Source organism: Falco biarmicus, chromosome 4 (genome assembly GCF_023638135.1).
Source record: "Falco biarmicus isolate bFalBia1 chromosome 4, bFalBia1.pri, whole genome shotgun sequence".
Classification (NCBI taxonomy): domain Eukaryota; kingdom Metazoa; phylum Chordata; class Aves; order Falconiformes; family Falconidae; genus Falco; species Falco biarmicus.
The window spans coordinates 91,672,138-91,960,495 of record NC_079291.1 but is presented as its reverse complement, the minus strand read 5'-3'; the positions used below and the strand labels follow the sequence as shown (position 1 = coordinate 91,960,495).

General features: G+C 40.3%; 1 protein-coding gene across 4 annotated transcripts; it reads left to right on the top strand.

Moving 5' to 3' along the window:
* The first annotated feature begins 59,756 nt into the window (after positions 1–59,756).
* On the top strand, positions 59,757–209,315 carry CNTN6 (contactin 6). 4 transcript variants are annotated; one of them, XM_056338262.1, is made up of 23 exons: positions 59,763–60,258; positions 90,893–91,027; positions 117,597–117,723; positions 124,755–124,930; positions 141,311–141,406; positions 150,411–150,614; positions 152,641–152,743; positions 160,759–160,943; positions 163,500–163,636; positions 167,011–167,140; positions 168,205–168,355; positions 183,548–183,675; positions 190,890–191,065; positions 191,407–191,524; positions 192,405–192,563; positions 192,668–192,817; positions 196,483–196,553; positions 199,264–199,498; positions 200,054–200,169; positions 201,804–201,990; positions 205,491–205,603; positions 207,351–207,519; positions 208,794–209,315. In XM_056338262.1, the coding sequence occupies exons 2-23, from the start codon at positions 90,973–90,975 to the stop codon at positions 208,817–208,819; spliced, it is 3,012 nt and encodes a 1,003-aa protein (XP_056194237.1). In that variant the 5' UTR covers positions 59,763–60,258; positions 90,893–90,972; the 3' UTR covers positions 208,820–209,315. The 4 variants fall into 4 exon arrangements, 3 of the variants coding, with proteins under 3 accessions (XP_056194237.1, XP_056194236.1, XP_056194235.1); XM_056338261.1 differs by having other exon boundaries at positions 59,765–60,258; positions 124,806–124,930; positions 208,216–209,314; XM_056338260.1 differs by having other exon boundaries at positions 59,766–60,258; positions 208,216–209,314.
* The last annotated feature ends 79,043 nt before the right edge of the window (positions 209,316–288,358 follow it).

Here is a 288,358-nt window from a genome sequence, read left to right as displayed (position 1 = left end):
TTCTGTCATGAAATATATTTAAATATTATGAAGCTTTCAGATTCAATGTCATTTCTTACAGTGAAGTGTTATAAGGAATTTTTAATTAGTGTATTCTAATATTTTTCATTGACCAAAACTATAAAACCCACCATCCTTTAAGCCAAATTCTGTCTCATTCAGATTCCAGTTAGACAAGAAACACTTTTACCACGGTGAGCATGACGCTTTGCAGGTAACACTTGATACCCAGGTTGTCCCTCATGGACTAAAAGGCTAACTAGCATTCTCAAATAGGTCTTTAAATTAGAGAAGAGAGTATTGGTATGTTACAAAAAAATTATCTAACAGTATATCCAAGGATAAATAAAGTTGTGAGGAAATCCATACAGCCCTGGTAAAGCGAGTTTTGGAGTGATCCAACCAGAGACTATGTAGAGCTGCTGTACCCTGCATTGCCTAAAGCTCTGAGGGATTCAGAACCTGATAGAGTGACCAAACCCACCCAGCAATGAGCAAACTTCCTTGTCCTCCTTCATCCCTGTACATTCTCTCTTTCACTGCCAGAAGAACACTGGCTGCTGCGGGAGCTACTCTACCTCAGCCCTACAGTGCCGAAGCCCTTCCTTAGGTTGCAGGAGTCCCTCCAACCCACCGGCTCGTCTCATCACAGCAGAGGACATAGGCACATCTTTCATGCAAAAGTCCCCTGCCTTGCTTGAGTGACAGCTTCAGAACAGGTACCAAAAGCTTCACATGTTCTTCAAAGCTCATACAGAAACAAAAACACCAGAAAGTTTTCTAACAAAAGGAAGAGGTTTCTACACACTGAAAAGATTTGATTATCGAACCTTCACAGAGCAGCTGGAGAAGGGACCTACAGTTAGGAGGAATCGATGCTGTGCCCTCCAAGTGTGAAGGAGATGTGCTGAACCTGGGACGGTGAGATGCAGCGAGGGCACTCAGGTATGCATGACGGAGAAATACAGGAAAAGGGAATTTAGATGATGCGATGCTGGTGGCAGGGAAGTATTCCTTAGGTTTGGTAAAATGTCAGCAAAACATCAGATTGCAGAGAGGCTGCACAGAGGGATACATCTGTTAAACAACATGTAAAATGTATTGCTTCCACCAACACCAATTTTATCAAAATAGAATTAATGCCAAATCCTGTTACAAGTAGATATGGTCAGCAACTAGAACATATTGTTGTCTGTGGACAATGAACCTTTGGATAATCTAAGCAAATCTTATTTTAATACACCTATATTGTAGACAAAACTGAAGTCCTAACTTGAATTTTACTTTCAGCTAGGCTGCTCCCATAAGCTTCAGCATTTGAACAGATATTAGTCTGAGTAACAGCTAAGCAAATGCCAGCAGGAGCTAAGGAAATAGAAATAAAACAAACTGCCATACTACAGTCAAGGTGAATGTTTCCCCCTTGTAGCTGCCCACTGTAGTCTCCATGTCTAAAATACTATATAGCATCAGCCACTGTATTTGCTACCACATTCAGCTCCAATGGTAATTACATTTTGGGGTTTTGATGATATAGTGCGATCTCATGATGTACAGGATTATAAATTAAACAACTTGTAGCAAAGCACTTTGGTAAGTGCTTAACTTTCAAACATGGAAGTTGTTTTCACTGGGACGTTGGGCTGGAGTTCGCAGTTGTCTATAACGCTTGGACATGCAGGTGGATATAGCTCTGCAAGGGCTTGCAAAATCTAGACATAAATAACTAGTCCAGTACTTCAAGGATGAAGTATTAGCACCACTGAAGTCACTGGGAATCTTGCAATTGGTTGTACTCAGACCAAGATTCCACCCTAACTCTTCTGCAACTTTTGAAGTTATCATAAATAAGGGCATTATCTGATATTACCAAAAGAGATTACCAGTCACCAAATCATCATCTATGTCAATGAAATCTTTTCCCCTGGAAATTTCTCTACCAATTCCACAACAATAAACCTTGTATACGTAAGAAAAGCGGCACCTTCTCCAGCAGAACTGTTCTAATGCCTCATCACAAATTCAGAGAAACAAAGAACGTGTGAAGTATCTGCTCAGCGATCTGGCTGATGTCATTTTTCTGGGTTATGTCAGAGGTCAGCAGTTCACAGGCTCTCTTACATTCAAAGATATTTCTGAGGATTGAATTTTTTTTTTAAAAAAAAAGAAAATAGCAAAAGCTATAATTTTTTCATTGTTCTCATTCCTTCTCACTCTGAACTTTTGAACTACAGTAATTAGAAATTTTGTATGATTATTATCGGGTTAATATGTGTTGATTTCTGAAAAGTTACAATAACGAGCTAACAAGCGTAGCGCGCTGATCTAGTGGTTCACGCCAGCATTAAACCAAGGTCTCCCAGCACCCGTTGCTCTGTAATTCCATCAGGCACCAAGCCTGGCAGTGCTTCTACTATCCTGGCCGGGGAAAGAAAAGCTAGTCTCATTGCCACAGCTATTTTAGTTAGTTCTAGGACTGTAGAGAAATATTTTCTTTCTCTGGTTTGTTAAAGACTTCTCTCGCTGCTCTGAAAGACATTTCCAAGCAGACGTGCCAGGGTAAGGGAATTACATTGTTCACTCTTGTCCAGGTATTAAAGGGTAGATTAATTTTATTTTTTTTTTTAATCCATCAAAACATTCAGTTCTCCAAAATTGCATGAGATAAAATAAGCCATCCAATTTATTTTTATTTCTTGAATCACAGGTTGGAAGCTTTCTTTCAGTTAAAACTTCCATCACCTCTTCCTGGATAGACCTCCTGCTGTCTGTGTAGCTTTGTTCTTACTATGGATTTTCTCCAGAATAAAAATACTGGCATTATTTACAAAAATGCAAACTTTTTTTTTGAAAATGCAGTATTTTTAAAGTAGATTTTGCCTCTACCACCAAAGTAGCAGCAGGAAGAGCTTACTTGAGCCAGCCACAATAATTTTTTTCTACTGGACAGAAAACTTTTTTCGCTGAGCATTAGTGGGAGCAGTTTTATTAAAAAAAAAAAAAAATCGCTGAGAGGCAGTTCGCACTTTCTGGAAATATTTCTAAGTTTGCACTTCTCAGCTGTATTGCAATGAAACAGTTTGACATGACAATTTGATATAAAAAAAAAGTGGTAAGCACTCAATGCAGTAATTGGGGAAGCAATTGTTTCCAATATCTTTGCATTAGATTATTACCTCTTCTCTGTTGCTCAACTTTATCTGATCCCTTAATACAGACACAGGCTGCTCATCTTACTTTTAGACAGACTTTCCAAAATGCCAAGCCGCTTCATTTTAATAAACGCTTAATAAAAAGAAGCCCATCAGAGCTTTTCTAGTATCTTAAGGCGTATAACAAAGAAACGCAGGATAACTACTTCAACACAGCTGCCAAGATCTAAACTGGATATTGTAATCATTAGGTTATTCACTTAGCTCCAGATGAGCTCTATTGCTGAACGTCATTTCAGGATCCCAAAAATGTTTCCAAAGAAGAGCTTCCACTGCTGCACTAGAGAGTATGGGGTTTTATTTCTCCTTCAATAAATTATTATTTTCTATGACAAATATCAAAATAAAATACGTTTCAACAAAAAGTCAGTGATTGATTTTACAAGCTGTGCCTAAAGCACTGAACTGCACTCAGTGATGTTATTAGTGGAGATACTGGGGAATCATTTTTTATATGATGTGATCATGTCTATGGCCTTCCTGCATTATTTTAATATCAAACACATCCTGAAAAACAAGGCCCTGGAGAGTCTAATTATAAATGAATCCAGCTTCTACAAGTGATCCTCTATGCCCTGTATAAATAAACAGGGAGCTGCCTTTCTGCGGTAGCAGAGTTCACAACCTGAGGATGACACTTTCTGCTAATGAAAGTGAATATGCTGGCTGTAAGCCTTCCTCCACCACATAATAAGGCACAAGGAAAGCCTGCGCTCATTTGCAAGATGCCACAGGCATTTCCAGCCAGGCTAAGGAGCCTATCGTCAATAAAAATGCTCGCTGGGACCACCTATTTCCAGTTTTCTGTGGACGGGCATTTGTGTGTACCCTTCATGCCTCTTCCTAGGGTTTGCAAAGAAGATTGCCACCTCCACTGAGGATACTGGAGACCTGACCTTATTTTGGCTCTAGATTAAAAGGTTAAATTTTACTGCTCATATTTGCAACAGTATTCCATAGCAGCTGAGTTAGAAGAAAATGCAAGTATGATGTAATTTTAATTATTTCTGGTAATTATAAAGAGAGAGCACAAATGAAATGCCGTAACATCCTTTATTTAATGTCTTTGAAGACAAAAACTACTTTTGGACTCTTTTATTACTGTAGCATCTGTGCTTCAGATGAGAAACCCTTAAAATAGTACATTATCTGATGCTTCTTTTTTTTTTTTTTTTAATTTGGAGTGATGAAAGCCACAATTTTTCTATATGCTTGCAACAAAACTATTTCAAATACCCATCCCATTCTTTCTTAACTTGCATACATCCCTCTTTACAGTCAAGAGCACTGGCTGTCAGTAACTGCAAGGCACATCCCTGGGGCTGGAGATCACTTTGCCACCCCCACTAGCACAGTGTCCTGGGCTGCTGGAATCAGTTCATCCTTGTTAGCTTTCTAGCTAAAGAGGTGAAATACAGATTAAAATACTGCAACATTCTTTCATATTATGAGAGAATTCGACAGATGTCTGTAGTTCTGGGTACATTAAAATTTGTACCATCTCGATTAATTCCAGTCAAAACACTGAATTAGTTGCAAATGCAAAAGCTTTAAGTCAGAAAATTGGGTGTGATGGATTGTCCCAAAACTTTTAATTTCTTGCTAGGTTTTTGGCAAAAGTATCTTCGAATTAGAATTACAACAGTGATGTTACAGCTAGGAAGAAGGTACAGATTTCCTTTTACCCTGATTAAAAAGGGGGGTTATTTACTTTAGATTAATAGCATGAGTCATTGTCCTTCTTAGCTATTCAGTTTTGACTTGCCATGCAGAGCAGAGGTCACCCAAGGCAGCCAGGGAGCTGCAAGCTAACCTCAGCCTCCCTTGTTTATGTAATAATTAATCTGAAAAGTGACAGAGCAGGATAACAGGCTTATCAAACGATGACGTTTTAATTTGCTAAAATATTTTTAAGCCGGATTTATTCACCAAGCACCTAAAGATACATCTGAAACTAAATTAAGCGAGTGAGCACTGCTAGCAGGCGCTCTCCACAGAGGGGGTTTCACACATAGCCCATGTCTGGCAGGTTGGTGGCCAGGTTCGTGGCCAAGTGCCACCAAGGATCGCATGGAACCACGCAGCAGGTTTTTTGACTTTCAGTGAGGACAGGAGAGCTCTGCCCTTCTCCTTACAGAGCAGATCTTCATCACAAACAAGGAATCTACTGCAGCTGAACCAAGTCATTCACCCTGAAGCCTAATGATGAAGCCATTGAGATACTGCATTGCCTTAATTCTTTCCTAGCTCACAAATTAAAGAGGACTTAATTTTCTTTCTCACCACTTATTGGCATGTGCTGGAGACTGGATAGTACTTGGTACAAGTAGCAGTTGCTTATGTAAGGATGATAGGGAACATACAGGCAAACCCGTCCCGGATTCAACATCTTTCCAGAAGTGTTGTTAGTACCAATGCCACCGATTTTTCTCTACCAAAAATTCTGAAAGCAGTTCAGTTCCTTTTTTGCAGAAAGTTCCTTTGCAAACAACTCTGCACCCAACACTTACCAGGCAGATCATGAACGTTGCAAAACTTAACATATCAAAAGAATGCATTGTAAGTAATTAAGAGACATACATGACAGAAGGTGCAATCTAGTCTTATCTTTTCTAATTAAACACCTCAGTTGTCAAAATTATTGAACTTGCCTCAGCAGAATGCACTCGGTGAGACCCAGATTTATGATGCCTTTCACACAGCATTTAACTGTGTTGTAATGCCGAGTATGGGTGGCTTTGGCTGTAAAGCACCTTCCATCCTGAAAGATTCGCACTTAATCAGCTACTTAAATATCCCCGCATCTCACATGGAACCAAGTCTATGCTCAACAAGCATAAAGCAACACAACAATTTACAGCCCAGTTCTACAACAGATTTATACATAAATAAAATAAATGGGATCTGCAGGAGCATAACCCAAGCTTCTCAAGATGATTTGGAAGCCTCACAGTACCTTTAAGTACATTTTACTACAAAATCTTGATGAAACAAAACACAGATAATTTTAACCTCTGTGAATCTAAACAGACGAGATGGGGGGCAGATGCATTATTGATTTAATCACATACCCGCAAAGAGAAGTCGCGCATATCTCCCTCTATCAGGATTTCAGATTGCAATAGCTATTTCAAGTTAGCCATCTCAGTATAAAACCACATTTTGCACAGTCTTCAGCCAAATAAAGGTCATATCCGTTGAACCTGGCAAAGAAATTCCAGCCTTCAGAATACTAAATGTTCCTTAGAGATGTTTCACTTAAGAGAAAAACTCTACACTAATTAGCTGAGGGAATAGAAGGAGGGGGCGAGGCGGGGGCAGGGTACCCGGCGGGGTGGCCCCCGGGCAGGACAGCCCCCGGGGGACAAGTTGCCCTTAAACTACAGTAAAAGTCCAGACCCCAAAGGCATCAGATGCAATTTTTAATTATTTTTTCTTTATGATACCTTTTTTTTTCCACGCCCGATTGCTCCTCAGCTCCCACGCTTCTCTTTCTTCCGTAGTTTTTGCTGTTGTTTTTTTCCTCCCCTTTCACCAAAGTTCTCCAGCACCCACCGCCAGACCCAGACGCTGCAGCTTTTGGAAGAAGGGAGGGAAAACCGGGAATATTGAAGCCCAGAAACTGCCCAGGGAGAGGGGAGACTCCCGGCACCCGCCGGGCTCGCTGGTGCCGCTGGTGGAGCCGCCCGGGGAAGCCCCGGCGCTGCGCTCCTTAAACCACCTCCCGCCTGAAATCAATACTGATCGATATATTTCAATAGATATGTAAAAATACAGGAAAAAAAGGTGCCAAAAAGCGTGCCGGGGGAGAGGAGCAGCTCTGGGCCAGTCCTCTCGCTTCATCATGGGAGTATCAACCAGACAGTTTTTACCTAATGGTGTTAATTAACGAGTGCAACATTTTTATCGATATCTGCAACAAAAGTGATAGTGAGGGCAAAAGTTTTTATTTACCAGGATTTTATTATTATCACTGAACATTAAAGATGGGGTTGGATTAGAGAACGAATTGTTAGCAGTTGACCGCCTGGGTAAGGACATCCAGTGCTCCAGTAATCGAGTCTTAAATTGGTAACATTTTTTTCTTTCCCCGACCAGGATGTGAGCAATTAAAGAGAAGAATTAGAGTTCTTTTTTGTGATGGCCAACAAAATTGCCTTCAGACTGATGGAATTGTCCCCAGGGCAGCAGCCGCCACCTCGCCCCACCCTGGACGGAGCACCAAACTTGTTAACGATGCTTTATGGCAGCTGTTTATTAAACAAACACCTCTGAAGGGCCTGCCCTTCCAGAGCGATCTGCGTGCATCAGATACAATCAACCCAGGCTCTAATCCCTGCAAGAGCTGTGGCCGGTTTCTGCTGTAAAGGCGATCCTCAGGAGCTTGTAGCTGAGTGTACTTTTATTCATGAACTCTGCATAACCTGTTGCCCATAGTAAAACACTGACCTGTTTGCGTTGTGTAGTATGCATATTTTCCCTGAGCAGATGAGAAAAATAGGTTTTTCCAGTTGTCACTACATGCTTCTTAATACTGCTGCGCCCCACAGAAAGTGTTCAGTCACTGTGTTTCAGTTCTAACCCCTTCTGAACCTCACACTTTATTTCCTTTTTTTAAAAAAAAAACTTTATTATTTACTTTTTATTATTGCATTTGTTATTTAAAATATCAAGTATTTTTAGCTGGGTTTTTTTTTGTATGGTTGTTTGTATGTTTGGGGTTTTTTTACTTCCTTTAGTACTACTAGAAGGTGTAAAGCTACAGCCCACGCTGTTCCTACACTGCAGCCTCTGCCTTTGCTGTCTGACAAAACCAGCCATTAGAACCTGTGCCAGGGTCAGTGATAACCTGCTGGAAAGACCACAAGGGTCAGACTGGTGGACACAGCTTCTGTTGTAATTAAAAAAAAAAAAAAAACCACAAACCTCTCGACCCATTTTGTGTGTCAAGTACAACAAAGCAAGCCAGCAGCTCCCAGCCCTGGCTGTCTGACTTGGATGATGGTCAAGGGATGGCTGCCACCCTCTCCCACAGGCTCTTGTGCAGACTCCCCAGCTCACAGCAAACAGGAGTCGGGGTGTCCTTCCATCTGCAAACAGAGTGTGATCTTCGCCTGGAACAAGATGCTGATAAGCATTGCAAAACTGGGGCTGTGTGTCCCCACCTCAGTCTCCAGGGGTCAGATTGCCACCTAGTAAATCCACATGGCTTTACCTCCCCATGGCCAGTCAGGAGACCTGACTTGGAGGGTTCAAATCCTGCCTGAGTGTGGACTTTATCTCTCCAAAGCAGTTGCTTCTCTGTATCTCTGTTTGCTCAGCATTCAGCACAACAGGAACCCATTCCTGGTCAAGACTTTGAAACGCAACAGCGATATTCCAGGTATAGGACAGGGTGGAAAGAAGGAGAATACACACAACCAGCAATGACTTTTGGGTCTTATAACCAAGGCATATGTGAAAGGAATATCTGATGTCAAGGGAAAGTGTAATTCTGGGGCATAGAAATCCTTTATATAAATAAAAATCACGAATTTTAATAGCAAAGTCTATGAGAGATGAAAGGCCTTCGTTTGTGGGAGCACCAAAGACATTGAGCCTCATTCGCACAGATAACATTTTACACAAAGCAAGGTTTAGCCATGCATCATCTTCCCAGCAGCCAGCAAATTGCTGAACAACACTGACCTGCTGCCTGATGCCCGACGCCTGTGCAAGCCTTTGAAAAGGAAGGGTCTGGATTTCCCTTTCCAGAGATTACTGCTCTTTAAATGGCTGCTACATTATGTGATTAGGTTCAGACAATATCCTAAAGCGCTTAATTTAGCAGTCATCTCATGTCATATTAATTAAGGTTTTTGGTCAGTTATTCTCCTTTTAAGAGCCTGAGTTGTAAGCCAGATCAATTAAGTCCCTTGTGAAACTCAGGTTTCACTGACCTTTTCTTTCTCGCCTCCCGGCTCCTCGTGTCACACCAGGTCTTCAGTGACAGCAAACACCCAGCAACAGCTCCCGACCCTCTCGATTGAGTGATCAAAACCTTGGTGTGGCCAAAATCCACGTTACAGATGACGGAACGCTGAGCCTTTCCACCCGCCGGTGCGAGGGGCAGCTTCCAGCAGCCGCTGCTGCCTGCTGGGGCCGGGCAGGACTGGGCAGCCCGCGCTGGCATGGGGAATTCATCCTTGGCCAGACCGCTTGCTCCCATAGCCAGAAATTCAGATTATCCAACTGCTCCTGAGCACTGGAGTTACACTAGGAATATGCAGGAGGCACATATGGGCACAGAGCTGGGAGCTCCTTCTGCTCTGGTCATAAAATCCCTCTTTTTCTTTTTTTTTTCTTTTTGTTTGAGAGGTGGACAAGTCCAGCTCTGTGTGTGCTCTCCATGTAGCAACAACCCCTGTACAGCAGCACCGGAGGACAGGGGCTGGCAAAACACAAACATTTACAAAGCTAGTTTTGGGGGGATTTGTTTTCTTTCCTGTAAAATCTCACTTGTCTAGCTGTACTAGATGAATCATTTATGAGCACAGTCTTAGACCGTCGCAGAATAGTCAGGCAATATTCAAATCTGTTAGAGTCTGCTGCAAATTTGGAAGCCAGCGGAGGGCTGGGGAAGGGCCCGGGGAGGGCTGCTGGCTGCTGGCACAGCTCATCACTACGGCGTTTGCTTGAATCTTTGAGTATCCTTTAAATACTTCATTGGAGGATGTAAAACAGGGATGGAGGCGTGCAGATGTGCAATAAGATGACACAGGGTATATTTGCTTTATATTTCAGGTTCATTAAAGGTTCCTAGAGTGGTGGTGTAATGCAGGGAAGACTTACAGAGATCCCTGTGATCCAAGCCTGTGCTTTTTCCCTCTGCTCCAGAAAAAAAAAAAAAAGTAATTTTTTTTTTTGTTTTCATGTAACACGGACCATGAAAGACATCAATACACAATATTTCCCATGTGTGTATTTTTCACCCTTGGTGCTCCTGTGCTCTCCCCGTGGGGCTGGAGGAGGCTGGTGGCCCCGGACTGTATGTGCGAGGGGTTACAGAGGGTGCCAGCACCCAGCGCATGGAGCTGTGAAACGGCTGTCGTGACTTCTTCTCTCCCTCTGTTTTTAAAAATTTACAATAATATTTTTAGTAGGGTCTCCTCGGCTCCCAGGCATGCCCTGGGTTTGTGACTGTTCCATTTACAGTCCCGGGAGGAGGTGGGCAAATGAGGTCTGTTAATTGCTGCTATTTATATCTTTCAGCGCGCAGCCCGTGGCTAGGATCGCTGCGCAGGGTCTGCATGCCTGGGCCGAGGGTGCAGGGTGGAAGGGAGCTGAGGTGAAGGTGCCCAGGCTGGAGCCCAGCCGTCCCCCGCCTGCCCCACGGAGCCCTGCGCACCCACAGCCCGCACCAGCTCCTAGCTTTGCTTCTGCACGTCCTGCTGTTTCCAGTTCAGCATTGATGAGCTGCCTCAACGAGCTTTAAGCAAATGCTTCCAGAAAGTTTATGAGAGGTGGTTGCTATTGGCAGTATATAATTTACGTTTTATATTTTTTATATTTTAATATTGTGTATTTTTTTTTATTTCGTGGTTTTTTATATTTACTTTGTGGGATGTCACACTAGTCTCTAATAGGTCGTCTCAGCAGTACGTTTTTCTGCATCTCGTTGTCTGCATAAAACAAATGGAGTCTTTCAGAATATGTTTCAGTCCGTGATTAAATTTTTCAGTGTGTCTGTCACTGCAGCAGAGGCCGGGTAAGAGAACAGGAGCGGCTAATCCACCCTGACGTACTCTGCTGGGTCTGAAGCTGCTTATCCCTATAGGGCCAGGGAGCCCTGGTTCACAGTCAGAGGCTGCCTTGATAAAGCAGAAAACACCACAGAGGGAGAATCTGGAATTCAAAGAATTCCAATTGGAATTCAGAATAAGTAAGATTCCTGAATAAAGGGGAATTCTGGATTCTGTAGGTTAACCTTGGTAGATGTGTGCGTATGGAGCAGTGAGTTCTATAATAAGAATTCTGCCGGCGATTTTCCCAAGGTGTCAGAGTTTGTCCCTGACACATTTGTACTTCTGTTCGGAAATCCTCTGCTCTTTGTGAGAGGATCCCTGGGTCTCCATCAAAGCTGATTAATTGCCCCACACTGGGGAGAGGGCAACGATAAAGTTTTTTGAAGATGACAGTTAATGTATTTTCCTAGTTTAAACCACTCTTATTCAGCCTGGGATACCAAATTAATCTGCACTAAACATTCACTCTTATGGTCACAATTTCATCATCCATCTGAAGAAAGAGAACCCTAATAACAAAGCAGTTAATCCTACAGTCTTTTACCTCCTGAGGCCTCTCCCAGACAATTCCAGCAGTATCCTTATTAGCGCTATATTCATCTGCTGGGAGATGTCTTAATTTACATATCTGCATTGCCACACGTAGCGATATAACTACGGGGTTTCTCTCCCTCACCAGGAAGATCCTCTACGGGAGGAAGCTATAAATAATGGTGCAATAAGGAATTCCCTTCTCTTGTTTTCTTCTTGTCCACTTGATGGTCTCAATGAGAACTGCTGCCTGTTATATGGGAAAATGAAAAATATTTTATTAAAAAGCCAGAACTTTCACTTTATGTCTTTGCAGTCATTCTTTGCAACATGTTTCCCTGGAAGAATGAGTTGTAAAACCTGAGGTTTGTGCCTGGAGTAATAGCAAGAGCATCTCTCTGTGGTAGACTGGGTGCTAGATGCTGTGCAATAAGGTAAAATGAGGTCTTTGGGTGTGATTACAACTACCTTTTTACCTCTAGAGTTGCCAATTAAAAATATTTTGATTTTGAAATGGTGCTGTGTGGGATACCGGCATTGTCAAAGTCAGTTTTGCTATTCCTTAGGAGAACGGAAAGGTTTCAGCTTGGAAGAATGCTGGTACCTATAAATTACCAAGTCTTCTGTCATTTTATAAAAATGGGGAAAAAAATGGGTGTTAAAAAAAGTACAATGTGGAGCAGGTTATCTCTTCTATTAATAGATCCTTCTTGCCTGAGTGATTCTGCAATTGTATACATTGAGAAAGGGTTGCATTCAGCAAAAGTGGAAGGAAAATAAAGTTAAATACTGTATTTGGTTTCCGAACTGTTTTAGTTTAAATCCTGGACTAAGCCTACTTCAGTGATTGGAAAAAAAAAAAAAAAAAAAGTTCAGCTTTCATAATCAGCTATGAATGCAAATGGTGAAGAAAGGAATGAAAGAAACTTATTAAAGAAATGTTAAAATTGCATGCTTCACCCCTGGAGAGGCAGGAGTTGCTGTATGTGGTACTCGACCCTTCTGGCAGGCTCTGCCTTCCCATTTCTTACACGCAAATCATCACCGAGTCCTCACTTCTGTCAGTGCAAGCACACACGTGGAATCAAAATTTGTTCATGCTGCTAGCTATTCACCAGGTCATTTTGGCAATGTAATTGATGCATCTCTGATTTTCATTAAGCAGCTATTCCTCTGTCTGAAGCTGGGGTTAGTTCAGTACCCACACTCTGGGTATTTGCCTGAGCCTCTCCTGCCTCACTGTTACAGACATCTGCAGCATTAATTTAGTTAAGTAAATTGTCCCAGTGGGTGCAGACCAGAGTCGGGGCTTATGTCTGCCTTCTGCTGTCATGCGCTGCCTGTTAAGACACTCCCGCTGCCTACACAACCCAGCTATATGGTAGGGATATAGACTTACCTGGCTGGTCTTCCCAGGAGTGTAGGGAGGGAAAGACTCACATTGGTTTGAATCCACTCATGCCTGCACTGTGATTTTAATAAAAATACTACAGAAAAATACAGCTTAACGAGTGGCAAAAATACCTAACATAATCAATCATTTCTCTCCACAGATTTGCACCATCAGTGTTGGATAACAACCAATACATTGGCCACGTGCGATGCTCAGGGCTGCGGCACATGGAGCACCACAAGAAATAGCGTCTGAGCCTGGGACCGAGGAGGACGGTACTTTCTAGATCTGTACGGCAAACCCTGACCCACAGGACTTGTATTTCTTCACAAAGGCAACGTACTTCAGGCCTTTAAAGCTGGTGCTGCAGGACCAGAGCATCTTCCCCTCAAGGGCAAGTGCCCCATGTTGGTGTGAGCGTCGCACAGCTTTCCTCCTCTGGTCCCTGTAAGACGTCAAAAAGCTTAACCTGTGTCAGAGCAGCTGCAGTGAGCTGATGCAAAGCAATTTCCTCTCAGGGGTGGGGGGAGACTAATTCTTGTTTCAGTTATTGCCCTCTCATCTAGCGCAAGGGCTCGTTACGGGCGCAGGGTGTGGGCAAGCTCAGCCGGTGCCCCTCTGCAAGTGGCACAGTAGGCAAAACAGTGCCATGCTCTGCTGCTGATGGCAGCTGGCCCTGGGCCAAATTGAAGTGTAGCCTTAAATTGATTTGGGGGCTGGATAATGCATCAGGCAGTCTGCATGCATCCTGCCAGATTGACAGCTGAGATACAGCACCTACGAACGGCAATCGAGACACACTGATCGCTTCATCTCATAGGCACCACCTTTGTGGTGGGTAACAGAGATTTAATACCCACTTTTCCTCTATCATGCGGCTGTCCTACTCACAAAAGTGACAAGACCTGTGTGTTTTCCTCTCCTGGTTCTCTATCCAAATTCTTTTATGGATGGAGCTCCATTTTTCTTTCACCCGAGAGCACAGTACAACAGCTTTTGGGGAGGGAACAATGGCAATGCAAAGTGTACAACATGCTGCAACAGTTTAGAAAGGGAAATTGATCCAGCTAGATCTGTCAACAGCCTAAATTTCGTGCAAACTAGGCTAATAGGGAGGTTTGGACAACACCGGATCTGGAAATTGTATTTTTGAAGCATAAATCTCCCAGGATTATTTCTTTCTGTGGATTATATGAACCAGAAGCTCTGATTTCCATGGATGCAATGGCTCTTTTTTTCCCCCAAGAGGGGCAGTGGTCCAACTTAGGGTCCTGGAGGCACAGTTTCTGCCATGAGGACATCCTGCAGTGCAAAAGCCTTTGAGGTATCTGTAGATATCTCCATTATTAACAGAGAGCAGAGCTTTAGCTCTTCCGTCTCAGCCAACACTTTAAGTTGGGCTCAGATATGCATTATAACCTTTTAAGAAACAGTTATTACCTGACACATGGAAGGGAAGGTGAGAGAGACAAGTGTTACTTGCTCCGTGAAGAATCAAAGAACTCACAGTCTTAAATATTTGGATTTTTCTCCAGCTTTCTGTAACTCATTTCCTATGAAAGGACAAGAATCTGAGCAAAACAGAAAAAAAGCCTCGTGCTGTATTTAACTTCCATGGGGACGCAGAGGGAGAGGAACCTGAAGCCAACAGCCTGATAAGCCAAAGCCTTCTGCTTGTCTCTGAAAGGTAAATATGCAATGTGAAGGAAAAAGTAAGTCAAACACGTAAGTTTTCAAATCATGTTGAGGGACTCAGGGTTGTGGGGGGAGGGACTATCTAAAATTAATTGCAGATTCCTTGCAGCAAATCTAACAGCTCCCTTGCAGTGTCCCCTCTCTTTCACTGAAGGGGTGAAATGAAATCCAGTCCTTGATTCAGTGTTTTCTTTGATCCCTGGCTTCGACGTGATTGATCATAGCAATTTCTCTCACATGAACAGAATCCTTTGGATAAACTCATTTCAGACACTGAGGGTTATAAATGTACAACAGGCCAAACACTCATGTTTTGCTTGTAGTATTTAAAGTCATATTCAATAGGATTCAAAACCACTTGTATAAAAGCAAGCAAACCATTTTAAGACTCCTGATTTAATGAATTTCTGAGAAAGAGAGCCTTGTCTAGGTATATTTTCATTACAGGACGACCTTCCACTACACAATACATCACAAAGTTTGTAAAAATAGGACAGGAAGAAAGAGATTAACCACAAAAAATGCCAATGCATGTATATATACAAGAGTGTTTGCATCCACACACAGGTGTCCAATAAATGTCTGAGTCATGCAGCAATCCCGATGTTGCTCTGTGTTAATCTTCTTTTCTCCCCAACAGATAACAGTATAATAGAATATTATAATAGAATTTCATGCACGTAAGGGACTGCCCATGTCTTTAATCTGAATCATGATCTGGAGTCTCTCAAAGTTGTTCAGCTCTCCTCCTGTATCGTAATTCATACTAATTAGATTTCATTACAATGATTTCTCTCATGAGAAGATTGATCCAAACTCAGATTGGAAAGAGTCCTGGGAAAGCTGTGTGCCGTGGTTAGTACAGGTACTGGAAAGGGCATCCCAATTCTGAGCTGGGTTTCAGCCATAAGTTTCCCACCTTCCTTTCCTACCCTTAACTTACCTATTAGCATATTCATTAAATGCCTTGTGGTGGGCATGCTGACTGCAGTGCTCTCACGCTGGGTATGAAATCATGAAGCTGCAGTTTATTTGAGCTTGGATTAGATTATAAATTAAAACCTCAGGCCACTCTCTGAAAAATTCATGGAGGTTCAAATATCTCTGGGGTGAACCTGGGTTAATTCACTATTATTATTTGTTGCAGGTGTGCAAAAGATACCGTTGTTCAATAGTTTATGTGCAGAACAAGGGACCTCTCTTTTTCTAATAAAATTGCAGCCTCAATTATATACACTGACATCCTGCTGATCTCCTCAATAGCAGATCAGTGAGTGGAAGGTAATTTCTGGTGGATCAGGCAGGAAAACAGTATTCACAAATCATGGAGAACCACAGCTGCCAAGCTTCAGGCAGCTCTGCCATGCTGTGCGGCTTCGCCTTCTAAGATCAGAGCACAATGCCTTTCATTGATTCTTGCATTCTATTTGTTAATTCTTTCGGTAGCATTAAGAGTTTCTAACATTTTTGATCCTGACAGCAAACACTGGAGAAGAAACTAGAATGATGGAGCAAACCAGGCAAAGCTTCCTAAATCCCATTACTGCCTTTGCTTTGGGTTAGCATGAAGGGCATGTAGCGTGCTAGTGGCAGCTCTGTGTTGGCGAGTAGGAGTACACCCCTCCTTTACTTCTCCAGCTCTCGAACATGAGAGAAGATAGATGTTATGCTCTCTCAGAGTTGGAGTAACTTTTTTCCTGGGGATATGAAATGGAGCGTAGCATGGCAGCAAACCTACCCGTGCTGTTCACCAGCATTCTGCGGCTGGCTCCAGGAGCGCTGTGCCAATGAGGACATGGCTCTCTGGGATGTAACCCCACCTGGGGCCACCATGTCACACAGGCAGGGCCCCCTAGGCTTGGTCTCGCCCTTTGAGATGAAGGGGTCAGCCTGTCTGTGGGAGATGCCACAGCTCATGGACGGGCAACGTCAGCGTATGTGTTTGACGAGGTGATTCATTTGCTGGTATGGCTGTCTCTGGAGTGCCAATGAATGAGCTTGACCAAATGTAGTTGCTTTATGAAGAAACATAAACTAATCCAATTTTAAAATAGAACACAACAATTTGAAAGCATGCTCATTTACTGTGTAAACACTGACCACAATTATCTATGCATTCTTCACTTTGGGGAAATACAAAGTTATGGATAGATGGGGAGATATTCTGCTCAGTTCAACAGTTCCAGGCAAGCATCGTGGCGGTAAGCAACTTTCATTTTTACAGTGATACTGAGTTAGTGCCCTTTAGAGAACCACTGGAGAAATTCAAATTAGAAAATAATCAAGAGCCTTGGTAATGTGTACATATGGTAATATATAATGTGTTACACAATTAAGTCAATGTTAGTTCAAGGAAAATCTTTTAAAATCATTCACTGCTAATGCAGCGCCAGATTGTGGTACCACGTAGCCCCCAATCCAGCCTTGGACCTTCATGGCACAATACCAATTTGAACTCGCCCAACTTTGTGCTAGATACAAGGCAGGGGAAATTCATTTTTCTTCACCCAGAAAAATGCTAATTTTTTGGTGTGTTTTCTTGACCCAAAGCAGTTACAAATCCCCCAGCTCTCAGGTGAATACCCAAATAAAAGCTGGATGCAACCCTGGTAGCGTGGGAAGGGGAGCCCACCCTGGCCAGAGGCAGCCACCGTGAGTTCAGGTCCTCAGCATCACCCTGGGTGGGGAGAGGTGGCAGAGGGAGACCGAGAGGGGACGGGGCAGCAGCTCAGGTTTGCCTCTCCCTTCCTGACTGTCCACTGCAGGTAGACTGTCTGAGAGTACAAACCACATGGTTTTGGGGCAGAAAGAACAGTTTTCAAGCAAGGATGAGAACAGACTCTCTGAGCAGGAGGGTGCTATAGAGCAATGATCTTCCCCTGGGCTAAAGGCAAATATTCAATCATATCTTAAAACTTGTCCAGACTGATTTGAAAAATAAGTTTAATTCCAGAACTGTGCTCTTTTTCTCTCTTTCAGCTGCAGAGGTTTTGTGATTTGTACTAACCTTGAAGATACAAAACAAAATATGTGCTAATGATATTCCTATCTCCCAGCTGGTGTTGGCAACTCTTTTACCGCTCTGCAGGACAAGTGCAAGTACAAATGCAAATACCAGAATCTTGTTGAGAGCAGAGTGTCCCACATTTCAGTCTAACCATTCGAACTACAAGACATGTAATAAAGCAGTTTCTGCTCTGAATGAATAATTGAGCTGCTTCTGTGGGGAGGCCTCTAAAGAGCCACGTGGCAGAATGTTTTTTAAGGCACTTATGAAAGCTATCCCACCTGGAAACCATCCCACACACAGAGCCCACGTTGCTCTTCCTCTCAGCTTGGTTTAATTGCTCGTTCCATGTCTGTACCTAAGCTGAATGGTGAAGAAATACGGCATGCTACATGAAATGCTGTGATTATTTTTAAGGTAGAGCAAGACTTCCAAAACCATGAAACTCCATGAAAGTCATCAGGCAGGGTTTTTTTTTTGTTTGAGAATTCTTTCCATGTATCAAAATTCCTCCCAAGGACATAAAAAAGAGTTTAAGAACACTTCAATGCTCGGTTCTTGAAGCAATTATGTACCACACAAAAACCTCACTGCTGCATCCTCCACCATAAAGCAGGTGCTGTGGTGGTGGACACTGCTGGGACACCCATCTCAGGAGTCCTCCTTAGGCAGGCAGCATGCCGCTGGCCGTCTGCTCCAAGCTATAGAGACAGACTGCAACATTTCTACATTCTGAGAAAAGTTTTGAGATTACAAAAATTCCCTCTTTCTCCTTGGCATGTAATAGTGAACAATAACAAACCCCAAACCAACTAGTAATGCTACTACTAAGACTACTATTAACAACAACAATAATGTTGACAGTATTTGTGACATATCAGCGTTTCCCAGTGTAAGCTGTTTTGTCAGAAAAATCTGACCAGCTGGGTGCTTACTGCCGATATCATGGCAGTGGCTGAATGTCCCTTAGTGCCTGGTGAGCTAGGCAGCCTGGGTGACATACAGCCCCCTAGTCTCGTTTCAGCAAGTAAGCTGTGAGTAAGGTGCAGTCTACCTAACTCCGAACATTACTGTGCCAAAGTTAGAGTCAGAGGAGAGAGGTAAGTACCTTTGAAAGCTTCCAAAGATTTCTCTCCTCTGAAATACAGACACTTAGGTAGGCAGGGATACATCACTGTATCCTTGGACGATGTGTGTTTGCTTCCAAGGACTACACTGGAAACGAAAACAATCAAGTCGGGGGGACAAATTCCACTATTTTTCTGAAATGTATATTTAATAAGTCCTACCCAATATGTATGGTGTTGCTTTTTAATTCTAGCAATATGTATGTTTTGCTAGACGGAATCTGTATCTGGAGCGAAGGCAGGGAGTTCAGCAGTGACTCACAACTTTTGTGGGAATTCAGCTTACATCATCCTTCTGATACTCGAAAAAGATGTTGTCTCTTGCTCACTCGGTTTGCACTTGTGTGGCAAACTTGTGCGTGAGGAGTAGATTTTTCAACCATGTTCTTCGTCTCAAAGCTTTGGGTTATCTTTGATATATTCTGGGCCTAGACCACCCTGTTCCAGAATACAGGAATGGAGACCTTGATTCTTCTGCTTGGGAAGCTGGCTATCAATCCAGGACAAGGACATTCTTGTGAAGAAGGGGACACAGCCAGAGTACTAGCTAACTTTTTTTTTCCTGATGTGATTGCATATTTCTATTTAGTATGCAATTTTCATACCTGAACTGTCCAAACTATTTAGATTTCAAGTTTCTCATCTGTGGTGCACCACGTGTTCCTCTGTGTTATAAATTAATAATTATAATACTTAAGTCACGCAAAAAGGGAAATGAAGTCAAACTATGGTTTTATTATTCATGTTACATACCGTTACTTTGTATTACTTTGTCTTTGGGCTTTTAAAAGTGATTTTTTATGGTCATTTAGGGGGCAAAAAGCCACATGAACAAGAAAAAGCTGAACTAAACAAGTGCTGGAGATGGAAAAAATACCCTGTACTAAGATTCCGCTGGTTTGTGCTTCAGGAAGATACCGACTTACCCTCCCCCACCTTTCCGATGGGCATGCTAATGAGTTTTGGACATAATTTGTGCAGAGGCTGCCTCCAGAGGAGAGGGCTTGGAAAGAGTGCTGCTTTCCCATAAACGCTGAGTTGTGGGGACTGTGCACCGCACACCAGGGCCATGCTCCTGAGAGTGGCGTCAGCTCGGGGATGGGACCCCTGAGTTACCGTCATGCTTGCGGTTATCTGGGAGCACAGTAACTATCCATCATGGAAATACGAACCACCTTTGAACTAAAAAGGAAAACCAAACTTTCCCTGGAACAAGACATGAATATGCTCTTCCTCCTTCTCAGTGCTGTCATTTGATTTAGATGAGGCAGTTCCTGCCTTTCTTTTTTTATGGATCACTGAATATTACATAATTTTTCCCTCAGAATAGCTCCTGTTGAGCTTTTTCTTACTTCAGTTTGATCCAGAGTTCAAAGGATTCAGTAGGGAATCCCTACATTAGCTTCAACAGCCTTGGATTTAGCTCTTAGGTCTTTATCTGGTCTGCAAGCATCTTCTGTTTTCAAGTGCTAGACGAGCTTCCTGCTAATTTTGCAGTTGTAACCCACCAGTGGGCAGGTATTACGTGCCAGCCTCTTTCCATTTCCAGAACTGAAGTTACCAAGTCAGAGACTGTAGAATTTGGGGATGACCCATTAATGCTGTACAAACTCTCAAATTCCTTTTCTTGATGGTAAGCCACTATTTAACGGTCTAGAAATGATACAGTTGGCATTTCCTCCTAACCGATCTGTTATTGCTCTGCTGGCAGCGCAAAATGGAAGGTTTCATCACTTTGTATTACACAGAGAACTGTTGCGGGTGTTTATATATAATCTGCCACAGCTTCTAAATTGTGCAGGATTAGAGAACAGATCAGGTTCACTCCAGTGACCTCCCAAAAGATCTCTGTGTTGCTACATTTAAGGTTTGAGCTCAGTGACAGTTACAGGCAAGGAATGGGGGTGAAGGGAAGGTAGCGTATTAGGAGAGTGGAGAAGGTGGCAAAAGAAACTCATAGTGCTCTTTATTTTTTAAATGTTGCCTCTTTTTTGGTTAACAAATTGCCTGGGAACAAATCATGATTTTTCTTGATCAATGTATTAATCTCAGTGAATAATTTATCATCTGCAGTTTATTCATGCAGTTTATTTTAATAGGAAATTGGACAAGTTTGGCCACATGGTCAGCAGGTCTTGGGCTGGGTAAGGATGTCAGAGGCTGCAAACTGACCAAAGGGATATTCCATACCTTATGGTGTCATGGTCAACAATAAAAGCTAAGAAAAAGAAGAGGGGGGGGGCATTCGTTATAAAAGCATTTGCCTTCTGAAGCAACCACTACACGTCCCAAGGCCCTGCTTCCCAGGAAGTGGCTGGACATCACCTGCTGACGGGAAGCAGAGGAAACATGGTTGTGTTTTCCCTTGCTTCCACACATGGTCTTTGTTTTTTCTTTATTAAACTGCCTTTATCTTGACCCATGCTTTTCTCATCTTATTTTCTCCACTTGTCCCGCTGAGGAGCGGCAGTGAGAAGCAGCTCAGTAGGCACTCTGTGGCCTGCCAAGGTCAGCCCAGCACACAAGCATCCTAAAAATACTTGGGACAAAATCATGTCAATGACAGACTTCTGTTCTTAGGGAGCTTCAGGTGAATGTACAAAATGTGCTTTAAATTTCCATATTTTCTTTAGTTCATTCATTGTTTTATTACTAAATATGCCTGATTAGCAATACTTATGCTTAATTACCCTCTAGCTTGTATGACTTGTAAACTCTGTGGTTAACACCACATTCCTCATCTCAAAGTAACACCGTGACACGATCTGACATCTGTTATTTACTTCAGCATTATTTCTTTATTATTTGTGGAGGAAAGGCTGCAGACACAAGACCGTAAATTTTCTTTCTTTGCTAAGGTGTACAGTGGAGAGCAGAGCATAAAGACAACCCAGAATATATAAAGAACCAGGATATAACATTGCGCCCAATGAAAAATTGTGCAGAGGAGGATATGTTACAGAGAATCTTCTTCTGTTAAAGCACACACAAAGTTTCAACACATTTCAGTGCTGGAAACTCAAATACACAATTTTAGGAACAGAACAATTTAATTCTGTGTTGCAGGAGGTTTGCAGCAGGTATATGAACAGAAAAGGGATTAAGCACAAAGGAATGCAGCCCTGCAGTCCATGCAAAGATGATTACAGGTTTTCCAAGAGTCCATTGGTGATTTTGGGGTTTTTTTTGTTCTGTTTTGTTTTGTTTCACTCTTTCTGAATAAGCAAAGCTAGAGGTCATTTGCATCCCATTGCATCTGGATTTTTTACATCCACCCAGACTTTTATTACTGCTGCTGATTTTCTGCAGCCTGTGTGGTTCCATTTAAAAGAGACTACCAATTTAAATTCCAGCATCAGCATACTTTGCAGGTAGATACTTCAGCGAGGCCTCATACTGAGTATGGAGCTTCTCAATGTGAATAACGATACCAGGATTTGGCCTGTACTATTACAGAAATAAGCCATTCTGCTGACCCTGTAGCAAGTTAATAATTCAATTATGCAAGAGAAAAGTACAACTGTAACCGCAGAAACATCCTCCACGAAGTTTACATTAAAAAAAACACCAACAAACAAGCAAAAAAACCCCCTCACACCACTAAAACTAAAAAAGCAAAATCTCACATAGCAGCATCAGAAAGCCTACCTCTTAATAAGCATATTGTGTAGGACCTGTTCCTCCAGCACTGACACAAAAACAATAAAGATTTCATGTCTTCCTAACAGTTCTGCCTTTACGGGAGTGAAAAGAAAATTACCTAGAGAAGAATAAGCCTTATGGCGAGTTCCTTTCAGGCTTACAGACTCTGGAGATTGAATTGGGTTTTGCCCTCAAATATTTCCTTAAGTATTTACATGAAGGGTTGGCAGATCAGCATTGCACCCCACCTTTTACAGGCAAACCGAATCCATCCACAACGCCACCAGCGATAAAGCTGTATGCTGCCAGAGCACGGATGCTCAGGGCACCTTAGCTTTCACCACTGCATCCATCTCCTCTATCTTTCTTTTTATTTACCCATCTCCTCAGCACTTTTAGTTGGACCAATATAACACATCTGTTTATTACCATCCCTACTCTGTACATCTGAAACTGTATATGAGGATATGCGTTCTCATAAGGGAAGAATAAATGTATTAGACTAATATGATTCAGTGGTCACAAGCCTTATCTCCCAAGTTGTCTGGAGAAAACACAAACAGCTTTTGCTAAGCTCGCACACGATGACACTCACACGTTTACTCTGCAAGTGACTGACAAAATGCCATATTACCAGGCTGGAGTATGGGCAGGGCTTTGTGTGACACTGGATATTTATAACACCTTTGGAAATGATTCCTTTGCTTTACTAATGAACGCAGGGGTATTGCCAAGACTGGCTAGAGATGCATTTCAGAAACCTTGTGCTTACACTGCCAAGGCTGACAGTCCTCCCTGGGGCATGACAGAAAAGCCGACTCTCTAACCAGTGCCTCCACTATTTCCTTACACAAACAACATCATAAAGATGACCTCTGCTAAGGAAAAAGGTCTATTTCCACACTACATCCCACAAAGTACCACATCACGGACACTGATATGTAGCATAAAGGCATTACACGATCATCTTATTCCAAGAGGTATATTGTCACTCTAGGGGCTACGAAGGCATTTATGACTTCCCATTTTCCCAGGTTTCATTTTTAATGAAACACTGACGTATTTCTGGGTAACAATGTGATAAATTAATGGCAAAGCAAAATGATTTGTTTTCATGTCAGGAGGTGCCTAACAAAAGAAGCACATAATCTTGCCCCTCTAGAGCAAATAAACTTAAAAATTGTAAAGCTAATAGATAAAATGTGAAGTTTTCAGAGAAAACAGTAGGAAGAAATTGATGCATTTGTGCTTTTGCAGAAGCTGATCTGATCTTGGGAGAAGGATGAAAACACAGAGGAAAGTATTTTCAGATAGTCAGGAAATGAAGAAAATGAAGGACCAATTCCCCGCTCCGTGGACTCCAGACCCCCTATGCAGACTTGTTTGTACATCCATACCCCATAATGCCAATTTAATATGGTACTGTGAGATAAATGACAAATTTAGGAGGTGCTGAGAGTCTTAGGTAACAGGGACCACAGTAGCATCTATCTTGCATAAAAGAGAAATACAACTTGTCCCTGCTGGCATTTTGCTTCTGTGTGGGCGTGTATGAAGAGCAAGAATATATCTTTAAATAAAAAAAAAAAAAAAAAGTATCTCCATGCTCACTCCTTTGAGCTGTTTGCTAGTCGTGCATAGCTCATAGCCTTACCTAATGGCGGGGTGTATCTGTCACCATTGCTAAAAGCTGATGCTCCAAATCCTACAGCTTATGGTGCCCTCCTCACTCCGGCCCTAGATACCAGTTTGGAAAGTGCCCACCTTTTTGCCACCCTGGAGCCTGATTTCAGGACGGAAATGTTTCCCCAGCCAGGCAACCGTGAACATTTAGCAGCAGTGGGTACAGCTTTGGGTCCAAGTTGCAGACTGGTGGAACACACCTCAGCCCCGGGGGCTGCAGGACAGCCCGAGGGGCTCTGGGCACGGCTCTGGGCACTTCAGCAGAAAAAAAACCCCACAAACATTACAGATAGACTGTTTTTTTATTGATTTCTTATTTCCAGTGACAAGATGATGACCAGAGAGCCACAAAGGGCTGTCAAAGACAAGTCCAGTGCATGTTCACGCCCAGTGGCGGGAGCCCAGGCTGATGGTGCGACCACCCACCGGTGCTTAAAGCCCCTATTTCCAAAGAGGTACTTTGCTGCAGCCCTGAACGAGCTGTTGAAGGGCCTGGAGTCTAAACTTTGCTTATGCTCCCAGATTTCTCTATGGACCTGCTGAGCCTGTTTGTTTTAGGAATTTTCCTGCTCAGCAGTAGGTGCAAGATCCCCTCTGCTGCAAGCAGACACACATATATTATTCCTGCTTGAAAGACGCAGGGTATACCTGACCTTCAGGTGCCTAATTTTCTTACATAGTAGGAAAAGCCTCCACAGTGGCTCCTGCAGGCTTCTCCAAGGCAGAGAAGGTAGGAGTAAGAAGAGCTGCCATTTAGCTGCCTACATCTTCTACCCGATCCAGTCCAATTTACAGTATAGTCCTTTACATGCCCATTAGTCACCTGCCTCCCACCAAGTGTAATCGAGTCACTTTCCCCCATTTGATTTCTTTGGTAAAAATGCACACACTTCTGCCTGTCAAATGCTAAAAAGGGCTTATTAGGATCAGTCATAAAAAATCTATATACTACCTACAAATAATTGAAATCCTATTTTCAGCTTTCCAGATGCATAAATCACTGTTCTGGTGAGCAATCCAAATCGCAGCCATTACAACCTTTGATCCTGAAGGACAACAAAGGAGAAAGCCCACTTTCTTATCTCTTGCCTTGGACCAGTGGGAAATACAAGGGGATGGTACCAGAGGTCTGTACAGCCTCAAACAGCGAGGCACAAAGCACTCTGGCTCATGTAAAGGGTGCGAATGAAACTGAAGCTGTTGGAGAAGAGCCATTCTCTCATGTCAAATGCTTTTGCAGCACATAATGATCACGCAGCCACAGCCTGAGGAGTCTCTGGGAGAGGATGGGTACAGACGTTATCTGGTGAGATTCTTCCTGAAGAATCCTACCTAAGGTGGATGTATTAGCAGATATTTTAAACATATATGTAGCTGCAGATAAGCTACCTGAACTCTGGCTGGATCATAGCTCTTGCAAGGTAGTGGAACTTGCATCTTGTTACACTGGAAAATTATGGTTTCATTTCTTTTTTCCAGGGGGTGAAGTGAGAATGAGTTACAAACCTGGATTTAAATTTTGACTGAGCTTGAGTGCAATGTCTGTTTACAAAGCCATTGTGTCCCTGATGAAAATCAGGCTTCCCAATTAATGTATATTTATTCATTCACTTATTTATTTATTGTCAGGGTAACTTCCTAGAAGCTCTAGTAAGATATTGCAGCAAATACTGTTTTACTCCCTACCTAGGCTAATACAAAAAGAAATACTTGAATGTAAATGCAGTGCCTTATCTATTGTACAAAGGATAGTCTAACCCAATTTAACAAAGAAAGACAAAAAATATTTACTTCCACTAATCTGATATCTGAAGCCGAGCTTAATGTCGCTGAGGTCCTAAAATTGCCCAAGCGCTTGGTTTTGTACTTCTGTGAACTTGTCACCGACCATCCCTGGTTTCTCGACCTTCCACCGCGATTCCTCAGGAAGATTTGTCAGAGCTGGATTAGGTCCGGAGAGCGGGGATGTAGCTCCAGTAATGCCTGAAGGACAATTAGTGACTGTAGACACAAAGAAAGACTGTAGCACAGCTGGCGCTGAAGACCTTCATAATCCACAGTAGAGTTTAGGGGTGTCTGTATGGACTGCCAAGGTGTCTTTGTGGACTGGGACAGATGTGAAACCACTGGGCAGCTTGTTATTGAAAAGCTTTTAGCATTGTGCAATAAGGCTTTTCCAGGACATTTTTCTAGATTGAGGAGAGAATAGTATACCGTTCATCCTGCCTAAACTATTTTGGTGTAAATAAAGTATCTGAAATATGAGGAACATTCTTTGTTTTTCAGCAATAATTTATACACACACCGCTATCTCTGTGCATGAATTTCTCTTGCCTAAGCTCAGTGCATTTCAACCCAGAAATTCTGCTCAAATTCTTTATCTGAAAACCTCTTATTTTTTTACCTGGCTGTAGCTCAGTTGAGTTATGGGGATTTGATTTCTTAACCAACACTTTTGTATCCAACTCTCTTTAGAGCACCTCTGCACATATTTCCTGAAAATTTTAAATATTTCTATGTATGCTGGAGCCTTGAGCTGGCCCAAATTCTGACACTGTTTGTCTAAACCATCTCCCAGGGTGACCTCAGGAAAGAGGAGCACAGGAGGTCTGGTTCCACCCAAATACAGACACCCACCAGCGCGATGCTGCCCCAGCCAGTGCTGTGCCTGGCGCATGGGGAGCTCTGGCTGGGGCAAAAGGAGAGGGTGGAGAAGAGGGGGCTCTGCTCTGCCACAACAATTCCTTTGCTTTTACCTGAAAGGCCTGGAAAAGAGTTTTTGCCTGTCTTCTGCCAGACTGGAGGAATACCCCATGGCCTGCACAGTCTCTGCTGAGTATTCAAGCTTTTGGGTATTTATTTAAGTTACAGCAGCAACTTTCATCTTTTCTTGCTTGTCACAGGAAGTCAAAGTTAAAAGGGATATACATACTGCTATGGATAAAATTATAATCTTAAAAAAAATTATATATAAATAAAGCTTAATAATGCACCCTAAATACTCTTGATAGACCCTCAGGCTTTGGAGAGGTCTCGGCTAGTGAATGGTGACCTGTTAGTCCACACCACAGCTCTGGCTGAAATCTCCCTTCCTTGGGGGATGCCGATGGACTAGTCTTTAAAAATTAAATTCAGCTCAGATCTATTTTGCAAATCATCTGAGAACTCTATCAGACTCCCTGCCTACATCAAAGGCAAAGCAAAGCTTTATCTTCAGTGCTGTTGAACAGCATCTGAAAAAACTTCAGTGGGGAAATGTGCAAAAACATTGCTTTATTCTCCCAGTTTGTTTCAAACAAGTTTAAAGAGAGTGATAACGCATTGTAATAATAACCAATTTTCTCCTTGCTACTGTAAGTGCATTTGCTTTCAATTCTGGGTTAACTTTTGCAGCAGGTAATTACACATGAGGAGCTCCTGGCCGTGGGCTTCCTCCTGCGCACGTGCAGAGGCACTTCACTCGCCCTTCCCTCCGCGCCCTGGGTCTGCACACTGGTTTCCAATCTGCCCGTTTCCTCTGTGAGCCACAGCAAACACTGTCCATGCCTTCGTTTCAGAGGGTTTACTTCTTTAGGAACAAATGCTGAGCATATGTTCACAGCGAGTGACACGTTATTTTGCGAACAGGTTCTGCTCAGACCGGTGGGTCTGTTCTCAATCTGTGATACCATACGACGATGGGAAAGGGATGACAATTCACCTCCCTCTGCCATAATCATCCACCTATGCACATTTACACTGCATCTTATTTCTAACTGAAAAGAATAATTGTAGGTATGGCTTTGGAAAAGATTTTGCAGTTTATTTTCAATTTTTAAAAAATCAGTCAACATGACATGAAAATTTGTCTGAGCTTTTGGCAGACTTAAAAATAATAATAGAGCTTTCTTTCTGGGTTGAACAAAATGTTCTGTTCAGATTCAAAATTAAATGCCCTTTCCTACTTGAAAGCTTGCTTAAACGTCTGCAAACAAGATGAAAATACATTTAGAAAGTAAACATTGAAGCTAACAATTAAAAAATCATGTTGAATTTGTTGTAAAAGGTATGGACGCACCTGGTGCTTTACTGTTTGTGGTTTGGTTGTCTATTTTTTTTTCTTTCCATTTCTTTTCACTGAATTGATCTGGCAAAAATTAATGGTTTAATAAAAGCTTCAGATTTGGAAATAACAGTCTGTGAGATTTTTGAGATGGTCCATAAGAAAGGTTATATTGCTCTTTGAAGCTCAGGGTAGAGAACAAAAAAGACTGATTTCTGAGAATGCTCTTAAAAATGTAAAATGGTAGATAAACCCTTGCAGTCGTGAAAGACCTGCACTAGGTCCTTCAGCAGCGGTACCCAAAGTTTCCAGCAGAAGAGGGGGTCCGTTTTCTTGTGCTACTCCTTGCCAGGCTCTTGGAGCCAGAAAGGATAACCCCCCTGTTCTCCTCAGTACACCCACGAGCTTCTGAGTCCTTTCGGGGTGTCAGGAACACGGAAACCTCTGGCAGAAAATGAAGCCACCTGAATCCCTCAGCCAGGAGCTGAACGTGGCCCAGGGCTGGAAGGGAAGATTATAGCACTTGTGTTTTTCATTGGAAGTGAGTAATTTTGAAGAGATATTGAAGACAGAGAAATCCTCTCTCTGTTCCAGGTAGCAGGTTTGGAGGTGTTAGAAATAGGCACTACATTACAGTGGGATTATGAAGAAAAGTGCAAACTGCAAGACAAAATCATTCTGAAATTTAAAGAAAAAAAACCAAACCTGTACCTCTTCCAGGAGCCTGGAAAAACTGCTTTTCTCTACAGGAAAATATCTGCCAAGTGAAAGCATTGATCCTGTTGATGCAGAGCTACACAATACAGCTAAGGCATGTGAATTTGAACAGTTAACAGCTGGACTAATTAGAGAGCACAGTATTATTGGTATAACTGATAACCAGGACTAAGCAAGGTTATTTTGCAAGTAATAGATTTGACTTTGCAAAGAACAGTGGATATTTGCAGAGCTAATGAAAACTGCGCTTCACAAATTAAAGTGTGAGCAAGCAGGGAGAGAACTGGAGTGCACCTAATTAAAAATGCATACCAAGGCAGAAAGACAGAATAGGAAAGTAAACAAATGCCAGAGACCAGATTTGTTTGCAATAAATACGGGAGAAGGCACACTGCCACCGAGAGGTGCCCAGCCCGCGGGTGCAGCCGTGCCTGCGCAGCACGAGGAAGCGTTTCGCACCATTGCTGAAGCTGCTGCATCTCCCCCTCCCCCATCCCCGAGCAAATAGCCCTTCGGGCCTTGGGGCTGGCAGCCCAGTGTCTTTTACTAAACCCAAACACATTACTAGTGTCTCCAAGAGGTTATTGTACAGCTTCAAAAGCTAATACTTACAGAGTTTGCATTTTTGCATGCAAATAAGCTTTGATTTAAACTCATTAGCATTTCCCTTTCTAAGCTCTAGGTTGAGTTATTCTTGGACTCCTTTCTCTTGGAGAAGTGATGACTTATTTATCTGACAGAGCAACTACTATCTCCCATCTCAGTTTTGTAATCTAACATAACCTTCACAATTCTCAGCAGCTTTGTTCGACAGATACCTACAAAAAGAAATATGTCACGGGCACAGCCGTGTGGCGTCTGCCCTCCCCGGACGGGAGTTTGGATCAACCTTCCCCTTTGTTTTGGTCCTTCAGGTTCATACAGCAAGAGCCCAGCGCTGGCAGAAATGCCAAGGGGTTTGACTGCTTCCAGCTGGGGTTGGGGTGGTGCTTCTGGTGCCCCACATTGGAGCTCAAAGCAAAGCTCTCCTTCAGCCTGCCTGAGTTTTTATTATCATTGTTTTCCTAGGTGAGTATCCCTTCTTATTTCTCCAACAGGGTATTTGCTGGCACCACCAATGGGAATCATTATATTGAAAAGATATATAGGCTAAGGCATACCATAAATTTTCACTATGACATAAATTTCTGGGAAAAGGTGCTAAATAATCTAGCAGGTGCATGGAATAAAGGTTTGCTGACCGCTTGCTGGTATTTCCCCTTTAGTTATAAAAACAACTTCTGCATGGCACTAGGAATCAGGAATTAGCAAGACGCTTGGAAAAGCAAGGCTGTTCATGTTAGACACAGGAAAAGTGGGGGCATTATATCAAACAATGAATGGCAGAGGAATGTTCTCACCGCCGCAGACTGTATAAACAAGGGATCACTGAACAGCGATGTAATCTAAGTGGTTAAAAAGAAATTGTTTTCACATAGTGCGTGATTAATTAGTACAATTGATTGATATAAAAAATGTCGCTGGGTTCTAACAGCTGGTCATTGATAGGGTTAACAAAAGCATTCAACATATAACAATACTATTTTATCTTTTTACACTTTAATAAAAAGCCATGCATATGTTTAGTGCATATTTAGCTAGAAAATTTACAAGAGACACGAAGCCTCATGCATCTGGGTTTAGAGTCACCTATTTAATGATTAGGAATGAAGACAGAGTGGCTAGCATCCCAAATTGGCGTGTTGCAGACATCATCTCCTTTCCAAAGCACACAGTGCCAGCTCCTTGTCAAAGAGCAAATGTGGAAATAAAAGACTATGGATCTGAAGCAAATAAATTCCTGTATCTCAATGAGAAAAAAGCTGGTGATATCCTCATAGCAAACTCACGCCCCATAATACATCCCATTTGTCAGGTGTGGAAAACACCAGCACCAACTGCCTCTTAATGTCTTGATTTTATTACACCGGTTTCTGGTTATAAAAAGTTTCCACATTTCAAGAAAAACTCAGATCCATTATCTTTTGCCTGTCTTTATGTTAAAACCATAGGGGACCTCTTATCTTTTTAAGGGACTTAATCCAAGCTCTTGGGGGAAGTTTAGCTGAAGGTCAAGGGCTGTCGCAGAGAGGTGGCCTCCGGCCCCGAGTGCCACCTTCCCGTCCTCATCATCTGAGATTTGGCTTAGTCATGTCTTGCTCGTTAGCTGAGGCCATTACCTGTTTGCTGGGGGATTGACTGATAACGCTAATGTTGCTGTACTGAAATGGCTGTAAAATCATTAAGCATATCTTGTTTTACTTAACCTAAAGTCACTTAAATCATAAGGCTTCTGGAAAGCATTAGTGAGACCAGAATTCCCTGATGTGATAGGGAAAACTTTAATGCAAAATGAAGTCTTATCATATTAAGCATGATTTTTATCATATCAGTGACTTAAGAGATTAATAAATGTTGTTTCTCTAAAATTATAAGACAGCTCCTGATATGAAATTGGATTATGTCAGTTCATTTTCTCCATCAGCTTTGAAACACTGCAAAAAGCAAAGATTTGTCATTAACATATGGAAATCACTCAAATTTCTCTTGTAATTAGACTTAGCCTGCCTTTGCTATTGACACAGAAATACTGGCTTGTGTCTTCTTACAGAAACCCGTTTCCTTTTAGATATATACAGAATAAAACTCATGTAAACCCAAGGAAAGCTAAAATGTCAAGAATTTTTAGTCTGTAACTGAAGGGTACACAATTCCTAGAATATTTGTCAGGGGCATTTTAAAGTAATTTCAAGGATTGTCTTTTCAGATAGTGGAATTGAAAATTTTAATGGCTTTGGGAATGTTAATTTTTTGTTTGGGTTTGGGTTTTTTTTTTTTACTAAATTCAGTTAAATCTCACCACATTTTGCTGTTTGGTGACTTCAGCCCAATTGCTGCTGCTTTCCCTTAGCCTTGCAAAGCCACCAGGCCATGAATTTGTGGGCCACTGGAAAGGTGACTGTGGTTCACAGAGTGAAAATAAGTGCTGAAGATTATGTACACACTCAAGGTCAAGTTCAAAACAGTATAAATCCATCTCTATATAGCTGTCTTAAAGTTACATTAGAGTTGCAGCTGCTTCTCATAGTGAGAATGCTTTTTCCATACCCTGGGTTTGAATTTTTTAAAGTCACCCTTGCAAGGAGCTTTGACAATACTTAGAGACTGATCCAGTCCCATAAAATCAGGCTGGAGATTGTTTCCCTCTCTCCCTACTACAGCACAGCTCATAAAATTCACCCCTTATTTACCAGGTAGAAGTTACGTGTCAAATCTGACCACCTGAAATACATGGTTTTTATTGTTCCCCTGCTATTAGCAATAGGATCATTATTACTGCAAAATCTTTGCAATGCAATTACAGTATATCTAGCAATATTGAGTGCTATAAACCTATGGTCATGGAAATCTGCAAGAGCTATACTTAGACTGTATTAAATTCTGGCATCTGCTCCACATTTTAGTTGTCATATATTTTATTCTCACCTACTAATAGCAATATTTTGAATAATTAGTTACAATTCAGCCTAAAGGTCTCAACTGGCAGTTGACTAGGGAACTTTTACAAGCAGCACACACGAAGAGTTAAACATGTCACAGCAACATTTAATTACGCAAGACGATGCATAAAAATCCTTAAAAATATTTCTAATGGGCAATGCAGTTATTTAACTTACTGTCTAAACTTTGTTGAAATATACTTTGTCCAAGACTTTGGATCCAGACTTTCCACAATGAAAGCAGTAACTCAACAAGGCCATATCCCACAGGCAACTCCTTTTACTGCTGAGCAATGCCTTATGCCAGAACTAGCCCCACTCGTCCAGTGCAGGCAACGGGCTGAAAAGGCTTGATCGAGGGTGTTGCACATTTTGGGACAGAGTTTAAATGCACACAGGTCTTGGTTTGGCTAAGCAGGTACACCTCGGAGCAGTGCAGAGTGCTCCACAAAACACACATGCCCACTATTTTTGTGGAGTGCCAGCACCTGACAATCCCCACAGCAGCCTAACCACAGATCCTTTTTCCAAAAGGCACCAGCCTTAGCGTGACAACTCCTAACACATGCTTTATCAAAACACATTCCCCATTCCGCAGTAAATGCCAGGCAGTGCTTGCTCGCACCGTTAGGGCTGTTGGCTGAAAACTCTGAACCTCGCTGCAGCTTCACCTGCTGAACAAAAGAACTTTGCACTGTCAGGAATTTTCTGTGCATTTAGGTAGTCATATGCCATCTGGATAAAGAGATAAATTAGGAAGCCGGGAGTCTCACAGGTACTCTGATGAACCATATCTGCATTTTTTTTTTTTAAAGACGTATCCACAGGAAACAGCAGACGCCATATGCACCCCCCTCTCCCTGCACGATGATGTAGGTGTCTTACCATCAGTGGAGAGAACCAGTCCTTGAACTGAAAAGCATAATTAAGTGAAATAATCTTTCTTTACCATGTCTTTCAATTCTCCACTCTCTGCTCTGCCTTTACTCTTCCCCAGAGAGCTTCTTTTTACTGCTAACACTACTCTGTCCAGAAGGCTTCATAAATCACCTTCTGAAGAAGGAAGGTATCACCTGTAGCTGTTCCCATCCATACCCTGAGAAACAGTTCCTCTTCAGCAGTAATACAGCACTGTCCATTGTATCTCAGATACAAATTAGAAAGCAGAATTCAAATAATGAACAGTTTATAGTCTCATCATAAGGTCTGTTCGAAAGCCAGGGTTAAAAATTAATAACAGTTCAAACAGAAGAGAAATATCTTGTTTCTGATGTTGTCAGTCTTAAGCAATATTAAGAAAGTAAGAACTGCTACAGCTGGTCAGGCTGAGGATATATTTAGCAAGATTCTGCTCTGTGGCAGCAATGATTATGGAAGAATTTAATAACATGGCAGGTAAAGAATAATCCTTCCTCCTCTTGGAAATCATCACCAGCAAATTTTATACATTTTGAACTGTCACAGGGGAAGAAAGCATCAAGACTATGACCCAGGAGACTTGAAGTTGATCTGTGCTGCTGCCACGCTTTCCTCTATTCTCTCTGCACTCATTGCTGTGCCCCTGCCTGCGGAAAGGTGATAACAACGCTTCCTGTGCTCCATGTGTTTTTTCTATTTCCAAACCCTATTCTCCGGATACAGAAGACACATGTGAATGGGAAGCACCTCACTCAGTTGCTCAAGGGTCACAGCAGGATACTGGTCTTATTACAACACAGTATAATAATAGCCACAACAATAATAATACCTCTTTAAGGAGAGAAAATAATCAGCAGAGTATTGAGAGAAACTATTTTTCTTCCCTTTTCATTGCTGCTCTGTTTCCCTTTTCTTGCTTCCTCTCACGCCTTTCCTCCCTGCTAGCCCCACAGAACATGAAATGAATTTTCCCACCACAGACGTGAGCCTTCACCAGTGGATATTGTTGCTGTGTAATGCTCTTATTTCAAGGTGTTGGCAGGTATTGTAAGATGGAGCTGAGAAAGTGAGTGAATTCCAGACTCAAGAAATTACATGCCTACAGCACATCATATGGTTAATAAAATGGAAAAATTGAAGCATGGGTCCCATAAGTTTTCTCTTTTAAAGCACAGACACCTTTAGTTTATGAATTAGTAAGCCTTTTTCATTTCATAGTCCGTAGGGAACTGCTGTTTCCTGCCCTGTTCCTCACAGTCCTGCTCTACTTTCATGTAACTTTTATTTTAACCTTCCATTGCTTTTCATTGCATTTGAAGAAAAATTCTGCCCAGGAAAATGCCATCTTCCTCCCTGCCTGACAGCTGGCTTGGGAAGGGACAGAAACATCATTAAAAATCAGAAGTACTTTAAGTTCACACATTGCTCACTTACAATATATAAGCTTACCATGCAGCCCCTGAGATGCGTAAACAGGGTGTAGGGAAACGCAGTGCTTCTCCTCAATGCCCTAAGCTGAGTAGCTGAAAGACAGCTATACCTGGGGTTAATCTGCATGCGTTAAACATATTGGGAATACAATCATTGACTCAAAACCGGCCATCCAACGTGTAGACAAATTTTGCATAGTAGTAAAGGTTTTACTCAGTGTAGCAGCACTAATTCTGTTCATCACGCGCGTTCATTCCTGAGTAAGTGGCTGGATAATAATATCTCTAATCGTTCTGATAAGAGGCTCTATCAATACCTTCAAAATGACTAATAGCATTTAACTCTCAGATTATATTTATAAATGGTTTCCACTTAATGCATTGTATAGTTGACTTTAATGAGTACTTACTGAAGGCTCGTGTAGTACAAATATGTTGCTTAGGCTGTGATAAAATGGTACTCCTAGGAATACTTGCAACAATGAGCGGTTTGGCTAATGATAGAAAACATACTTTTGTGAATGTTTTATTTACACAGTGCTCTGATTCACAGTTCTCTTTGTTTCTGGAGTTGGGTAAAAGGCTGCTCCCAAAACAGACAAGCCCTGTGGGGGAAGTGCATTGAACCTTTATTTTTTGGTCCATTATTGAAGTGCATTTTTGACTCTGAGTATTTTAGATACAAACCACATCCACAGTTCTTTGCTAAGCAAATGAGGCTTAATCTCTCTCTTCTGATCTCATTTGTGCTAAGGAGCATCTCAGCTACCAAGCCAGGTATGGTGTTTAACATGTTCTAGGCACAGCTCCCGGATTCACCTCCCTTCTTGACATTTGTTTCTTATCTCTGACAATTAGTTGTGCTGAAATCACCTTGTTTGTTTTATTATCGTGGAAGACAGCTTTGCACTGCCTACAGCCTTACTTTCTGCCTCTGCAGTGCAAGATATTTTATTAACCCTTTGGTCATGCAGATCTTGTATGTTCAGAAGTCGCTGCTATAAGACTTTATAGGTAAAGGCAGGGAATTTTTTTTTTTTTCTAGGAGGTGATCAGGGACAGCAGCGATAGGCCAGGCAAACATAATTTGTATATGATTCATTTATATATGGTTTGTAAAGTTGATCAATCTCTTGAGAACCCTTACAGAGACTACATAGATGGAAGACATACTATGTCTATTATTAAGGGCTAGGTTATTCAGCATTTCTTCAGAAAATTGAGACTACTAGAGGGGGACATAAGAAGAAACCTAAAAACGTGAATAAAAATATAATATTTTGATTAAGTTAGCAATAACATTTTTGCTGGCAAACTCTGGTCATTTTTCATTTTGATTATTTTTGATATTTTTTGATGCTGATATTTCCACCCTGCCTTTCACACCTGCTTTTCATGATAAATTGTGGCTGTTACCCTGCCTGCACAAGCTCTGCTGTAGTGACGTACATTTGGGATTTGCAGTGCTTCATTTTTAAAGGAGTTATGTGAAAACAATCTTCACATGTTTGGATTCAAAAGAAGCCTTGAAAGGAAAAAGAAAACACCACAATCTACAATCTTCACATGTTTGGATTCAAAAGAAGCCTTGAAAGGAAAAAGAAAACACCACAATCTACATATATTCGATCAGTTATAATTGTTCTGATTGTCTGAGTTTGCCTGGTAGAAGGCGAGTGCCTTGATTCATTACTAACTTCAGAATTGTGATGCTCGGCATCCCGGATACCTCCCGGTTTCTGCATTATATAAATCAGTTGAGCTTTCAGTAATGGGCTACTGTCTGGGTTTATTCTTCCCCAGACAGGCTGCAGATCTACATACAGTCAAGGTTTAAGCTTTTTCACTCTGTTTAGGTTAAAAGGTTTTATTTCTGGAGCAGTCATTATCTTGAGAGACTAGATCAGTCTTTAGATCTTACTCATTAACACCTGCCTATTAAAGTGTATATTATACAGCAGACATTAATGTAGAGACACCACAAAGCTCACTGAATATTTGCTCTTTCTTTAAGGCTTTTTTGTTGTGTGTGTTTTGCAAGTGTTGCTTACAGTTTTATGCTTTGAACTCCATACTGCTGGTCCCTGTACTAAATGCAGCCCTGGAGGCTTCCTCTGAAGAATAACTTAATTCCTTAACACTTGAAAAGAATATGAGCAGCCCAGCATCGAGCCATGGTGATGCTACATGACTTTTTAGACATAATATTGTTTTAAAATAGATGTTCATTAACATTATTCAGAACTGCTAAACTTTATGGTCCTGACTACCTTTATTTGTCATTTGGTAAAATTTTCCTTAAAGGAGACATGAAGACTCATCTAAGAAATGCAAGCTTATGTACCACAGACACCAGTGGAGCAAATCCTACACTCGCTTCCAGCCTTTCAGCTCTGCAGATTTCAGGCCCATTGACTTTAAATGAAAATATTACAATGTGATTTTATTAATACAGAAGCTACAATTTCTTTCTTTTTGCTTTTATATAAGAGTTATCGACAACGAGTGGACAGCTTTGGTTTTTTTACCTGATGCAATTTGAGACAGATGAAATGTCACAAGGCTGAAAGACAAAAGCTTTGTTTCAGGGATAGAAACTGTAAAATAGAGACCTCTTCTGAGGAAAAAGAAAGTTTAGAAAAGAGGAGGGAGCATAATTCAGCATGGGTCAGACGGGGCAAGGACAAAAGTCCCGGCAGCCTGATGGCCACCAGCACTAACAGGAGGGACTCTTTGGTGCCCTTTCCTTCATATGGAGACAAGTTCCCCTGAAATCAGTAAAAATCTTTCTTCTGACTGCAAAAAGCTTTGGATCAGGTCTGGCTTACAAAGCAGAAATCCAAAGGAAAATAATGTGTGAAAACAAATTCATTGTGAAGTGATGTTAGATGAGAAGAGTGCAGAGACAACACCTCTGATCTCTCCTTTTACAGAGCTCTTCAGAACCCCAGCTCCCTCATTTGCATGAAAGTTTCATCTTAGGGAAGTTTCTAAGACAACCACCACACAGCAACAAAGTGATTGCCACAGCCGAGACGTTTCCCTCTGACACTGCTTTGAAAACGCTTAGCCTAATTCTCTCAAAACTTGACGATTAATTGAAATTTGGCTACTTTCAATTACTGGAATGAAAGCAAAAAGGGGAAGAGTATAACAAGGCAAAGCTGGTTTACAAATCCTCTGTTCTGATCGCTTCAGAGTTGATAAACCTTTCTGTAGTACCCATGTGTCAAATGTCCACGGAAATACCAAAATCCCAAATTGAGTCAAATCCCCAGGAACAGTGATTCCACCCGGCTTAGATCGTAAAGGACCATCCATGCCAGCGGGATAAAGCTGCACATCACCCCCAACACCACGTGCTGAATTTCCATACACGGACCATCTCTGTTCAGCAACTGCAAAGGTTAAAAAAATGTGATTTCCCTCGGGAAGCGACATGGTGGTAACTTGTATTTATTTCGCCATCCCAGCTTTGAATCCCAGGAGCAGGGAGAGGGACGGGCTGTGGCTGAGCACTGACCATGCCTTAGGGATCACTGACTTCACATCCCAGGGGTTTAGAAGACAGCTGAAGTTGTTGAAATGTATAGAAGAAAAAAAGAACAGCTAAATATTTAGGAACTTAAGGATATTTAAATGAATTCTGAGGCTGAAGTTTTGCTGTCAGGCTCAAAAAAGCCTCTGCAGGTGCCTTGCAGAAGGATGGCAGAAATTCTACGCACTGGGTAGGAAAAAGACATCATGGGGAAAAAAATCCTTTACTCCTTTGGATAAATCAGGGCAAACTAGATAGTTTTGTGTCAGTGTAGCCAGGGACATTTTAAATTAGAAAGCAAAGGAAGGCTAAAGCTTCAAAACAAATCTCAGAGTGGAAGGCAATGGTGTTGTCATTCACTCCAGGCACACTGCAGCATGCAGGAGCAGGACTGCAAACATTTTTTGGGTTTACCTCTCTGGCATCAGCTCAATCCCAGTTTAAGAATGGCCGACACACAGACATGACCTGAAATCCTTAGGGACCACCTAAAGATTAAATATCAGGTTTAAAACAGCAACCTGCTCAACTTCATGCCTCTGTGACAGGGGAGCTGGAAGAGCCCAGTTCAGTCTACACATCAGGCTTTAACAAGAGAATCTGAATTTTCAAAATTCCTGTTTTCCTCTTAATAATTTGGACCATTAGCTGTCGAAATAAAACATAACATGCCAAAAGGAAAGCATTACTCTCTGAATAAAGCAAACACACCCTGATTAATTTACTTTCTTTCTAAGTTGACAGCAGAGGTCAGCAAGGAAGACAACAGAAAATCACAGCTTGGTTTCAGATTGTTCAGGGAGGTCACTCGGAGCAACAGAGGTAATCACCCAGCTGGGCAATGAAATGTTACCTCAAACGACTTGCAAGTTCTGGTCGCTTTTTATATAGGTTGGTTGTTGTCACGTCATGAAACCATCTGCACATTTTCACCTTTGCAAATACTTCTCCTGAGACACTAGATTTTATACATTTCTTTGTCCTCCCTGGCTTTTCATTCCACTATAATTGCATTCCCTCTGATAGAGATTGTCGTCTTTTAGGTGTTTTGCCTTCTTTTTCCCTTTGCTTGCAGTTATTATTGGATGGTGAAAAGTGCTGGGGAAAGGGAACCGCAACCCATCACACTCCTACCAGCTTGAGCCAGTACCAGCAAGAGATGCCCAGAGCCCAAGAGGAATGGCAGGGCAGCAGGAGAGCACCTGAAGGGCAGCACAACGGAATTCCAGCCATTCCGTCAGCTTCATCAGGGGCCCAACTTAAATGCCTCTACGAAAATACACACAGCAAGTGGAAATGAGGAAGAGGAGCTAGAGATGCCTGCAGGGCTGTGATCTTATTTGCATCACAAAGTTGTGGTGGGATGGCTCCTATGACTGGAGTGTTGGGATGGAAGGATACAGGCTTTTTAGGAAGGACACAGGCTTTTTAGGAAGGACAAGCAGAGGAGGTGAGGAGGGGGTGTCACCCTCGAATGTCAATGACCAGCTGGAGCACATGGAGCTCCGCTTGGGGATGGATGAAGAGCTGATCAAGAGTTTATGGGTCAGAATTAAAGGCAAGGCAGGGACAGATGACATTATAGTGGGGGTCTGATACAGGCCACCCAACCAGGAAGACCAAGTGGATAAGGGCCTCTATAGACAGACAGGAGCAGCATCATGTTCACAAACCCTGGTCCTCCTGGGTAACTTCAACCCCCCCGATATCTGTTAGAAGGAAAACACAGCAGGGCATAAGCAATCCAGGAGGTCCCTGGAATGCATTGGTCATAATTTCCTTCTCCAAGTGACAGAGGAGCCAACGAGGAGAGGTGCCATGCTAGACGTTGTTCTCACCAGCAAGGAGGGGCTGGTGGGGATTGTGAAGCTCAAGGGCAGCCTTGGCTGCAGTGACCATGCAATGGTGGAGTTCAAGATCCCCAGGGGAGTGAGGAGGGTGCACAGCAAGCTCACTGCCCTGGCCTTCAGGAGAGCTGACTTCGGCCTCCTCAGGGATCCGCTCGGTGAAGTACACTGGGATAAAGCCCCAGAGGGCTTAGAGCAACTTGGTCTATTGGAAAGTGTCCCTGCCCATGGCAGGAGGGCAGAAACTAGATGATATTGAAGGTCCTTTCCAACCCAAACCATCCTATGATTCTATAAAGTGGGAGAAGCTCCAGAGGTGCCATTTGTTTTAAATGCTTCCCCCCCCACCTTTACATTCAATATAACCTTGTTGTTTAAATATTATATCTTTTCAACTCTTACAGTAACAATTAATGTTAAGTACTAGCTGTCTCAGCATTCTTAAGTTTGCTCTTCAACCTTTATCTTCCATCCCTTTCTTCAAATCTACCTGTTCTCCACACTCCATAAAGCCTGAAGACTAGAAATAACTTAAAACCACACACACATTTTTCCATTAAAAGTGCACATAAATGTAAAATAGGTATGGGATTATATCATCATGATTTTAATAGAAGCAATGAATTCAACAAAAATTTGAAAAAACACAAGAAAAACAAAAATTACCATGCATTTTTTAACATTATTTATGCATACAAAGATTCATGAAGCATATAGATGGTGCCAGTTTAGATTTTCACTGTCTAACTAGGTTTTCTTTGGTGAAGAATTATTTTATTTAGACACATTTAGAAAATATGCCTTTTTTGTGATTTGGTTTTGAAACTGTCAATAAAAAACACCAGGGAAAAATACTTATTTCATCATTAGAAGCTATAAAACTGGTTAGATTATTTTTGTCACTTCTGTTGTGCAGTGGTGAGGTCTATTTGTAAAGAACCAGAACACTTCTTTGATGTGGATCCTTTCAAATAACTTAATTGCAAGACAGATGGTAAGAAACAACGAAAAAAAAACCCAACCAAACCCCAAACCCTGATGAAACAAAACAAAAAGCCCTGCATAAAGGTGGAAAATTGCTTGAGGAATGCTGTGGTCTCACAGGGAGAAATCTTTCTATTTGTAGCTGGTAACTGCAGACTCCAGGTCTGTGATTAGCCTTTAATGTAGAAGAGGTAACACGATGTAGCTGATGAAAACATGTCAACACAGCATGAGAAAAAGAACAAGAAGGCAACTTTTCCCTCAAATGAAAATTTTCAGATCTTCAAACACGCTCTGTCTTCAGTAGCGACAATTGGAAAGAAAACATGCTTTAGTATTCGTACAAAGCATCCAAGATTTTTTATCAAATTTCTTCAGGCTTGTTAACATTACGAGCTGCACAAAACCCAGTTCTTTCATTAGCTTCCCAATTTTCTATGCAATATGATATCATGGGAGAATCTGGTCACAGGACCAAACACAACTAAAAGTTTTGCCCGACATTGGTGACGCTGTTGGTGCATCCTTCCATACAGAGCACGAACACAGAGGTGTGATATTTGGTGGTCTTATGGGGAACACCAAAAGATGTGAAAGCTGGCAAAAAGGCACTCAGTTCTAGCCGTGCTATCTGCTTTAACCACATTAGCGATAATTATAGATGGATACACAGAGACACTTCAAGTCAAATTACACGATACAGAAGAAACCAAAACATGACAGGAGAGCAACGTCGTCCATTACCTGTCCAACACCTCTCTTCAACATGCCAAAGCTAGAACTGAAATTGTAGGTGAAATAATTACACCTACCTATTGGCAATATAAATGTTTCGAGGAGGGAAAAAACCCACCAAACCATTAAATTGTGCTACACTGCAGTCAAGAACCATAACCCTGATAGCCCCCGAGGGATTTCACCTCAGCCCAGGCAGGGCATTAGGAGCATATTACCCAGGACACATAAAATGGATCGAATCAGTAATCAATAGAAAAGGAGAGGTAGTGTATTTAGTTGACAGATCATGGTAATAAGCACTCCAAGAAAAGTAGTGTTCTGTGTAATGACTGTAAGGGAAAAAAATTCTGACCTGAAACTAAACTCAAATGTAGGCTCGCAAATCTTCCTGGTGTCTCCAAGGTTATCACACTATCTAAACTGTGTGTGAGGAGGGAAGGCAGACAGACTGTTTCTGAGGAGTCACAATTCCCATTGTAACAACTTTTCCCTACTAGCCCTATTTCCCTTCAGAGCCCCCAAGCGCCTCTTTGCACATGAGCTCCACGCCTGAGCTCCCCCACCACGTGGGATGTTACTGCCACCTCCCACATTCCTGTCTCCTGCGGGTTTAAGCTCTTGAAGGTAAGAGCTGCCCTTTGCTGTGTACGTGTACGCCACATCATGCCTCACATGATGCAGCCTTGCTTTCATTTACTGCCCTTGGGCACTGCTAGCACAAATAGCAAAAAAAACCCAAAAAACAAACAAACAAACAAAAAAACCCCTACCAGTGAAGCTGTATGTAAGGACTATACATACATTCCCAGAACATAGATATAGCAGGACATGCTCTCACTGGTGCACCCAGGGCCAAGGAATGTTGACTACTGACCATGGCTAAACCCAAGTAAATGGCAAAACCCAAAAGTGTCTAGGATTAAAGCTTCAGCTGTGGGCTCTGTGATTAGCATGTTGCGGTCTAAGGAAAGATAATAATTTTGCAGGGTTTTTGGGGAGGAAGAAAGGTATGCATGCTTTCAAGCATGAAACCTGGGCTTAGACGTGAAAGGGCTTATAGATCCCCAAGCAGATATATTTAAAGAATTATTGAGATTATTGTATGGCAGATTATAACCAAAGGCAGTGAAATTAGTAAGAGCTCGCTGCGGGGTTTTGCCTCTAGATTTCATGACTGCCAGATCCTAATCTCAAGCACATGTTGTGCATTGGTTGTTACATGGGAAGTGCTGCTGCAGTGCTGCCTGCATACCCATTAGCAACACTTTTTTCCTTCTTCTGAGATTCTCTGAGATATATTGCCCTTCTGAGATTAAAATCTAGACCTAAATCTTCAAAGCAATTACATAGACAAAAAGCAGCAGTCTCCTCCTGCCATACAACGTTCAGGGAGTAGAATTCGCTAGATCAGAAAGCGATGGTAGATTATCAACCCCGAGAAAAGGCATGATACCCTGCAGGAATGATCAATACATGAACAAATATTCCTACCTTGATCTTGCTCCTTTTTAAAGCTGTAGGTGTTCGTTGCAGATTTTAATGGAAAGACAATTGGACAATATAGATTCCCCCCCTCCCCTGGGAAAAGGTGCATTTAAAGAACAAAAGCAAAACAAAGGAAGAATGGAAACAAGGAAATCCATGCTTTCAGCCTGTTGGTTTTTTTTTTTTTTCTTCCTTTGTTTGAAATAAAATGCTACTGATTTTTTAAGTCGCCTTGAATACTCTTTTTGGAAGGTTTACTGAAAAAGATATGAGTAATCAGGGAGAAAGAATCTGCTCTTGAGGTCTTCAAGAACTGGATTTTTGGTATGTATTGTACCTGTTTACATTCTAATTACTAGAATAAAATTACTAGAATAATATAAAAATGAATCAAGTGTTTTTACAGAGAAAATATTATTATGAATCAATCCCACGTCACATTATTCTGCCTTTGTTCCCACATGCACTTAATCTAGTAATAGCACCCGTGACTTCTACATTGGTATTTATTACTTAAGGAAGGAGGCAAGATTTTTAAAACGACTGGTGTCATTGTGATTCTACAACCACCAATAAGCGAGGAAGTTTTTTTGCCACCACAAAAATACAATTTCAACCTAAATATGCACAGGGAGAAATTTTGCCTAACAATGTCAACAGAGCTGAGATTTCACTGAAAGGAGTCAATGAACGCCTCGTTTTCCAAGGTGGGCGTTCAATTATGATGGCAGAAATCAGCATATCCTCCTGCTTAACTCATGCATAAATTGTTCCGTGAATTTGGATATTTTTAAATTATAATTGCACATAGTAAGCAATGGGTAAACTGTGGTCTGCATACTATACTGCCTGTAATCTAACACGAAACAGGCTGGATCCTCAAACTTTTAAATATTTCTTGTTAATACTGACATGAATAGCAATCAGAGATACCTGGGAGGATAGGGACCAAAACCCCTGTAATCTGGGTAGAAAGTACGGGGTTTTTTTTACTATATTACAGAAGAAGAAACCGAGGAAACATTTTTTTTTGTACAGTTTACCAAAGATTACAGAAGACAAGCAGGTCAGAAAAGGATTAAAATAGAAGAATTTTAGAGTTTTATCATGAGCCAGACTTCTTTTGTGCTGTTAAAAGCAAATCTACTGAGGTTAACAAAAAATGTTGTCTATGAAGTTTGCTTGATTTTAGACAGAAGTAATTAAATACTGCTGTACTTGTCTCAAGAAAAAATCCTTCTAAAGATCAAACATCTCATTTAAGATATAGAGGGGATTAAATACTATTGCAAAAATTCTCAGTAACTCTATTTGAAGCCATGAATTATGTATGTAGAAGGAGACCTGTAGCAGAAATAAAACAAAAATCCCACCCAACTATAGGTGGCATTTGTAGTTTCAAGTGTAGAAGAATGCATCTCATATTGTGTACCATAGCACTTAGTTGTGACAAAGTTATATGATACTGCAACAATAAAAAGGGAAATTTAGATCCGCAGTAAAAGAATTGAAATGGATTTTCGTCTACCAGAGTCTTCAAAAAATCAGCCCTGTACACCATTTACACTAACAAGAAGGTTATTCCACATTGCAATAGACATTTTGATGTGCATATACATTATTTAACATTATTGAAAGGGAAATGATGCTTAGCTAGAGTAAAAACAAGATTGTACCTAAATCAATTCTTGAACGTCTATAGGAATTTGTTTATTGGTAACCTCTTATAACTTTCACTCTGTATTTTGTTCAATACTCATCAAGCGTTTTAAGCAGCTCCTAGTCTTTATGTAGGAGGAAATAATCACTGGGCTCACAGCAGACACATGAATTACATATTGTGACTGTAGTTCTTCCAAACCACTATGGGAAAACATTTAGTGGGTGGTTGAGTGTTGGTGGTTCATTGCCTGGTTACACTTTGCCCTTGTCATTTTGAAAAAAACCCAAGAGCCTCCTAAAGACCTGGACCCAGCCAGGGTCCTTCCCCAAGCAATACAGCCCCTGGCTTGGCAAGTGGTCTTCTGCAGGGCAGCAGCTCTGGTTAGGGACGCTTCAGTTTAAAGCACGCTTCAGATTGGATTGGAAAGGAAGGACAGCTTAGGAGCAAGCCATTTTTTTTAGAAGACTCAAATTTATGTTTTCCTCCTCCCACAGATGCCTTTTACAAGCTTGGCCGATGTTATGGTACAGCTATCGGGTGTCCAGCTATCAGGAAACAACCTGTGTTTCTGGGCAGAACTTGAGCTATTCAGTTTTTGCTCAGGATTACCAGATGCACCGTGGTGCACTAGTTTCAAGCAGCTGTCATAAGGTTTATATGGAAAGGGACAATGCTTCGTCTCCCTGAACATTACCAAAGAGCAGCTTCAAATTGTTCCCTCTTGTTTTGTGCAGTTTATTCGGCCACGCAGGCAGGTGGGCACCTAAAACCTGCACCGTGATTCAGTCTTGGTTTCAGAGAGGTATAAACAGACCCATAGGCTTAGGAAAGTTTTAACACTAAACTCTGAGCTAGCCATGAAACTTTGGTGATTTCAGGATCTGGCGGTGGTGGTGGTGGTGGGAAGCATTGCAGATGTGGGCAGAGGAGAAGGAGTCAGAGTCTTATGGTGGAACCAGCCCTTGGTTGCCCTGCGAGCCAGGTTTCTGCTGCAAAATCGCGACTGCAGCAGATCCCTATTTCATAGGCATGTTATGAAGATAAATACCCCTAAGAAGGTGTTGTGATATGTTCATGTAAGGAGTGTGTGGAATGCTGTCAGTAATTTTACTTGAATTAAAACTGGAGCTTAATTCCCTTTCTGAAGATTTATATTTCTTGCAGTCTTTTTAAGGTTTCCAGAGGGAAAAGGAACTGAAGACTGTAAACCAAAAAGAAAGTCTTTAATCCTTTGATTAAACCTTTTTTTTATATAATGGTGAGGACTATCACCTGAAAGGAAGGTTTTATTACTGAAATATCATTAGATACTATGACTGAGATACTTAGTATGTGCTATAAATTTCTCTTAACTACTGCTGATACTTAACTATAATCCACATCTAAACCTCACATCTAATCAGCCAACTAATCAACTTATTAATCAACATTTCCCAAGTAGTCTTGACCTCTCCAAGACCACAGCATTACCAACGACCCTGAAAGGCACTGATCTGAGATTTGAAAAGCCTAGGCAGTATGTAAGACTCCTATAGTTCAGATTTTTATTCAGTAGTTTGACCTTGAAACCTCTTGATTCATCATACTTGTCAGCGACATAATTAAGATCAAGTCCTGGGCATCTGGGGACCCTCTGGCAGTCTTGTCTCATTTTCACAAGAAGTCACCAGCGTGCAGCTGGCACAGCTGGCAGCTCTCCATTAGCAGGGCGGTCCCCAAGGCCAACAGACCCGAGCACCAAGGGGTTTGCCACCATGGCTGACAACCATCGCCCTTTGCCCGGCGTCCCCCTGGCAGAGGACAGCAAATGCTGCGTTTGGTGTCCTACAGCCAGGCTACCCACAGGCAGCTGGACTTCAAGCCAACTACCTCCAAAGCAGCCTGTTTGATTCTGGGGACTGGGCCAGCTCCTGACAACCTGGGATCTGCAGCTCCCGAAAGGGGAACAGCCATCCTTGTCGAGCCATGTGGCGGACATAACTCAGCCCAGTTCGAAATCAAGCCAGATAAATTTGATTGCAAACAACATGCTTTTCACACCAGCGTCAATAGACACATTTATTTTTTTCCTGTGGGATTGAGAACAATAAAACCTATTCATGACAACCACTTCAGGAACAATGTGACTCCGTATGTAAACGTCCCCTTTGTTTAGCTGCAGCTGCAGATCTGTGGCACACTGTACTCACAACAGACTCCATCTCGCTCCCTTAATGGGATGGCTTTACAGTCTTTAGTCCTGCCTGGTGCTAATTGCTGACCCCAACACAGGTCTGATGTTTAAGCAGACTTGTTACTCAGAAACTAGCGAAGGATAATGAATCTAATTCCACAAACACAGCAGTAAAACAGACACACATTTCCTCCCTCCTTCTGCCAATTCATATCCCAGGTTGGAGTGAATACCCTGGTATCTCCCATACCGGTGTTACTAGTTCTCACAAACAGCTAATTGTTCTCCAGTCCATCATTACTGTCAGTCAGACTGGGTTTTAACTTTGTGATTTTTCTCCCCAGCACTACACAGCAACAATGCCATTTCTGTCTTCAGCAGTGTTGAAAACAATAGATTTGATTCTGCTTTCAGATTTATTTTTTATCTCTGGTTTTCTACTAGTGCCAGAGGAAGTCTGAGTAGCTGAGAGACACAGCGCTTCCAGTGAAGGAAAGGGTGTGCTGCTTCGGTGCAAATCTGTGGCAATTCCCTTGTATTCACCAAGGCAACAGAGGGCATGCTGATCAACGCTAGCTAAAGCCTCTGCACCAGGACCCCCTTAGCCATGACCTCCACAGTACTGACCTTTCCCAGAACAAGGTTTAAACTGCGGATGCTGATTACAGGTATTTGTTACTAGAGATAGAGGAGTAAATCCATGACTGGTAGTAATAATAGACAGTTTATCTTTTATGCACACAAGTGTCTGTAAGGAGATCTGTTGCATCCTTTGCCTGTGACTTACGGAAGCATCGCTGGAGCGAGGCGGATCAGGAGAAGCTGGATGAGGGAGCTGCTGGTGTGGATGGCACCAGTTCACTACTGCAGCCAGGGCACCTTTTCAGAGCTGTGACTCCACCTGCTCATTCTTACCTTTGGAAATCTTTGTTTCTCCTTCTGCAAGTGAAACTACCGCTGCTACTACAACTAACATTTCTTTTCCCTTGCCATACCATGCCTGAAGCCACGCTACCAGTCTCTTTGTTTAAATACCAATTTGCTAGTGAAAGGTCGCAATAACCGCACTCTCTTTCCTGAGATAATTTTACTCCTACACTTCTTAATTTCATTCTTCACAAGACATCAGAAAGTGCAAATAAAGATCAAGCGTTTAAGTAAGGAAATTTACCCAATGATGGTCTGAGTGATCATTTTCCCCCAAGTTCAGTTATAGTAGTCTGATCTGCTCTTAATCAGGGATTTTGACATACGGGCACTACAGTGCCCTCTCTTGTTCTACCTCTCCCTGGTACCTTTAGACATCTCCTGTTGCTTAAGCAGGGGTAATATTAATAAATTAATTATTAGGAGAATATACATAGCTTCAAGGATTATGCACAAGCTATTAACAGTAATATGTAGAGGATAATATACGCTGTTTACTAGCTGAAATAACAATCAGGCTGATTTAGGTTATCAGCCCTCTCACAGCACAAGGCAAAATTAAAATGAGCTACTGGGAAGTTAATTTGAGATGTTTGCTGTTTCAATACAGTTTATACACCAAGATGAGAAAAACGGTGCAACGATTGCCATAAGCAAGTTGAAACAAATGGCATTAAGGGGATGGGTACAAGTAAACATAACATATAGATAAGATCTTGGTAAATTGTTCTTGTCTTTTCTTGTAAAAGTAGACTGAGGAGCTGCGAGATTTTGCATTGGTATAAATTAAATCAGTATAGTTGGGTTTAAGAATGGGTGATACCTCTTTGTGTAATTTCATGTCACAGTTGAAACACTTTTTTTGTTGTAGACTGGTGCAGGGTTGACTCGATCAAAATGTAAAGTTTCTTGAAATCATGTAGAAATCTGGGGAACAACTTCTAGGAATAGCAGCAACACAGGCTGAACGACAGCAAATCATTCTAGGATGTGAATCTTTTTGGATTTCAGTGCTCAATGTTGAAACCAAAAGGAAGGATCCAGAAAAAAGCCCAGAAATAGAAAATATCCTATAAAAGGACCAAACACCCCTCATTTCCTCACAAGTGTTTTGCCTATTAGTTGCAACTGCAGTTTTATGGAAGCACCACTGCAATTTCTAAGTGAATGTTTCACCTAATTGTTTTATTCAGAACAGTCCTGTGTGTGGAAATGCAAAGGTACACACAAGACAAGCTTTTATTTTATGCAGGTAACACAGCTAGGCTATAACCTTTCTGACATTTAGGGGGTTTGATCACCCGTGCTAAATACTTAACAAGCAGAGATTTGATTGTGTGGCATGAAGCCTGCATAATTTATTTTTAATAGTCTGATAAAATCCATTGCACAGTTGAAAGATGCATAAAGATTTGGATAGTAGAAAGGACCATCCATACAAAGATTTACACAAATGACTTTATTATGGGAAGAGTGATGGGGTGTTAAACTGCTGGGAACCATTTGAATAACAGCATATTTCGAGAATGGGCTAAATACTGTCGTTTTAAGGAGTCCATGAAAATCAGATGGTCCCATATCTTTCTAAAAATACAATAGCATCTGACTCCAGTAAAGCAAAGACTGTCTCACTGGGTACAGCTCTTTGTAATATTTTCTTTCTATTTACATCAGCCCTGCTGAGTCTGTAAACATCTCTAAACAGGAGAACAAACATGATGCTGGTTGACAACCATCGTTTCCCCTACCATTTTGGGTAGGCTCCGCATGAATAAAACCCTTCACGAGCTGAGATTTGCCTTTTGCTAAGCCCTTGCCTTTGCCAGATTTATCCTTGTAGGCTTATATGCACCCCTGAAATATATTAGGGGTTTAAAATGGAAAGCCAGACTGATCCTTGATTACAGTACCTCATATTACAGTTCTACAAGGCAACAGCAATAAGAAATTATCATCTGTGATACAAAAACTACCCTACGCAACTTCATTATAATCATAAGCGATGGTCTGTTTTAAGAGTGTAGTTTTAATTAAGCTGATCTTTGAGGGGGAAGTTGAATGGATTACATAAAGAGATCTCTTTTTCCTCATAATGAAGGTTGGTATAACTTTACAAAATTCAATTATTTCTTTCCGATGCTGCATAAGAAATATTTGGGGAACTACTGAAACAATTCTTAAAGCAAATTATACCACTGTCAGAAAACAAGAAATCAGTGTGTCAAAACACGAGGATATTTCTATACAAAGCATCTAGCAAGTGACTTCATACAGATGATCCCTGTCTGAATATTATATTCCTCTCATTAATTTTATCTCCAACTAGAAAGAGAAATATTTTCTCTTTGCCATTTAAAATTAAAAAATAATAATCCAAATGAAAAATGTCTTCCAACATAATCCAAAGAAGGATACAGCAAAATCTTATGTTTTAATTCATCTAAGCCTACTCAGTACTTTAAAAACCTAGGTACAGGTTTACTGCTTCTGAGATCCCCACATAACTACATTTTCTGCAGTAAAACCAGACCTATAAAATTCCATCCACTATCTCACGTATACATTTTTAATAAGTGGATTTTATCTACTAGTTACCTAAAGGAAGACCTAATATAACAGCAAGTGTTATACCACGGACACGCTACTGTTTATATTTCCAATTAGATCAAATGGTGTTAAAGCCAGAGATGCTCAAACATCAGCCTGGTGAGCCCTGGGGAAACCGGCTGGATGGATAAACATAGAGCTGGTTAAATTATTCCTTTACACTGATCTAATACTGTTGACATCAATGCCAAGCTTAAAATGAAGGAACGAGAGTAATAAGGAGGTAGCACAAGGAGCAATAGTACTTGAAGGCTTTTTGGTATATTCTTCTAACAGTAAACACAGCGCAGTCTAATCTGGCTGTAGTTTAGATGAACTGCCACAATATACATCTTTATAAAAAGAACTTTTGTTTCCTCTTTTAGATGAAGATGGATACATGTTAAAGCTTACACCCAGCATTTTCTTCCAGTGCTGAAGTGTGCTGAGAAAGGAGACTAAAGCCTTTAAAGGATCCAATGATGATGCAGAAACAGCGAACACATTTTCTGGTTTTAATCCACTTTTTAATCTATATCTGCCTCTGTGGGAACTGTGATTATGATGCAGGATATATAGATTATAATTCCTAATACCTTAGCGCTAACTAGAATACCAGGTCATTTACCTGGTCAAGTGAATCTACATCAGCGCTCCTCTTTCTTCCATTTTTAATATTCTCTAACCTGTGTCTCTGTAATCAACAATTATCTGCTTCCTTGCACTTGTGCCCCAGCTGGAAAGCAGGTAAGCAGATGCTTGGATTAATATCTTATCAGTGATAGATCCTTCCTTGCTGCAATTCATGCATATCGTTACCGATAACTTTCACTTCTTCAGCAAACTTTAACCTGGAAATCCTGGAAATCAAAGCACCATTACTATCCTTTTAGGAGGATACTAAACTTTTAGATTCCTAATGCAAATTAATAATATTATCATTGGTAAAGTTTTTTTCTTTTGTTTGTTTCAGGGTTTGGTTGTTGGTTTTGGGTTTGTTTTTTTTTTTTTTTTGTATGTTTGTGTGAGCAAGTAGGTTTTTAACCTACAATAAAGCAGATACAGAAATACATGGGAAGCCACATACTGGATACATCTAGTCAACTGAATGGGGTTCATCGACGGGTAGGACACGCTAGCATTAAAAGTAATGTGGAACACTCCTATGCAATTTTGTTTTCTATCTCTAGGAAAAGGGCTTAATTGCCAGAACTTGTAAGGGAAAGGCAAAATGAGGGCTGCGTTCCTCAAGGCACACAAGACGGACCAACTCAGGTTTCAAGACTGGCACAGCTGAAAGCTTTCTCTGAAACCAGCTCTAGGCAGGGCTGCAACACGCACATACCAGCACCCGAGCCAACACACCAGCTTTTCACCTGCTGCCCACCCTGTCACACGCAAGGCATTCGAGCAAGTTAGGGAATTACAGAAGTAACAGCTCCATGATACTACTGTCTATAAAAATAAAACCAAGAGAAGACACGAAGACACCCGTAAAGCTTTACTGCAGAACCAAGTAAGACACCCGCTGAAGTTACCAATTAAACTCCTTTTAATTTCGTGCCCACCCATGTGTGCACAGGCATCACATCGACCCAGCACCATCCCCTGCTCACAGCCCCTGAAGCCATCAGTGCCCTGGCACAGCAGGGGGCTTGGGGAGCGCCACCCCCACCCCCCACAGCAGGTTGCTGAGCACTTTTCTCCCTCTTTCGTGCTTCTTTGCACTAAACGGACTGGTCAGACCCCTACGGTTTGAGATTAGGATTGATGGGGCCTTAGAGAGGAGCTGAGATCCTGGCTCAGAGTCTTCTCCAGCACAGCTGGGGGTTGCTTTGTGTGGATATTAAGCCCTTATTATTTAGATATTCAAATAGTAAATTATTTTAAGCCTTGGCACCCGTATTTATATTTTCACTAGCTTTAATAATATTTGCACTTCTGACTTTAATTTTCTTTCACTCTAAGCATTAGTAACCCTCCTAACACATTAAAAACCAAGATAAAATAATGGATTTTCAAGTTACTCAAAGGTAAGTCTCATCTTATAGAAGATTTTATTTTTCTCAGGGAATGTGGAAAGTCAAGAATTACAGTCTTGATCTGAGTCCGTATGAAGCCAGCAGAACTCCACAGCCAGGGCTTCGCAGCTCCTGCTGACACTTTTCTCCACACGTTTTTGCATTTGTTAATTTTGATGTAGAGAGGGGGCCATTAGTGTTTTGACACAGACTGCACAGCTAGGTGTCTCAGGTTAGGCAGATCGGGCTGACAGTATTGCACAAGCTAAGTCACAGTAGTACCATGTGCTAGAACAGCCATTTTTCCAAAAAGCAGAAAAATTAAAGGCCGAATGGTGTCAGAGACAGCTTCCTTCTCTCTGCTGCCCTCAGCCCCTCCGAAAGGGGTGTGTGTTTTCAAATGTAAAATTGCTACAAACAAAAGACAGGGGAAGAATATCTGGCACAAGTGCATAATACGTCATAGCTGGTGCAAGAAACGCCCGTGCAATGCGAAGCAGGAGTGGAGTAGGATTGCAGGACAACTGCTGAGGAAGAAATGGAGCAGGGAATCCTAACGCAGGTTGGCAGGAATCGTACAACTTTCCCCCGGCTTTATTAATTCAAGGAGTAGCGCTCAGTATTACATCAGAAATTTCTTATGAACATTGTGATAATGACATGTAATCTGAAAATGGAAAATGTGATGAGGCAAAGTTAAGAAGGCCTACTAAATATGCCAAAAATCATTTTTTATAAGATTCTGTTGAATAGGATGGAGCGTTGCCTGCTGACATTTTGTTTTCCCATGAGATCTGGAAGAAAACCTCTACGTGTTCACTACAAAAATAAAGTAATGATGCCAGAGTCACTGGGGACTTGCAGATGCATGAACACACATGGGAAAATATATGCATTGAAAACAACAGGTATTAGCTGGTGCTATAGGAGCTGCAGCAGCTTCATGAAAATAAAGTGACGTGGGTCACAAAGAGTGGCAGTGCCACCAGAAAACAACTTTCTGCTTGCACCAGAATGTCAGTCCAAAGAGATGTGTCTGCAGTGGGAACAGGTAACATCTGTGAGCACTTTTGCAAAACATGACCCCCGAAGAGCATGCCAAGTGTTAGATAAAAGAAAGCTGTGCTTGAAAGGAGCAACTTAGTGTGTAACTACATCAAGTTCTTTAAATGGAGAGGTTTTATGAATTATTCTCCTTTAGTTTTCTGGGCTCCCTCTCACAGCTGAATGACTACTTCCAGCTGATACCCATTATGTGACATCTAGTACCCTATACTTATAGCTAGTGATGTCTTTGTAGTCTTCTCCTCCACATAGCACTGATGGTGGACATTGATCCACTACTATTTAGCAGAATTGTGAGGTGCAGTAATGAAAGTTCATTGTAATTCCCAGACTCCATTCTTCTAGTTTTCTCTCCCTTCAGAAAAATCAATGCAAAAAGTGACCCACTTATCTGATACTTCACACCCAGGAAGGTACAACCCTAAAAATCTGGAAACACACAACTGTTTTTTTCTCAGTTTTGTCTGGTTTGTTTTTAACAAGGTGGGGCAGGGGGGGAAGCAACAAACACAACACAACAAACCACCACAGCCCCACACAAGACCCTGGAGAGAAAAAAACCCCACAAAACAGACAAGCAAGCCCCCCAATTGCTATGAATAGAAAATCATGCTATAGTTAGTCATGAAGCCATTCTGAGGCATTGAAAATATCACGAAGAATGCTGTAATTGTCTCGATAGCAAAGGCAGTTCAACAGTGGTTGCAGCTGGCTATGCGTTCAAAACAGACACCCACATTCAATCACACTACCAGTTATATCAAAAATAACTGTAATAAAAGCCTTTGTACTTATTTTTGCTTATACTTTTAAAATTTCCTTGTCCAATTATCTCCAAACAGGCCTGACATTTCAGTCCCAGGGTTATAGAGCTTCCAGTTCCATTATAGATAAGCTTACAGGTATTGATTTGAGCATTTCCCACTCTCAGTCAGAACCAGGTGTCTGTAGAGGACAAAAAGTTTTCAAATCCATTGCCATGTGGCAAAAGTGAAGCAGCATCAGAAAATAACACAGATCAGATGAAAGCATAGGAACCATTTAGGCTCTACTCCGAGCATTATTCATGGCTCCAGAGGTCACCTTTGCTGGAGTGATCATTAATAAGCAGCTCATTTTGCAAGGATTAACACCCATTAAACCTTCGCATTTATTCTAGAGACAGAGATCAATGTGGCACTTTAGCACAAGGACTAACAACATCGCTGAACCGTTTCTTTCCCCCTCTCATCCTCTTTGTGGAGGGTAGGGTCTCAAGAGTTCAGAGGGCTTGCTTTCTACTTTATTTATGTGTGTGTGTGCATGAGTGCTTGTATGTGTAGCTGGAAATTAATTACTCCCTGTGTTATCAAAGCATTGCCAAGTGCAGTCTATGACTGAGGTTGTCTATAATTCTGTTCAGTCACTATCAAATGGAGACCTAAACAAATTAGATGTAGGGGACAGCCTGAAGCTCAGAGGAAGGAGTTTTGTGGAATACAAACAAGGCCTGAAGTAGTCTAATTCTGGTTCTTCAATGGATCTAGTGTGAAAGAGGCCAATAAGTTCAATACTTTTAATTGTGTCTCTTTACATTTGGCGGAGGACAGCTAAATGCACACCTTGATCAAACAGATTGCATTAAACCTGCAGATCCCTTCTCTTTTACTTTGGAGGGGGAAGAAACAAACAATAAAGAATATCTACAAAGACAACAGAAGAAATACCTGTTCTATATTAAGGCGTATTTCCTATAGATTACACAGATTCTTCTGTATTAACATTCTTCCACATGACTCTCAGTGCTAAAACATACAGAGAAGACATGCTACTGAGATTTTGTGCTCTCCCCAGTTGCATGGTAAGAGCATAACGAAGTTTTAAAAATAATATTTTAAATGTCTGTAAACAAAAGAGTGAACACTGCTTCCAGAGTAAATTCCTTTCCTCTTTTCCAAAAGAATGCAGAAATAACTCCAGAAGGACACACGTACATTACTATTTGTTTGAGATGTGGGTCTGCTCTGCAGCCCAGGTCTATGAGCTGATTTGCCATCTAAAGATGAAAAATGTACATCTAAAGATGTAAAGCTGTAACACACTGTAAAAATGACTAATCTCATTGAGTGGCCAAATCAAGTGATGATGTATGGAAGCAGTAGTAACGCATGACTTTAATTATTGCTCTCTGGTAACTTGCCCACTTCATTGCTGGAGTGATCGTATCCCCTCCCTTCCTAGCAGTAGTCTCTTGCCTGTAAGTCATAAAAAATATAGGTGATTTTGTTTTGTTTGGGTTTCTTAGTTTTCACTCTGCTGAAGGGAAATAGCACGGCTCCAGCAGCAGACTTTTTGAGGAACTCCAGGTACAACAGTCCATTTTCCTGTGTGATTTCAGGGCCTCTTTTATGCAAGATCAGATCCCGCACCGGTGCCTGAACAGTGCAACTACCCAGCTTGTCCAGTGTCTCAATGAACTTCATTAGTAAATTCTAATTTTTCCTGTAATTCAAATGAGTTACTATGAATTTTAGCCTGCATGTTTCCATCATCTGTGTTTCCCAATGTGTCTCTGACAAGACTCTCAGGAACATCACAAGACAAAGGTGGTACAACTCATTAATTTGAAATTATATAGCTTACTTCTCTATTTAAAAAAAAAAAGTCACAAAGGTGCATTTATCTAGCATTTAGTTTGCTATTAGCGTGTGCTGCAATTTATTGCAGAATAAGTCTAACAGGATTGAGGAGAAACTAAGCCAATAATTTGAAGAGTAATTACCTGCTGGCAGTACACAGGGACGCTGTGAAGTTTTACAAAAGCAGTGAGCGGTAGCTCTAAGTAGGGACTTTCTCCAACATCACACAGGATGCCTGCAGTTGAGCCACTTGTATCCAAACTTATTTAGTTTGTAACTCAGCCTAGTAGTTTTGCCTCTGGAATGACTGCTGGATAAACCCTGCAAAATTCACTCCCAATCTTACTTGAGCAGTACCTATGGATTCATAAAGATGATTGAAGATTTTAGAGTAACCAAAAATCCTATGCACAGCATAAATGCCAAATTACAATTTAGGTTGCTCAATACGCCAGTTTCAAAGCAGTAGGTGGCAATGCCTGAATAAAGCACCTCACGGGAGGCAATCACATTCCTTTGTTCAAAGGAGTTGCATCTTAAGCCTTAAATTTTGCCTTTGTGATGTAGGAACTAGCTCAAGGACAAGTTGCCATCTGAGCACAGCAGAAAGAGTCTAGATCATATTAGTCCTTGATCTAATTCACTTTAAAATGTTGCTAAAGACAATTCGAATTTATCTACTGTGTGTAAAAAAAGAGACAGAAAACCCAACACAGCGACAAGAAGTCAGCAGTAAGCTGGAAAGCTTGCTCTCCTTTTGAGGGCATAGTGACAGCTCTTACAAAACCCCCACATCTATGATTTGAAGGCATCTCCAATTTTTACAGAGGAAACAGAAGAGAAAGCCTCTTCCAGACCCTTCCTCAGCAGAGTTTTTGCAAGAAACACCTTGGCCCAACTCCTGCTAATTCACTTCTGTCTTCAAGTTTACGCTCCAGATTCTATTTGCTCTCTAGTTTATAGACCAGATCCTATCTCTGAGTTATTTTTAGCCTACAACAGTGTCCTGAAAGCTACACAAGGACTTTGTGCAGCTCGTTCTGAGCTAGGGAAACTTTTGCCACTCTATAATCCAGGGCCAGCTTCTGGGGTGACTGGAGCCCCATCCTAGACTGCTGAGGTTGCTCAAGCCTCCCCCCAGATTGCTTTACAACACAGCAGCCATCGCCCATGCTCTGACACTGTCCAAACCTGAACAGGAGTAGGAAGAAGGCTTAATGGTTGGAAAGGTTTGTTTAAGGGGCTCCTGACTGCTGGGAACACAAGGTTATGCATGCTAAGGAGGTTTCTTTGATCAGTGGTGGTTTTTTCTTTAAAAACAAACAAACAAACAAACCCCCCCCCAAACCCACCAAACAACTGTTAGACAGCTTCTTCTGCCAGAATACGGCAATTCTTCAAAAATAAAAGATTTGATGAAGAAATGTCACCATCAATGAGATTTTGTTTTGCAAGAAAACTGGGCAAACTCACAACATTTTGGTAACATTGAAATGTTTTTTCTTGACCTTTAGGAACAAGCTGTTTTGACATTCAACTTTATCATCACTTTCTGTGTAATTTCTAAAAGATATAGGCATAATCTTTAATAGGGTATGACATAGTTCAGAAAATCTAAATCAGAACTTCAGAAGTTTTAATAAAAAGACAATTTAGATGTTCAAAATTCAGGCACTTGGGTGTTACAAGTCTTTCCTGAATGAAAACATGAGACCTTGAAATGAATAATCTACCTTTAGAAGGGACATGTCTAAACTTTTTTTTCCATTCCAAGTTGGAAATGGGCAAGTTTTAACAGCATTATTTTCTTCAGCAGCTGAGAAGTTCTGCTCGCACAGTTTTGTCAGACAACCAACGCATAAGCAAGATAATTTGTTTTGACATAGAAAAGATCAGATTTTTAATAAATTTTTAAAATCAGTGATGAGAAACTTTAATCTGTTGTAAGCAACTCTTTGCCTATTTACTCTTGGTACAACTTAGAAAAAGCACTGATGTTATTTAAAAGAAAATTTTAATGAGGAAATACCTAAAATTCCATTTCAAATCTTATCCCTAATTAAAAATAGAACAGCTAATTATAATGCCTGTCTACTTTAAAAGGTGCTGCAAGGCTTAATTAATTGTCGGTAAAACTCATTTGAGAAGTTCATACGATGGAAGTGTAAAATTGTTTATGTTAATCAGGAAGATGGCTAGGAGAGCTCTGAAACAGGAGGGGAGCGTTCGCCACCCTATCCTCGCGGGGCAGGCATGGGATGCTTGGCATTTCTATGTACATCCCATGAGCTCCCATAGTCCTGTTGTCCCAGTTTTACAAATGAAGAGCAGACCAGGACAGCTGAGGTGCTTCCAAGGTCATAAGAGAAGTCCTCCAAGGAGGTTGGGTTGAACCTGGATCACTTAAATCAGGTCCAATGAACGACCCTCCTCTGCAAAGGAACGACAGAAACCTCCTCCTCTCCTCTGTTCTTAGGAAGGACAACATCAGCACCTTCTCTCCTGCTACTGTTACTTCACCTTTCTTCAAGGGCATCTCAACAGCCACTTCAAGTAAAAGCAACTTCACCATTGCCACTCAGCAATGACTGTGCATCTCAGCACATCCAACCACATCAGAGGGAGAAAGAAAGTGGCCCAAAGCGATTGGTACCACGGCAGAGCTATCGAGGAGATGCCATCAAGTTCCTGGTGCAAGCACTCCGCCATCAGCAGCTGTGCTGGAAAATCAGGGGATGCAAGAATGTGCTCCCAGGGTATAGGTGGGGAAAATTCAAACCCATTCCTCCTCTTCTGTTGACTGAATTGTTGTCTTGGTCTACTCTGGGCATCCTTGTGCCACTGTGTGTTTTTGCCACCCAACTTCCACATCGTCTCCGCTTGCCATTGCTCAGACAGGCAGGCAATTAAACCCATTACAAACTAATGGATTTACACTGAGATTACACTAAAATGTTGTGAAGCAATGCCTGTGACACAATTGCACTTTCCTTAGCAGAAACATTCAGAAAACTGCTGTTTCCACTTCTATCCCCTGTGAATACAAATAACTTTTGCTTACTAAAGGAAAGGCATTCCCCTGTCTGAGCTTTGCATTTGATCTCTGCTGAAGGAGTCCCAAGAGGAAAAATGGAAATCTAAGAAGGTTTGAAGTTTACGTGTAATCAGGATTTATGTCTGTGCTACTTTAAACAAGCAAGTTGTTCCCCCTGCTTTTTTTTTTTTTTTTTTTAATGGAAAAAATGGAGGGGTAGTTAAATGTTTGGAGAGGACAGTCGGCGCTGGGATGTAATCTGCGTGTTGACTTGCATCCTATGAGCTTAATCTTGTGGAGCTCAGGAAGCAATTGTGGGACCCAGGAATAAACAAAATTATTTCCATTCCTGTCCTAAACCTAATACCGAGTACTGACCCAGTTTTCAAGAAAAGAGGTTTCTGATTACCTGACAGAAGCTCATATTTGTACGAAAAGAATGGCAAGAGCACATTTAATCTTTTCTGCTACTAGTGTGACAGCTGCGCTTTTGCTCTCTCAGCTTTCTTGAAGGATGATCAACACAGAGCTAATTTTTATACGTTCAAGATCTCCAGACAAGAAATATGCATAAACTGTAGTAGCTGTTTATCCGATTCAAGCACTAATTGTGCGGGTCCTAGCACGAGTACAACGGGAAAGCAGTGTATTTCACGGTTAATACCAGTGAAGAGACACGCAATGCTCAGTGGATAAAAGGCTTGTAGTCCCAGCTGGGAAAATAGTTCCATTATCTCCCAGCTGCATAGACCTTCCATACGGCTCCGTTCTGCCTCGATGAACACTGTGGCTTGCTGAGAGCTTGAAACAGTTCTGCAGAAAATTGTAAAGATCCTGAGACATTTCACTGTTAAGATCTGTAAGTACAGAATTGTGCTGTCTGCTGCAATGTGAATAATGCTGGGGGAACTGCATTTTCTGTGGGGTTTTTTTTTTTCCTTCCTCAGTAATTTTCGTTAGCATAAGGGGTAGAGAATGAAAAAAAATCACTGCTTTATTTATGCTATGTTCTATAAATGGCTGATGCTCCAAATGTATACATTCTCAGAAGAGAAAAATGTGTATAATGAATCTGTATGCATGTGAGGTCCGAGTCAAACAGACCAGGAGGCTGTGCTAGTAACAGACACCACAGGTATATTATTTGAGTATCACAGCTCTGTGCTGCAGTAAAACGGACAACACTGAGGATGACAGTGCTAATTTTGGCACTTTCATATGACTTTCTACAGCACATTAAAAGATTAAGTGGGTAATGAAAGCCTAATATAATTTCTACTGGCTGAAGGTGTAAAAGCAATAAACATAACTTAAGGAAAATTTAAGTCCTAAAAAGAAAGTTTTCCCTGTTGCTCACTGTAACAATTAAAAAAAAAATTAAAAAAAAAATATCAAGTTCACAAGGTATGTTGAACTTTGGGTTTTGCAGCCAAAGATTTGGAAGAGTTTTAGTACTTGCCATTTGTTTACACTGTATGACACAGCTTTAAAGGAGGGAAATATAACACTTTATAAGGAGTTTTGGAAGTCTGTGGTTCCAGAAGCAAGCAACTGCTGGACTAGAGCTTTATGTTAAACCATATATGCCATAGTGCTTTTTGGGTAAATACTTTGATTTGGACAGTTGTTGCATGTGTCTCTTCCAACAGCTTTTGCACAACCAGGCTCGATGCTAACAGTTTCCTGCAGCACAAATATATCTGAACGATTAAAAAAGACGCAAACAACTCTGCAGTGCATTTAGATAACAGTTAGTTGTCCTTCAGTCAACACTGCAACCATTTTCAAATAAACATTACAAATTGAAAGTCAGCCTATTTACTCCTCTGAATAGCATTTCCTCCTCCCCCCCTTTTATTTTCTCCCACAAAGAGAGGGGAGTTGTCAGAGCACGCCTTCTGCATCCAGTATTTGGAAAGTTCTGCAAGTTCAGGGAGTTTTTGTGTGTGCGCAACTGAACCCTGCAGTGTTTGTAATTCCAGGCACCACATCACCACAAATAACCCATCCTCGCCAGCCAGCTTTTGCTTTGGCGCTCCAGAGGCACTATGTCAGTGCTTCCCATTCCATGAGTCTCTGCTTCAGAGGTTTTATGACACTAAAAAGTCCCAAATCAGTACCTATATAAAGTTAGCAACTACCATATATCATATTTTATTGTGTAAAAAAAGAAAAATAAAGCACACCAACGTATGCAGCTATAGTTTTCAAATGATGGCAAGCTCTTGATCACCATGTATTAGAAGTGTTACCTTCCATGCTGAGGATAAAATTATAAATAATATATAACAACTTAAGTGCTTTAAATCAAATAGGAGACACATGTCTCTTCCTTTTCTTCCAGCTTTATGATCAGTCTTAAAAGGGCTTGTGGTGTATAATAAGTTATCCTAAAATTAATTTATTGCAGTTGAAGCAAATATTTCCATCACAGAACAAGGTGCCAGCATCCCCAAGAGGACTTGAAACACAAAGTTGCATGTTTGCAGTATGTGAGCATGAAGCACCATTTGTATTTGTACAGGAAATTTTCATTAGAAGGATGTTTGTCTTGTGAGTATACGAAAATATATCAGCTCTTCAAAATGGCATTCAAATTTTTCTTTTCCCCCAAGAAACTGTATTAGATGCATGTTACTACAAGACAACATTCCTTTTGCTTAAAATTGTGACCGAGTTTATTCCAAAAGATTGCCACAGATTGCCTTCTGCTACCTCCCGCTCAGAGGCCAGCTAGATGCTGCTATCCACCTTCCTGGCTTGCTCAGGGAGACCAAGACACAAAACCCATCTGAATTCCACCCCGGTTGCCCACAGCCTCCTGCCCTGGTGCGGCCGAGCCTTTCCGACCTCCGTGGAGGAGGACCAACACCAGCAGGTCTGGCTCAGAAAGTCCTTCATTCCTTCTTACCAAAGGCTGTGCTCAAAGTTGGTTATAACTACGTACACGGGCAAATCCATAGTCTAGGCTTCCAGCTGAGAGGCAAGCTCTCTTTGAGCAGCCAGGACACAAAGAACCTCAGGCACAGTTTTACAACTACCAACACCTGTGCTGGCAGTTATCATCTCCAGGACACCAAAAAACCTACTTTGTAGGAACACACCAGTATTTAGATGATTTAGTGACCTTATTTTCATTCACGAACTAACAAATCTCTCTTATTTACATAAAGCCTTTCTACAAGTGCAGAATATGCAAGAAAAAACACCACACCATTAACAAGAAAACCAAGTATCTTTGAATAGCTTAATCATGGAAAATAAAAATAACCCCTACCAAAATAGATCAGGACATTGCACTTACAGTTCCCCAGCTTGCTGAGAAAACAACCACACACAACTTGTGCAGGACAAAGCACCAGAGATACAGAAGACCCCACCTTAACACTAGGAGGCTGCTGAACGGAACAGGTCAGCACAGAGTAGACATAGCAAGATATTTTTTGCACAAACACAGGGACTTGCATGCATCAGTTTCAAAGGTTTTAACATCTCCAGAGAGAAGCAGAGAGCAAAAGCCTGAGCTTTGCCATACCTTTCTGCCCCAGGCAGCTCCTGGTGTGCTCCCTGCCCAGCTGCAGCACCTCCAGCCACAGCTCCACCTGGTGAATCAAGTGCAGCTGGTCACCACTTTCTTTGGCTTTTATTACTGAGGGCAAAAGGTGTTTCCACCCATTTGTTGAGGGACTGTAAAGTTAATTGTCCCATTTTAGGCAAAGAAATAATTAAAGACTCCAAACACTCACTCCATTTTTAGTAATTCGCAACAGCGTGCTCCAGTTTTAGTAATTTGCCTCACTAAACTGCTTTTTTTAATATTTTTTTTTTTCAGCAGGACATGTTTTACTAAGGTCTCACTAGCTCTGTGAGTTCCCCGAGTTAACCTCTGCCCAAGCCCAAAGTGAAGGTGCCCCTGTGCCAGACTCCTGCCTGTAGTTAACTGCTCCAAGTGCTGACACTGGCCCGAGGGAGGGTCTTGGCATAGCTGGGTACTGAAATCTTCCAAGATTTGTTCCCAGGCAACTTGATCAGCTTCAGAAGTTGTGGGAAGGGCACAGTAGGAGAAACACTTGCCTTAAAATGATGTTGGCTGAGCAGTCCCCATCGAGCAGGCAGCTTTCAGCTTGACTCACTCCACACTTTCCTCCGTCCCCACCAAGATGCAGAGCCCTTCGCTCACAACACCGCTAAAGCCAGGCAGCGGTTTGCACGGTGCAAGGTCCGAAAGGTACCGGGACAGGACCTGCCTGGGGTCACCTGGAGAGGGCAGAGGACAAAACAGTGACTCACTGGCACAGACAGAAAGGAGCAACCGTCCTTCTTGTACACTATTGGATTTTCATGAGTACAGCAGCAGCCTCCATGCTCTGTTTGAGGATGGGAGACAGGTGATGCCTCTTCTTTATTGCTAGTAGCAGCTGGGCCACATCTAATCAGGTTACACATTATTGGCATATTTCCTGGCTTGCCTTTTTTTTTTCCTTTTTTTTTTCCCTTTTTTTTTTTTCCTTCCCTTGATCCACAGTGACTCAGTATTACAAACCTCCTGTATTAGTATCCCTTGGGATGATGCTGTCATTTGGCCAACCTGGTTTCAGGACAGCAGTGGAGCACAGCCCTACCCACAGTAAGGATGCTCTCCAGCCACACCACCTTGCTTACTGCGGCTGGGCTCTGCAGGCAGGAGCCCTATGTACGGCTGCCACCACCTGTGTTCACCCTCTGGTCAGCATCCAAAGGGGTCTGGGATGGGCTCTGCCATGATCCCAGGCCCTTTTGGAGCTCAGTGCAGGAGGCAGTGATGAGGACTGACTCACAGTCAGGGTGACAACGTATCCAGGTAGCCGCATATGTCCCATGGAGCTTTATTTGGGGGGGTCTTTGTGTTTGGATTCCCTGCAAGAGGAAAAACTCCACAGCATGCAGTGCTCAGGAGAGAGGGGTGGGGAGGAGGGAGTGAGAGAGAAGAGTAATTTCCCTCACTTAGACCCTCTAATATGTTTCTAGCCTATAAAGACAAGAAGGAATGGATAAAGATGGTCAGAAAGGCAGTTTGTTTTATTAAAATTCTTGACAGCATCTGCTGTAATGCTCTTGTTAAAAGAGATGGAAAACAGCAGAAAGATGAGAGAAACAGTGTTATGTCCCTGCTCTTTACACAACATAATAATATGAGAACTAATATAATTGGTTTCCAGATAACTGTTTTTATTAGCCATATCCAAACACAAGTGATCCAGCTGCCCAGGTACACAATAACCCTCTCCAGGCTCTGAATCACAGCTCCCACCAGAGGCATCTCAAACAAATAAGGTGCTACCTAATTTTTCTAAACTAAGTACTCACTATTCTTCAGGACACCCTGATGTGATTGCCAATAGGATCCATTTTATATGTAAGATTCCTCAGAAAAAAAGTGAGAACTGTTTCATATTTGGTAATGAACTAAGCTCTTTTGCGGCTGTAACCAAAGCCTGAGGACCCCAAGTCCCTATCTGTGGTGATGCTTGCAAGCAATCTCTTATTAAACCTGTGCCATGGAGAAGGCTGGCTAGAAAACAAGGATCCTCTGCTACTGAAAATTGTGTAATTTTATTCATTCCCATTCCTGTGTGGAAGGGGCTGAAGTCACCTGTCTCAGAGGGACTGGTGGTCTGGGAGTCAGGGCTATCATCTCATGTCTGCATCTTTTGACGTGCAAAAAAAAAAAAATAAATATCAGCAGTTAATTTGCTACCCTGCATCAGTAGATTACTCACTGCTGTTCTTGCTTGAACCTTTCTCATGAGGGGTCAAAATGAGCAGACCCTGGGGTAGGTCTGCCCCAGCAGCCAGCAGTCTGGGATAAGGACACTGTCCAGGGGTACAGGACACCACAGTTCAGAGTAGAGATTTCATCGCTGCTCGTAACTTTGAGCCTAAACTCCTGGCTGTTCTGGAACTTCACTTCAGCAGTTTTCCTGTGTATTTGAGAAGTCTTCCCACAGCAAATTTTGCCAGAGCTGCTGAACTCCTGAAGAGGCTGGGCTTTGATGAAGCGGCATCTTGCTGAGTACTGAACATCAGAGCTGTTGCTATCACCCCGCAATATGGACTCTGTGTGTTCATCTTTCCAGAGTGCTCAAACTCCACTGCTAATAGACTTGGAGAGAGGAAGATTTTAGAGGATTTTAGAAGATTAATGAGGAAAATACTTTCTATTCTGGGCAAAGGACATGCTAGGCTGAGTTATCAGCAAGTGTGAGAAGACAGCTACCTTTCACCAGCACCTTTTTTTCTTCACGTCCCTGTGATTAACATTGGGAATAGAGAAGCTGTTCAGGCTGAAGCTCTGTACCAAGTTTCCTCCAGTCAAATGAACGAATTTTTAGATGTTTAGTGATTGTTTCCCCTTCAAACACATCTTTTGTGCATTTTAGGCTTTATCCCGTCCCACTGCCTTGTCCGTTGTGAGGTCAGTCCACAAAAAATAGGTCTGGCTGGACCACAAAATATCTGCCACCATTTCTGAAATGCTGGTGCACCACATACTTTACCAATTCAAATCCCTTTCTCCCAGGTGTTCCCTCTCAAGCAGTGCCTATGCTGAGTTTGGTGTACACAGCACGTGTGGTACATCTGGTGAGAGAAACATGCATTAAAAGCACTGAAGTTTCTGCAACTTCATCTCTTCAAGCAGTTTCTGGTAATCCTACCATGAAATTACAAACCCAGCAAGACCACAGCAAACCTCACTATAAATTGTGCTTCCTCCAATTGTAAAGGAATCCAGATAAAACGTAGATTTTTATCACCTAAATTAGACAGCTGTGCCACACGCGCTATCCAGCATCCTGCACGGACTTGGTGTCCCAGCCCGCAGCGGAAAAGTCTCAGCTGTCTTGGCAGGCAGAATTTGGGTTTGTTTGCAGTAACCTGTGCTCCATCCCTGCCTCCCCCAGTGTCTTATAGCTTCCAAGGAGTCTGTCCTTGAGCCAAGAAGACCAAGCGTGTTATTTGCGCTGTGGGCCAGTTCTCCGTAGGGAAAGCAGACGCAGCCTTTGGAGATCCACACTGTGCATCCCGGCTGATCTCCAGTGCAGCTGCTGATCACCCTTCGTGCCTCGGTTGAGAGTCTCTGGCACATCTGGTAGCAAACACTATTACACCTATTTCTCATGCTTGCTTTAGAGCCGGCTAAGCCCTGGCTGGTGACTGCTGTGTACCGCGTTGTTTAGCATATCATATTGTAGCTGGTCCCTGGTACTGCAGCATTTCAGCTCTCCTCACACTGATGACATTCTGCTAATTTCCTTAATTCAGGCACTTAGCCCAAAATGGTTTTGTTTTTCGTAGGTTGATAATAGCAGGGAAGCTCTGCAATTGCCAGCAGATCTGGGCACTGAGTAAATTTCTCTCCCAGAAATTGTTTTGTCTGCTGGTTTAGCAAGAGCACTTAGGCTGCACAGCAGGTTAGAGGTTTTACCCCTATTATACTCACTTAAACTGCCACCTTTTTCTCAGCACTGACATCATTAGCTATGACATATTGCTGAAGCCTCTCCACAGAGGTGACCCAGTCCTTTCTGGAGCTATCACACAAAGCTAAAAGCCATATATATTTTTAACCCTGTCCCTTCTGGTATTGCTCAGTCCAAAGCCACCGGAGGTGCAGGTGTAATTTCACTGCCCTAAACCCACTCTGGTCCCTCTGTTCCACCATGTCCATGAGTTAGGTCTGTGTTTTCAATCCTGGCTCACTTTTCCTACCCAAAGAATGATAAAAAATAACAATATTTATTAACTATATAACTGTGTAATGCCTGGCCAACTGCACAGCCATCTGGTGAGGGCACAGTGATAGAGGAAAGACTTGTCAGAAGGATCTTCTTCCACTTACAAGGAAAACCTTCATTTCCTACACAGCTGAAATAGGAATGGTTATCCACGCATTTCTTTGCAAAAACTTTACAGAAGAAGTAAACAAAAAGAAAAGACTTATTCTTCAAGGAGAGAATTCTAGTAGGACTAAATGTACTAGAAATATTTGTTATCACTGCTGTTGGAGTACCCAGTAGCTCTGACCGGGACATGGTCAGGCTGATACCTGTGCAAATATTCCCCACGAAACACCCCTGTCCCAGGCAGGAGGTATGGTAGGGTGAGAAATGGAGGTATGGTGAGACACACCTCCCGCAGGTGTAGCTGCCTGAAAAGCAGAGAACAGAGCTCTGATACGCTGAATTCACAGCATACCCTCAGCCTGCTCTTGCTCTGCACTGCTCAGTGCAGGCTCCTGGCTCCGGCAGCCCCAGCTGTTACATCGGCCTTTCTTTGCCATGTTTGCTGGGGGGCAGCCGAGTAGAGGGCTGGAAGTTTATTGCACTGTTTGGCCACTTTTCCGTATGTGTTTCTGTCTGCTAATAGGATCATTCACCCCCTGTGCTGCCCACGCCCCACACGCCAATCTGTGCTGCAGGGATCATCCTTGCTGCAGTGGCAGGGATGCTTCATGCCCCACTGCTGCACCTCTGTGCTTTTGTCTCCATCGGAGACATCACCTTGGCTTTTTGTAGCCGCCTGAAGCAAAAGAGCATCCTGGCTTATGAACCCACACACAATTGCTGCAGTTCCAGCCAGGAATAAACTGCTCTTAACCTAAATACTCCTCTGAGGACACTGAGCTTGGGGGGAAGAAACATAACTGTGCTGTATCTAGTGCGAGCAGGAATAAGTGAGTGTAGTAGGTACTGGATAACTCTAGGAAGACGTTGTGAAAGCAGTTGGAAAGAGAGGGGAGGCAAGGAAGAACAGTGGTTATCACAGCTAAACAATAATGGCCTCTTTATATTGTAGTAAATGCAATGTTTTCAAATAAAACATATACTACTGCAGCTATGAAGACTATAAAGGCATTCAAAGCAAAAGCTTTGTCTAAAGGCAGGCCATAGCCTAATATCTCCAGGAAAAGGAAAACTCCAGCGTGTCAAGCCCCCTTCCATAGTGGGTGCCAGCGGGGCATGGGGGGGGCTGTGGCCGGTGCTCCCCATCACCCCTCCTGCCAGGTCAAGCTGAGTGCTACGGGGCAGCAGCACCTACAGAGAACACAGAATAGTTCATCTGACAAATTAGAGTGATAAAAATGATAGAACAAGGCAAAGCAGGCAAAGCTCATTAGTGCACGAAGCAGCACTGGGGGTGTATTTTGGTCATTCAAATCTGGCATGAAATGGGTGCACTGCGAAGCGGTGCAGAGTCCACTGTCACATTTGCAGGAAAAATATTTAGCATTTTAATGCAAAATGGTCATTTAGGTGAACCAGGATCTACCACTAAATTTTAAGGAATATTTGATAACTAGAGACTTCAGGGAAGGCTATTGGTATTTTTAGGATGCTCTCAGGAAGGCTATGGGGAGTGCTATTTGGAATTATTCTGTACTTGAGGTATTTCAACATTAATTGCACAGCTTTACTGAGAGATTACTAGTTTTAAAGTTAGTCTCATTGAAGGTGTTGAATAATGGATGATATTAAACTTTGGGATAGAGATGCAGTGGATTTATTTGGAAGACATAGGCAAGAGATACCCGAAATCAAACACCTGTCAAAAAATGGTAGAATAAAAGTTATGTATGAAGTGTAAGAACTGACAGAACGTACCTTACACACTGATTCAGGTAAAGTATAAATGACTAACCATGTCACGATTTTACCTCTTTGTCTGGCTGACTTTCTCAGCAAGATTGATTCGAAATCCATCTAAACCCTGAAAGGAATTAGCAGGAAACCACTTTGTTTGACAATGCCAGAGCAACCAGCAGCAATACCCCAAAATAAAGCCCGAGCCCTGCCTAACCAGGGGGCCTTGTTCAGTGCAGAGAAGCATCGGTAAGTCATACAAACTTCTCACTCATACCCACAAATGCAAAAGAATTATTTCGAGAGAGAAAAAAAACCAAGTCTGAAATTGATCATGAGGTGTACTAAGGCTGAGTCACAAAGGTATCTGCCACCGATGATTTTCTAGACTGTCCTGCAGAAGGCTATATCATAAAATATTGTGAACTTCTTTGTTTGTAAACAGGGCAAAATCAAACCTGAAACAGTGATATATCCCATGAATGCCTGGGTGATGTCTGTGAGCTTTGAACAAGTTAAAAAAAGTAAGGAAGTGTAAGTTCAAGTGCTATCGAAGTAAAGCCAGGTGAGATCCTTTTAAATACCTTTCCTTATGGGAGCTCACATTTCAACATCTTATTGGACAAACCAGGAGGTTGAAGATAGAAAATTTATTAAGAAAATAAATCAAGAAAAGTGTAATTTTAATAAAACCTGCTGAATAATCTCAGTTCCAGAATTTTTTCCTCTGTGTGGGGATGCCCTAGAAACAAACCCCCATGTGGGGCTGGGGGGGAGGAAGGGGCTCCTCGAGGCTGTCTCCTTCCCATGCCCTCTTCCTCTCCCTGGCGGGGGCGAAAGCTCCTCTGCATGGACTGTACCTATACGGCTTGTTTTTACTGCAGTGGCCAAATTCCTTCCCAGACCTGCTCCCCTCACCAGCAGCACTTGTGATTTCTTTCTTAACCGGGCGAGCGGTTAAAGCTGGTATTTCAACAAAATGTGGGATGAGGTGTTAAGAACAGAGTTACAAAAGGTGTTCAGAGGACACCAAGAGTTTAATCCAAGCCCCTGTAGGCTGATCAGGGCACTAGCATCGTGTGAGACCATCCTGGGGCCATCTCTTGCAACTTTTTGTTGACTGTCCATTGCCAGCATGGGCAGCATCGGCAGCGTTGGGTATAGCAGTAGAGGGAGTTGCCAAAATGTACACCATCATGGGAAAACCAGCCACATCACTCACTTCAAATGGCCCAGACACTTTAACGTGGTGGACTACAAGTGATCTGAGAGCTGACCTGGGCAAGGCCACACAGCACGTCCTGCCTGAAATCCTCACCCATTTATGCAGAATGAGGGTAATTTTCAGTCTTTCCTGCCCGGTCAACAACCACAGCCTAAAATGTATTTTTAACTCTATTTCTGATTATTGTTATACATATTTTAGTGGCCCCTGTTTTTGCATTAAGCTTAATGGCTGTATACACTATTACAAATGCGGTTACCTGTCATACCATTTATGCCATCTCATTTATTCTGAACAATACAGCAGCCCATGCCATAATTCATCAGAATCAGGCACTGATTACTGAAGTGGGTAATTGCACAGGCTGTGGCTCGGTGATCAACTCTGGGCAAGGCATAGTCCAAGAGACAGGATCAAATACAATGAATGTGATTGCAGTAAAGGTGTTTGCTGCTGATAGGTTGCATTTTGCCATGCAACGTAAATCACCGGCATACAGCTTGTAAAATATTGGTGCCTTAGTCTCATCTACAAACAGGTGTGTGAAATAATACTGGTCCAAATGCACAGCTACTATTGCCCTCTTCTGGATAGAATACTACTAATTAATACCAGTAATAACAGACTTGTTTGTGCCTAACCTCCCTGCTTTAAGGATCAGTAGTTTTTATTGCATGTCTCTGTAAAGTGTGTGTACATCTGCAGTCCTTCTACTTTATATATATAAAGTCCTTCTACTTTCAAGATAGCTCTCTCTCTCTCAAAATTCAGCCATATACAAAATATTACTATGGATCCAATCAATTGCCTTTCTCTGCATGTGGCTGTCCTGACATGTAGTCTATCACTCATCTTCTCCTGATTAAAAAAACCCAAACCCCAAAGAATACCAAACACCCCACAATACCACTGCATAGGCTTGTAAATATCTCTATAGGTCAGGGGAAAGCACAAGAAAAGGCCAGTCCCTGAACAAGTAATTTTGGAAGGTACGTCATGAAACTAGTACATCTTCTGAGAGATTTATATAATTCATATAAATCATTATATGATAAATCATAAATTTATATAAAACATTATGTTTATACAGGGGCAGGGAAAGTCACTGGGTAGCATCTCAGCATCCCTGCTGGTTTTATTTCTGACACTGCAACAATACACCTTGTACATTGTGTCTGTAGCTTTTACTTTGCAATTGCACATGTACAGCTAATTGCTGTCTGAGTCTGGAGTATCAGCTGTGGGCCACCATTGGGAAGAGTATACTGGTCTTGGTGAAACACAGTCTACTTCCATAAGAAAAATACCTGTATTCCCACAAGTCCATCAGGTAAAAATCACAGCCTTCTTGTTCCTCCTTGGTTCCTGTCGAGCACTAAAGTTACTTGGTTTAAGTGCTGTCTCTTTGACATGCCCTCCTGTGGACTCTGGAGTGTAAACGCCCAAGTGAGAATGGCTTTGCAGCTTAACCGTGATCCACACTGCCTTTCTCTCCCACAAAACTCTGCACTTCAGAAAGCAGATGATTGTGCAAAATGAACAGTGCAAACTGGATTTTCCACCCACAGTTCCCAGCAGCACTATCACTCACACACCCAGTAAGCCACTAACATCTCACGGTGGAAATGCAGCAACAGAGGAGCTGTACAGAACCATCTTGCAAACACAGCCCAGTGTCAGGAGCCATTTCTTAGCTTTGTGGTGAACTTCAGTGTTAAGCTCCTTGCTGGGGCTGGTTTGCAAGGTTTTCTCAATCATGCATGGGGAACAGACAAGGGGAACTCCAGGCTATTTCCAAGAAGCTGATTGCATTGTTCAGAGACGTTTCTGGTGGCTACACTTTCAAAAGAAACTGAACAGAGATTTCTGTTTTCCTTTTATTTCAGGGTTTTGGAGAAGCATTAATGCTTTGCTTTTGGGTAAAATTCAAATCAATGCAAACCTCATAAGCCAATAAAAGTTTATAGATTGTTATCCAATATGTAATTTGTTACACAATGTCTATGTGGCTTTTGTTTATTGAGACCTAAAGACTACTTTTTTTTAAGGTAGATTTTATGTGAGAAAGGCATAAGAAGGAATAACCTTTCATACCTTTTGTGCCATAAACTAAATTACCCTTAACCTAAATCATTTATCATCTAGTGGCAGACTAATGAGACCACAATAAACAAAAACAAGCTGTCTGAAATTTTCTTGCAGGGACAACTTTTATTTATATCAGCACAGTCTTTTGCTTGTAGCTTCATGGGTTGGCCACATGGACTGTATAGTGCATAACAGCAGATGCTCTGAACAGTAACCAAAGAAAACTTGTGAGTCTATAAAGCTTGTGAAAGGGACTTTCTCACCGTTGAATCACATAACACAGGATGTAAGTGTAGAAGAGATGTTACAGGATAGTTGCATACTTTGTTTATTTTCTGGTAGTAATTTCTGCTGGACTGATGCAAGGAAGGGAAGGAAGGTTTCATTTCTCCAGCACATCTGAACAGCAGTCTGAGGGCTACTCAAATACAGATCATCATGGCTTTTGTGATTTGGATCAAGAGGCTTGGAAAACCTTTCAGAAAGAATGATACCTACCATATTTGTGAAATACATTGTAATGTACTGTGCTTACTGCTAAGATGTTCTTTGTCTAATATAACATTTTTCTTTGCAATATACATTGGTCTGTACACCACATTATTTTTACCAGTGTAGTTTCAAAGGAAAGGAGCGATACTTTGGAGTAAATGCAATTTTTTTCCCTTTTTTTTTTTTTTTTTTTTTTTGAGCCAGACACACAAGCATAAAAGAAGCTTTTACTCAGTAGGTCCTGCTTGAAGTATAAGTGCACTGACCTACAGATCCACACAAAGAGTATAAGCCTATTTACTGCAACATGTGATGGTATCATAACTAAGATCTAAATCTTTAGAAAACTGATCCAACTCTTACTGAAGTCAGTGGGTTATGTTTCTCTGACTTTCAGAAAGACCGAATCAGACCTTGTGTGCTGCTTATTAGTTACATTAATTACTGTGTGATTTATCCTCCACATAATGTAATTGTGCTTGATATATTCTGCTGTGTACAGAAATCGAAATACTTGTTGATGATCTTGCACACTGATGAGGACTGATTTGCTTATTAAAGAAATAAAAGCTAAAAATAGTGGATCCCTTTAGACCTAGCACTTGCTGTTTCCCCTAACAGCTAACAGCTGATAGATTTTTCTAAGAGGAGCAGACCAAGAGAGGAATCTATTCATTGGTCTTTGCTTAGAAGCTGTGAAAATTTAGTTTTGTGTGATTATTAATAACATTGTTTTATATGTCACGAAGAAAATAAATAGTCCATTATTTAGATCACCACCAGTAAATGGATGTTTTCAGGATGCAGGTCCATCATCATCTTCTTATCATCTCTACTCAATCTTCTAAACTTTTGCTGAACCCATAACATATGCTGCTAGAGAAAATTCTGGACTACGAGAGAGGCTGAGTCAACGAACAGAGCGACATGCAGTGTAACATCAGCAGAAGTTATTAGTGCCCACATGCAATTTATGAGCACAATCAAACATGCGGATGACAAGAAGTTGGGGGAGAGCTGCAGTATCCCAGGAAACAATCTGCATTATTAAGAACATAACTCCGGTGAAAGTATGATTAGCATACAAAACTGCAGACACTTCACTTCAAGATCCTCCTCAATGTCTCTTCTTCAAAACAGGAAGCGCATTTAAGCCCATTACAGACCGACCTCTATTCTGAGGTTTTACAAATGCAGTTCCAAGGCAATGAGCAGAAAGGTATTGATAGAGCAGCTCTGCAGGTATGCAAAACCGAAAAATAATTTTTCTGCACTCCTTGGGATGGGTTTGATGGTCCTGGCAAAGCATTAGACTGGGGTTCTTCTGGTTTATTTATAGTAGTACATAGTTCTATACATTCGTCGATAGCTTTGAATGGCAAAGATACAGCTGTCTCCGAAGGTAGGCTGTTACTGGTATCAATGCTGGTGTGCAAGCTGAACTGGTCAGAACCTTTCTTAAACGTGGCCTAACCTGCAGAGTCTCCTGAGCCCTAGGAAAAGGATACAGCAGGACCTCAATGGAAACTTCATTACTTGTATGTTTTGGATGCCTGTCCCATGGAAACATGCACCAAATGAGAAGGAGGGGGTATAAACATGGGCTTTTGACTGTTACCAATCAAACTACTATTTCAAAGGAAAGAATCTTCTAATTTGTAGTCCCAGTTTAGCAAAACATCTAAATACGTATTTTGCATTTAATACAAGAGTGATCTTACAACTACAGCAAAGAATGCACAGGAGCACCTGAAAATATGCTAATTAATAACTTTTACTGCTAAGGACCAACCGTTCTACAAACTTGGCATTAGACAGACCCTGAAGCAGCGAGCTTGAAGTCTAAAGACCCTTTAAATTCAGTGTTTTCCTTGAACAAGTCCTTACATTCCTCTTGATGTCCTCTGGGTAGAAATATTAGCAGTGTTAAATAGCTAGCCTCCACTTTTGAAGATAATTTGCCTTAGGCACCTTTACAAAATGTAGGGAAAATCTTGGTTGTTGATTTGTATTATTTTTATTGATGTGGAAAATGTGATTCCTTATTAAGAAATGCACTCATAGATTTGTTGTGACAGAACATTATTTTCATGTTCTAAATGTATTTGCAGTTGTTTTGGTTTAAAAAAACAGGACAACCTTTCTAAGAGGTTTGGGGTAATCACATGCTTTAATAGTGACTCCAAAAGGCAAAACTCGCTTTTGATAAGGGACAAAGAAACAATAAGGGGTTAAGGAAATATCCTCTTTACTGTGGAAAGACTGATTTTGATATTCTTAAAGTCTGCTAAACCAACAATTGTAACAGTTTACAACAAACAGCTTGATGCAGGTGTGAAACCAGAGAAAGTGGGTCCCTTTTATCTCACTTTCAAAAGGCAAAGATTGCTTCTTGATTTAAGATCCTATAGAACTGTGTATGGCTGTGAGGGCTTGAAGAACTTCATGAGTATTATTATATCCAGCTTGGATCATTCTACATTCAGGAGAGAATTTTGGAGCATTTTCAGTTGTTTCTACTACTCTACTACTATAGGTTAGTTTATACTACAGAAAATGCTTCTCTGCATTGTTGAGGATTGAAATGTGGTTAGCATGTGTGTGCAGGTGTCAGTACTTAGGGTTTTGCTTGGTAAGCGGCGTGTTCTTGACTAGGTTGTGAATGTTATACAGAGAGCCTACAGTCTATTGTATGGATATAGATATGTTCAGCTACTTCTGAGAGCTGCCATTGAGGAGGATCAGTGGGCCTGCAGCCTGTGATCGTGAAATTGGACCAAGACAAAGAGAAAAGGATCAGGCAGTCACCTACAGGTAGCACAGCAAACAAGATAAAAATGAGAAACTCTTTCCTTAGATCCTTATGAATTAGTTCATAATACACTGTATTTTTACTCTGTTGTTTAGCAGTTAAAAAAACAGGTCTGATCGTAGATCTATGTGGAGGAATTCAGACTGCAGTGCTGCAGTCTCCTTCCATGGCTATAGCCCTTCCGAGAAACAAGCACACAGAATCCCAGCACTATCAGCTGAATTTCATGAGTCACATCAGCAGAAATACCTATTCCTCACTGAAAAAAAAAAGCTGCAAAGCTGAGGTCAGCTATGTAAATCTCAGAAAATTTGGCCTTGAACATTTTAGTTATTCTACCACTACAAAAATGCAGCCACGCATGGACTGAGAATGCAGCAAATGTTTAAGAAGTACAGAGAAATGCTTAGAATGGAAAATAGAGAATGGGAGAATGAAAAGGGAATGAGTAACAACTAATAATGCAGATGAATTTTCATCATCTTCCTTTAACTGACACAACACTAATATTCAAAACTTCAAGATTTTTCATTATGGTGATTTCTTTTGTGAGTGTGGTGCAGCTTACCTAATTACTCAGGACTATGGTGTGTTGAGGGATGTGCATAGTTCCCCAGCACCTAGTTGTATTTTGGGGTACCTAATCAGCAGAATCATTTTCATAAGTGCTTTGCAAAATAAGTGCTCCTCAAAATGGCCTTGAGTAAGATAGCAGTGTGTTTAATTCACTACTATTTCTTTTTTTGTATTATAACAGATCATTTGGCGTTGTGCAATTTGCTCTCGATTATTCTCTGTGATTCCAACAACATATTTTGGTGCATAAAGAGAATCTAAATGAAAGTGCTGAATAAAAGGGTGTAAAAGAGGCTTCTCAGAGCATTGATGTTACAAGAAAACAGGTTAAAGTCCTATTAGTTTTCAATGTACAGTCTAATAGACGAGAAAACAAAGCAGAAATGAAAACGAAGTTCTGCCTGTAGAAAAAAAAATTCAATGCCAGTAAAAACCTCTTGCTAAATATTTATATCCAGTCATGGCCAGGTTTGATGTAAATAGTTTTCATGGACCTTCACATTTTAGCATTTTAGAATTGATATATTTTAAATAAGAGCATACATAAATAAGTGCATCCTAAATATTATCTGTTTCCATGTTAGGAAACCCTGAGTAAAACCATTATTTTTATCTTACAACAGATAAATTTAAAGGCTTTTTCTTCCAAATATCTTTGGTCCTGATTCCTATCTGGTGCAAATTAGCATTTCTGCATTAAGCTCAAAGCTATTCCTACTTACAGCACTAGAGTATCGAACCCTGTTTACCTGTCAAAAACCGAGAACACCTCCAGAATAGTAAGTTCAAGTTCAAATCTCTTTAGTGTATCCAGGAAGAGAAAACATTCATAAATACTGATTACTATTCAAGCTAACATTTTGCTTTTCTAACATATTCTGAATCTATATAAATTGTCTGATGCATATCCAGCAGATGCAAATGTATTGATACTTGTATGCGTGACTTGTATGGAGTGCAGTATGATTATCGAGAAATAGAATCAGTTTCTAACAAATCATCTGCCATGTGCAAAACAGGAGTCTAGTAGTAATTAATGTAATAAAATGTATTAATGTCTCTCTCTATCTCTTTCTTTTATCTTTCTGGTGACACTTGATAAGGTCTGCCTCCTGAATGAGCAAACAGCTCATACATAAGTCCTAGGAAACTGCATCAATTGCACAACTTCATTAATAAACAAACAAAAATCAATTAATCTTAGGCTTAGAACTATATCCTATTTCTCAAAAACCTTGATACAATTGGTATGTTATATGAACTGACTTTGAAGTGACTTTGAACGAACTTTGATGTGTCTATGGAATTCTGAGCAAAAAGAAAAAAAAACGTAATTGTAGGAAAAAGGAAAATAGATTAGTCTTCTTTTAAATATGTCAAATTGTTCTCTGTAATAAAAGGAATTTCTAAATTGTGCTTATATTTAGACCATGTAAACATGTGCTTCCCCATATATATTCAAATATGCAGCTCATAATCAGGTTTTCTTTTCAAATTACCAGTTTAAATAGAAAAAAAGAAGTCTGTAAGATATACTATGATTTGAAACATGATCATCTTCTAAAAATCAAAGCTGTGCTGAATGTCTGGTGTGTGGCAACTTGTTAAAGAAAGACATGGCTATTTATATTTATTAAACACCAATAAATAATATTTCTTCAGAGCCTTAACTGAGAATAGCGGACCTTCTGTTCACCCGGTTTGGACCCTCTAAGGCAGGGAAGCATCACCCAGTTTCCAGCCCCTCGCCCTTCCTCCTCTCTGGCTTACCTGCTGCATAGACTACAACCCTCAGGCATGCATCGCGCTTTACGTGCTCACCCTGTCACACAGGTGTGAAGTCAAAGTCATTTCAAGCAGTGTCCGCTGGCTCTGCTGCTTGGACTGGGCTACGTGTGGGTGCTGCAGGTGAGGACAGAGCTGCAGGCTCCTTTCTCCTAAATAGAGACCGAAGTATTAGGGATATATAACTACAAGGGAATAGCACAGGGAGATGGCCAGTACCAGTGGGCTGGCAGGGGATAAAACGTGCTTTAGTGTCAGACCTTCATATGAGCGGGCTTTGCCTTGGTTGTTAATTAATTTCATTATTGTTGATCCAGCCTGAGAACCCTCTGCTCCCCACTCCTGTTGTAGCACCCAAAAACCTTCTATAGAAAAGGCACTCAGTATGGTGAAGACATTAGAAACTCCAGCACTTTACTCCCTGGCTTTTGTTTGAAGGACTTTTATTTAGCTTCTGCATTCCACCAGCATCCAGATACACTGTTCAAGCAAAAGAGGTAAATAATTTGTATGCCTGTTCCCTTCTCCAGATCATCTTGAACCCTGTCTAGACATTAAAACAATCTGCTGCACTGATTATTCTACTTGGATATATCTCCTATCTTAAAATACATCGATTATGCTGAATTAAGTCCAATTTCATCTAGAAACCAACTGGTTATTTTCTTCTTTTCCTCATTATCAAAGAGATTCTAAATGATAGTAATAAACAGAAATAGCATCACCAAGGAGGAAGGGAACAGTAAGGATCATCATTTCACACTGAATCATTTACTTGTTAAACAATAAGCCCTGAAATTAACTTTCCCTCCTGACACACATTCATGCACATATGCATGCAAATAAAATGATTAGAGACTTCATCTTAGGCAAAAATAATGGCCATGTATGGTTCAGCTAATCTTAAAGTCACCCTGGCATTACAGTTCTGCCTTGCTTCTATTTACATTATTTAGCATTCAACTTAGTCTCATTGCCAGCTGGTTTAAATTCATCTAACCTATAAGCATTTGTGTCCGCCGAGGTCAGCACAGAAACAGTCCTAGCTTCTTTATTTATCGCTGCACAGCAACGTATGGCTATTACAAAATCTAAATATTTCCTGACAACTCTCTGAGGACATCTAAAGATAATAATTTATATTCATGATACTGTTAATACTTTCTGCCAGGCTGAAACCAGTTGTTAATAACTCAGCAGACTTCCAGGTTCTTGTCTAAAATTAGCTTTGGTTTCACTTTTTTTTGTTGTTGTTGTTTACAAATATCAACCCTGATCCATGAATTTCTGAGGCAGGAGTGGCAGGTGGACTCCCTGGTCTCCTTCTGAAGGTGTTTCTACAAGCCCCTCATTCAACAGAGCATTTCTCCAACTCTGCAAAACTGAACTCCACTGACGTTTTGCACAAATGCACATTCACTCTGGGAAGCAAGTTTGGTGGATGGGTGGATGTCTCTGCAGTCCACGTGCAACCCCGTTGTGCTGTCCACTGGGAACCCCCATGAGTGCTCACCCCGTGACTGGTATCCCCAAAACTCAGGCTGCATTGGGGCTTTGGTTCACAACTGCTTTTCCCCTGCCACACAGCCGCCACGGCTCCTGGGTGGGTTATATGCTGCTGAAGTAAAGCTGCAGTCTGACGGGAGGAGGGTTTTTGGCTTCAGTTTGGGCTTTGATTTTTACAGGACAGCCACTGTCTTATATCTTGCTGTAAGATCTGAGTGGACACAAGATGTTCATCATTCTTAACAGGAACTAGGAAGTGCAGTGTCAGTAAATCAAACATTTATTTTTCCAGGGTAGGTTTTTTCAGCCATATTAAAAAAAGAAAAGAAAAAAAAAGAAAAGAGGTAGTTCGAAGGACCAAAACTGGTGCTAGTGTCTTGCTGCCTCTAGTACCAGTCAAAACTATTTCAGGTGAGTTTAGGTGTCATTTTGAACCCTAAAGGAGTCAGTGTGGACATCCTGTCTCACTGCAGGTCTACAGGAGAGCCTGCTGAAAGCTCTTATAAATTCCCTGCCATCGTAATGCTGGAGTGTCTTCAAGCTTATCATTCCTGGGACAAGGAGAGTGTATCACCTGCCCATCAAGAGAAGATTAGAAGCAATTAATTAGCACGTTTTCAATAAAAGAGAAAAAAAGGACTTGAACACCTTTCCCCAAAGCCTAGGAAGTCTTTCCTTTTCCCTACAGCTGCCCTGCAGTACCTTGTTGTTCAGCAGAGAAATCCTCCTGCCTTTTTCCTGAAACCAAGTCCCAGGATGACTTGTTGCACTGTAAGGGAGCCCAAGAAGCAGACTTCTGATGTACCCCATCATTCAAGTGTCATGTTTAATATCCACTCAATACCCCTCACAGCACTTGTTATGTCTTGCTTTCTTTCATACCTTGTGCCTGACGTTTCACATGCAAAGCACATCATTCCTCCCCTTTCTCCCCCAGAAGATAGGATATGAAAATGAATAGTTTCTCAATAAACTGGCTGTAACGGTATTTTTTTTAAGTAGGAGAAGCTGCTAGCTAGGTGTTGTGATGACAAGCGACTGGTGCCCTTGCTGGGTTTGTGAGCCCAGCATTTGAAGCTGGCTGGTTGTAATTGGGAGGAATAACAAACGATGAGCAACAGTGAAATGAGAAAGGGAGAGATCATTTCAGATGTTAGAGCAATAAACCACAAATGAGATTCTATGCTGGTAAATATATAATACATCAACAAGCCAAGAACAATAAAAAGAGGGTCTCTCTCAGTACATGGCGAATTCCAGCTGCATACTGATCAAATGAGGTTTGTGAGGCATCACAGGGAAACCCCCTCTGCCATTAGCTCAATGAACGTGCCCAGTTGGGTGTCTCTTGCTGAGAAGGCCAGAGGCTTGTTATTACACTTTGGAGAAACAAAACAGTTCGACTTTGGCTGGAGTGAAAGGTACCAAGCAAGGTGACCTGGCACTGCATCAGTCCCTCCGTGCACCGCGATTCCCTCCATGCTCACCAGCTGGAGGTACAGGTGCATAAGAAATGCAGAAGGAAAAGCTTTGCAACTAAGGGTATTATTTTGTTTGAAAGGAGGGCACCATAAAGATATCACAATACCTTTAATATGGATTTTAATAAAAAGATCTGGGATATTAAATATGAAGCAAGCAAAAGATTAAAATGAAAACACTGAATAGCAGACTTTATGGTGGCACAAATTAAAGCGTTCCTGTGATAGAAGTCTCATATTGAAACAACTGCTGCATGAGACCTTGAAAGAGGTGAAGTCTTCAAGATACCATTGTAAAGGTTTATCAGCAGTTCCTTTATTAACATCCCTATCCTTGAAGAAACTTGCACAGTATCTTTTGATGACATTCTAATTTTGATCCTATTTTACTGAAGAAATGGGAATTTTGCTCCTAACTTTTGTTGGAATAGAATCATTTTTTTTTTTATTATCATTATTGCACTGATAATATTTGGAAAGCTGTTTTCTAGAGTTCTTAAGCTTTTACTGACAGATATGAAGCAGATATTAAACTTCATCTGTGAAGAATAACGTATGCTTTCCAGTCTCAGTATTTAGGTACCATCTAGATGTTTAGCTTTAGTGTTTGTGAACATGTTAAAAGAAATGCAATAATTAGTTTACACTTTATATTGTCAGGTTTGGTAAATTCAACACTTTCAGATCTCTTCAGAAAATGTATTTCATAATGTATCAAAGTGAAAATTGATCCACACTTACACTTCAGCCAAACCTTTTAAGCCTTTTATCAGATCTTTTCTATCTCAATGTTTGCTCAGTAATTATTGTAGACTGTATTGAATGATTAGTAGAGAATGTTTTAGTTGTTGGAAATTGTCTATATGATGACACCTTCAGAACTCTAATTCAAATGGAAAATGTTCTTCTCTGCACTTCACAGAAATCTCTGAAGGCTAGGCTGAAATTTTCGTCTCATCAAAACTTAGAAAAAAGATTTCATACAGGTGTTTGTCCATTCCCACACAGGTAAAGGTTAAATGAGAGCAGCACTATTTCAGTCGAAGAATGTGTATAGCTCCTGTATTTGGCCCTTGCAGTCCTGTCAGTTACTTGGCAAAGAGCTGGAAAGTCCTATACCAGGAGGACTACCTGGAATGACTCTGGAGGACCGAAGTCCTAACCCAAGTCCTTATATGAAGCTAGTGTGTGGGTGAAGTTGCCATCACATTGTAGCAGATGCTAACATCTTTCTGCCATGTCTTTAAATAAGTATTCCAATTAGCAGGTTCTACATGAGAATCTGGACTTCAGGCACTTTAGCATATGAAACATTATATGTTTAATAACTGTGATTGTTTCTAGTTTTCCCCTATAAACATTTTGATGGCAGGTGATACTCCTAGTGCTGGTACAGAGACATGGAAAGGGATGAAACTAAAAGAGCGAGAGGTGATCTGTCACCTCTGACCTGATAAAAGGGAAAAAGGTTTAGATGACCTAAGCATTGTGTTGGAACTAAGGCAGCATTAGATCTTGTTCCTGCCATTGTGAGGAAAGTCATGTCCAGAAGGGGCAACAACTGGAGCATGTCTAGGTCAGTCCAAGCTCCCATCTCTCCTTCCTGCGATAACCCTCTGTGAAAGGTTGAGGAATACCTGGATCTTGACTCCATCTGGAGTTAGACTGTGACTGGGTTACACAACCAGGCCAAGAACTTAACATATTCTCAAGTCTAGGAACATAAGTAATAAATTTTGCTTTTTCTGTCTTCATACTGCATACGACACAATGGAAGACTTAAAACTGCAAACAAAAAGGGAAGTGAAACGGAAAACTGTATACTAGGTTAGTTCTTCCAGCATGTCTCCAGGATCTGTGCATCTGCAAATGCAAAAAGATGGCAGGTCAATAGCACATAATCTTTTGGCGAACCACTGTACATATCGCCTACAGAAACTCCTGAGCTTGAATTAGTTTTGCCTTCCCTCAATTGCTGGAAACATGGCAGTCATTGCTAAATGCTACTATCACTGCTGCAAATCTTTCTTTAAGGTTATCCATTTGCCCCAGGAAGCTTTTGTGGCTGACATTTTTCTTTCTATCAAACAACATAAGATAAATTATTACTCTACTTTGCCTCACTCTACTTCTGCCTCACTTCTATTTAGTTTATGAAAAGAGTTGCAGGCTAGAAATCCACTGTCAAAGGCACCTATGCTTATCCCAGCTACAAATTTAATGTAGAAAACACATTCTCCTGAAATTAGAAGTGATAATTTCTGCTAGGAATAGAGAACACAGCACTGAGGCACGTATAGCTGAAACTAAAGCACAATTGTACTAGGGCATGAGACCTTGTGTTTCTTGGTATCACATTTCAGAATCTTAAAGATGAGGAGCTTACTCACTCTAAATGGATGCTGATCCTCACTGCTGCCTCCAGGAATATCAGTAATGAATACTAATGTTCATGACATATTTCTAAACTACTTAAACTGATAGAATTGCTTTTTACATTACACAGGGTAAAATGAGGTGACTAACTAACAAAAAACAATAATTCACTGAAAATTTTAAGAGACACATGCAATGATGTGCCTCACTTAATTAAGTGACAAATATTTCACACAAGCCTGAATTTGGACAGTCCTACATATAAATGATGTGCCAAAAGATAATACTCCATGTAATAGAGACTACAGAACAGAAATTACTGCAAAGCAATATATTGACTTTGTAACTATATGTTGTCTTCAATTGACTTGAATCACAACATGTTTATATACAAAGCTAGGCATGCTAAGTGGACACAGAAACCATGGAAAAGGGATTATAAAGAGTAATGCAAGTACTGGGATTTTCTTTATAACGAATTCAGGGCCCATGGTTCTGGCAATGGGATAAGCAGTTTACTTGAATGCCATTTACCATTCTGGGCAGTGTCAACCCGAACTGGTAGCATATTTTAGTTTTATCGCTTCCCTGCAAGGGATTTGTCGATGGGTCTGGATGGAAGCCAATCCTTGGCACAGCCCAGTGTTGTTCATGAAAAGCTGCAGGTGTGAAGACATACCCTGAAGTGCAATATATTGGCTGTGCAAGGGCACCCCAACATCTCCTACACAGACTAATATCCTTGCTCCACGTGTCCGGGAGTAAGAGACTGATAGACCAGCCAGGTTTTATAATGAATAGAAAAGACTTCACCACTCTTCAAACAAAACCAACTCCTGTGCTTGTTTTATCCCACTCCACCACAATGAGATATTTCTGTCTTTATTTATCATCTGCATCACTGCAAAGAGCAAAAATAGGACCATAACTTTATATGTAAAAAAACCTCCTAAACAGCTGAGATGATTGAATCAAATTATACCTTTGTTTGTACTGTGTATGCATACACAGACTCACATACATATATACATATAGAAACATACATATATATAAAGCTAGTATGTCTGTATCTCCTAAGTTACAAGGAAACATTACCAGCAACGCTGGTACATGAGCAATGTGAGTACGTGAAGCAAAATTTTATATTGCACATGAGACAGCCCTTTCAGAATGATTACTAGCATTGCATACTGTGTATAAACTGAAAAAAAGAAAATCAAAGTCCTAGTGAATAAACTCTGAACAACATGGTTCGTATGAGATAACTGCACCTTTACTGTGCTTTCCTAAGCCTTGGTTAAGCACAAGGGCTGTGATTGTATTGCAAGAGTTTTATTCATTATGACTTAAGCAGTTTACTGCTGAAAGACATTTTTATGCTGATTTGTCAACAATGCAACACACTGGGGTTTATATCTTTCAGTCTTTATGTTTGGGTTAAATACAGCAAATTCTCTTATTGCCTCTTTCCTACCGAGACACGGTTACTTACAGTTGTGAATGCCCACACAAATGTTTGTGCTATTGCATTAAACCAGTGCATATAGATAGAATGTTCCAGTGAAAGCGTGTCACTAACACCTTCCCAGGGCATTGCACAGCAGTGCTAGCGGGACGCTAACTGCACACAAAGCGCACAGGTATGTTCCGCAGTGCACTGATGGGAGAGCGGTGCTTCTCACTCAGCTTTCTAGTTTAAGTTCTCTAATTGTTGCTGTCTATGAAAAGAAAAATCACGTGAAAAATCAAAATTATTTCTAAGATATGGAAATCCTGTTGTGTCTCATACTTGACTGTTGGAAGAAGGTGTGAATCCTCAGAAGGATCCTTCATCATGGGAAGATGAGTAAGTTCATGTGATGCAGGGATGGTGGATCCCGTTTGCTGGGCAGTTTGCTCAGCCCAAGCCTTTTGCCTTGTCCCTAGAGATCACAGGACTACCAGAGTGCCATTAATATTTAGTAAGCAGCAATGGCCTTCCTATCTGCTTATTTCAATACTGATGAATCCATCTGGGGAGCTGAGCGAGGCCTCATCATAGACACTAGAGTCCAGACCACAGCTCCCCGTATGCCAGTATGGTGCCTTAACGTGGGGACTTTAAGACACAAAAGCATCTACAGTGTCACACCACGTATGAGTCCCAATGTCACCTGAAACGCAATGAGCTGTTAGGATTTGGGAAAATGTTTTGAAAACACAAGATTTAAACCCTCCCTGAAGGCTTTATGTACTGAATTTGAATTGTAAATAAGCTACAATATTTTCTGTTTCCCTAGGAAAAGTAAGCAACAGCAGTCAGGAGTGAAAAACAAATGAAAATCCAAGTTCTTTTGTGAAAAAGGAAAATAGGAGCGATCACTATCGGAAACCTTAGTTAAATAACACGGAGTACTTTCCTCCTTTGAAATATGGTTCAATAATTTTAAATAAGCAGTAAGTAGTACAACAGCATAGGTAAATCTTGCTGGAGACTGTAAAACTGGTCGCTTCTGCTTCTGCTCTGGTAGTTACAAGTATTTGCTATTCAGTCTGTTATGGGTATCTGGAAAATAGTTTGAGTGCAGAAAGCGCCTCAGGGATAAAAAGTTTGAAAAGAAAAATGTAGCTGTATATCATTGGCATTCATGAGAAAATTCACATTAGATGCCTTCAAATCAGGTGCTCAGGAGACAATATAGAGATCAGGAGCAACGGTGTGCCAAGAATGCAAGCCTAGCTGGGACAGACTCAGCTTATTTTCTGGCAGATGAAGAATACAAAAGTATGGAAGGCCAAATTCAAAAGATAATATAGATGTGTGGAAGATGGTAGTAGGAGGGAAAGCTGAGGCTGCAGCAAAAAAGGTATGCATGTGCTCCCTGGATTATAGCCTCTTCACATTTTTATTCCTTTCCTCCTATATGCATTCAACAGATCTCTTTCTATAGGTGGTTACACTAATACACCAGCCCTGCAGTGAATCCCCTCTGCCAGCACAACTGTGGAATTTAGCTCCAAATCCCTGTTGTTACACACTGTTTCTTTCACCAGGTCAAAAAGTTGCTATTTCTGCAAACAGAGCTACATTTTGCCATGGGTAAAAATGTCAATTTGCTTGAATTTAGCTAAGAGCAAAATCTCATCATTCCTGCTGCCTGACAACTTTTACCTCAGAAAGATGTCAGTTCACCACCTGAACCAACTTTTCTTGCTTTTACAAAACTAACAGACAGTTGTGGCAGAAATGTGAACTGGTGCATATTTTCATGAAAACTCAGATGACACTAGAAGTGCATTTTCTCCTTTGTCACTGACTTGATCTTGTAAGTGGTTTGTTACCTAAATAATAAGAAGATGAAGAAAGTATAGGTCTTGAAACCCAAAGCCTGGACACCAGGCTGAGCCTCAGCTCAGTAAAAAATAAAATATTGGCTCTTCTGTTAATGCACTAAATATACATCAGGCCATTCTAATTAAAAAATAAATCTATAACGTATGTCCTTCTAAATTCCATCGCCAAAGGAAAACAGCAATACAACTGCATGCTTCAGATACACGATTGAAAAAACTTTCCCTCTACATGCTAAGTGCAATGCCACTAGGTCAATGCATCTACTTGTATCCCATGATTACACTTAAATTTTTGATATTGCAGATACCCAGAAAGAAATGTTTGATGAAAGCAACACTTCTGTGTACTTTCTTTCCAGTACTATTACTCAGACTATTTGCAATGAGCAGCGGGTGCTGCACAGCCCATCCGGGCAGCGGCTTGCCTGTTGCTGCATGCAGAGCCAGAGCTGACCAGCATCTTTCCCCCAGACTTGTTTCAGACACCTTTCCTCCACCACAGTATTTCTATCTGTTTGTCTCATATATACTACCCCTGCAGATCCCACACGTCACATTTAGATGTCTCAGGAATAGATATCTTCCATTCCCCCACAGATAAGAAGAAAAAGCAACAGCTTGAAAATATCTGAGGCTTGAGTCCTTTTCTACAGACTTGTTTTCTGTAATGGGAAAACAACAAAAAATGATGCTGACTACTTCTGTAACAAACATATTTGTATAAATTACATGCTGTTGACAAATGGACACACAATCAGTATTTTTAGGGGAAAATGTAATGTTTCCCCCATGATCATATTTAACATACTTTGTTTTCCATCTATCTATCTAGACCGACTGTTCAAACTGTGGCATAACAATTAGAATAAGTGATAGTGTTACATCCAAAAAACAAAGAGTATGATGGCACAATTTATCTTGTTACATTTCTTGATTTAATGCCAGTCTGGGATTTCTAGTCTGAACCAGATTTTTCTTATGCTATAAATATTTCAGTTTTTTCATTTATTCTTGATTTAATTTGACAGTAAATAATCCCATGGAAGCTGCTGTTGGAAAGACGTTGTAAAAATTATTAAGTGCCTGTTTGCCAGTTAGGTCCTTGTGTTTGTCAGAGTGAAATAAGTAAAACAGTTGGGTTACTTAAAGGAAATGTGTGTGTGTATGTGTGTGTGTGTATATTTACAATAATGCCCCATAATTTGCAGTCTCAGAAGCAGGAGATTTACAGTTCTGAGGACTGATCAATACCTTATAAGAATACAAAGAGTTTGGGGCATATATTCAGAATATTGGCAGCAGCAAGTACTTGCTGCTTGGTTTCAAAAGACTCATGTATAACTCAACGAGAGGAGAATAGAAAGCAGGGAGTTTTTCAGAAGGATCTGTCCTTGCAAGAAAGTGCAAGTGTCTTGGAAAAGGATGGATCTGGTCAGTTAATTAGCTTTTATTGGTGATTTTTAGTTGCTCAGAATATTCCCCCTGGGAAGCATGTGAGTAACATTGGAGGGTTTAAGTTCTTTTTCTTTTGAGCCTTAATTGCCTCTTGCATCTTTAAAAAGGATTTCAGGTGATCTGCACAAAGTAACTCACACACCGCATCTGCGATGTCCAGAAACAGGACATGTTTGAGAGATCTTGAGGAAAGACAGTTGGGTGGGACTAGAGCAGGCAGCACTGGGAAATGCTCTCTGTCCACATCAAGAAAAACAACCACAGAAAAATGCCCACCACAGACAGTGAATGCAAACAGAAATGCCAACATGTGGGAATGCACAAAATCCATTGCAAGAATTTCACCAAAAGGGGATAAACTGTAGACAAATACCAGTTGTTACCTACTAATACTGTGAGGGAACCTTGGCACTCAGCAAGCCTCTTTGTTGGTAAATGAGCAGTTTGAGCCTCCCCACCCAGGGATGTTGCTGGATGTACCAGTCCTGGCTGTTTGAGGACTCTTCCTGAAGGCAACAGATCTCTCCTGCCAACCTCTAGTCAGAAAAAAAGTTAAAACTGGGTCACAGGGGAAGGTAGGGAGTCAAAGTCACAAAATTAATATAGGAGGAATTAACACAAAATGTTAGTAAATAATTAAAATTACAACTTTTTGATCTGAAAGAATACATTTTGTTTAGGAAGGACAAGAAAAAAAAAGTAAGGGTTTTTTTTTCTGTCTTAAATATCAGACATGTGTACATCACCTTCAATAAAATACTGAGAAAGAAGAGAAAGGCTGTGAAATAAATGTGATGTAATTCAACAAGGAAAAGTACAAAGTTTCACACTTAAGTAGAATAGTTAATGCAGACAGTATGCACTGATCAATCAGTGCACTATAGCCAGGTGGTTTAAAGAAGGGGTTAAGAGTGGGACCTGAACTGAATGCAAGTATAGAGATATATTAATAAAATTAGCCATCTTCATTTGGGAATGTGTAAATAGGAAATGGCTGTTCATCATCGCTCTGCCCAGCTCTGGGCAATGTGCTTGCAGATAAATGTCAGCTATGCTGAAATAATCCAGAGGAGACAGAACTGAGAAGAAAGGATAAAACAATGACTTGGGAAAAATAATAAAAAACTTAACAATGTTCTTCAAACATGCAAAGGTATAGAGAGAAATGTCCACATTCGTTAATAGTAGACAAATAAAAGCATTTATAGCCAATGTTAAGAAAACTTTGAAGCCAATAATGTTGTCAGAGTTTCCTGAGGAAGTTATGAAAAGGCTTATACCACCATAGGTCTTTGAAGCATGATGGACACATATCTGTTGAGGATATTTGAGGTGCAGTTACTGTTGCCTGGGGTAGGACTGATGTATAAAACAACCACACAGCTCCTTTTTCTTTGTTTCTGCTATGACAGAATTATCCAAACTTCAATTTCCTTTTTTTTTTTTTTAAACAGCTCAAGCCATTTATACTTTTAAATGACACAACTGCTTCAGCAAGCCTCAGATGTGTGTGAAGTAGGACCTCACAAAAGGTTAAAAGAAACTCTGCTTTTTCCATCCTTTTTTTCATAAACTTAGAAGCTTGTCAGGGTTCAAGGTTTGATCATTTCCTGCCTGAAATGGCAACTAGCAACTGTGCACCAGGTTTATATATGTCTCCCCTGAGACCATCTACAATTTTTAGGTGGCATGTATAAAAACCTATGAACAGAATTAGGTCCCCTACAGAAGTGGGATGACTTCCAAAAGAGCTGAATTTCTTAATTTTCTGAAAAGTATCTCTCTCACTCACATCAGCAATAAGTTTCAGGGCAACCCTGTATGATATCTTTTCACACTGGTATGAAAAATGAGACAAGTGAGAAGAGAATATGGATCTGTAAATGTGGATCATAAATGTAATTTCTCAGTGGAAAATTTTCATCACTTAGAAGTTTTAGAATGATTTTATGATTTTGTAAAGCCATTTTATTAAGTGATTTCTGGTTTCAGCTGTTTTATGAACTGATTCCCAACAGTAAATTACTCATTTGCTCTTTGGGAGTATAGGCCAAACAGATACTTTTTTCCCTGGCTTAATTCATCATATGTTGACTGAAATGTCAAAGGAAATTAAAGCAAATTGTTAGGTAAATCCTTAGGGGTGAATGTTCCATTCCTGAAAAATAAATCTTAACACGAAAAATTTTGTTGGCCTGTTGTTTTTTTTTTTTTCCATCGTGCAATTATGACATTGTATTGTCCTCTCCTCCCATATGAGATCTACCACTTTGTATCAATAACTGCTTATATGAAAAAACGTTCACCAAAGGATCCTTTCCGGGATCAGAAGTCAGACCACTACAGAGCAAGAAAAATCAGGAAGTTGGAGGGATGTTTAGGAGTCAAGAAGAGTACATTTTTGCACTCTTTCTTCTAACCCAGCAGTGTTTGACGGCTGGACCACAGGCAGATTTTGCTTTCTTACTTGGTGAAGCTCAGTCCTGTGCAAGCGAACTCTGTGACACGTGGAGTTGATGCATGGGTCTCAAACATCGCGTATGCTTTTCATTGATCTTGTTGCCAGCTTTGTGTCATTTGGGAATTATTTTTGTGCTGGAACGATCCTATCTAGGCTATTTATTGTATTTTGAGTGTCTGAGTCTTCAAATGGTGCAGTAGAACATGATTTTATACAGGGAAAATTGGGGTATTTATTTCAAAACTGTATTTTAATTACTCAATATCTCTTCCTGTTTTTACAGAATATCCAGGTAGTCACAGGAAGACACACTATACTTTCCACCGATTGGATGGGAGGAATTTTTGACCTTGGAAAGTGGAGATGGTGTTGCTATGGAAACTAATAAGTCTGCTGCCATTCATGAGCTGCAGCACAGGTAAAATGTTCCACTATTAGTGTTTGTGATTGATAAACCTATATCAGTATCATAATTCTTCTAGAAAGGAGAAGCAATTACCAAAACTAACAGTACTTATTCGCATGAACAAGTGACTAAGGAGCTTTTCATTAGGACATGCTTTAATTTTAAGGAACAAAAGGTACTGCCTTTGAACCGGGAATACACGTTTCAAGATCATAAGAAAGCTGTACTCCAGGTAATAGCTTTTAAAAATATTCTAAGCTGTAACACTGAGAAAAAAGTACAATTGTTACTTGGCTAACAACATGCATGTGAAAGATATTTCTCAGCCACAGCGTAAACTAACTCCCAAACCAGCACATGGAGCTGGATCAAAAACCAGAGCAGTTTAGTGAGGGGTCTGAGAATGGTACATGGAAGTTTTAGATTCCACATGTAATACCATACCCTCCAAATGCCTCCATACTGGTAAGGTGTCTTTAAATCACATTCAACTTAAAGACAAATAAAAGCATTCATTTATGAAGTCCAAAATAAGTAAGAATCATAAGGACTATCAAAACATAAATACCAGAAATGAAAGAAAATCTTGCCTAATGCCCAAAGCAAACACAAATGTTCCTTCTTTGCCTCCAGTTGGCATGACAGACCTTCATGCAACCCACCTTGTCGCTGAACCAAGTGCTAGGCGCCCTGTCAGTCCTCAGGCTGTATTCAGAGGACAAAGTGTGGCTGGAGGAAGCAGGACTGCTTTCCCCCATTCTCCTGCTTGAATATCCCTTGTGCTTTATTAAAATATCAACAGGTTGCTAACATACGGTCAAATGTTCTTTTCTGCCCGGCTGGGCATTCCTTGCAGTCAGGGTTTGGTATTCTGAGTTCATTCCTTTTTTGAACCTTTCTTCTAATTTGAAGCATATAACTTGATAATCCTGCTTCATGAACCCATAAAAATGGAATTAACTCATGTAACTCATTACAGACTCATCTAAAAATGGACACAAATGGTAACCAAACACTCTGAGGTTACAATGAATTTGGGGATGAACTGACCCTTCACACTTGTCTGTGATAGAAACAGTGATAACTGACTTTTGTCTATAATTAATGTATTGAACTCTAAATAGTTGGGATGTTACTCATGTGCTTACAAGGAAATTGTATTAAAGTAACGGCAAATGATACTTAAATTAATTATGTAGTGTATGAGTCAGCAGCTCTTTGAAATGATGAAACAGAAGCAGAGTACGAACTTCAGTAGTATTTTAAAATATGATTTAAATTAAACTAGATAATATTTTATGTAATAGATTCCAGGTAAAAATGTAAGCCTCGGGATCACACTTTCTCTTACATCAATACTAAGCGCCCATTTCAGTAACAAACAGCTAACATATTAAGGTATTCATATTAAAATATTTGTAGAGTTCTCAAACAAACAGTCACTTGTTTAGGCCCAGAAATGCTGAATTAAACGCAACCACCTGTTCAGGATCCCAGTCATCCCTTTAACTGCCCGCTGCGCTGCCATAGCACCTATCCGCCCTCTCGGGGACTTCTCACAGATCATTGCCATCTCTACTAGTCAACAACTTGTACCAATCTTTTAGAGTACAGGATACCCCTATAATTTCTTGATTGCTTTTAGCAGTTGTGAAATAGATGATGATCTTGGGATAGGAATCACTGCAGGAGCAGTGCAGCTTGGTGATGGACAAGGTATTTTTACACCTGTGTTTCCTATTTCCAGGTATAACACTTTCCTTCACGTCTTTTCACAAAGCTTTCATTTTTCAAACTTTTCACCATCTTCATCTTTCTTGCTAGAGGATCATCTTTTAATGAGACCAGTATCCTAGGCTAACTGAGTTAAAAGATACTAGGAGCTCGCTTTTATGTTAACCTGTTCAGTTTTTTGAAGACCTAACAATAGGTAAAAATTTAAATGTTCCATATTCCCAGGTACTAAGAGTAGAGCACAACGGCACCTTTGTCCTGATCCTGCCATCAATTAAAGGAACAGCAAAAGCTCCCACTGACTTCACTGAGATAAGTTAATTTATACTCGGGTATAAATTAACTCCATTGCCATTCCATTCTCAAATATGCTTGATGGTAATAGTCAAACCTGCAGTTATGGGCAAAATTCCTTTGATTTATTACATGGATGGTTTGCATCAATTTAGAAGCAATAGAACTGAGTGGGAAAATTAGGAACTAGTCATGATGCTGAGCAGTCATGGGGGCTGGGGCTCGGAAAGTAATTCAGGTTGTTAGATGACATAGGTCAGGCATTTCTTCCTTGTTTCTACCTCAGTTCTACCAGACATATAGAATAAAAATGATAGTTGACCTATAAATGAATTTTAAATCTAAGGATAAAATGTGCTGTACAGCAGAGCTAAATATTATTAGCCCCCCAAAATGGTAATTCAATTACTCAGAAATCAAACTACCCTCTGTATTCTTTCTATATGGCGAGATCATGGAAAGAGTAATATTCCATTCAACTCTTATTTTCCAGCAGAGCTTTTTTATGCAACTCAACAAGGGATTTGGGGGTTTTCTTGCAAGTGCCTTAGGGAGTAAAATAAAATAAAGTAATTTATGCATGCACAGTGACACAGTGAAGGAATAGATTAGACTTTTTTTCATAACCCATTGCTATTCAAATGAGATAATCTGATCTAAGCAGAGCACCAGAGGCAAGAAGGGTGATGAAGATAAATTCAGAGATCATTACTTTAAATTCTGTGTACTTGTTATAAGGGTGCATGAGAACCATCTCTTTACATTGTTGTTTAAATTTAAACCTTGCTTGGTATTAATACGCTAAGAAAGAGCGCTTGTTTTCTGGATTGAAGATCTAGATAGAATTTTGAGAAGCTGATATGAGCAGTAATGTGTCCAATGTGCTCAAGAAATAAAATAATTGCTTCTTCACACCAAAACTGTCTTGAGTTTTCCTCCTATGGCTGCTTCTAGCTCATGCTCCTTCCTCTGGAGATATTGTGCAAGGCTGGTTGCCAGCAGTATCATATTGGGGCAGTAAGCTATCTTAAGCATTCATCCGATACATCTTAGACTGCTCTTTGGAAATACCTGGAAGACCCTGGCTCTGCAGCAGGTTGCCTATGCAACAATGGGCCTCTCACCTATCTGTCTTTCTGGTCCCTCCATTCTCTCCTCCTCACATATCCTCATATATGGATTCTGTCCAATGCTGCAATGCAAAGAATAATTTGATTATAAATACATTGCAAAAGCCATTCTGCCACCCTTTTCCATTACCCAGTTTAGGAATACAGGATAAACACAGGTTGCAGATTTTAGCCAAGAAGAGAAACCAGCGCAGCTTGATTTTCTGAATGGCTGACCTAAGTGTATGATCCTGGGGGAACAAGTAAGTCTGTTGGTAGCGCCCTACACAGCAGGTTATGTACAGTCCCACTTTGGCACCAGTTTCACTGCAAATATTTGAGCTTCCCTGCTTCCTTCTTTCAATTCTCTGAGGCTCTTCACTGTCCAGGAAGAGGAGGAAAACTATCCTCTCATTATTTCTGCAGTTTCCGTCTTCCTCCTGGACAGCTTATCCAAATTTTCTGTGCCCTTCCCATTTCTAAAGGCTCTCGTGACCCTTCTTTCATCTGATTCCTGGTGGCTTCTGCCCTTCAAATAAATACATGTAGTCTTCTATATGGAGATGGCCTTTGCAACTATCCTTTGCTCTGCTGATGGTCTTGGCCCCATCATGGAAGCAAACAATTTTTCCAGGGTTAAAGATGAGGAAGAAGGAAAATACCAGTAAAAGCTATCATGGTCTTAAAATTAGCTACAGACAACAGAAATATTAAAAGCCAAACCAGCCAGTCTGAACCTTCATTTTGGAAATGAGGCAGTAACTGTCTTTTCACACAGTCCTTTGGTTTATTGGCTTAAATTCAATTGAAGATGCAACTGCAACCTCCCGGGCTGTATTTTGGCCCATCATTTTGAAACTGCTAAATTAAAGAGAGAAATTTCATGATGTAAAGTGTCCTGAAACTCCTTTGGGTCCCAGCATGATGAATATTGAATACATCACATCCCACACTCTGCCTGCAGTCTCTTGCAGATTTATTGTTAGCATAACAGCACCTTTAGGAATGGAACAGCAGACCATATATTTTAAGACAAGTGACATCTTTGCTATTTCTAACAGCGAACTGTGGAGATGAACTAGTCCAGCCTGGAAATGTTAAGGCTTCTCTGAACAACCAGAGGCATTCGAAGACTCACTGATGAGCCAGAGAATTATAATAATTTGGTCTCCTTTGGACAACATGGAAGTGTTCATGACTTTGGGGAACAGTGACCCTGAAAGCCGTATTTGTGTAAATGACTTCCTAGTACCTGGCAGGAGGGGGTGACTGGTAACGCAATGACCTTCTCAGGAGAGTAAAGAGTGACATTTAAAGAAAAACTTTGCTTCCACTTTATGGGGTATCATGTGGTTCAGCTCATTTCCCAACATCAGTGAACAACAAACATACTCTGGCACAACAAAGCCAGCAAAAGAGAGTGCCCCAAAGGTGAAGTGCTGGGGTGGGTGAAGGAGTGGTGGCAAGCCACAGAGAGAGGGGCAGCCCTTCCCCTGCCATTTCAAAGACAACAAATTTCTTGGCAAGATGCAGGAAGAGGGACTGTGACTGTATTTAGAGAGGATGGGCTATGAGATCATTTAGTTACTTTGATTTGATGCTAACAGGTTTTACCTGATTTCTGCTCCTAAAAAGACTTCATAAACATGTTACTAATTGCATCACAGCTTCACTCTCCTTCACACCCAGCTGGGATGCTCAAGGAGATACTGCTTTGACTGCCTCCGATGCTGAAGGAAGACCCTGTCTCAGGGAGGCGTTACCTAATGGAACAAGCTGCTTCTCCAGCACCTGGATGCCCCGGCACAGGCTACTGTGGGCAGCAGGAGATGGGACAGAAGATGTCTCAGGTGTGACCTTCACTCTCATTTTCTTCTGGTACCTCATTTGCTTTCCCCTTACATGCAATGGATCAGTTGCCTGGGTCTGACATGGGTCAGCAACATCCTGGCTAAAAATTCTGGGAACTGCCACACATATTCTTAGATACAAACCCAGGACCTAATACTTTTTGTATTAGGAAAAATACCATTATTAAAAAAGACATGAGAAGACGTGCAAGATAGAGGAAAAAGACAGCATAGATAGGAAGGGAAAATAAGGTATTTCTCTAATCCATCACCCAGTTCTGCAGATACCGCATTTAGAAAATGTTATCCCAAACATTGCCTTAAAATGGAGAGCAGGTGAGTGGCACAGTGAGCTGCTTGCCCCTGTTCATTTCTGGAAGGGCTTACACTGAGCTGGTCCGTCTGCACGTAATTTTAAGAATGAGAATAAGCAACTCCAATACTTCCATTTCCTGTCTCTTATCAGAACCACAAACTGTTTCTAACTCAAGGGCAAAAATCCAGACAAAATAAGCCAGCATGTAAGAAATGTGGCTCTCTGTCCTCAGTGCAAGGCAACATAAAGGATGAAGCCTCCCGTGACAGAGAAGACTGGTGCTCAGGAAGCCTGTGAGCAATTTCTGGCTCTACCACTTGCTGGCTGCTTGAAGAGAGGATGTTACAAAGCACCACGAGTTTAAGATAACTATTTCCTTCGCTACTCCATTCAAAGAGGGATGTATTCACACCAGTTTGTGTCTTCGGCTGCTATGATAATGAAGCCCATGCAGAAAGAAATGACAATGCAGCAATGATAATAACTTCAATAAAGAAGTGACAACCTACATTAGTAGCAATTGGCTGGTGTGACGGTGAGAAGGACTTAGCATCAGAATTTTTATGCCTCCACAGATTGCAATGGCAGTCTTTACCACTTCCTTTGAAAAGGGAAGAGTTAAGGCAAAGCTCAGTACTTCTGAAAGCCTCACCTATTATATTTAGTGACTGTAAAGGGTTTTGCAGCTTTTCACTAAACAGACATAAACCCACCCCAAAGCTGTCATTATTCTGAGTGGGCCACAGAGTGCAATACTGCCATGTTTCCAAAGTATACCATACCACATCAAACTGACCTGCTGGGTACCAGGAATGATAGTCATTTAAAATTATATAACACGGGCTAGACTCACATCATAGAAAAGTCTTCCTTATTATACTTTACTTTCAAGAAAAATGTGGGTTTTTTTAATTCCTTTGAGTGCACAGACATATGGTGAAAAACAGGTTAGAGCTCAGATGCTTCTTCGAGGGTGAACTTTCAAATTTTAGGTTGCATTGATTTAGCTGTCAGAAAGATGTTATTTACAGTTTGTGAAGTTAAGTAGAGCATGCTAGAATTCATGGAAGTCATTACCAGAGTTTTATGTTTTCTATATGGCTCTGGTGTATGTCTCTTCTATAGTCTGAAAGGTGTAAACCATTTTTATACTCATTTAAATAACTTCTAAAAAAATATCTCTTCAATTAGTTACTTTACTTTTTTTTTTTTTCAATGCTTTGATTTTTACATGGTTCCTTTCTGTTTCATATCAAGTCATTTCATCTATCTGTATGAAAGGCTTATTAACTTTGAAAAATAATATCCTGGTACTTTAGAAGTCATTCAAGGGGTTTTTTTCTTTTTTTTTTTTTTGTTTGCAACAGCTTCAAAGATAATTCAATTTTACTTTATTATCACTGCCAAGAAGCTGAAATTAGCAGATGATTAAGCACTTAAAATAATTTGAGCATTTTCTATTGCCAGCAATAGAAAATTTAAGTATAAAAAAATTAAACTTATGATGGCACAATAATATGTCACTGAAATAGTTTACTGAAGCATACCGGTTTTCAGTAAAATGTAACGGAATATAATTCTTCCATTTAATATCAATATTTGTTGGGGAGCCAGCTTTCAAAACTCCTGATCAGTTACATATGAGCACAAAACAAACTGAAACCATGCAGTTGCTGCAGCCTCCCACATCGCACAGCAGCTTTCCCTGACCTTAGTGTCATTCATTGATTTTGTCCACACCTAGAGACCTTCAGAAAAGCCCACAGCCTATGTTTGATGTGTCACTTCTATAACAAGCTACCCTTTAAGTTGACTTTGAAGACATTGTTTTGCAGAGGTCACTATTAGAACGGGGTACTTTGTTTATGAATGTTAAACTAAAACCACAGGGCTGGATTTTGAGATCCCTTATTTCAGAGTTGAGGGTCCTGCATCTTGATCCTACATAGTGTTACGGTAATCAGTTACCAGTGTGGATTCCCTTGGGGCTGAACAGTCAAATCCATTATCTTTTCATCTTCACAACCAATGCCTCAATCAAACCACTGACATGTGAAAACACAGATTTTATTATGGTGAGAATGATGGACATGCCCTACGTGAAATGGAGGGAAACCCAGCTGTAGTCTATAACTTTCCACTAGCATAAAAGTGAGGTAAGTAGATGGTAAGAATGAAAAGGATTTCATCATTTTTCAGAAAACAGACCTTTCAAATACAAAAAAAAATTATTAAATATCCTTTATTTAGAAGTGAAAACCCAATTTCCATACTGTTTAATATTCCCATCCAGCAGATCTGCACACACTGACATGGGCAGAAGACCTTGCCCACTAACTTTTAAGAGCTGAAACAATATCTGCTACTTCCACGTAATCACAGACTGATCATTCCTTCCATTGTTTGCAGAAGCTTGAAAATAAAATGTCTTTAGTTATTGATTTGCCACTTCTTTTTCATTTAGCGACTATTGATCGCTGTTTATGTGTGTGTTTCTTGTTGAGCAGAAATTAACATTGAAAACTTCTTGGAATTCACTGCATTCATACCTACTTGACATTCCCGGGGAAAGCTTTTGCTACCACAATCACTGTAACTGGGGTTTTCAAAAATCTGTTACGTTTTCTCCTCCAATCTCTTGGCAGCAAAAAGAAAAGATTTATACACAAAATATTTTTTTTATTACTATTATCGTTGGCACTTGGCTGGGACAGAAAATGTGGTTGTCACAGAGTCTGAGCTCACAGAGTAATTTCAAACCACACATTATTATTTAGGCTGTGGTTATTGTGCCTACATTACAAAAATAAACCTCTTAGGGATGTGAGGCATTTTTTCATTACTATCTGGAAGAGAAACTCTTGTGATTACCCCTAAAATTGCTTGCTGGTGTGTGTATGGGAAGCCAGCTCTGAGACACATGCTGATCTGTAATTTGAGAAAAATATGGATGGATTAGTCTAGTGGGGCCATGTGTTGGGGCTGGATGAATGAAAATATCTGAGATAGTGATGAAGCATTCTTTGACTGAAGCTATTATATCTGTACCATCTGTAAAACAGTCTTCTCATTGGTCCTATTACACTCAGATCCTATAGTTTTCCTTGTTTTGGCTCTATGAGCTCCAAAAGCAATCAAAATCACAGGCCAAGTACAGATTTTCTATGAGACTAGATTATAGTCCTGAATCATCAAATAATAATGCAAATAGATTCTTATTTACTTTGCATTTGTTTTTCATCCTCCATGACTACCCTTTTCTATATTCTTTCATTAAGCTTTAGGGTTAAATGCTAAAAAAAAAAAAAGTTAGAAGTAAAGCTTAATTTTCATGGAATTACACGGTTTCAGGAACTGAAGAAAAACCCCACACCTACCATTTCAGGATTTATGTTAGTAATTGCTCTAGTTGATGGCATAGTAATCATAATTAGCATCCAAACAAAGATAAGGCTCTCTGCGGCTTCTTCAGCAGAGGGGAGTAAGTAAAAGGGCAACTTCTGAATGTGCAGGTAGCCTTTAGACACAGCAGAAACCTGCAGCCCCCACTTCTCTGGATCTCTCTGCTTCCCTCTGTCTGTGTAATGTCCCCCTGGAGGTGACAGTCCTTGCCCTAGTAGGGCAGCCTAAGGAGGAAGCTGTCTAAAGTCCTGCCAGGTTTGCAGCAAGAGGTAAATTTATAGTCTTTAATCCTAATCTCTATGACTTTACTTTTATATATTTGGTTTTAAGACTGTTTTAGAATTTTGGCAATAGGATGGGGTTTTTTCCCCCATGCATAATACCATGGTATTTTGTCCTTTGTTCAATATTAATATATGCTTTATTGTTCTATTCTAATTACAATCTCATTATTAAAGGGGTAGTATGTTTTCCTCTGACAGATACTGCACCTCATTGTTAGAGAATCTTGGTTATTCTCTGCTTATTGTTATTAATAATTTGTAGCAATTGAATTGGTATTAGAATATTACTCTGCTAAATCACTTTTGCTGCTAATTAAGGCACTATCTGTGACATTGTTTAGCTCCAAACATCATGCTCCTGCTTTTTAGCCTATTATAATTACCTGTAAGTCATTCATTTCTACTTATGTAAGTCAGGTCTTTTAATCAAGACTCCTGTGAGCTTTGCCGTGGTGCGAGCTGCCGCTGGTAGGAACGAAAAGTTCTCGTGGACAAAGGTATTTTTGTAATGACAAATGCACCTTTCACTGCAGCCCTGGAAGTCCTTAGAAACAGAATAATTATACTTGATGGTTCCAAATGGGCAGAAAAGAAGGAGAGTTTTGAGGGAAAAGTGAAAGATTACTGATGTAATCCAACTATTCAAGATAGCAGCAAGGAAAGTCACCATAGCTTTAAAATGTCTTCTCTTCACAAAACATCTGTAAGATCACATCTGTCATACTGTTTCTTGGGATACTATTTTCTCTGAATAAGCAAAGTCACTTCATTATTTGCCTGGGAACCCTACTCACTTTTACTCCCAAACAAACAGAAGACACAAAAAGGTCATTCTTGAGTCATTAGTGAAAGCCTCGTAATAGCTAGGGGGCTTACTGATGGTGCCTGGAGTATGATTCTCTTTTCATGATCGGGCATCTGACATATTCTATAAACTGCAAACATTTTACACAGATCCAGGAAAATCAGAAACACTAATTCTGTGCAATCCATTCTGTAGATATTCTAGTGGAGTGTAAGAAAGTATGAAAAAAGTAGCAGATATTCATATTGAAATTGTTATGTTGGCGCTGTTCTGTGCACAGGTGTGCACACACATGTACTTTACGTGCATGCACCAGGGCCACAGTTAGCTAAAATTTGATCTCTCTATCTTCATTAGTCCATCTGCATTTCTGACTTAAGCAGACAATACCAAGAAAGTTGCAGGTACTGGTGGTGTTACAAGCATACGCAGACAGGACTGAAGTCACACCTCACTTGCTGGAAATGTCACCCCAAGCCCTTGTTTTGCTGCCAGTGCCCGTCCACCGAGAGGGCTTCTTAGGGGCAGGCTAGCAGCAGGAGAGGGAAAGGAGGGTTCAATAGCCAAGGGTACCTCGCTCTGTTAGGAGCTTCACCTTTCTTTTATCCAGCCCATGTGGGAGATGCTCTTTTTTCTATCCCCTCCCCACTCTATCAGCAGCCATGTACCTTATGGAGGAAGGCTCTCTGAAACAGGCACTTCAGCATCATTACAAAGCTTTCTCATGCGCAATTTAACAATTTTTTTTTTTTTAATTTTTTATATATATATATATAAATAAAATCAAAAAAATATTTTGCAAAAGCAATATTTGTATGCATTGATCTGTGTATGGGTACATTGTTTGGCACTGGATTTCCTTAAAAGAAGACACAAAGCTCATTATCATTTGGGAGAATTGTCTCGGAAAAGAGAAGTATGTTATAAAACTAGAGAACACTGTTCTTTGGAATCAGCTTCCCTTTTGCTGAATTGCTGTGTGCTTTTGGACATATTTTTGTTTATATTGTTTCATTGCCCCAACAGATATCCAGGCTGCCACTCCTCCCAACCCGCAGTACAGCCCCCACCTCAGACTGCGCCCTGAACTCACCCTGGAAAATAACTTTGAAATTTAGAGTAAAATCTACCCAAACTTTGACTTGTGTGCTTAGATGGCCTTCCCACCAACACGAAAGTGATTTATGTAATGTAATTTCTTCATCCTCTAGTATTGTCTCACTTCACACACTTATGCCAAGCAGTTTTTGATGATTGCTTTTCCTATAGCTTTAAAAAAAACGCATACTAGTACAGACAATGTGAAAAAACCTGCAGGGGTTAACTCTAGTAACATCTTGTTGAACATTAATCAGAATCATATTTCAGTCACATCAGTCTAAAGCTACTGAAATCATGGATGATATGCATTATCCTAATCAGAATATAACATTATACTTCCAACTACTACTTCTAATTAGATTTATCCAGGTTTACACTGAATATAGTAGAAATAAAACAGTTTTTTCTGCGTCTTTCTTGTTAACATTTGTGGTTTTGCAAAACACAAATAGTTTGCTCCAGGCCAGAGAAAATGTAGTCATTTATGCAATAGATACTGAATTCATATTTGCCTGACAAGTGACCTTATCAGCTATAACTTGTCATCTTCTAATTAGTCTACATTCATTTTTTTCACTAAATTAACCCCCAGCCTCTCCTGAAGATAAGTTGACAGTATACCAAACTGTGTAAGGTGTTGCAATTAAAATGGTCGTGCATATGTACACTACAAATTTGCACTGAAGAAAGGTACATCTCCTTAATACCATATCAAGCTGATTACAAACTGAAATAGTTTTTATTCCCAGTGATACCACTGACTTGCAAGGTTTGCTGACTGGTAACAGTAATGTCTTCTCTTTAGAGAGTCTAAGAATACTCATATAACACTAAAAGTGCACAGAGAGCTCTAGGGACCAGGCATACCTCCATGTTATTAAAACATGTTGGAAAGTACAGAAAGCAAACAACAAACCTGGTTTTATTATTGCTCTTGGAAGATTCCTTTTACAACAAATCATAAATAAGCACCCCTTATAAAATCTGAAGCCACAGGAAGTTTATCTGGATTCCGTGTTCATTTTTGTTTCCATACCTATTTTCAAGACTTTCTATAACATAAGGTTTAAATTGATAATTTCTGGAGACCTACAGAAGTACAACTTTAGGAGCTGGGTAAGCTTTCATATAAATAACCTGCATGTCTACAATTTTTCAACACCTCCAGGGACAGATAGCTGCAGATCAAAAGTTTTGAAGATTTGAATTTAATTTCTTCACAAATTAAATATCTAGGTCCTTAATTTTTTAAAAATGTAAGTGTGTTTTACTTTACAAGATTGACCTGGAAGGTAAGCATCTGAAAATTGTATGGATAAGAATGAGATCCTGTGAACCAAATTGAGCCTGATTCACCTTTCATGCCTTAAAGTAAGTTGGTTTTACAGTTTTGGCTAAAAACCTAAACCACACCGTTTGAAAACTCAACTGAAATTCACATATATATTTTAAGGAGACCTAATTTGAATCAAGATTTTATGTCACAGTCTGATATGTGTAAAATACTGCACTGTGCATATACGTAACTAATTTACAGGGAGAAGTTGAGAAAAGAGCACTTCTGTCAGCCAAAAGCTGGACATTTACTGCAAGTCAAAATAATAAACCAACAATATGTATACTGCACTGACATTTTACTAAAATGTCCATATAGTCTTCAAGATAATAGATACGTGAAAATGCTAGCATGCAGAAAATAAATGCGTTAAAACAAGATGTGTTGTAAATTCAGTCGGATACAATTATTGAGGAGAGGAAACATGTAATACCCTACTTTCTCTCCTTTAAAACTCTGAACTCTAAACCTACCTAAATTAGACCAGAATCTATCATTGATTATGTCATTCCCCAGAAATATGGCCTTCAGACTGTTTGTCATAACTCTACTGGTGATACTACACAGCAGACACATTAAGTATCACTCAAGATGATACAATTTTCCAACTACTACAAGTCAAGCAAATATGTTCTCAGCCTTCTGGGACAACCTTGCCTGTAGATGGATGACACCAGGCTGTGATGCATGGACTGAAACAAAGCAGTCCCTCATAGGGCTTTATGGTGCCTTCCCACTGGTTTTGATCATGGCCCCAACCCTTATGGGAAGGACATGTACTGAAATACCTAAACCCCACTGAAATCAGGGGATCAAAAGCCTGAATTCAAGTGTTAACACCTGGACTTTTGACATTACAACCCGGAATTTCCCACCGACTACCTCTTCTTATTTTTTTTATTTATAATATCATCTGTGTCATCTGTGTCATTTAGTGCCTTTTGGATTTTGGCTTTGCATTTTATTTTATTTGGGCTTTGCATTTATTACATTTTACTGCTTACATTATCCGCATAATTGAAATACTCTTTGCCCCAGCACACGTTCGCTGCGATGAGAAGTAGCTCCCGCACTGAGCGTAATTCTTCCTTTGGCACATTATGGCATCAGTCCACTTCCCCTTTCAAATCTGCTTCAGTTCAAATTTCACCACTGGCATAGATGAGATGACTAATCCAATTTCCCTCTATGCAGAGTCCTCTTGCCATTCTTTCTGTACTTCTACTTTTCCCCTGAATAGTCATCATTTAATGCCCCGTTATCTTAGATGGCACTCATTTATTGGTTTATTAAGCAGTAATTTAGCAGCCTGTTATCAATTCCTACTGTAGCCAGGAAAAATATGCAATCCAAGTATGCAAGATTCCTGAGAATTACAGCATTTTTGTGATTTTTGGATTAGAGAAAAATTACTGAAAAGTAATACATATGAAATGTTTTCCCTGCATTTCATTATTGTCTGTACACTAAAGCTCCCATCAGGCTACTCAGAATGTAGATTTCCTGATCTCTATTTCTGTTTCCAGCCGAAGCAGAGAAATTGTACAAAATCTCAGAGAGCTCAGTTGACAGGGAGAAGCATGAGGAGGTTCTAAGCCTGGACTCAGTTCTGCCTGCACTCATACTGTCCTTTCTGCAAGGTCTCCAGGTGGGGAGAAGGCATAAGGCTTAAATTAATTTTTATGAGCTTGTTAAAAAACAAGGAGTTTAAGTGAAATAATGGGCAAGGGTGGAAACGAAAGTGTGCCCTAAGCATTAATACAGTAGCATAGAGGGATCAGTGTAAATCCCAGCTAGAAGAATGATTTCACAAAATGATTTTGAAGGTAACCTTGGCAAAGACTTGATTTGAAATTACAGCTTTTAAGATCTGGATGAAAACAGAAATCTTTTTTTGTTAATAAATCATTCCTGTTACTAAAAATTGGCAGATTACAACAAATAATGAAAGGAGAGATAAAAGGAAGCAGCTAAGAGGGTGATGAGATACCAGACAGCTAAAGTGGCACTGGTAGTTGAGCAGGTACCAGAGAGGTGAGCATTTTCCTATCTGCTTTTGAAAAGCATTTCTGGTTCTGGTTTCCCTCTGGAAACATATGCACAAGAGACGCAAAAGGACAAATCATACAAAATCTCCCCAAGTGGGAGATCATCCCACGCTCCGCCAGCTCTTCTCTGGAGCGAGCGCCCCAAGGAGAATTAACAGGGACACCCGAAGAAAACTGTGTTTTGGACGACTGCTGTTTGTAGCAGCACAGCGTTAAAATGTCAAACATCAACATCAGAAGGGGAAAGGGACTGCCTTACAGGTATAATGGTAGGTCTCTCCACTTTTCCAATGTTCCCCAAGTTTTTCAGCCTGCTGACACAGCCAGCATCGTTCCCACTTTGCATACACCGGGCTCCGAGCCCTGCCATGGCCGGGTTAGCCCTGCCTGCCGAACCCTTACCGTGCTGCCTCTGCTCAGAAGCAGAATCTCAGTGCAGTCAGCCTGCTTTTATTTTTTTTTTTTTCTTTTCTTCTTCTTCTCCTTTCAGATGGGTTTTGTTTTGCTATTTATGCTGTCATTTTTTTGAGAATAGATCGGATAAAGGTCATTTTTTACTTGAATGGAAAAGAACAGTAATTTGACAGTGAGACAATCCCAGCTTGCTGCATATCAGAAATGTTGGTATTAGCTTCTTTAAAACAGACTAGAGACAAAATTGTCCTAGCAACTCAATTGCTAGCAGTTATTTTCCAAAAAAATTAGCATTTACAAAGTTATGTTTGTGGCTTCTGCTAAATTTTAGGATACCATTACTGAAAACACTTTCACTTCATTTGTGTTTGCTCAGAAAAAGATCATCATGAAGATATTAAATAGTCACAAAAGATGATGGCTTCAAATAGTGTCTTTTGGCTGATCTATAATCATTTGCTTTGGCAATTTTATTCAAGAACATTAGCACTGATTGCTTATGCTGTGTTCCTAATTATTTCTGAAATATTGTGCTGTTGCCCATGCTGAAATGCATAACGAGCAAAGCTGTAGGTTAGTTCGAAATGCAATGTTCTAACTGGTTTTTAATCAATGAGTGATAATGATAGCTTGTGTTTTGACTTTCCCTGTTTAATTGCCAGTAATAAAGCAGATCTTAGTTGATGATATTTAACAGAGTTCAGTTTCATTTATCTCTGTTTATTCTACTTATTTTAAAAGTGCCTGGGAGCTTTCCATGCTTGACACAATAAAAAGATATACAATACTAATTATATTTTGGTTGCCTAATATTTTCTGCAATGGAGGATTATGATGGACTTTCACGGGGAGTTACTGCACCTCACTGTCTTTGGTAGGTTTCTGAAATGCAGTAGGTGTCTAATGGTAAAGCCATGTTCCATGAAATCCCAGCCAGATTTTTCTGAGATACAGACTGTTTAAATCACTGTTTCCCTTCTGCTGCTTATGATAGCCATGATTTTTTTTGCCAGGGTGCCAAAATAATAATTAAACATAAATATTCTAAGGGTGAGTCAGATCTGCAGGTGATGCTGCACAAGAAAGTACATCTCATCAAAACAGCCACCCTGGCTCAGGCTAAAGGTGCATCCAACTGATTACATGACAGTCAGCCAAAAGTAGACACCTAAAGACGACCAGAAGAACAGGGACGGTATATTGCTTGAATCCTATATTGCATAGTCCTCTACTTCTACCCTACATGCAGTGTCCAAAGCAGAGTTGAATTGGGATGATTTGTCTGGTCGGGCAGGTAGACACAACCAAGCAAAATCCCCTGGGACTAGAGAAGTGTACGCAGTTCTCTATTTGCATGGCAATACAAAGGGCTAATAGGGAAAGTGAAGAGCAGTTTCTGCTTGACCTTTGAGTTCCTTCACTGGTCAACAGTCAATTTTGCAATAGACTGTACCTGATTTTTGGCAAAGACCGACCATTTTTTTGGTTGAAGTTTAAGTTCCAAACTTATTGTCAATCTACTAAATGGATGCCAATACTGTGATGACAAGCCTATGTAAATCAGTCCATCAATACAATAAATATTTCAATAATAAGCTGATAGAGTAATCTATTTTAAATTAGGGTTTGCCTTCGGTTTAAAATGTTATAAATATCTCTTGTGTTCCTCCTTCAATTATGTGTAAGAATATAAAGACATCTATAATCTTGCCTGGATCATTGCTTACGAAGATTTATTTTCCAAGATTTTATTTCCAAGTTATCAATCATCTGAAAGCAAGAAGTAGGTGGCAGCCTGAAATTTCTGTATTAGATCTTCTTATGTCCTAAGGCGTTTTGCCATGGTAGTTATTTGGACTATTTTCTCCTTACAATTTTCTATTATCTTCATGATCTGCGCTATTTCTACAAGTTATTCCAGAATATAAATCTTTCTAACTACATGCAACTAGATGATCTTTAAGGTTCCTTCCAACCAAACCATTCCATGATTCTATGATTTCTAATGTCAGGTTCTTACAGCTAGTTTAACTCGCTTTATTCATGCCTGTTACTTAAGCCCTAGTGGGGAAAGCAAGCATCTATGAATAAGCCATTTCATTCCAGTTATTCAAAGTAAATAACCAAAATTTAAATAACATGTACACAGAGTTTGAACATCCACCTGCAATTTAAGTACCCTATAATGGTGATTGTATCTAGCTTTCTACAAGGTCTGGGACTCATAACACTGTAAAAACCAAAATACTACTTCACATTACAACATGTTTCCTGTTGAAACATAAATGGGAATTACAAAGTGTGCCCTCTGGAGACAAAAAAAGAATCGTTGTTTGCTTTAGTATCTTCAAACTCTTTGCAAACTAGCCTTTTTTGTAATTTCTTTTTTCTTCAAGTGTGACTGGATCTATGGTACTAAGTATCTGCCTGAAAACAATGCAGCTGTCATCAACATCCAGTAGCTATTTCACACTGAACTGGCACAGTTTTCAAACACCAAGTGTTTAGTGTACCAATTATAATTTATGACATAGTATACAGTCAATATAAATAGAAAAGAGATGTTCTTAGCATATCTCTTCCCTCTTTCCCTACAGGGCATGGGTGCACACACGTGTGTAATTGCTGGTAAGGATGTATATGCTCTATACATTTGTATACACACATAAGTATAGGCCAAATACATGTTACACAGCACAGTATTTCACACACAGAGAAGACTTAAAAGAAAAAAAAAAAAAAAAAAAAAAGAGTTGCTTATATTTTGCTCAGTAGGTCTTGATCCATTGCCCATTGAAGTTTATGAAAGGTTTTCACTGACTTCAAAGCACTTTGGCTCACAGTCTCTGCATAGAAAAAGAAAAAAAAAGATGAAGCACAAAACTGTATCTACTACCGGCTATAAAAACGCTAGCTGAATTTAGCATTCATCAGGCCACTGCATTTTTTCTATAGTGAAATTAGTCACAGTGGGGAAATAATAAAATAAAAAAGTGTCCTAGTAAATTCAGTTGTATTTGATTGGTATTTTTCCAACAGATTCCCCAAGTCTTTCTGCCATGGGGCTGGAAGAGGGGTGCCATGAAAGACTGTAAAGATTTGTGTAAACAAAGTTGAAGATTAAAAGGCTTGGTTGTCCCAGATACTGCAGGCTAGCCAAGAACAGGGGGGTGGAAGAATAAGGCATTTCAGTCTAACTCCTTGAAACCATGCAGATGGTTTATCCTAACATATAAAAAGGGAGAAAAGAGAGACAGAGCTATTCCTTCCCCTAGGCTTGTTCAGGATCTAGAGGAAAGAGGCGATGGAGCAATTCCCTTTTTTCTCCCACCATCTCCAGAGTCACTGGATGGGAGCATAGGGCTGCAAAGCAAGATGCTTAATGAAAAGACTGAAGAGGGTCTGAAATGGAGCTTAAAGGCTGGAAGAAATTTTCACAAATACCTTCCCCCCCTTCCCCCCCATTTTGAGTATAAGCAGAACTGTTGCTCGCCATATTGTCACACGCTTATTGAAGTTAGTGTTTCACCCTCTCCCTGTCTCTACAGAGCATCTATCAATAGTGCAATGGAGTTTTGGGGTCATCACACCAAAATCCAGAGCTGATCAACACCAGCAGTGGCAAAAATTATCTAAGCTTTATTAATAACCATCCTCCTTAGACCATAAAACACAGTTATACTTTGCACAAAAAAAAAGTTACAGAAAAACAAGTGCTGGATTTATTTAACTGGCAGGATATTAAATGATATAGCTGTTATCTTTTCCTGTATTGTAAATTATTGAATTAAGCCCTCAGTCAGTTTGGCAACAGTGCCAAATGAATATTACAACAGTACAATGCAGCAAACAGTATCTGTCATCGAATCTAGGTCTCACTTATAACTGAAATTACAGTGAACAAAATGCTTGTGCAGTAGATTGGAAAAGGTTCATTATTATTTATTCATCTTGCCTAGTAACACACAAAAATAATGAAATTTCATTGAGAAGAGTGCACGTCAGGATTACTATACATCATAAAGACACATCCCTCTAACTTCATTGTGGGTATTTGTCTCCGTAATTAGATGTCTGTTCCACAATAGTTCTGTATCTGAAGGACATGACCAAGTTCATGACATAAAACAAATCACCTGCACAAATGAAAAGGCTTCCTTTATCTTGTCTACATCATGCACAATAGCACAAAAGTCTTCAGAAAAATCTTTCTGTAAAGCCACTGTAGTCATCCACAGTTAGTAATTCTAGCAGTTACTTTTTTAAAATTAAAATATTACATTATTAATACAGCTCACACATTGGTGTATTTATAGCCCCTGTACCTATTCAGACTACTGTACCTTTGCACGTATCGCCACAATTTGTTGATAAATCTGTGTTCATCTGTAGCCAAAAGTGTAAATTAGTGAAGCTCCATTGAATGCCATCCAGAATGCATCAATTATGAGCAATTTTCCTGCACTGCAGCTTGAACTTCTGGTCTAGAATCTTTAGGGGATATTTTTGTTTGGTATTGAATGCAGTTAGTATGATGTAAATCTGAAGTTAGAGTTTCATTGCTATACTCAGTATGATATGATGCGAAACATCACATTTTGGCATTTAGAGATCTATCATTAATTATTTTGGAATTAGAATGTGTGTATCTGTTAGATCAAAATGCAGATGGGTAATAAATTCACTGATACCCAATTACATTCACAAAAAGTTAGCTCAGAGTGCTGAAGCAATATGGGTTATTATAACAGAACTGTTAAAAAAATGTTAGAAGCACCAGATTTTGACAAAACCTTTTGTCAATATATATATTTAATTGAAAAAGGCTCATAATTCAAGGATATGATTGGTTTTGCATAATAAGTCTTAAATTATTACCTGTGATATATTAAACCGTAATTTTATATGCTAGATTCTGGCAATCCTGACAGCTGGTTATATTAGTAATTAAAGTCATATTTTATGCTTTTATTGTTTGTTTTCACACCCAAGTATTTAAAAAAAATGTGCAGTTAGTATACTACCTGAGTGCATTCCTCGCTGCATTAGCCTGAGATCACCCTACCTACACCACCATACAGGTTATGTTTAAATATTAGGAAGAAAACTGGAATAGTCAAATAATTTTTCAAGGAATAAAATTCAGGGGAAACAGAATTGTTTTCCTTGAAGACAGTTAACATTTCTGCACCATTCTCCAGGGCTGGAGGAGCCCTAACTATTCCGGTCTTGAAAGTTACATCTCCAAACTCAAATGCAGAGCATGGTTCTGTGGGGGAGGCGCAGGCAAAGCAAGGCAGCCCTGCTGCTGGGAAATCGCAGGTTCACAGCTATGCCTCCTGTCATCTGCTTACCCTCCCTGTTTTTCAAATCTGTGAGGAAGGGGTACCGCTAAGCTACTGTGTCCCAGATGAAAGGTATGCCTTGTGCTGTTGGCTGTCATTTTATAGACAGCTTCCTATATAAAATCTGGGCTCGAGCACCAAGCTTCCATTCATTACCAAGAGTTTCTCTGACTTCAGTAGGGCCAGGACTTCACCCTCCTCGACACCTAGCTTTCTGCCTACATCAGAGTTAGCTAAATGGCTTTCTCGTTTTGGTGCCTGATAACAGAGACGATGTGGAATTTCACCACTACTCCCAATTTGACTTTTTCAATAGAAGCTGCGGCTTGAAAGGAGCCCTGTGTCTCTGGAGCTCTGTACATCACTGTCTGAAGGGAGAAAACACATGAAAGTTGAAGGCCCCTTGGGAAAATCCTACGGGTTTTAGGTTGCTTCTGCCTGCTCAAACCTATAACATCTCTTCTAATCTCCCTTTCTCTGCACATGTCTCCTGCTTCACTCTCTGATTAAAAACTGAATGTCATTGAAAGGGAGAGGAGGGAAGCCCGCCTCCCACTGTCTGTAGTACCGACAATGTTTTTTTTTTTCTTTTTACAGAATGCTTTCGTGGCCCTTTTCTGCTTCTTCTCTTTCCATCCTCTCTTTCAGCATTAATATCTGATTCCTTGAACTGACGTGTTACTTTATGCTTTCCTCTTAGCAAACAGTATCTCATCCACTACCTCTCGTATTGCATTTGTCATGCTCCTTTTAAAGTCCTTGAGCTACCTGGTCCATGCTTTTGATGAGGAAAATAATCATTCCGTTCTGCTTCTGATGAGATTCAATCAAAAGCCCCAATGTTATTTGCAGGGAAAGACTCCATGACGTTTAAAAATCTGTGGGCCCTATAAACTCCCCCCTCTTCCAATTAAAACTCAGCAATGTCTTCAGCTGTGAAAAAAATTACAGATTTTGAGAGATTTTGAGACCATTTGGATTTTCTTTTTCTACCCGTGCTGTCATTACAAGCAGGAAGTCTCTAACTCACCTGTCCCATCCTTTTTGCTAGAACTGACAGGTGTTTTACTATCAAGCTGATTTAAAAGAGGCCTCTTAATCAGGTGTCAGCTTTGGCCCATAAAGTCATATTAATGTTTTGGATCAGATATGAGGCTCTATCTAAGGCACATTAAGAAAGATTCATTAGAAAGTCACTACCCCTGGAATTTGCAGCCTTCCTGGAACTTAATAGCCTGGATAAATTCCTCCTTATCTGGTTTGCTTATGTGAATTATAGCAGTTTTGCATTTAGAAGCTTTTTAGAGAACAGGTTTTACCGTTGTTCTGGCCTCTTTATTCTTGCCATCTTCAGTAAGGGTACACTGATATGCTCCATATGCACCTGCCTGTGCAGCAGCACGACCCCTCCATGCCTACTGTGTGCCTCCAAGTGAGGAAAGAACATCCCTAGTCCATCACAATTATTTGCGATTCTTCAGTGTAAGACCTTTAGCTACTTGTTCTACAGTGGACAGCACAAAGGGCTTCTCACCTCTCAGCAGTTCCACAAAACAGTGTGGCAACAGAAATAATCACAGAAGCTGCAAATACTGCAGACTTTAGATCTCTCAGACCAACAGAACTGTACAGTTTTGGTCTTGAGCAATGAGTCCTTTTGAGTTTGTGTACTTGGAGCTGGTTCACACAGGCAAACCTAAAGCCTTATGTGGTCTTTCTCTGCAAACTTGATGTTTCTAGAAGACTTTCAGTTTCACCAAATAGCATTTATCTGATATTACCAATCAATTCTGGGTGATAGTAATTACAACTCTTCTTTGCAAAAAAAATCATAGTAGGAAAGTGATTTTTTTTTTTTTAAAAAAAGGCAGTTGGTTTGCAATGTTGGTCTACTAAGTTATCTATACATATGCTACAGACTGGGTCTTGGCCAGCCTAAATTGCTCCCAGGCTGTACAGCTTGGCCAGGCTAAATTGCTCCCAGGCTGTATTGCCTAGCATTTCCAGTTGAGCAGAAACCTCATAACGAGCTAAACATGAAAGCAGCCAGAGTCAGACAACAGGGGAGAACAGGGAGCAGGGTTTGGCTGGGAATTAAGTTGATTAAATGTGGGCTCCAGATATGTGTTTCGTTTTCCTTGTCTGCGTGAGACAGTGGATAAGCATTTAAATATTTATTGTGACTAACCAAAAACTCTGACTACAGTTGACATGAATATCATAGCCCAATATAACTAACTGTTGCCCATAAAGCAGTGAGAGGAAAGCACTGTGATCTTCTCTGCTGATACATAATTATGAAAAAATAGGCTTCCTCCTCTTCCATTGGCACTGTGTTAATCTCTGTATTGGCTGAAGACAATATCATATAATGAATAAAGGAATGTTGATTCATTTTCATACTTTAGATTTGAATTCAGACTAGCATAATTATGGTCTTTATGGAGATCAAACTGATTTGGTATCATAAAGAAATACATTTTAACTTCTTATAAAACATTTCATAACGAGAGTTTATATTTGCTTTCAAGCACCACACTGAGGATTTTGCACACAAGCTTTATGTATAAAAATGATACATTTAATCAAATATTCATATTCCAATAGATTAAATAAAATCTGAATTATTTAAATCTTGACAGAAGTAAACAGTCCTACAAAGAGTCATTTGTCATGTATCTCTGCAGAAATCATGGTGACTGTAATCTAGAGAATGGGGGAGAAACATATGGCCATTCTCTATATGAAACGCAGAAGGATGCACCAGGAAATTAGAAATGACCAGCCTGACCTTTTCTATAAATAAGAGATGGACTCACAGTACACCATTGGCTCTGAAAGTGCACATCATTTCTCACAAATTTGGTATTATTCTCTGTTGCAGATCAGGCAGCAGGAAAAGGATATTAAAGAGAAAACAAAACGATAGCATGAAGCCACCTTCACTTAAATTCACAGAAAATATTTTTGCAATAGGGACTGTGACATGTCTACTGCAAGGGAGCTGTCAGGGTCCATGTAAACTGCTGTGTCCTTATTCAACACAGCGAGAGTCTGCTGAATTAAAGGCACTGAAAGGGGACATAAGAAATAAGACGTTCAAAAGTCTGCAAATAATGAGTATAAATTCCATTTAGAACTCATCATGGGAATTTAATTCCAGATATACCAAAATATCTGCATTTTTATCAGCTAAACCCAGGATTTTTATGTACGTCGAGTAGCTCACCGCTGTTAATTTCAGGCCCACCCACCCACAATGATTTAAAAAATGGAACAATGATCCCTAAGTCATTCTGGTGCTTTAGAAAAGCTTTTCACTGGTAGCTCTGGGAAAGTAATGAGAATTACTAACAGGCTAAGGAAATTAAACCAGAAGGGAAGAATTTTCCTGCCACCACCACCCCCCCCAAGTCAAAGGATCAATTGCAGAAACAGTGAAAAAAGAAGTCTAAAAATTTGTCAAAGGATTAAAAATGGAAAAGTAGCAGGAAAAGAAAGAAAGATTATTTAACTGTATCCAGCCACCAACTCTGAGAGCCACTCCGCCTAGCCCCATGTGCTTTGCTGAACAAATTGTCTTCTCCCCTACTACCCATAACAAGAAAGACTACCGTGAGAAATAGAAACAGTTCTGCTTTACTATACAATAATTTGAAAGTATGAAATAAAGGGAAAATAATTGGGGGTCTTAGGTCAATATTGGGAGATGCGTAATCTTTCTGATCAGAAAGCTGGAACTGTAAGAGATGAGTTACTTATTTTTCCTACAGCATCTTGCTCTATGACTAAAGACCTCTGGAAGAACCAAAATAGAAAGAAAAAAAAAAAATCACGAATTTAAGCTCTAGACAGAGGTAAGGCCTGAAATGCATGCTCAGCTTTAGTTATTTGAGTAAACTCACCAAAAGCAAATGGCAAAGCCCTATCATGTCTTGAATGTAGTCGAGCAACAGCTTTTTTCATTGGGTTTGCTTCCTATTTTCTAAGATTTTCACCTGTGTCCTACCTATAGTTAGGGACCAGTCATGAAACATTTGGAGTCTGCCCTAAGTTCACATACAGTCTGAAAAGTTTAACAGAATGAAAAAGTTATGGAAATTGATACTTTTTATGTGATTTACTGCATTTTATGGTCTGTTATGTCACTTATAACGTCACATATAATGTTCAGCCAAGTTTAATATTTTGTCTTCAAACCACTAGCTCATCTCAGCTGTTTTACTGGCCTGACTTACTTTATATCCTAAACTGAGAGGATGCAATTTTTCTTTCTAGCATGCCCACGCTATCTCCTTTATAACACAAGATATTCTTAAAATGAGATGTATCTACCCAAACAGCTATTGTGTTATAAAACAAATCAATCTTTTTTGACTGCTACTTTGAATTTTATTCCAATTCTCTTCAAGGCTATTTCTCACTGGTACTGCTCATGAAAACACCCTCACAGCTGGGCTAGCTTTCTGAGTTTACAAAGGACATACAGTCTAAATTGGGCTAATAGACACATATGAATGGGCATCTCGATTAAGATATGTAGAAAACACTGTGATTATCAGAGGCAATCCTTAAAAGGGCTTCTGATCAAAAAAGCTTAAGTATAAAACACTTTCATTTGTTCATCACTCTCTAGAGTTTTGCCAGATGTTCTTTGCTTTAGATCACCAAAATAGAAAAGTCTGAATACATTCATCAATGAAAAACAATTCTACTCCTAGAAAGATGGCGTTGTTAACTTTTTTGGTTTAGTGAAAAAGATTTCAGATATGAAATAAAGATTTTAAAAATCAATGATATTTTAAAGAATTAAATATTATATTCTAATTACTTCAGATAAAAATGATTCATACAATTCCAGGATCAGAAAAACAGCAAGTGTTACATGAAAGCTGACAACAATGCTGATCTGGCTTTTTGAAAATTTAGAGGAAACAGATTGTAGTGGTTGAAAAGTACAAAGGGACATGAATATGCATACAGCTGGTAGCAGATATAGATGATCTGATTTTTGACCTGCAGAAGGTGCTTAGGTTGAGAGGCTGCCAGCAGGTGGAGTGACCTGGCTAGGGTAAAGCTTGGAGAACTGAGTTAAAGTATCTTTGGGGATGCAGGAGGAGACTGCTGGTGTCAGCAGAGCAAGACCTATTTGAAGCAGCTGAGAAAATCCTCATGGGGTTACAGAGCTCTAGAGCAAGAGGATTGCACTTGGCAGCCTGGGGACTGAAGTGATGACACAAGGTGTGGTGACGCAGTGGCCTTTGGGAAGTAGATTGTACCTTCCCTCTCCTGTCACCAACAAGCAGATAAAATAGGTGAATACAATCAGACATGATTACTGTCAACATTTATATTGCTTCCAGAATAAAACAACAAAGAAAATAGGTTTTTGGGTTAATACCTCTTCTTCCCAGCTATGCAACTGCACTGCAAACTTTCTAGGTTTCCTGGACTCATGTAAGACTTCTAAGACCTGGAGGATGGTCCAGTTGCTAAGCTTTATTCAAGGATCTGGGATTATTTATTTGTTCTGTCACTAGTATTCGGTTATAGCTGTGAAAAAATAATTTCCATCAAACTTTTCCTTGCAGGAACATCTGAGATTTGGAGGGAAAAAATGGGTCAGACCCCAGCCCACATCTGTTGTCTCCTTGTGTTTACATGCTGTAGTTAGATTTAGTGGGTCACCAGAAAGATACAGGTTCTAGTGAAAATGATGAGTAATTCAACTTTATTTCATGCTCCTTCTGTTCCCAAATGGCCCAGATGAGGGGGGTGACTGGACCACAACAAAAATATCCAAACCAAACCCTGACACCAGGCCAGCTAAAGTACACAAAAGTAATATATCAAAGGATGTGAAAGGTTAAAGGAGAAGGAAATGACCGACTGCCTTAGACTCTTACGTGTGTGACCTTCTGGACCCCAACACCAGAAAAAGAGACCAAATGGCAGAGGAAAGGAAAGCCCAGGACCACTGCCCCACCACAACATACCTTATGATCTAGAAGCCATTTGCTGGTCTGCCGGAGGTCCTTCCTCTCCCACGGTAGGCACTCTCATGGACTGTCGCGACATGTCTGTGTTGGCAGAGCTTGGCTGCAGTCACCGAGCTGCCGGACTTTCAAAAGGTGACGTGAGGCTGACACATCCACTTCACCTGGTGAGCAGGGAGGTAAAAGCACCAAACACAGAAAGCCACAACTTCATCCTTCCCTGCTTCCACTTGTGAGCTAAAGAAGTGTGAGGTAGATGGGGGAGATTTAATAGATGGCCGTATAACTTCCACAGGAAATATGCAAAGAAGCTAGTCTTCACCGTCACTTGCAAAATAAATCATCAACACCTGGGATATGCGATTTTATTATCAATCAGCCTTGAAATATTTCTTCTATAATAGCCAAATGTCTGGAGGTGGATCCTCCGCGGAATATAATAGCAGACCTTAACTTTTGACCAAAAACAAAGGACACCAAAGGACACGTTTATGTGTAAGGACACACTAAAGATGTCTGATCTTAAATTATTGTTTTTCTTTCACAGGGAAAGAAACCCTTCATGGTCCTATTTTTATCCAAGAGCCATATGATATCACTTATTCCACGGGATCAGCAAATCCAGAAATCTTACTGAACTGCACAGCTAAAGGATATCCACTCCCATACTACAGGTGAAGTCAACTTCGGAAAAGTATTGTCGCACTGTAAATCTTTTAACTGCATTTTTATCAGTTAAACATACCTCAAAACATGTCAAGCACTCACAAGGAGAGTATACATAGATACAGTAAATTTGAGGAATGAAGGAAATATTTTTGCAAGTCTACTGTTAAGACAATTAAAGCAGGAAAAGAAAACACCTCACTGAAAATTGTCCCCCAAATATTTTAAAACATACAAAATTACTTCTGAATCCAGAGAACAGCTCTGAAAATGGAAATGCTGTGCATCTGTACTTGATAAAACTTTCCATACATCAATAAACTCTTGGAGCTTGGAAAGCAAAAGAGCAACATCTTTGCCTATTTCTAATTCTAACATTTCATGTATGTATTTATAGTGTTTATTTAGAGAAACAGCAAGGCACAGCTCTCATATCTAGCTTACAACACTCTGCAGACTTACTTAATAAAACCTTGGTACATAGGATTGTTTGTTTATTCAATAACTATGGACTCATTTAAAACATAGCTTGTTGCACCAAGTATCTAGAAACCTGCGTCTAATAAGAGGAAAAGCTGAAAATCTGGAAAAAAAATGAGTGTGCTTTCTTCAGAAAAAATAGGAAAAATAATGGTCTGGGAAAAGCAAAATATAAAAGTAATAATGAAAAAGGGAATAATTTATGCAAAGACATGAAAAAAATTGTGTTCTATCAACTACTTAGTATTAATTCAATAGCTTTTAATTGTTCACACAACAGTTTCCTCTGTTAAGTACCTCTACTAGTTATCAACTTGGCTTTTGTACTTCATGTATTAATTTGTTTCTAAATGTTGTGCTAGTAAAGGAATACTTTATCTTTTTTTCCCAGTGTTACTTCTCTTCCTATGAGCAGAAATCCTCACCCATTTCCTATCCCATTCGTCATTCCTGTTTTCAACATGAACACCTACTGGTTCATGTCATGAATTTCAAATCTTTCCAGTTCATCCATCCATCTCCTTCATATCCATTTATACAGGCAGCTTCCCCAGAGATCCATAACAATTACTGACTCCTGTATTCCAACCATGGACTCCACACATGCACAAATAGTAAAGACAGTGGGTTTTGTTAGGCAGGAGAGCTATGAAGTCTCCTCCCATCATATATCTAATATTAGCAATATATCTTTCACTTTTTTCCTACCCGTCTGTTACTTAGTTCATTATTTTATTTGCACTATAAGCACATTTTGCAAAGTCTCAGTTACTCCTGTAAGATGAGATCAACATCTGCAGATGGATCCTGAACTAGGTCAATAAGAAGTTATCAGACTATCACTGCTGCTATTATAGCCTGGGACCTTTTCACCATGACTTGAAAGGAATGGGGAGTCTTCAGCACTCTTCTGTGACTTCACTAAAACTAATGCCAGTTTTGTCAGATAAAGATTGAGCCCAAATATTTAAAGTTCCAACAATTTTTGATAAATCAAGCACAGCATGAAATCATATCCTTTGTTGAATGATGGAAAATAACAGTAAGGTTCTTCTTTGGTTCAGAAATACAGAACCACTACAACAGGAATAAAGTTACATATAAGCTAATTTTCTATTTAGCATCTCTTGCATAAATATGCATGCTGACTAATACCTTTTCTTTAAGGAAAAAATGCTTAGCATTTCCTAAAATCTTTATTATGTACTATATTAGCCTTACAGACTTACTGAATATAGTAGTTAACTTTTTGCAACTTGATTTCAATATTCCGTGTATCCAACAACCACAATGCAAGAACTATATAGAATTGAAGCAGGCATAAAGGCTAAGTAACAAAAAATGAGAGACACTGATTTCCTGTTGGATGCTTTTGGAAGTAAAGGCAACATTGCTCTGATTACAATTGAAACAAAAATATGGATAGAAGGAAAATCAGCACGTGTTTTAAGAAATCTATATAAATTCCCTGATAAATAGTCTTATCTATTATGCCTTTTTCTAGAAAGTCAAAATTGTTCATAGTATCAGGTCATTATTATTATTTCAACTGTTTCTTTGTGTGATGTTGGAAGTAAATAAACATAATCTTTCAAATTATAATTTTTTTACACTTAAGCTTTTCTGTTATAGTTGATTGAAGGACCATGAACAATTAACTTACGTAATGAGTTAAACTTCTTTTTCTGCTTACAGCCTATCCATGAACATAAATATCCCAGTTCCACAGTTCTCCCATTAAGTCATTCAGTTCAGTCCAACAAGCCTTCCTCCACACTCAAAAAACCCAGAAAGAAGTCACCTAGAGCCTGCCAAGCAAGTGTTTGCTTGACATTGCCTGTTTGGTGCCAAGTGCTTAGTTCTAACTTTTCCTGAACTTACGTTCAGTATCCAGAGTAATCATATAATCTAGCATTTTGAAGTAAGTTTGAAATTGAAGATTTTTTCCGCTCAATAATCTTCACAGAGAGCAGTCAATTGAATAAATAAATAAGAAATCCAAGGACAGCATAAGCATTATTTATTATAACAATATTTTAATATTTCAACATAACTTAGAATGATGTATTAAAATAAGCTAAGAGATTCAAATTCAATCCAAATCAAAGTACCACAGAAGATAACTGTAACAGAAAAATAAAAGTGAGGGGAACAGAAGCACAAAGTCTATGACGATTGCAAAAGACATAAAATACGTGTATAATCATTGTATAAAATTGTCAAATGATTCCCAGTAACCCCCAAAATATATTTATCTTATTCATACCCTTGAAAAACAAATTACTATCCTGCTATAGTTTACTTGATCACTAAAATGCAGTCCCTTGACTCACTGCAGATTCTGCCTCAAAAGTGGAATCGAATTAAAAATGCCTCCAACCTCTGTTGTCTTGCAACAGTCAATAGTTTTTAAACTTTCTATTTTCTTCCACTATGGAAATGCTGTATACTAGGGTGTTCTGCAAGTTTTTATTTCCCCAATTATGAGGAAGTCTCAGGTGATTTGGCAGGATATTTCCATCTGAAAGCAAATAATCTAGAAAACTTAGAACATAATGAAGTCTTTACAACCCCCTCCATATTTTTATTATAGCAGTACATTGAAAAGAGAATTCATTAAATCCTGTATGCATAAATCCACACAGAAAGTAGTTCAAATTAGGGAAGAGAGATATACAAGGAAGAGCTTCTAGCTATGATAACTTTGATACAAAATCATGATGCAGCCATGCATGCTCTATGAAACTTCCAGGTTTTTATTTGTAGAGCTGGAGAAAGCTCTTTCAGCAGGAAATTCTGATAGTCCTAAATGTATCTTTTTTTAAAGGCAACTAAAACAGATTAATGAAATACCGCATTTGAATTTAACCAAAATATTTGCACATTGCCTCAGTGGAATCTTTAACTAATTCCTTAGCTACTTCAACGTTCATACGTTGATAGTTTCACTGAAATTGATACACCTCCACATTTCATTTCCAAAAACAAGTCATGTCCTCTGAAACAAAGTGTTTCCTTTTTCTAAATAGTTTCTATGGAACAATATTATTTTCCAGATTCATTAATCATAGACATGGAATACATTTAGTTATAGCTACCTAGATATAACATAGCACTGTGTAGTATTCGATCACAGGTGTGATCAGAAATTTCCCAGCTAATTACTCACTTACCATAAGTCATAATTTTATGCCAAAAGTTTAAATTTTCCCTACCAAAATATCAAAGATTGTAGGTGACCAAACAGCAGTTTCATCTCCCTGAAACAAAAACGTGGCGGCTACAGGCTGAGGACTCTGTCTTCTCAGCTCCACTCGATTTATTTGAACATGGGTTGGGGTGGAGGCAGAGGTGTCAGGATTGTGGTGTCAGTAGCTACATGGCCTAGAGGAAATTCATCTCAGAAAGGGTCAGGGAAGTCTAAACACCAGAGAAACCTGTGGTTATGCAGCTTAACAGTCAACTTATGTATAATGAAACATATTGACATTTCTCAAAGAAGTCCTAAGAATATTTGTATTCTGCAAAGATCTCTAACATTTCACCATTTTATAACTTTTATGCTCTTCTGTGTTCTTTGAACGTTTTAGCTAGATGAGTGTTTTTTCAAGGTGAAAACATGATAGAAATTCATTATATTATTTTCCCACAGTTCTTTTATTAGATACTACGACAGATCACATAATTTGCAGTTGCATTGTAAATACGCATTACTCATATATTCATGTTCATTAATAAATTCTACTCCTCTTCATTTGTATTTGCTCAGAGACTATTTGAATAGCAAATCAGAAGTATTGATTAAGTAGTATAAATACGGGGAAATCATCACATATTAGAAGATTGTTCTTGTATCAGTAACTTGACTGCAGTGTACTTTAGAAGGAAGTTCCCAATAACCCCAGCATCAAATATTTAATATAACCCAGTGGCCTGGAATAATACTGGTGTATTAGTATATTCAAATATTAGGATAAATTGGTAACAATTTAAGAAAAAGAGAACAAGAATAGATTGCCTCTTGCTGGAGACCTTTAAACCAAGATGGGAAGGGGGGAAGGTCCCACATATATATATTCTGAAAGCCTTTAAGTTAATGAAAACTGTAAGGGAATATTTGATAACTGGTGTTCTATAAAAGGTTAGATTTTGAAGCAAAGAAAATCTAATTATTTATTCTATGAATTCATAAAACATTTGTTTTCTTTTTAACTTTGAAAACACCAATATGATTTGAAAAGTTTTACATCGCTAGGGAATTCAGCATCAGAATATAGCATATTTTTAGAAGTCTAGGTTCTGAAATAATTGGTCCAGGATGCATTTCCTATAATTCTTTAATACCTATAAAATTTTCCAATGGTTGCATGAAAAAGTTCATGAAAATATGTAGATGATCCCTGCCTGAGCAGGCTTATACTAAAATTTTCTTAAAATAATCCTTCAAAGATTTCTGTGCATTAGACAGTACACTGCAGAACACACAAAGTCATTAAATCATTGTCTATCACATGAATTCATTAATTTGCTTCCTTCAATGGTGTAAACATATTAATTAGGAAAAAGCCCACACCAGTATATGAACCCCTATTTTATATGCAAAGTTTAATAATCATTGTACCACGGTGATTAGAATGATTATGGGGATACTGTGAAGAATTCATTTGCAGCAACTAAGCCAACAACTTTGCATTTGTTTTGAAAAACAATTATAGATCTTAATTGGGAGCCATGTAATGATGACAGCAGTTATTTCAGTGATTGATTCCAAAATTAAAGAGAACTGGCAAACTAAATACTAGAATATCTTATATTAGAAAACTGAAAGGTTTAGACAGCATGTACCATATGTAAATCCTGAAAACCAGCGAAATCCTAACACTGATACAGACTACTGATTCATACAACAGGCTCACGGATGGGCACCAACTATGATTTTGATCTTGTTTGTGAAAATGAAAAAAAAAACACCAAACCCCAAAATACTTCAAAACAAAAGCAAAAACCTAGACCAACTAAAGCAAAATATAAAAAAAGGAATACAGAAGTATGAAAAGGTCAAAAATTGGCTGCAATTGGTAGGAAGAATTGCTGATGGTCCACTGTTGGATCTAAATTTCTTAATGTTGATGCATTCATGAAAGAGGAGGCAGTGACTGGCAGACCCGGATAAATAATTTAATGTTACTAGAATTTTTTCACAGAATTCAATTGATTTTGTATTTTAATCAGTTATTATTGATGTCTAAAAACAAGTGCCCACTTGAAAGGTCATGATCTTTGCTTCTTCTGTACATATCTGTCAAGATTTCCCTTGGACAGAACTGCATTTCACAGCACAGTTCAAAATCTTCCTCCAAAAGAACAACTACCTGTGCTGCCTGATCATGTAGAGAAAGGTCTGTGGCTGATAGAAATAAAGTATTGCACTGTATACCCAGCTCAGATCTTTCTAGAATATAGTTAAGGTGCAAGTTTGCTTCAATTTGTTAACTGTGTGAATCAATACTGCCAGGAAGTTCATCTCTGCAAACAAGAAATAGAAGAAGTTTTTTTTATGCCGTGATCCTTCAGACAGTTAACAAGGAGACAATTTCCCTTGTTTCCAGGACTGCCATAAAGCTCTGCAAACCCAAAGTGAGCCATTAGCATCTCCTTTGTGGTCTTTGCATCCTAGGGAGGGGTAGGCATCATGCCCACATAGGTTAACAAAAATGATACAAGTTGAAGAAATGGTTGTGGTATAAAATTAAAAGAAGAAAAATATGTGGTTAGGTTGTTTTAGGATTGCTGACCACCTAAAGTATGGCATTAACAAGCCCAAAGCTTGCAGACATCAGTGACTGATGTACTTTATTCTTCCTCTGGACCTCATGTAAATAATAAAAATCTAACTGTTATGTGACTGACAGTAAAGCCACAAAATTTCCCTTCTTAAAACAGATATTATTTATTTTCTTTGAAATAAAAATTTTATTTTGATGTCTGTAAATAAATGTGCAATGTTGCAGACAATCCATTTTCTACTTAGTGTACTAACAGGGAGAAATCGTTTTAAAATAGCAGTGTTATTAAATTATCAGTCTCAATTTTTTTGTATAAAAACTTCTCTCTCTGCTTTCGTCTGCCCTCTAAGGTGTAATCTTTCCTGATCTATATTACCAAATTATTTTTGTAACCGAATTTATGACATCATTCACAACAAATGTAAAGCACATTCAGCTACCATTTACATTACAAAAAATAAGGTAGCTGTAGTTGAGGCATATACCATACTCCCAACTGGATGGATAACTTAGTTTGTATGAATAAGTTATAATTACATTTTGTAGACATCTGGATGAACACTGGTGACTAGCATAAAAGCAGTAAAGATTTTTCAAAGAACAGAATTATTAATATCATTAATATAAGTAGCAGTCTTGTGTGAAAACTGATATAATTTTGTGATAGTTAACTACATTTTTATCATTACAGGTATGCTACAGCACACTATTTAAGATAAATATGAATAGGCTCTGTAAATTATAAGCATAATTTGATTTTTTTCCCCTCAAAGGTGGAAGCAAAATGGCACAGATATTGATCTTACCATGAGTTATCACTACAGGTTGGTTGGAGGCAGCTTGGCAATCAATAACCCACATAAAAAACAGGATATTGGAACATACCAGTGTTTGGCCACAAATTCATTTGGAACAATTCTGAGCAGGAAGGCAAAGCTTCAATTTGCATGTAAGTTGGGGAGATTATATTTATTAAAGCATTGTTTTCCGATTAATTCTGCACATGAACTGTAATTTATTGGATAATTAAAGTATCATCAGTGATTCTGTTCAAAAGGTTTGGCTCACTTCAGCAGTGCTTATTCTTAAAAAAAGAATCATTCCTGGTAAATATTAATAACAAAAACAGACATCTGATGGCTGCTAGCCCTCAGGAACAAGAATAACTTTCAGAAAATTGAAAGGTCAAGGATGATGACTGCAATTATTTTCACTTAATAAAGGTGTTTCCACTTTTTAAAAGACAGTGCTCTCTTTGCTATATTGCAGGTAGTTACAATTGCAGGGGGGAATATTGGGAAAAAAATAGGCTTTCTATTTTCTATAGCTTAATGAGGTGTACGTTAGTCATTAAAACATTATAGTCTTAATTGCCACATTGATATTTTTTTTAAATTAACAGAGCAAGAAACACTTTTGCCTTACAGAGTGTTGAAAACTGTGAGTTATACTCTGATATGTTTCAGGTTTCGGCTCGACTGGGTAGAGCACGTATGATGTCTTGAGACAATTTGATATTTATTTTAGGCTTGCCCCCCATTTCACTTCTTCACAACTTCACAATCTTTTTCACAACATTTATGTGGTGACTAAGTTCGGTTAATGCCTTGGGAGGGGAACAACAGCAACGACAAAAAAAATCCCAGGTATCACCTCCATCCCTTTCTTGAGTATAAGGGTCAGAGCTGTCTGTTGCTGGGAGAAAGCAATTGTTTTCAAACCTCATTAATAAAACATGTGTCTAAAGCCAACCTTGTGTCGCTATTTCAGACACCAGCAAATGTATTAATTATTAATCTTGTTCCATTTCTCATAGCAAATCTCATGTCGCAGGGGTTATACAAAGGAGACATTAGAGGTCAGGATGGTTCACAGACTCTCTTTTAGTGGAGCTGATCAAACAGTATATCGCTAGTATCTCATTTAATAATGTTTTACCCTGAATTTCTCAAAGAGCTTTTGATTCCCAAGAGCTAGTCAAATGAAAACAAGAATTCTTATTCATTATTTTTCCACTTTTTCTAAAATATCTTTGCAAGCCAGCCTTCCTGTAAGGGAAATTATTTCAAAATCTAGAGAATTAAAATTGTTTAGTGACACAACAAATCCCATTTTAGAAAGAAGCAAGAATAGATGGCCACCTCAAAATTGTCTATGGAGTCTGTAATCCCCCAGGAACCATGATAGGTCAGGAATGGAGCAGGGAAAAGACCTAAAGCAAAGGAATACCCTTAAACGAAGGCAAAATTTGGTATAAAAAATAAAGAAGGGAAAAAGAAAAACCAGGATTATCTGTGAAGGAAAGAGGGCTCTTGTGATTTTTTCAGCATGTCGCATTACTCCATGATTTCATCATTGCCTGGAAAATTCTACCCATGATTCAAATTCCTGGAATCACTTTGCTTTCCCATTGACTGCTCTCCCAGCCCATAGGGAATCACACTGGCTTGGTGCACCAGCTTTCGGGGCATACACAGCCCTTGTGGCCAGCACTCCACTGCATAATGTTTCATTGCACCTCCCTTCCCTGGCTTTCTAGGTTTACTATTAGCTATAACCATTTCATAACAGTGTGCAGGCCAAAAGCTAGCTCTGGAAAATTGGCCTGTTTTAACTCTTCACAAGGAGAAGGCTTTGGAGAAAGCTGAAAGGGTGAAAGAAGGGAATGCAAGCTAATGGAGAAGGCCCCACTGGTAAAGGAAGAGAGAGGAGAAAAGTCCTCAGGATGCTGGTCCATGTTTGTCCCTATGTTCACAAATGCATCCCTGATAGTCCTCAGGGGAATGAAAGATGCTGGTTGGCACAGAAGTGCCTCATCTTCAAGCTCTTGTTGGAAATGTGATCCTTTGGAAGTTCTCCATAATAGAAAAGAGAAACTATATACCCCAACACACAGTTTTCTTTATGAGGCTGGGTTTGCTAAGGATCTAAACATGGATATGCACCTTCCAACAGAGCAAGGCAGCTCTGCAGAGCCCTCCTGCAATTCCCCTGCTCCTGGTGCAGCTGTGGGCCAGCAGTCTGCCCTCAGACATGAAAACCTGAAAGAAATCACGTGCAATTTCCGTTCTGTTGGAGGAAAAGCACATCTCAGTGTGATGCAGCTGATGCCACTTAGCAGCTACAGGACTTGTTTGCCAGAAAATGGACTTCATCAATTTAAGTATTTCCAGCTGTTAAAACACCAGTTCTTTAATACCCTGTGCTGGTGAAGCATTCCCTCTGAAGCACTTACCTCACTAATAGCTTGAAGTCTCATGCCAATATGTGTCAATCAAAATGGCCTAAATATCAAGCAGTCCTTTTACTTGGGCTTCGCACCCCCACCAAGACACTTCCCAAAGTTACTATGGGGAGCAGGTCACAACATCTGGGTTTCATTTGGCCTGAGCAGCAGACAAACCCAGAGCTACCATCCTACTTTAATCCTCCAGTTCTTAACAGCAATCATCTAATAGTAAAAATGTCCCACATTCAAGGAGCACACCACATTTTCATTAGCGGTGATAGATGTTTACATCCTTTCCATATAAAAAAAAAGAGGGGACAGACAAATTGAAGGTTGTCATTTACATTGGCAAACACATACAGGAAAATGCTTCAATTTAGTGGCAGCACTGTGAAACTCATAGAGTCTTAACTTGTCTTACAATACAAAAAAGCCCACAGTATATGGAAAATGTTATAATGACCTGATGAGAACAGTGGAACAAATTACCTTGAAACAGTTATTTCACAGTTAACATTTTCTTATTTTCATGTTGTCATCCAGTTTACTACTTTGTTTCAACCAATACTTCAGGCTATATCTTAAAATCCAAGCAGGCAGGAATGTTGATTATGACACTTTCATTCAATACCTAACAAAATGGGACTCTTCCCTGAACTGGGCTGCCTGGCAAATTATTGCAATCACTGTGATAAATAATGGAATCAGACCTATTATCCAAGTAACAGGGTTTATGTGTATTTGTCTTTTTGCTACAAGGTAACTAACTCAGAGTTTGAATTAATGATACCTCTGGAAACCTATTGTACATGTCAACTTAATACGTGAAAAATACTTTTTTTTCCCCTCTGTTCAAGATAGTGAGCTCTCTGAGTAGCAAAATAAATGCAGTATGAGATTAGAAATATGTCTTCAGGTTCAGCTAGAACTTCATGCTTATCCTCTATTAAAAACAGAGCTGTCAAATGAAAGCTGCAGGAGGAATACTGTACAGAAGGAAGCAGCATAGATTATTAAAGCTACAAGCTGAAAATGAGAGAGAGCATCAGGGAAAGCGAGCAGAGCAAGAGCGTATAAATGCATTAGTGGGATACATACGATGGCAGTCCTATGTTACTCGTACTTCCTGGAGATGGGTTGTTTTATCATAAATAAAGTTGAAAGCTTCCTATAAATCCTGCACATCCCTTGTTACCCAGCAAGCAGTACATTTTGAAAAGCTAACGTGTGTTTTGCAAGAGCTGGAGCTGTTGATCTGGCTCTTCAGTCTGGTTAAAAAGCACTGGTGTCAGATCCCAGCTTGTGTAGCCAGAGCCTGTCACAGACGCATGGGTCCTCATGCAGATTTGAGGTTTGAGCTTTATCCCTGCTCACAGCCTGCCACCCGCATGGCACTTCCTCCCTCCAAGTTCAGCATTCACATCCAGCACAAGGTCACCAGTAACGCTTCAGCTCCACATAAAGGGAAGACAACGGTGTGGGGAGTTCATCATGAACTATGCAAGAGAGCAATCTTAAAGAAAGAGATGGGGACAGGGAAGGTGTTACTTCAGGCTTTACACAACTTAGTTTCCAAACCAAAATGAAAATGCTTGTGCACAAACTTCTCAAAAGTCACAGGTTTTGCCTCTCCTGTGTGCACGTGGGAGCAGACAACCCTGAAGAAGCAGCCTCCCTGAGCCCTGCACTGCCAAAGCTACCCCCCAAAGCCACCACAGAGCTCAACCAGGCACAAACCCAGCAGCTATCACTTCTGACCCAGAGCCAGAGATAGCAGTCGCATTCAAAACTCACAAATGAAAAAAAGCATCCAGGTTTAAAGAAGTATTTTGATCAGTAAACCTAGAGTTTATCCTATTCTGTGGTGCCAAGATGCATTCATATGCATATTAATGAGGTGTTTTGCAAAATTCTATTTTTACTAATGAAGAGCACCTAAATTGCATTTCATGCCTTAAAAAAGACAAACAAAACCCCTGTTATAGAAAACTGCTTGAATATGGCTTCAGCCAGAATTCTAACCCAAGGCACACAGGGGATTTGTTTTAATTATTTCATCAGTTTTAAGTAACAGTAACTGTGTGCAAACAACTGGTCTTGAGGGAAATCCCCATAACTAGCTGCAGTAAAACTGTCCAGGCCTGTTTCTAATTCTTTTAGTTTTCATACATGTCTATAACAGAGACATTAACAGATACATAGGAGAAACAAGTGCAAATTAAACAAACTAGAGGAAAAAAAAAAAAGTATGCCACCATGAAAAAGAATCACATGTAAACTTAATTCATAACTATTCAGGGCATAAACCCAGAAAATTCAGTATTAATTGAAAACATCTAGTTGCCTAGGGATCTTAAATTAGATTCTCAGTCAAATTGTTCTACCATCTCTGACAGACAGTTTTGATGACTGTGGCTTTCTCAGACCTCAGGCCCCCATTATTAATCATGAATTCTGAGAAACAATGACAACAATTTAAATTCATGACTAGGATTAGTCATTTTGTCCAGAACCACACAGGAGAGCACACAGTGGAGCCATTAGACCACATTCTTTAAAAGTGTCCCCCAGCGCTACAGATCAAGGAAGGATTTTTTCCTTATCATTTCTGGTCTGCAACCATATTCTCACATTTTTCAAAGGGATGCTCAGGGGTTTTGCTTGGTGCTTATTTTCAATAGCATTTTCCTAAATACCCACATCCTCTCTCCTCTATGGCCAGTGAGAACGTGCTCATAGCAGCATGGATGAGAGTGATAGTGGTGGAGCACGTGGAATAAAATCTGCAGCTCCCAAGTGCTCTCACGTGCTTTTTGTAAGATAGAAGAACACAGTTTTGCTGAAATAACAAATTAAAGAGGCAATAAGTCCTCCTGGACAGAGTTTTTCCATTCTGAAACATAACATAATAGTCCATCATTAGTATTTAACCGTTTCAGGGGAAATATATTAAAAGCCATCAAGTCCATTTAGTCTTTGGTAGATCATGACAGCCTGAACATTAGCACAGCCCTGTTAGAGTGACTGTCTGTGAGATGCTCAGCAAGCATGAAAGCCCACTTTTCATCTGATTACTTCATCATGTTATTTACCTTTGACTGCACACAAATTACAGAAACATCACAAAGCAATGCAGCATGCCTCAAAATGTCATAACCCTTTTTACTTGTAGTATATTCTTTGAAACAGAAAATGGAAAAATCAATACACTTAGATCAGATAGTCTGGATTTGCAAAGTCTGGACATGCATGAATTTTAGCCTAAATGGCACATGCACTTCTGGATGGGTTGTATTGTGGTACTGTGCGTGTCCAGAAATCCCTCTGTAACAATTGTATTTGATTAAAAGGCGTGCTAGATGTTATAACTACCACCTTGAGTAAAGCTCTCAGGGTCTTTAAACTGATTGTTAATTCATCCTTGCATGCAAGGTCTGGCATACTGATCAGGCTGTCTAGCAGCTTATATTGCAAGAAAGAATGTTGCAACTTCTTTGTTTTTCAAAAGGAGATACATGCTTCCCAATTTAGCATTCAACTAGGCACTCAGGGATGGACAGCTGGTAACTGAAAAGCAAACACAGGAAAACCTCAGCTTTCTAGTGGCAGAAGCAGGTCACCATCAAAGATACATCCCCCAAAGTTTTACTTCATTTACTGCTTTCCCTTATCCTTTCCAGGGACACTTCAGGTAAAGTCATAGACTTGCCTCTATGCACATCATTTCATAACAAATAAATGCTATGTAATGCATTAAGCCTATCTCTCCGTTTTGAAAGGGCTTCCTTATATATAATGCAGAAACATATCTCAACTTGCAGATACATGGAGAATCAGATATAGAACATTCTCCTTTCCAGACTCTATCTACACAGCCCTCCTGAAGATCCTGGCAACAACTCACAAACTGCATCTTGCCACAAGCAGGTGAGAAAAAAATGCAACCTGCAGTAGCAACACTCCCTGCAGGTCGATCCTGTCTGGAGGATGGAAATACGACTGCTGTCTCTCCCTATGTCACTAAATAGGCTTACAGCTCAAAATTTCCTTTTGGACTTCTAACCACAGTCAAAGAATCTGATATAACTACAGCAGCAGTGCCTACCTCTCCTTGTGTATGGGTAGGTGGAGTACAAGCTTCTGAACAGGTGTTACAGTAAATATATCAAGAATTCCATTTATTAATTGGAAATAAACCCTGTATTTTGTCAAAATTCTGCCTGGAATGAAAACAAATGGAACTCTCATTTATCAGTTCTGATTGCTATGGGCACTTTGTGCCAGTGCTCCAGCACTCTCTGCAGCAGTTCCCCATGGTGGGAGTCCACATCAAGGTCTTTGCTTAATGGATGCTCTCCAGGGGGCAGACAGCAGCCTCAGGCAGACTCCCCCCACCCTACCCCCCACTTTTCTTCACAATATTTCCCCACAAGCTTAGGAAAAACATGGTGAGAACTTGATATGCATTGCTGTCAGGGGTCTATACGCTGCTCTAGCCACTCAGAGGTGGGGCATTGTGCTTCCTTAAAGGCTTCTTTGAGCAGAATTTTTGCAGAGAACAAACTATAAGCATTGCAGTTTTGTCACTCGAAGGCCAAAAGCGCTGCAAGACAACACTATGTTCAGCTTGCCTTCCCATACCTTTGTTGAGCTTTCCAGTATTTATTTCTTTGCAGAAGTCTGTGCGCACACAAGCTGTCACAGGCTTAAGGAAAAGCAGGAGCCATCAACCACCTTTCAACAGTGTTGAAGCAGGAAGCCTGGAAGGGTTTCACCTGCTTGCTGGCAGGACAAGGTAGGGTGATAACAGTGTTTCTATTTTAAAGCTCAGATACTACAAGAATGGGATCATGCCAACACCCAGACATTCCTGAAGAAAGAACAGCCTGGAATCTTAAAACCAGAAGATATGAAGTATCTCTGCTTAATGAAGGGATTTTTCTTTCTTCATCATCCCCTGGACAGATGAGTCTGCTCTGTGTTCTCAGAGCCCATCTAATGTCCATCAACACCAAATGCAGTCATGACCGCCTCTCTCTTGCTAAACACACAAACTTGAGCTGATGGTAACAACATTCCTCTTATCTAATGTTGTAGTAGATCAAGCAGCATCAGAAACCCAAGCTGCATTTTTCTCCCTCTTTCAAATGGTTTAAACATCTCTGAGTACTTAAACACCATGTTCAAGGCTATGCTGTATCAGGACACTGCTGTTCTATTCCATTAGGTTAGTTGCTTAAACTTCTGTTGTAAAAGGATGCTCTCACTTCTCCTGTACTTGTAAGGAATTCTTTATCTATGAAACGGAGACGTTGTAAGTAGTATTACAGGCAGTGAGCTAGTCAGATAAAGTAGTAATAGGGAATGTATAAGTATTTGAAGATCATCTTTTAGTTATGTATTACTTACTATTCTGTAGTTCCTATAAAAGTGTTTATCCTAAATCAAACCATTGCAAGTTGTATTGGAAAAGCAATATATGTGATTGAGATACGGTAGGTAACAAAGCATCTACAGGTCCCAGAGCTGCTAGATACTGATTGATAAAATTTAATATTTTTGAAGGATAAAACCAGTCTATATTTGCAGCCTAGGTGATTTTCTTTTTATCTGCTCTACTCTCATTGCAGACAATATGTCTTAGACTCCAATAAATCACTGAATGAAATATCCACAATGTCCATGTGAGCTTCTCCATTCTTTGGTGTGACAAAAAAAGAAGTTATAGGTGGAGGCTTTCAAAGGAAAAAAAAAAAAAAAGAATTCAATTATTTGGAATATACAATCGGCTTTTTTTTTTTTTTTTAAAGGAAAATAATGAAATTAGTTATTTTTGCAGTGAAGGTTGATCCTGCCCAATACAAAGGTTTAAGGTACAAGGTGAACTTCTCTATGCCATTGCTTATGTTGAAGAAGGAGGAAAAGAGTGTGTCATTGGTACTTTCCACGGTGCAAAGGAATAAGGCCACAGGCACAGCTTTTCTCAATAGGCAGACCACATCTAGTACAGAGAATGCACTGAGCTGTAAATATTAATTTCTAAATGCTACCGAAAGAACAACTAATAACATACATTACACCTGAAATCCCACTTAAAAGATTCACATTCAAAAATCCTTTACATCAATCATTCAGGTAAACCTTGAAATTCCTGTTGGAAGGAAGTCTTTGATGGCTTTGCAACTGGAATAAGTAAGATAAAGCAGTGGTGTCTGAGGATAACCCAAGGTAATTCTGCAAGAAGTAATTCTGTGCTGGATTGAGATCTCCAAAGAGCTGGGCAGGAATTTGGGAAGGGCTGAAATATACATGGCCATGCTTTTTAGACCTTGCAGCAGTGCATGAGACACCTCTTTTCCTTGCCATTTTTTTTTTAATTGAACATATTATGCATGTACATTATTATATTGTGGGTAGATGATTTTTCTTTCTTTATAAAAAGAAATTTCCAGCCTGAAGGGGGACTGTGGGGTGATTGTCAGAAAGTACCCAGCAGGACCTTGGACATGGAGGCAAAAGGGGCTCTCCACAGGACCAGGGCTATGGCTGCTCACTGCCAACAAGAAGGTCAAGATCCCAGGGAAGGGGTGAGCTGATGAACCACTTCCACGCACCCTGGGAAACCAAGTCTCTGTGGGAGCAGGGGGAAATACAAATGAAAGAAGCTGGTTTTGGATGACAGTTAACAACCCTGCCAAGAGGTAGTCTGACACAGGGGGCTGGGACCATCTCTGGTGTTAGGTCAGTCAAATCAGTGTAGCTCTGGCAGGGATAAATCTGGCCCATGAGATTTAGACTGGGGAGAGAAATCTGTTTTTAAGAACACTCCAATCTGGAGAAAACTCATGCAGACGGCAAAGCAACTCTATGATGACAGGTGACAAATGAACTCTGCTGTGACAAGTGAGAAAACTGTTCAGGAATATAAAATATTAAAAATATATTTCTTACATCCCTCTCCCTTTGAGAGGGTCACATCCTCAGATATGCCTCTGGCCTGCAGACAGGGTTTAGAGTAAAAGCCCTAAGGCTGCATCAACACTTACTGCTCAGTGCAAGTCCTGTGTTCGGTTTAGAAGAAAGCTTTAATATTTTATGCTGCTAACTCTCTAAAAGGGGAAAAAATAACAAAAAATTGATACAGACCAGCACTATAGCTTCACAGCATAGGTTTCTTGGTGCATGAACAAAAATCAAGTCAGCTAAGGATTTTTCCCACCCCCACCACCGCTCTCCCTGTTTAATTTAATTGTGACCTTCCATTTTTTTCCTCTAGAGAAGCTTGATATTACTTTGTAAAGGGCATTTTCACTCTTTAATTCAAAAAGACAATCAGGCTGTGGCAGAAATTATTGTTCCCCACCTTGAAAATTAGAGCCTGTATTGGCTATTCATACCATTTAAGCTGAATTGAAGACCTGGGCCCCATGTGCATCCTAATGTGTAAATTACAGGTCCTCTCCCCTTTAGAAGCTTCAAAGCAATTTATCTAAAGCAGCACAAATGAAGGTCCTTGGTTGATTATGCAGCCTTTGAGAAGGACAAGACCCTACAGCTGTGCTTCTCCCCTCTCGGTTTAGCAAACAACTGTTGAGGCAGAGAGGAGCAAGACTCTGGGGCAAGAGACATAGCCTGGCTCTCCTGGTGACCTTCTTCGGGGAGGAAGGAGAGAGCAACCATCTCTTCTAATCAGAGTGGGATGCAGTCTTCACCTCAGGTGAAACATAGAACAGAATTGGGAATTACAGTTGATTTTTAACCTGTCCTGGTGAAAGGAGACACTCCGGTGTTGCCCAGGCTTGTCCTGGCTAAAGCAACTTCAAGTCCTATAGACCCTGTGATATTCCAACACTGACAAAGCAGAGGCTCGCATGCACTTCGAATGTGGAAAGTGCAGAAGAACTCAGTAAGTGTTTAGTGGAAAAAGCAAGTATTTAAAAATCAGGAAACGGGAAATGCTAAGCAGCTTTCAGACACCTTAATTAGAGATAACACTGCTCTTAATCTTAGAATTGAATTCATAGAAAATCAATTAGAACATTTTAAAAATTGAGATTAGATGGTAGCGGGAAAAGATTAATGTATTGACACTATTACCAAGACAAAGGAATTGTCAGAGGGTTTGTTTAGCAAGTTTACTACAGTTTTGAAAGCTGAGAAAAAGAGTTAACTTTCCAATGCAAGTTGTAGGAAGTGGGATGAGCCCTTCCTTTGTGAGTTATTTGGAGAAAGAAAGATATTTCCATAACACACCCTATTGGAAACCTGCAAAAAAGGCTGCAAGAGGTTGGTACTAGTCTCTTACAAGGCAATTCAGTACAACAATACTGAGGAGAAGCAAGAAACATGGCTAAATGCACAGGAGTTCTTCTGGGGTGGTCTGAACAGATGATCACAACCTCATGGCAACAGGCAGTCTGTATCTGAAGGTATTTTAGCCCCCTAAAACTTTGGGATTTCCTGTATGTGAAAAGAAAAAAAAAAAACCAACCACCCAAAATCTGACCAAGTATGGGACCTCCCAGAATTTGAGATAATTTAAATATCCATTAAGTTCTAGTTTTTCTTATTTGCAGCTATAGCAAATCTGATTCCTCCAAACTGGGCACAGAATTCAGACCCACATTTGCCAATGGGCCCCCTAATTCATTAGTCACCAGCAAGTGAAGGTAACTGTCAGCTCATAACATACGAGTTAGAAATGCTTATAGAAAATCATAACGATGAGCTTGTTTTAAAAAATGCTGAGGTTGTAATTTTTATGTCATTTCCCTGTGAGAGAGTTTCTATTGTGATACATCACATTCAGTAACACTGATCATATTGCAATATATCATAGCCAATAAAAGAAACAGAAGAAACTGGAACAGATGTGATATATCAGTTTGACAGAGCCACATGGAAATGTGAAAAGTTTTCTTGATTTGTCTTCAGGAGTATAGCTAATTTTTACAGTGCTTTTACTACTGTCTTAACATTCATTGCATATTTCAATAACAAGTAATTACAACTATATGTGGGATTATGCTATGACAAAACAGCTATGAAAACAAAGCAAAAGTTCAAGAAAGAATGCATTTACCTTAATTCAGGTGAACTGTTAATCATTATGCAGGGTGATAAATTGGACTTTAAGTGTATGCAACAATTTCATATATTAAAACAACCCAGTTTCCTTGTGTGCTACTTGGTATCATAAAGATGTTCTATGCTCATTCTCAAAATGGAGTTGTTTGGAAATGCCACACCTATCCCTAAGCAGTTTAAGGAATTTCAAACACATGCTTGGAAGGTTGAAACAAATGAGTTGCTAGTTGCGATTAGGTTTTTGTTCCCATCAGACATTTTAGTCGTTCCCTAACCCCAGGAAAACTGACTGTCTTCACACATTTTGTTGTGCAAGTTAAACTGACCACTCTAAACCCCGTAAGGCAGTTTTGTGTTAAAAATTCCACCCAGATGTGCAGGTAATAGTGGTGGTGAAGTTAGAAGAGGTATCTGAGATACAATCAGCAATTATGTCAGTGCTGAGCTTGAAAACACTAAAGAAAAAATACTGTGTGGCTGAACCTGTTAATTAACACAAGTACTTTAGCAGGAAATATTTGCGTATATCAGTTACAGCTCATTTCTATCTCCACAGCTCATCATTTCAAGTAAACACCTCACCCACTGCTGTGGGTTTGCTTGCCTTCTCTCAGCAGCAGCTCTGTGCTCAGTCATGCTATGCTGACGGTCGCCCTCACTGAAAAACACTACTCTCCTCAACTTCTCTTTTCATCACAATTGAATAATCTACATGGAAGACCTCCAAGCCATCTGCTTTGCTGCGATAAATCGGCATAACTTCCTTGACCCCAGTGGGGTCCTACTGACTTAAACTAGCCGAAAAATGCTCTGGTCCATTCCTTCCCCCCATTCCTCCCTTCATAGCTGGTAAGGAGCCGAAAGCCTCCTTCACCATAGGTATTCCCACTTACACCAGAGAAAGCCACGTCATCCTCTAGTTCAGTTTCCACAAAACGCCGTATGTTTTCCTTGTTCAGAGCACACACCTTTCTTGCGTAGGTCTGCAAATGTTCCCAGACAAAGATGATGACTCCTTGCTGCACAAGCTGAGTCCATATATTTTCCACTCTTTACTGTGAAGAATCACTTGTTAAGCTGAGCATTTTGCTTAGCCTACATGACCTCATTATCACATCCAACTGATTAATCGTGCTATACCAATAGTAATCTGCCAACATGCACAGTGCTGGAAAAAAAAAAAAAAAGTTGTTTTTCTGTTAAAACTCACAGCTGAGAGAGCAATGCAATGTGAGGGAACTCACTGTTCATAAAATGAGATAAATACAGACAAAGAATAGAAGGAGTTATGTAGAAACTAGGTGATAATTTATTTATAGATCTCTGCAGAAACACTGAAGTTCGCAAATATACCATCTGTTAAATAGTCCTGCTATTCCTAAATGTATATTAGCAGTCTAAATGTGTGCCAAACACCTGATCTTTGTGATCTTATTTGATACTCTTTTTGACAAGCAACATTATGCTTTCTCAGATTATGTCATGTTATGTTATAAAGCTATGCTAGGTAACTAACTGGGAGAACAGAGTGGTTGTGCTCTGTTGGTGTAAACGGCTGCTCAGGGCAAAGAGAAGTGGTTTTGAGAAGCAGCCAGATTTTCAGAAAAACAAGAGCAAAATAGAATATCTACATTTATATTAAGCTTCAGGTTATTTTTTATATATATATTTAGCACAATTTAGATTGAAATTAATCACTGAAAATACATGCAACTCCATAGGGGCAAAAAATGTATGCAAACATTTTTTGGGCAGAAAGACTGCTTCCAGCAAAAAGAAACATTATTTCTGATGGTCCACCTCTTTATCACCCTGGACTACTTAACAAAGATAGACAATTTTATAATTCATCATTGAATCCCATCTGAATGAGGTGTCATAATATTTCATAGGAGATGCTGCCTGCCTGGAGAAAGGGTCCAATAAAGATGACAACTAGAGTAAGACCGACTCCCCTAATGAGTTATTTATAATCATTTTGCTTTGTTTTGCTCTTTCAGAGGTTGGTTTTTTTAATATGCAATGATTCTTTATTACAGAGAGAGACACTGAATAAATTTATTTTGTACAATTATTTGTCAAAATCAACTTCAGAGAGAAAAAAAAATCATTCCTGTTTATGCCTTCTGAATTTTGCAGTGTGGGGGTTTCTAAAAGATGCAGTGTGATAAAGACCTCAGAATCAAGTACTGGAAGGGACTGCCTAAAGAAAATGATCCCTAGAGGTCTTTAAAAATGGGTTAAATAAGTATCTGTTAAGAAGGTCATAGTGTACTCATACCTGTGAGGGGCCAAACAAATAGATTAAGTGACCATTTATGTGCCTCCTTATGTACTTTTTTATACCTGTGATTCACTAGTAAGCATAATGGGATTAAAATCTTCTCTCCAGCACTCGAAAAGCTGAGCTGCTTTGTATAAGTAAGCTACAAACATGGTACGAAAGAGCTCAGACACCTGCATACAGATTTTGATGCTCAGGCTTGAAAAGTGTAGATTAAAAAGGCAAAGCCAACTTTTTCCCCCACATATAATCAAAAGTAATCCTGCAAATTATAAAATAGTGGACCTCATAAGAGATCTACTACTATTGCTTTTTCATTATTTAAACCAGGGATAGTTTCATGGTTTTAATGGAGAAACAGAGACAGGTGAGTTTCTAAAATTAGAGTAAAAATGATACCATGACATATCATGTCATTAAACTAAGAATTGCTGCTAGAAGCTTATTACTTTCCAAAATCTATTCCAATTTCAGAGCAAAGCATTACATAGTTAATTCTCAATTGTCACAAAAGCCTTTTGCCACTGCTGCACTGAGCTTTCTTCTTTTCCTTCTTTCTCAGGTGTTTAGTAACAAGTGAAATTTTGTTCTTAAAAAAAAAAAAAAAGGCCTGATTTACCATGGCAGAAAGTATTGGAAACCACTAGTTAGACTACATATATTTTTCCATCCTGCCCAAGAGTTTTGGTGTGGGTTTTGTTTGTTTGTTTGTTTGTTTTATAAACTCCATTATTATGTAGAAACTGCACAATCTAGCAGCTCAAGAAAGGCAACAGGGAAGGGAAATGTGACCATTTCTGCTGCTAGTGCCTGAATCCTAAAAGATCTAAATGGTCTGCACCTTTCCAATCTTTTTCCTTTTTAACATAATAATGGGGAAAATCGAAGGCATTTTTTTTTCTCCATACAAAGCTTCTCCCAGAGCAGAAAGGCTCAGGCTAGCCTGCCCAAGCAAATCCCTATCTAATGTCTTGAGTTGTCCCTGGGGCCACTTTTCCAAACAAGTGTTTTCTCCTGGCCTTTTCCTTCTCAGAAAACACTTAACCCACAGGCAAGAAAAAGAAGAAAGCTGATAAGTGTTCTCAGACTGAATTTTCAAAACAGGTAAATAAACAAACCCACACATTCAGAGATTGGACCAGTGAAGACCACCTAATTATGAATCTAAACTCTAGTTAGTCATATTACATCCATCCACTTTTTTTCCCTTTTAAATTAATATTACAGGGTGAATAAACCGAAATAAATTGGGGTTTTTTCTCCCTTCTTGTCTTTTGTCCTCCTGGACTACCTAGACTGCAAGGCAGAGATCTAGCCAGTAGGCAATTAAAAGAACATCAGAGTTTAAAACACTTTCCCAGTGTATTGACAGGTACCATCTATTGTAGCTATGACAGCACAAGGAGGTGCTACAGCTGCCTAATTCAATTCAGTCACCCCTGAGTAGACAATGTCTTCATAGGAGACCAATATACAGGAGATGTAGAGGAGGAAAAGAAAAATTAACTGTGTAAAGTTCAACTAAGGGGGAGAAAATTGATATATTGACATAAATAGCTAAGCCTGTACAGGTAGTAATCATTATTGCTCTGACCAACGTGAACAGCTTCTCTCTATTGAACTCTGGACCAGGTAGTTGTTCGTTGTTCATCAGTTGCTGATAAAAAATGGAACAACTGTTTGAAGCCAGAATCTGCAGCAAGGTAAATAAAGTAAGCTTAGGGCAAGCATATATGACACTACAGTCTGAAGAGTTTTAATGGGAAGCTGATACTATTTATTTTATGAAAGTATATTTTGAATGTATTTCAAGCGATTATTTCCCAAAGTACTCTGACAAAAGTAGTAAGTCTCATTAGGATGAGAACGGGATCAAAATGTAAATAATCAGTTTTCAATGTACATCTATTGTGTCACATTTTCTTATCAAATTATTTAAAGGGAACGAGACTGTTAATACTTCCACATCTCAGTGAAATGTGAGAAAGCAGAGGAGATTGAGTGTGGTGTTAGATTCAGTGAAAAAGAAAAATTAATAGCCATAAAAGTCACCTAGGGGAGATAGGCATGGACATATTTATACAGGAGATTTCCCTAAACCATTGCATGATTTTCTACTGAAAGTATCCTCTTTCTCCCCTTTAAAACCAGTGCTAAGTTCATTTGAGTCAATTGAAACATATCCACTTACTGCAGCCAGCTTTAGGACAGAACAGACTCATTAAAATTACAACATACTTTTAATCAACATTTAAACACACACTGTGTGGGAATCCTGATGATGTTTAATTATCACTTGTATATATATATATATAGGATAGCACACCTGCTTTATATTTCTATTAAAAAAAAAAAAAAAAAGAGGAAACAATGCAGAAATAGTATTTTCCCTACTCACGTAGATTAAGAGCCTAGAAGTTCCAAAAAAATTATGCTAGAGAAAGTCATGGTACAATACACTAACTTTGCAATTAGGAATTACAAATACATACTCACAGGGTTAGAGTATAACTGCTTTATGAATACGTATCTCATGATTGCTAAAGGATTAGATACTAGGTCGAATGAGCTATTTCTCCATAGAGTATGTCAATTCACATACTGAGAGTATATTATGCTATAGAGTACATGAATATGTTCTTGAGGTATGTAATTGCATAGCTTGGGATATAGTTAAGACTAAATCAGAGAGCTAATAACTGGGTCTTGTTTTCTCCCTCTCTCTTAAGATCTTGAAAATTTTGAAATGAAGCCAAGAAGTACAGTGTCAGTCAGAGAAGGACAAGGAGTGGTTCTGCTCTGTGGTCCTCCACCACATTATGGAGGTATGATGAATAACTATGTTGTATGCGACCTGAACATCAACTGCTATAGCTTGGGAGAAGTAGCCTATGCAGTTCCCCGTCTGATTAGCAATGGAATTTGTGCATGAAGTGTATGGGTTTACAACAAATTTGGATTTAATTTCTTTAAAAGACACTGGGGTTTGCACTTCTTAGGGGGGCATTTTTTATTATTCTCTGGTTACTTGAGGACTAGAATATGCCATCACTTTTGGGGTGTGACAAGCAAAGAAAGTATGAAGGTCTAGGAGACTCTGCTCCTGGCATAACTGGTTATCTCAGCTCCTTCACCCATATGGAACAGCAGAAGAGACACCATCAGGAATTCTTTCTACATCAAAACCACTTCAGATCAGAATGGAATTACTGTTTTGCCTTTTAGCACTTGCTATAATTTGAATCCTGCATTTTACAGATTAGATTTGTCATGAAAATTTGTCTTTTGCTCTTTAGTACCCAATTACTTCCTTTCTGATAATCATAAAAGTCACAGAAAAATTTTGAATAGAAAGGACTTCTGGAGAGGTAAACTCCCTGATTAAAGGTCTGATTAGATCAGGTGGCTTGATAATGCTTTGCAATGCTTCAGTGAAAAATGAAAAGGAGTTTTCTGGGGAATTGATTTGAGGGTGCCTTGCCTACTACTGCTTAACCATAAGGCTGCTTTGGAGGTCTTCCTTTTTGGACAAGGTAAAGTCCAGATGCCATGCAATGAACCAGTAATGCATTTAGCATGGTGTTTCAGACTTTTCATCCAAGACAATCCTAAGTATGGGGTGCAATTTTCCTTTTCCCCCTGTCTATAGGTGTATTGCCACCTCCAACATCAGCACTTAGAGCAATGCAGAGGCTTGAATATGTACTTACAGTATTTTTTAACACTTTTTGTGCCTACTAGAAGCAAGCAGCTTGAATGTTCTTTTGAGATTTATTTTTCTCACCCACCATTGACTCTTGCAATTTGAGCCACATATATTTAAAATCTTCTCCAGGGACGTTAGAACCCAGATCAAAACTGCTTCAGACCTTTTGAAGTCAGGAGTAAAAACCATGGTTTCTTAACATAACTAGCTGAAGATGATTGGAAATTCTACCCTGTAAAAGCAAACTTATATTAAGGGGGAAACATCAACAGCATTGTTACCAGACTGTCTTGTTCTCGACTGAAAGAATCAGCAGTTCTTAGGTAACTCATGTCCTGCTTTTGGCAGGAGTGACCACACATCCACAGGAGCTGCAGTTTCCCATATGCTACCATCAACATCCTGCTCTCAGTAATGTTTCCTCAATTCTTCTTAAAGAAACAGAGTTATAAGACAAATTCCCATGAGAAGGTAAATAGTGATCTATAAAGAGGATGCAGTATATCAGAGATGTAGAGAAACCCATCAATCAATTTAAAGCCCACAAGTCTTGAACAGAGAGGAAATGTCAGTTCACTTAGTGTTTACAGCTGTATGAAAGAAGTATATAATCAAGGAGATGAAGTGAAACCTAGTCCTTAAGGGCAGAAAAGGCTTGAAAGAGTTCCTGAAATGTATCAATGGGACAGATAGAAAGACAACACATCCATCCTCATGTCAGTAAGCTATATATTTTCCTCTTGCTGTAGGGTAGAATTATGATTTGACAAATAGGAATGAGTAGAAGAAAACATTCAGAACAAATAAATAGTTAACAAGCAAGTTCACCACAGATTAATTGAACTGACAAAATGGTATCCATGAACAAAGCCTTTGCCACTGCGTTTCTTAAGCTGGAGATGTGAGCTGTTGACCAGCAGGCCTGAAAAATACATTATCTGAAATAACAAGTCTCTAGAGAACAGAACAGAGTTTTGTCATCTGTAAACACTGTACTTATGATTCAAAATGATATGTGTGGAGATGAAGTACATTGTGTGAACTGTGATAAGTTCCATACTATCTCAGGATGCTTAGGAAGTATTTTTATTAAAAAGGATGGTATTTTTTTTTTTTTAATTTAAACCCTCACTTCTGATTCACAGTACCTACAGGGGAAAGAATTATTATCCATGCATACAGCTTCCATTACAAGTGTTCCGTCTCATACTTTAAACATAATAGGAATTCGTTAGATATCGAGGAATTTGGAAGACATACCATACCAGAAGGGAAAGAGTCGGATTTCCTATAACATTAACACAAGTAAGACAAAACAAGCTCTTTAATGTGTCCTGTACACTAGAAAATAAGATTGCTCTTAGAATTTCATATCCAACTTGGTAGATACAGCCAATAACCAGTGCAGAGTTTCGCTAGAATGAGCATTTACAGAGACACCAAGGTTAACTGCATAGAAACCATTGACAATGCTTTTGGAAAGAGGTTCTCCATGCCATTGAAAAGAGACTTAATGGAGCCAGAGCAGATGGACACACCCCTTCAGGCACTCCTTCGTATAGACCAGCTGCTTCTTTCCTCAGGATGAGTCACTTCACAGACCCAGTCCCACCCACACATCACATAGAGGGAAGAAGAACATGGTTCTGACAGTTACCAGCTTTGTTTTCCTTTGACCTGAAGGAAAACCTCTGTACAGCATTTGTTAAGAGAAGCTACTATTGACATAGTTATTTTTGAACAGACTGCACTAGGTAAAGCCTTCAGCCTTCCTGCTAACCTAGCAACTCTATATCCACTTCTTTTAGCAATGGATGAGGTAGAAAAGCAAGAACCTATGAAAGCAATGTGTTATTAATTGAAGTTACCTCACATATAACATCAAGAAGTAGGAATGAGGAGAGAGAATACAAGCCCAAGAAATATTTCTACTAACCATTTTATCTAGAGAAGCATTTTTCCAGAGAGGCCACCACAGTGCCAGGCTCCCCTAGGCCCGTGCCACCAGGAGCCCCAGAGGCTTCCAGCCTGGCCAGTGAAGGCAGGCCCTGCAGGCACCCTTAGGCCACTCAGCTGCTTATTGGATGCTGTAAATACTTTTCCACTTCCGAAAATATTTAAAGCTCAAGTTTAACCCATTTTAGGCTTTTTTGATACAGTTGACAAGAACAATTGTGCTACTGCTTTTTTGTATACGTACTTCTTAACTGAGACTGCCTATAGCCTGGTTTTGCTTATACCAGTGAAATGAGCAAGTTCATTTTAACAGGGGACAGAGTATCTATTAGGCAACTATATGATAAAAAAACCAGGGGAAAAGTACAGAAGAGTTGCTCTAACAGCTTTCACAGTAGCTTTAGACCTTAAAAATAACTCTCAGAGAACAAAAACCTTGCAAAGTTGTGCTAAAGCTATACTAAGCAAAGTTAACACTAAAAGAGAAGCCACTCTGTATTACTACAAACATTAGTGCTTTTAACAAAAATCAAGCACACACATTAAAAAACAAACAAACAAACAAAAAGACCAAAACAACCTTGTAAAGTCGTAGCTTAAATATTAGATCAAACCAGCCCTTAAAAAATTGTTATAGTTAAAAAAAAAACCAGCCCGTAACGCGCGTGTCGGCGAGGCTGTGGGGCCGGGGGGGGGGGCAGGGGCAGGTGTGCAGTGGTTCTTTGATCGCTTTCTTTCCTAGCTTCAGTTCTGTAGGTCAGCAGATTTTTTTCCCCTGATGTAGTTAACATGTAGTGTTATTTTACTATTAAAAATATTGTTTTATATTGAGCCAGGAGGTAGAAAAAAAGCACATAGGAAGGAAGTCTGGAGAAGCCTTTCTTTCTGTGGTTATGTGTGAGCTTGATACGACTATGATTAAGAAGTTACTGCCTAAGTGATAACACTGAGCACAGGACTGTAGGGTGGACTGCTGTTAATTTATTTGCTTGGAGGTGAGGTCTGGTATAAGGCCTGTTTCCTTCAGGCTGGCTCCTTGTAGACCGTTAGGAAGTTCCTAATCATAGGAGCAGCAGGGTCACTGGTGTGCTTGCACTTACTCGTGCGTGAGCGCTGCCAGGGGCTGCAGCTGGGATGCTGAGGTGGTAGGCTTTTCTCTGTGCTGATGTTATTATGCTAAGGCTACGTGAAAGAAAAACAAACACTCTTAAGGAAGTAAGAATGCTGCCCACCTGCTAGGTGGGGGTGTATGTCGCAGCCTCGGGCAGCAGCAGGGTGGTGAGGAAGGAGGGCTGCATGGAAGCATGGCGTAGGGAGCTGGTGTGTGGAGAAGGTGGGATGACATATGCATTGTGTAAAAGGGTCTTTAGCTTCTGTCGTGGGTTGCTTCTGCCTTTTATATTAAACAGTCTACTTGGTAAAATGCATAATATTAACGTGAAGGTTTGAATTGTATCTCCCTTTATAAAGCTGAGTGCCTTAGTCATGAGTTTAGAGTCCCTTTCTCTCTGCTCCTGTTTCTCAACACTCCTATGAATCTTTAATCCTCTCCTGCCAGCTTTGGCAGGAGGGAGTCTCTTCCCCGAGACCAGCCTGTCTCTGTTCTCCTGCAGAACAGGCAGTATTGATTTGAATTTGCTTGGACTGAGAAATGCACTAAAATGTTAAATTCCCTAGACTAGTATATCAGCAGTGATTATCAGCTGCTCCTCTTTCCCAGCTGTGCTCCGAGAGGCAGAGCTCCCAGCTGACAGGTGTAGGCAGTGCTCTCCTGCCTGGCCAGGCTTGGGTAGTGCTTGGTTGGAAAGTGAGGTGGGCTTCAGTGACTTTGGGGGGCTTCTGGGATGAGAAGTGAGACTGACACCACATTGTCATTGGCCTTGGATTAAAAACAACCCTACTGCATGCTAGTGTTGCAGCACTAATGAAAGAGCTTCTGCTCTGGCATGTGCATAACGAAGTGTGTACTGCTGTAATTATCCCTCCGCTGACACGGAGCCCCTTTGAAGTAAAGGCAAGTCTGTGCTCTCCAAGGCATCCACACAGAGTCAGCAACAGTGTTGGGATCACTGTCTTTTGCAAACAAATATCAATTTTCAGTGCTGAAATATGTTAATTTGGGCTGAGACCAGTCAGCTGTATGTGTGAAAAGGAGCGGTACTCTGATAGTTGTTATGCCATAGCTAGACAGAATTAAAATTAATTACTTGAAGGTGATTATATTTTCAGGCTTGTCTTAGAAAACACCATTGCACATGGGTGTTAAATTAGAAAATTGAGAGTAGAAAATATATTAATAATATTTTGTTGTTAGTTTTTGTGAACTAAATCCTGAAACTTTCATAGTGCTCTGAATTTTATGTCGGCCCAGATATCAGAAGGGTTCTCTTTGGGGATAAAGCTCCATGAGGTTAGCAGAATTTTGTTTGTAACCTAGTGATAAATCATAGTTTCTCTTTATCTGTCTTTGATATAAGCTCCACTTCCACTGTAAGCGATTTCCTTCAAAAGTTTATGGAAAAAAACCCCCGCAATCTGGGACCAAGTTCTGTTTACTTGGTCCATATCTAAAGCACCACTGAGTAAGGACTCATCCAAAATTACTCTAACTTGTTTCTTGCCACACATAGTGGCATGCTGTGATCTGTGAACATTTTGGGAAGCACTACCTTCCCCAGCCTCTTCTTTCTCTTAAGTCCCATTATGTAGTTTTACCTCACACATTTATTTTTCTAAAATATCACACATTAACTAAGTAGAAAGAGCAATAGGAAAACTGGGCTAATTCATCTGGCATGGAAAACCCTCTGTTCCTTTGCTTCAGGCATGTTTATTCATCTTCAGCATCGTATGAAAAGTGGCTACTCCAGAGGGAAAGCTACAGCCAAACAGGCCTATGCACAAAGGAGAAAAAACAAAATAGAGGGGAAAAAAGCCCGCAAAACTCTTTGGTGCTGATAATAGCTAAGACTTGTGTAAGAACTTTTATGCTGAAGCCCTTTTATAACAGTCTCTGAAATTCGGTAACTCTGAGACTGTCATGGATGTGTTGAATTGTGATCCCAACCACTACTGGTTTCAGAAATCCTGTGGTTAAATGAAAAATACCCCACATCCAAACTAAAAAATAATTGTAACTTTATTTTTCTTCCATAAAATAGCTGGCAGAAGCAATTTTCAAGTTCATTTAAGCTAGACTTAATTAGCAGGTTACTATCTCTTTATAATTTGTCTTCTATGCCTCTACTACCTTCTGTTCAGCATCCCCTTCACCAGATTCTTCCTGGCTGCTGATTTACTCATGCAAATGGATGTAACCCCAGAAGTGATAGCATGGGCCTTTCCTCATTTCTTTTGCTTGTTAATGGGTCTGCTACATATCTGATTTATTCAAAGTGACCCAAAATGGAAATATTTAAGTAACAGTAGCTTCTTTTATAATGCAACTTCAGATTTGTAACCTATTACATCTATTGATGTTACTTTCTAAAAGAAAGAGTGTAGGGTAGACTCCTGGTATGTAATGTCTAAGATATGCCTTAGAAGAGAAAAAAGTTTGGTCTACAAATTTGGTTCCTTTCTCTTGAGTTTTCATTCAAATCCTGTTGAAGTCAATTAAAATTGGGGTTTTCTACAGAGTTCAGTGGAGCTGAATTGGGCTCTAGGCGAGAACGGCCTGCAGATTGGTGATGATGGACCTGTATTTGGAAGAGTGGTCATGTTTATATCCCTTATACTGGCAGGATAATGATTTAAATATGAAAAAGAAGGGCCTGCACTTGTTCCCGGTTAATGGGAAAATTCATCAATAGGCCCTAAGGCAATGGTGGAGTACAGACAGTGAGAGAGTAACGGAAACTTTGGAAGATGAAGTCAGCTGGAACCTCCTGAGAACTGAAACCAGGACAGAAAAGGACTGACTGTCTTTCACTGATGAATTAATTCACAGATTGACCTCATGAAGAATGTCTGTGTAGTATAAAGTTGGCTTTAATAGAGTTTTATTAGGATTTGGATACTCTGTCCTATAGAGACTTTAGCTGCGTCACCAGGTCCTACAGCAGGAATCTCTTTTTTGATTGCATGCCATAAAATGGTCCATTGTGGCCATCCATTTGGTGTCTTAGCAGGTACACTGGTTATAGTGGGTCAGCACTTTCTTCAACCCTGGAATTGCCAGCACCAACCTTGCTACTAAAATTTACTCATTTCTCATTAGGTACACTCTGCTGTCATGGAAGCCTGGGCACCCAACTATCAGGTCCAACCACTCCAAGCAGTTTTGTTGCATGTAAACCCATATATGCATTTGTGTAGGTGTGTAGGAGGAGGAAAGCAAGGGTTCCAGTTCTTGCAAAAGGGACGTCAGGGTACCAGCTCTCAGATGTTATTGTGAAATCTGAAAAGACTGCAGATCCAAGGCATTTATTCCACAAAAATCCTAAGTTTACAACATAGTGTTTAATAGAAGATAGATTGAAGTATTTACCCTGCAAATCTTCAGCATTTTCTGTGTAGTCCCTAACTTGCAGGTTAGAGAACTTCAAAAAATGAGTTGAAACCAGAGTTTTGCCCACACCAGTCTCTTTGGTCTGTTTGTTCAGCTAGACTATAGTCATCAGACTTGTGCCTGAGACAAGAACAGTATGTATACAGTATGTCTTTGGAAGATATACGCCGTCATGGCTACATGGCTTATATCTAGCTATAGGCTGATGCTCCCTGTGAAAGAACCCACTCATCTCCAGATTTTCTTGTGTAAATAGATACTTTAACCAGGTACCTAAAAGTACGTGGGCGTGTGATTGTGAAAACACAGCGCTTTTACCTTGTGTGTATGCCCACATATATGTACACTACATGTGTTGTATTATACTATGTAAGAATTGTTGCATCTACTGTACCTCAGGAAAAAGTTTAACATTAAGCTGCAGTAAAACAGAGCCTATTGCAGGATTTTGCCAAGTATAGAAAGTGTCATTGATTGCTCCCTGGAGATGCATCATTTCTAATGAGAGTCCTAAAATGTTAGAAGATGATAACGTAAAACTGCACAAAACTACTGGAGTTTGCAGACTTATTACCATACTGAACCCACGTTGTAAGTGAAGGGGGGGGGGGGGAAGGAAGAAATGTAAATAATCTTTTTTTCAAATGGGATTGTTGATGGGGGAAATGTGTAAAAATGAAGCTGTTGGCAGAACACTGTTAGCTTATGAATTATACATTTAATTAAGGAAAGCTAAACTGGTAGATTTTGAAACTTCTGATTTACTGTGTCTTATTAAAGACAGAATTTCAGTCCTGCTCCCGCTGTTGGGTACTGGCAGTGGTGCGGAGCAGCCGCAGCGTGGGGCTGGCGGGACACCCTGGGTGTACCTGCGCTGCAGCTCGCTGTGTTACAAGCACTGAACCAGCTGGCTGCAGTGCTGATAGCGGTGTTACAAGGCTTGGGCAAAAAGCCCTTCCTAAAAGCAGGGTCCTTAGATGGTAAGCTCACGTGGAGATCTGCCCTTCCAGGATGGGCTAGTCAGATAAATTAGTTTTAAGTTGCTTAGACTATAGACATACATTATTCAGGTATGCATTATGAAACACTGTATGGAAGAAGAGGGCAGAAAAGGGTTTGGAAGTCAGAACAGGAGAAGCAAAATGGAAGCAGGTATGGAAGATAAGGAGGGAAGGGTCAGATGTACAAAAGGATCAAATATTAAATAATATCCAAAATATAGTGTGCAATTGAGCTCTCCTTTCTTGAGAATCTCATAATAAAGCTCCATGTAACCAGTTTCTGTTTTCCATATTCAGAGTGGAGAAAGGAGCTGTAACAATGACCAGCAATTAATTCAGAGGGAAAGTATTTTAAGTAGAAATTATTTACTAAAACAGCTTTCTCATGGTGTTGCAGCACTGCCATTCCTACTTAAAAATAGGCTAAGAAGGAAAATGAGAAGTAACAGGGGACAAAAACTTTTGTGACCTTCTGAAGTGGCTTAAAATGAGTTTAAAACTAAAGCAGTGCTTACCTTGCCTTTGCTAATTTGTGCATCCCCAGTGGTTTGCCCTGTAACTGACTTGTGCTTTCAACTGGCGATATTGCACTTAAGCACTAGTGGGAAGCAGTTTATATTGGGAAGAGTGCATAATATGTATCTGGTGTTTTCTAGGCTTGTCCTATACATGGATCTTCAACAATAAAACTTTATATGTTCAGGAAGACAGTCGCCGCTTTGTTTCACAAGAAACAGGTAATCTGTACATTGCCAAAGTAGAGCCGTCGGACGTGGGCAATTACACCTGTGTTGTAACTAACTCGAAAGCAGAGCAAAGTGTGCGGGGGCCACCCACTCCTCTCACTCTCCGCAGTGATGGTAAGTTACTGGGGCACACTAGGCTACAAGCATGCACCCCGATGCTAACCGGGCCGTCTCCACTTATTGGGAATTGATACTGCTATACATCCTTATGGAGGTAAAAGGCTCCCACGAAAAAGCTGTGCAGTGGGACATGATCCCACTGTTCCTACTGGTTTGAAATGAGATTTAAACTGTCAGCACAGGGTTGATGAGATAAACATATGCTAAGAAAGCAGAGCTCAATATAATTGAAAAATAGCAAGAGAATGTCAAATGGTACATTAATGTTTTTCATCTTACGGATGCCTGTGTTGAGGTTTAAATCTGGCAAAGCTTTCTATGTTTATTATCCAGGTGTAGCTCAAATATTAAATCTGGAAAGCTGGTTCAAAATGATTCATTGATTTGAGAAACTCACCTGCACATACACCAAATACCTTTCTGGCAACACTTCTAATTAAATGTTCACAGTGAGAAATATATACCTGGGAAAACTTTACACAAAGTTTGTTTTGCAACTTTGCTGACCTAAATTGCGATATACTTGTATTGTTTGTGAAGCAGTGGTGAGAATCAGTAACAAATGTCTGTGTAGTTAGGTTTCTAGGATAAATAACTCAACTGTGCATTATAGAGTAATAGTTCCACTATGAGATTGTGCTGCTTTTAGTAAGATTGCCCAAACCAAAGTTATAGTTCCCCAGCTCAAAACTTGGTAATTTGGTACAAATTATAATTGTAAATGTTTTAGACCTTTTCTGTTTTCTTGCTTTGCATCACTATTTCTTTTCTCAGTTCTTTTCATTCTATCAGGTTTTTTATCTTCTTCCATTCACTTTGGTGGCCTTGGATTAGGTCCTAAACAGGCAGTCTCTAAGGCAACGATGCAAACTGTCACGATGGAGGGAAGACACAGTCACTCAATATGAGTGATCAGCAGACTTCGTTTATTGTCCCTTACAGTCACCTTTTATGCCTTCTTATAATTAGCTCATACATATTACAAAAGTTAAGCTCATTATTGGTTAGTTGCCTAAATACCAAGCCCACCCCTAGTTTCTCTTCTGTAGTTTTCTGTTCCCACCTGCAACATTCTTTTCCCACCAAAATCTTCCTGTTATTGTGTAACAAGGACAGCCAAAGACAGTGTATTTTGCTTTACTTCAGATAAGCTGAGAGCGATGTGCATTTTTGTCCAGCCAGCTGGACTATGTCTATGTGACCGTTTTCAGCTAGCCAGTTATCCACAGCAAACTCTATGTGTAATATTAGCCAGATCCCTGTTAAATATAAAATAAGAATTGGTTTATTTTCAGTGTGGGATCTGGGCAAAGATGTGATGTTCAGGAGAATAATCTGGTTCATATCAGTCATTCCTGTTGCAGTGAGTTATGCTGAAAGATGCATGCACATTTAAGAAGTTCAGCTAAAAGTTTAGTTTGCTAAAGCACCCCCTGGAAAATTAAATGCCCTAAACTGATACTGGATTATCTGTGGTTTACCAGGTGTTCTGCCAGATTTTCAAATGTGATTATTGAGTCTAATTACATCAGCCTTTCTCATGGAGCTCAAGTTTGGATGGTTCAGTTTTAAGTGTTTGACTGGTATTTTGGATACAGAATTCAGTGTTTTGGATACAGAATTCCATAAACTGTCTTGCAGCCAGTATTTATCCTGTGTCCTGAGAAGTGACCAATATTAAAGGCATTGCTTGTTAACACCACTTGTTAAGAGGTGCGAACCCTGAATCATCTCTAAAAATCTTAATGCACAACACACATGTACATGTGGAACTTGCATGAAGTCATGCTCTTCAACTCTTAGATGCATAAAATTTAACACATTTCACATAAGCCTTCAGCATAGGGTTGAATTTCACCCCACAGGCTGTCTGCTCCGTAGACATCACGTGTTGATTGCCACAGGTGGAATGCAAAGGCTCTAACATTATTAATGCCATCCTTTCCTTTACACTGAAATTCTGTTGTACTAGACAGGTCTGAGGCTCAACTGGAGTGCTAGCTGTTTTGATGTTCAACAGGTGTGATGGGGGAGTATGAACCAAAGATTGAAGTACATTTTCCAGAAACAACATATGCAGCGAAGGGCTCATCTGTTAAACTGGAATGCTTTGCCCTTGGAAAGTAAGATTTTTGTCTTTTATTAAAATGTGCGTTCTGACACTGTAAGCACAGAGAGAAACAATGGTTCTTTATAATTTGCAAAGTAGAATATTTTTGGTCAGAATTTGAATACATAAAACTTTTTTTTAACCTTATCTTGGTTTGATTGTTTCTGCACAATGTGTTCCCAAGGAAATGAGGAAGAAAACTGTATCATAACTGAAGATGACTTGGTTGCAGCTTGAAGTGGTGGGAGGAAGGGAGGGGAGGGAAAGTCAGAACAAAGACTACACTCCTTGGGAGTAGTTTTAAGTCTGAGACCTGGCTTCAGGTTATAGCATTCAGTGTAACTGCAAGTTCACATCTGATCAGTGTCAAAAGAGGAATGTTTTTGTGTGGCATTGTGGTTAAGAATGAAACCTGGGGAAACAGGATGTGGTTTGAGAGCACACAGGCTGTCTAGAATGGATCCAACAGGTTCATGTGGCTCTCGGCACCCTCTTCTCCAAAGCGATGCTGAGGAGTCCTGGGAAGCCCTAGCAGCAGCCCTTCCTGCTAAAATCTACAAATCTATTAGGCTTCTGGTAGTCCATGTTTTTCCTGGGCTGCTTACGCTGTTGTATTCATTTACAGAAGCAGTAGTGCATTCAGACAGCAAGGGGTGCTCTGTATTCAAAGAGCAGATAGTTAACTGAATGAGCATAACCAGCCTACAAAAACTTGTCTTTCCAGTGAGGATCAGTTTTCCCTGGAAAAGCTAGAATAACCTTAGATTGTTGACCTCTATTTAGTTTAAGTTCACTTTGACAATCCATTTTCAGGCTGTAAGCTTTTAAAGTGTTTAGAGCTTTCCCAGAGGTTAAAAGCCTGACTTGCAGACAGCACAAATTAATCAAATGTTCCTCTGGAACCTACGCTGGGAAGTAGAAAAATAAAGCAAATAAAGTTAATAAGATGGGAAATGGCCTTTGCTTTCTGATGAGATTTTTATATAAACTAATCTTACGGCTAATTTTTATTAAGAATGAAGAATATTCATAGAGCCATGTTCAAAGGCACATGCATATTTTTGGCCCAAAATGAGTACCAGACTGGAACACTCTGCTAAAGCTGATTTTCCTTTCCAAATACTGTCAAGCTACTTCTCTTTAAATACCTCCTTAATTGTGTGTGAGTCAGTGCAGGCTTTACATTTCAAGTTGTCATTTCATATTTCCATCTGTTGCATGGAAAGTGTTTAACAATGATACATTGACTGCAGAAAAGCATTTCAAAAACAGAGTAAATTATATGTACAAAACAGTGCCTTCTTCTGAAGGGGTAAAGATGGGTCATGTTAATGTGGCACGCAAGTTTTTCCATTCTGAGAACATCTTAAGGACAAAAAAAAAAAAAAAAAAAAAAAAGAGGTGTGCTGATAGGATGTATAAAGAAATCTCATAGCAAGCACAGTACCTTCTATGCTGTGCTTAGAAAATCGAATGGCTGAGAGGGTTAATGCAGCTTTGATATATATTCTCCTCTTCATATATAGGACTGCAGCTGCAACCAGTGCTGCCATACTTCCCTGGAGTTCTGCTGCATAAATACCAGTGACCTATGGGCAGAACTCTATTCTTCACAAGTTTGTTTATAGCATGTTGCTAACGTGCATCCAATCTAGTGTGCATTTGAGAGCTGCTGTTTGTGCATAAAAGCTCTTTAGTGGTGTTGCTGGAGAATTTCCCCTCTAGATTTTTTTGATAGATTAGGTGTCTCATACAGAACTGTACTGTTTTCAGTCTGCTTTTTTCCTCTCTGAACAGAGCCTTGAACCACATTTTCACTAGCCTGTCAATCAGTGAAAAAGCTTTATTTGAGACCTGGCGTTTATATGTGAATAAAGCAATAGAAACAGGTTGCAGGTGAAGTACTCTTAACTTATTAGATAAAGCCAGATTTCTAAAGGTATCTAGGTGATCAGTGGTATTGTTAAAAGCTTGAAGTTTCCTACCTCCAGCTGTTTACAATTGCAGTTAGGCACACATAAATGCAGCAGTGTGGCCATCTGCACTTTTAGATACCTAAGTTCCACTAAAACTCTAGCCCCTACTATTGTCTGTTTATGTTAAAATCAGTTCAGCTCCACATTTGTTGAGCTATACCTCTGATCTGCCACAAGCACTAACGGTTATTATCTCTCGGATTTCAGAACTGCTTTCCCATTATCCATAATTTTCTATATTCATACTGTTAGTCCACTGGTTCAGACAATGCTGTCAGCTGCTACTACCTCTGCACTTTGAATAACAGAAATCTTTCACATCTAAGGCAGATTATAGGCAACCTGCTGTGGTTTTGGTCTCCGAACGTCTTAAATGATAGTACTTTTATGGTATTTAGAGAAATAGCATCTCTTTTCTATATGGAACAGCAAATCATACGTATTGGACCCTGCTCAAAAAGCACTTCCACATTTAAAATGCCAGTACAAGAGGCCAGACTTGTGGTCGAGTTTTAAGATGCTGTTTTACCTGGGGAAGCTCAAAGCCACCGAAGAAGTTCTCCTTCAGCCAGGCTGTGGGAGACGCAGAGGCAGGTATATTCCACCTAGCTCTGTTGCAAAGCTCTTTACATTTTCCATGAAAATGTAATGACTGACTCTGACAAATGGTCTTGTAGCCCAATCAAACTCTTGCTTGTTTTGAGGAAAATAAATATAAGGGGCCCAAAGAGTCCGTATTTGTTCCTGGAAAGAAGGTTTGAAGGTATTGATCCCGAATGGACAAAATTGATCAGGCCAGCTCTTTACTCTGAATCCTATTTTGTAGAAGAGAGACCATGAATGGAAGATTTTGAGAAGTAAATTAGTCCCCACTGTGATGGAAATACAATTGGGCAAAAAGAATGTAAGCAGCATGAGAGTATCTGATGATTGGCATGAGGAATCTAAAGAGGCAAAAAATGCACCTTGTAGTTAATTCTTTAAGAAGGAAAACTGAAATATGAAACAGCAGTTTGACTGTTTCAAATGCTGCAGCCTGTGGCAATTTAATAGAAGAAATGAGGTTTTGTATTCTGCACTAATATTCATTATGTTGACAGTGTTAATAGTGTGCCAGTATTAGAAGTCAGGTTTTGGATCAAGCTATATGAATCATGCCATACATCTTAAATTATTGTTCACTATGTCTTTGAGGGGATGGAGTACAATGGAAAGAGTTATGTTCAGTTCAGTTACTGTGCTGCTTTCTGTAGATTTCTTCCAAAGTAACTTTTTCCTGTTGCACAAGTAAGAGTAGTTTCTGTAATGAAAATAAACAAAGTAGTTTCCATGTCTGGTGTACATATTTATTAAACTGTGCCTGTGTTTTACATATTTCTTCATTCTTTTCTGAAAGATAGGGAAATAAGCAGTTTGGAATCCCTGCAGATGGGCCATTGCCAGCTGAGGTTGTAAAGAGCATATGTGAATAATATAAAACAGGATTTCTTTCAAAACAGAATATTCACTTTTCATAGAAAGGCCCCAGATACTCCTGTAAATGTATTCAGGGAAGGGTTTTTTTAGAGGCTGTTAGTGTAAGTAGGTAATCACAGAGCTACAAGGGGTTTCCAAATAACCATCTACATTTACATAAAAATACCAGGCTTCACGTCTTCATTAGATAGCTCTTCTAGTATATTCTCAAGGAGGTTATGTAGGAGGCTGTAAAAAGATCCATTGCGGTGTTCTAGAACCATATATATATGAAGGACTTCTGCCAGTGGTTTGCTATTTTCAGCCCATGTTCCTGATAGAGGTAATACCTTGAGATTTGTACTTTAAGGGACGAGCAAGCAGCTCTGAAAGATCCTCTCTTACATTAGTCGAGTGGCTTGTGACCACAGGAGAATGAGGCACAATACCAGGTTTCAGGAAATTTTGCTGCTTTGCTGTTTCCCAAGCGATACATCAAGCTGATTAGAAGCCTGAGCGCCTTAATTATGGTGCCCCTTGGATCTTAATTCTTCCTTGTGTCAGCAGTTGATGCAGACATGACAGCAGCTTTCAAACCTCAGCTTTGTCTCATTTGTTTAACTAGGCATGGTCTTCATTGCTGAAGCTGTAGATTTAATTTTATTGTGAAGTGCCCTCAGATCCACAGGACAAAAGATGAGGCACAGATGCAATGCATCACCTGCCTGCTGAGTCTTTGCTGCAAAAAGTTAGAACCTTCATCTTGGTGCGGGCTGTAATGCTGCAGACAAATTAATTTCATGTTCAGTGTGACAAGACTTGTCACCAACCGAAAAATATTCTCCATCGCCTTTTCTTTCCGAGTTAGTAACTTATGGTTTTGTGATTCTGCTGCCTGTATGGTAGAATATAAATTAAATTAGTACTCCTAGATGCTCTGAAGGTTTCAAATAAATTGCAGATTTATGTACAAAGACACTCTCATATTTATGCACTGTTTTCTTATTTGCTCAGGTGAAAGCAAGACTTTGTCTATGAAGTGTAATAAATTTAAAAAGTGTACTCATTGTTTCTTTATATATTCCAAAACTTTTTAGCCCCAAGCAGTTATCTGTTTTGATCTGGTTATTGATAGTGACTGAATGAAAAAACACCCACCAGCTGCAGGACCACCCCAAATCTGCATGGGACGGTACTAGCCTATGTAGCAATGTCAGGTACTGGCCCTCAATAGAATATGATTATGCAGTTTAATCCTACAAAAATTCATAAGGCTGTATTTATTAAACTAGGTTTTGTATACATTTATTTGTACCTAAAGGACAGTTTCACTTCTTAAAGCATCAACTTGTAAAATAGATAATTTGTTAAAAAAAGCAATTTCATTAAGGTAAACTTGACATGTAAGTGGAGGGGTTTTTTTACCTTGAAAGTTTTCATGTGGCCTGTAGTAATAGTCACTGTTAAGAGGTTTGGTTATAAAAATGTAAACTAACATCAGAAGAAGGCGAAACCAGCCAAAAAACCCGCATTCTGCAGAATACAGTGACTGAAAATGCTGGAAAGTCTGTGCTAATGAGGTGTCAGCAAAGTCAATGAAGAAATGCATGTCTTCTCAAGCTGCTATGATAATGAAGGTCCTTCCTATGGATGATGGCACAGAGCTGAGCTATGGATCCTCCTGCAGTCTGCTCATTTAACCTATAGCTGTCCTGACAAATGAATTCCCTCTGCTGATAAAACCAGGCCACTCAATGCAAGACTCCCTGGCAGGAGAACAAAGTGCTGTTATCTGTTTATTGCAATTATGCATTTAAACACAGCCAAGTTGATGAACTAAACTCTAAGGTTTCTATGTCATCCTGCTACAGTTCACATCAGAGGGAGCACATTTCAAACACCCTTGTGTTTGGCCAAAACAAGGCAAGTTTGCCTTGAAACATCCCCAAGGATGTCATTATAAGTATGTGGCATGGGTAAGGAAAACAGGACAGCATCTTCAGCTCAAACCTCGGTAAACTTGACTTGACAAGTTGACAGAAGGGGCCTTTTTCCACAGAGCCCTGCCTCTGGCCTTGGTGTCAGTGTAGGCTTTCCTTATTCATGAATAGTCAGTACTCAGAGAAAACAAATGGCTAAGTGAATAGGAAATATTTATGTGAAGCACTTTCAGGCAGCAGAGCATGAATGAGTGCATCTAATTGTTGGGTTTATTCTCCTATATGGCTGTTAGTTTCCTCTGATCTCTGTTACACAAAAAAAAAAAAAAAATATCCGGAAGAGATGCCTTAAAAGTAAGTACTTAAATGCTTCTGGCATTCTGTGCACTGCATGCTTCTGTTATACAGTAGCTATTCACCCACTGTTTAATATGCAATAGCATTTTAAAAGCCAGCCATGCTCTCCTTTGTGTCATCAACAATTTGTATCAATCTGCTGCAAGGCTGCAAAATACCTCTGGCTGTTGTCCTGACTAGAGCACGGTGATTGTGGGACAGACCTGCTCTGCACTAGAGCTGCATTTCTTTTAAGTAACTAAAAGTAACTTGGCTTACTGCATGGATAATGTTATGCAGGGTTTCTGGAGGAGACAGCACCTTTCAAGAGACCAACCGGTGCATTTGAGAAGGAGACAAACTCTTGTAAAGTTCCTAGTAAGGAATAATAAACAAGTTTGCATTTGAAATAGGTTTTGGTCTCATAGTGAAGGGCAATTAAAAAAGGTGGTGATGACAACTACTGTCATCTAAAAAGATTTGGAATTTAAACAATTACATATTGCACCAAAATGGGAAATAGAAGAATAAAATCTCAGTTGCTCTTTCCAGCTCTTTCACTGGTTAATGATGTCTGGCATGTTCCAGTTTCTCTCATTTGCAGTACATTTTTCAGCTGTATCAGAGGGGTCGTGTAAGACTCAGAACTTGTGTATGTATGAGTTATCCTTGTATATACATACTAGTGCAAAGCTAACACCAAAATCTGGAGCACATTGCTTATAGTTCCAAACCATTTTCAGAGGCAGTTCAGTTATGCTAGAAAAATGTAAAGTAGCTAGAGAAGTTATGGTGCTTAAATGGCTCTTAGAGGTCGCTCGGTTAAATTTGTGGTCTGAAGACCATGATTTTCTGGTTTACAGAGCAGAGGGAAGGGCAGCTCAGAGGTTTTCTTGCCCAGGTGAACTCCCACCAACATGAGGAAAACATTTGTAGGCTTCTAGCACATCTGTCCTATCTTTCAAGCCTAAATGCAGAACTAAGCAAATTTATGGGATTGTTGAATGTTAGGGTAGTCTAGGTGTACATTATCCTGTTGTTACCCTATTAACACTTGCCTAGCTGTTCAGTCTGATCTGCTCAGTAGTTGTGCTTCTCCCAGGTCATGGTTCTTCTGGCTTTGGGTGAGCTTGTGAACATCACAGCCACACAGACTCAATTAAGCCTAAACTTTCTTGTGTTAAGTAATTTATCCATTCTGTATTTGTGACTTTATTTCTGTGGTCGCTAAACAAGGATTTGAACCAGGGAACTAAATAAAGTGTGAGCAGTTACAGCCTCTACTAAAAAGGAATAAACACTTTGTAAGTCAGCGCTGCAGGCCAGGGACCTTGGAGACTGGCAGACAAGGGCAACATGCCTCTTGAATTTCCATGAAAGTTATGTTTTCAGGTTCAGTACCGAGTGTTTGCTGTCGATGTTACTTCCAATGGAAAAGAAGTCAGTATTCAGCCAAAGCCTCTGTAAAAAAGCTGTTCAAAACATAACTGTTCATCTGCTTAGAAGAAGCAACTTTGCAGAAACAGAAAGCAACTGTGAAATCCAAGACTATTAATATTTCAAAGTGTTTTGGTGACATAATAGATCATGAAAGTGAGGCTTGTATGGTTTGTGATATTATCAGAAATCCAAGAAGTATTTATAGCTGCTTTCCCACTTGACTGGTTTGTTTTTTTATTGTATAGAATACATTGATCCAAATATAAATGAATGTGATAGAAAGCTACAAAAACATGAAACAAGAAATGCTGTCTTTTGTCTCGATCTCCTTTCAGCCTCAGTGTCTCATGCTTTCTGCTTCCTTGCTCAGCTGTCTGTCTGCCCTCCTCTGCGCTGGCTTCTATTTTTTATACTTAGAGTTATTAGTATTTTCAGGTCCTTCAGATTGTTGTCCAATATCTTGTATTTTGAGGTGAGAAAATATCTCTAATGCTACGGGGAATTTGTTTGCTCTGAAAACCAGTCAATAATTCAGTGCTTCTATGGTGTTTATTTGGACTTCCAAAGTCATTACTTCAGTGTCACAGTGTTTAAGAGGAGGTTTGAGCGCTAAGTAAGAGTCACTGTGAGGAAAATCCAAATTGGCCTAAGAAGCAATCACAGAATTGACTGAGGACTTCATCCCACTGTTGGATTTGCACCCCTAAATAAATTGGACAGGTTAAAAAATCTCAGTCTTGTGAACCTCTGTATGTCACACTTAGAAACAGGAATGATTTCTTCTTTAAAATATTATTACTCTTATGAAAGGATTTTACATTATCTTTTCTCTGCTATAACAAATGTTCTCTCTTTTTCTCTAATGAAATATAATTATTTAGTCCTGTCCCTAGTATTAGCTGGAAGAGGTCTGATGGAAACTCACTGACAAAGAAAATCGAACACAACAAAAACAAAGGAGTTCTTGAAATCCCAGATGTTCAGCAAGAAGATGAAGGCTCTTACGAGTGCATTGCAGGAAACATTCGAGGAATAAACATTGCAAGAGGTCAATTATTTGTCTATGGTAAGCAGATTGACTAATTTCCTCATTTATATTTTTTACAGAGCATGGTGGAGTTCAGATGTATTTTGTAGATGAAGTCTATTAGCCCTTTACTGGAGATAGAAAATGTAGTTCACGTTAAGCTGATTAAAAAAATGATTGGAGTTCTGCAGTGACCTTCACTGAATTACGTCCTCAGCAAATAAAGATATTTTGCATTAAAACTCAGATTGAAAATGTGGGCTGTGCCATGATGAAGTTGTAAAGGTTAATACGAGGCAGAAAGAAATCCCTGGTACATTTACATGAAACATTAAGGGCAGGCAAAAAGATTTACTCTCAATAGCTCACAGCAGCATAAAGCTGTGCTGCCCCAGATGCAGATCAGGGAAGGATTCATGAGGTTTTGGTTCATGTGAGTGGAAGATTATTTCACCTCCTATTCTAGCTCAACTGTAATTCGCCATAAACAGACGAGGGCAAAGCAGGGGAAATGCATTCTGCTGCCTCCCTCTCCTTCCTCCTTGTCTAAAAGTGAAGAATAATATTTCTCTGAAACTGTTCTCCCTTTCCTTTTCTCTTCCCACACACATTAATTTCCCATGATCCAAGTCACCCGTGGTGGTCCCTCATAGCCAAGGTGAAATATATGCTTTTTAGTCCCATTGTTAATACCCAGTGAAAGCAACATATTTTGATGTGGATAAAAAGCGAGATCTTTTCTCTACCTCATACATCTTTCAAAAGAGAAAGACGGAAAAATAATAAATGTAACAGTGGGGGGAAAAAATTACAGAAACCTAGACTGGGCCTACAACTAACATCTGTTGAGAAGACCTTTGCAAGTTGGTTTTTTTTTTTTTTTTAAATAATAAATCTCTTCTGATGAAGAGATGCAGGCTTTGCTGATAAGCTACCAGTCTCCTGCAGCCACGTCTAATATCAAGATATATGCCAGGAATAGAGCAGTCTACTGCTGTTTTGAATATTTAATTATTTCTTTGCTTTTAGGGGCTTATTTTTGTTCTCATTGCTGACTAATTTTTGCAAAACATCAATCAATCAGTTCTATTAAAATTAAGTTCAGTAGATTACCTGGACATGGTTGATAACAGCATAGGCGACTACAAAATTATGATCAGTTAATATAATCTAAAACAATGTGCTTATTAAATGTGCTTTGTAAATTAATTAATAGCTGTTCATAATGAAATATATGAACAGCACTCATGAAGCTTTTGCACCAGATTATTTTAAATCTTATTAGGAGTGGGCTGTTATATTATCTACATGATTGACTTCCTCTTCCTTAATTTCTGTGCTGCAGTGTTTTTATTCTGCAGGCAGCTTGTCTCTAGGATAGAGGGTTTCATTCCCGGGCACTGTCTGCTGCTTTGTGTACGATACCCAGATCACATGCCTTAGGCTCTACGAGCAGTATAAATGACATGTGATTAGAATCACTTTAAAGCATGGTGAGCTCTATCCCAGATACTCTCTCATTCTGGGAATGGGCTCATTGGCATTGTATTAATCTAGTGTTGGACAATCTCAAGGTACTTTGGGACAGTCACAAACTACCTACCCCCAGGGCCATGCTGTACAGGGAGGTTTGTTCTGCTAGCCTCAAAGGATAATGATTCTCATCCTAAAATCAATTTTTTCTAGGTAAGAACTATATTTGTGTGTGCGCATGCACATTTATATACGTGTGGAGACTGCAGCATTATGTTTTAATAATCCGGCCAAAAATTTTTCACGGGATGTTGACACCAGCTACTTATGCTAGAGCTAGAGGGATGCAACCTAGTATCTTCCTTGCATGTGGATTTGGCCTGTCCCCAAGTTAGGTGGGTGTTAACTGTTCCCCCTAGGTCTTACAATCACCTATATCTTGACAACTATTCTAAATGTCAGCCTGCCTCAAGTGGATTCCTGCACAGCTCAGTCACTTGAGTACTTGGATGTTTACAGAGCTCATATGCAACTCCTGCAAATTCCGCTTTTATGTGGCAATGAATCCATGTCAGTGTGCCACAAGTATTCAGAAGGTGTTATTCTAACCTGAGTAGCCCTAATTCCTTTGTGTAGTATTTGTGTTGCAAATTACAACCAATGAACCCATGGTCTCATGTATGTGGGTAAAACCAAAGGGTAATATTTACAATCCATTATTTATTAACCTACTTACTAATGATTTTGGTATTTCTATTTTTGGTACACAGATTTAAGTACCTTTAGAAGAAGACTGTTCTTCAGAAAGTAGGGGTCTCTGCTTTCAGAGAGTGTGTCCAGAATTTCAGGCATCAAAAATCACTGCTTCTGCAAATTTTGGCCATAAAAATGAATAATATCTAAACGGAACTGCCTGCCCACTAGTCACTTGATCTCTAATGTTTTCCCAAGTTAGTCCTAAAGTTTAATGCTAGGGAATTGCTGTTCAGAATTCACTCACAATATAAGAAGAATGTGTTGGAGAAATACTAATCAGCCTTGCTCAGTTCGTTAATTAGTGGCAGCATACCTCCAGTGAAATCACTTTTCTCCTGCTTAAAACGGTTTGCATGTTATTTTCAGCACTCCCTGAATGGGATAAAAAAATCCACAATGCCTTTCTGCCTCTCTATGACAGTTTGTTTTGGGAATGTAAGGCAAGAGGAAAACCAAGCCCTTCCTACAGTTGGTTAAAAAATGGCCAGCCGCTCATGTCAGAGGTAAGGTTCCCATCGTCTTGTTTGCTTTCTTGCTTGTCTTTTGGGGTTTTTTTTTATGATTTAGTCATGATGTTTATTTTACAGTGAATTACCTTTTTTTTAGGAACTTAATTAAAGGTTAACATATAAAAGCAGATATGAGCACAAACTCTGCAACACAAAGCCTTGGTTCGTGGAGTTTATCTTTACTGAAAATGTATGGTACTGCTGGTTTATATTACGTAGAGGTACACCAGTTTCTTCATATGATTTCTTACAGAGCATCTAATTGCTACAAGATATGGCAGTAGGTATGGATGGGTTTAAAAATATCAGTTATAGTTAGTGAAAGAAGGGTCTATTCAGAAACACTAAACACATTTGTAGACAAAATCTGTAATTTGGGAAACTGGTGGGATGCCAACTGACTGTTTGTGGAAGAGCATTTCAGAGCTGGCATTACAAAATGATCAGCCTGTTAACTTGGACTTTTCTTCTGTTTCTGTTAATCTGTAGGCTGGATGGACCTTTGGTCTCGTGCAGTATGGCCATTCTTATGCTATGTTCATCCTTTACTGAGTTAATCAGCTATGAAAATCAGTTATTATTGAGGTTAATACTTTTTTTGGTGCTAGGTAGAGAAAAAGTAGACTAAAGAAAACCATACCAAGTTACAAAGAAGGTGTGAAAAAATGAAAAATCTCACTTAAAGGCAAAAGAAGGGCTTGAGTGGAAAGGGAAGTAGTGAAGCGGTAGGAGTGCAAGGAGAGAAGGGAAATTAATTGGAGCTGAAACACTTAAAGCAGGTGTTTGAGAACCCAGGTTTGTTTCTTTCTAGGCAGTATAATTATACTTCTGTGGTGGCCAAGATTTGGCACAACCATCTTCCATCTTCAGTTGTTGGCAGCCTTATGGAGAATGACTTCTGTGGCAAGACACTTTTTGCTGTGTTTGCATTCTGCTGAGGCCAAGTTTTCCTTTTTTTTTATTAAGCATGCATTCAGCCTCTGTTGGGCATAAAATGGCAGAGTTCATTTTTAATGCATTTTTACTTCTCTGGAAAAAAATGTACTGTGATTATTTTCTGTCTAGCAGTAACAGATATAGAATAATTTCCAAACCATGGGGCAAATTAGCACTTACTAGACATAGTACTTACTGGAAGCAAGTGGAGTGTGGTCTGATCTTTCATATGATTTTCTGCTGGAGTAGTCCTAAAGAGAACCCAACTAGCTTCTAAGAAGGCTAGCCAGAATTTACTTGGACTGTGATTTTTATGAACCTGTTTTTCCTCCTCATTGTGACCTCTTCCTAAGCAAGATTGTCTAGCTTCTCTCTCTTTGAAGACAGCAATACTTAGAATCTGTCATTCTTCAATTGCATCGTTTCAATAAAAAAGAATAAAACACTCTACAGACATATTTTCAGCCAACATTTTCACAGTGCTTACAGTGTATTGTAAATGGAATACTTGAGGCAAAAATGCTGAATGTTATCACTCAATGGACAAAATGGATAGTTTGGAGGTGAAAGTACAGGGGAGGTGTAATAAAATACTCAGTCTGTCACAGCACCCTGCTTAGTGGAAATATCGCAGGGAGAATGCCTTCCAGATGCTTTCTACCTTGGGGCTGATTCTGAGGATACTGTCAACTCTTCGTCAGACCTTTCTCCCTCACCACCTAGTTGGTCATCCCTGAAATATTCCTGCTTGTGTACGTGGTATGGTTTTCTCTCTGTCTGCGTAGCTGAAGAGAGCCAGCATAGAATGGTGGGGAATTTGGCATGTGTAAGAAACACGAGCATTGCTTCAGAAGGGGTTTTGCATTCAAAGGATGTTTGTAAAAATAGAACACATCGAGAGGATAGCAAAGAGCCTGGAGGTAAAACTAAGTATGCAAAAGATATCTGTAGCAAGAGCCTCAAAAAAAAAAAATAGCAGTGGATAAGTAATGTAATGTTGTTAATTAGTTTGCAGTACACCAGCCATTCAACTGCAGGCTGTGCTCTCATCAAATTTCCAAGCTAAACAAGGTTGGTCTGGGTCAATTCTTAGTTGGGAGATCTCCAAGGAAAAGGCAAGAGTGTTGGAAAATAGAGCTCTATGGCTCAATAGGTGGCATGCTCCCCTCTGCAAGCAATGCAAGAGAAATCCCCTGAACAGGCTGTGCAACTGGCTTATCTGTGGCAACATGGCAAGTCAGGTTATATACATCTAGCAGTTCACAAATGTGGTTTAGATGCTTGTATCTGTTCAGCAAAGACTATACTATATACTCTTACAATATATGCTCCCATTACTGCTTGAGCAGCAGGAGAGCCAGACTAAAGGAGCAACATAATAATAATAGTAATACCTGTTGTTGCAGACTTGCATTTGGTGATAGATTTATATTCCCTGTTGTGGGTTTCTGCCAGACTGATCTGTTTTCAGGAACATACTGTCTTCTCCGTCTCAGTGTTACACTTTGCAGCGGAGCTATTATTGTCTCTGGAGGCTAGTAATTGTAAAATCACAAAATATTTAGCTTTAAGTTATGCTTGCAGCATGAAACGGGCTTTTTTATATTTGCCAAACCAGAGCAAATAGAAGTTCTTTTAATAAGCCAGAACCCAAGCTCTGGTCCAAGTTTACCTACTGTGCAGCTTCCTCTATTTCAGCAGAATTGTACAGAAGAAACTTAGTGTATAGACATTCAAGCCACGAGGAGCATGCTGTCCCTCTGATCTGAACAGCTGCCTGTGGGTTTAGAAGGACTTTAGAAGCATTGGCTTTCAGTAGAGATTTTTCAGTGGATCATTTTTCTGTGACTTGTGATCTTGATAACATTTGAAATGTTTCTATTATTTGAGCACCTCTGTCTCCTGTGGAGCTTTTCTGATCATTTTAGATTATCATCATCAGATTCATCTAATCAGATGAGGGGATAGGCCATGCTTCACTGTGCCCCCAGAGAGGGCTGCAGGTGCTGCTTCTCAGGAGCCATATGGAAAGATGCTCCAGGCTCCCAGTGTGAAGGAGCTGTACCTGCCCTGCAGTAGCTACTGCTGCGACTGCTTCACCGTGAAGCACAACCACAGATTCACAGTTCAGCAATGCAGAGAAGCACATGCCACAGCTGGAACATCTGGGCAAGCCTGCCCATGGCAATGACTCTGCAACTCTGCCTGTAGTTCTTGAAAAGTTTGAAGAGCTGAGAGGTTTGAAAACATAACCACCATCATATAGCAAGGTATGTGTCACATTTCTGATGTATTCATCCACGTTGCTTCCAAGAAAATAACATTTCTGCTTCCAAATTATGATCAGGTGCATTAGTGTGATACCAAAAATCTTTGGGCTTGTACACTCCTTGGCTCTGTCAATGTTTTTTGCTTGTTTTTTCTTTTATCAGGAAAGAATTCAAATTGAAAATGGAACTCTTATCATACCTATGCTGAATATGTCAGACTCTGGCCTCTATCAGTGTGTGGCAGAAAACAAGTACGATACTATTTATGCCAATGCTGAGTTGCGGGTGATAGGTGAGTAAATGTCACTAAAATGAGCAGGTACTGAGTATAACAGGACACTCACTGAAAAAAAATTGAAATTAAGAAATTAGTAGATTAAATTCCAGCTGGCAGTTCAAGTATGCTGATTATTTCTTTGCTGTGTGTTCTTACCCATGTGGAAAGTTGGGTTTGTTGGGGTTTTCTATTCCATTTCATGACTGGTTTGGGGGAAGAATCTAATCCCTTGTGTGGTCTTTCCTTATCACATATGCACAAGCTTAATGAATTCTGTTTCTCACTTAGTGTTTTGAGTTATTAATAGTTATTCTGCAGTTTATAAAAAGTCATTTCAGAAAGTGGGAAAAATAATTTAACTATAAACAAAGAGCATATGGCAAATATGTATATAAAAACAAATAACATGTAGCATGTAATCTCATTAATGATTACCAGAGATGCACATAAAATAGAACTTGTTCATATTATAAAAAGTATTATCTTGTAGATATCCAAATATAAAGGTTTTTCAACAGCCGAATACTAATGAAAAAAGTAGAACACAGACTTTAAGAGCACCTAAGTATTTTACAGGTCTTGTGTTTTCTTCTTCTCCAAGAGTGAATTTCCACATAAATTACTGGAAAAATAAACCTATTTTCAGAAAACAGTGCTGGTTTAGAAACAGAAAGCACTGAAGCACTGTGTGTCTGAATACTCTGCAGATGAATACATGTGGCTGAGATCCCATGTGTGCTGTTTGTCCTGCTGACATAGCTGTGCTCAGGACCATCGCTCTTTATTGCAGGTAGACCTATTTTCCCAGTCTGCATGTAACCCTCAGGAAAGATTGCCAGAGCAGACAGTTTCTAGGTAGACAGTTTAGAAATGGCATAAATATGTAATAAATAAGATGCAGTGAATTCTATTCTTTGATACTTAAATAGATTTTTCATGTTAGATAGATGTGTACTTTTGCAGAAACCTCAAAAACAAAGCAATTACTAGATTCACCTACTATCTCACTAGAAGAGAAGAATTTAGCAAGTTCACTTAGTAACTCACTTAGTAAGCTCTTCTTTCTTCTCTCTTTCTAGCTGCAGCACCCGACTTTTCCAAAAACCCTGTGAAAAAAACATCTGTTGTTCAAGTTGGAGGTGAAATTACAATTGGTTGTAAACCGAGCGCTTCTCCCAGAGCAGTTATTAACTGGAGAAAGGGCTCAGAGGTTCTGCGCTGGAACAAAAGGTACAGTCATAAACAGTTGCTGGATTTGTTGAGTGTTCTTGGTTTTAATAATAACATTTAAACATCACTAAAACACATCTGGCTTAGTATTGCTTTTGACAGCCCATTGACGGAAAACTTTGATGCCAGAGGCCTATTTGTCTTTAGCAGTGGCCGTACAATTCTGTAGATATAAAACTGGTTGAGAACAAAGCCAGATCGAATACACACGGGTAATTGTATGATACATACGTTTGCATTCATCAGCAGTTAATTCACTGCAACCGTATCAGAGCTGACTGTTTACCACACACAAAGCCTGAGTTGAATCCGCTTCATGTAGGAGACATCAGTGGAGGCTTCAGGGAAGCAGAATATACCCCCAGGCTGCGGCATAATTGCTTTGCAGCTGTACAGGTTGTACGATAACCCATAGCTACATCAACCTCCGTATTCTCTGTCTCTTCTGTTTAGGCAGGATTTGGTTAGCTGCTGGACCAGAATACTGGCAGGGCTTTACTGACGTTTTGTCTGTGATGGTTAATAGCTTATTTGTGAGTTGCCACAAACCATCTGTATTACTACACTTGAACGTCAATTAAATAGTAAAGCATTAAAATAAAAAGCAACTTACTGACTTAAGTTGGGTGTACTATTCACAACTTACAACTGTGATGATATTTCCATATACAAATGTAGACAGATGGATGACATGGGCAACAGTGCCTAAGAACTGCAGTCCTCAGCATCTCTTTCTGTTCATAAATACAATGACAACACTGTTTTATCACACTGCCATTTTCAAAGACTGAAAACAGAATCAGTAATCCATAAGGCTCTGGAAATTGAGACCCAGATTTTGCACGCAGGACCAGTTGCTCAGGGAGGTTAGTTTGGGTCACGTAAGACTTAAAATTAACTATTATTCATTAAAACAGCATTATCCAAAACTCTGACACAAAATAAATACTTCCCTATCCCATAGTAAAGTAATATACAATAGACATAAAAGTAAATTGAAGTGTTTGTGAAAGAAAGTGCAAATCTGAGAAGTATTTCACATAGGCACTCGCAATGAAACAGAAAAATTTGGGTAAGCAGTTGATGCCACGGGGCATAGAGAACTTTCCAATGATTTCCCCCCCTTTCACTAATGGCAATTTAATTTTCTGTGTAATTGCTCATCTAATGATGAAAAATGTTCTTCTAAATGAGTGTTCAGTCAAATCTTTATTTGCATTTTGATTGTATGGTCTATTCAACAAAAATGCTTGTTCATTCCTATTTAGACACAGCCTATCCCTACGGTATGTAGAAAACATGCTTAGTTTGCCACAGGTAATCTCTGGATTTTCTGACATTGATGAGAACAGGAGCAAGGAGAGCATTGTTTAAAACTTAAATAGTGGAATTAAGCCTAGATCTTGAGGTTCTAGTACCCTGATATTCCCCAACCGATTTTCTTATAAAAAAAATATTAACTTACTGCATACAGTATTTACTTGTGGTTCCGTATTAATTTTCTAACAATAATTATAAGCACACTGAAATTTTTGAGCATCCCAGAAGGCCTTCTGCTGCTTAGCAGAAGTAAACAAAAGGAGCAGGATTTACACTGAGGCAAAGGGAGAGAATGTTTAAACTCTCAGTGTGCAAAATCTTACCAGTGTGTCCACTGGTGCAAAGTAGCATTTACAAGGCTTTTTGATTATTAAATGACAAAATCGCTAATGCTGTGGTTTTAAAGGAGAGAAAATAAATCATCTATACAGCATTTTTCCAGAAGTCTTTGTGTCGGAAAACAGAAGATGAAATAAGGGTTTGTATGGCTGTAATTAAAGTACACAGCTAATTAAAGTACTAAAATCACATGCATCTTTGCTCATAAAAAAGAGAAGGAGCTTGGTCTGCCTTTCTCTATAGATATGATTAAACCCTGACATGTCACATACAGATTAACTGTTTTAACTAAAGCATCCCTTATTTCTGCTCCCATTTTATTGTGCAACAATTATAATCTCTCTGGACTCCTTTATGAGCTCGTTTAAAAAAAATAATATTTGGTTGGGTTGTAAATGTTGAAAAAAAGGAAGCACTAATCCCTTCTGTTTCTAAGAGCAAAACTGATGGACGCGTTGCTAAATAAGTCAGATCACATAGCTTCTTCAGAATGACTTAGACAAATTCAGTCTTGAGCTACAGAAATAGAGCAACTAGACCTATTCCACCCTAAGGGGAAAGAGTATTCTTTTTCACCTTCTATTATCATGAGTGAAAGTAAGTTTATTCCTGATAGTCATCCATGCATGGTCACTGCTCTCCCTGATCATCTGAACTCTGAATGTAACACGGTAACACTGCTTTATATTAATGTGAGTTTGTAAGTGTGTAAAGAGAAGTGTGCTAGAACGAGACAAGCTAAATAATAGACTATATTAATAAAAGCAGCAAGAATTATTATGTTATTTCCTCTGAGAGTTTTTTATCAAGCATTTTTAAGTTTACAAAGCTGCAGTGTTTGGGCCCCAGCTATTTGATTTCCTGAGTCTGAAGCATAATCTTCTGTATCTCTTGCCATGGTCCGGCAGTGAAGGTCTTCAGCCCTCAGTTTGTTTCTAGGGGCACAGTTTCCTCCAGCCACACTTGTCTCTCCCATCCTCTCTGCAGCTCAAACGCATCATTGCCCAGATCTTCAAAAGCTTGTATGCCCCCATTTATGCAAAATACTTCATTGCATTTGAAAGACAGAAGTCCTTCAAAAAATTCCCAAATCAACCAATTTTTACTTAAGATGGTAAATCAAAGCCTGAACATACGTGTACCAGGTCTGCTTGGTGTTCCCACTCTTAATGTCCCCTTTCCATTTAGTATTTTACTTCAAAATTTTCAGAAATAGCTAAATTCCACCCTCATCCATATTGCTCACCCCCTGAATAGAGGGATTTGTCTTTGGCTCATGCTGCTGGCCACTTTAGAGAGGGAAGTCAAGGTTATCAGCTGCAGGAATCAAAAAGGAATTCCACAGCTAGCTAATCCTAGCTGGTTTTACCTGCTCTCTCCTCACTTGATCCCCCAATCAGCTTCTCTAGATAATCTAGCAGTACAGCTTGAGGTTTTCTTGTGGGCAATTAACCTCCTTCTTTGGATCAAAGTCTTGAGAAATGGGCTTTCAGGAGCAGTACCGCTTGTCTAATGGCCAGCTGCTTGAAAAGATTTTGTTTGCCCTTTGCCGAGTGCATGCCTTTTTCCTGGCATGTGCTGTGGATTTTAGCTCAATGTAGAAATGCAACAAAGAAAAAGAACAAGCTTCACGTTTTGAACTCCCACTCTGTGGAGCTGGACACAAATATGAACTATTTTCATGTATGCCATATATTCTAAGTTAGTGCAATTGAAGCTTTTTTCATCTCGCTTCTCACTTCTATCATCTCGTGTCAGTTGAGGAAAAGAAAGAGTAGAAGGGAACAATTCATATATTGAAGCAAATGTGTAAGTCTGGACATTGATCTCATCACAAATGTATGTTGCCTTAAGTGGATTCAGGATGAGGACCCTCATGGAAAACTTACTTTATAAAAATTCTTTTTCTTTGAAGCGTTTTAATAAATGGGAATTGGAAACCCTTTTGCTTTACCAGAGGGAGGTGCTATTCCTTCACCCTGAGTTGAGGATCCCCAGACACTGTGGTAAATGCATATAAACATACGTGATTCACTCCACTCAGAATTTAAAGGAGGATAGCTGAGGGAAAACTGAGAAATGAGGTAGGTTGAAAGAATGCATTAGTCATATACAGCACTTTCCATGCATTAATAATCAGTAATAAGCAAATATTCATAATTTAAATCTTTTTCTGGGGACTGAACTAGAGGTATGTTTAGAGGTCAATAAAATAGCCTCAATACTTGGCTCCTAGACTTGGTTGTAGGACACAGTTCAGTCCCATCCCTCTGAAGGGTGCTAATTTATTCTCTGCCATAAATAAAGCTGCTTGATGTGGTAAATGCTGTCTTCCATACCACGCTTGTTTTTGGTATTTTGCACTCAAGTTATCACCATTACTCAAAGGAAACACAGGAGAATGACTTAGCACCAAAATGAAAAGCTGTCTTTCAACAACCTTATGTAAAAACAACTCAGCAGATGTAGTGACTTGAAGGCTTCTAAAGCTATGGATGGGGGGAATTATCTGGTAATTGCTGAGGTTTTACAGCTGGCCCTTGGAGACTTGAACTCAAGGGGGTTTCTCCTGCTCCCATGTGAAGTGCAAGGACCCAGCAGGTTTCATTAACTACGGGGTTGGGTCTGCTCACAGCTGTGTGCTGCATCTGAATTGCTGTACCAGTCTCCTGGGCAGGACTATTCTCCTTCAGCCTTCTGAGCACTCGTGCCCACCATCTGCCTCTGCCTTTCCTCTGCTGCTCCACTGTTCAGAGTCAGATTCCAAAACCATGAACATTTTAACACATTTTAAACTCTTTTTTGTTATTTGGGAAAAGAATGCTGTCTTGTGACTGCTGTCAGAATTAGAGAAAGAGGGAGTTAAAAAATAAAGTCAATTAATTGGTAAACAGGAGAAGTCCTCAATCCACTGATCAAATACAACATACAAAACACATTGTACTGTGAAATAGTGTTTCAGCTTGAACCAATTTGAGAAGAAATGTGTCAGGGCAGTTCAACAAACTTCAATGAAACATTTCAATTAACAGAATGTCAACACTGTTTGTTTAGCTTGTGCTGAAACCTTCCAGAACATCCATTATCTTTATTTAAAAAGAAAAAAAAATAAATCTGCTTGGGGAGGGATCAAGACAAAATAGATTGAAAATTCAAAAATTTGCACTACTCTGCTAACAAAGGACAGATTGATGTCACTTAACTTTTGTTTAGCTGAAGTCAATATGCAGTCTAAGGTAGTTATTTACATTTTCTTGGCAGGCACCTCCATCTCAAATGAGATGCCTAAATTTTAGATGAGCAAAGCTGGGGGAATGAAACCTATCCACAGTGTCTGAAAAAGAATCCTACCTATATTGCAGTCTGACCAGATGAGTAGCACAGGCAGAGAGAAGCTTTGCTTGTAATGCTGCTTATTGCCACAAACCACCCTGCTTTATGCACCTGCTGTTCACAGATAAAAGTAGGATAGACATTTGTATGCTGGTAGCAAGTTTCATACACAACATATTTTCTTATGCTATTCCAGCCCTTACCATTCTATTCCAGCTTTCTACATCAATGTGGCTAGGTGAATAGCAATGGGATATTAATATTACTATTATTTTATTTTTTAAGTCTGGTTTTTGAAGCCTGGATTAAGTGTATCTCCATTTTTATCCTTCTTGCTTTTCTACCACAAGAAGCTTTGCATAGCTTTGATGATACGCCTTAACCCTTCTATCTTATCAGTGTCTGTGTGCTTGTAAAGAAGTTCATTTCCTATTTTACTTTTTAAATAGAGCACTTGAAGTGTGGGCATCAGCAATCACAGCAATTCCAGATATCTGAGACACCATCACTGTAAGTCAACATGAATACAAATTAAGCTTATCTCTTGATGAAATTCTACTTTTGCTTAGGGAACCAATGGAATTGATTCCACATCTGCTAAATTTGATTAATCACTTCAGTTTCATTCCTTGCTAACAAATTGATTGACAGAAATCAAAGGCATGGATTTACCTGCCTGCTTTCAGTGCTTGGTCTGAACTTGCATATTAAGATATGAAAATTCTTACAAAGCCTGAGATTGCTGTATAGAATTGCTTTGGTTTTTCATCTCTCAGGCCACACTACTACTACATATTCGGTGCTAACCAGACAAGACCCATCATTACACCCTTCCCAAGGGAATGCTGAGAGCTGCAAGGAGTGTTCTGTGTTCTAGCTAAAAATATTTTTTGCACAACTTACAGTGTGGCTTCTATATGAAAGATAGCAGAAAAAAGGGTATTGCAAAAGACTGGTGGAGACAGCTATAGCGTATTTCTTGAATATTTGTTTGCTAACAGAAATTGTACTTTTCTCTTTTCCAAGTTTGTTATAAGCATAGATGTGCAAGCATTTGCCCATGCTTCCTCCTGAATAATGTCATTGAATTAGGAGGAACATTAAACATGGCAGTACTCACTGAAGAGTGAGTACGCATGAGCAGAAATGTTTGCTTATCTAGCAAAACTAATGATACTGGCGTAAGAAAAATTTTACAAACAAAGGCTTGCCAGAAAGTGCCTCAGACTGACCTGAAGTACCTTTAGTCTTTCCTTCTTTGTGTTCACCATGTTTCCAGTTATTTTTGTCTTCTCCCCCAAGCTGAGAGTGAAGGCAGGGCAATGGAAAGCATATGAGTGGAAGATGAGGAGGGCGATCTAAAGAGAAGGAAGAATGAGCACAGATGAGGGGAAGAAAAAGACAATATTTTATTTTTCTTCTTAATCTTATTCTGCTTTGTTTTCCCCCTTTCTTCTTTCTGTGTTATCTTTCCATTTGAAGTCAATCCACTGCAGAGTAATGAGAAGGCAGAAGGGGACCCCCATTGCTACTTGACCCAATGAAATGCTGGCAGGCAGCAGACAGGGAATATTAGTGCAGTGGAAGACACAAAAAAGGGGCTTTTGGTTTATTTTCTTTCTCCTTAGAGAGTTTTGTAATGGAACAAGCCAATAAACCTAATTTCATCATGTATTACTGACTACTTAATGCAATAGCGTTTAGCACATCAGATAGTGTGAGCATCAAGTAAGCAAATGAACCATATGTTCTCACATACGAGAAAGAATGACAACCTGCGTGATGCTGGATTTATTACAATTTCCTTTCTGTATGACACCACTCTAATACAATTTTAAATTGTTCCTACTCAACTCCTGGGAACCTTGTTCAGGTGAGCCTTTCTGAGGGGCTGTCCTACATGCTGAGATGTCCCAAGCAGTCTGTCACTCTTCCATGTCATATGGAGTTGCAATAAGCTAAACCCCAACAAATGTCAGTGTTGTGCCCTCTCTCCCATTTGGTTCATGTTTTATCCCTGCTTCATGCACGTATTCTGGTTGATGTTCAGGATTTGATCCAAAGCCAGCTGATCTCATTGGAGTTTTTTTTCAATGACTTCAGCAGGCTGTGAATCAAGGTTCCTAATTAGGAGTTTGCACAAAAGATAACGAGAGAATGCAACCTTCTGTGCTTCTCTTCTAGTCCAAGTTGTACTGCCGTGAACATCATTACCGTTGCACTATTCTGTACACACTATATGGTGTGTGTTGCCATAGCATAAAAAAATACTAATATTGGATGAAGAAAATGCTGCACAAACCACAAATAAAAATTAGTTCCTGATCCTAAAAGTTTTCAACTGAAAAGTAACATCAGAGGTAACAGATCAGGATATGTTGGGGAGGTGACGCTAAAAGGTGCAATAACGTTGATTAACATGACAGACATGTGGGCTCTTGCCCATGATGCTGGAGGCACAATGAACAAAGAGTCTTCTGGAAAGGAGTTTCTGGGATCATTTTGAGGGTGAAAGGTGATGTGAGTGAAAGCATAGAAACAGCACCTTGAAAAAGTGGATTGGCCAGCACAAAGGGTTTGTAGGAGAATACTAACAGCTCTGGTTTAGGCATGGGCTTTTATTAGAAAGAAATACTGCTTTTTAATCAAACATCTTTTCTATGAGAACTAAAAATCTCTTCAGGTTTTCAGTGAAAGGAGGAGCTGCTTAAGGGACATGCACAAGTGGTAGAATATGACTCACGTTAAAAAGACATACAATTTCTATGCTCTGCCATGCTTTGAGCAAGGATGTGGGTCTGAGGCTTCAGTGAACCACATGGAGTCCCTGACATTATTGCTTAAATTAAGCATAAATCCAGTAGCCCAGTGAGGATTGCCCCAGGGTTTCCTACAAGCCCACAGGCAGCCCAACCAAGAGGCACGAGAAGCTAGAGGCGGTGAGAGCAAGGGCATGTGCAGCTGAAAAAAGGCTGGGTCATCAGCGTGGAAACTGAAATTGCTGAAGGTGAACACTGTTCGTCTCCAGTACTGTCTGTCTGTGGGGGTGTGCGCACATGAATGTGCTGTCCAGGCTTTCTGAAAGCACACCAGTACCACACTGTGTACCTGGTGTCAGTTGCTTGTTGTATATACAGAACACTTTAAAGTTAACAGCAGGTTTTATTGTACTTTTATTATTGAAATACATTCTGACAAGCAGGTAGGGAAGAAGATTCCTGTAAGTGAATTGAACTCCCACGCAGAGGGTAATTCAGGGCCTTATGTACTGTTTAAATTCTACTTAAGTCTCATATTAAGAGCTTAGTCTTACATCTGGAGTGAATTTGCTTGTATGAATGGCTGTGTCTGAACTCCTAATGATGTCTGAATCATAAAAATGATGATTAATGGTGGGATTAGATTGAGGAGTAGTAGTAGTGTGGGCATGCCATCCTGTACTGGAAGAACTTTCCTTTGACGTACCAGAGTTACAAAGATTTCATAAAAACAGCAGAACTTGTTGGCAAATATTAAAAAGTGGCAACCTTTTCCTTTGGCAGTTCAGTTCATTTTCTACCTGGATTCTCACCACAGAATGTCACAAAATCTGGTTCCTGAGCCTTTCCTTCTCAGTGTACTACTTTATCACTAGTTTTTTCTGCTATGAATGTTCTGACTATCAATGTATGGCTACATAAATGCAATGTTTCGTTATGTCCTGTCCACAGGTGGACTAATAACCAAGAAATCTTGCTTGTTGCCTGGATGTGCTAAGGTCTGGCTCTTGGATCAGTCCAGGATTATACTACTACTCTCATGACATCTGCTGTTTAGATGCAGATTTGAAATAGGGCAAAGACAGCTACAGGGGAGAAAAGAGCCATAAATGGGCCATATCTCGTAAATATGACATGAGACCAGGTTGTTTATGTGGAAAAAGACCAGATACATGGAAAGCAATGTTTTTTGGGGGTTGCGTGCCTGTTTTCTTTCATTGCTAAACTAGTTCTTTGGTTGGCATGCCATTCTTTCCCGTACACGTAGAGATGCTGCTGCCCAGTATTCCCTGGCTGCAGGTTTTGAGACATATTGCTACAATAGATTTAGATACATGTCTACTGACATGGTATTCCGGTCACATTTTTCTTTGCACATCACACAAGAACATCTGTCTTGCGTTTAATGCTCGAGTATGTTAAAGACAGGGCAAAACAACTTTTGCTATTTTATGTTAAAGGGAGTAGTACCATTTCCTGAAAAGACTCTATTTTGTCTGGAAGCTTTATGATGGAGTATTACTCAGTTCAGATGTCTGTTTGTGGTCCCAAATTTCAGAGATCTTATGCAAAAATAATGTTCCTTTTTAGGAACAGAGGGGAATTTTAGGAAATAACAAAAAGCAGTATCATAGTGTCACCTTCTATCATTGCTAATAGTATTCTTTTCCAAAATATTTTAATAAGGCTATTCAGCTAGATTGTGTAATTTTGTTTTGATCCAAATAGGTAACAGAGTTTAATGACATTGATTTTATTTCCAGTTAATTGCCAGTCAACTCTGAAGCTCATTTATATCAGCATGCAGATAAGGAAAATCTTCTTTTAAGCATAGTTTATTAAATGGAAATACTATTAGCATACAAATGACACCCAGAATAGGATAAACAGATACAAAGATCATTAACATATAATACAGACAGTCGGATCTCAGATGGGACTCAGCGGGACCTTTTCAAAAATACCAGGGCTGTCATCAGCAGGTACAATTCATTCACTCAGTCAAACTTTACTCACATTTCTATCTGCATACATCACTAGTAATTCTGAGTCACTGGAGAGCTGTGCTCATGTTTCTGCCCCTCACTTACTTCCCCTTGTACTTTTTAATTCAGCCTCTCATGCTTTTCCATCTTTGTAAAATTAGAAACTTCATTTGTTTTTTCAATGTCTCCTAGCATATCTGAAGAAATTTATAAACAATATATCTCTGCATAGCCTATGAAAGCAAGAGTGTTTTTGCTCTTGAGCAGTAAAGTGAGACTGAGAAGACATGGTTTCAAATAGGATTTCTCAGATAATAAAAATTACTTGCCTCTGATTTCATCAGATCCAGAATACTCCCTTTTTATCTGCACAGTGCTGTGATGATGACTTCAGTAACATTATGAGGTGTCAGACATTTGAGGTTAGAGGGAGACAGAAGAGTGAATCTTTACATTAAGTATCAGGGTTACTTTATTTTGAAAGGAATTACTTTATGCCCTTGAAGAGATAGCTACCCTACAGGCAGTGCTGAAATCTGCAGAAGTAGGCTTGATTCTCCCCTAGTTTGACACCAGTCCAGATCAACTGATTTTGATGGGGATTTCAAAGAAATTTGCTGTATTGAATTAATGCAATTCACATCCATGAATTAAAATTGCACCTCTCTCTAAAACAGATTAGATGAACAATACAGCAGTGCACAAAAAATACCTCTGCTGCACTTTAAAATCTAATGAGTTGACACCTCTTTCTTTTCTCAGATTTTATTTTTCTATCAGCCTTGTTAAATACATATTATTCTTTCATGCTCTTAAGATCAAAGTAAATAGCCATCAACAATCTTTTGTTCACATGAGACAACACTTTCGGAGATGGTTTGTTTGGCCTGGTTAATTAAAAGCTGTACCTATCATCCCTGCTTGATTTCTCAAGTTCTTTACTTAAAAAGTATGTGTGACAATTTTAATGAGCTCTCACTTCTTCCCAGTCTCATGTCTTCTGTAGAAACATAGCAAACTAGTCTTTTTGAACATTATGCAGAGTTTTGCCTCCAGCAGATCTTGGGTAGGCTGTTTGTTTTCTCTTTCTGCGTATAATGCTTATCTTAGTGTACTAATGGAGTCACTCAGAGAGGACAAGGACGTGGATCAATCCAATGTAATAAGTAGATTAAAACCAAACAAAAATACGTGGCTACACTTAAATAAACCAGGGAAGAACTTCTCACAGACTGTCATGGGGCTCAAAGGGCTTTGAATTCATTCCTGAAGACAAATTTCATCCCACATAGAAAGGTACCGTCTCCAGTTCCAAACCCTGGGTTACGAGTCACTGAATGCTAGGAAAAGACCGTGGTACCTTCTACTGCATCCTTACCCTGCCCTCGCCCTCTGCCATGGGCGTCCTGCAGGTGGGAAATTGGCTCAGCGTGTCTCTGAACTGGGCTTTAAAAGCTGTCCACCTTCCTGTGATCCACATGAAGTGAACCACATCTAACACATCCATCTTTTTGCAGGGTAAGTTCTCGGGCCTGTTAGATACGGAATGATATTTCTGGGTATTTCCAATTAGCCCTTCGCTACAGGACCTTACATAACTGATTTATATAACTGGATTTCCATTTTTTCCTTATACCAACTTTGCTTAATTGAGCTGTTTACCCAGAGGTAGCCCCTGTGGGATTCAGCAGAAATATGGGTGTCAGCACTAGTCTGCTAAGGATTTAAGCATTTTGTAGGTCAGAGATGCCTGTTTAGAGTTGGGCTTATGCTTAAGCAATCCCTAGCTGTGACAAGGCTTTATGAACAGCTGCCCCAGTAGCTCCCAGTAGCTCATCTCATTCTTCATTTTTCTCCTCCTTTCACAGGGATGCATTTATCAGATCTGCTTCAGATCTTTTGCTTTTTGTCCCTCGACAGGCACTTATCTACTTATTGAGAGAAGTCCAGTATTCCTAACAGAAAAAGATATTCTACTTGCATTATATTGGACAAGTTAAACTTTCCTGTCTTGTCGCAGTGCTTGGAATTACCTTGTCTTCCAATGCAAATGCTAAGAATTATTGTCTATAGCCTTCACACAGTCTAAAATCTTCTGAAAAGTTAACAGTTTTCAGCAAGCCTTTCAGCAGGTGAGACATGTGTTTCACAGCTTCTTTTAAAATCATTTGTTAGAGCTTGATCCGTAGCCCATTAAAGGAAACATTCCCATTGCCTTCAGAATCACAGTTCCATTATTTGAAAGACAAATGGAAGAGGATAAAGTGCAGCCTCTCTGAACCCACCCATGGCGTAAAGTCATGACTCTCAGGAAGTTTATGGCAACTTTGTTGTTCATGGGAACTGGGTTGGTATTTCATATCACTTTTTTTTCCCTTGCATTTGAAATGCACCATCTTGGTTTTCTGCTGTGCTCTGCTTTCTCATCCCTCTCCTGACATGGACCTCAGTACAGCTGGAAATTACTCACTTTTTTTGTTCTTTAGTTCTCTTTCCCACTAACTAAATACTCTGGAGTCCTCTGTGCTTTTACATAAATTCTGTCAGAGTATCTTATTTACTGCTAGCTCCCTAATTGTCTTTAGGTAGTGTGACCTCTGTTTCAAACCACTCTGAATCTTTTATTAGTTCATGGTTTCTCTTTGCTAAGCTCCGTTTTGATCTATTGAAAGAGCCATTCCATCCTCAGCCTGCCCAGGCATTGAAATACTGTTTCAGAACAGCATTTCTTCAGATCAAACATTACCTCAGCAGCTCTTGACTGGGTACAAACCCCTCTTAGTGGATAAACCTGGAACCTGGGAATTATTCAGGTCTCAATTCCTAATGAAGACGGCAGGGAAAAAAAAATATCTGAGTGAGACGTGACTAAACTTCACTGAAAAAGCCCTAGCCAGAAATCCACAGGGGGCTAAGCACAGAGCCTGTGCATTCAAAGATTTGCCCTTCATTATTCTGTATTTTTACAGAGACTTTTTTTCCTGTGTATTTACCTACATTAGAAGCTTTTGGGGACTGAGAGGGTTTTTTTGCCTCATGCCTACTTCTGGATTCCAATTTGTGCCTTGAGCTTTTAGGTGCAACTACAATAAAAATAACAGGGCATCAATATTTGATGGTGAGAAAGACGCTACGGTGGCTTGTTATAACTTATTATTCAGGTGTCCAATTTCTGAACATTTGCTTGAATCTCTTTTGATACTCTTTGATGAAGCCACCATATGTTAGCTAACCAGTCAATTGAATCAACAATTTTATCACCAGCAGTTTCTAATGAGGGTGTTTTCTTCTGGCTGGTACAAACTGATGTGAAGAAATGCATCATTAATGCAAAGAAAATTGCAGAGGCAGAACTGGAATACTCACAAATGTGTTTCTTCATATTTAAATCTGCCTTTGAAATACTGTCATCAGGTGGGTCCCCATCCTGAGGTGGAGAGGAACCCATAGTCTCTTGTTTTGATGCACAGCATCATGAAGCCAGCAGAAAGGGTCACTTCTTTCATGCTTATTCATTCTTCCTTATCCACAAAACGTCATTGAGTAGATACATCATTATACTGAAGAGCGTACTTTCTTGCTTCATATTTTGCTCCTCTCCAGTTTAAGATGGCTATATGATGGGTTATTAAACCCAAATGTTTTCTCATCATACTACAAATTGCATACAAACAACTGCTGCACTACCTGATGATTATTGCCATGGAAACAAAGAATTTTTTATTCAAGCCTAAACCCCTTCCCCTCTCAGCTCCACACACCGGTGACAGAGTGCCTGGCATCATGGGGACATCTCAGCTTTTCTCACTCCTAAATCCACCCCTTTCCTGCTCAGGAGCAGATCTTTCAACAGGGTACGGTCAGACAAGAGTGGGAGACATGACCCTGGGGGGTCGTAAGCAAGAAGACTGACAGGAATCCAAGTCTAGTGCTTCTCTTCGTCAGTTGAGAGCCTGGGAGCGTGTACTGGGAAGCAGAACAGGGTCTAATGTGTTACACATAGAGCTGCAAGTGTATAAATACCAGAGCGGAATGCAGCATGATACTACGATGGGTTTATGTGTTTAATGGCGATGATATTACTGCCAGCTTCAACTTCTGCTCCTGTTATTGTTTGTTTCCTTTAATAATTCATTGCACCATCCGATCTTATGTTGTTAGTAATAAATATTAAATGTCCAAGCTGTGATGCATGAATTAGGTATTTTCTTTTTATAAAAGGATTCTTGTATTAGATTTAAATGCCAATTAAAAGAGGAATATAGAAGTACAATGGAGCACTTCTGTGAGCGCTGGAATGAATGAAGCCTGGTTTCCTGTGAATTTTTGACTTATAGATGGATTTTGTCACATTCGAGAAGCCATGGCACTTGAGTGCAGCTCTTCATTGGTTGGGTGCAGATTCTCTGATGCCTACTAGGGACTGTGCTCATGCAGTGGCCTTACTGACAGGAGGGCCTGTACATAGAGACCCTGACCCAATTTTCATGAAACTTTCAGGAACTTCATGTCTTCCAGCCCACTGTCCTTCTTCTAAACTCAGAAAAGAATTGATCAAGAACTTGAACATCTACCAGGTGCAACAAGTGGATGGAAGAACTGAAACAAAATTAACAAAACTTTGTAGGGTAACTGTATTTTCTATCCAAAAGATTATTGCTTACCTAATTCAGTTTTCATTTTCACATTCTCTACCTTTGATTGATATGTGTTCTCTATGTTTGTGAAGAAAATCCCCAAACCCTCAAGTGCTGCCCTCATATGTACAAACAAAAAAGTGCCAAACTCTGTACTGATTTACATCTCAAAGTATCTCATTGACTTAAAGAAGCATATGAACAAACTTAGAAATTAATTTCATCCATAAAACCCCGGAGCGGTCCTGAAATTACTATTAAATGCGATTTACTGAATACTCTGCAAACTGGTGTAAACAACATAGAGACTAATAAGGTGATTTGAGGGCCCTATGAGACAGGGATGTATTTGATTTGGTTCCTTGGCTTGTGAGATGGCATTTCAGCATCTCAGCTAGTCTGCTAATACCTTTTAATAATCCTGAAAAAATTGCACAGCCATCTGGGCTCAGACACAATATGAGTATAGCATAGGAGCACTGGGATCTGAATTCGTGCGCGCACACACACACAGGTAAAATATAGCACATTTAGGTAACAAGTTGCGTCTTCCTTCTTCCTCTTGAGACTCCAAATTTTGCTGCAACAAAGTCAGCTAGGTATGTTAATGGTCAGCTCCAGTATGTTAATATAAGATACTTAATGTAGAAATCAGTAATAAGCAGGGGTGAAAATTGATTCATACCTATTCAGCTTGCTGTAGAAGATAAAAGTTATAATGGAAACGTTTAAATATTAAAAGTAGCATTGCATTTCTGTTACAGTTCCCGTAACAGAAGTCTTTTTTACTTCTTTTTTGTTTGTTTATTTTTTCCCCAGGGTCACCTTTCTAGAAGATGGCAGTCTCAGACTCTATAACATCACCAGATCAGATTCCGGGGTGTACACTTGTGTAGCAACAAATCAGTTTGGAGCTGCCAGAAATTCAGGAAACCTGATTGTGAAAGGTACTTTAATTTTGGGGGGCTTTTTTTGTGCTTTATGAATATTAGAAAGTATGTGCCTTTTTCATTGGGATGCCCAAGCCTGTGCTGATCAGTGCTAGTATTGGCAGGTTTTCACTTGCAGTTTAAAGCTGAAACTAAAGCTGTCCACTGCCTGCAGCAAAGAAAACCTCATGACTGCACCACTCCCATGATCAATTTGTTTATCAGGGGGGTCTTCCAAGATACCCACAGAAACAAGTAGCAACATTAAAAATAATATTTGCACAGCAGTACCATTTACACATCGCAGGTATGGGCTGTGCTGCTGCAGGCACTGGGGTGTGGAGACAGATCAGTGTGGAGTCAGTGTGTGTACCCTGTACAGTGTGCTTGGATGAGTGAATTCAGCTCATTTACGATTTACATCACATCTGAGACTGCAGAAGAGACTTCAAAGCTGGGGTGCCAGAAAGAAATAAGATGTTATGAAATTATCAGATGGGTTTATTTTCTTCAGCGTGGGGCAGATACATGTTGCATACGTTGCATTCCTGCAGAATCTGAAGCCACTCACTCCTGTGCATTCCAGCTGCTGTGTGCTACTCTGGTAGATAACTCCAACACAGATCAGAGCCAAGCAAAACCTCTTCTTTGGCCATTCACAGGACTTTTGAATCTGAATATGTATAATGGCCATCTCCCACAGCTCTCACCCTAATTGCTGCATTAATAATAAAACAAGGCATCTGTTAGGGTGTCTTCTGTGCTTTCATACTAGTTTGTTTTCCTGGATGTTAACACTAAGACACTTCATTTCAGAGGACACCCCTTTGTCTGAAAACATATGATTTTTTTTGCTGTCTTCTTACATTACATTTTGGTTTAATTAAACTATTTCAGCCATTAACTACAGGTTAATACAACTAAACAGATGTCTTTCTGAAGGGAGAGCATCCCCCTTTCACATTACCATTGTTTTCTTCTCCATTATGCATACGAGATAAAATTTTAATATTCTCCGTAAAAAGAATGTGACTTGCCTCTTTGACAATCATCGCTATGAACTTGTCTCATCAGGATCATTATAAGAAGCCAAATCGTACATCCTCTAAGACAAAATGACTGATGGGATGTGATGAGATGTGCCATAGTGCAACTACCTAGTTATGCATGATGTTTCCCAAACTTTGTATAGATGTCAGCAAGGACTGGCCTGTCTGCATAACACTTCCAGCTCCAGTGCTTTCTCCTTCTGTTTTGTCTTTTTCTCCTCCTTGTTTTTGATGAAGGCACCAAGTGCAGGTGATAGTCTGCCTGTCCCATTTTGTAGCCCTTGCATATGAAACAAATAACCTTTAGGACTGGAAAGCCATGTTGCCATCTTCTGTCCTTTCCCCTTCTCTGTCTTCACTGCAAGCCATCACCAGGGGGGACACCGAGTTTTCCCCAGGCTGCTGCTTTCTTTGCTTTCAGTTTTTATCCAGCTGTGGTAGGCTTGTACAAAACCATGGCTGGGAGAAGTGGGAGACACAGTATTCAAAGCCCTTGACCGAGAAGTACTTGACCCTGGTGTCCTGTACACTGGACAAGTGCTGACCCGTGAAACTCCAACCATTAGCACAAAAAGTGGACAGCCCCTGGGTCATGTGCCAGTTGCCCAGCAAGGTGTGTTGTCACAGAAGAGGATCTTTTGTGCAAGATCATACTTGGGTGACAGTCCTTACTTGCTGAAAGCTTAAGTCGCAGCAGGCACAGCCAGTGTTTGGGCACCTGGCTCTGTTTAGCTTCTCCTCTTGGTCTAGGCAATGTGTTGTTGCTGTGTTGCTTTTGGATGGGGGCTCTCACTGAAAACCCTGGCAACTTCAACACCTAATACAGCTTTTCAGACCACCTTGGCGAGGCCAGGAGTTTTGTTCGTAGATGTGATGCGTTAGTTGGAGGTGTATAAATAGCTTTCCTAACAGCCATCCTGTGGTTATCAGTTTAAACATCCAGAAAATCATGTTATCAGCTAGGAGACACATCATATCAAATCATCACATCTGCTGTAATTCTCTTTCCCTCCAGAGCTGCAGCTTTGTCTGCACTGGGGCTGAGCTCCTGGTGTAACCACACACCCTGGCTCTGGTCCCAGTCCAGTGATGCTCTGCAGAGGGGTTCCTGCCCTGCAATAGTTTCCACCCTTCTTTGAAACACAATTAAATATGTTGTGGAACATATTAAAGTATATGATGTCCAAAGCAATCTTTTGCTTCAAGTTTTGCTGTGCTGTCTCCATTAGTAAAAGGAATTTGTACAAATTTACTGCTCAGGTGGACTAGTCCAGAGCTGGAGGACATGAAAAGAGATACTGTTTGTACAGATATTCCTATGAGCAGCATATGAAATGAGTATGCTCTGAGCTTTGATCAGTGACAGAAGAAAAAGGAAAACGGAGGCAAACTTAGTATGTATTTCTTTTCTTTGCTTCCACATGATATATTCAATACAGACTTTTTTATAAAAGTATTCGTATTTGTTGATTTTAAATGAGAAAAATTGAGTTTATAAGTGGAACTTCTGAGGTTACAGTAAGCGTATTAATCAGTTTTGCAAAACAGCTAACAACAATAACGTCTGCAGTTACAAGAAGAGGAGCACATTATTAAATGTAAATTTTAACTCTTTTTTTTCTTAATATTCTTGTTTTCAATGACTTCAGAATGGTTACTGTAGCCTGCACGCATGACCTCTTACCTAACCTACTGCATCTGGCAAAAATCTTTTGCATACTCATATTCTGAAAGAGCAATTAGCATTGATGCAGGGCAACATGTAATCTGAGACGATGTTTCAGCACAGCTAGCAATGAATAAACCAAGAAGTTTAGGGTTTAGGGATCTCTGACTTCATTAAGGTTATATACCGTTTCGCATATCACATATATACATCCTAATGGAGCAATATGGGAAAATCACATTAAAATATGAAAAAAAATGTTTTGTTTGGCATTTATGAAGTTTATTAAAACACTGAGTAACAACATGGTATAAAAATGATCTTGTTTGCAGGGAACATTTGTTTTTGTTTCCCCTCTGGAGAAGTTTTGGCTGTTCAATTATAGGCCTCATTGCTTCAGCATTATTTTCAACTGAAATGTCAGAACTTGGAAAAGCATATCTAATGTGCAAATTAAGTTTATTGCTGCTCATTGAGTTGTTTATTTTTTGTGTGAGAAGTCTTTATTATACCTCCAGCACTCACAACATCTTATCTATTTTCTCTTCTGGAATGGGATTTGCCATATAATGCATGTCTGCAGTTGCTAAGCAAGATAGATAGATAACGTAGAAGCAAGAGCTTTTAAGAAGCTTTTAAAAGGATTCGAGGTGGAAGTCTTAAAGACACCCCATAAAAGAAGCAGAAAATATCACACAAGTGAACTGCTCTGCATCAGCAGCACCACTGGATATCAGCAGGCTAGAACAAGAAGTACAAGAGGATGGCAGTACCACAATAAAATGGATTTTTTGCGAACGCTACTAAAGAAACACACCTGACACGCAAACCCAGCGTAATCCACAGAAGAACAGTTTTCAGTGTTTATTTGGTGGAGGCAAAGAGGTTCATGCCAGTAAGAAAGTAGACGACTTATAATACTAACAGCATATAGCTTTGAGATTTTTTGTGTTATAAGAGGAAAACTTTATGTTCTGATACTCCAAAATACCGGTTCACTAGAGGGTTCCATAGAATGCATTTTTTTCCAAATATTTATCTTTTCCCTACAGAGGCATTCCATAGGTTTTAACAGACAAATGATTATGGAATTTTGATTCCTTCTAATAACATTCTATAACAGGATTGCAGATGTCTTATTTCTGATCTTTTTGAATGTGTGATCAAATAATGACATGAGGAATTACATGACAGACGTAATGAGGCAACTGTAATATTATTGGAACCTTCTGATGAAGAAAAGTTTCAAAAAATGTCCAGCCAGTTTCATTAAAACCAGCTGGAGCTAATGGCTCCTGTACAACAGATGACTGGCTTTGATGGAGGTGTAAAGATTTTACAAAAAATGGGACATCATTTTCTGTTTGTGTTCTGTGGATTTTAGAATGCAATGATTGAATCTGTTCACAAATTCTATGCAATCCTGTTTGTATCTTTCTTGCTTAGTCTTACTTTGACCTTTCCATAGAAATAAATTGATTTTATTTATAGTATTCTACTTATTTATAGAATACTGTAATTGTACATAGTGCATTGTAGAAGAGTCAAAATGCACTGATCCTGGTGACTAACCATCCAATATGGAGAAACAGGAGTTATAAAATGAGGTGGCATTAAGTCTTGTGGCAGTAGAGATGATGTGGGTCTTGTGAAGGGTAGATATTTTAAACTGAAATTTGAAGGACAAGAAGTACTTGACACATGGAAAATTCCGTAGTGGCGCAGTTTTATAAATGCTGAATCAACTAAAGCAGAAAAGGTGAATTTCACCCCTGGTATAAGTGCTTTGATTTGGAGTTTTAGCAGAATACCCAATTCCATGGGTAGCTTCAGACTATCGTCAAAGCAGTGAAAAATAAATACATCCAAGTTCTATTTAAGGGAAACAGATTAAATGCAAGCAGGAGTTCATACCTGGCAGCAAGGAGCTTATCCCAGGCTTCGGGGTCCATCTGAGAGGGCTGGGAAGCTGAACCCTGTAGCCACTGTTTGCTCATACCCGGATATTGAGCTTACCAGTGGAAGGTGTGGGAAATATGCTTTTGCCCATCTAAGTGGTTGACGTTGTAAACGAGCCTTGTCAGGGCCAGCCCTCTTCATTCCCAGCGGCAATTACTCTGTACAGAAGACATGAGCTGCAGAGGTGACCCTTGAAGGGATCTCAGAGGGGCCAGTTAGCCACCTCCTGGTTCTCCCAGCTCCACCACACAGGTCAGACCCAGAGGCTACATGAGGTGGGCCACAGCCCAGGCTGACTTACCAGACCATTCAATACCCTCTTGTAAATCAGGTGCAACTTTTTGCACCATTTATGAGAGAATATGTGTGGAGACATCTCTCCTGCACAGGTAAAGACAGAGCAGACAAAACCCAAGTGGAGTCAGGGAGAAAGTATGTATAAACATTGAGAGCAATGTAGAATTTCCCCTTTGAGGTTGACCACGGTGTTCAGGGGAAGTCTTTACTTCTTTGATGCCGTATCTTGTTGGCTTTAAAAGCTCGGTTTATAGGTTTAAGGAAGGAGTGACAGGATGACTTTGGAGGAAGAGATGAGGAGTTTGGAGGACTGTGTCAGGCCAGAAGATCATGCCTCTCCACCTGCTAGTGGCTAAGAGAAGTTCAGCTATCACAAAAGCAACTTTAAAATTTTTAACATAGACCAGGGTATTATTTTTTTTTCTTCTTTTAACATATACAGCATTATTGGGAGTAATAGAATTTCTCTCCTCCAGGTGTTACTCATGCAGTTCTATTTCAGCTGTGAGAAGTACAGAAGGAAAAGCAAGAAAAGAAAACTTTGTGGAGGTTCTCTAGTTCCCAGATACTTTTCAGAATTATTCTATAAAAGTTACCTGTACTTCACAATGGAATTACTTCATTAGAGATTTATGGAGCCAAGTTCTTTGCCAGCATGTGCTGAAATCAGTGGAGTTGTGCCAACAAAGAATATGGCCCTTGAATCATCTGGAATTTATTGCATCTGACACACTGCTTCCAGTGAGAGGAAGAGATTTCTCTAACCTAATGATTGAGTATCTTTAAGACAGTCATCTGAGGCCTTCACATTTTTACAGTCCTTGACTTCACACAAACTGATGGAGCTGCCACAGTGATAGTTTTACATGGCTGTGAAGAGCAATTGGAGTATGCAGAGAAATCTGAGCAAGCGTGTTCCAAGTCTGAGCTCTAACTCACAATGAGAACCTCTGACACTCTCTTAATGATACCAGAAAAAAAACCACCTTATTTGTCTGTAAAAGTAAAAACAAGACAAGTTCTTTCTTTGTTTTCCCCTGAAACTGTTACTTGATGCCTGCGGCTGTGATGCTTTACAGATGAAACCAGTGAGATCCAGTTTTATTTTAAAAGGTTAGCAGAAAATGCAACGTTCTGCCTTGTTTCTACTTGACCACTGCCGTAACAGTCACTCATCCAATGCAGCTCAGGCACTGGGAAGAAGCCCTTCAAGCTTCAGCCCATATTGCCTGTCTGTACCTACATATTAAATCAGTTACTGCAGTGGTGGGGACAGTCTGAATGGGAATGGGTTTGAAGGTCAGAGGTTGGATGCCCTGTCATGCACCAGCCCTTTGGAACCAAGGCCTTGGTAAAACCAAAATTCTGAATTTTCAAATATATTTCTAAGACATAGAGTTAAGCCAGAATGAACACTGAACTAATACAGCTTGTGCAAATTTTCTTCTCCTCTCACATTATTTTCAGAACGTATTAATACTGTTGAATTGGTTCTACTCTCATTTATACATGCACCTCTAAATTCTCACCATTTTGTAACACTGATGCACAAAAGCTTTATTCAAGGGAATTGCTTACAACAAAGCGGTTGTTATCTCTCATCTATCTGCCAGTCATATCAACAGGAGTGAAGCCATATAAACTTATTTTTTTCCCCTTCAGCGAGGAGCTCCTACTTTCCTTAATAAGAACTGAAAGTTTGTTTCTCAGTGTAAGAGGTTAAAAAAGATTACATAAATAGTTTTTCTCTCTGTGAAGGTATCTTCTTTGAAGCTGTAACGTGAGCAACGCTGTGCAGTAAACTACCACTACCATTTATATAGATTAGGGATCTCATTGTATAAAGTAAGTGGAGATGAACAGCAGTTTTGCTTTTGTTGCAGTTTCCTTTAAGGAGAGATTTTCAAGTCTGAAGAACCGTGGGCATATTTTTAAGTCTTAATAATGAAGTCTGCACTTTTTGAGCTGAAATCATATCTATTGACTATGGGCTTTACAAAGTAACATATGACTAATTCAGCATGTTGCCTCTGCGTCTGCTTGCTCTCAGAGGCACACAGCATGCTCATTGTGTTGATATTGCAAAAGTAATAAGTTATACATAGGTAAGAGTGTTCTGAAATCATTATTAGAGATAATTTTCTTTATTATGGGACATTTGGACCAATTTAAAATCATTGCACAAATGGTACAAAACTCATTCAAGATCTACTATTTTTATAAGCATTTTAATAAAAAGGAATTTATTTTTGTCTCCACAGAAAGAACTGTAATTACGATTCCACCTTCTAATATGGATGTAACAGTTGGAGAAAGCATAGTTCTTCCATGCCAGGTGTCTCATGACCCATCCATTGATGTGGTGTTCACATGGTCGTTCAATGGCAATAGGATTGATTTTAATAGTGGAATACATCATTTTGAAAGAATTGGAAGAGTAAGTTTCTTAAACTCCTTAGTGCTTAATGAAAACTATTTGCCACAGTCTTTAGATGACACAAATATTTATCATAATTCTACCATCGCTATTTATATGCATGGCAAATCACTGTTTCTTTACAAGGGTTGCAGCCATTTGTTTTTCTTTCTTAAATTTCATAAAGGCGCTTGAGTTATTTGTGAAGCCCTAATAAAAATGTCCACATGAAAGAAACTGATGATAGCTATGAATATTTTAATTTAAAAGCTGAATTTTTTATTAATATTGAGCAATTTATAAAAATGTCCAGTATGGAAAGCATGTTGTGAGTGATTAGTTTACTCTTTTTGTATCTCCAGGAATCTATTGGGGATTTGATGATAAGAAATATTCAGCTACATCATTCTGGGAAATATGTGTGCATGGTACAGACGACTTTAGACAGTCAGTCTGCAACAGCAGATATAATTGTAAGAGGTATGTCTGTTAAATGTAGACATGTATATCTTCTGGAGGAGTTAGGAGTTCTTAACATCAGCTGTTGTTTAAATGATTCCTAGGACAGCAGTTCAGCATTTCGCTAGGTAAATGCTGTATATCTTGTACCCTTGACTCCAAAATTCCATTGAGGTGGTGGCCAGCATGATGCTAACATGCAGCTAACCCAGGGAGATCCGTGCGATTCTGCCATGGCCTCTTTGAAAGGTAAACTTTCCTGGCCACCCAGGTCAATATGGCAAGTCATAGGGAAGTCCTTTCCTTTCAGCACACTGCTGTACTTGCCTCTTGCTGGGCATCTCTGGGTCACTCTGCAGGCTGGAAAAAAAAAACCACCAGACCGAGTTCCTTTCCACAAGTTGAGGTTAATATGAAAAACGAGTTTCTGTGGTCAGCTATTGCATCTTTTTTACTGTCAGCAGCAAGAGAAATGCTGTGATGGGAGCAGATCCTTTGAACCCTAGCAGAAATCAGCAATCTGTATAGTGTACCATCTTGTATTCTTTCTAAACCTCAGTTTTGATTAAATTCAGTAGGAATTCTGAAAATGTCAGATGGTTCAACAAAAGACACATCGGGTAAATTTTTGTCAGCCAAAAAAAAAAAAAAAATCATTCCTTTGTTTGTAGTTTTCATATAAGTAACATAAAAACATTCAATTTCCTGACTCAAAACCTCTCATTAATTAGAAAAATGTAACACAGACATGAAGCCATCGTTTAGAGATTGTGCTGCTTTTGTGAAACTGCAGCTTCACTAATAATTCCACTGACTTGAGAAAGTAAGAGTTGCTTGACCCATTCCAGCAGCGAATCTTCTCTTCCTAATACCTTCGTCTTAAAAATGCTAATCATATTAGGCCCCCCAGGTCCACCAGAAGATGTTAAAGTTGAACATATTTCTAGCACTACTGCTGTCTTATCCTGGAAGTCTGGAATAGATAATAATAGTCCAGTCCAGATCTACAGTGTTCAGACGAGGACTCCTTTCTCAGTTGGATGGCAGGCAGTTTCAACAGGTGAGCAATTTGAGAGTTGCTTTGTATTTTTTGCATGTACCATTAATTTGCATCTGCCATTAATTATTTCTAAAATACATTTCACATGTTTATTTTGCCTTCAGTTCCTGAAGTAGTTAATGGCAGGACTCACAAGGCAACCGTCATTGACTTAAGCCCTTGGGTTGAATATGAGTTTCGTGTGGTTGCCAGCAATAGTGTTGGAACTGGGGAGCCAAGCAGACCATCAGCTCTACTAAAAACTAAAGCAGCAGGTAAGCCCCTTAGTTTCTCTCAGGTTTTTTGCACACAGACACATTGCCAGCTCCCGGGTGTGAGAGTGGCACTGCAGCAGAACCACGCACTCCTACAGGGTTACGTTCACATCTGTCTAGCATTTTAGTCTGTGGCTGCTATGGCTTCATGACAGCACACCTACGCTAATGATGCAAGGGATGCTTGGACATGACTGAGGGACTGCACGCTTTGCTCTCTTGTTTGGAGATCACTTGAGCTAGCAACAAAAGCTGGAGCTGGCCCATGCTCCCTTCCTTTGATATGTCCCAAAATATATCTAGTCCACATGCCTGAACACAAACTTTCATTCAAGCGGTTGGGGAGTTGGATTTGTTTTCTTCCAATTACAACTGCGTTTAGACCCTGCTCAGGGACTTGCATAGAAAATTATAAAGCCAGCTCTCTGGCACAGCCTAGCACAAGCATGTAATGCCTTTGCTGCAGAGGGTGTTTGATATCTGAGCATCAGTAGGGACAGGATATTGGCTTTAACTGGAGGAAATAAATTACAGCATCCAAAGCCCAGTGAAACTAATAGCTTCCACTGACTCCAGGGCAGGATCCTTACTATCTGTCTGTCTAACCTTTACACATTTATCTTCTGGGGCTTGGAACCTCATAGGAAGAAGGCTCATTCTTGGATGACCGACACTGTCAGTCCTTTGACCTACTCAGTTTGGTGCGATTTATTTGAAGTCCAAACCTTTGGTTTGTTTTATGTTTCTCCCGGCCCCCTGCTTATCAACTCTCTCCCACCTATAAAATCAGTATTTATAGGATGGAAAGCAATAAAATGGAAGCAGCTTTTACAGTCCACTTTCTCTTTTCTGTTTATCTCATTTGCCAAGCTCTGAAGCCTGGCAAGCTGCATTTCAAGACAGAACTCAAAACACAGTATTGTACATTATACAGCAGAAAATACATAACGTCCTTAGAAACGTGGATCCACTGGTTTCTCAGGATACCTACAATATTGGTTCCAAGGCAGAATTACTTCAAAATGTATTAAATCAGTTGATTTAAATTTAACAAGTTCTTTTTCCTGTTGTTGAAACAAAAACTTACATTGAGTATTGATGCCAGAAAAAAACTGTTTGATCATTAGAACACCAATTTTGGTAGATTTTGTTGTCTTTCCAGGTGCTGTGAGACATTAAAAGAGTTCTAGCAGCAGTCAGGACTGCCTGGCCAGTGTGGCAGTAAAGCAGACTGCAGGCTGCTCCCAAGGAAAGGGAAGAGCCTGAGAGCCTCCAGCCTGGAAAGATGCACTGATCCTGCATGACCTTAGGTGTCTGGGGGATGCATGCCTGAGTGGTGCATGGCCCCTTCCTCCAGCAGGAGAACCGAAGGAAGCTTTCACATGCAAGGAGTAAGGAGCAATGTGAAAAGAGAAGGCTAAAGAAAAGCTGGAGACAGGGAGAGGCCAGACTTTCTAAATTTCCCAGCAGAGTATCACAGATACATGTTCTCCATTACACAATTGATCATGAAGTCAAAATTAGTCTGGGGAAGTTCTTTCTTGCTGTTGCCACCATGGGGCTTTGTGAAAAGTGTGATATTCAAACCCACGTATACAGTCAGTAAAAGCTTTCATTTTTAGAAGTGGTTTTTCATTATTTGAGGAATTCACAAGACTAGGGCTAGAAAGAGAAAGAAACAATAAAATTAATATTATTTATCATGGCAATAGCACAACAAACATTATTTCCTTACAGTGTAGCACTGTCTGAAGCTTAACAGAAGGAACAGAAAGATTTGTTTCAGGTTTTAGTTGCTTAACCCCTTCACTGCTGTAAATCATTCTGTCTGAAAATATTGCTGTGCAGTGGGAGAAGTAACAGCTTGTCTTAATTTTTTTTCATCAGAATAGGAAACTGAAAACAGTATGACAGTGTGAACAGCAAAAGCTGGCCACAAAAGGGTGAATTTGAACTTCGCTGTTATAATAGCTATATTGCCAGCTGTAATCTGAGCATTAGTACATTTGTGGATGCAAATGAGCCACTGTTCATGAAGTGGAGCTGAGAATTAATTGAGCCTCTGTTGGTGCACTCAGCTGTAAATTTTCATCTGTTTCTCAACTATGACCCAGTTGAGGCTCTGCTGAGCAGTAGTACAATGTTTTTTTCCCCATGCAAATGTATTAAGTACTGAACACTTTTAACACATGAACTAATTGAGCATCAGCTGGTTCATAAAACACTGAAACCCTAGGCTTGAAAGTCTGTTTTGTCATTTTTTCCTTTATTGCAATTCTTTTCAGTCTTCGATTATTTGCCACTGATGTGCACAAAGACATTGATTGTGAGTGACAAAATTGAGTATCTATGCTAAACTCTCTGAAAGGGCCCAGTCCATTTGCACTTGCACTCACTTTTATGACTGCAAAACAAAATCATCGTGAAATGTCTACATTTCTGGAGAGGATGAAATCAGATAAAGATTTATGTGTGAGATGGAGTCTAGAAGTCATAGTGGATTGACATAAATTTCTGTGAACTTGAAGGACTATTGCCTTTATTGCCACTCCTGCAGCTGGGCCAACGCTGGGTGGAAGAATGGGGAAGGACAGGCACACATGGCAAAAGTTGCCAAAATCTCTGAAAAAGCTTCTGAGATGTAATTGGCTCACCTGTTTCTGATCCTGTCTTCAGCCCTGTCTTGACACATCCAGTTTTCAGACAGGGAGAGCTGAATGAATGGAACAACAAAAACAATCTTGAAATTTCCAAAAACAGTACCAAGGGTCTGGAGATGACAAACAGTACAAATGCCCTTTAATAGGGGGTTCCTGTATCAGTAGGTTTCAGGGCTGTCATCTTCTTAATACTCTTCCAGCAGCTGGAAAGGAAGGCGATCCCATCCTTGCAAGTAGATCTGTAGTGAACTCTACAGTAAGAACAAGGTTGGTCTGTCTAAATTCCATCCATTAGATCACAATCCAGTTCCTCAAAACTGTCAATATTTGAAGGTTAATGGGGTGGGCATGTTTATTGAAATGCAAGAAATGCTATTTCCTTTGCCTCTGCAACAAGAGTGTTTGAGTGATGAGAAGCCCCTTTAGCCTGGAACACTAGCCCGCAGCTTGACCTTGACCCTGTACCTATGGTGCCGTACCCCTGGGGCACTGCTGGGGAAATCAAACTGTAATCAATGCACTTTTGGACACTTGCAGACTTGGAAGAAGGAGAAAAGCAAATTACAAGTTTTGAATTTCCTAAGAAAAGCATACAGCCAATTAAAAAAATTAATATATTGCTCCAACAACATGTTTACCGAACAAATGCATAATTAGTAAATCAGTAGTGTTGCAGCTACAGTCTGAATGGAACATCATTTTGCCAATTAGTTGATGAGGCATAATAATGTCAGATACTTGATGCTACTAGCTTCTTTAATTAATTTTTTGAACCAGGGTACTCATGTATCAAATACATCTGTGGCTTCAGCCTTATAAACTTGAAAATGTGCAAATGTAATTTCAGTTCATTTAAAATGTACAGTTACATGATATAGTCCCTGTTCTGCGTGTTGAAAGGCAGAGTAGCTGCATACGTGCTAGGAAAAGCTCTGACCGGCCAGTTGACAAGACCCCGGCAGTAGCGGTGGGTAGTTGCAAGCACCAACGTCTTTTCTTCTCCAGTTCCTGTCGTGGCACCAACGAACATCAGTGGAGGAGGAGGAAGCCGTTCCGAGCTGGTCATCACGTGGGAGGTAATTGTTAGCTCAATTAACCTAAGCTGTCTGATGGGGGAGAGTCCATGGGTGAAATCACAGCCCTGCTGAAATCCAAAGGCTTTTGGTCACTGGCTTTGGCTGAGCCTGGATTTCATCCTGCATCTGGAGGCAAAAAAGCCTGTAAGAGATACAGCAAGTTTTCTATGTTATAGTGAACAATTTATAAAAATAAACAGTTTAAGAGGCATGTTATAAAGATGTTTAGAAGTCTGTATAACCCTCTTATCTCCATTGTACAGGAGGTGCTTAACACACTAATCTGCTTGGCCATTTTCTGCATTAACATTTTTCATACTTTTGTTTACATGTTTTTCATTCTGGAACACTGTGCTGACAAGACATATCCTATTATGCGTTAAAGGAGATGAGCCCTTTAATTCTTCAGCACTCCAGCGAGAGGAAAGAATATAAGTTTTCAGAAGAGCTAATACCATAGTACGCGTTGCAACGGGTGAGCACAGGGCGTTTCAGAGTAGAAAGTAAGCGTTGTGGGAAGAAGCCCTCCTCCAGCCACCCAGCAGCATCCCCACGGGCATCGTGATGAAGACACGCATCCTCTTGCAAAGCCCGTGCAGCGGTGGGGCAGGCACTCGGTCAGGACTCTAGCCTCTATGGGAGAGCTCCCCAGAACAGCTCCCAGCCTCTGTTTTTTTTATTGCCACTGAAACATAGATGCGAAGTTGATGTGATTCACCGAATTAAATCTCTCCCCTGGCTTTGTGGGGATCTAACTGAAGTAGGAGCTACTCCATGCCATCAGCAGCACGCAGCCTGGAGGGCAGGGGCCAGGTGGCCTTGCCATGTATCTGACTGTCAGGTGTGACTTCTCAGAGGCTGCACAAGATGCCCTCTGTTTCGTCCCTAACTTGAAACAGGGCCTCTATAAACATTGTGCTCCCTTTGTACATGATGGAAAATTTCTCTTAATGAAAGAAAAAAAAAAAAAAAAGGCTTCTAGTTTAGCTTAAGCAAGAAAAGCAGTCTTCTCTCTTCCTTGACTTCATTCTTTTTCCAAAGAAATAACCAAGCTCATTTATACAGTTTGAAGGAAAGGAAAAAGAATGAAATTAAACTAAAAATTATGTTCTTCATCAGCTGAGCGAGCTACCTTTGTTCTGTATGCTAAAAAACTGCCATTTAACCAGCCTTTCGGGGGAGGAAGGGAAGTGATAGGAAAATAATTAGGTAAAAAAACCCCACCTCACTACATAAATAATACTGCCAATGCTTTCCCCTCTTCATGCTGCAAACTGAGTGAAATTTCACTTTTACTGAACTAAATTTTCTTCAATGTGCATCTTTTGCTCTTTTGTTTTGTTTCCTCCTCTACTGACCTACTCTTTGGGAGCAGAAGAACATGAAAATTGAAAGCAACCTGAGAGATCTCAATCAAATTATCCTGTTGGACTCCATAGCGTGTCCTGAAAAATAGGAAAAGTACTAATTATGCCAAGCTAACAACAGTGAACATTACTCTCCAGCTTTCTGTGATGTACTCACTAAACATCTTGATTACATCTGAGGTCACAGAAGCCTCAAAAACAAATTAAATGCTCTAGAAAGTAGCTTGGACCCTTATAAATCCCCGGTGCACCATCATCCCTCACACTTAACTCTCTCAGGACTAGCAAAGAGATAGAAGAGGGCATATAGGGGAATGTTTGCAAAACACATCAAGAAAGACACATTTGTTATATATGCCAGGCTAGGCTTATTATTAGAATTAGAAGGAATTCATGAAGAAAATAATAAGTGCCGTGAAGTCTTCTGATGTAATTCCTGTATTTTTTTCCCTCCCTTCTTCTCACACCAGTGCTCCCAGGAGTTCCTCTGCAGGAGAGGAGATTGGAGCCAGGAGTGATCCCAGGGACCGCAGTTCTGACCCTGTGTTCTCTCTCTTTTTGCACCATTTTCCATGTCTGCTTTTCTGCACACCTTAATTTTGACGCAGGCGTCTAAAATAAATGAAGTTTTTCTGAGAAACTCTTCTTTCCTCCATGTGCTACTTGTTTCATAAATGTTATCTTGCTTTGAGAAGCCAATGTAGAAGTATTTTTATCCCATGAAAACAAAAAAGTTCCTGCTGGAAACAGTGTTGATGTAATTGCCTGTTCAGTATGAGTCAGTAATACATGTCTTGACATGAGATTTTATTAATAGAAACATTTTGCCATGTTGACTTGCAATAACATTTCTGTTCTAAACAAACTTAAATAAGAATATGTTAATGCACTTGAGACTTTTACTTGTGCTTAAAATTATATGTAAGTATTGCACTTATATGCAGGCAGTTGTACAGCTGATGCACATGTCTGTGTTCCTGACTTTTTTTCCTTTTAAAAAGTCATTTATTTAAGATTAGCATTCCTATACCCCTTGGGGAAAAAACAAATCAGCTACAACTTGTAGTGAGTGAAATGCTCTTAATTTTTAAAACTTCATGCCTGAAAGAGAATAACTTCAATGGTGCTGATCAGATCTTTTGTTTCTAAATTGATTGCCTCAATAGATTTATTATTTTGATTTTTATTTCAATATTACATTGACTGATGGAGCAAACATTATTATCTTCTCTAAGGCACAGTCAACTAAATCAATACCACTAAAATATACTCAGAGAATGAAGATTCAATTAAAACAGTGTATACTTGCAAATGCTTATTGACTGACTGCCTTGTCACTACAGCCAGTTCCAGAAGAACTACAAAATGGGGAAGGTTTTGGCTACATCATTATGTTTCGTCCTCTTGGCTCGACAACCTGGACAAAAGCAGTGGTGGCTTCAGTGGAAGCAAGCAAATATGTTTACAGGAATGAAAGCATTACACCTCTCTCTCCTTTTGAAGTGAAAGTCGGTGTCTACAACAACGAAGGAGAAGGGACCCTGAGCTCCATATCCGTTGTCTACTCAGGAGAAGATGGTAATGCATGTTACTCTTACCAGTAATGGTTGTGTAGCATCAGTAGGTCCCAAATATGATCAGACAGGTCTCCATGGGGGTATTAAGGAGCCTGCTGACAGCTGGTCATTGAAGATTGACAGAAGGCACAAGACAGAAGATGGGAAATTGAAGTAAAAGAAAGCAAGGGGCAGGTTTTCAGAACTGCTTTAAGTAGACAGCATGTTTCAACTTATTTGTCCCCAAGCAGCTCTCAGTGAGAGGGCTGGGAAAATCAGGAGACATTCAAAAGTATAGTGCTCAGAGGGTCTAGCTCTTGGGACCACTCAGTGCAGTTGATCTCTGAAAATCTGTCCCAGATGATGGGCAGTGACCAATTTTGAAAACGTGTTTTGCTGATGCTCCACAATAAATGGGTAGTAAAGGCAGCAGTTCACACCACCAGGTTTCCTGAGCCTCTGCCTGCTGCTTCTCCCAGAATATCTTCCTCTTTTCTTGAATCTCCCTCAGTTCCTGACATAACACCCTTCTGCTAACACAAATGTTCCACCAGCTGCGTTTTCTCCCATCACCCAGAGCCGCGGAGAGCACCAGCAGGGGCTTCGGCACTGAGCGTTTCGGCGGCGGAGGTGGAGGTCTCCTGGCAGCCCATCACGTGGAACAGGCACACAGGCAGGGTGCTGGGATACGAGGTGAGACGGCTGCTGCTGGTGTCTGACGCCTTACACATGTCCTTTTCCTGGCCATGTTTGTGTTCTGGTTTTCCCCCCCTTGCTTCCAAGTCAACAGGCAATGGAACTCTTCACCTGACTCTCCTTAGCAACATTTCACCTGAGATAATCACAAGCTTTTACAGACCGGGGCTGTAGCTCTGTCCCAGACTTCTTGTAATCTGAATTAAAACCTCAAGATTAATCATTTGCAATGGCTACTATAAAACAACTCCTGCTTGATTCCACAAAACAGAGCTGATCCTCCCTCCTCTTACACAGCTCTAATGCTGCCTGAGCACGATGGGGTACTTGCTAGTGCGGGGGCATGACCCATAGCATTGACTACACAAGAAACCAGGGTAAACGCACTTTTGTGCTATCTAAAATTTGTGTTGCGGTGTATTTGAAAGGCTTTTGGCTTCCTACCCCTCTTAGAATCATAGAATCATTTAGGTTGGAAAAGTGTTTCACATAATCGAGTCCAACCACTAACCCAGCGCTGCCAAGGCCACCGCTAACCCATGTCCCCAACTGTCACATCTACACATACTTTAGACGCCCCTGGGGATGGTGACCCCACCACCTTCCTGGGCAGCCTGTTCTAGTGCTTCGCCACTAGGTGAAGAAATTTTTCCTAATATCCAATCTGAACCTCCCCTGGTGCTGCTTGAGGCTCCTTGTAGTGAGCACCTGTTCAGCTACTAATAACTGACAGGTTTTTGCCCTGTGCACTGGAGTGCATTGCTGGTGTCCCGGCACAATTCCAGGGCCAGATCCAGGGCCGGGCATTTCTGGGTCCAAGCAGGGGGAGCAGCGAGGATGATGGATGGTGCCAGACCCCGGGGGCACTCCGCCAGCTGTGCTGCTGCCAAGCTCCAGCACCTGACGGGAGCAGAAAACCAGTGTCAGCTACATCTGACATCTGCAGGACAGACTAGGGTTGCCTCCAGCAGAGTGGGGGCCGAACAGATTTTTGTAACAAAATTGGGTACTTCAAAGTAACCTCAGATATTCTTGCTAGGCATTTTACTAGTGAAACAACTGTCTGGTGGGGTTTTTTTAATGTAGATAAGATAAACCAAGACTAAAGCAAGTCAGAAATACTTCAAATCCTGTCCTGTCATTACAAATCTATAAATGAAGGTAATATGGAGTCACGTACGTACACAAACCTTCCTAAAGCAATTACTCACTGGAAAAAGCCCCCAGATCTAAATAGCTGTTACTGAATCAAAAGTAGAGGCAGGATACAAAATAATTAAAAAAACTCTTAGATGACTGAGGTAAATGGTTTTTTGTAACTTTTAAAGTTTTCTTCATATGAGTTCAAACCATAAAACCAAACAAACTTTTAAAATTTCTCACTTTATCAAAGGTTTCCTTTTGGACATCTATAAAGTTAAAGATTTAATTTACTTCCTTACTTAGTATTCAGTCGCTGAAATTTTATTTCTTCTCTATAAATATTCATGCTTTGTTTTATTTCCTGCTAGTTTTGAATACAAAAAGTCTTGTATTCCTTGAAATCTTCATTGTCGGCATGTCTGCTTCCCCGCCAAATCTGTAATTGATGGAAAACAATAAATTGCCTGTTCTTCGTTCTCACTTTTCAGGTTTTATATTGGACTGATGATCCCAAGGAAAGCACGGCTGGTAAAGTCAGAGTCAATGGGAATGTAACAGCCAAAAATATCACAGGACTAAAAGCTAACACAGTGTATTTTGCAACAGTTCGAGCTTATAACACTGCAGGGACAGGGCCCTCCAGCACCCCAGTAAATGTCACCACTAAAAAATCACGTGAGTATTCAATTTCGTACAACAAATGTTGCAAACTCCCAAGTGTGATAGTGACATTTCAGCTTACCGTGACCCATCTCAGCTAAATGTTGCAGTATCAAAGAAAACAGGATCCCAAATTTCTTTGTAAATTATGCAACAAACTCTGTGACCAAGCAACTTCTCTATCTCCTCCCTGACAATATTTCTGTGGTCACCAGCAAGTTTACTCAGACCCCTCTGGTATTTAAGACATTAATACAATATTTAGCTTTGGGTCTGTCTTCATGGAAGCCAAAATTCCTATCAACTTAAATCGGGTTATTTCATTTACCCTGTTCTATTGATATGCTAAAGTAATTTTGCACACCTACAAAATTAGATAACACCAGTGTTCGTGTTCCTGCACTGTAGGAACCGTGAGGAAGGATTGCCTTTCTCATTGCAACAGCATGCCACTTACTTTCAGGAGTCTTCGAAGGAGACTTCAAAAGAGATGCAGAGTCAATAGAGGAAAAATGTTCTGCTGGTCAAACAATAGATTTTGATGTGGTGATATGGGTTTGGTTTTTTCCAGAAAACTGTTGAATGCTCTAAATACAGTGCTTTTATGAGACCTCTAAGCTGTGCACTAGAGAGGTTAATATATGGGATACATTCATATAAATACTATTTAGACATAATTTTTTTTTGAGTTTTCTGCCATTGTAGAAGTAAAATCATATGCTGTTCTATTTGTGAGAAGTAACTTCATGAAACCAGTGCTTTCATGGGGCCATCCTGCAAGGTAGCAAAGCAGCACTGAGCACCATCCTGCAGGGTTGAACCCATTAAGTAAATGTTCACTAAAAGCAAAATAGTCACAGAGCAGGAAATCTTGGATCTACTATGTACCAGAGTGCCCAAAATTCATTACTGTTTAAGCATTCAATATTTTTAATACATTCCCTTGGACTGTGTTTTCCAGTAAACAGTTGATCAGCCCTTTTGCACAAGGGAAATTTTTTTCCTGTTTTTCACCAGTTTTCCTCTTGTCTGTGTGCTGCCTCATGCTATTCTCAAAGTACAAGACAGGAACCAACTTGTAAAATGAGTTAAAGATAAAACTTAGAATTTAATGTAAATAACATAAACCAAAATAAAGGCAAATAAGGTATTTCTTAAGGACTCAAACATGACCTTTCTCACAGGCAATTTCTTACTGGAACATAGACTCATCTCTGGAAATGATTCTCTGTATTTGTACCTGCATTTGTATGAAAGACAAGTTAAAGACATGGCAGTCAAAGTGCCAAGACATATAAGGAATAAATTTGCTTTTGTTTTACATTGACTTCATCTTCTGTCAAATTCAGGATTGTACTAATGGTTCATTTAAAAATTAAAGTCAAAATAACCCCTTTAATATTTAAAAACATGTATTAAATTTTTAAGCTCTAGTCTCTGAAAGATGGAAGCACTTTCAATATGGGTAGAGGTAATAGGTCAAGAGAATATAAACAATCTGCATCTGCAGCAGGAGTGTTAGCTTCAAGGTAATGTCTCTGTCTTCCCACTCATCGTCCAGGATTCCTACGATGTTCTCTGTGTGCCTTTATTGTAGAGAGTAAGCAAAACTAAAATGGTCCTTCTGCCAAGTAGGTGCAATTCTGATTGAAACATACTTGCCTAAGATCAATTTAAGGTCTAAGTTGATATCCTGGTTTAAGCTTAAAGTACTAAGGAAAGTGGAAATTATGTCCTTCCTCCATGAACATACTGGTCCATTAGGAGCTGTTGTGATGCTCAGCTCTTCTGCTTCTTTACTTATATGTCAGGCATTTCAGAAATTTCTTTGCTTTTTCTTTACAAACGTATACATCAGCAGAGACAGATCTTAGAAATGCTTTGCAAGGATAAAGCTCAACTCAGTACAGCAACAATGCCAAGTGTTACCTAAAACGTGAAAGTAACATCATTAATTTAATGAACTTAAACATATACTTGGACCATACTGTTCTTGACAATGTTGGTTACAAGAAATTAGTTGAGGAAATTATCTGCTAATCTTAGATCTGAAGAACTGTTTGCAGTATTTTTGCTTGTGGACATTACTATGGATTTCGGGGAGTGCTATGTTACCCCCTATTCTGGTCACTGGGTGTATAGCAAAAACAGACTTGTTTTGAAAATCATCCTCTGGTGGTTTTTCAGCCCACAGACTATGAATTAAGATGGGTTTAAGTGCAGTGCTAAAAAGCTTCGATGAAGACAGTATTCACCCATTTCTGAGTGCTTCCAAGGCTTTTCAGAGTACACAGTCAATGTAGTATTTGGCATCCTTTGCCTCTTGTGAGTTTTTTGTTACCAAATTCCTTATATAAAATATTTGCTGAAAGCAGCAAAGAGATTTCAAACAACATTTAAGTAAATTTGCAGGTTTATGTATGTGAATGTATATAAATGCCTTAAAAAAAAATACCGTTTTCCAGCACTGACAGTGTGGCTTATGGAAGGACATCTGCTTATATTCACCTGGGTGGTCCACTAGCACCTTCTTTCCCTACCAGTGGGATGGATTAGGCTTCTCCACAATCATGGAGCAGATAGATGTGAAACAACAGGCACCATCAATTTATTCTGTGTCCACGGGAAATGAAAGCAATTGTGGAGTATTACCAAATCAACAGTATCTTCCAAGTTACACACATTAATTATCAATATATAGGAAATCTAGGGAGAAAACAAGGACATCAAAGGTTAAGAATTTAAAAGTCAGGTTGGAATACTCACAATATGTTCCTCCAAATCTCTCCTCCTTTTTCTTAATTCTGTTCAAGTCCTTATTTCTTCTAACACCCCCAGTGCCGCCCTCCCCGGCAGGGCCTAGGAGGATGCACCATGGTCAGGAGATAATGTGGTGTTCCAAATCTGAGATACAGTTCAAAGGCACAGTTTCAACTTCACATGTTCACACAGGATTCGATTTCAGTCACTTGTAGGCAAATTTTCAAAGTCCTCTCACTTAGGCGTTAAAAAGCCTTTGAAAAGCTACTCTCAGCCTATTGTGCTGAGAATTTATAAAATCCTACAATGTTTCACGATGGATCACATGGAGACTTTAATGTGTAGTTCTTTGTAACCTGTCCTCATGGCTGATGAAAATCTTGTCTTTTGTATTTTGCTCCTAGTTTTAGCTTTTTCTGAAATCCATACAGCAAAACATTCTCTAGTACATTAAAATAGAGATAGGAACAACATAGTACTTAAACAAAATCTATGAAATACAACTTGAACTGTCAGATACTGTCAGGCTTTTCCTAATTTCAAAAATTAACTCTCACAGTAAGTGGTTTTGTACTGTGAATAGATCTTTAGTCTAACTGATATGAGAGCAACGATGGACTGAAAAAATGTTTTTTCTCTTAGATTTGAATCACCCATGCATTTGCTACTTCCCTGTCAGCAGCTCATTCAATTACACTATGCAAATTAATATTCAGTTGTGTCTTGTGATTACCATCATCTTTGGTTTTTTAAAGCACCGAGTCAACCCCCGGCAAACATCGCTTGGAAGCTGACAAATTCCAAAATCTGCTTGAACTGGGAACATGTTAAAACAATGGAGAATGAATCAGAGGTGCTAGGCTACAAAGTAAGTAATTTCTTTCTCTCATTAATAAGACATGTTGTTTATAATAGAGGTACAAACAGTGACATTGAAAGGTGACTGTTTGGTACCTGGAAAACAGTAACTTCTGTGGAGTTATTGGGGACGGTTGGCTGACATCTGTACAAATGGAAGAAGAGCTGTGTTCGTTCAGAGTAGGACCTCTGAACAGGGACAGAGATTTTCCATCCCCAGTGCTGGATCTGTCTTGTTCCCTTTTCCTTGTAATCTTACTCATCTGAGATTCTTGCACTCGCATCTTTTTGAGGAAGGAGTTTCATATATAAGTAGAGAACAGTCTCTTAAGCATTGAAGGTAGGCATAAACACATTTAAAAGTTGTAATTCTCTGGCGGTTCTTAAATGTACCTCTGAAAAGAGCTAGGAAGATATGTAAAGATCAATGTGAATGAAATCAAAAGCACTCCCATAAATTTATTTTTAAAGGAAATAAAAATTTATTTTAAAGTTTGTTTTTGATGGCTCTGACCCCAAAAGACTTATGGAAAGACTTTTTTAGTCCTGAAGAACTACAAAAATGGAGGTGGAGAGTGCTTACATGAGGAAAGGGTCTCGGTATCAAGGACCTCATGCTCCTAGCCATTTTAGTGTCTGCACAGAATTATTTATGTCTAGGGAGGAAAAGGGGACACACATACACACACACACCCCTTGTAATATTTCTTGAGATCATATTGTTTTACACCCTAGTGAGTGATTTACACCCTAGTGAGTGTGTTTGAGTAGCTCCACACACTGGGGAAAAATGCTAAAACTGGACTATTAAGCTTTCTTCCTTTGTGTCTAACCCGCCTGCTCCTAGGCTACACTTACTACATTTTGATGTGCAAAGAGTGCTTGAAGTACTTGCTGCAATATTTATTGAATGATTCCTGTTTAGCCTTCTGCTTTGCTCCTCAGTTGTCCTTCTTATCATAAATGTCAAAAGATTGTCAAGAGGAAGGAGTCAAACACTGATGTTGATGTGCTACTAAGGAAGAAAGGCTTCTTAGAGGAAAAAAAGCTGTTGGCAGTCTGTAGAATCCCTGTCTAGCCTCCCCAAGCTGCGCTGCACCTTGGCCCAGCGATTCATTAGCAAAAGACTTAAGTGCCAGCAGGTGCTGGATCTGTCATGTTTAGTTGTAGGAATGTACTTCCTCAGTGGAAACCCAGATGCTACTACCCAAATTTCTGTCCTTTCTTGACATCTTTAAAGACACACTGCTATGCAGTGTCCCAGGTTTTCATTAGCAGGCAGTAGTTTTGCTCAGAACCCAATGTGAATATTTCTATTTGAGTTTAAATGCTCACCACAACCAGGCAAAATTAAAAAAAAGCCCAAACTAAAACCTCAGTTCCTGCAGTGTCAGATGAATTCTGCATATAAAAGGTGTTACAGATTGAAGTCTCTTTTAAAGGTGTGTCTACCTTCCATATTCACAGAAGAGCATAAACATATTGGATAAGGTTTTCATAACCCTGCTTTCAAGATGAGCCTCAGCTTGTCACACAGAGGCTCTCCTGAAAGCTGGAGTGAATGCCCACTGGGGTCTCCATTACAAAATCTGCAGAATGTATTTCAGTGTTTTGAATTAAGTTTAATACGCTGCAGGATGCTGATAGTGCTCTCAGAAGTTTGGGACATGACAGAAGAAACTCTCAGCCAAAAAAAAATATTCCATTAAAACTAAAAAAATTAAATTACTCTTGTTTTCTCATCCCTTTTTACTTAGATTTTGTATAGGCAAAACAGACATAGCAAAACACATATACTGGAGACAAACAACACTTCAGCTGAACTTCTGGTACCATTTGAAGAAGATTATCTCATAGAAATAAGAACAGTCAGTGACGGTGGGGATGGCAGCAGCAGTGAGGAAATTAGGATTCCAAAAATATCAAGTACGTGAGATGTTATTTTTTTCTCTGAATGTTACTGTGTAATAAGAAATCTGTGTGTCTCAAGAAGTACAATAGATTAACTGACTTTCCATTACAGTAGGTGGCCTCCCTCCCATTGCTTTGTAAGGCTGGGTACATGTAGATTAGTCTCTGGTAATCTCAGATTCATTAGCAGAGAAAGTATTTTGTGCAGCACTTGGATGTGACCTTATTTTTAGTGTAGGTCTCCCTCTGCCCTGGCCTGTAATGCCTGGGGAAGGACAGAGAAAGAAGCTTTCTCAGTGGAGTCAAAGCTGCAGCTCTCGCATGTAACATGGCTCTTCATCTGCTGAGATGATGCTGCCGAGAGGGAGAACCTCAGCCCTGCACTGTGGCTGCGGTGGGGTCGCCCAGGGTCCAGCCTCTGCTCTCATAAGTGACTTACTGTTTCTGCAAAATGGAGCACAGTTTTGCAAGGAATGAGCCAAAACCCTCCTAAAAGCGGATATGTGCAGGGAGGGTGGGAAGCTGATTCGAAACCGTACTCCATGGAATGGCTGCTACATTTTTAAAATAAATAAACAGAAATAATATTTGTGGATAACGTTTAACTTTGAAAACAAAACATAGACTACTGTTATGCTAGAATGCATAGAAAAAATTTTTTTCTACACAAATTTACTTTTGTCAGAAAATTTTGTGCTTATATTTTTACAGGTTTAAGCTCTGGAGCAATAAAATTGTCCCCAAGGGTAAACCATATACTGACATCTGGGATCCTGCTATTGAGTTCTGTTCTTACATACTCTTTTCCTCGGTGATTAAAGCAGTGCTCAGCCATGGACTTTTAAAAATAAACCACGTGTAGATTTTATCTTCATCATGAACAACATTCCTGATAAAGAAAAACAGTGGGGATGGGGGAGATAGAAGTGATCTATTATTAATAAAACGTTAGGTATCAATATTACGTTAATTTTTAAAAATAGCCATTGAAATTAATGGATAAATATATATGCATTAATTAAAGGGAGTGATGAAAAACATAACTTGAGTTTGTAAGGAGAGTGGTCTCAAATTCTTTACAAGCCGTAGTTCTTACTGAAACTCCAGTGTAATGGTATGTCAAGCATGAAAGACCTGTGCCGAGCTGATACGACTGAGAGAAGAGATTTGCAATTGCTTGTGATGTGGATACCGTTTATCTCACGTTCTTCAATGTAACCTGTAAGAAAGCCCCACTTTCAATTAAATAAAAGCTATTTGTTTACTTTTTGCACTTGTTTGTATTGCAGGGGGTGTCGTACAATGCATTATATGAAGTATGCTGTACTGTTTTCTTCAGAAAATGGAAACTTAAATAAAAGGAATCATATGTAACAACCCAAAGCCCATTGAATTCAATAGAAGGACTTTCAATGGCATCAGCAAGCCTTGAACCAGAACTGAACAAGACAATACCTTTTATGAGGTACCTTACATATTCTCAAATACATTTTAAAGGACTTTTTCATGCAAAGACTATTCTCATCAACAAAACTAGCAGAGATGCTGAATACCTTTTTCGAGGAGATTGAAATATATCAGTCTTCAAGTGGGTTCCGTTGCTCTCTCACCTGATACAGTTATTCTGTGTTATAGCTTGGAAGTGTAGATTCATCTTTTGGCTGGGTAAGAGGGTAAATGAGAAGAACATTGATTTTCATCATCTTAAAATATAAATAAAAGCATCTAATTAAGCCCTTCAACCTATTGAGTTATTAGAATGACAATCACAGGAGTGAGCACAGCTTTCAAGTCAGCTCAAAATGTGAAGTCACGCTCATGTCAGCTTTAACAACATCCAATAAAAGGTAATTTTTTGTCTCATCTAATTACTGGGGCACATTTTCTTCCTTCCCACTTTACTCTGAAGTATATTTTCTTTTCACTGCTGTCAAATACATGTTATGTCATCTTTGTAACCATTTACAACTGCAAGTAAATCAAATGTTCCATAGTATTTTTTAAAAGGAAAAGGTTCAGATGGGGGTGATGGTGTCTAAGCACACAGATGAGCAAAAGGATAGAGGTTCATCTGTGCACGGTAATCCTGCAAACAGCATAATAAACATGTTTCTTATCCGTGGGTATGGGAGGCCGAATTGGCAGCAAGAGTCTAAAATGTGAAATCTTATAGGAAGCTACCAAAACTTTGGTAACTGAGATGACTCAAAGAGCCCAAGTGCTGGGCTCCCAGGGAGAACTCCACACACACTGACATTAAGTGAAATCATAAATGATAAAAAAAATTGCAAAAGCACGTGTTACCAAATGATGTCCAGTTTTGATCTAAGGACTCCAGAGGATGAAAAGGATATTGAGGCCTGAGGACAAGGCATTTCACTTGGATTCATGCTCACCATTAAACATTTCCCCCCTGTGTTGACACCGTCAAGGCCAAAAGAGCGTGTTTCATGTTCTCGTGGCTGTGCAGCTGTGGTCTCACCAAAGACAGGACTGTAGAAACCTGGGGATTTTTCTTTACTGTGGATAAGCAAATGCCACTTACACCTGGTGATGTTCAATAATCCCCATGCTGAATTCAACAAGCTCTTTGGCAGAGCTGACCACTGTCTGGTGGAGATTTGACAGATCCCAGCAGGTCTCCAGCCGGAGCTGCCCTCTGCCCTGGCAGCTCACTCCCAGACCTTCTTGTGTCCATTATGCAGTGGGTACCTTTGGGGGTTTTTCCCAAGTTAAACCGAATATAAAATTCTTGTATTTCATAACGTAAATGCAATCCTTCTGCTAAGTTTAAACAAAGCATTTATTTTCATTCAAGCAAAGAGAGATTTTCTGCAGAGCAGTTCTATACAACTGAATAGAAGGCCTGATAGATGCTTAATTACAGGGAGGCTCTAGAAATATAATGCCACTTTTAGAAGCCTGTCCTCTGGGATTTCTACAAAGATACTAATCGCAAGAGTTATTAGGAAGAGGTTTAACATAGCTTTCAAAAGAAGAGAACAGTTTAGGAAGAGGTGGATATGGTATTAAAAATCTTGATAATACCCTAATGAAGTAAAAACATTTTTCTTTGCGGTGAAACTAAAAAATGAATAATTCCTTCAGGTTTGTTTTCATTTCTGTATGCGTTGCTGATGTTCTTTGCAAGGAACTTTTTGTCACTGCAGAACGTACTTTTCAAAATCAGGCTTCTTATGCCTCTGGTGTTTAACCTCATAATTTCTGCTTTAGCCCCATCTTGTCACTCCCATGGGAACAGCCCTTTTGTAAAGTAAGGGATGACCTGGGAAGACCACTAGCGTGAGTAAAGCTATTCCCGTGCCAAATCCCCTTAGGGCTGGAGCACAAGTGGGTTGCCAAGTGACTAGTCTGCCTTGGGAGCAGAAATTCCAAGCAGTCTTAAGGAGAATACCTTTAAATATAGAAATGATAGCACACACACACACACACACCCCCTGCTTCTGCAGGTTCATTTTCTTCTCCTCAGCTCCCCCAGTTCTTTTTTGTTGTTTCACTTGGACGAACTGATGTCTGAGCTGCTGAAAGCGATGGAAGTCCAGCTGTCCTTTTTACGTGAAAATGTTATTAAAGCACCCAATGCTGAAATAGAAAGAGTTCAGACGACTGACAGCTTTCATTAAAAGAAAAAAAAAAAAAAAGGGTCAAAAATAGTTTTGTCACTCAGTTGCAGGAAAAAATTTGAAAATAGGAAGAGTATAAATCCCCTAAAACCAGAAGTTGAAATTAAAACAATGGAAAAAGTAAAACAAAAAACCTCTGCAATACTCATGGTTTTTAGCAACTGGGAAGCTGAATCAAAAACCCACTTAAAGGTGCCCAGTGCAGGGAACCTTGAGCCCAATCTTACCAGATTTAGAAGCACCAGATCAAATCAAGCCCAGCCTAAGTCTTCAAATAGCTGGAAGAGTAATACCTATTTTATTTTGATAACCTAAGCAAAGTACCAAAAAATGAAAAAGAGTCACAGTCCGATTTTCATTTTAAATTTAACACATCTGCAAAATATTTCTCCATGAAAAAAGCAATTTTGAGTCTATCCAAATGTTTCGGTTCACTCTAAACACAATGTTTCTATGTGATGTAAGAGCATTTAAACTTTTTTTAATGCTTTCTCCCTTCTTTATAGAGCAATTTTTGAATACGAATGCCAAGAAACTAAATAAAATAGCCCATGTGTGCTATTGTACCAGCCCCTAAATCAACATTATCCTGAAGTGCAGAAACACCCTGTGTTTTCTGCAGGTCGTTGGAATGCAGCCCTGGTGACGACTTGACACAGAACTCTAAATCACACTTACGTATAAATGTGTTGTAAAAGCGGGAAAAGATTTTATTAATATCTGACTGTAGTGCAGTTGCAAAGAATTTCCCCCAATGATTTTCAGAGCCTGTGCAGAACAGAGAATTTGCTTAGAGAGTATTTGGGTTGCGCTGGGCTGCCTTGACCTGGTGTCTGAGGATCCTGCCTCCCTCCCTACACCCCTCCGCAGATTTTTGCCTTTTCAAGGAGCAGATGTCCAGCTGCTCTTTGCCTTTCCCTGGGAAAAACTAGGGTAGGACTTGTCCTCTTCTGAATAAACCAATGCCTTCAAACTGCTCTGGCACTGCTGTCTCCAAGGCACCGTTCCCCCCAGTTTCCCTCGGAGTGCCAGGGACCTGCTGCATCTCGGTGCTCCTGAATATTAGGGTTAAAATGCCTGTGCAGGAGCAGTCACAATGTGGCTTTTGGATGAACACGAGTATGATAAAACCATCGCTACAAGGATCTTGAGCTGTTGAAAGCACAGGTGGTGTGGGAATGCACATCACGTCGCAGCCTGGGCATCCTTCAGCCCACGAGTGGTCCAGCCGACCTCAGCCATCAAGGTGAGATGCTGTGAACGTGCTGCCTTCTGCTGCTGGGTGTGAATCGATGAAGGGCTGCCACTTGCTGCAGGAATGGTATGGACTGGAAGTGTAACAGAACGGCAACTGATGCATTCAGAAAAATCTGTCTATCTAAAAGTCTAAATAAGGTTGCAAAGACTTTGTATATAATGCCCCGGTCATCTTCAGAGTGTATGTAAGGATTCGGCATTTCTGTTGCTGGCCATTATCTAATCCAAAAGTGAAGGAGGTGGCAGTGGTAAAAATCAGTGCTATTAAAATAGCTGGTATAAAATCTTTTTTTGGAGAAGCTTACCATGCAGAAAAGGTCAGCTGGATATTTTGACAGCATGGTATAATACAGGCCTTCAAATGGCTTCAATCATTCAGGCTTTCTTTAATACAAACTTCTTCTTTTTATCAGTTCCTAGCACTTAATACTTGAAAATATGTCTGATGTAGCAATTAAAATGTTGTATTAATAATACTGTTATGTATATTTTTTTTATTTAACCTATTCTATAGATGCCAATATATTTCAGTACTGAAAAATGGCTACAAATACTTCCCATCCTTAGAGGATGAACTGGAACAATTCTGAAACACAAAAGGACACCAAAACACCTCCTTACAATACGCAGCTTTTTCACAACATACATTCAAGCCTCTAGAATTTTTGCACTGGACTAAATACACCTTTCTACAGCCGCTGTGGGAGATGGGCCAGGTTAATTAAGGCCCTGGCTTGGACACTGCTGTGCGTGGCTTTGCTTTCTGCTCTGCCAGAAGTAGCTGGTGTGACCCTAATGTGCTCAGCGTAGCTCTATTAATTATGATGCTAAAGCTTGAAACCTCCGTTCAGCCCGTACCCGCCACCTGTGCACATCCCTTCTGCATTCCTACTAACTCCATGTACAACTTCATGGCTATCATCACCTCCCAACGAGTTCTTTTTCCGCACTGCATCCAGATCCACGGTGAAAAGCCCAACGCAAGTTTTCCCTGTTTGCCTCCTTCTACCTGTGTGCCGACCACGCATGGGGCAGTGCGGCTGGAGGAGAGGGACAGCCTGCTGCAGCCCCGCGGCGGCCACCAGCCCGCTCTCCTGAGGCATAACCCGCTTCTTCCCGTACAAGCAACGTGCCTGCAGGCTCTGCCAGAGGTCCTGCATTTATGGCAATACGTAAAATCAAAAATGAGATGCTGAGGCTCAGGGTTTCGTTAAAAATGGAGATGCCTAGAGGAGCAAAACCTCCTACAGCTGTTGGGGCTGTAAAATAAACCAGCTGGCAGCTCAGCCTTCCCTTCTCCATGCACCCATTCCTATTCAGCCTGACCTTTCCTCCTGAGGAATCGCACCGTGGCAGAGATCCCCCTGTTGCTGGCAGAGCTGAGTTAAGGGGTATTTTCTGGGAGTCTCATTAAAGTAGGCTCTGTGTGTCTGTGAGCACTGCCAGCATGATTTGGTTACATTATTCCACAGCCCTGCTATCCCAGAGATTTTAAAGAGAAACAGCAGAAATCTTTCATGTGTCCCACTGCCCTTAGTAGATTTAAAGCCTATGCAGTTTGAGTGGGTTTAGAATTTATTTGAAAGCCGCCTTACACCAGTACAATTTATCCACAGAGATCAGCAGTTTACATCGTATTGATTAATGTGGTTATTGATTTATTCTGCGATTGTACTGGCTGGGTATACACAGTACTGGAAAGTGCTGTTTTCCAGGAGTGATTGACTTCTTTCTTTATTGACCAAAATGAGCTGATAAAAATCATCCACAGACTGAGCCAGAAGTACTTTTTTGTGTTCCTGCTTCTAGCAGAGCAAAGTAGGAGATGAACGCTAATGCAGAGCAAAGCAAAGAAGTTACAGCGCTTAACCCCGGTGCTATTACCCTGGCTGGGATAAATCCAGCCCACAACCTCAGTGAGGCAATGGGCTGGAAGGCTGGGATGGTGAACAGACAGGCAGGCATTTGAATTTTGAAGAGGAGGAGGAGTAAACGGCTGTTCATTCTGCTGACGTTGACTGGTGAGTGCATTTTTTCAGAGCTTGGTGCTGTTTCTAATGCTGGTACCAGCACTGGCTGTGCTGGTGGGCTATGGGAAGCTGGTGGGTGATCAGGCACCCAGCAAGAGGCTGGGAGTTCAGATGAGCTCCCAATGAGGAGGAGCTTGAGCTGTCCCAAGGGCCCCCATGAAGGATAAAATCTTGCTTTTTCCTGCAGTATTGGGACCTGCAGCAAAGTTAGTGCTGCCCCTGGCACCGCTGCTCGCCTGCTCTGCCATGCAACCATTGCTCTACACATGTATCTTACATCATACGCATATCCATATATATGCATATCCATACACAAAGCAGGTATAACTACTGTTTATCATGACTGTTCTCAAGTTTTCCCAAATTGAGGAAAGGATCCCATGCCCCTGAAATACTTGACTGGTTACACTGCATCGGCTTTTAGCTTTTTTAGCTTTTTTTTAGCTGCTGGCCAAGAAAAGTCCACCTTCGAATGAGTCCATGGGTTATGACACCGGATCCACCCACCACCCATGCAAAGTATCGTGGCTTCCTGCAACTTCTTCATTTAATTAGGAGCTTGGAAAATTGAATTAACTTCAAAGGTAGATATTCTCATGGGTAAATTCTCTCTGTTTTGAGGCTCTCTGTCAACCCAGGCTTCAAACCTATCCTGCAGAATTTCTAACAAATTTAAAAACAAAGCAAGCAAAACCATACATCAAATACTGAAACTCCCCCCAGCCCTGCGCCCCCCATCCCCCTCTTCCGTCCCAAGGATTTCAGGCTTCTTTTATGATAACAAATTTAAAATGGAATTAACACTCTTGGAGAATCTTGCACAGCTCACAGGAGCCATAACGGGGTGGGGTGGGGGAGGTCGGGGGGGGGGGGGGGGGGGGGGCAGGGGGAATGCCCAGAAAAGGCCAGGTGAAGAAATACAGAAAGAAAATAAGAAAAGAAAAAGAGAAACTTTGCTCCCAACCACTCAGCGATGGGCAGCATGAATTTTGTCAGCCCCTCTCCGTCCACGCCATCCACCAAGGAGTGCCGAAGCCAGTTTCTCTTTGATTTTAAATGAGCCCTTAAAGCCAAAAGGTGCTTCAGCTCCGACACAGCTCAGTTCTGGCAAATGTACAGAACCATCGGTGGGGCAGGTCAGTTGCTATGGCCCTTGGAAAGCAGAGAGTCAGGTGAGCAGCTGCAGAGAAGTTCTGCTCTAGCTGGCAGGTTTCCTGCTTGTTTTAAAGAACAAGAATGAAATAAAATGGGAAAGCAGCGATCAGCTTGGAGCCCCCAAAATTTGGCAGTTCAACCATTATCTGGTTTTATGAGCTTGTCTGAAGAAATGCCATCTGACTGCACAGGATTTCATCACAAGGCTCTTGCTTATTCCAGGTCAGGCGAGGGGCAGGGGGACGTCGGGGCTCTTGTCCCGTTAGCGGGGACGTTCCTTGCTGCCGCCTCCCTGGCTCACAGAGGCCACGTCCCTGCACGCTGCTAGAACCGTAGCTAAAACACAATATATGCTTTACTTTCCCACATGATGACAATTGGCAGTAGTTGTGCTAAAGGTGGCTGGAAAATGTTGTGTGAAGCAGTCTCCCATCAGAAAACACTGGTTCTTCAGAGCAAAACGTGAAGAGGAACACGCTGGATTTTTTGATGTTTTCAGGAGATGTATCTTCCAGTGACACAGAACTAAACCAAGTATTTTTTTCAATGTCTCCAATTCTCTGACTTTTTTTTTTCTTATGATACATGCACTGTTTTGCTTCATATAAACGTTTTACTTAGCAGTTTTGTTAGGTTTATAACGAGTGCTGTATCTTGTTTCCTACAGCCCCTCCTGCTCCAGCTGGCACAGGTGTCCCCCAGCACAGATACGCATGCTTTTATGATACATTAGAAAATAATTACATTTCTCCAACATTACTGGAAGTAAAGAGGACTTTCTAATATTTTCAAAAGCAGTAGTTCAGAATAAATTTTTGAACCATTCCAGTTCCCCTTCCCATTTGCAGTGGTAAGTAATTTCAGAATTGTCTAGAGGGTGAAACGTTTTTACTCTTATTTAATGAAATCTGTTCTGCATGCAGTTGACAAGTCAGTATTACTGTATTTATTTTTATATATGTCTATTAATTTATAGATTTGTATATATCCATTTTCTAGTGAAAGATGTAAAGTAACATTATTACAGACCGATAAATATCTTCTATAGAGAACATCTATGAACTCCCACACTGTTCCAGTTCAGAGACACTCTCTGACAGAGGCATTCTCCCAGGCTACTGAGTTTCACAAAGCTTTTGAAAATTTCTCTTGAAGTCTGAATCTTAACACGATCCTTTGCTCCTGTTCAATAAACACGCACCTCTCTCCCCAAGCCCAAGTACCACAGCGGTCTGTTAGAAGAGAGATGCTCTGTTCTGTGCCTGTTATATTGGTTGGCAAAAGATGAAGTTTATTCCAGTAGGCAATGGATTTAATGTGGAGAAGAGTTTGGTCTCATTGATTTAGATGAGGTTTCACTCTTCACCTCAGAATGATTTTCCATCTCCATCGAATGTGCAGGCAGCCCAGGGATAGCTGCGGGCTGGGCTGCCCCGGCGGTACCCGGTGGCCGGTGCAGCATCTGGGGCACAGGCATCTCCTGCAGCTGCCTGCAGCCACCCTGGCACCCACAGAGTGGAGTGTACTTAGGAAAAATGAAATTAAAAAGAAAAGTTAGTAACTAAGTGAGCTTTTATGTGTGTGTATATAGAAATACACACACATACATATAAGGAGCAGAACATAGAGAGCTGTGTAATGAAAAGAGTAATACATTTTTATTTTCCCTCTCTCCCTGGGAAGGAAAATCATGAGTGATTCTGCAATAGTAGGCGGTGTATAGCAGCAGGCATTGGCATCTAGGGCCTATAAAAATTTGTCTAACTTATCCATGGCACTACATTCATAAGTATGAGCTCCCAATCATTTCTCTGCATTAGGGGATGTGTTTTCCTTCCCCGTTACCCCCCCAGTCGCTAGAAGATTTCTTCTATAAATACATTCTGCTATAAATACATCGCTGGCTCTCTGGCTTATTAGTTGTTTGTGGGAAATAAAATGATAACACGCCTCGCACTTTAAAACTTTGTTTATAAAATGTCTTCATGAAACCACTAAAAGGCACACATGAAATAAAATCATGGCTGTTGCTTACCATCATGCTAGCCCTACAAATTGATTCTTTTTTTTTAAATTAAAGACAACAACTGTAGTATGGTCACTCTGTGGTAGTTCACAAGTTCAACAAGTGAAATCAGCCTGCCAGCACTTACTGATTCATAAGCACTCCATGCTGTGTTGGTACACACTTTGGCATTTAATAAAATTAAATAGCCCAGGCCAAATTATGCCATCGGTTTTTAATCAGCACAATACCCTGTGTTTAATAAAGCTTTCATCATCATCCAATGCGGCCAGGATGCTGCCTGTGCATCCACAGGCTTCTCCCAGCCAAGCAGGCACTGGCAGGAAGGCATCTGCCCTCTGAGGATGGGATGGGAAAGATCAGTTTTGGAAACATTGCATATTGCTTTATCAGAAGTGCTTGATTTTTATGACATCTCTTTTCAGGTCTGAAACACTAAAACACCCACATATATTTCCACACATAGTCTTCGTTAAAGCCATTCGCTGGTCACTAGAAAACTTCAGGTAGTTTACAAAGACCGTCAGACAGAAGTGTGGATGCCTTCGTGGTTTTAAAGAGCTGACAAACATGTAGGTGCCCATTTGGGCCACAAAGAAATGGGGTTATAGTGCTTTCCAGTTTTCTTTGTGTGTGTGCATTTTGTTTCTGCTTAGGAGCAAACCACCAAAACTAGAGATTTTTTGCAAAGATTGTTTTCATGTTTTAACATTATTTAATGCTTTAGCTTAATATTTTGCATTTAGATAATGCATTTAGATAATAAACAGAAAATAACTTTAAAAAGAAAAACAGGAGCATTTCTTTGGTTGGATACTAAAATACCGGTTGGTTTTGCTTTTTTGCCATCAGTAATGCATTTTCTTCTGCTTGATGCCCGTGATACAACTCTATTTTGCAGGGAACAGGCACTGCCAAATCCTCCCAACCAGATTTTCCACCACAGCCGTTGAAGCATCCAAGCGCTCCGGGTGTGAGCGTGCCGCTGTGCTTGGCCCCTGAGGGAGCTTCGAGCCTTGGGCTGGTCCCTGGGGGGTGGCAGGAGGTGGCAGCCCCCTCCAAAACAACATTTGTTCTGTGAGCCACGCTCTGGCTGCTTACCCTGAGTTTTTGTTTCTACCCTCTACACGACAACTGTTGAGTGGAAATAATTTGAAACTAGAAAATGAAGTTACCAAAACACAGTTAGGAAAATACCCACAAATATCTCCTACATATTTTTTTTATCCTGCAAAGATTAATGTATGAGAAGAAGTGATTAATTCAAGCTTTACTTCGCAGATGATCTCTCAGGCCTAACGGCGTATGCACACAGTCAATATTTTGCAAATGTTTTGATTAATAAATCTTTATATAGCCCACTGCAACTTTGTAGATTTAAATTGATGCTTGCACTATTTGGAAAGCATACTGATTTTCCCTGCATGGTTTCCTGACTCATGCTCGTTAGCCCAAAGTAAAGAAAACAGAATAAATGCTGGTGAACACAAAACCTTTTACTTTCACTGCAGAAACACCTTGAGGTATAAAACCCTTTGGAGGGGGACTGTGTTCTTGGTGGGAGAAGCTGCCACCACTGTCCGAGGCTCTGCCCTGCCCTCCAGCCCAGCCTCCCCCAGCACCATCCCTGGCAGCAGTCTGGGCATCAGCTGCCCCCAGAGCGAATGCATCAGTAGGTGCCCAGCACCTCTTCCATCCCCTCTCACCGTATTTACAAAATACAAGCCCAGCCCCAACAGCTCTCCGACATGGCCCTCCGGCAGGGCTCTGGCTTGGGGAGAGGACAGTCCTTCAGCATCTGCAGGGTCAGGACAGATTTCTCTGCGAGCTCTCCCATTGAAGATGTTCATCTTTAATGCTGGAGAGTAAGTCGTTCTTGCTTTGCTATTTGCTTTGACTTTTGTTTAATGCCACAAGTCAGGAGCGATTCACCCCCGGTTTGCCAGGGCTTTCAAATAACCTTTGAGCATGAAGGGCCGGTGGAGGCAAGGATGGGCTGAGCTCGCCGGGGGGGCTTGGTGGGAGCAACTGGGCTGGCAGCCCTACCGGGTCTGCTGGGTTTGCACGGGTCCCAGCCCACCCCACCGCTCCTGGGTGCTTCTGGTGGGTGCCGTTCTCAGAGCTGCATATATATGGGGGCTGTTCTTGTCTGGCTGCTGCAGGAAAATCCTTTGTTCATAAACAGGGCCTGAGTGAGGCAAAGGACAGCTAGTGTCTTATGGGATGCTCCTGTTAGGGGGAAAACCCAAGAAATATATCTCCTTAGCAATACCCTCTCACTAATGGGGGGGGGGGGGGGGGGGGAGAAAAAAAAAAAAAGTGTTCTGGCTGGTTTCTGATGCACAACAGGACCAAACACTGGAAGCTACTTTTTCTCACAGCTCCACATGTACCTCCCATAGCCTCTAATTCACTTTTTTTCTTGATCATATTTTCAGTCCCCTTATGGACTCCTCTGGGCTGCTTCTTGTCTTTTGTCTTGGCACTTCTGCAAACATACATGCAGCTTCATACAGGCCCTCCATCTATAATCGAAGAAATGTCTCCACTGGGACAGGGCAGTGCCAATGGCTCTTGAACAGCCGGGTTTTTCATGGAACAGCATTGGGGTTTCATTGTTGATCCCTGTTCTTTCCATTTTTATGGACAAAAGAATGGCTTAGCAGCTCTTTTCATCCATCCGGACTGAAGCCTGGATGTTACGTCCAGTGACTTGTCTAAGGTTTTCCCTCAGCCTGATTCTTGATTGTAGAAACACAACAGGCATTGTAATTCTACATTTAATGCGTCCCCAAAAGAATGAAGTACACTTTGGCTATACTGATACTGTAAAGGGTGTCATTTTTCATAAGGAAGTTGCCAGAAAAGTGCTCAAGTGCCAGCTAGAAAGCTCAATATCATTTTTTTAATAGTAATGGAGTATATTAATGAGAAAAATTTGGACCCTAGCATTATAACTCTTCCAGCAGATATTATCGTTATGTGCATTTCACATTATTACTAATTTTGTATTCAGCATACCAGGACCATTAATTCAGATTTAGTCTGCAGCTGAATAAGCCAGATTGCTTAAGAAAATAAACGTCTCTATTACTTTTTATAGTGTTGAAATTAATTTACAGTTCCAGTTTGTGATAACTAAAATTGAGAATTAAAACTATATTTGCTACCTGAGATTTCCCAGAGATTAGCATTCATGAGGCTGTAAAAATATTAACTACTTTAAATAATGTTTGCAATATTTCTGGAGTTATAAAGCACCTTCCCTTAGCTCATTTTAATTTATTTAGCATCTATCTCTTTAAGCCTTCTTTTTAGGATATTCACACCACTGGAAGATTAGACTGAGATTATTGCATTAAGATAAATGCTATTTACAACGATTGCATGTAATACAATATGTATTTCCGGGGGCTTTGAAAGGCATGGAAATAAAAATTTTAATGATGTCTTTAAGGGCTCTCAGGTTGCCTTTGTGCTACAAGAAAAGTCGAAGTTGAGCAGAATTTCTGAAGCAGAATGGCATCAAGTCAACAGTGGAGTAGATAAAACCTTTATAGGAAAAGGGGAACTCAATAAAAGCACACCAAAAGGCGACGGCATTTCCAGATTAATCTCTGAGAATCACGAGTGCAGAAGAGGGAGCCGGGGGAGCCGCAGGGCTGGAGTCTTCAAACTAAGCTGGTGGGCACTGTAAGATCCTTCACGGCTCTCTGGTGGCTGTATCTGCTCTGCAAATGGCTCTGTAGCTGGGGGGGAGGGGTTGGGGTTTGGGGGGTGGGTGGGGTGTGAGTGTGTGGGCAGGTGAGATGTGTGTGTGTGCTGCATGCCCTCACCGCTGCTGCCCTCCGCCGCCACTGAAAAAGCACAATTACTACCCCAAACCGGGCAATAATGTGGGGCTTTTGGAGCCTTCAGCAATGCTTCCTTAGAGGTTTTGGTAAATTCTTGCCCAATTTTGATATTTACTGATTTAATGAAATATCTGCTTAATTATACCTGTCTGCAGAAAGTTCAGAACGGAATGGCCACGTAGTGGCTGAGCTAACCTTTTGCTGGATCCTTTAAACTTTAATTTTGATCTGAGTGGCATAGATGCAGAAGTTGGAAGGGTATTTTGTTGAGGGAGCTGCTACAAAAAGCTCTCAAGTACTGTTAGGACCATGTGTGATGGTAAATCATTTTGCAGATCTGCAATAACAATTTTTTTTAAAAAAATCATTGCTTGACCATCCTTCCATATAGACAACATCTCCTTTGGGTACCACTGGAGAAGAAATCACAATCCCAAAGACTTATACTTTGCTTACATTAATACTAATTTTTGTTATCTCAGATTGGAGGGGTTTCTATAAGGGATTTTAGGATGATAGCATCTCAAGCTGAGAATTCAACAGCTGTGTTCATACTCTGAAACCACAGAAATAGCATTGCCTCTAGTTTTCCTTTAAAAAAAGAAATATATATATATAGTCTGTTCTTAATTCTGAAGGCTAGAAACCAAATACCTGAGTGTCATTTTATGAAAATTGCTTTTACATCATGAGTGAGCCTCCAGTGTTCCACGGCTGTGCTTTTGCAATAATGGTTCAAAATGGAAACATTTATTTTCCCCCAGTTTTTAGTAGCTACAGCAGAAGCAGGGGGCTAATTACCAATACTGAGCTACAAGGGTCAGATTGAGAGGAAAAAATGAAACTAAACGTTTCAGAAAATAGGTGAAGGATCCTGCTGTGGCAAATTTGGATGATTTAGCCTAGTGCTGTGGCGTTTTTTTCCCTGTAATCTAGAAGTTATAGTAGAGTTGGTGCTTTTAGAGTATTGAGCTGGAACTAGCAACTGTACATAGAGGAACAATCAGGAGTGGACAAAAAAAAAAGATTGAAAGGTTATTTTCCTATTAAAACAATTCGCATTCAAACATAAAGATATATAAAATCAGAAGCTGAGAATACAGATCTATGTTCACGGTAGAAATACACTTCAGCTATTCAGCAGCAGTGATGCACCTTCAATTCCTGTTGCTCTTTTACTGCAGGTAGGATGTCTGTGGAAAGAGAAGTATCCAACGTAGGTCACAGAAAGAGGAAAGGACTGGGTTTAAAATTTTTTTCTCAATAAGTTACACTTCCATGTCATCCTAACATCCTGGCAAGGGAAAATATGTGGGACTTCTCCAAGACTTTTGAAGATGGCCTCATTGTTGCATTATTTTCTGGTACAATGGGCAAAAAGAAAAAAAAATTGTCCAAATCTTTGGGTAAGTCAGAGTGAGCCCTTGGCCTTGACAAACCTAGGTATAAAATCATTGTAAAGCAACATGGGTCTGGCCGAGCTGCCTTAGGAGCTCGAGCCTGCGCCAGTGCTGCTCCCCACGTGTCTCCCCGAGGCCACTGGCACTGCAGCCAGCGGGCACGCGCCTCCTCTAGATCTGAACAGAAAATTCTGAGCTGCTAATGAGAGCGATTCTGATGGAGCCTGGGGCAGCAGTGGAAGACCAGGATAGTTGTTGCAGGGCATGCCAAGGCCTGGGTCCCTGCGCCGTGTCACACAGCCCGCAGGGCTGCAAGAGCAGATGGCACTTGGCTGCGGCCCTCAGCCAGAGCCCTCAGCCTGCCAGTGTACGCTGGCACACAGAAAGCTTGCCAGAGATGTGTGGATGCTGATTTAGTTTAGCCATCTAGCAGAAAGCTTTAGGACCCTTCCAGACTCCAAAATGAAGTGGTTAAGACCGTGCAGGGGCACCCTCCCTCCTCCTTGCCAGGGAGCTGTGCTTTGCCATGGGTCTCATAGCAAGATCCGTTTAATCAGACACCAGAAAGCAATGGGGAATCACTGAGCATAGCACTGGTGGCATAAATGAGATTAAACACCCACTCACATCAACGAACTTAAAGGAAATGGAAAAGGGAGGGAAATCAGTCCTCAGGGCATGCTGGAATCTGGGTTATTTTTTGTTTTCCCTTCCGCCTTTCCAGAAAATACTGAGTAAAAGGTCCCCTTCATTATGGTCGGTTCAAATGTAGCATCTCACTGCAGTCATAGAAACACAGGCACTAAGAAGTTCTCAGAAGAAATAAAGAAGTTGAGAAAATCATTTTATTGCCTGACAGAAGGGGAGGCTGCCTTAATTTTGTTGTCACTGGGAGTCTAAATGTATAAGGACAGCTGCTGTGCTCAAGCAACAATGCAATCAGTTAATGCTTTCAGCAGGGAGACATTAGCTGCTTCTCCCTCCTGCCAGGCAGGGAGAAACAAAGTTTACCAAAAAAAGAAGAAAAGGAAACTTTTAGATATTTTTTTCTTTCTTTTTCCCCCTCCCTGTGCTTCTTTGCGTGGAGTCCTCCCCAGAGCAGGGAATGCCTTCCAGGATGCTCCCATTACTGCATTTCAGTGGCGGTGTTCTGATATGTGAGCTGGCCATGGCGCATTTTCAGAGACAGCTGCAGTAAAACCACATAATGGCAATTATTAAATAGCATACAGTAAGGAACAGATAGCGTGTCCCCAAAGCTACTTTTGTTATTGACCAAAAAATATCAATTGGTAAAGTGCTGACTAAGATACAAAACGAAGCCATGAAACCAGGAAGAAGTTTGCCCTACATAGTGATGAAATTAGCATAGCCAAAATGAAGACATTTGCTATTTTTACATTTCCAATTTGAAATGAAGGTAAAGCAGAACAAACAAGAAACTAAAACTACATGTAAAACCTCTGATGTGTTTCTGCCTCAGAGCTGTAGTAATGAAGGCTTCCTCTAAAGGAACAACCTTCACTACCTACATGTTCTACCTTTCAGAAGTTCTGAGGTGATAAAAAGAAGAATGAGAGGAGCATAATGGTCTGTTTTCAGGCATTCATGACGAACTAGAACAAACAGAGCAGGACAAGAGGAGAAAGGAAGAAGGGAACGAGAAGAGAGAAAAGAGAAGAGATGAAACCCATTCATGTTAGGCACAACCATTAGTCCATTTCAAATTAGGGACGTAACATCATTTAGGTTGGAAAAGACCCTTGAGATTGAGTCCAGGCATTAACCTGACACTACCAAGTCCATGGGCTGGCTTAAGAGAGGGATGCACTGGGATTTTGAGGACCTCAGTTATCTTTTCAGATCTGCAGCAGAATATGCTGTGTTCTTTCACATTCCACTTAGAACTGGATTTTCAGAATTGCAGGTCTCACCCTGCCGCCTGCCTGGGCCCGGGCACGACCAGCACCACGGCTGAGGGTGCTGCCGGCACCATCAGCAGTGCCACCTTCTTCCACCACTTCATCCCAACCCCTGCACTGGTTTTGTACCCCGATGGGCAGGAGGAACAACGGCTGAGTATCCACTGCATGAGCAGCATGAAAGGGTTGGGATTCCAACTCCAAAATGTCTTCACCCCTGTAAGGACAAAAGAAGAATAGGGCAACATAGGGATTAGGAATGGGAGTGCATGGGAGGTGAGGAAAGAGGAGACATCTTCCTCAAATCACTGAACTCTTGTGTTCCAGCTTCACTTATGTAGGTGGTTTAATGATGGTGTGTTTGTTAATGAACAAAAATTGAGAATAATAAATAAGCACATGTGTAACGGGTAATTAAGTTGAGAAACTAACTCAGAGCACAGATGGAAACAAGGCAGAAATTTAAATTGATCGGTAACTTGGACAAGTTTTTGAATAAAGAAAGAAAAATCATGCTTTAACTTACAAATCTGTGGGAAAAAAAAGATGCACTTAGTCAAAGAAAAGGCAAAAATTCAAACTGTTAATGACTTCATATTTTTTCCTAAGAGGCAGAAACACGGCAGTGGTTGGGTGTGTTACCCTCAGCACAGAGTACTGGAGAGAGCAACCAAATGAAATCCTCCAATTGCATATGTCATTCGGAAAAGTGTGCAGCTTGAATGAACATCCCATAATTAAGATACATAATAATAGCATCCACTACGATACATCTGAATGCAAGAATCACAAGGAGAGAATTACCACTTTATACAGTACGTGCATATCTGCCTTATGGAATTTCAAAATTGTCTCAGAGATGAAAGAGTGAAACTAAAAGGGAGTAACAGTGACACTAGAAAGCTTTTAGATTTTGGCACATTAAAATATGTTTTAATATTTAAGATTGGGATTTGAGAAGCTCTTGTGATAGATACTTCAGTTCTTCTTCCACTTACTGTCGTTCAGCCTTTCCCCACCTTCAGTAAGGAGTCTTCTTCATAATTCTGCTGGGAAGCCTGCGTGGGGCTCACAGGCAGGACACAGCCTCTGTGAAACACCTGAGGTCACTCCTCAAGCAAGATCTCAGAAAAAACAACCTACAGAACCACGTTTTACAGGCAACTGACCAGGCAAAATTAGGATCTTTTAGTCAGCAAGTCTGAAATACACACACACACACATTTCAATATAAAGGGGCAGCAACAGCATCAACTTGAAGGAAACAGAATGTTGATTTTGTAACTGTAATGCTCTGAGGCCGTCACCGGCTGAAATGGAAGTGTTCCTTAGGTTGCTGAAAGCTCCTGTCTTGATCTTATTCATCATTATTAAATGTTGAAAGTTTAAATATTTCATATAGATGAGATGAAAAGATTGCAAGAGAAACCAGATAATCTCCACAGACTTTAGAAAACACAGAGACCAAACCCAACCTAAAAGGAAATGAATACTAAAACCACACTGTTAATTAAATCTCTTATTTATAACAATTGTCTTAATTTCAAAGATTTATTGAAAAGAGATTTAAGGAAGATGAAGTAATCTTAAGAAATGACAGACTAATCCTTTCTTTGGGACCAGTGATTATATGAAGGTGCATTGAAAACAGCAGCGAGGATGCTGGGTGCGCTTGCTGGACTGGTACCACAGCTCAGTCCAGACGTTAATCTGCAGGAGTGGATTAGCAAAGTCTGGTGGTCAGGCATTTTCACAAGGGTTTTATTCAGACTTGGAAACAACATCTACAAAGAATACACTGATTTTGTGTAGCTCAGAGAAACCACCAGGGAAGCAAGATGGAGAACAGATCTCAGTTCATTTGAAAAGATTAAACACTGCCATAAAGTAATCTAATTAGTCATATTCTTTGTTCTTCTTGGGACATCTTTAGAACCGGCTGTTTTATGCTGCTGCTGCTTTGCTCCCTTCACCCCCACGGAAAAGGCTCTCCTCTGCACCAGCAAAATGCTGAAACACGGCTGTGAGTGCACCAGGAAAGGTCACTGCGCAGATCAAATGGAACCAGATATAATGAGACTCATCTTTAAAACCTCTTGTTAATTAAAAGACAAAAATCTGAGCTTTCGTCATGTTTCCAGTCAAAACAAAAAAACCCAACTTTTGCAGTCATTTCAATGGCAACCAGATCAGGTTTCTGATAATATTGATCAAGCATCAGATGCAAGGAGGCAAGTATAAGAGTCGGGCAGGCAGTGAGTGGTGAGGACACTAAGCAACAGCACACCCTCTGGATATCAGTCTGATGATATAATTCAGTAAACTAATTAAGGATGATCTTTGGAAACCTATCATTCTGAAACTGCTATTATGATTTTAATAATAAATTACTCCATGTTAGTCAAAGGCACTTCATACCACCGCTGCCTTCCAATGACTTAAATCCAGAACGGGTCTGTCTTGACCCAGGCTGTTAGACAAGAGGTGCGGAGGAGCACGGATCTTATGCGCAGGCTGGGGAAGATTGGATTAGAGAGGACTAAAATGAGCTGTCAAATGCTTTCATTTAAGCATTCTGGAGAGGATTTTTAAGTCATTGATCCCTAAATACACTGGAAAAAAAACCCGGAGCTAGATAAAGACACAAATAAATGCAATTGAGAAACAGAACTTGACTTTATAGCTAATATAATAACACAGGATATTTTTATAAACATCAGGAAAATATGTCAAAAGCAGCAAGAAAATTAACTATGACCAAGCAGAAAATACAGTCACTTACTGAGAACAGCAGATATTAGATCTGAAGGAAAAATAATCTATAGCATTCTCCTTTCTCCTGAATAAAGCTGACACACCATTTTGTCTGATAATCTGCTTTCCCATGATGCAACTGTATTCTAAATTAGATAATGTAATCACTTCATCCTGTTTGAAATTATTGTGTCATGTCGCTATGAACAGTTCAAGAGGTGCCACACATCAGGGAAGTGTAAGCATGCCAATGGTAAATGAAAAGCTATCAATCCATTTATTTTAATTAATTAAAGCTTTTTCTTATTTTTGGGAGTTCAATATGGTATAATAATTTAAGATGATGTTCTAAGCAGAAATGACCAAGAGACATCTTGCAGACTGTTTATCAAGTCTCTGCTGTTGTTGCAGGTCATGTTTTTCAGTCAACGAACAAAATAAACATTTTTCATTAAAGGTGAAGCCTTTTTGCAGTACTTGTTTTTAAATGGAGCACTGAGGAGAAGCAGCAGACTCGAGCCAAAGTGTCTGTCTCAAAGGCTGAGTGATTCCTGGCGAAGAGGACTGCAGGATGTTCTTTCAGATGACTTCTGTTCCAGAAACGTTGCTTGTACGTTAAGAAAGCAAGTTGCAACTACAAGTTATCCTCCAGTTCTAGCAAATCTCCCAGACGTTATTAGGCATTTCCATCACCTCAAAAAAAAAGGACTAATAGTGGCAGAGCAGTGATTTGGACACAGATGGTAGATCTATAGTTCAAACTGGTAAGAAACTGAACAAAAGAACAGTTTTCCACCATTCTTCATAAATATTTCAACCTTACTGAAGTTTCCCCAAGAGATTTTATTCAAATGCCTTGCCTTGAACAGCATCTTTAACAGAGAGTTGATGAAGTTGGAGCTGTTTAACCACTATGTTCTGCCTGTAACCTCTGCTTGCAATACCACTTGCATTATCTCCATCCAGGTCCAGTTCTGACATGAAGCAAATGCAATACCCTGATGATATCAGCAGGTGATAGTACAAGTCTTCATCCTTTCAGAGCTGATTTAAATTTTTGGCAATTTCCATCTCAGTTCTGTCTATACAAAACAAGACTTTTTCTTCTTTCAAACAAGAGCTAAAGAATATACAAATGAGAAGATATGCCAACTTCGGTTTCTCTCCTCTGAGGTTCTTTGAAATTATTTCCCTTGAACTCCCATCTTTAAAAAAGCAGATGACTTTAAACAACCCTTAGAACTCCGTGGAGGCATCTATAAAATGTTTTCTCTGAGGCAATCAAAGGCAAGAGACTTTTGTTTCTCAAATCCTCTGACAAATAAAGAACTCTGACTTATAATATATAAACATAGGAATCATGTTAAACTCTTGTCATGTTGTAGAAAGTCGCACTTGACTTACAGTTTGGAAAGACTTTCAGGGCATACTTCACAGACTGTTTATTTTCCCCAACTTGCCAAAAAAACAAAGCTCTGAGGGGAGCTTTTGTGGGCAGGAGAGCAATATTTTCCAGGGGTGGCTGGAGCGTTGCAGGCTACAAACCTCTGAGATGTTGATATGGTGCTGGCTGCTGACACCCATAGCCGTGATAACCGCTGTTGGGTTAATTGTGCCAAGAAAGTAAATGGATCGTTCTTTGGCGAGTTAAGGTATCAGTCGGCCTTAAAGCAGAAGCTGGATCTGGCTCCTGGACAGAAAATATTTCAGGAAGTCACATCCTCAGTCAGTGTTGGCTGGCACCGCTAAAGAGCGGACCTCGAAATGTGTTTAAATAAGGATTTCTAACAAAGAACATGAGGGGGGCTGCATCACATCGCATTTGAGAAAACGAGCAGATAGAGAACAAGCCATTTAGAGTTCCTAAACCAGCATCAGCCAGACCCCTAACGGGGATGCTCAAAAGAACTGTGCTCTGGCTTCATAGATGAATTCAAATTACTTGTAGATTTATGTTGATTTGTTTATCCCTCACCCTTGGTAAGGATCCTTGCCCTGCACGAAAAACTAAATGAATGCTACTTAAAGTTTAGCCTTATTGATTTGCATTTTATATTAGACAGTAAATTAAATTTATGCTAATGTGATACATATATTCTTCCCTGAACCGTTAAAGGGGAGGTGGAGCTACACAGTGCAATAGTTTAAATAATTATAGCTGTCACTCACAATTATTTGAACTGTTGTGCTGATCAACATTCTTGAAATCTTGGATATTAGACCCCTGAAGTTCCCCAGGAGTAGCTTGGAATATCAGAAGGAGCTAAAAGCAAAATCTTTTAGTTTTAAATGGTTTTGACAGGTTTACTTTATTTTCGTACTTTCTAAAAGGAGTGCAGTATGGAACTGGAAATGACAGGCTATTGCTTTCATTTCATTTCATCCTCCTATAAATAAGGTCTCGTGAAATTGTACATTAATATCCAGGAAACCTTTGTGAAATAACGACACCTTCTCATTGAGCACAAAGACTGTGGGTAAAGTTGAGAAAAGCTCAATGAAACAGATGCCCTGGAGAGTGGTTAGCGAGGGAAAGCTGCCGGATACCTCAGCACAGGAACCTGGGCACACCTGCCCAGAAAGCTGCTCCAGCTGCTCAAGGGCCTGCCATGGAGACGTATATACATATATATATGTAAAATCAAGTGACCTAGAACTGAAGTATTCTACAGCGCATTACCAGACTGGAGAGTATCTAGTTCACTTGTATTTTTGCTTTAATTCAGTTTAAAAAAAGCATAATTTTTGGTATGAATTAAACAGCATCTCTGGTATAGGTGGCATTATCTTTAAAAACGTGTGGCTCTTCGAATGGTATGACAGATCCTTTGAAATGCAAAGGTAAAACCAAGTTATTAAAGCTCATTTTTTTTGCTCACAGTATTTTTAGTCCATGCTTGCCTTTGATTTCCAGCACTGAAGTAACAATATGGGCATAACAATAGAGGTCACGGGAAAGAACAGACAAAAATCCGGTCTTAAACTGTACACAGGCAGATACTCTGGTTCACAATTCATCAATCCGGAATAGTGACCTCTAGAGAGTGACAGGCAGAGATATCTGCATCCTAATTCCTCCATCCCATTCTCCGCAGGGAGGATAGCTCTTTGTGATGACAATTACTTGTATGAATAAGACTCTCTTGGCTCAGCTCTCAGACTAAACTTTTTGTGTGTTAAAGGCGAGCCGTGGTATAGCTTTCTGTCATACTTTGCACCATTATGGATGCATGGATTTTAAAAAATAGCAAGAGACAGGGAATGGAAATGGGACTGGTGCCAGCGCAGAATTCCCAGGTCTGAAGCACTTCCAGAAAGTGCCTTTGCTCTTCCTTCGACTGCTGTAATGATGGTCTGGGTAGCCAAAAGCAGCTCTAAGCCAAACTTTTAGTCTGAATCCATTCGGGGATAATGCACTAATGAAAAGGGGAGAACATCCTGGAATGGATACAAGCAGATACACTTCCAAGTGAGGGGAAGGCCGGACAGTGGTCTGCAAAGCACCACCGAGGACTGCACTAGATGGTGCAGACCTGCAATACTGCTAAAAGAGATCTCAGCGCCTTAAAAGATGTATTGGAGCTTTGGAGGAGAATGAGGAAGTAATAAAGTACCTGGGTATAACATCGGAGACTTTGTTACATTTTAACCAAGTCTCTGAACTCCACAGTGTACACATTTTGCATGTCAGCTCTCTAAATTGCATCTAAATCTTTGTTCTGTGACATTTAGCATCACTCTGCCTTACCAAAGGTTGTTGCTTTTTTTTCCAATGCCTTTCTGACCTGTCTTTAAAGTCAGCACTCCCATCAGTCTCAGCTGACATACAGAAAATAGTGACATATTGACTTTTACAAGGGGTGACACAACATGAATAGATGAAAACTTGGCACTGGATTTTCCATATGAAAGGAAGTGTCAACAAAACAGACACGACAGTCCCCACACTTCATTCAGTTAATGAATCACCATTGTCCGTGGACATGCATATATTCAGTGCTCTGTGGAATACATCTCCTGAGAGAAGCAGGTGAACTTTAGAACAAAATTAAAACTTTCAAACCAAAGTTTCAACTTCTATAGACATGAAAGCTCTTTGCTTAAAAATATGAAGGAATTAATTAATTTGTTTTGTCTGCTGCTTGGGAGGGGGAGAGTTGAGATGGAGAAACACAGCAACTTGCATTTTGTTTAAGGCTCAACACAACGTTTCTTCTTAGTCTCAAAAAGTCCTGAATTGTCCTTCTCCTCCCACCTTAGAAGCACAGGATAACTGAGGCTGGATGGGACTCAGGAGGTCTCTATCCAACCTTGGGCTTTAAGGTCAGCTAAGACATCAGACGAGGTTACCCCACTCCTCCCTTTACAGCATTTTGTTCTCACAGAAAGGAGACATTTTTTGCCCTTATTGCCCATTATTCATATGTTGGAGTCCCAAAAATGTGTTCAGAGAAGGGTGTTTGACCAGCACTGGGGTGGTCCCATGCGCTTCTGCTGGGCAGCCTCTCACCCAACAGGTACCCCTGATGGAAACACTACAGGTGACCTTCTGAGGGTACACCAGCTGCCCTGGGCTTTTGGCCAGTAGTTTTGGAAAGCTAAATAAAATGGCTGATTGGGACTGCTTAAAACTTCCCATTTACAAACTGTGTTGAAAATTTGCAAAAGTGTCCTGGATTTGAAACACAGAACCAAGGAATTTCTAGAAATTTTCTTTCCCATTCTTTCAGCTTCTTTCTAGTCCTTAGAGCCATCCAGTGCTGTCATGCACTGAACAAATTCATAGCAAGAACACTAATTGACTTCGGCTGATTAACAGCTGACAACTGCTCAGTGGTGCACTGAACAGAGTTTTAGCTGGCTCCAAAATTGGAAGTGTTAAAATCCACCAGAACTGCCATTAAGTAGAATTTTTTTGCTGGCAGTCCCAATGCAGAGGTCAAAAAGCCTGCTTCTCTGCAGATGAGGGAAATAGTAAACTATCATGAGGAACAGCTCAGTTTTACTGCACAGTTGATATCTGGCCTCTGGGAATAGAGGTTTCCTGTGGTGCTCTTAGACAAATTTTCATAACAGCACACATTCTTTCAGTAGCTGATACTAGCCATACCATATGCACGTTCTTTCCTTTCAAGAGTCATCATGCATGGAATTATTTATTATTGTACAGAAATGTTATAATGAAATAATGGTTGCCTCGATGCCCTAAAGCTGTAGGGTCATTTAAATGCAACTGTCAGCTTAAATGAAAAGCTACACTATGTATATAAAACTGCAGGACTTGTTAGATTAACATTTCAGTCTTCTGAACTGAGTAAGTAGCTTTGAGAAATGAATCCAATATAGAAAATCAGATGTTGAGAATAGCATAGTTGAGTAGCTATGAAATGTCATTTCCCCCTCTAGAAACATAGACACTTGAAGCTGAATGTTTATGTTCTTAGCCTGTTTCAGAGGATGGGTTTGACACCAAATGCAGCAGAACTGCTGCAGCTCAGCAGCCCGGTGGCACTCGGAGAACAGAGCTTTGGGGCATCTCCACGCCGTACCACCCATACCACCGCCACTGCAGCGGCACAAACTGGGGCTGCAGCTGGGCTCAGACAACGTCATTTCTACAGCAAGGTTTGCAAACACCCCTCGCACTTTCTTTCCCATTGCTGCCTGGCAGGAGGGTGACCAGCTGCTTCAGCAGCTCACTGGTGACAAATATGGCAATTGCACCCCCGCATGGGCAATGCCGAGGGGCTGAGGGAGGGCGAAGACAGCTCTAAACCTCACGTCTAAACACCGTTAGCTCTTTTGAGCTCTACCTTCACAATGCTCTTTTATTTTGTCCTTTGTTTTCAGCACAGGGGACGAACAGGGACAGCATTTGGCCCCCAGAAGTTATCACCAAAACCAGATTTTGTCATTTGTCTACTTTCCGATTTTAATGACTCACATTAGTTAAAACTGCAAGGGACAGGGACAAAAGGAACGCTTGACATCAACCTGTCTATTACTTTTTTGATCAGCCTGGCCCTTTAGGCTCACTGGCACGGATTTGTTTCCTAGCAGATCAATAACAGAGTCACACGTTCTGAAAAGAAAGCTGTTCCCTTTGTGGGAAGTGCGAGGCTGGGAGAAGCCAGGGGTGGGGAGGCACGCTCTGCTTCTCAGCCCGTGCTGCCTGCACCGTGGCTTCCAGAGGGTTCCAAAACACATTTAACAACTGCAAGAGGAATATATCCTGTTTAATATTTGAAGCTTTGTTTAATATTTTAGACATTAAAATCTTTCCTGTTGCTAAAACCAATATTGAAGCAGGGTGGAATCTACCTGCCAGGATTTTCCATCAATGACACCACTGAAAACTGGTGGAAAAAAAATTCACATCAGCTGCCTATCCACCTATACTGTAGGCCACTGAGGGTAGCATGGATGATGTATCCCTGAAAAGATGCTGTGGTCACTGAAGTTTTCCACCAAAGGCTTTGTACATCTTCCAGTTAATAGTGAGCATCACCCTGAGAGTGCAGCCAGCCCTGGGCTGCAGTTGCCTCCTGTTGTGCTCCTCCTCCTTCTCAGGCTCTTTAAATGTATTTAGCGTGGAAAGTTCCATGTGATATCGAGTACTGAGGTGAAAATAATTCCTTCGGACTTTTCCAGTTAAATAATATCTTCAGCTTTTTTCATAATAGAGGAATCAAGGCTGGTGTGAAAGAGCGTGTGCTTACACTGGTTTGGGCTTGGCAATGAGCACAGCTGCATTCAGGTAGGAACCAGCAATGGCAAAACATTTCTTGCATCCGACATTAGCAATACAACACATTCTGTTCCTCTTAATTCTCTCCAATGTTACACCTACTTCAAATTTTTAAACGGCTCAAACTGAGTCTTTCTGATTTCTCTTTCAGATTGTTCTGCAATTTCCTCTCCTGTTGAACACTGTTTTATTCTGCATGATCCCATCCCAACGCTGCAGCAATACCTTGGCAGCCAACTTGTACCTACTGTGAATGCTTTCAAGAACGTGGCCTTTTCTGGTTACAAACCAGCTCAGCCGAGCAGGGGCTACAGAATCTCACATCAGCACAGGACATGGTTCTTTGTGCTTCCCTCCCATTGCGTCCTCGTCCGGGTTTATTATAGACCTGGCATCAGAGTCCATTTCACTTCTCCATTCACAATCTGCAGAAGAAAATGAATTTGAAAATGAGTATGTACAGCTTGTTCTTTGCAAACTGTTCATGTCCTGTTCATTTAGTTAGCTTCAAAATCTGTAGTAGTATTTTTAAGTCTCTGGACTTATTAATTGATGAGAAAATTCCAAAAAGTCATGAAAGAAAACTGATCTCAAGTTTTTTTACAGTAGCTTGTGATAGCCAATTCAGTTGTCTACATGTGTTTAAATGTGCTGAGATTATGTCTGCTTCTGTGGTTAAATTCAGTTGCTTAAATCTGATTCTTGAGCTGCACATAGGATTACAGTTATCTCTGAACACCTCAGTTTTAATTTTACTTTCCTCTTGTGGACATTTTTTAACCTCTTCACACATTGGGAAAGATACTGCATGTTGTGAAGGTTTAAAATCCCTTTGGTCACAGATGTCCCATCATGAAAAGCAATTACATTTTCTGAAGGATTTAGTTCTCTTAGTTCTTAATCTGGAAAACAAAACAAAACAAAAATGGTTCTGGAAGCTCTGAAGTATATCAGTCTTTTGAAAGGAAGAATCAAAAGGGAAAAAGATAGAGAGAGGATTGTCATGCTTTCTTTTTATTCCATGGGCTTTTGTTTGCTTCTGTCTTGATTTTAGCACAGGATAATAAATCCTCCACACCACTTTGGTTCATTTTTTCTCTTTAAGAGGGGAGGGGGGAAAAGGTTCAATACTGGAAAACTGTAGGGGAATGAAGACAGTGGGTTGATTGACATTGATAATATGCAGCTGTGGCCTTGCTTTGACTATGTGCAGCTGTAGCTCGTCCCTGCAAAGTGGTTGAATAGCTCTGAGGAGTGCTGGAGAAAAAAAGAGGTCCTGGATGGAAGAGAAGCCTGGAGAGGGAAAACCTGGATGAAGCAGAGACAAGGAGGAGTGTGGTCTGGCCTCTGGCAGGTGGAGAAACAGCACAGACAGCAGAATTTGACCAACGGTAAAGCTTTTCGCTGCTTGCTAGTTTGTTTGTATTGCATTATTTTCCTGACTGCCATAATTCAAATTGCAACAGAAAACTATGATTTGATACTCATTACTTTTCTAACAACCTCTTTGGCAAGACCTTGCGGTGCTTGTCAAACACAACACTGACCTGCCAAACAGCATGCAAGGAAAGAGGATGTCAATTTTTTTCCAGCTTAGCATATCTTCCTCTCACATGTCTTGTTTTTGGCAATATACACGTGCACTATTCGGGTCCAAACTGGTCACTGGACAGACACAAAAAACAGAATTGCCATCCCTGCCTCTGGGTGCCTGCCTGGCAGATACAGCTTTCCTGAGTCATGTAAAAGAGAGCTGGGCACCCTAGGGGCAACTCAATCTCCGGGTGGGCTGAGTCACCCCAGGAGCACCCAGCTGTCCCTCTACACCTGCAGTTCCCCCAGTGGGTGCAGCACAGTGTGCCACAGTGACAGCTTGTGCCTCATCTGCCAGCCCTGAGCAGCCTGGAGCCCAGCGTGCATGTGTGGCCCGGGAGCTGATGGGGGAAAATGCAGTTAGGCGTCCATTTGGCCAGCGGCGATCCACCAGTTTTAATTCAGGAAAAAAGGTGTTCCTGGGTCAGAAGTTGGAAAATTGCTGATACAGACTGAAAATGGAGTTTGTAACAACGAGCTTGTAAGTTAGGTGTGGTGCTGTATTTAGATGCCTAAAGGTAGTAGAACTAAGCCTGGTCCAAAAGTTTGGAAACAGTAACATGTCCACAGCTTTGTTTTCTCTGGGACTGCTAGGAACAAGCCACAGTTTAGGTTGCCATTAAAAAAAAAAAAAATCAAAATAATAATCAAATTGCTGTTTTCATTGCATGAACACAAAATGCCTGAAAATGCCTGGTTATCCCCACTGAACCACTGCTGTTTAACAAAACCCTGACTGGTATCTACTTGTGACCTTCATTTCTATGTATCTGCAAAATGGGAACAGTAGTAAGTGGTTTCATGTTAATAAACAAATACACAAGACAAGATCAATTAGTCAAAATTGTGACTCATTTGTCATTTACAGAGCACTGCGGAGAAACTCATCCTCACAAGGATTCTGCTCACCATACGAGGGTTTGGCCTTGTTCTGATCACAGCTCTTGAAAAGTTACATTGAGAATCAAACTCAAGGATCTGTGCATCCACTAAGCCCGGTTAGAGAGAATCAAGGGTAAGGTTGCTTGCTGTCTACTGGATGTATTTTCTTACACCTGAAATAGCTGCATTAGTAATCTCCACATTGTCCACTGTGAGTGAAATACAAAATTGTCCTTCAGTGATTCTCCTCTTTCTGATCTCTCTGGTACCTTTAGAAGAAAAGCAATGAAAATAAAAACCCTGAAATGGAGGGTGAACAACAGTGGATATTCAGGTTTCCAACTAAACTGCATCCTCAACTTTAGGATCCAGTACAGTTTGGTCTAACTTATGTCAGTCAGCAAAATCTCTTTGGAATATCTTCCTAATACCTGCAAAAAAAAAAGCAGGTGCTGTAATGCCCTGCTTTTTCCAGTTGCTCAGACAAGCTGTTTGTTTGTCTTAAAGTCACAAACCTGAGAGCCAGCCTGTTCCAGCCCTGCTATACCACAAAGGTTCCTGTCTAAGGGTGCCAAAGTGGGCCAAATTCTTTCTGAACATTTTCCTGTTCTTAAAGAAAACAACAAAAAAACCAAACCAAACAAAAAAACCCAAAAAGATGATCTTGCTGCTCTTATAACCACAGTGCAGTCATCTGGTTCACCTCCAGACTGGCCCTTTGGTGTTACCCCACCACACTTTCCTGTAGACTGTACTAGTTCCTTTAGCTCCTGCAGTCTCATCTTGATATAAACACAGAAGAGGGGCAGGAGCAAGCTGTTTAGCTTAATAAACAGATGCACAAGGCATGATCAGTTAGTCTTAAATGATAAGACTCGCTCATCATTAGCACAATGCTACAGGGGTGCTCATCCACACAAGGGTTTTGCTCATTATCTGAATATTTATTTAATTGCATAAGATCTGCTCAGCATCAAAACTGACCTCCAGGCAGGGTGCTAAGTCAGGATCTAGAGGAGCTCCAGCCAGCAGCATCGGCACTGATTTTTCCAAAAGGTGAGGTTTAAACTCACACTAAAGAAGCAGGGACAGAGCAAAAGGAGGGTCAGGAGGCTGGTCTGGTGGGTGTACAAACTCTGACATGAGAACATATTCATATGCCAGGATGCATGGCAGCACAGCCACAGATTTCACAGAGCACCTTGACAAAACCTAGTTGTCCTCCACATCCATGGAATAGGGAGTGAGGGGAAAATGCAGGGTCACAGCCAGAATACTTATGCTGATCTGATATTTTTTTATTATTTCTGAGGAATGAGCCTCTTTTTTTCAATCCTGCCAAGTCACAGAGCCCAAACACATCCATTTCCACTTTCTAGTCTGTCTCCCAGGACTAGAGGGAGAACAGAAATTCCATTTCCTAAAAGTAAGAACTTTATATGCTGGAAAATAGGACACATTTTTCAGGAAATATTTGTGAATACCCTAAATCCTACAAAAAAAATGAAATGCACAGAATCCCCAAGTCCATGGATCTCTGTGGCCCCAGGCTGTCACTCTGACATGTCATTAAAACACAGAAGCACAGCATGCCCCGCACAGGAGCCTCAGCATCTAGCAAGCAAGTCCCTCAAAGCCTGTGAGCTAAATGCCGTTCACCCGGAGGCTCCCTGCTAATTGAGAGAGTGGATTTGCAGATGTAGTGCAGGTCAATGGGAAGGGAGTTTGCTTGGAAGCTGATTCCTCTGAAGTTTTCAGAACTTTGCTGGAAACCCAAGCAGATAAACATCTTTTTCTGGGACCATGGGTCTGTTTTCATCATCTTGCTGCAGTAGAAACCGGCTTGCCAGTAGTGATGCAGAGGGTTTATTTTTATGAGGCTGTGCATTGTGAAGCATGGTGTTAATTGGGACGGGGTGGTGCCTAAGAGGTATTACTTGCTGTTTGTAGGATAAGTTGCCTTTTCTTACATCTGTATGGATTAACTATTTTTATTATACCAGCAGTCAGAAGACAAAGGAGTGCAAATCACAAGGTTAAGCTTTAAGATGCATTGTGATAGGGCTCCCTCAATATGCAGCTCGACCAAGAAGTGACAGGACAGTGTTTTAGGAATGTGTTTTAAGATACCTTTAAGCATGGCATCGCCTATATTCCCTTATACATATCTACAGGCCTCTTTGCCTACCTTATTTCTTTCACACCCTGACCCTGTCCTGTTCAAACCGTGCAGTGTGCCACGTGGGGAGGTCGGTGGAGCCTTTGCCTGAGGCAGAGGTGTTTGGTCCTGGTTTGGTGCGGAGACCAGGCAGCACATCCACCTGCCTTTCTGGCACAGAGACACTGCAACCCCAGAGGGAATGATGAGCAAAGCTGCCCTGGGTATTGCTCGTTTCACCAGGCACTGATGCATGAACCACCACAAGAGTTGAAATTTCTCCTAAGCTGGGCACGGTTATAGTCAGCAGCTCCAAAGAATAAGCTTTCCAGCAGTGATGGGCAGACACATTGTCTCATACCGGGCAGGAGCTGATACCCCTTGGAAATCAAATTACATTCATGTTACTGTGAAGGAGTTAAGAGAAAATCTCATGCTGGTGTTTATAGACAAAAGTAAGAGCAGAAAATAATTATAGACTACAGCCTGACTAAGGGCACTGTATAATAAGGGAAAGACATTTATATAGAACATCTTATTACTATTCCAACAATAAGAAAAAGAACATGATTGATAGAGAAAATTTAAAAGGCCAGAAAATGCTTTAGGAAGATGGAAAAAACAAGTGAAAAATCAATACACTAAAATGTCCTCTGTTCCACTTCCTTTATGCTCTCAAAACAACATGAACAAGGTTCTCTCGCTTTGACATCTAGAGCAAAGATGACAGCAAACAAGGCAGAAACTACAATACTCTTTGGGACCCACCTTCAATTACAGCACTATTAAAAAAAAATCATTTTTACTATCTCCCTAGCAACACACTTGCCAACCACATTGAGCCATTAATTGCATAATTGTTCAACTACCACAGCCTATTTTACTGGCTTTGAGGCTATCAAAGGAAGAATAAGAAACCCCGCTAACAGCATCATATAGTATTAGTTTAATTAAACATAAATGCAAGGAAGAAAACATAGTTGAAACCACACAATGTAAGCTGTTGGGATATGATATTTGTTGTGATTATTCCCAGTCCACTTTTAGTCATTAACCTGCCTGGATTGGTATTCCAGGTACACATACTTGCCAAAGAAATTCCTTCCTTATCTAACAAAGTTTTAACCTCTTCCCTGATAACACAGAGCTGTTTCCCAGAGTCAGACAATTCTTGAATAAAGAAAAAATGATCAATCGGCAATTAAGGCAGGATTATATATTCTGGTAATTCTATATAGTGGGTAGCACAGCATAGGGGGAAATAATAATAATAATAATAAAACCCACAAAACCAAAATCAAACCAATGAGCTGTGGTACAACAAAGAATTAGAATATTATCCATTGCATTAATATTTTTGCATCCCTTCAATACAATCAAATTAACCAGGTTTGGAGGAGCTCTGCTGGCTGCAGGAGGTGATCGCTTCCTGATTAAGTCAACAGATATAGAAGTAAGTTCTTGGTCTTGTAAGAGGGTCACTGGATTAACTTCTGCAGGTTAGAACCCACCAGCCTGCCTCCCTGCTGCCATCAGGAGAAGCACAGGGAATTATCCAAAAGAGCCTTCCTGCCATCATTCCCCACGTTCCTACTACAAAAGGCAGATGAGAGCAGAGGGGCTACAGTTTAATTTTGCTCTGCCATGAAGTTATCTGTGTCTGGATATCTTTCTATCTCTTTGCAAATGTTCTATTATTACTAATGATTATTTAAGTCTAATGTTACTACTGATTATTTATGGTAACTCTAATAAATCCCTAGGGAATCCAGCCCGGTGGGTGAGGCAGGCTCCAAACCCCAGAGACTGCGTCTACTGTTAGTGCCCGGCCCTTCTCTTCCCCTAACGCGCCCCGTGCTGGCAGATGCATCTCCAGGGAGCTTCAGCCATTTCTGGATTCATCATATCGAAAGCCTATAAAAAGCTTATCACCTGGCATTACCTGGGAAAGCACCTTGTCATACGCCAGAATAATAAGAAAACTAACCGGACCTCAAGAGTTTTCAGGGAAATGTCATATGTACTGCATCGCAAAGCATTTAATCTATCAGTTTAAAATTCTGTCAAATAATCTCCCATGGACCAGCAGTGGTCTAATTAAACTAACTAGCAACCTGTTGCATTCACCTCCGAGAATGCACCTTGTTATTGCCCTGTGCCTTTGTCCGCTTTGTAAAAGCGGGGAAACAATCCTTCAAACCCTTTGACGTTTGCTTGGGTTGCATGCACCTGGTGCCAAGTCATTCACCATGCAGCGTGCTTGTACAGCACGGAGAGCAAAGGGCTGGGTCTCTGCTGGGCCGGCAGACTGCAGCAATAACGGTGAGCTCTTCCCTTGGGGGGCGCCGCCGCTGCAGCCGAAGGATGCTCTGCACCCTGCATCAGCAGGATAACACCACCGCGTCCCCACAAAACCCTGTCAGTTTGCAAGTGATACCCCTGTTCACACTCCCGTCACTTGTGCCGAAGCTGTGATGCCAAGCCCCGCTCCAGTGGAGATGGATGTGGCTTCAGCAAAGCTTGGAAAGGGGTGAGGAACAACGGCAGGGGCTGGGCTGGCTTTACCACCCAAAGGTGAGTTTGCATTGATTGTCCCTGAGAGGGGAGCATGGCTAGAGTCCTGATTTATAATTAGCATTTGAGAGAAGCCAGCATGGTCATAAACCCCTTCAATCTGTCTGAAAAACTGTGAGCTCCTGCCCTTCCTGGGGTTTCCGTACAGGATCCAGACTCCATTCGTGCTTGTGGTGCTGAGGGAACGATGACATTTCACCCATGTAACCTCAGCTTCTCCCCCGACTTGGGTATTTTGTCTTATAGGCAGGTAGTTTTTTCCAGGACAGGATTTATTTCCATGTGTCTTTGTATAGCACCTACTGCAATAGAGCTATGATCGTCGCTGGGTTTATTACAGTATCGCTGCACCACCATAGTAGTAATAGCACCGTGAATTAAAGGACCATCTGTCCAAGTGTAATTCATTCCCCTGCCCACTCAGTTCCACAGTCTGTCAAAATCATGCAGGTTGAAAAAGGAAACCAAAAACCTCTACTATTAAAAGTGCTCAAATTAACGGGATCTTTTTGACAGAATTGGGTTGAAGAACGACTACAGCTGCGCTGTGGAAGATCTGGAGGGGCAGGAACTTCTGCCGAAGTAGCAGTGATGGACACTCAGGATGATGGGGAGTGAGGGCAAGCTCTTCACTGGTTATTAAGCCGGTGTCACAACACATAGTCCCAGTAACGGGGCTGGGGAGGGTCCCAACACCTCTGGGAGCTGCAAAAAGAACACCTCTTTAGTTATGAACTGAGGTGGTGAAAATTGTCTTCTCTTTGCCCATCTCCTCTATCTTGCCATTGTTCCATAGCAAAGAGAAAGCATGTTCAGTCTTCTGCAGCTGTAGGTTCAAACCACACAAGAATTCTTCTTTCTTAAGGCTTCAATTTAAAAAAAAAATATCTGCCCCCCTTGCCCCCTCCCCCCCCAATATTTAAAGGGATAATGAGTGTTAAAAGGAAAACAAAGCAACGAAACAGACAGATCCATCATCAGGGAGCCCAGATCAGGCAGGTCTCTGAGCCAGCTCATCATTTCTATATCTGAGAACAAATATTCCGGACTTTCAAAACATTCTGTCAAAATAGGTATTCTCTTCATGCTTTTTTTCCTTCCTAGGGACATACAGCGTTCTTTCAGCTTTAATTTCAATTTTATTTAAAATAATAATTTATTTTTGCCTTTTCTGTTAACAACATCAATCAGGTTTTGCAGTGCACAGGTCAGTTCTGCTACCTTGCTCTCATAATATACACAGCAGTAGGATTTCCAGACCTGCCTAAGCCCCACTGACCGTTCCCAGTAGTAACGTCTGATCTGTTTCAGGTGGACTGCAAACTCATTTGCAATCCAAAAAACAAGAGGCACCTGGAATGGTAACTTATTTATTCTGCGCTATTTGAAATTATCTGGATACACTGGAAACAGAAGAATCTGAGCCATCCAAAGCTGCTTTTCATCTCCTGCAAGCCATGTGACAGGATTACCCTGGAAGAAAGGACATTTTCACAGGACCAGTGCTGGTTCAGTACAGGCTGTGGTGCTCAGTGGTGGTGGCCGCAGCTCCACGCTGCGAGTCCTTCAGCTGCTGCGGAGGTGGGAAAAGCTCCCCTTCCCCCCCTCCCCCATCAGTCGCTCCCCCAGCCTGCCAGGGCTGCTGCTGCCACACTGGGAGAAGTTTGACTCATACATGTGCGTTGAAAGGCTTAGCCAGAAATAAAAAATCTACATTGAAAGAAGACTCAGTCTAGAGGCACCTGGATATTGAGGAATTTTACTTTTTTGGAGATTATTTAAACACACACAGAGAAGATATTATTATCCCTAATAGCTATGCCTTAATGACAGAGATGAAGAAAGTGGGTGGCGTCTCGCAAGTCAATACACAACTGAAGGCAGAGGAACATCTTCTCAGGGTGAAGCATTGAAGCATCAGAGGTGCTGGTCCTTCCTCCTCCCTTTGCTGGGTTCCTCACTCTCGTCATAGCGCAGGGCCTGTGCTGTAAATTGGATCAGCAAATGATCCAAGTTAAAAAAATATAACCTGAAGGTTTGTTGTGCTTTGAGCTTCTTAATCCAGATAATTACATCTGTCCCTCTTACAGCACAGCCCCCAGAACAAGTGCGAGCCGCACCATGGAGGCTGCAAGCTGCAGCAGAAGGGTGGGCAGGGAAGGAGCCAACGGGAAGAGCTTAAAGCAGCTTTGCTAATGGAGAGGAGTGTTTGTGCAACTTCACCCTGAATTTTGAAGCTACATTAAAGCCCTGCGATCAGTGCAGTTCTTAATTATTTGCACTTCAGTGCATTATGCATATAAACTCATCAGCACTTGAGACACTTCTGTCATCTGCTCACTTGTAAATTTGAGATTTTTGAAACTGAAGTGGTCTCTCACACTGAACTCAGTGACTTGTTAACAAGGGGAAGATTTAGTCTCCTCTTAGCGAAAGCAGTTGCTGCTGTGGTCTTGAATGTCCCTGCAAGTTAGCTGTCTGTTAGCTGCAAGCTGCCTCAAAGTTGTTCAGTTCAGGTACCTCTTTCCCTGTGGGGAGCTTTCCTTTATCTAAATAAATAAATAAATAAAAATGCATCAATGAAAAATAATATTTCTCAGCAGTCCATGCTATTTTATCAGTAAAATAAGCTCTAACCTAAAACTTCAGGAAAAAGGGAGAGGCTCCCATGCCCTGAAGCCCAGTTTTCACCCATCCACATGGATTTCAAGTGCCACACAGACGGCAGAAGTACTCCTTCCCCACTGAATACCATCACACAACAACAGCAATTTCTTAAACTGGTTTTTGTAGTCCTGCTCTCCACCATGGTAACTCAGGTTACAGATGGCCGTGCCCCTTTTCCATTAAAAATCAGCCTAACCGCTGCTGGAGAGAGTCCCTGCCCCTGGCGCAGGGATGGAGCCTGCTGAGGCAGCAGCTCGGTCCCGCGGGAAAGCGCGGTGATGGAGCACCCGCAGCAGGCTTTTTGGGGGGTTCTGCAACGGCACTGCCTCACATCTTGCAAGACTTCTTCTTCCCCTGTAATTACATGGAGAGCCTTTTTTGAACATGCATATTGAGGGGGAGATGAGCAAGCCTCTATTTAAATCTGTGATCATAAAGATTTCTTTTTCTGCCAATTCAGGCAATCCCTGCCAAATAAAAACTTTCCTGTTAGCATACAGCAAGAGTCAGTCCTGGTTGGGAAACATCACTTGGATATAGCTAGGTAGAAAAAATCTATCTTAATGGTGATCCACCGGTATTGAACTGTTGTATGACACATAGGGTAAGTTGCTGGTATGAAGACAATTATTTGCCATTACAAATAAAAAAATTTAAAAAAAGGCAAGACCCATCCGGTACTGTGCTTCCCTCTCTCATTTAACTTGTAATTGCTTTTATTGACAATTTCTTCTTACTTCCCCAGAGTAGTGAGGTTATTAAGCAAATCTGTCTTTTTTTGGTACAAAATGATAATTTAACTGATTTAAACAGTTTCATTGTCAATACACTTTCATATGACATTCTAATCCTGCACACCACACTAGGATTTTTTTTTTCATCTGAAGACATTTTGGACTGTGTAATGACAAATTGGGCACTACTGGCATATTTTCCTTTCTCAGGTTTTGCAGCCATCTCTTTATAAAATTACAGCTGTTGTCATTAAAAATGCAATACATCTCCCTACAATAACTGCTGTCATAATATTAATTTTTCTAAGCAGGTATTATCAGTTTTACATTATCGCCTGCAGATTACACAAACACTTGCTGGCATATACAGATGGCTTGAGCTTTACCTCCAGCCCTGTATTCAGGGTTTTCCACCAGCTGCATGGGAGACCTCAGAGGCACCTCTCCAACAAGGCAGCATCCATGCAGGGTCTTGGACCTTCTGATTTCAGTTTACCCAACAGTCTTAGACCAAGAGGGTTACAACAGAGGGAGAAAGGAAGAGAAACAAAGACCTACAGAACAACAACGGTTTGCCTAAGGCCATGCAACAGCAGAGGAGCAAGTGGTCCCACCAAGCTGTGCTGTGCACAGCTGCCCTAACGATGAGCAGCAGGGAAGAAAGCAGGGTTTATGGTACTCCCTCCACCTTCCTTCTTAATTTTAACATCCTACAACTGCTGCTAACAACTTCCCACCCCACCAAACGAGGAAGTTCACTAGGATCTGGTGTGTTAATCAAGGTTTGCAATGTTATTTGCCAGCAAGATTAAACAAGGTGACGTTAATTCCCAGAGCCCTGTTTAGTCCCTAGCAGAGGGGTTCCTGCCTGCTTGGATCTTGGTCATCATGGGGTGAGTACTCACATTGCTATGCTTACATTGCTATTGAAGCTTTATCCTGATGCTCTAAGTGAGCAACCAAGCCCAGCCAGCCCAGGGTTACCTGGTCTCTGATGGGCCACAGCAGTTAGAACCAGGACCAGCAGAGCTTTGCTGATCCCCCCCAGAACAAACACAACCAACCACATGAAGGTTTGCTTCTGGGTAGCACGGCTGCTGCAGTGGCCCCCAAACAAGCTGATCTGTATCCACTGGTCTAAGGTGGGAGTTTCAGTAGTTTGCAGATATCTTTCCAAATGCTGGGAAGCCTTCCAGGAGTTTCCATTTCATTATCTTAGAAATGGCTTCTCCCCTCAAGCTGCAGGGGGTGCAGCTGCATGCTACTTATAGCAGGTACAGAACTCTGTTTCCTTGCGTTTTCTGATTTACCTAGGACAGTAAGAGAGCATCAAGTCCCTGATGGTCTTTTTAACACAGGCTGCAAAAAAGAGAAGATTTTCAAGCCATCCTGTTGCCACCTTGCAATAGCTAGTCCTACATATTCTGAAGACAGCTGAAAAGAAGCAGCTTCACACATAATTTTAACCTGCATTGCCTTTTCTCGTTTTGTATGGTGTTCAAAAACAATATTTAAGCTGATATGGAAAGACTTTGGTGCAAGTTGGAGCAAACCCCTATCTGCACCATGATAACATCACGTTCCCAGAGCAGCAGCAGCCCCAACGGAGCCACATTTTGCGCTGTGCCAGGTCGGCAGCACCCTGTTTCCCAAAACACCCTTTGCTTCTTATGTCAAATTACACTCGACTTGGAGCCCTGTACAGACATTTTGTAAATATCTGCTCAGAAACCTCTTTTTTTTTTTTTCCTCCTCTCCTGCAGCTGTGAAGTGCTCTTCAGTTCTGCTACCTTCCCCCCCCCCATTTTTATTTCTGTATTTTTAAGAACAGCATGTTATCACTCAACTCTCCTTTTTTCTCCCCTATTTATAATCCAGTAAAAAAAGAAATTTATTCTTCTGCTTTTTTCATGAAGTATTTAATGAAGGGAGGGGATGAGCTCCTGTTCAGTTACTCCAGGAGTTCTAGCAAAGCTCTCAAACAAGAGGGAGGCTTATTAGGTATGCTAAATGAATTTCATTTGAAATTGAAAGCATTTTATGTCTTGTTGTTTTAATTCAAGTCATTAGCTTACTATGAAGTACCTGAATCTAATTTAGCCACATTTTGCCAAACTTCTGAAGTATTTTTAAACACTCTTTCGAACTCCTTTTTCTTTATCTAAGTGTATCACATGTCCCATTTGTAATGGTCTGCTGTATTTGTTAGATACTGGGGACCATCTGTTAAAAATTTGCCCAGAACAAATCCAGTTTAAGGAAGATAAGGAGGCATAGCTGTGACTTTCTCGGAGCTAATAGCTAAAATTTTTGTAAAAGGGTTTGGATCAGATGCACTTGAGATTTTCACCTTATTTTAAGAAGACAGAAATGGTGGTTAATTAAAATAAGAAGATATTTCTTTAGTCTGCAAAGAATATTTATAAATCACATATGAAATTGGAAGTAATTTATCACTGTTGCTCTATGAAATTCAGCTGTATATCCATCTGGCCATGGTGCTTTAGGAGGTAATATTGCTTGCAGGGCACTTTTTATTGCTTTTCTCTCATGGGGGTTATCTAAGTATTGCCTCGGTAATGCTGGCAGCTCTGTTTCATCTGCAAGATAATAAATGGATCGCTTCTGTTTCTGTTGTATATAATTCAGAATGAGGAAAAAAAACCCTTTATTCGTTTGTTTCCTTTAACTTTTTAGTTAAAAGTTAGAGGCATATAGCCTCTTACAAGCTGAGATCCACTGATTTGGTTATCCCTTACGGGAGCACATGACTGTGGGGGGCTGCTGGTGAGACGTGGGCTCTGGGATGTTCAGCTGTGTTTTGTGCAGAACCAAAATGAACTAACAGCAGAGTGGAGCTAACTGGAAAAAAGGATCCAGGAAAATTTTTGGTCTAATACAACCTTGAGCTGCATTTCTTAAGCTCAGATTTGAATGAAAGTATTGATTTCAGCACATTCAAATGCGTTCACGAATAGACGTCACATTTAGTGTTGTTGATGAGCGCAAGTATATGACCCAGAAATATTTCGATCTGTATTTACAAAAAAAAAAAAACAACAACCAAACAACAAAAAAACAAACAAACAAAAAAAACCAAACCACCCAGACAACTAATCAGATGTTTGAAGTCTGATTAGGGGTTGCACAGAGGTGATAGTTTAGATAAATTTTCAAATTAAGCTTTGCTTTGGTGTCAAACCAGTCTGGAACTAATGATGTGTTGTGCAGGAGGCACCAGCAGCAACGTGCGGCGGTGGGAAGCTTTGCTATGGATAGCTCAGTGTTAGCTAATATTCCCCCTCTGCCTCTTCCTCCCATTCTGCCCAGGATACATATTGTAGAAAATGTAGTAAAGGGAGAATTGCGTAGTAATGGAGCGCCTTGATAAGAGATATCACTAGAACGCTGTTGAGGCATGTGCTGGGATTTATTGAAGCACGTATCATGTCCACAGTGACAGGCTCTTTCGGGTCTGTCCCTGTGATACCACCCGGCTCCAGGCACCGTATGGATCTGGGCTCAGCGATTCAGAGATGGGGTCATGGTATCTGTCTGTACCTATCAGTTTCCATAGAAAACAGGCTTTGAAAAGTAGCTCAGGTAAAGATTTTTCCCCTGTCTGCTGTTCATGGGAAGGAATTGTTCCCAGAGGTCCTGAATGCTGTTTACTGTTTTTCCTGCTTTTCGATTAGATATATCTGACAACTTCAGTAGCTAGGGTTTTATCCCAGTATGAGCTGGATACCATGGTTAGTCGTTGAGGGCATAAAACATATTTTCCAGGACCAGCCTTGGACCCACTGTTGTCACTGAGAACTTCCACTAAACCTCAGAAAAATGCTAATGCTTAATTTTGAGGGAAGTTATTTGATGTTTAATTTCTAGCAGCTTCCAAATATAACTGTAATAATCGCTCCCTTGCTTCCCCACCACTCCCCAAAAAAGGAAAACAAATCCCAGCCAAATCTGTTTCTTCAAGTATTAATGCAGTGTAACTGTACTGCAGTCCCAGAACGATCAGGGGAGAAAATACCTGCAGAGCTGAGGTCAGGTTCGCTCCTCTCTACACTATTTCCTTCCAGCTCAGTGCTGCAATATCAGATGAAAATAGATGTGCGATTTCTGTGTTCAACTTAAAATAAATACAGGGATATGATGGGATCTTAAATTCTAGAGCCCAGATGCCATGTCACGTAGCAGTGACACTGGTTTACACCAGCTGAGTAGGTGAGTAAAGAAGAGCTCAGGAAAGAGGTTGCTGTGAGTGGGGAGGTGGTGGGATTGCTGGTGGGAGTTGCTCTGCTCATACTGGTATGTTGCTTGCTGATAAAGTGACATTACTTCAGCAAAAGTCACAGAACAGTAAATCAGAGAATGAGAGGGATTCACTGAGGGCTCAGTCTTTCCTTTGGATGCACATGAGCACACATATGCAGGAACTAATTTCACAAGGGATGTTATACACTGAAGAAGCCTCAGATAGTTTCTTAATGTAGCTCTTGGATTGCTGCAAACAAATTCAGAATATGTTCCTTTGAATTCCAGAGACAAGTTTGGTTTTGATTATATTCAAGTCCTTTAATCATCCAATAAGCATTTCTGTGAATAGGTTTGTTTGGGTTTTTTGGGGGTTTTTTTATGTCTTTGAGGTGTGGTTGTTTTTCCTTCACACATCTCTAGTTCCATGTAAATGAATGTATTTCTTACTTTTTAGTTATTTTTCTGTAGTGTCTGTCATTGGACAAGAGTGACCCATGTAACGCAGGTGACCAGTTCCACACTGTAAATAGTGAATATTTAATAACTGACATGAATGGGCTGCAAAGAGCCGTATGCAGAGAGACATCTAGCCCCGACTCTCCACTGAAGAGCTGTTAATAATGAATACATCCACAGCAATCCCAATCAGATCACAGCAATTCACCAGCAGAAGAAGAGCTCGGTTACCTAAATAATTTATTCCCAAAGATTCAGTCCATGAGTTCTAATCACAAGTGTTTATGATTTTGGTAAGAGAAGAAAATTTGGGCCAAAATGCATCCTAGAAGTGGCTTCAAATACCATTTTAGCAAAAGATTTCTATGAATCTGAAACCAGTATCCACTACTGTAATGTTACCATAGCTTTAATGATTTCCATTGATTTTTTTCTTTGAAGATTGAACCTCTGATTTTTCATGTAAAACTCAGTTTTGTACTAAAAAAAAAAAAATCTATTTTCCTATCCCCCATATATGGAAAAGAAAAACTGCAAGGTAAAGCAGGAGAAATCTAATCTAGAAAACCAGAAAGCAAGTCAAAAGAATCAAGAATGTATTATTTTTTAAAAATGAGATTTATTAGCCAATCTCAAGATGTTATTATGCTGGATGGAGAGAAGTAGGATTATTATGTTCTGCGGTACTGTACAGGAAAGCTTGAAATCTACAGCTATGCAGAAATGGAAAAGCACACAGAGGAATAGCCACTTGAAATAATTCAGTGAAATAGGAAAGAACTTGATCGCACGGGAGTTTCATGTTATCAGCAGTTCTGGGAATTGATTGGTTTTCCTGCAGAATACGAAAAAGATCGGGTAGAGGCTTGAATTGTGTGTTTGCTTTCTGGTTGTTAGCATTTACAGATGTCCCTCTGTGTCTCGTGTACTGTGTGGTTTGCTGTGGAAGGGTGAAGGCAGACACCAAAGCATCCGTGGGCTCCTGGCTCGGACGATGGGTAGGGAATGTGCTCCTCAGGTGCTATGTGGCACTTGGTGAAGGAAATCTGCTGCAGCAGGTTGTGTAACAGGAGTGTCGGCTAACAAGGCTGTGAAGAAATCCTGCAACAAAAATATCTGGGAGGAACAGGTTCGCCTACAAACAGTAGGCATGAAGATGCACTGACAGATGTTACTTGGGCTCCTGGCAATCCCATTAAATTTATTAATGCGGTCTTGGGTTGATGTGAGCATCAAAATATGCACCACTGTAAATGCAAGTTTCTACTCGGTTCTGCTCTAGCTGCATGCTCTAAAAGCCAAATGAAAAAATGCAGATGTGTAGAAGCTGGTGTAGTATTTCCAGGCTTTGGAAAATCTGAAACAATATTTCTTGAGCACTGCCTTTTCAGACAACACTATGTTAACTTAGAAGTATGACTAATGTCAGTAAAATGACCCTGTTGATCACTAAATGTGCTCCTTGGGCTATTGTACTCCTTACCAATACAATTTTGGAGTCCTAAATGATTGCTTTTGCATGTTTTAGGGACAGATTCACCTAGTGTAAGCAGATTTACTTGCATACAGTGTTGATGAAGATAAAATTGTCTACCTCAGATAGACATGCCACAGCCCAGTCCTCCAAGAAACAGATCAGATCAATGCTCTATAAATGTGTTTGGTTTCCTGGAGGCGAGAGTCTGGGCAATTGGAAAGAATGGTCCGTCAAATCAAACTGCACTGGGAAGGACCCTCAGGTCAAGGAGTAGCCAAAAAGCCACTGAACAGTTTTATAGGAGAAGCACATGATGCTGACTGTGACTCAGAGTCGTCAGAGCAAATTTCTGCCTGGAACATGGAAATGTGGGATCACTACAGCAGAACCTCCGCAGAGATGACAGGAATCAGTGAGGCTCTAGGCAGAATCACAGATGGATTAAAACTGGAATATTCCTTTTGATAAAAAATTTAAATAAGCATCCAGGAGAGAAATGCTGTCTAGCCAAGGAAGCCATCAGCAGGCCCCAAGGTGATGTGAAAGCTGCCAGCCAGTTGTTGGAGATGTTTCCCAGGGAAGCAGAGCTGCCGGAGCTGGGGATGGGTGTCTGGGACCTGCAGGTGTCGCCGAAAGGGGTTTGATGAGCAAAACCACACCGTGGGGAAGGGAATGCATGAAGCTCTTCAGTCTCCGGTGTCTACTTTAGTGATGGAACAGGGAAATGTGTTTTTGCTCCTAAGGCTATTAATACCAATAACAAAAACAACTCTCGTTTTCTTTTGGCTGTATTATGGTTTTGGCAGCAAGCCTTCACTCTAGGCACAGAAAACACTGAGCGCTGCATCTTGGTGTCCTTCCCATCGCTCAGTCCAGGAGACCTGTTTTCCTTAGGGTAGATCAGAAGACATATGTCCTGGGGCCGTCAAGAAACATGCTAGAAACACTGGCTATTGCAACTTGGAGTAAGAGAAGAATGAAAATAATTGTGCTTTGGGCTCCTTGCCAGGGCAGAGGTACAGATGAGGGTGTCCTTGCTGTCTTGGAGAAAGATGATAATGGGTAGAAAGGGTCTCCCTCTTATTCCATTTTTTTTCAGTGGACCAAATCATTCAGCCCTTGGAGCAAGGTAGAAAATCCTGGTGAAACGCCAAGCAGGCATTAAGGAACCAGCTTCTTCCTTGCCACGAGTGGTCCTTTCCTTCATTAACAGTGGACAAGGCAAATGAGTACCCCACTCTTGCAAGCAATGTGATTTGCAAGGACATATTTCATTTCTTTTCAATGACTGTTCATGCAAAACTGGAGGATTAAATTGCAAATGGAAGATTTAATTAAAATGTTCCTTTTTCTAAAATCAATAATCGGGCAAAATAGTTTTACTTTCCATTGATATATCTGTTTTTTCCCTCATTTAAATCAAACTGTGAATTAACACTTTCTAACATATTGCTTTCAAAAATGCCCCAAAAGCAAATTGCACCTTCTGATGGCCTTTGATTCATTTTAATGTTACATAGAATAACTTAACAGGCATATTAGAATACAACACCAAATAGCACAATTAGGCAGTTTCATGCCTTACGTTTTGAAAGGGTGGAAGAAACTTTTTAAGCATTTAACTCATTAGTAAAACTCGAGTGCTACAGAATAAATTGTATTTTGATCTATGTAGAGTTTGATTCTAAACTCTCAAATCTCAATAGAGCTTACTTTATGAAGTAACTTCTAATTTATATTCTCTGTTAATGTCAAGAAATTATAAATCTGGAAGCAATTCTACGTAATAAGGTGGAAACAATGGAATAAAGCCTGTCAAATAATTTTAATCAAAATCCATGAGATTTGTGCTACCTGAGCGCTATTCTCTCTGCACAGAAAACTTAAAGCATTCTAGCATTTTATTTATTTCAATTTTAATAACTGTATCAGGTGAGAGATTTTTTCTTAAATCTCAGAATTAGTACAAAATCTTCAAATTCATTTTGCAGTACTTATAAATCTTAACTAGGAATGTTTTAATTTCTGTGGGATTGTGTAAGTTCAGAGCTGGACTACATCCATTCTGGCATTTAACTCCCATGGATAGGATCCTAGTTTTATGAAAGTTCATAGTGAAAGTCTGTCAATATAGATACACAAAGATTTCATCTATAAATTCTGCCAGATACTTATTAAATTTTTCAATATTTGAGGTATTTTATTATGAAAAATAAGTATTACATGCTTAATGCATGAGAGTATTTCTCATTCTGAGAGCGAAGAAAAGAGCTAGACATAATGTTTACTATACATAACTGTTTCAGTCCTGCCGTGATTACTCTTTGTATTTGTCTTTGAGAAGTGTGGAGTAGGGTGCAGGTATCTGCTTGAGACAGGAGAAAGTGTCGCTAATATCATCCGAATTGCGAATACTCCGAGCATGAGGAGCATTTGGGCTTCACTGCATTTGAATTGGGCTCTGTTCACTTGAAACTTGCAACTCGGTTTTACACTGCAGCAGCTTGTGTGAGTTTATTCTTCAGGTTACAACTTGGGGCCCATCACTCTTCATGCGGTTTGCAAACCTGTGCTCTTTTCCTGATCTATGCACCTAACAAATCGTAATTTTAAAAAGGTAGGAGGCACCCTGAGATGCTGAAATTATTCAAAAGGTGTTACAAAGCCCCACAATCAAAATCTGTTAACTACAAAGCTGATGCAGTTTGCTTTATTTCTTTTCTTTAAAACTCTGATGCATAAAAAAGAAAATAAAGGTGAACAGCACAACAATCAACCATTGCAAGTCTCCACATTGTTACTTCGGTGATGCGCAATCTGTTAGCTATCTGAAGACTGTAAACAGACTAATATTTCGAGAAGTATGGGATAAATCACCCATTTAGAAGCAGTGAAGAGAAAATGATGAAGCTCCAAGTGAGTTGTGAAGCAGTGAATAAGGATGTATCACACCACAGGAAACCATCAATATTTGTTTATTATGTCAGTGTGAGAAATAAATCTGTTAGCTAATTTGTATTCTCTTCAGTTAATTCTACTGTTTCAGCCTCAGTTTTTGTGTTTTGGTTTAAGTGCTACACAGCTGCTTAATGGTGCTATCAAGTATTCTGAAGTCATGGTCTCCTGGCGATAGGGAGACACTGCAATGTATCTTATCGACCCAGAGATTATGAAATAGCAGTTCTTTAGGTGTTACTCCAACACTTTGTACCCCTTTATTTTTCTATGGATGGTGTTTATCTGGTGTAGTCAAGATTCTGGACTCATGGGCCAGCCTCTTACAAACCAGTCCCAGAATTGTCACTGTGCAGTTAGAGATTTGGCTTAATACATGTCTAACTGCCCTTGCCCGGGCCATCTCTTTCCATGGAGCTGTTGCTTAGACTTGCAATGGCTAACAGTTTCCAAAGTGGCTGCTGATTGTAGCTATATGAACTTGATCTACGGGCATACTAAACTCCCACAAGTGATTTCTCTGATGGAGATGTGGTTATTCAGCACCAGTAAAACTGAACTTTGCAGAATGAGTGCTCTGATGCTGAGACAATGGTTCATTGCTGCTCTTTGGTCCTTTTATTTTTTTTCTTCTCTATCTTTTTTTTTTTTTTTCCCCCTTGGTGAGATTTACATTTCCATTTTCGAGCTACTAAGCTGACCTGCATAAAAGCCTTTGGCTCACATCCTGATGCCTGCTAGAAATCAAAATCTGGATGGCTGTGTGCTTGTGATAAAAGAATGGAAAGAGAAAAGTTAGTATTTTGTTCTTTAGAAGATCTATAACTCTTGCTGGTGAATGAGCTGAGAAGGAAAAGATGTTACAAGTTTTCCTGCACCCAACTTGAATTCAGTTTGGCTTGCTATCTGGAAGTTGTCTTGGAGAAGGGAGTTAATTTTTCTGCTGGGTGTTTAGGCTAGCTGACCGTTTTATGAAAACAGGATCAGGAAGCAGATAGCTCATTTAGTTTTCTGCTCCTCTCAAATGCTTCTGCCAACAAATATTATCTGAATTGTTTGTTCATGAAAGATTTTATAAAGGTCTTTTTAAAAATCTCATTTCAAAATCCTGCTGTAAAGGGCTGCAAAGGTTATGAGGGTTTGCTTTGAATCCCACTACCATTTCCTCATTGATCATCTAATTTTTGCCACTCTAATAAATGTCTGTATAACTGCAAGACAAAAGTTGGATTGATTCTAGTCAACTTGGACTGAAGGTGTTTCAGCAAAGCAATGAAAGCAAACATTAGTGTGACATGAAATAAACAGGGAAGGAATATTAATCTACATAAAAATTTGTTCTGGATGTCCATGGAATAAATGAGGGGGGAAGAAAATATTTTTCTGGGAAAATAAAGGTTTTTGTTTTATAAGGCATTTTTTAAACGTTAAATTTCTTGGTTAATGACATTCAGCTGTGGCTAAAGGCTTCCAAATTCATATCCAAAATCCTTTCAGCTCCCAGCTGCAAGATGTTCCCCTTTGAATCCACATGCAGATAATTAAGTAGGGTGAGGAGAAGTGAAGAAGTGTGGGTAAATTTCATTAATTAATGGATAGATGATTTTACACTTAAGTCAAAAATATAACATAGCATGTAGCTACTTCCTTCAAATGGACTATTGATGGGCGCTGAGCTTTGGTTTAAACTACAAATGATGCCTGTTTCAGAGAAGGCAGCAAACAAGAAATGCTTAAAGATGGAGAAGGCTTAGAGGAAGTCACGAAGTGTAAAAAGCTAAGCCAAAGGAACAGTTTGCAATGAATAACGTGTTATTTAGCACATTTTTCTTTTTCAACCTGTGCATCAAAGAAGTGGGTTTTTAAAGTCTTTCATTAATTGTAATTGTTTAATGAATAGTTCTTACAAAAACACAACATTCACATAGTCTGTGATTGCAGACTGTTCACTCCAAATATTTCTTTGTCTAATATTCATGCTTCACCATTTGAACTTACTAATTATACAGTTTTAATTTCTTAAGTCCTTCTGGCTCCCTTGAATAATGTTTTAGCACAATGCAATTCTGTTTCCTGATGAAAAGGGCTGTGGCATTTGGTTTTCATTAACATTTGTACAGTTGTGATATCAAATCCCTTAGAAGCCCAATGCTTCCAGATCTAAATTCACATCTTAAAGATCTATAAGATCCCTTGAAAACACCTACCAACAAGGTCTGCATTCTACTTTAATTTTGTTTGGTTGGCAAGTGCCCAACATAGGTCTTCACGTGCAGCAAACCCCTCCTGCAGATGGCAGATTGCTGCATGCACAGTTTTGGTCCAAAACGTCTGTTCCCTTATGACCCACAGCACAAACAGCGGCTTCTTCCTGCAGTCCCATGGGGATCATCATCATTGGTAGCTCCCTCAAGGATCAAACCTGACTGTGGCTAAAGGGGGTTTCTTCCAGTTTTGCTCCCTATTTACCACAAAGACCCAAACTGTGGCAATCTAGTCATGTTTCAGAGTCTGGTTTGTGAGGTCTTTCCCAAAACCACAGGCATTGCTGCCAGCTTCTGGTTCCCTTGTTGCTCTTGTACAGAGTAACCTAGATTTTTTAAAAAAATGTTTTCAAAACTGTTTGGTAAGACTTCATTTTAGGAAAGTTGAGTGAAGTGCAGTACCTAAGGACATCTGTCTTTTCCACGGCAGTCAGTATAGCTCAGGAGAGGACACTGGTGACCTCCTTCCCAGCCAGAGCATCTGACACAGCATGGCATGGTCTGAATCACACACACTTTGCACAGAAAACTGACAACAGCTCCTTATCCTCTGGCCTTCTGCACTCCAAAGATGTGCCAGGGATGCTTCCTTTGTAATATTGCCCCGAGACCCTACAGGAACAGTGTAAGAATGGATCACCAGGTTTCTTGGCCACCAGCTTTTTATTTCCATCTCGGCAGGGAAGAGCAGTGCTGTCACAAGGATTGCACACTCTTCAAAGAGATTTCTGTTGTGCTGAACTGAGCTTGTTCATACCACTGGGGCTATGTGATGTAACATGAACAGGCATCTCTGCTCCTCTCATTTCCATATTGTGCTGAGTCAATGTATTGAATCATAAGTTAACACAACAAAGATCTTTTTTTTTTTTTTAATTGCACTTCACCATGCAAAGAAAAAAAAAAAAAGCAAAACCAAACCCCACACTCAGCCCTTCAGAACTCAGAGTATCCTTGACCTCTAGATGTCTTTCCAAATAAAATAATTTCAAATTTCATTACTTGTTTTCAGATTACCACCTGCATTATGCCTTCATTGGTTCATTTAAACCTCCGCACATTCCACAGAGTCATTTTAACATCAGTTGATTTACTAGCTATTAGCTCTCAAATAAAGAGAGGAAGACAAGGACAGCTATGTTTACTATACCTGCAGTATAAAATTGTAAAAGCTATAGAGAAGTTAAACAATAATTCAAAATTATGCCTAAACAGAAAAAAAGCAAAATCTCAGGGTCCTATCCTCAGCTTGTGAAAATCTCTGAAGTACTTAGTATGAAATATGAAGCAGAAGTAAACAAGAAGTGAACAATGAAACACAAGACAAATAACAATGGGGTAAAGAGGAAACTGCCATCACAGTGTAGCCTGCAAACACAGGGATTAGAACACTGACAAGACAATATGTGATTTTTTATCAAATATCCTTTAGTGACATGTCTGTTGGGAAGAATGCCTTGTACACAGTAAAACCAAATAAATCTATTCCAAATTCAACTTGTTTGAATGAAAATACTTAAATAACGCTGTCTCATAATCTATTAATCAGGTTCCACAGTTAACAAATGGTGAGAAAGAATGGCTACAAATACTCTTTATCCTCTATTTCCCTTGGGACATATTAATGTAATCCTTTTAGGATGGATAGGATACAAAGAAATGAATCCTACTCCCTCTTCCACAAGTGCAGGAAAGGCCATGGTAACAGAGCAGGCAGTCCTTCACAATTGTTAATACGTGGACCAGGATGTTCCCAACTGAAAATGAAATGGATCTCCAGAGATAGCTGCAGACCCAGCATGCCCTTGAGGGAAGCATTCGGTACCAGAGGCATTGATTGGAAGCCTGCCTGTAAACGTATACTTGGGAAAATAAAAACTCAGGAGTAAGCAGTCATCTTAGGTCTTTCTCAATACAGTCCATCAGCAAAACTGCACCAGCAGTGCAAACTCTGTTTGCAAAAGAAACTTCTATGAAACTCTACAGCTGTACTTCTGTGACGTAGTATTTCCTTTTTATCTGGTTTAATTGACAAAATCAAGACATTAACACCATATTTTGATACTTTTGGGGAAGTATCAATTTGATTTGTCACCCACTGAAATCAAATGTAGATATCTTTTGTATTTGTGATGCAGAAACGGTCCAAAAGTGTCTAATTTAGGCATTTATTTGTGGAAGTGGAGGTCCAGGCGCACAGCTACAGGCACCCAGGCTAGGAAACCAGATCGTTAGGTTTTTAACCTCTGCAGCAGAGAACCAATACAGAATCCTGCTGAGACAAATATATTATGGATCTGAGGAGCTGCTCTGTGGGCTCACTCACTGAGACTAATCTGACTCCTGGCTGAAAGTAAACCTCGAGTAAAGAAAGATTTGGAAGGAAGGTGAGCAAATATCAAAGAACTATGTGCAGCAGTTCCGTAATCTTTTAACATTGATCTTCGAGGTATACATGATACAAACAAGAAGGCTTCTAGCTAAAATTCAGACTTAAAAGGTCATTTTAAAAGAATCTATTGATGAGTTACTTAGCCCATTCTCTTCAAAGTGGTAGAAAAAGTGTACACTGGCAGTCTGCCTCACCAGGCAGATACTTTTTCTACCCTCAGCTATCTTTAATTAATATCAGGAAATAATTTATTCCTTTGCTGATTGTGCATTGAGACTTACCCTGAGTGTGATAATCATGACGTGTAATACTGAGAACAAAGCACTGCAGTGGAGTTTGATGGGCAGTTACGAGAGAGTTTAGAAAAATTAGCAGTAGTGTACTTCTAAGGGAATCATCACTGAGGTAAGTGGTTTTGTGATTTCTCTTTACGTAGGGACAATATTTTTTTAAAGATTGGAAACCCAAACATTATTTCCACATGCTTCAATACTGCACATATCAAAAGTTTTATTTCTAGAGAACAGTTTTTATCTGATCTTACATAAAAATCACCGTTGAAGAGCATTCAGCCACAGTATTTCAGCAAGAATCTTTGGACCTAAAATCTGCAAAGCTGTTGTGTGCTCCCATCTATTTTTATGTATTATATTAAATACGTTTTTAAGTACTGTTCGGCAATCATTGGGTCCTCACACCATCTCATTGAGATGCTTTTTCAGAATCAACAGTAGAGAAAAAGTAATGTGAGCACAATATATCTGCCTGACTCTATATAATTATGTTTTCTTGTAGTTGCTCGATGTGGTGACTTTTACAATTTACCACTTAGAGGGTTTTTTTTAAGACCAAAAAATAATGGCTCGTCTGCTTATAACTGATGTTCAGTTCTGCTTGAATTCATTCTCTTCCCATCTTTGTGTAACAGGCGCCTTTCTCCTTTCCGTAGCAACAACTACAATTATGTGGATTTCAGTCTCATGATAAACTTGCACATAGGTGATAACAGCTGGTCTGAGTGAGCGTAACAGCTTCTTTCTTGCAGCTGTAAGCATTTTCCAACAGCACTGCTTTCTCTCTTGGTGTTGATGGTTGCAGGTCTGGTTGCAGTAGATGCCTCTGGCGTTCACATACGTACAATGAAACATTTCTTGCATGTGCACAGCGAACCATTTTTTAAAAAACACTGACCATATCTCCAGGCTCACTGAAAGTCAGATTTTGCTGCCATTGGGTTTGGGGGTGTGTATGTGTGTGTGTGTTGAGTTTTGCTGTTTCTTAACGAGTCCGCAGAACAGGAATATAAGAAAGTGGACAGAATAATCTTTGTGGGCCCAATTGCAAACTTTATTTTGTTGATATGAATTGCGAGCAACTTCGAAAGGCACATTTTAATGGGTTTTTATCCATCTTATTTCAACCGCTCCAGTCCTGAGCCTGTCTTGCTTGCTTTTACTTTCTGTGTTTTGTTCAGTGCAGAAACGTTGCTAAGACTCACACCAGGTAGGTCATGTTGCACCGAGACAAATATCTTGTCTTACCTGTAGTGAAGCTGAGAATATCTTAAGCTTCTTTATTTTTTATGAAACAGAAGTGCAAAAGTTCATCTTGCATAGACTTCAGCTGTGGTGAGGCAGAAAGGGGAAAGTCCTCAAAAGATCAAGAGTATGACAATAAGAAATTCAAAGACAACCTTGTAAAAATCGTGACTCCTTTTATTTAGGCCAAGATTAAAGCTTTTCTTCTCTCTGTCTTTGGAGGTGTGGCTATGCAAGCCTTTTGAGTAGTCTTAAAAAGCTGGTAACGGAGGAGACAGATCTGAAGTCTGTACTTTTTGTTGGGAAGAGGATTTGGGAAGTTTATTTCAGCCCAAATAGTCACAGAATTTGTGTGGTAAAATTGCATTCTGCATTGCTGATAGAGACTTTAAATAATGTCTAAGAAAATATTATTTGGAATGGATATAGAAGAAGAAGAAGAACTTTGCATTCAGTTCATCTGCACTCCAAAATCTTTATTCTTTCATACTAATTGACTTTCTCCTTGGAGCCACCTTTGCATCTGGGCATCTGTTATGAGGGGCAGCACTTACCTTTTCCAAATAATTCAGAGCTCTAATTGGAAGAAAAACTCTGGGGCTCCTGTTGATTATCTCAACAAATTTATATTATTAAGGTAAAAGTAAACTCCATCTAGCTTTGACCTCACCTGGATCCTGTATACAGGTATCCTTCATTCACAATGTTCCCTACCACACATATACACATTGAGGCCCCTCTTTATTACTTTCCAACTTCTGTTCTTTGAACCCTTTTCCTACCACAAACACTGATCACTTAAAACTGGAACGAAACGCAATGATGATGATCTGAAACAGCGAAACTGTGTTCTTTTTTCGACAGGAAGTGTTTGCCCTTGTTCAATGAAAGGTCAGATTAGATGATGATAATAAGCTCTTCTGTCCCAAATATCTCTAAATTAGGCCATGTACTTGCTGTTGGAACAGCATGCTGTGCTGCAAGATCTTGTAATTGAGAGCTCTTCCTTAAATAACAGATGAAATAAATTACCATGGAGAACGAAAAGTCACTCATTTAGGCAGCCAATGAGAACCCCCACTTATTTTACACGTCATTTATAGTCCTCTTTTTGGTCGTTGCACTCAAGAAGAGTGCAATATATGGCAGATGATTATATATAATTGAACCATTTCCTGTGCTGACCTTGTATTGTTGACAAATTCTGACATTGGCACAGCAGATATTTCCACTTGCCCATACATGATTAATACGGCTATTTCGGGTTCTGTTTCAATCCCGTCTGCGCAGTAGAACTGTGCTCTGTCTCATTTATCTGGGCTGTTTAGCTTAGATTCATTCAGTCTAAGTTCTAAAGCCTAAAGTCTGGGACCTAATATTTCTTATTGACTGTGAACTCAGTAGAAAATGTTATGTGTTTGGGATAGATGAACCTTTATGTGGTACATCTTCAGTGTTGGTAGAATATAGTGAACATATATGCATCATTAAATTACAAAGAAAGTAGTATTTTTGACATACTATTAACTATAGAGGGTTGGTCAGCAGACTATCCTGCCCCATAAGCTTGTGCCCACAGCTAATAACTCCGTAATAACTCCACGCTTGAAGTAACAGTGAAGTAACAGGCTTTGTACACATATCAAAAGTGGACATTTCACAGTGGTTATGTTAACAAGTACACAGCAAGAAAGATCCTATATCTTCCATAAATGTCCCAGTAAGCTGCCTAACTTTAAAAGAGTAGTTCACAAAGCAGTACCGTTTTTTTCTTACAATGGTTTTATTATCTCAATCATCTCACATTCTGTAGCACATAAAGATGTAATAATAACACATTAATGTTCACTGTTACAGTGCAAAAATATAGTCTGAACCATGTTCTGATCAAAGACACAGAACACATGAATTTCAGCAATAAGTTAAGTTGTAAATGTTCCCAAGTTTATCAATGAAACTACCCTGGCATTTGTGTATTGTGGAAAAAGGGAGGCAGTGATAGTCCAGTTCATTACAAAGGATGGTTCTGTATTGAGAAAACACTACAAATAAGGCTTTTATTTACCGTTTACTTCATTTTAGAACAGAGGTGCAATCTATTTGTCATTACCCACTTGATATTTATTGTGTAATTCACATCAACTAGTGCCTAATTCCTTTTTTTCTTAAGAATGTCAGATTTCCTTTTTCCCCTGGAAACCTGCAGTTTTCACAGAGGTAGACCAGGATCCAGAAGGGACTGCTGAAACCAGTGTCTGTGATGGGGCATGTAATTCCAGTACATAATTTTTCTGTAATGATAGTAATTAGCTTCTCTCTTTTTCCTCTCAGCAGTTATTATTATTTGGCATTTCTTGTTTTTCGTGTATCTTTTGTTGTTTATCGGTTCTGTCCAAAGTGAATTGTGCTAAATTTTGTCTTTGGTCACATCAGAGTAGTTTTGGTTTATTTTTATTTTTTTATATTAAATAAAATATTTATTTTAACAGAGTGATGTTACTGTAAAGGAAAAGGAACTAGTCCCAAACTACGGGTCTTTTCCTGGCCAAATAAAAAATATGTAAATATATGAGAGCAATGGAGCAAGTGGGAAAGAAAATTATAAAATTTAGGAGTGCAGAAAATAGAAAGGAAAGAAAGGAAAGATCTGTTTGGAGGGAAAGACCAGTTGCTCTTTTCTTTACCCACTTTAAAGGAATCTTTTGTAGGCATCGTATGTGCTGTATATCTTTCTTATCTCACTATATTCAGCTTTGTTTGTCTAATATCTGCTCAGCAACTGACTGACTTTATTTATCTTCATTCCCCTACATAGTCTCCATAATAATCCTTTGATATTATTTATCTTTGTTTGACTTACATTTCCTTAGCAGTTTTCCTCTGACATTGTTCATCTTCATTCCCCAAATACCCACCAAGCAGTCGTTGACTGACATTGCTCAGCCTGGATCTCCTCACTCGCAGCCAGCAGCGGTTACCTGAAGCCATCCTTCTTCATTTGCCTGCCACCCAACCAGCCACCTTGTACCATCGCTTGTGCACATTAGAAACGACCATCTAACTCAGTTCCATTTCTTTTCACTTCCCAGTACATCTAGCAGTCATCATCTGGCGCCATTTGCTTCAGTCTTCAGGAGCACTCCAGGATTATTGGTCTTTATCCCAGCTCCTTCCATGGGCAATTACGGGCAGCCCTGCCTCCACCTGCCCTGCCCTGCCAGGGACACTCCTGCTCTGGATGTGCTGCCTTGGGTTTCCACCTCCCCCAAGTTTTCTGCTTTGACACCTGCAGGCCTGGTTGTGTTAGATGAGATCTTTGAAATATGTATTATCCTTGTGAAAAATCCTACATGTGGAGTAACGAATTGGGCTTCTACAAAACAGATGACTTCAAATATTAACTATGGTTCACAAATGCCTGTATGAAACAACTGAGGGATTTGTGACAAAAGCGTAAGAGGCATTGAGGAGATCTTGGATCTTGGTGAGGTTTCTCACATAGCTTAACCATAAGGAAAAAGGAAATGAGTGTAAATCTTCCCAATCTCAAAAGAGATCTGATCAAACTCCACCATCAATGTGTGTGAAGTGCTGTGAGATGTTCTGGGGGAAAGCTCTACCATGGAGCTGAGCACCAGATCTTGGCCAAAAACTCCCAGAAACGTAGGGAAACCATGTAACTGACTGCACTACATCATGGGCCTGTCTCTGCCTGCTTCTTCCCAGAGCTGTTTCTGATCATCAAGCTTTTGCAAATTCTGAGATATTTCATGCCGAGGTTTTTTTTGTTAGGTCCAGAGTGTCATGGTTTTACAAAAGAAAATACGGAAAAAGTGTCTTTAAACCAGGTAACCCACAATTATGAACATGAAATTTTTATGTTTGTTCCCACATATCACAAGAAACCTGAAATGTTTAATCTGCACAAATGGGTTTTAAGCATTAGGAAACTAATTGTAAGAAATTGTGAATTCTCAGATTTAAAACTCAAGATAAGGATGAAGAATTATTTTCAAATGGTATTTTTCCTTTTTTAAAAAAAAGCCCACATTTTGAAGAGGTGCCATAAACAGATGTGTTGTTAATGAGATTCCACATCATCAGTTTCAAGTATTAGGTTTGTTGTATTTTCAAATTTTCATTGCCTTTCTTGAACTCAGACTAAGATTCAAACACTAGTACATACAGTTTTACGGATTAAAAACTTGAATTGCCTTTAAGTTTAACCAAAATTCTCTGTGATCTTAGCAGTACTGTGCACATTAGGACATTCCCCGCCACGTTTTTGTAATTCATTATGATAAAAGTGGACTAATGTTTTTTTATGGGGGAAAAGAGCCTTTCTGAAAAGCAGATGTTATCCTTTCTGCTTTATCCAGCAGAGCAGTATTTTCTGTCTGAGTCTCTGGTGGCTCTGTTTGGACTAGCATGACTAAAACACCATGCATCTTTTTGAAAATTTTAAATTTTATGTCCTATTTTAGCAGAGAGCACAATTTCACACATTGAAGTTCTCTAAGTCAAAACCTGTTTTCCTTTTTTTTTTCCCCCCCTTCATCATCTTCTTTTTGACAAGCCTAACACATTGTTTCTAAATTAAACACAAGTTTGAGAGAAGAGAAGGTTTATTGAATGCTAACAAAAGGTGACTGTGGGTTGGAGAATGTGTAGACACATGCCAGCTTTCCCTGCAAAACCACGCAGGGCTTCTGTGAAACTTCTGATGTTGTGGAGGTGACAAACTGGTCAGGGGTCACTCGCCTGGCTGGGGGCTAGGGATACCTGCTCTCTCTGCCACCTCTTCCCAGCACAGGGGTGCAGCTCCCCCCGCTGCAGTTCTGTAGCAGAAGAATTGAGTGACAAATGTGTGACAGGGACAGGAAAAAAATCGTGGTCTTTATTAAATGGTGGGAAACGTGCTACAATGAAAGCCTGCAAATGGCCACTTGAATCGACGCACGTAACACCATGTGCTCTCATGCTAAGGAAGATCAAGGTTGGGTGGGTTTTTTTTTTCTTTTTCTTTCTTTTTTCTTTTTTTTTTTAAATGAGAACGGTGATTTTTAAAAGGATCTAAGCTAAGCTTGACCTTAAAGTCTATTAAATCAATGACATGGTACCAGGCTGAAATTATTTTGATATTCAGAGATGGAAAACTCACAAATAAATTAATATAAAATAATAACGACTCCACCTGAAAGCAGATCCAAATTGGGTCCTGGGGAGGATGCTTAAATTCAAATCAAACTTTGGATCCAGGCTTCATAAATATTCTGTTATTTACATGGCTCAAAGTAAATTGTCTGTGTTTGGAACAGTTATTGCAATGGGAAAAGACGCCAAGCAGTGTGCAATCTTCTCTGCTCTCATGGAAGCAGAAGATTGCAGTCTTGTCCATACATTTCCTTGAAGAACTGTGCCTGTTACTCAGATGTATTGAAATACTGTACAAATACCGCATGTGTCAAACACCACATTAACCAAAATTTAAAAGGTGGGATTTTAAACCTATTACCAGCCACAAATAATCAATGAGGACAGTAACACAGGTCACAGGACTGGGAAGCCCTTCACAGGACTGTGCCTGCTAGCACAGCGAATCACACACACAGCCCTGCTCACTGACACCTCCGCAGTTACACCTGGGGCATTGTGGTGCTCCTGAGGCAATTTCAAAAGATCTTTGCATATTTAATTGCTACCAGAATGCTTTTTTCCCCACTTCCAAGATCCTGAATTCTAAACGGCTTTGATGTTAAGTAGCACTGGGATTGCTCCTGAAGGAATGCCACTTCCACCAATGTGCCTCTGTAAAGTCTTCCATTACGTTCTCTGTTAGCTTCTCTATTCTCATGGTCTATGTTTCCACTGGACCGTGAAAAAATACATAAGCTTGTATGTGTTTACCACTACTTGCCCTTCATAAGGATGAGTCTTCAGCTAGCAGAAACCAGTAGAAATATATTAACATTTTCCCAAATAAGTTTTTAAATGGGTAAATAAATTATGAAGGAGTAAATAAACAGTAAGGTTGCATGTGTACTCATTGAGAGGTCTGCTCAAATGAGTGCACTCCCACTGGCATAAATAAATGTATTAGTGGGTTTCAACAGTAAAATTAAACCAGGGATTTCAAGACTGTCATAGTTTAGTAAGTGCAGGCAGCATGTCCCACCATGTTGTTATAATCATTTTACTTGGTGAGGATATTTGTAATTATTTAACCAGAACCTGTATGTCTGTATAGGCTGAGGTCTTTGCTTATGGGCTGCTCTAACACAGTAGGTCTGCATTTATGGCAGCCAAAAAAGTGCTTTTCTGCAAGAATCTCCTTTTGAGAAGATTTTGGGTTTTATTGTCTTATATTGCACCACAATCACATGTATTCAAATATATTTTATTAAAGCTAGCAAAAATTCCTATAACTTTTTATGTGCTGCATAAATACAGTATGCGCGGCGGTCTTCAATACATCATCTGCTTTTATTTTAACATAAAAATATCAGTAGAAGGGCTGGAAAGTTTCTGAGTTGTGTAGCGTGCAGTGCGTGATGCACTGCGGCATCGGGGGCAGCGACTGGGGGTACAGCTCCGCTGGAGCAGACAGTGCCAGCCAGAAGACTTAAAAACCTCCTAAAGAGTTGTGGAGCTAAAAGTAGATGGTGCCAGATGGAAAATGAGGGCGACTGCATGCCCCCCTCCATCTGCTTCTAGTCATCTCTAGGACAACACAGAAAAACCGCTCGCTGCTGGCTGAATCTAAGAGGTGGATATTGGTTACAAAACGTGTGCGGTTCTTCTGTAGAGAACAAAACTACATGCTTGCTGGAAGTTTGGAAGGTAAAAATGTGATCTATGGATTACTGTTGTGTCCAGTTCATGCCAGGCATGGAGCACCGGGGAGTGCAGCCCCAGGTCACGGCCCCATGCAGCTCTTGCAGAGCCAGAGCCTCAGCCAGGCTCCACTGCTAGCTCAGCCCCTAGAAATGTGTGTGCCATCAAGAGAAAGCTAACAGCTCCATCCGTACAGGCGTGAAAAGCCCCAAGGATGGGCTGTGGGGCCAGAAGGCTCATGGGGAAGGAGATAGCCACAGGGGCCAGGGCTATGGTGTGCACTGGGCTCCCTTACCTAAGCAGAGGCGGGTGTTTGGCTTCTTACAGCATCTTTTACAGAAAGGCAGCTTTTAGAGATAAATGAGAGAGCCCTGAGATCCAGGGCCAGAAGTACACAAAAACAAAAAGGACCTTGATGTAGCCCTAAAGGCCTGTATGTAAATAGCTGCTCTGTGGCCAATGTCACCATGAAACCCTGCCATGGCTGTACTCTGATATGAGCTGGACAGCCTGGGATAAATCTGCTGTGCGCATTGTTTAGTGGCTTATGGGCACTCATAAACCAAGGGCTGTGGGCACCCACATTCTTTCTAGCTTCCTATTACTTAGATTCCCTCCTGTGTTGGCCATGTACCCATGCCATGGATGAAATAAAGAACAGCTCAGCATCTGTCAGTAAAAGCTTTCTCCTTTTCATCTGCACCCTCTGCCCACTGATTTCCAGTTCTCCTTGAAGTAGATGAAACACCGTATGCCCATTTACATGCAAGGGCTGGAATCTGAGTTCTGAAAATAGCTTCCCCTTTACTTGCTCTTGCTTGTGTATCCATCAGAGAGGCAAAGGCACGGAGCCTGCACTGGCCGGAGTGGGCACAAAGGAGCTCAGGTCAATAAGGAGGCACCAATGTTCTTGGACTGCTCCACTGCATTTATCTACGTGCATTTCGTACCAGTTCCTGCTTCCCAGGGACTTTCCTGGCAAGTTTTACTTTTCAAGCTTTACTCTATTTTATTTCTCTTGAGAAAAAGGCAGGGTAAGAGGTCACCCACTGGGATCTTTTGAACTCTTGCTTCCCAAACTGCAAGTGCCTTGAAAATGATTCTCAAAATATTTTCTGCAGTTCTTTATACCAAGAAAAATATTAGTATTGGAAATATTTGAAACACAAACAAGACTGTCTTTTAGAAACAGACGAGTTTTTGCTTTTTTTCAATGGTCTGTTGTATTATGATAAATATTCTTTAATCCTTGTTCAAGGAATACATCATTATCTGAAATTTTCTCTCAGTGTTTCCATCTGTGAATTTCAGCATGTAAACCCACCGTTTAGCATTCAGAAGGCATGATTCTGTTCCTTGCATTCTATTGACCTCCATTGGGTAGGCATTTAGGAGGTGGAAGACCGTTTCCTTCTAGACATCCTTGCCTTTCCGTCTGCCTCCCACTGTCCGCTGCACTCATGGCTGCTTTGCATGAGAAGTATCGTGCCGTGACTACTTCAACAAATGCACAGGGACCCTGCAAGTAAGAGCACCTAGCAACTAGAGGTTTAAGGACCAGCGGAGCCACCTCTGTGCTGGTCTATGGGCCCTTGTCCCATGGGTCTTGGTGGGGTGGGCAGCTAAACCCCTCAGCAGCTCATGTGTGTGCAGGCAAAATGATGGACATCATAATTCCCTGAATTTCTGCATCTGGCTTGATGAGGGACCTGTTTTGATCCTGGAGCACAGCACTCACTGTTCTAGTTTCTGTTGTGTTTTCTTTCTGCAGTCGATCAAACGCTCTCCTCTCAACCAAGTATTTTTACACACGTCTGGAAATGTCTGCTGGAGGCTGGGATCTAATAACAGATGCCATGACTGCCAGCCGTATCGGGAGGCTTGCGTGATTTTTTGTATAGAACAGATTGAGAATTCGCCAACACTTTTTTTTAAAATAGAAGTGCCGATTCATCAAAAATCTCTATAAGGGACAAAAAGAAAAATCTCCCTGATCTGGGAAAAAAGGTTTTGAAGTTGTTGAAACATCCCATTCCACACTCTGAGTGAAATGTTTCATTTTATAATTTGAAATTGCCTATTGAAATTTGAAATGACCAGGTAAGTAAAGATAACTTAAAGATGACCGTGTGCTTGATACGATCCAACTTTGTTTCAGGCCATTATTTAATTAAAAATTGGTTTTGCCACAGTCCAGTATAGGAAAAGAACCCCACCATAATTAATATAAAGTTCCTTTCATCCAACTCTGAGTTCATATATAATAAATATTGATCACTATGCTCATTTGATCTGACCCCATAGGAGACCATAAGTATTTGAAATTTATGCCAAATCCCGTAGCCTGTCAAATGCAATTAAAAACAGAATTTACTGATTTATTTTTTTTAAAACCTAGAAGAACTCACCATGTATGACTAAGATATTTATTTGCTGCTGTATTTATTTCAGTTTTGAAGCTTCACGTCTCTTGCCATTTGTCACTGCTGAGGGCAGTAACTGTTTCTTCCTCCAGTTTAGAGGTGAGCACTGCAAAGTGGCATGTGCTTAAGATTTTTCTAACTCTATGGTTTCACACTTCAGACACATACTCCCAGGATAAGCCTTTGGTAATGTCTTTATGAAAACCTGAACATTTGGTCCTTGCAAGCCCCCAGGGCAATTCATGCTTTTGAAGAATTTGCAAAACTTATTGAAGCCTGACCTTTCTTTTCTGAAATCTTGTTGACTGTGTTTAGTTCTGTAGATTTTCCTTTGCTTTTCTTTCTATTTGATCTTCGAAAAAAATGTAGTGACTTTCCTTATTAAATGATGCTAAGCTTTTTGGTTTGGGTTTTTTTTATTTGTTTTGATTTTGGTTTTGAGGGTTTTTTTCCATGAATCTAGGACTTTTCTCAAATAATCAGCTATATACTTTCCCGTCCTCAGGGAGTTATTTCTTCAGTGAATGTATATATTTGACTACATACATTTTTTTCCTACTTAATGCTTGAGTTTTACCTTTTAAGTTATGAATTTTTAGGGAAGCTCGTAGCCAGAACCTAAGCTTCCATGGCTTCACACCCTTATGAGAAGCAGTATCTTATTGCATTGACTGTTCTCTGCGTTGCAGAGACATTGGTGAATATCCACGTTCTTTGTTCAGGATAGCAGATGCAACATAAAGCAGGACTCTGCTTGTAGCTTTGTATCATTTCATTTTTAAAAACCCAAAGAGAAACTGTTTTCTTTGTAACAATCCTGGCAAACAAGTAGCAGTGATGTGTGTCTTCCCAAGAGTGAGGAAAAAAGGTGCTTTAAGAGATGCTCCATTTCAAATTGTGGAAACCTCCCCACTCCCCTCTGGTCCATCTCACCCCAAAACTTGATGGCTGATAGAAGAAGTAACCCACCTTCTTCAGATGGTCGGGAAACTGAGCCTTGGCTCCTTTCTGCATGGAAAAAAGGCCTGTTTCTGGCACTGGGCTGACACTTTGAGTACTGAGACAGCCCGTGGCTTTTCCCAGGAACAAACATCTCCTGTGAAATCCTTCCATTTCATTTCGTACATGTCAAAATAATTTCAATCTTCCCCAGTCAGCATTCATGATTTTTTTCAATGCTGCTTCTGCTTTCACAGCCTGTCCCAGAGGTCTGTCAGGGTTCCCACTGTAAGATCACTTGCGTCTGCGTGTCTACACACATATGTGTTTGCCACCACTTCTTTCACCAAGCCAGCCACACCCTGGTAGCCTGTATATAAAATTGCTTTGCTTTCTTTTAACTCTGTCTAGACTATTTTGCTGGACTGTGGGACATACACACAGTGGTCTCTCCATTGCTTTTAAGAAGATATTTTTATTAAGTTCTCATCTATTCTGCCTTTTGCACATCTTTCTAAATCTACATTTTTTGATTGACAAGAGCAGGAACACATTATAAATTATGCTGCTGGGCACAGGTATTCCAGTATAATATATTTTACTTTTTATTATTTTTCTCCCTATATACTTCTACTTTTCCACAGAGTTTCTGGAATGGAGGAAATAAATGCTTAAAGGTGCTGATTAACTGCTGCTCAGGGAGGAAGGAGAAATGGGAGGGAAATTGGAAAGAACAATTGAAAAATGAATTAAAAACCACAGTACCTCTCTTCATCTCACAGTACCTCTGTTTCTGCCTTGTCCTTCCTTTCAACTTGTCCAGTTTACACTTGATCCTGCCCAAGCAGGATCATGCATGGTGCAGGACTGAGAACGTTTAAGATGGAGAAAACCTATTTAGATGAGATTCAACTGCTCCTCTGCAACCCAGATCAACACTAATAATGACATATTTAATGCAATTAGACAACTTTCTTGTGTTTGGTGACATTTGTTAGCCTCCCTGAAACATATTTACACTCACAAGCCAGTCTCATCTGGTATGATACACAGTTTGAAATGTGATAAGATAGGATGGGCTGTTGAGGTAGAAGGTGACCCTTTGCACGTCTGTATTTTGTGGCTCCGTATTAGCTGAAGCACTCGCTGCAGTTTTCCCTGCCAGACTGCTCGGTGAATGCCCAGTTCCCCTAGGCACAGAAACAAAATAATAAAAGCACGAGTACCGTGCAGACTTCTCTGAGGATGCTCACTGATGTGAGAGATGAAGTGAAATGTCTGCGGGATGCTGTGGTGTAGGGAAGCCGACACGGCAGCAGGAGTGCAGATAGGGAGGAGATGAATGAATGAGTCCTGTGCCGCAGTGGCCAGTACCTGGACTGAGTTCATGCAAGCAGATGCAGCAGTCCCAGCACCGCTCAGCAGGATGGGTGCACTGGGTGCTCAGGAATAAACTGGAATTGAATGAGTGGAGAGTGCTGTAGTATAGCAACTCCCACGGCAAGATCAGTCCCGCTTCACTTACCACACTGCCTGTTCTTGTACTGGGCAACCCCTTCATTAAGGGAGTGTGTGAGCTCTGGAAACTCTCTGGATCCATGATTTTATGGGGGGGTTGGGGTTTTTTTTCTTAATCAGGGTATTACTAGTTTGCTCCCTGAACTACCATGTCTTCTTATGAACACAACCAGGGATGGCACAGGGCCTCGCTGGACGATATGGGAGGGCAGGAGAACAGTGCCGCCAGGGTATGTGTGTGACTGTGCCCTTGGATGCACTGCAATTTGCCTGTCCCCAAAGTTTCAGCCATGTGACTTCCACAGAACCAGAATAATGCCGCAAAACTGTGCTCTGGATACTGATATTTTCATTTTACGTTAATTTATGTCCAGCCTTTCACAAGGCAAAACCAACCTCAAAATTCAGCACAAGGCATACACAGCCCCACGCTGCTTTGACCGAATCAGCCCTGGCTCTGAGAGGTGTAAGCTGCCCCATCCATTCCCGTCCAGGCTTGGCAAACACAATGATTTTGCATAATTCTTGCAGTGGCATTAAACATTACGCTGCAACACAGTGATGGGAATTTTTTTTTCCCTTCTCCAACATCTGCCTGCTCTTGGGTGCTGCTGTGGTGAGCCCTCCACTCGGATGTGACAGTCCTTCCCAGTACAGCACTGGAGCTTCGTACCCACCTGTGGCAGTATGGTCCCTTGGCCATCGCGCAGAGGTGATGATAGAAGTGGCCCTTGGTCCCTAGGTGATGGCTGCAGCCACGGTGCCATTCTAGGCGGTGGGCAAACTGCTTCTGCTCAGCACCTGCTCCACAGGAGGGAGCAGTTCCCATGAATTTCTCAGCAATTTCCATGAATTTCTAAAGCATTAAATTTTTTCAGCCCTGAGCCGCAGCTGTCTGTGTTTGAATGCAGGAAGAGGGAGTCAGGAATTAAAAAGCATTTCATGGAGACTGAATTTGCCACTGATTTTTTTGTCTGCTTTCGCTAATGTATTTGGATAATTGAAGAGAAGCCTAACTGATTCATAAACAGAAAAGAGATAAACACTCCCTTTCCCAGCATAGTGTTACATAAAATTTCTCTGGTTTGTATGATCCCAACGTTAAAGAAGACGTCTTCTTTATAAAACCAGAACCCACTGTTTTTCTTTTCTGCTTAAGCTTCCCTTTCTTTGTGAGCATCTCTTCTGAATTTTGCAGGCTTCATGAATTTAAGGCATGACACTAATCCCTGATCTCTTTGCATGGGTATGGTGAAATTACACTCTCTCTGCTCTCAGAACCCTGCAGAGAGCTTAGAGAAAAATGGCAATATTGACAAATCTGTTATTCTTTTGTTCTCCCCAAATTAAGTCTATTCCACACAATGTTTTTAACAACTGACTTTCATGGGGAGGCAGGTGTGTGCTGTTCCCCAGCTGGACTCCAATACGCAGCATGAGGTTCAGTGTATAACGATTCAGGTCATTGTAGCAGAGATTTCAAAACTCAATCTGGAATTTGTAAGTGATACATGGACTGATTTCCCAAATCATCACGTCATGCTGTAGCTCGAGTTGAAGTTATCGGCTTGATGAAAGAATCACCGGGTGCACTTCTCCCACTTGCGCTTCTCGCAGAGCCAGGCTAGGTTACTGAAACGGCCCCTTCACACCTCTAAATCCATCGGAGGAGAATTTGGCAGGGTTTGAGAAGCCCTGATCATGATCTCCAGATGCTTCATCAGTGTTCTGCACCCTTCTCTTTGCTGAAAGGATAAAATTGAAAATTTCAGTGTCAGCAGAAAACCCAGAACATTTCCAGGCTTCGCGGTGGCTAGGAGCCGTATGGAGAGCAGCAGTTCTCCATGGCATCTCAGCGGTTCTCACAGCGTTATTGCCTTTGTAAGGCAACGTGTCACCTGTACCCGTCACATCCCTGTACCTGGCAGACAGGAGGTTTCCATGTCTAAATACTTATTAACACTGCATGTTGTTTACCTCATTAATCTTACATCATGTTTCCTTTCCATCTGGTTGGGTGTCAGGTGTGGTACCAAATCGCTACAGCACATTAATTTCCAACTGGTGGCTACTAGTGGTTGGCAAATCAGGTTACTTTGTGACTATTTATTAGCTGTGTTAATTGTTTGACAGATTGTTATTGACTGCCATCCCAGGGGTGGCAGATGGCCAATAAAAGACAAAATGTAACTTGCTGTGCTTTTGTGACGTCTTGATGGCTCTTAGATTTTTTTTTTAAAACCTTTGCATTGTATAATGTATCCTGTCATCAGTTAATGAAAATGGGATAAATTTTTGTAATTATGCAAGAAGGCCTGATCTATGGCCATAGGACTGTGTAAATGAAAATGTAAAGAAATCTGCCTTGAATCTTCACTGCAAGGTTTTCCTACAACCAAAGAGCAAAAACATTCAGAAACTGGTAGATTTCTTTTCCAGCCAAAAAAATTATCAAGAGGTATAAAAAAAAAGGTAATGAGGACCAGCCCATACACTGAGAACTTTCTCAAAAAAGTTGTCTTTTTTTGGCTGAACAGAAATTCACTTCAACATGAAATGCAGTTTCTGTAAGAATTAAATGTTCCACTGAGATGTTTGTGGATGCCAGCATGCATCAGTTTGCTGCTGCTGAAACCCAAATGAAACATTGCCATGCGTCACACCAAGCCAAACCATCAGTCACTCCCCATCCTCAGGTGAAGTCTGAGGTGGGTGAAGCTTTCCTCCCTTCACTTAGCCCAGGGCAGATCCGTGATGAGATTAACCTTCTTGATCTAACAGAGACACTCAGAAATCCCTGCTCTGCTGCTGTCTGCACCTGCACTCCAGAGGTGCCACCAGGTCTGATTTTTTTCAATTTGCTGAGACACCTGGAGTGGCGCTTCACATGCCTACATATTTTTTCCAGTTTTTGCCATGGCTTAGCTTCTCAGCAGCTAGCTTATGACTAAGCCTGATAAATGTGTGGAAACTTGGTAATTCTCCACCCACTTCCTCCAACTCTCTTGCTCTGAGTCATTCTTTGCTGAGCTTTTGACATTTATTTTGAGTTTCTTTGCTGTTATGTGGCTCCCATAATACCACGCACCGCTGAGGCACCAAAGTCACCAAGGTACCACAGAAAGGCACAAAGGGTATCCTGTGGGGGTGAAAGGGAATGCTTCGGTTTCAGTCTGAAACATGACGATTTCTGCACACTGATGCGCCTGTGCATTCCTATTTGGGAGCACTTAAAGGGCGTGAGAGCTGGTTTTTGTATAAGAACTTCAACAGCCTCTGGGTCTGAGTTTCTTGCTTAAAGCACGTGCATAGAGGCAGCCAGGAGCTGGCCAGAAAAACAGATGTTTTCGTCTCCACGCATCAGGCCATGTCATGTACAGAAGGGAAAAAGAGTATGATTTTCTGATCTGCTACTAGTACAAACCAGGAGAAAACCTCTGCTAGCCCATGTCCCACACCAAGGATGTGAGTCACAGCATGTGGCCTAAATACAGGACCTTCTTTGCTACCCTCTTGCTGAGAGCTGTGCCAAAAGTCATGCTGGATTCCCAAAGGAATTGCAGCTATGAGGATCCATCGATGGGTGAGCAGTTCCTCAATAGTGAAAAATTCGATATATTCCCAGTGGAGCTTGCCTCTTAGAGGCTGTGGCATATTCTTGGAAGAGACCTGCATATGTGGAGACCATGGGCAGTGGCCACCTGATCGTTGAATCGATTACCCCAGCCATTACCAAGCAGCCAAGATATATAGTGATGCAGTGATAACTGCTGTGCAAGGCCATCATTTGAAATGGATGGAGCAACAGAAATGCTAAAGCATTTCAAACAGTGGCTCCTCAGCAGACTTACAAGTAATCATTGAAATAGTAGATCTTGCTGCTGAATAGTAGTGGCTCATTGTCCACCTGATGAAATGTTTCCATCAAATTTAGCAAGAATACCACTGAGGTTGTATTTTCTTCTCTCAATACACACTGGCTCTTAAATTATGTAGATGTTGTATGCTGGGTCAATGGCACCTTTCTTTTTTGGTTGTTTCTGTGGCTTTGATGCAATTGTGTTAGCTTTGGCCTGCATTTTCCTTCACTCAGTGTACTTCTCATTATGCACTGAGTTATTTGGCAGACAGTGTTTTTTCCATAGACCTGATGCCCCGTATCACAGGCTTATGCGCTCTTTACTTAAGTTGTTGCTATTGCTATTTTGATTTCTTTGCACCTCTAAAAATACAAGTTCTTATGTCTGTCAGGGGTGTATAAAAACCATGGAATAGTGAGGGCAATTGTTGAAAAAGTGAAAGACAACTTAAAATAACAGCAGTACTGTGTGGAACTTATCCACCTTTTTTTCCCTGAGATTTAAAATTCAGGGAGATGATGGTATTAACATATACTGAACTATTGAGGAGGGAGGCTGCATAAGAAGGCTGCTGTAGCCTAAAAGCATCATATAGAATACTTTCATTCCTACATTTTACAGTTATTTTCATGACTGGCACGGCTTTGTTTTAACTGTAGTTTGATTAAATTCAGTCATAGGAGAAGCACTGCATTAAATCTTTCAGAAAGCGCTTTGTATCACACTGAGTTGCATCAGTCACACATTGCTATGACTGTAACAAAAGCCAAGACTAAAATTGTTTAATTTTAGATGGTATATGTTTACACTCTATAATAAGATATCAAATGTTCTCTCTGCAAACAGTTGTCTTTATCATGAGAGATCCTTTCAGACAGTATGTGAATCTCTGTGTTGTTTTTTTGGGTTTTTTTTCAGTAAAAGAACATCTTGAAAGTACAAGGAGTGCACTTAGTCATTAATCAGTGACAGGGACAATTTGACCAGTGCAATTAACTACACCTGTTCTATTAATAATCAAACACGCCAAAAATGCTTCTGCACTCAGGTGTTAATCAGGACACTGTGCGGCTCTGCGTAACTTCGCTTTAAAGTGCTAAAGGAAATGCAGATTAATGGGGAATCAATGTGAGATATGGAAGTGTGACATGCACTTGTCAGTAAAATTCGGCTTTCTTGAGAAGACATGATGATGCAGCTATACAAAAGGTAACTCGATTTAACAGACACCTTTACAGACCTGTCTATTTAATTAACCCAGAAATACTTTAATATCAGGAACTGGAGAAATAATCTTAGCTGCTGTCTACTTGCTGCCTTGTGTTTAGTAGATTTATACAGCAATGCATCTGGGTCACACAGTATTAGCTAACTCCTCCCAGTATCTCACTTTTATTTCTCTAAAAGACCTGCTGCTGGCAAGGCTCAGAGGCAAGGTTAAGTGTGTCTTAGATGTTAAGGTCTCTCTGATGTTAACAGTTCTCATGCTCAGGGTACTGTAGAGTCCAGCCACTTGCTCCAAGGTCTGTCTTGCTGAGCTAGGGAAAGCATGGATGCAGTTCAGCAAAGGCTCTGCAGCACACCCATCAGCAAATTAAGCTTCCATAGACTAATGAGCTTGTGTCTGCTTCACTGAACAGGTTTCCTCTGATTTGTCATGAAAACAGCAGTATTTTAATATCTGCTGAGAAGCCTTTGACTCTCCTGGTGGCACGTTCCAGGACAAGGTGAAGGAATAAGCCTAAGGGAGGGAGTGGCTGAATAACTTATACATTTGAAAATTTATTTCCCAGTAGCACATCAACATCTTTTTCTATTTTCAGTTAAACATGCCATAGGAACTCTAACCAGACCTCTGTTGATGTGATAGACATGTAACAGCAGCGAGGAAGCTGCCTCCTGGCACTGCCTGAGGTCCTGCCCGGTGAACGGCTTCGTTCCCCAGCACAGAGGCAATGGAGGGAGCCCAGGACTTCGTATGGTGGCTGTTGGGCTGGCCACCAGGTTGCTTTTGCCTTCTCTCAGAGGGTGAGGGACCTTCCATCGTTTAGGATCAGGCATGATTTAATGGGTCATTTCAGGGTTTCATGGAGACAAATATCTAACGAAGTATATAACTCAATACTCTTAATCCATTAATCAGAACCCTCCTCTTCCCCCATCCCAAACTAAGCCGCTAATTTCAGTGCTAAATAACCTATCAGTTAAAGCAGACAACAGCCATCTTCAACACCTACCTACCTATTTATCTCATGACGTGCATAGGATTGCAAGAAACATGGTGGGCACAGCCTGGCCAATGCTGGGGTAACTGGGATCTCCAGTGACCTGCTTTGTCAAGGCGAACCAGGAGCTTAATTTTCTGAGATGCTCATCACCTGCTTCTGTGTGCTCTCCTATTAATAAGACAACCGATTTATGGTTGCAGGCTCATGCAAAACAAACATGTATTTGTTCAAAGGTATTGGTTTCAAGGCATTGTGCCACGTAAGAGTTAATTACTCAAGGGATTCGTAGGGTATAGGAAGCTCATCTTCAGGCATCTTTAGGGCCATAAAACAGCAGCCGTTTGCAGAGGTGTACTACATGACAGTGTGGTATAAAAAAAAGAAACATTATTATACCATTAAATGTTACAGAAGCAACTTGGCTACACTTGAATTATACAGATTTTGCTTCTGCTAGCACTTGTGGGCTTGCACATCCAATGTCCCTGCAGCAGTTACTCACACAAGTTAACAGTTTAGCAAGAAGGCTACAAGGTAAAACATGAACTTTACAAAACTAACTAATTCTAAGTTGCACTTGGCCCTAGCTGAAAAGATTAAATGCCAATTTGTATTGTAATATTATCTGTTAATTTCTGCTCTGATGGACTTTGTTTTGTTTGGTGTATTTTCTCTGTTATGGCCTAACACTTTCACTATCCTGGAACTATTTATCCAGAGAAAAAGATGATCTTGGCCTTTTATATGAAATTTAACTAACTTTTATTTTGGCAGCCTATGTTAGATGGCTTCATTTGTGAAAAAAAGAAAAAAAAAAAAAGTGTGTTTCCTACTCTATAGCCCATTACATTCTAATGATTTCAGGGAGATATCAAATTAAAGAGCTGACAAAAACATATATAGAATCTGGCAATCCCCTCCAGAGTTTTAGAGCTTATGATTGCACAGAGCTTGCCAGAGAAGTTTTTATCTCCCCCAAATCACTGAGCCATTACAAAGCATCATGTAATTATGTAATTAGGTAGTATGTCATCTGTATTAAAAATGTTTATGAAAATTTGTGTAACCTGTGAGCTGCATATGAACAGAGGTCCATTCTGAACCGTGGAACTGCGGCTGCCTTAGTGACCTACGCGTCTGTTCTGTCAGTATCTTTTTATTCTGTTTATTCACTTTTGCTGTCCATGGTCGTCAACATGGAGAAAAAAAATATGATCTATGTAATATAATGTAAATTTGCTCTGAGACGAAGCCATGAAGGCAGTTTTCAGAGCCTTTGGATCTGTATTTAGACAGTTCTCTAGTCAAATAAAATAAAACGCTAGGAAGAAATTGATTCTGCATTGCTTCCTTTCCATCACATTTCATTCCCACCTGGCAAATCTGTAGGAAAGCACTCACGCAAACCCGTGAGTGAGCTTTGGCAGATTGGTGGTCCTTGCCAAAATCTCTGTGGCTCAGACCTCGCAGCCAGGGAGCCTAAAATAAATTCACAACATCCAGCTAACCCCAACCCTGGCGAGAAGGTGTCTGAAGGGAAAAGGGGCGATAGGTATATTGAGTGGCACATGGGGACCCCTTTATCCCTGGTAAACTGGAGCCCATCCAACCTGCCATTACGCCCTGTGTGGGGTGTGATGGCTGGAGCCGTTCTGTGTATGGGGCTGGGGGCTCTCCTCCACGCCCCTCACCCCTGTGCCGCCACCTGTCCCCTTCCCTGCCCCACCACCCCACCTTCTCCCTCTAATCCACCGGTGCTGGGCACCTCATAACCCATTTCCTACCCACTGTTTCAGCCAAGTCAGCTCAGCTTGATCAAAATAGATTTTGGAGAGCTCATACCAGTATTTTGGCCAGGACGTGAAGAGGCAGTGATTGCTGGCCAGGGTGGTGATGAGTGGAGAGGGGCTCTGGAGGCAGCAGCCTGCAAGGGCTAAATCCACCATCTTCTAGCAGGTGGTTTAGCAAAGCTAGCAGAGTTTGCAGACAAAAAGAAGCAAGAGAGATGTGTTTATAAATGTTGTTTTGTTTCCTTGGAGGCAACCTTTGGACTGCATTGATTTTTCTCTTATTTAATACTCAAGCAGCTTCCTACTTTTCCACGCAGCAGTATTCCCCAGTTATGCCCCTGCCCCTTCCCCACAGAGGCACAGAACCAGAGATGCAGCAATCGCACACAAACCGGCACTTGAGTCTTAACAGCAAGCTCGCTAATTCTGCAAGTTTTGCCTGCCTTCCATTTTTTTCTTGCTCAATAGGAAAATGGAAAGATTACTGTATTTACAATATACTATTTTCTGTCATCCAGTATCACAGAAAAAAAAATATATAAAGAAAACAATGTTCTGCTGGGCAATATTGCTATCAAATAAGGGGGGAGGTGGTGGTGGTGGGAGAGACAATTCAAAGCGAGTGTCCTCCTTTTACCTGATCCCTGCTGTTCTTTTTACAGCAATGCAGCCAGTAATGCTACCTCTGATGCTTTTAAAGATGACAGGAAAAGTAACATTGGCTCTTAAGGAAATCCAGCTTTTTCTTTTGAATCACCTTTGTCCCTTTCTCAGAATAAGCTGACACACCAAAGAATAGCGCAGAAGCTCCCGGTCAGGTCAGAGGCAGGTGATCCCACAGTAAGGTGTATTGGCCCTTCAGTTCTGTCATCAGAACTTGCTTCCTAAACATCAGGGTTTGTTTTTTTTTTTCTTTTATAGGATGACCTCATGCAGATCTGTCTACAGAAAATGGAGTCCTTTCTTTGCTCCGAAATAGCTGTCTTTGGGTTCATACACAGCACAGTGTTCTTAGCTATACCAGCCTAACAGCATCTGCAGACCCCTATAGCCACAGCTGAGAATTGGGGATGTTTTTTGTGAAAGGTATCAAGAGAAGAGTGGTCTGTGGTTTCCTTAAGGCCTCCCTTTGACCCAGGTGTCAAATCAACCACTTTCAATATTGAGTGATGAATAATGAATGCTTAAAGGAATACTCACAGCAGATAGTTGCTGACGATACCCAAGCTGAAGATAACTTGTATGAAATATTCGTCGAAGAACAGTGAGTAGTAAGTGGATTAATAAACCAAGCCAAAAACCCCCAACAAACAGACAAAAAAACACCAAAAGAAAATGCTTTTTTTTTTTTTTTGACAGTTTTCAAATACTGAAGAGGGCAAAATTTTGTACAGCAAATTGGTTGTTGCAGATTCTTCAGCCAGACTAGGAAGGTCCTGCAGTAATGTTTTTGTACTGCTTCTCAAGACCTTTTACAACACTTATATGCTTCTAGTATCGCAGCTCATCACAGCTACTCCCAACAAGCAAGGGGTAAGATCTTCTCATTGTTAATGAGCAATGATTCCTCACAGCTTGTAGCAAACAGCTCTCGTCTGTGTGCAGTATAGATAGACTTACACTCCTGTGCCAGTAGAAAGCTATCTAGCACAATCACTTCAATTAATGGGAGAACATCACCAGGTTTGATAACTCCGATTCACCTTTCTATCCTTGTGGTCAGGAGTGAGGTATGCAAAACCACGGCCTTTCTCTTGAGACTTTCAGAGGATTTTTTTGGTCCTGTTGGCACCTTGACAAATTACTCAGACAAAGTGTGTGGCTCACTTTGCACCTGCTGGCTTCCTGCACAGCACATGTGGGAGGTACTAGCACGTGAGCATCACATCACAGGGAAAGAGAACGTAATTCTGGCTTTATGAAGGAGCTATTCCACACCTCTGCAGTTATCTGTTATGCATGTCATTTAATTTTAAGATATTTTTTTCAACCTACCCAGATCGAGGACCTCTAACTTTTGGAAGCATATTGAATATCACGATGGCAAACAGAAGACCTCTATTTCACATCCAAACAGAGTCTCCCATGGGGAATAAAGTTCTTGTCTGCTTTTCTTTCAGCTATATCAGCTGATCTAATAAAAAATACTCTCTTTGCTGAACTTGCTCTACTTATATCCTTAGAGCATTACAGCTGCTGATAGCACAGTGGTTGCACCAATACAACATGACACTAATGATTAAATAGTCAGCTTACCAACGCTGCAGCTGGAGGCTAGTGGAGACTATGCAGGGCTTTGTGTGTACCTACATTACCATTTCAGCTGGGGTCAGGAAAGTGTGTCCAAGACAGATCTCCCGATCACCCCTGCTCATCACCCAGCTTGCACGGGGCATCACTGTGCACCCAGGAGGGATCCCTCTGGGCAGTGACAGGTGGGATGATGCACACCAGGAGCACAGCTCGTGTCAGCCCACTCCAGCCGCAAAGGAGCGCTCAGTCCATGGGGCCAAAGCAGAGGAGGTATGAAGACAAACCTCTAAAGCGTGTGCAGGGCAGGCATCAGGTTCTCATCTACAGATGTCGTTGCTCTGCAGTTGCAGCCTTGGCCACATATAGGACCCAGCCCACTGCACATAGCAGGGAGAGGCTCCGGGATGTCCAGTATAAACCACAACAACAGCACTGCCAGGTGATTTGTACATGCAGGGCATGGTCAAAGCCATAGTTACATTAAATGACCTCTTACCTCATCGTAGCAAGCCCAGGACACCTGAGTGAGGGCTGCAGACCTTGGTATTTCACTCATTCATTTTGCTTGCCTCTGAAGAGCTCTTGAGCCCGAGGTGGCTATCCCAGCCCCCAGGCACAGACTGGAACCTCGTGAAGATAGCCACATCGCCCCACCATCAGGACTGAGGGAACAATGGGGTTTTCATTGAGCGCGCTGGCATTTATGAGTTGCAGAAAAGTGGAGGCAAAGAAAAAGCACTCACTGAGAAGGATGATTAGTCTCCTACCCTTGAAGAAAATTGTTTTACTCAAGACCTTACATTTCAGTAGAGCTCTTTTTGTTCTGATTTTAAAGCTATAGATTAATCTCTCTGATTTAGGCAGAAAATAAGCCATTAGTCTAGCTAGCTCTGACAAATGCCTCTAATGGAAGAATTTTCAAATATACTCTCATTTCCCACGTATTTCCACTTATCAAGACTATAAAAGTTAGTTTGTGTATGGCATTGCGGAAGCACATTTAGACAAAAACATAAAGACAGATTTTATTTTCAGCATAAAGGACTTAGCTATGGTTCAGTTGTCAAAATTGTTCAACTGAACCTAATTTAAAAAAGGAAACTGTATTTTTGATTAATCAGAAATTTCCACAAAGAACATCTGCTTTCTGTAGAAAATGTTGACATGTCAAAGAAACAAATTTCATGAGCACATTCCAGCCAAACATAAACATATTTTAAGCTCATGAATTTCAGAACCTTTCCTTTCCACGTCTTTCAGTCGAAATGAAATTCTCAAACGGTTCTACCTCTCTTTAAATTCATTTAAATGAATTAACAATTTACTGAGCAGCGCTGGGTCTCCTGAGAGGGAACCTGCGGAGACCGTCACCTGCCGGGTGCAGAGGAGCGCAGGGTGCTGGTGGCGAGGCACGGGCGGGCTCCTGCGGGGCTCCTGGGTGGCCACCGCTCCCACCGTGTTACCTGCGCCCTGGGCAGGGAGGGGGTAAGAAGAAACGAGACTGCCTCTGGCTGCTGGGAGAACCACAGCTGACCTGCACGTCTCTCAGCCAAAAGTTTTCCAGGCAAAATGAAAAGAGCAGCGGTTAGTGTGAGCTGGAGACTACATACAGTCTGATTCATTGTCCCCTGGATCTGAGGAGTCCCAGCTGAAAAGTGAAATGTAAACCTTTACCCTGGGAAAAAATCAGGTGTTCTGCTGCTTTTGTATGTGAGAGTCTGTTCACGGTTCAAAAAGAACCCAACCAAGTATTAATAACATTGCTTGGGGTTTTTTTACTTTATCTGATAGCAACTGTACATAATAGACGGTAGGAGTAATACCGCATTCCTTTGTAAGTCACATGTTAGAGGTATACCATCTGAGTACTCCTTCTGCTTCTATTATAATTTATTTTGTTCATAGCTTTCGGTGAACCATGTGGGCTGAGACATTATGGCTTTTCAATAGCTCACTAAATATATTTAGAATGCTTAATTGAAGATTAACCTTTATTTTGTTCAATAAATGTATTCTCCATCTAACAGCTCCAAACAAGAAAATAACTTTGTTGAGGTTTTATATTTTGCCAGCATTGTTTCTCTCTAAAGATAGAGAAAATGAAGCCTCTGCAATAAATTGATGGAACAGGGAATCAACAGAGTAAAAAATAATTTTGATGATTTCTTCTTTGCACTGCAATTATATCCAGTACACTTGACAATGAAATAAACAAATAGTACAAATGAAGCCATTAATTTCCTTCCTATCTACACAATTTTAATTAGAATCATTTAATTAGTCTTGGCTACAGTTTCTCAAGAAGATTGCACAACACACATTTAAGCTACTCTCCTGCAAGAAGATATATTTATCATTGTTTATTAAGTACAACAAATAGCTACAACAGTACTAGGTAGCCCATGATAAATGCTGTTGTCAAAAATAATTCTTTAGCACCGAATTTATTTGAAAGCAAAATTCTCTCCAGGTTCATTAGTTATTAAGCTTTTACTATTTTAATTGTTATAATAAATATAATGACATATTTAATATATTCACTAACTTTTTATGACATGTCATTTTTTGTAGCTGGCAATAAATGTCCCTGAGCCTTCAAATAATTTTCTGTTTGGTTTCCCAGAGCTTTTGGTCTAGAAAAACAACCTTTTCAAGGTGCAACAAGAAATCACAGAAAATTGGTCTGAAAGGGACATGGGGTTCATCTTCAGAGGTCACCTAATTTATCCGCTTTTCCCCACCTCGCTACTGCTGATAGCTTTTCTTGTAGAATCGGTTCCAAGAGCCTCCAATGTTAAAGGTTTCAAAAACTCTATGTGCTCCTCCCATGGTTAACTGGTCTTACACTGAGAAAAATTTTCCTTGTGTCTTACCCGAATCTTCCTTTCCGTTTAAGCCGATTTTTCCATGTGCCGTTGGTGGCGAACACAGAAGACATCAGTCCTTCCCCCGATAGGAAGCCTGTTTCCATGTCTCCCTCTGGTCTTCTCCAGCTTCCTCAGGCTGCTTTGCTTTGCAGCTCTTCGTTTCAAGGTGAGATGTGTGAGGCTGTGCAACTTCTTCTAAATGCAATCGTTCTCAAATGGAAAGATCATTAGGATAGGACATCATTACACTGGTAGAAATAATAAGCCATGAAATTATTTCAACATATCTAACTAAACCATTGTCACAACCTGAGAAATTGTTAAAGGAACCATTTTTTTCTGTTGCCTGTTGCAAGGAGAACTGCAAACACAGTCTCAACAGATAATTTGTCAGATTAAATCTAGTCTTTCATTTTTTGCATGAACTGCCCAAAACCCTGACAGTTTTCTCGGCTGTAATTTCTACTTAATGTTATCTTCTGAAAACTTTTAGTTAATAATTCCTGGCTTCTAACTCACTTATGGGCACTTTTCCCAAGCCTTCATTATTCAGGTTTCCAACAGGCTAATTGCATATCTAAGTCAAAGAAAGCCAGATCCTACAAATAAGTTTGCTGAGGATGTGAGTGCCACTGCTGCCCACAAAGAGCCATACAGCCTTGACAGGATGATGAGAGACCACAGCTGCAGTCAGGGCTTGCTGATTTTAAGGAATATTTAACTGATGCATATTAGTCCAAAAATTTACATTCAAAAGCAATAATTCATTGTAACAAATAGAAAATTCCTATTCTTGGACATATTCTTTGGTATTTTGATATTTTATCTTTCTGCCACATGGGTTTAATATCATTATTGTACAATAAACTTGATGTTGCACAGTGCACAATGATCATATCAGCTGTTTCAAATCTGATTTTTAAGTGAGTCAACAGATGATGGTCATAGGTCCCAGAAATCCAGGGAAATTAGAGTAGGGGTGTGGGAAGGGAAAAATTTTGGAATGTCTAGATGAAAAATTCATTTGATAAGTAGTATTTTTCAAGAAGTCAGTAAGCTGATTTGTTAATTAGGAGCAAAAATGTACCCTCTGTGGAAGTTATAAAATGAAATCAGATATTAAATGTGAAAACCCAGTATATAAGCATCAGAAAGTGGAAGGACTTTAGAAGTATGGGAAGTTGAAAAGAAAAGCTACAATTCCCAGGGTAAGTCCACTCATAACAGTTGAGGAAAATAGGATGCTACTATAATTATTTTTTTTCTACAAAAGAAATCCTGGCAGTGTTCTGGGTTTATTACTTCAGAATAGTGGTCATAAAGTTGTTAATAATGATGCAGAGAAAGGAGAACTGCTCCATAAACATTAATGTCTTCTACTTCCAAAAGAAATATGAGGATGAAGTATTTAAGAGTCATCTAGTAACTACTGAGGATGTTAAACAACACATATAAATACAAATATTCTAAAAATTGACAACCCTGATATCTTTACAGAGGGTGATCTCTGTCACCAGTTGAGGTTACCTTAGCAGGATGTTTATTTTCAATACATCACAGAATACTAGAGAAATCCTAACAGATTAGAAGAATATTAACGTTGCATCAGTACTCCAGATATGCATGCCACGTGACCTTGGTACCTCTAGTCACTTAGCCTCACCTTAGTCCTTGGCAAATAATGGAATCAAAGCCTATAAAAGATTTAAGTGATGAAGAACTGAAGATGGGAATATGATTGTCATTCCACACAATTTTATGAAACAGGTCATGTCAAACAGACCAACCTGATTTTGTTCTACTGATAACATCACAAGCATGGCTCCTGCGCAGCTCTTGCATATTCTGACTTTTGTATGGTATTTGACTCAGCCCTGGGAATATTTTGATTAAAAATGAGAATTATTCAATAGCAATAAAACACAGGTTAAATCTATTAAAAATGGGCAAGCTAATGGATCTGAAACGTAGTCATCAGAGAGAAATCATAATTAAGTGCAGTGCTGGTATTCTGCTGGTATCTGCTTACTGCTATTAATCACTTTCAGTAATGATTGGCTTGTAAAAGTTTCAGATGACATGAAGATTGATGTGAAGGTAAATAATTATGAGAACAGGGAAATAATAAAGAGCATTCTGGGTTCCTCAACAAGCTTCTTCCTTCAAAACAGGAACGTTTAATGCAGTCAGATTCAAAGATGTTTTGAAATATAGAATGAGGCCATATATGCTAAATTTAGGCTGGTACCTTGGACGTTATCCCAATGGAAACGATTTAGCATTCCACACAGCAAAGGAACAACAGCTCTGAAAGGATGCACCAGCAAAAAGGTTTGCATGCTCCTGACAGACACCGACAGAGTACACAGGGGATGTAAATCCTTGTCAGGCTCCCATGAGATATAGCAGTGCTGGTGAAAAAAAATTGGAAAACCCCCACAGGTTTCTCAGGGGTGGAAAACATCTCCCCATGGGAAATCAAGGGTTTGCTTTGGTTTGGTTGTTGTTAACAGGGGATTCCATTAAAAGGGGGTCTCATGAAAGCACCTTCCTGGGGAGTTCAGGCAGAACACACTAGGACCTGTTCCCCCTCGCATAGGGCAACCCCTCACCCAGAGATGGTGCCTGAGCAGCCCTCATCCTCCGAGCATCCCTCATCCTCCAAGCAGCCCTCACCAGGGAGAACTGTACTGGTTACTGGAAAGTTCCTTAGTGAAAAAGATATCAAACTAACCAAGAAGTGGAAGCTAAAGTCAGGTATACTCAAACAAGAAATGAGACAAATATTTTTAAGAACAAAATCTCTTTCTTTTTTGGGACAAACTGGGAAGATTGTCCTTCACCATCTGCTGATTGAACACTGGGTGCAATAATAATGTTTAGAAGAGATGCCAAAGCCTTCTGAACTAAATCTTACCAATCAACATGAATTACTTCAGTTACAGTATCACTTTAACAGTTTACAGCCAACAATACCAGTTATATTCAAAGGCTCATTGTGTTGGCCAATGTGCAAAAACATATGAAAAACTGACACCATGATCCAAATGCAATGGGATTGGGTTTAAAAGTCCTAGAAGATGGAGTCCTACCAGCCACTATCTCACGTGGAGGAAGCCTTCCCATATTATCATGTGCCTTTCTAATTTTCCCCTTTCCACTGAATTTATGACTCTCAAATGATGATGTCTCCTTTCCGTTCCCTGTTCTGTAGCTATATACACGTTTTTCTGTCTTTATCTGCACATAATTCCACCTTTTTTTATGAATTGGTGTATCTTAATGAGTCTAGATTTTTTTTAGTACATTCTAAATGACATCATGTCAAAGAGAAATTCTTCTTACCACTTTTGTGATGTTTCTCTATTTGCAGCCCTAAATTTTACAGCCTTTTTTTTG

What these genes read in the sequence shown, in the direction of transcription:
- CNTN6 (XM_056338260.1), top strand. Translation starts at nt 90,973, where the DNA reads ATGGTGTTGCTATGGAAACTAATAAGTCTGCTGCCATTCATGAGCTGC. An exon ending in GGCAAAGCTTCAATTTGCAT is followed by an intron (nt 124,931 to 141,310) that starts GTAAGTTGGGGA and finishes CTCTCTCTTAAG; the next exon opens with ATCTTGAAAATTTTGAAATG. An exon ending in TCCTCCACCACATTATGGAG is followed by an intron (nt 141,407 to 150,410) that starts GTATGATGAATA and finishes GGTGTTTTCTAG; the next exon opens with GCTTGTCCTATACATGGATC.